The following is a 225,173-nucleotide window of genomic DNA, read 5'->3' as shown; positions in this document are numbered from 1 at the left end:
GTATGTGGCAAGATATCGAATCCAGCATACGCCCGGTTTTTCATTATCCGGTTAACTTGTGGTTAAACTTAACCTGATGTTTTAACCAATGAGCTTCACCTATGGCATCATTATGAGTGAAGCTCATTGGATAAAACATCAGGTTAAGTTTAACCACAAGTTAACCGGATAACGAAAAACCGGGTCATAGTGTGTCAGCTGAGGGTTAAGCCTATCTTGAATATCCTCCCTGCCGCAAATTTACTTTAGAACACTATAGAAATGTCTATAGTTCTAAATGTGTTTTTTGAAACAGGTATTGCATATACGGAATGGAGTTCTCCTTATACAACTTTTATAATTTTTAATAAGGTAATACGTATGTTCATTACCTTATTAAAAATTATAAAAGTCATTTAAGGAGAACCCCATTCCGTATATGCAATGCCTGTTTGAAAAAACACATTCAGAACTATAGATATTTTTTCTATAGAAAAATATACAGAATCGGGTTCTCCTTACATGACTTTTATAATTTTTAATAAGGTAATGAACATACGTATTACCTTATTAAAAATTATAAAAGTTGTATAAGGAGAATCCCATTCCGTATATGTAATACCTGTTTCAAAAAACACATTCAGAACTATAGACATTTCTATAGTGTTCTAAAGTAAATTTGCGGCAGGGCTATAAGGCCCGGTTTTTCATTATCCGATTAACTTATGGTTAAACTTAACCTGATGTTTTATCCAATGAGCTTTATCCATGATGATGTCATAGGTGAAGCTCATTGGTTAAAACATCAGTTAAGTTTAACCATAAGTTAATCAGATAATGAAAAACCAGGCCTATGTATCGTTACCTCTCCGTAGTAAAAGTTTCCCAACAAAATATATCTCAAAGATATAATCTTTCCTATTATTTTTAGATATCATTCACTCTCTATTATCTTCAGATATCAAACAAAAAATCGGCTATAATTCACAATCAGTGAGATAAGAAACAAAAGCGCCCTCATTAAAGGCGACATCTTCCAAAATATGTATACTTTACTTGATAGCATGACAAGATAATGTCTCGCTCGTCAATTGCCACGTAATTCGATATCCATCGCTATTTGAATGTTTCGTGATTAGATACTGAAAAAGTCTAATTTTTCCAATTTATCTCGCTGTGTTGAACGCTGGAGCTTAAATAGTTTATACAAACGCAGAGATAAATAAGTCACGTACAGATAAATAATGAAGACGTATTATGATTAATCATCCCGTCGTGTAGGAAGATTATACAATTAATACAGGTGAATTTTTCAAGATAACGGAATAATTAATTAAATGGCAAAGTGAATTTTTGAAAAAAATGAAGCGACAGAAAGCTTTATAATTGCGACAAAATAAGTAGCATGATAATGCTATTGCACGTATGCAATTACGTGTTTTATTAATCTACTTGTTTTCGTAGAAAGTAGAGAGAAATTATACAATATTTATCAAGTTCGATTTATGTCTTGTATAAAACAATATAAAGTACGATATAGCGCTGTAATAACGCACGAAAGTTATTGTTTTCAGCCAGTTTTTCGCGAGAAGATAAAATACGAAATGCAAATCGACCGCAATTGCGCAATAGTTTTAAATGTGACACAATACAAGCAAAGGTGCACGAAAGAAAAACAAGTGAACGATAAATAAAAAGACCAGGTTAATTTTATGTAACAATCATTTTATCGAAGGATATGAGAGAATTTATGGGAATGACACATATTATAAGGTGCCTGAATAAGAACTACCTAGCTCATCTTATTTTTTATAAACTCTTTAGGCAGTTATTGAAATAAACTAAAAGAAAACTAAAATGTCTATTTCAATCAATCAAAAAAAATAAATAAATAAAATAAAATTATTTTCCATATAGGACATATGCATAAAAAAATGTTTTAAACTTTGACATTGGACTTCATTAAAGGCTTGTGTCTTTAAGACCGGAATTAAAAATAAATTGAAAATTTATTTTTAATTCAGATCTTAAAGACACAAGCATTTAATGAAATCCAATGTCAAAGGAATTAAACAATATCTCTCAAATCATTTTTAAACTAGTGATTTTTATAAAATTGTTCTTAAGTGATCTTTATAAAAATTACCTTCCTTTATTTCTGATTGTAGTTTTGATCGAGCCTCAGTAAGCTCGCTTGGACGAAATGCATTCGGTAAATTACGCAGACATTGAATAATGAGAAGTTATGAATCAGCCTGGTAATCCCGGAAATGAGGAAAACTCGAAACACTGAGAAAGCATCGACTGATGGAAGATGAGTTGTTGCATAGTCTCATGATGAACGTTTAACGTTTTCTGGCACTTAACTCATCTTGTTATTGGCAATTGATAAATAATATAAGTTTCCGAAAATCCCCGCGAGTCAAGAACAGTGTCAAAGAGTCAAAAGTCCAAAGTCTCTCATACACGTGTACGAATTCATTTATTACGAAAATTTTGTCGTAAGCACATACACGCAGATAAAGAATTAGCCGACGAAGCTAAAATATAGCTATAACAGCTAAGATGTGTCCTTCACGCTAGAAACAAATATAGTATATCAAGCAGCGTTCCACATAAATAATTGCGATCTTATCGTTTTATTATATATTTGTTACATGTCGTTTTATTATATCATAATATATATTATAATATCTTTGAACACGATGATTTTTTTTATGTGCGTGAGATGTCGAGAAATAAGCTGCCACTTTCTATTCGTATTACAGCATGCTTCTAATTTTAGTCAATAAGAAACATTTTATCTTGCAGTAAGTGTATCTTTATCTTTGATAAGAACTTTTACAGAGAAATTTGAACTAGCTACTGACATGTAACTGATAATTCTGAGTTATTTCTTTCGCGCAGTTCTATATATTATAGAAAATATATTATTAACATTTTATTATTATTAATAGATTATTATTAATTGTTATTATTAATAGATAATTATTATTAACGTTTGACGGCACGCTTTAACGTTGCAGATAGGGACGAAGAATAGATTGTCGAGCGGATTAATCGGAATGTATTGTGTAACTCTTCGACTTCATATAATCTGTACATGAAAAAGATTCGTGTAAACGTAACAATCAAACAATACATAGATATAATTTTGAAATGGTACGGCACCATCCTGATTATAATGTTTTGAAACGTAGATATTAAACACTTCTTTTTGAAGCGTAAGTGTCACGTGAATGCGTCATACATCTCACGCACGGTCCCCTACCCGTTCGTACCGAACTGGTCCATGGTCTCACCGGCGCGGGAGGCGGATACCGGACACGGTCCACACGCAATCATCGCTGATCATCGCGCGTGTTCGCCGTAGTTGTACTCGCGGGTGTCTGGACGGGCATGAGCTTGTATTGGCTTGTACTGGCTTGTACTCGGGAGAGAAGTGCTTCGCTCGGGAACCTGATTCGTAGAGTACGTCATCCCAGGGAATCGTCATATCAGCGGCGCTTGTTCTCGCTCGCACGAGGCCAAGACCTGTCGAGCCGGATCGAGCCGCGCACAGGTCGCGAGAGGGTGTGGTGCGGAGATAACGCGACTTTCATCCCGTCACCGATAAGAGCTAGGGTCCCGTGCAGTCGCGTTCACGCCCCGAATCGTCGCGGCGCGAGGTGAGCGAGCGAGAGTGAGCGTCCAGAAGAGAGCCTATCGAGCCCTTTCCATCGGGGGATCATCGACGAGTCGAGGAGGCCGTGTCGCTGTACCTGCCCTGTGACAAAGAGTAAGCGTCATCAAAGCGATAATGACAGCTCGGCACGTCTCGCGCCGTGAGTCATGAGATCTGTTTTTTTTTCTTTTTGCAGTCGCACGTCGCGCCTTCCACGCTTCCCCGGCTTCCCCTCTTAACTTTCTCTCGCTCTTTCTCTCTCTTTCTAGAGAGAACGGGCTCCCGGATACGGTCCTCTTTTCTCCTTCTTTCTCTCTCGAGTGCAGAAAGTGCGGACGTCGTGCTCGAGGTGCGCGTGCAGAACAGTGCAGGGTCGTTGCCATTACGCTACGCGACTGCTGTCAAAGTCGCAGGCAGTCGCAGGAGGTTCGATCGGGTCCGAGTGGCCTCCTGGATCCACCTGGATCCCGCTTGATCCTTCAGGCGAGCTACCTTGCGCCGGGATCACCGCGGCTTGTGCACGAACTTCCCGGAACTGGTGACTCGTGTCAGGTAGGACTGACGATCAAAGGCGGCGTCGCGCGCCAGGGAAAAAACCAGGGTAGCGTTCACGCAACTTTTTTCCCTTGAGCGTGAAAGGTGAAAAAATTCTCTATTTGTACTTTAATGGTGAAAGTTTACATTTTTCGCATTTCCGTCCTAGGAAAAGAGTTACGCGATCGCTAGCCAGAGTGCGGACCTCTCGGGTAACTTAACCTGTCGTTGTCGCGCAGGAGGATGTCGAACGTGGGCAATTTGGAACAGCAGATTGCGAGCCTGCAGATCGGCGATGAGGCGGCCAAGGGTGCCGTCAAACCCGGCAAGAAGATCGGGCCTGCGGTGCCGCCGAAGCCGAAGAAATCGCAGCCTCAGGTGAATCCTAAGCTTCTTATTGTTGAATCTTATCTTATCTATCTCTACCTGTCATGTATACGCTAATGCAGAGTGTTTCTCCGTTTGCACGCATCCCCCGAACACGGATGCAATCACGGTAACGATACACGTTTGGATTTTTGATCTTACACGCAGAAAGTTTTGATTCTACTGCCAAGAAAAACGATTACCAAATTTATTTTTTTAATAAAGAATATTTTCTTGATAATTGTTTTAAAATGTATTCATCACAAATTTTAAATAAACTCATATATGTATTGAAAAAAAAAAGAATTGGGCAAAAAGTATTTTAAATACAAAATATAAAATCCAAAATATTGGTAATCTTTTGATTTGAAATACAAAGTACAACCTATATTTTGCATTTTTTGCTCAGCCCAGTTTACAGCATATACTTTTCTATGTATACACACAGAAATTTAAGTAGGTATTACTTGTTTCAAGTAAATGATGATTATATACTCTTTCGAAGAATGTTATAAAATTATATTGAAGAAAAATGAATTAGGCAAATTAAATTTTTTGTATTAATGTTCTCTGGATTGAAGAGAAAGCATTAAATTATTAGAATTTAAAATGAATTTATGATAGATTTGCAGATAAATAAATTTGCGAAATATTTAAAATAAATAATATTTACTTAATTCAATTTACAATATATACTTTTGTATGTACACATAAGTTTATTTTAAGTAAATATTGTTTAAGTAATTAATGAATATATTTTAATTAATATCAAGAGAATATTCTTTATAATGGTAACCGTTACTTAAAAGAAACTAAAAAAAATTTGAGTAATCACTTTTCTTAGCACAAGAATATTTTTCTGTGTGAAGCGGAGACTCGTTCATGAGAAATTCTAACGCCGGATACGTTTTGTTCCAGATACCGCAAAGTTACACCATAAAGACTCCGCCCGTGCCGTCATACAGCACGGTTCTTAACAACACGTCAAGCGACAAGGCCTCGAATCTGTACATGAACGCGCCTTCGCCGTACGTTCCGCTGGACATAAAGAATGACTTTTCACAAATGGTACCTGCGAATGGCAAGGAGGCGTCGAAGATTTATCAAAATAACGACAATCTGTACACGCGCCAACCGGAGGAGAAGTTCGAGCCGAAGTATAGATATGATGAGAAGAACTATTATTCCAATATCGGGAACATGCCGGCGCCCCAGGTACCCGTGCCGGCGGATGATCGTGCGAATAGGGCGTCCAGAAACGCGGTCTACAGCAATATAGAACCGCCGGTGCCTACGGTGGTCTCCACGTACGAATATCCATACGAAATGGACAAGGAGATCATATACAGCAACATTCAGTGGAATCCTAAAACGGAGAATACGTACTGCAACGTTCCTGCCACGCATGGGGCTGGTAAGTCTCTCTCTAAATATGGAAAACAAACAGTGGATGAATTTCAAGTAAATAATCACACAATTATAAATTGATAAAGTTTTTGCTTCTCTTTAAGAAGCTAAAAATGTGATTGTTAATTGAAGTTGTCTTAGCTGCATTTTAGTACTGATGCTTCTTGTACTTTTAATTACATTTTCAACTTCATTAAACAACTGACAATGTTTAGAAGAATGTATACCAAAAGAATATAATAAATAATAAGAGAATCTTGTGCACTGAAGCTCATTTTATTTATTATAGAATTGAAAAAAATTTTATTATTTAATTTTTAATTGTCTAAAAATGTTCTCTTATTTTTGAAAATATAAAATTCAGACTAGCTGTGTAGCAATCTTTTGATCAATGGATCTATATGGGTGCCTATTTTCTTTTTTGCAGACGATTTGCCACCACCGCCGGAACCGTCGGAGTACGTTTCCTGCGTACCTGGGAATTCGTTTCCACCGCCTCCTGATGAGCTGCCTCCACCACCGAGTCCCGTCTCATCCAGTTACAGCGAGCTGAGGCGTGCCACCTATCAGACTGATTTTCCATCGGGCAACTATCCCGCCGATATTTACGGCCCGAGTTCTCAGTCCAGTTCGACGTACGAATCCATATATGAGCCAATTAATCCCAGACCACCGTCGCAATTGTCTTGTAATTATTCCATGTACTCCGGCTACGGTTCGGCTGCGTCTACTCAACCGCAGGGCAAGGTGTCTCCCGTTAAAGAAGTGAGTCTCAAAATTCTGTACTATGTGCAAATTTGTTGAAATGTAAGGTAAAAGTAAAATCAATATTTATTTAATTCGATTATTATATCTAAAGTAATATTCTATTGTATTTAATTATTTATTTTTGTTTTTGCGTGTCATCTTTGAATTGGACTCTTGCTCTTGCGAATTCTGTTAATTCACGGTGATATTTAAGATGTCATTCTAAAATTAGATAGGTCTTTCACATTGTTTTTTACCATTTTGTTTTAATTTTGGTCATCATTGGTTGTTATAATTATTGCTGATAAAGGCTCGATGTAGCACAAAGCACGTTCAGATTTGTGTTTTATTAATTGTCTATTTCACAAATTTTTGTTCTTATATTAATTTTGTTAAATTTATGCTTAGCTTTTCGTAATAAAATATATATTGATTTAATTAACCACTTAATTTGCTCGTTTCACAGCCTTTGTTATTTACTTTCTTATCATCGATTACTCACACGAGCTTGACTTTGTTACATTATTTAGAATATAACTTATTTAATTTAAAATAATAGATCAATTTCTTCGATTATTAATTGACAACTCTAAAATGATTGAACTCAAGTGTAAAATAGTATGTGTATTATAAAAGCGACTAATTTTATTTACAGGTCGACGTTCTCACAGATCTGTTAGTTCAAGGAATGGAAGATAACAACGAAGATAGTGATATATATGGTATCTGCGCGCAATGCGGGCGCAAGGTCGAGGGAGAAGGAACCGGATGCTCGGCGATGGACAAGGTTTTTCATATAAATTGCTTTTGCTGCTTCGTATGCAAGGTCAATCTACAGGGAAAACCCTTCTACTCGCTGGAAGGCAAACCCTATTGCGAAGAGGACTATCTCAATACTCTGGAAAAGTGCTGCGTTTGCACCAGACCTATACTGGACCGAATATTGAGAGCTACCGGCAAACCGTACCATCCCTCATGCTTCACCTGCGTCGTCTGTGGACAAAGCTTGGACGGTATACCGTTCACCGTGGATGCTACGAATCAAATACACTGTATTCAGTGTTTCCACAAGTGAGTTTATTGTGTCTTTATTCTTTAAAGTTTACTTTATAGTTTACTCAATTTTGTAAAAAAAAATACTCTGAGAATTCCCAGGGATTTTATTCAAAATTCCATGTAAGATTAGAGTTTCAAACATCAAATTTTAAAAAGTAGTAATAAAATCCCATGAAAATCTGATTTTCAAAGAAGTGCCTTTAAAATTCTAAGTTTTCCTGATTTCTTCCAATAGTAAACACTCTGTTCAATTATTATTTGATCTTGATAGCTGATTTGCATTTTTGCTCTAGGAAATTCGCTCCACGTTGCTGCGTCTGTAAACTGCCTATAATGCCCGAGCCTGGTCAGGATGAGACTATACGAGTGGTAGCGCTAGATCGCAGTTTCCACATTCAATGCTACAAGTGCGAGGATTGTGGATTAGTACTGTCATCCGATTCGGAAGGACACGGCTGTTATCCTCTGGATGATCACATCTTGTGCAAGAGTTGCAACGCCACCCGCGTCCAAGCCTTAACGTCTCATATGACGACCGAATTATAAACCATATGGGCATGACAAGCTTATACACTTTGCACTGTTGAAACTCCGCGGGTATGAAAGAAATCAAGTATTGTTGTGATTAACTGTATAGCGACATAAGTACCGCTATATACACGGTATCATAGATCCTTTTTTATACATTTTTCCATTCCACTGTTACTATTCACATCTCATGTATTCGAAACTGATATTTGCTATCCTATTATATCAACGAAGAAACATTTTTTTTTACATATTTTAGCAGATTAAGGAAATTTATACTGTCCATATTTGAAGCTTTTTTACAATTTGACACAAAAACAATTGCCAGCAGTTTGTATCTTGCTAATCTTTAACGGTTATAAGATTGATGCATTAGAGTTCCGCCACTGCCATAACCGAAGCATTTTCTCAGTACGTTACAAAATAACGTCGACGAATTAATAGTAGATGTAAGCTCGACGTCAGAGGTAATTTTCCTGCAGATGTGATTATCATTGTGATTCTAGTAAAGTATTCGATGTATCGTAAAGTATTTAACGCGTAGTTTGTCGTCGACAGAGGAATACCGCTTCGATCCATTTATTTAGAGATAGACAATTTAGATTCGGGGAGTAAGTAGAGGATTATTATTGACAATATCGCGCCGAGAGAAAGCGTGCCATTTCTTCTTGTAAACGTATCTGTTAAAATCGGATCTTTGCAAGATATTGAAAGGAAAAGACGAACGCTCAAACGACCTTGCGATGCAAACAGTTCCCGAACTCTTTCGCATGGGTTAAGATATTACATCGAGGAGAGAGACTTGTATGATCTCTGTATTATAGTATCAATAAAAATACAGTTTGTTATTTATGGCCAAAGAGTAACACTTCGTTTCTGCCGACCGTTTGTTGCCCGTCCGATGATTTTCTCACTACGCATTTTTAGACTGCATTTACTGAATGACATCGGGTCTATGAGAACATAGATCGAGTTTTGCATGTTTCATTATTCCAATGAGAGTTGCTATCAATATATATTGTTATATTACTATTGTGATTGCTGTTAATAGTTATACACGGTGGCTCAAGCTACCGCACTTCCTTCTAGTTACAGATTTTCTCAAGAACTCGATTTTTTTTCCTTAGCAAAAAAATTCGATGATGAGCGCACCTGTTTTTTCTTTTATCGTTTTTTTATACAATAACAATTTTTAATTGAATATTATCTATCTTTGTCACATTGTTATAGCTGCTTGAAATTGAATAAAAAATAAAAGAGTTTGTTAGATCTTTATTTCTGTGAAGATTAAAATTAAATCTGAGTTTCAGGAGCTATCGAAATATTTTAGCTATGAAAAAGTTAATTTAAAATTCACGAGAAAAGCTGTAACCGAGATGAAGTCTGCGATTACACAACCTGTAGACATATGGTGTGTGTACATACATAGTTACACACACACATACACACACCAGATGTATATATTTACACATATTAATATTGTTATCATATAATTGCAGAAGAGAAATTTACAGCAGATTCATTCTATATCATCCCTTTACTAATTTTTTTTCTCTATTTTCATGCACAGATGTTTGTCTCTTTATTATTAACATCTTTTTAGATATTTGCATCTCTTTTTTTATGCGTAACATATTTCTTTTATTACCATAGAGTACTTAAATCTTATATAATTTTTTGTGATATATATATATATATATAACCTGTATGCCATTTTGTGTATAATTTATGTTTATTAATACATAAATTTGTCTCACCGGCACACGTGGATCGTGGAACATGCCTCTATGTTTCTTGGTGTAAAATAAACGATATTACTGATTTTAATTATCTACACGGAGTTATATCAAATTATAATTCCATGATGGATACATTGTGCATCAATGTATATTGCGTCAGTACGCGAATCTAAGAAATAATTCGGCATTGCTTTCATCAAATAAGCGGTAAGCATTTTGAAAATTATGTCATTCGCGGTAAATAAACGTTAACAAATACTTATTGTCATTGAATGTGTATCCAGAGTGCAAATAATATTGCCGTCGACTCGCGGGAAATATCTCACGTTAATAATACCTTGCACTAAATCGTGGTATTCGCCGCGGAGCAATGTAGCTTTATACTACGAGATAATAAATTAATACAGATTGTCTGGAAACCTCGCGTTTCCCAATCTCGCACATCGCATGCCAATTTTCGCGGATGCGCGCGGCTTAGGAGCCAGGACGAAATTCCACGATCCGAAATGCACTCTTTTTGCTGCGTATGATACATTCGTAGGTCCTATATTCTTTTTTTTACTACACATAACTCTGGTGTCTATCTTAGACTCCTCTGTTTTCTCTTTTATCTCCTCTTTAGATTAAAACTATAATATATTTTGTGTAATATATATTTTTATCATGTTTTCTCCAATCAAGTACACAGCACCATTCTACGTTAAATTTAGTACACGGATTTTTAATACTCGTTTTTAATCTAACAATATTCGTTCGATTTGTTAGCTTTGTTGTACCAAAGTCAACATAGAATTGCACTTTTCTTTTAATAATCTATCTTAAATAGATACGCGTATTTCATATATGTATATATATATGTATGTATGTATGTATACATATATAAAATATGCGTGTGTCTGTGTGAGTAGATACACGAGCCACACTGCTCACATATAAATCTGTACTTGCACGCAATAAATCACAGCCACCTATCCAAATTCGCGCGCGAGCACAAATACACACGACTAAATAACGCGTATCTCTTTCGCATTTACATCCTAGATTTCTTCGGTATATGTTGTATCATCTCGCTCTGACATTTATACATATTATATATAATATTTATTACATATATATGTATATATAATGTGCATATGTACATATCGATACATGTGTAAACTCTGACACGATAGATACGTACATATACACATATTACTATATATGTAAGGATGTCCTCTTTCACATTCTTCGCCTATACGTAGTACTAGGTGCCGTAATAAGCTGCATTTTCTCTCTCTATTTTTCTTTCCTCTACTTGCAACATTCATTCACACAACTCGCACTCGCAACACTTCACTCATTCTTTCGTTCTCTCTGTAATATCTCTCATCGACATAACTCCGTTTTGTCGGTATTGGCAATCGTTCACTCTCTCGTTACAGTTACTAACCGTATTCGCCGGACCCGCTTGCAACAGCATACTCTCACACTTCCGAATTCGCTGGGGCTACAATTGGGCGCACTAGCATCACACGTGCCCATAAATCAATAAATAAATAGAGGAACAACATTCTTCAAACATCTCTTTTTTTTCTTATAACAACATTAGAGGCTCTCGGAGAACGTAACGCAACAAATGTTCAACAATACAATCACGAAAACAAATAGAAGGCACTCTTGCTTTTCTTTTTTTTTCCTCTTCAATAAATTAATCTCCTTGTGTTATAACAGGTCACTCTCAGATATTATCTCTACGCCTTCTCCTAGGCCTTGTCTCTGTCGCGTTCGCATCTTACAATTAGCTACGTGCCGACACGTTCGGGTGTCATCGAAATCCTCAAATAACACGCGTCACGACATTCACATGACGGCGCTACAAATTTTATTTGTCTTTCTTACTCTCTTTCTCTCTCTCTCTTTCTCTCTCTCTCTTCCTTTCTCTCTCGAATGGACAATCATAGCTACGGTATGCGAGATACGAGATAACAAATTTGTTTCACATTTACAGGTAAAAGAAATCCACCTTTGTAACAATTAGGTAGAATATTATTTAACCTTTAATATTATAATAATTTAATTATTGTTATTTGCTTGGAAGCTCACAGCCGACACATTTTTTTTAATTCATTATTATTATTTCTCTCTTCTTTTAATATCTTATCTTATTTTCACTTGGGTATACGGGGCGTCTCATCTTTCGTTTGTGGGTCTCGGTTATTTTTTTTCTCTCGGTATTTAACAGCTACAACATGTACAACGTTTAGCGTGAAAATTTGTCAACGAAAGGCATAACAAAACGGGTTGTTAGTCCGCTCTACGTTTGAAACACGCGATGAAATATATAGATGCACGGTTACTCTAACGAGAGAGAGAAACTATAAGTACGGATACCCCCGTGTTGTGATCCATGGGGATGGAAAACGAAAAATCATGGAGATGTGGCAGTGCCTTGAGCAACCGTTTATGAAATCAACCCTATCTCGCCTCCCTGTTACCCTTCTGCTTTGTTTTTCACCTTTTTTTTTGTTTTTGAACACATGACAACACATCGTCTTTGTACGATAACAACGTTATTTTCTCCTTTTTTTCTCTCGGTTCTATCTTTTGCTAACTAATCTAGCCTTGCTCGCGAGATTCATGGTTTGTCGAGCCTATCACGCATATAACATCGGATATATTGTAATAGATATATATATATGTATATATATATATATATATATGTATATTATATAACGTAGATATATATATATATGTAAATGACGTATCGTACTTATATATATATATATGTGTGTATGTGTGTATGTATGTGGGTGTTTTTCGTATGTATGCGTTAAGATAGAAGTTTTATCTTTGTTAACTCTCTGCTACAGTACGGAGAGGCGGATAAATCTAGAACAGTTAGTTTCATTCCAGATACATCTGCCTCTTTCTTTCCCTCTCCACATATATAATTAATAATATATCATTCTTTGCACACATGCTCATATAACGATCCTTCATTTGGATCCCGCTCAGATCGATCAGCAAATCGTGACGATCAAACTGGGAAAGATATCATTTCTTATAGAATGTCTTTAGCATGTCGAGTCTGAGATCACCAGAGAAATTATACCGTAGCATGTAGATGTATGTGTACATATATATGTATATATATATATATATGTATGTATATATATGTGTACATATATATGTATATATATATATATATGTATGTATATATGAGTGTGTATGTATGTTGCGTATGTATTTTTCCGCACTGTTCTTCACAGTTTGCAGCCGTCGTCTTAGGTCGCGCGTGGTTTCTCTCGACTCTTATAAGATAAATATTTACTCTTATTACGAAGACAACAAAGAGGGCAAAAAGAACAAAGAAAGGAGAGTAGGAAGCGTCTACAGAGTCAGCGCCTGCATCTGATGGCACGTGTCGCCCAGTTGATTCTGATCACCAGCTGCTGGATGGCCAGTCGTCCGCGGTGTACCAGGTGGCGTTATCGGTAGCCTGCCAGGACCATCCCCGGCGCCTCCCAGACTGTCGTCAGCGAGTTTGTTCGCCACCGCCGTGGCTGTGGTCTGCATTATACCGTTCACTTTAAATTTGGACTGCCGCAGCATCGTCTGCGAGCTGGTGGTGCTTGAATACTTGTCGGACGGCTTCCGGTTGGCGGACGATAGCGTCTGGCCGACGGAGTACCGGCTGCGCTGATTACCGGTGGGCTGTTGCTGCTGCTGCGATTGTGTTTGGGACAGGGGCATGGAGGATGGTTGATAACGATTCTGAGCCGGAGCGTAAAACTGGACCTGGGAAGTGGGTGGGGAGAGAGTTGGAAGAGGCCGTGTCATGGGTGAGTACGGGGCTGGCGGTGGGCTCGCCGGCTTCTCCTGAGTGTTGGACGCGTCCGCGTTTATTTGCTCGCATGGAGACAGGCGAGAGGACAACGTCGTCGAGGTACTCGTAACGACGACGGCGCTGTCCGCCTGAGCCGTGTCGTTGTTAGGCCGACTGTTGTCATTTCCGTGCACATCCAACCGAGCGGCACTTCCTCTGTAGTTGTTGTTGTTGTTGTTGTTGTTATTATTATTATTATTATTCGAGAGGCAGTTTTTACGACCCGAGCCGTAACCACCGGCCATTGACGGTTTGTTGATCTCATAATACTGATCGTCGCTGTAGTGCCTCGCGCGTCCGTTCGTCGTGTACGAATAATTGGACGCCGTAGTATGATTGACCTTGTGCGCAATCTGATTCGAGACATAGCCGCCGCCGGACCTGAGGATCGCCGACGAGCCCACGTTCGATCCAGCCGTTCTCCTATTGTACTGTACCGGCAATCGCGACGACACCGCTATCGTCGGATATTTGTGCGACCCGTCCGCCGCGTTTCCGCTACACTTGCTGTTGTATGACTGCGAACCGCCGTATGTGTTCTGCGACTTGGCGTACGTGTTTTGGTGTGCCAACGAGTAGCCGTGATTCTGACCCCCCTGACCGCGTAAACTGTTACCCTGACCGCCCATGTACTTGTTGCAGTCTCTGGAATTGTGACCGTACGTCTTCGCGTTGCTGTTGTCGTAACCGGACTGATGTGGCGAAGCCGAGAACGGTGTCGGCAGGAGACTAGCGGTACCGGACGCGTTGTGATGCGTGTACGGCGGCAGCGGATGTGTGTGCGGAATGTACACGGTCGGATGATAGAGGATGCGACAGTGCATCGGACTGGCGGCGCAGTCCTCGCTGTCGTTTTGCGCGCCGTGCGCCGTGTGTATCGCGATCGGATGGTAATTAGCGTGATAACGACCGGACACGGGAAATTTGACGGGCATTAGGGGCAGCAGCGGTGTTGCCGGTGAGCCTGAAGTAGCCTGTTGCACTTCGTTGTGCGATTGCTCCGAGTGGCTTGGCGTCGGACGTGAATCCTACGATTTTATTTCACATAATAATACCTGCCTAACTCAATAAAATTGCCTTAGCATTTAGCAACATGCATTTAGCAACGAGCACTTACCCCTTACTCTTGAACATGCACGAATAACTTTCGCATACAAAAGTAGCAGAATAGCCAATGGCATTCTTCCATGATATTCTTCCATTAGCTATGCTGCCATTTTCGTATGCGAAAGTTATTTGTATGTGCTCAAAAATAAGGCCCTTATGACGATTCTTCGTTGCGATCAAATCTTGTAATCAAAATATAATCTTCGAGCTCCTAATCTCCTTGATGCAATCAAATAAATCTTCAATTCCCAATAATAGCTATTGACATTTCGTTAATAACGATTATTAACGCATGCATTACTGGTTTACAGATAAAGACAAAGCAACTCGATTGCAAGCGACTCTATTCTCGTTTGAAATTTGGAAGCGGCTCCTAAGACATTCGACATCGCGAAGATGGATCGCTAAACGCGTATAAGTTGAGAATGTATCAATGGTACAGATGAGAGAGGAACTTACCTCCTGCGGAGCAGCCTGACTGTCAGACGCGGAGGTTTGCTGGCACGAAGTAGCGTCCGTGGTGTACAGCAACAGCTGCTGCTCGGTCAGTCCCATAGGCGCGTGCGGCGGAGGCGCGGGATGCGGGCCAGTTGCAAAAGGATAGTACAGATGATCCATCTGTGCCGGGGGAGGAGGTCCCGTTGGTACAGGTGGATGATGATGCGGAGCCGGCGCAGCAGGAGCGTAAAAGTGCGTCGGATGCGGTGGTGGGAGAGGTGGCGGTGGGCCCGTCGGCGGGCTGGTAGCTCCTGTACCGTTATTGCCGCTGCTGCCGGAACTGTTGCCACCTCCACCACCGTTCGTATTGCTCGGCGAACTGCCGGTAGTAGCGTACAAATACTGGGGTGCCCCGGCGGCTGCTCCTGCGTAGTACGGTTCGTACTGTAGACAGAAATGGAGACATCTTTAGATACACATCGTAATAGAACGCACTTTGCACATGAATACCGAGTATATCTCGTGTAAATATTCACACCTATGACAGCCGTTCCCGTAAATGTTAGTCAATCCTCTATTGAACTTCATGCTTTGATCGTGTGGAGAAAGCTTTGCTTCAAATGCACATCCTTTTTTGAATATACGTTGACAAGCAAAATAGAAATGTGGTTCAAGTATTACTTCGATGTAGCATTTAGCTACATCCAACAAGATGATATATATATATATATATATATATATATATATATATATATATATAAGAGCACTATACGTATACAATATGTATACATACGTATGTATATGTATATAGCATTCGGGAAGATTTATGAACTTATTTTTCATAAGTGTAAGTCATATTATCATACGGATGACGAATAGAAATATGTATTAAACAGAAAACAAATTCATCATTCATGCAAATGTCATAATTGTTAAAGATATATTATACAGTCATTCTTATACACGTTTTTCTATTTTCATTTAAAGAAATAGAAAGATAAATTAATTAAACCGCGATTAATTTATTAATATTAGTTACTAATATTTATAGGAACAGCCTTATTGTAATGAAAGTAACAAATTAATAAGTGTAATGTAATCTATGGCAATCAAACAAAAATGATTAAGAAATATCTTAATCCGTGTATTGTTTCCATATCAAATAAGAATCTGTCATTTCCTAGATTATTCTAAGGTAAAAAAGATCGCAGGATGTGTAAAAAAAAACAAATAAAATAATCAGTATAATAGCATTATACTAGTGAAGCGTTTATCACTACGTGATGTAATTCTCGACAATTTATCAACATTCACGTAGAGTGAACCATTTTACTATTCTATTTTACTCTCTTTGCATCCTATATACATAAGAATTTTTATGAAAATCCAGAATGATCTCATCCTAAATTCATATTGTATATACAAAGCGTCATCATTCAAATTTTATCAAAAAATTCCTTCAGTTTTTTCGGAAAATTCATGATTTTCGAGATAAAAAATAAATTCCCTGAAAATTTCAGGTTTTCCTGATTTTTTCCGATAATAAACATCCTGATACATATAATAATTTGTCGATAAATTTGTCTATAAAAGATGATTTTCAGATATTTCTATTCTATTCATCCAAGCGTAAAATTTTTGTTTGAGAGAAATTTCCTATTAAAATAATATTATATAACAATACTACAATAACGCGCCTCGCGTGCAAAATGATCGCGTGTGATTCGGATTCGTAACCGAGTGAAGTGCAACTCGTGTCATTCTAGAAAGTGAAACAAGCTGCAATACGAGAAATAAAGCGGACAACCATGCTGAATAAATAAAAAATCAACAAGCGCCTTGACATTTCTATCACAACATTTAATCACAACATATTAACAAAAATTATAATAAAAATGAAAACAAATTGGAAAAGAAAAATAAAATAGAAAAGGAGTGAAGAAAAGAGACAAGGAATTGAAGAGACCATATGGAATAGATATGATATATTTAAGCGTTGTTTACCGACAATCTATTATTTACCTTCCTTTTTTTATTACTACAATTTTTTACTTTAAATGATTATCAAGAATGATTATTACACGTTTATCATGACGATTAAAAATACTGTTATCTTATATTATCGATATCATTATAACTTATTAGAACTAGATTATGATTCCTATTCGATATATATCATCTTTATATACATCTTTTTTATCTATTGTTATATTGATTTATTTATCAATTTTATAATTATCGGCTACTTCACATATTATTCACACACATTTTTCAATATGTGCTCTTAATTTTTGTTATATGTACATTTAGATCTCAATTAGATCTAATATTACGACAAAATATGATTTGTCAAGAGTTAGTATGAGCGATACCGTGAATGCGAGGTATAAGTCGTGAAACGAAAAAGTTGGTAAACAACATGCATTAACAACAGGCTGTGCATCGAAAGGTTTGGGAACGGGGAGAGAAAAAAATTAAAATTCTCAAAAAGAGCAGCATGCTAGTCGTTTAGCTTAGACCTTATACCTTTAGACCTCAATACTGTATAGCGTCGAGAAGGACGTAAGTAGGCATTTGCTGAGGGTTGGGTAGAAACGCCGGTGGTATGGCTTCTCCCATCAGACCGTTTGTCTGTCAAACCGTAACCGATATGTACCGTTTAATAAAAATACAAAATACAGACAAAGACGGTCAGGATCTTATGCTAGGATCTATATGTACGTGTGAGGGAAACCCACGAGCATCTAAACGAAGAATTGAAGACGTAGAAGTATGACAAAAAAAAAACAAAGTAGTCAAGAAAGCGATATTATTTTACGTACCGGCATAGGAGAATACTGGTATTGCTGTGGCATATATAGCGATGGGGCCGGACATGGATACATCACAGGAGCGAACGTTTGATGTCCAGTAGCGGCTTGAGGGCCTACGGATAATTTGAGAATACAAAAAAAAATTAATAGCACAAGAAGAAGACATTTTTCGGTCGAAGCGGGTGCTTAAAAATATTTTTATGACAATTTTTAAATACATTTTTCAGTTCTATAAACTGCATACCGATAAGAGTTATCGGTTTGAAACGCAATCATAAATTCTGACGCTAAAATAATATCTCTATGATTTAAATTTATTAATTTTTTTGTAGCTACCTTATTAAAATTGACAATTAATTAAATTAAATTAATAAAGATGTTACAAAAAAATTAATAAATTTAAATCGTAGACTGTTGCAAAATGAAGAATTAGTGTGGTCGCGTCTAGCACCAAAATCATCCGCGTTTATATGAAGGAGGGACTCTTAAGACATACAAAATTCTATTTTATCTTTCGCAAATGTTTTAAATGTATCGACAAAGAAAAATTCGTAGAATCTCTTTTGTTACAACAATTTCTAGAATGTGAGACTGCGCATACATAGCGAGAGTAATGCTTACCAAACACTCCTGTGGCTTGATAAATCGTTCCTGGATCCGTAGGAGGAGCGATGGAAGTCGCTGGTGCGGCAGCTGCCGTGTTATAGAATGTCATGCCATTCTGATAAGCGAGACCCATACCTACACAGGCAAAGGAGAGAAATTAGAAACGCGACTCTCTGCACTCTTTAATCGTCTATGATATTCCTGCATCAAAAACATATATACAAAGTATCTCAAACTTCCCCGCGCAGTGTTATAAAACAGGATGAGTTTCTTACGAAGTTTTTAATTAGATATGCGAACATTCCTGTAGAAATCAACAATATCAAATCAGAAAATTTTATAGAATGTTCTTAAAAATCTTTCCCTAATATAAAAATATCATTACAAAAACTAAATTAATTTTAAAGATAGATCTTTAAACAAACAATTAAAAGGATATAACAAACATATTATAATTTTATAACAGTATTGAAATATAACAAAAGGAACTGGTTAAGAAATTATAATATATTCGTTATATCTTTTTAATTGCTCGTTTAATGATTTATCTTTCTATATCGTTGTTTCAAAATAACGAGCGTATAAAATTGTTATTGAATTGATTTTAAATGAAAAAATATTTTATAGGAACAAAAGCAAGTGCACAAAACGTAAATATTCAAATATCACCAATTCAAGATAAATCAATTGGAAAATAAAAATTATAAAAAAAAAAAATTAAATTCGGTAATTAAAAAGAGTACAAAAAATTAGTATCAAATCAACAATCATATTCTCACATATATAAGCGTGAGTATAAAATTTTCTTGAAAGAATTTGAAGATTATCTTAAGCAGACATAACTTTTGCTTATATGAAGAATTTTGTTTCTTCTTATAAGCAAGCTATATCCGTTTAAAATTATTAAATTCTTTCAAGAAGATTTCACACTCTTGCTCATATATGAGAATATGATTGCTGATTTGATAATAATTATTTCTGTGAAGAAAAGTTACATACCGTTCGCGTAGTAGTAAGTACTTGTAGGCACGGAAGGAGGCGAACCGGTACTACCGTCAAAGGATCTAGAGAAGGGTTGCTTCTTGATCGCGGGCGCTATGTTGAGCTTCCTCTCTCTCAAGACAATGGGCTGAACAGACTGAAACAAATGGGAGCAGAGGACGGTGAATGCAAGAACGACCTATTTCACCGTAGAGTTTGTCGTCGTCAGGACGTCAAGCGTAGATTACGAACCTCTTGCTGAAGCCGCTTAGCCTCCTCCTCCGTTTCGAAGGTAACGAAGCCGTAGCCCTTCGACACGCCGGCGCGGTCCGATATGATTTTCGTGGCCTTGACATTGCCGAAGGCCGAGAAAACCTGAGCTAGCTCCGCTTCGCTGGTGCTAGCCGAAATGCCACCTACGAAAACACGGTTCGGTACCAGCGTACCGAATTTCGGCGCAGCCATCGTAAGACTCGCGGCCGAGGCAGGGCTAGAGGCAGGACTAGACCCCTCCGTACCACCGGTCGAAGCCGAGCTCTATATAACAAGCAAATCAAGTTTCTCCCTTTAATTTGCCGTCGTGCGAATATCGCGCGGGGACGATTCGATTCTCCCTTGCGAGATTCCTCGAGACGAGGAATTTACAACCGGCAACAACAAATCTTTTTTTGCAATCACCGCGTGGCACGGTGTATTGCGTATTAACGCGAACGTCCGACGCGCCCGCGCAGTACGATCGCATTTTGACAATTGGAAAATATTTAATATAAAATATAAAATAATTAATAACCTCCAAATATGAACAAATTTCTCTTTTTGATCTTCGATAATCTTTTTAATATTTAAATATTTGTATTTATATTTAATGTTTTAATGAAAAACCTGCGAGGAAAAAGTAGAAAATAAAAATCAATTATGTGAAATCGAAATGAGAGACCTTGAATCGGGTGGATCCTTCAACTGTGGTCTCTCGTCACTCACGTTATAACAAATTTTACGCAAAGTTAAAGCAAACACTCGAGCGTGGGTAATCCAATTGAAATTGAGACCCCGTTTGTATTTATTTAATTTTAGTACATTTTATTAGCTGATTAATAACTAATTAGTCCTGTCTTGTTGAATTTATTCATTCAACTATTAATTCTGATATACATGTCTATTCACAATCTTCTATTTCATAATATCTTTGGACACTGTTTGACTCTGTCGAAACGCGAATCAATGACAGTCGTTCATGAATGTATTCACACACCAAAACAGACAATAAAAATGAAAAACAGTCTCACGTGCAGGGTGTAAATATGCTGCTGTTTCTCTCTCTGTTTGTCTCTTTTTCTCTCGCCGGTACACAGAGAGAATTTTCTTCTAAAATTTACCATGAAAATAGATATCATGATAGCCGTAGGACAACAGTGTATTTCGAAAAATGTGAAAAATTTGTATAAATTTTCTTTGATTCATTATATCGACCAGACGTATTTTATATTTCAACACAGTAAAATATAAAATGTCATGAAAGTCAATATTTTTAAAATCTTTTTAAACAATTTGTGATTCTTTGTTATTTGAACTAGAATAAATGCTAAATAGCGATAAATACATACAATATTTTATATAAATTTTACAATGCAGCAAATTTTCAATATGACATAGTTTCTGATGTTAATTTTACCATGCAGTGTGGTGATTGATTAACGTACTGTTTATATCATAAATACATAACACATTTATCAATAGAGGAACTGGCGTAGCACATAGGATAAGAAACTCACGATCCACAGGTCCCAGGTTCAAATCCTACTAACCCAGAAATGATACGACGTCGAATTCGATGTCGATTTGATGATTTCAACGTCAAATCGATATCGATTTCACGACATCATTTCTCACTGGCAAGCTGAGCGTGTTGTTTCTCAATACAAATAATACTAAGTACAGAATCATAGACACAAATTTCGTATATGATCACATTATCCAAGGTTGAGTAAATTAATATATTTTTGTAATTAAATAAAATTAAAATTAATAAAATTAACTTTATGATTTCGTTTGTATTAATCAAATTAATTTAGTTACGTTAAAAGTGAAATAAATAAAAAACGGACTCAATTAAAAGTTAAAATTAAATTAACTTAAATTAAATTAAAAGTTAATTTCAAAAATTTATGTTAAATTAGAAATTTTTGAAAGTTCAAATTACCTTAAAAGAATTATAAAATGAATCTTCATTAAGATTTATGTGTTTCAAAAATAACTAAAGTTAAAAATTAGATCATTAAAACTTAAGTTAAGTTAAATTATTAACTTTTTTAACTAGTTCCCAACTCTGATATCATATCAGAAAATTTTGTTTTAAATTGTACAAGCAGTACAATTTTTATAAAATGTCTTGTATATTTCAAAAATTCCTGTCGTTAATAATATTCAATATAATAAATTGAAAAAAAAATTTGGTTATAGTTACCAAACGTAAAGTGAAATAATGCTAATTAAACATTCGGTTAATATTATAAAAAAATAATTATGTTTTTCTTTTTTAAATATTTATTGTAACTAAATATATGTATTTATAACCAAACCATTTGGTGATGCAATACCAAATATTTAGAAAAGTAAAATTACATTGATTGCATTAACCAAATTTTTAACTAACATTAATTCATTCAATATTTAGTAATTGTTACCAAGCTCTTTCTTCAGTGTACATTGCCAAATTGTTCTACGCTTACCAAACATAATAAAATTTGTAGTAAATTTTGCGATAAAATATAACAAAAAGTTCTCTCCGTGTATCTCGACCTCGCTTCCCTAAATTTGCAATATTACGATCCCTGCAATAATATAATCCCATTAAATGCCAGGTGATATATTCGGTAGCCGCCCGGAGATTCGTATATATACATAAGTGCCGATCGTTAATTAGGAGCACCGAGCACTCTCTCGCTAAGGGAGAGGGACGCCTGCGAATGTGCCGCCGAGAGTGTGTGTACAGTACGGAGAAAAGCGGCCGAAGGTTTACGTGTTTCCGTTTCCTCCTGACGTTTCACCTTTAATCTCTTCGAAGCCGAACCGAGGAGCGAAAACCGATAATACGAAAACGATAACGATTCCGCAAGAGAGTTACTCCTCTTCTTCCCCGCGTGCGCTTTGTTAAAGTGCGCTAAAGCGATAAATCGCATTATGCAGATTAACGATACATATGAACGTATAATACGAATTATCGCAAGCTGGCTAAGGTCCTGGTACTATCAGAATTTTGTTTAGCGATTTAACGATGAGTCATTGCGGTAACCTCTGCATACGAAACGGAAGGAGCCTGGATGCAGCGAGAGAAATCGAACGTTCGGTTAAATAGTGATTAAATAAATTTTGTAGTTACTGGTACCAAAAACTTAGTTATATTTTACAAATTATTTGGTTGTATAAAAATAATTATTTGTTTAAAGCTACAGATTGTTTAGTCAAAACAACTACATATTTAGTAATTATAACTATATAAAATTCATTTCATTACTATTCAACTGAAAACGTTTGGTTGATTCTATTTCACCAATTATTTCTCTCACAGTGTAGCTGCAGCGGCTCCTCTTCGCGCTGAAAGAATTGGATTCGGTTGTTTGCTGCGCAAAATTCTTCCTCACGGTCTCCATTATGTCCTGCAAGATACTCTGTAAACGATGGAAAAATTAAAGGAGTTGTTCAAAATTTGAACTCGAGATCCCTCGTTCCAACAGCATAACACTCCGCTACTCCAAATGTTCTACTGCTTTCCCAATATTTCCGCTCGCCTATCAACACTTACGCTTCCAAGTATCTCATATACAGTTTCCTTTACCTATTCTCCTATAAATCTGCCATGTCGAAAAATGCCACAGTTTTTTTTTCAATAACCGCCGTCATTTTCCACTTTCAACGCCGGCCGGCAATACGTACGTGGACATGTGTCGTTTTTGCTGGCTCTTAAGTCTATTGCACAATGAAAAGCACATGCAACAAGAATAACAACAGGCAACAGATTGTAACCAATTAGAAACGGCGAAAAATATTTGTGAACCAATCAGAAGTTAAGAAAGCTATTGTCTGCTGTTTATATTCACAGAAAAAAAATTGGTATCAAATCAACAATTCATTGTTTAGCAAGCATATATAAGCAAGAATGTAAAACGTTGGAAGAATTTATAATCTTAAATAGACATAATTTACTTACGTAAAGAAATTTTTGTTTTTTTAGGTAAGCAAATTGTATCTCTTTAAGATTATAAATTATAAATATTTTTCTGTGGTCTCCGTTCATGCTGCCTGGGTTTTTCATTGTGCAACAGACTTTACGATTAACATTTCTTCTCGTTTTTGTTGAATTCTCATTCCATTACTTAATGTCTTCGATTTATTTAAGTCGCAATCAAGTCACGTATTGACGCAAGCGTCGAGAAAGTGTACAGTCACAAAACCAATTGTTCGGACACAAAAGTTTACTTCATGCTACAAATTCAGCAAATATAATATTTTAAGGGAAAATTTGATTGGAAAATCTTCGTCGATGATGCCATTTCCATTCAAAATAAATCCCAACATCTTGTGTCCGAACAATTAGTTCATGACCGTGTATAAGATTATCTTGTTTATTTAATATTTTTTCATCGTGATTTTATTATCATCTTTTACACACATTTTCAAAAAGAAAATGATAGAAAAAGATAAAAAGATAAAATAGAGAGAAAAATGGAGATAAAGTGGAATCGGTAGCTCTGCTATTTTATTTAAATATGTTTTTCCATCTAATTTTAATTAAGAGTAGATCAGTGAATATTTTTGCAGTCTAAACAAAAGTTCACTTTTGATGGAAACGTATCACCGGCAAGGGTTTTCACTCCCAATCGAGTTTTCCCTAAATATAATATTTGGTGAAATAGTAGCATAAAATAAACTTCCGATATTCCATGTCCTGACAATTAGTTTCGTGACTGTACGTGGGATGATGGCGAGACCGCACAGAAAAGAGTATTTGGTACTCGTAATTACAATTGTATGGCAAAATAATTATTGTTAAAGGAATTCTATTTTCATTGCTGCTATAATGTTGATAATAACAATCTTGTATTTGTAGTTCTACCAACTAGAAACAAATTTTACCCTTTCACTGTTGAGAATATCATAAAATTCAATGTATTTTTAAGTTACACAAATACAATCACTAAATTTACCACGTCTATAGGTGATAAGTATGTGCATGAAATTTAGTGATCTTTTGACAACATTAATACCTATTTCTGCCATTGTAGATTAACTTTGATCTCAGTTTAATTTACTCTTTATCTTTTTCCAATTCTTAGAACTAAAGGAAAAGTAAAGAGTAAGTTAAACTGAGATCAAAGTTGATCTGCGTTGGTGGAAATAGACGTAAGTGTTTTTAATGTACCTGCTTGAAATTTACTTCAGTTACATCGCATTAAATTTTTCTGCGTACTTTTAACAGTGTATTACATTGTTTTAATTTCATATACTAATATACACTGTTAAAATTAATGTAATGTAACAAAAGCAAATTTCAAACAGGTATATTAAAAGACATTTAATGTTGTCAAAGGTGCTACTAAATTTCATGCATATCCTTTTCAGCTATAGATACATTAAATTTAATGTGTAACTTAAAAATAAATTAAATTCCATGACATTTTTAACAGTAATACAATCACAATTATAGTGAATATAACTATTTCGTTAACATCCACTTACTATTTACAGTAAATTATAGTAATTACAATCGCTTTTTTCTCTCAGTGCACGTGAGACATCATCTTGAAGAATTCCAATTGATTCGCCGACTGGGCGGCGGTTCAAGGGATTTAAAAAATATGTCCAGAAAGGGAAGAAAATACGAGAACATAAACGAGTCGATAAATTATCAATTCGCAATGACGGGTGATGTGCGGGTGCCATAACGATGCCACCGGGGAGAGAGAAGAGGGAGAACTAGAACAAAAGGGAGAGTAGCGGGGACGAAAGCATCCCGAAAAGAAAAGGAAGCGCTCATCACGCGGTGAAGTGGAAAGCCACAGACGAAGGCTTCTCTCTCTCTCTCTCTCTCTCTCTCTCTCTCTCTCTCTCTGTTAGAGTTGCCATTTTAAGTATCGTGAAAAAGGTTCTGTCCTTCCCGTAAAATAGAAATCAGCGGTATCCGTTTTCACCGTATGCGTTCTAGCCAATATAATCGCCACCCCGTTTTATTGCGTCTCACTGCATGTAACGTTAAGCCCACTTTGCACGACCTATAATTTGCAACAGAATTCAAGACAGAAGTCTATTTATAATTTTGTATCAAGTTATGTATACACGGAGAAAAAATGTTGAGCTAAAAGTTTTCAACTTTTGATCAAATTTCTTCAAGCATTTATATATTTAAGTTAAAAAAATATATATGTATAAACATTCTTAAATTGAAGTGCAAGTATTTTATGTATAAATACTTGAGCTGAAGAAACTTAATCAAGTTGAAACACTTAGTCAATTTAATTGGTTTTTTTCTCAGTGTAGAATGTTCGATTGTTTCTTTTTTTTTACATAATTGAATTATTAAAAAATATGACATGGTTATTTTAAGAAATGCATGTAAATGGAAGTACATTATGGAGAATTTTGTAATAATAATATCACAATTATAGCAATATCCACTCGTGGAAATAAACTTCGTAAAAAAAGTATTTGGTGTAACTTATGGCATATCAGAAGAGAGCAAAGCGTATTTAACATGCTACAAATTTTTAGTCAAAGATCCAATAACATATTAAAATGTATTAAGATTGAATAAAAAAACAATTTCAAGATTTACTTAAACAACATCTTAGTTCAGAAAGAAACTTTTCTAACGCATCGACACGAGCACGTTTATGTTTGTAATTGATAGATTTTACTACGTATTGGCAAGGATAATTCTCAGTATCATTAATAAACAAGTAAATTTGCTCTCGAAACCAAGATACTGTCACTTAGATGATCAGATGTGACAGTAGGTTAAGTTGTAGTTTACGTCACTTACAATTCACGGACACATTTGTACGCTGCGCGTATCTCTGCGTCCTGTTCGTTCACACGTACATGTTCCGTATAAAATTATAAATAGAATTCTATCTCGAATTCTGTCGCAAGTTATAAATCGTATAAAGTGAGCTTTACACCCGATACAATTCCAATCAGATATGTGTACGCGGAAGAGGAATTTTAATTCGAAAATACCAATCTCGAAAGCACATCTCCCGCGAGCGCATCTTCCGGATAGACGCAGAGGAAGGAACGAAACCGCAGGTGGTGTCCCCGCATAGTTCAATTGTCCTCCCTCCCTCCCCCGCCCCTCTCTCCCGTAGCTCCGATGACGACGATGAACCTCGCGAGCAGCGCGAGGATCTTCGGATTTCTGGCAGACGTGCGAGGAAGGAGGAAGGAGGAAGGGGGAAGGGAGGGAGGTTGTTCGCGATGTGTGTCGATCCGCGAAATATGACAGATCTGGCGTGACGCGCGCAGCAGCTGCTGTTGCTGCTGCGTGATCGGCGTTCGGCGCCGGGACGAGGAGCGGAAGCTACGCGCGCGGAGTATCGACTAGCGGCCGGAGGAGAAACGCGACACGTCGACGTTCTAGTTAACGCGGAATTTCACGCGGAAGCACGCCGACGGGTACGATGCGACGCGACGCAACGCGACGCGCGCGGACACGCATGAGGAGAGGAAACGGGCGGGCTCGACACCGCCGCACCCCTCCCTCTTTCTCTTCTCCATCGCTATCTCTATCTCTATCTCTCTCTCCCTCCCTCGCGACCACGACGGGCGATGACAGCCAAAAGTGCAAACAAACAAGCAAGCAACCGACCAAACAAGCGAGCAGCACGTATGGCGTACGTCGTCTTAGTGCTCCGCGTGGAGCGAGAGCGAGAGAGAAAGAGGGAGAGAGAGAGAGAGAGAGAGAACAGGTAGTGGCGATCTCACCTGAGATCGCCGCGTACTCCAATTCCCGACACGCGAGAACGGCGCCGTGTTTACAACCGCGACGACGACGACGGAGATCGCGGCGACGCGCATCTCCGTGGCCGGGAGATCTACGGCGGCTGAAAATCCGGAGTCTCGAAATGGAGCTTCGCTCTCTCTTTCTCTTTCTGTCGTCTCGCCTTCTCTCAATCCTCTCGACAAACCCCGGAAGTCGCGAAGCCGTACTCGCTCCGCGCTAGATGAGATCGTCTCCGGGAACGAGAAAGAAGGAAAAGAGGAATACTTGGCGCGAATGGCGCTTTCGAACGCTCGGGGTGCTCTGACAGGTCGCTTCCTGTCATCGTCATCGTCATCGTCGTCGTCATCGACGACTTTTGGCGTTATACACTCGTGCAGATTAAAACGCGGATCTGGCGATCGCGAGGAACACACCGGTATCCTCCATCAGGCGATGACAATGGTCGTCGTCGTCGTCGTCATTGTCGTCGTCGTCGTCGTCGTCGTCGTCGTTGTCGTCGTTGTCGTCGTCGTCACCGTCGTCACCGCCGAAGACGACGACGCTGCGCAACATCGAACCGAAGGGACGCGAGGACGCGCGCGCGCGCACGCTCGCGATAAGTATCTAGGCGCTCGCTCGCTTGCTGGCAGACAGACTGACTGGCTGGCTCGCTCTCTTTCTCCGAGCCAGGGTGGGTAACGGCGCGCGGGCACTCACCATCTTTCGACGGATTCGGACGCGCTGGAGGATCCGCTGGCGGCTGTCCCGGCGGTTGGATGGTACCCTGGCCTCGCGCGATAGTCACCTGGACGCCCCCAGGGACTGCCAAGGACCGTAGCACCGACCACTTCAGCAGCACTTCCAGCCTCCGGCGGAGAAGCTGCCGTCCCGTCTCGCTGTAAACCTCCAAACACTACGGGGGCAGGCAGCTTTTACAAGATGGCGGCCGGCAACGCAGCGCCGCGTACTCTGGATCCGCGGAACCTCCTTCGAGAGACTTCCGCGCGCCTGCGCCGCCCCTTATCGAGAGCGGGTAAAGGCAATCGCGCCGTCCGTCGCTAGATCGCGTTAGCGCACCAGCTCGCCAAACGGTTGTATCTGAGAAAAAAAAAAAAGAGGATTGTGCCGCACGCGTTTCAAGATTTATTTATATCCACACGAATTACTTATGTATTGTTTACGTTGTGTTTACACGAATCTTTTTAAATTAAGTTAATGGCTTATTAAATTTAGTTATCTTAATAATTTAATTAAAAAAATTATTTAAAAGTTAAGATCAAATTAAATTAAAAATTTTTGTGAAGCATTATTCATGTTAAATTAGAAGTTCGCGAGTTTTTAAAATTGTATTACTCAAAACGATTATAATGCTGATCAAATAAATTTTATTTTATTTAAATTAGGTTTATATAAAATAACAAAAAATATTTTTTGTGGAAATCTATTTTTTTTGTACAGATAAATTTTTAACATATCGGAAAAGTTAATAAATTAAAGTTTATTGTTGCAAAAATGAGTTAAAATTAAAAATAAATAACTAAGTTATAAATTATTAACTTTTTAACTTTTAATTTTTTAACTAGTTACTACTCAAACAGCTTTATTAATAATATTGATCACGCGGAAAGATTAATTGTACGGCAATAAAAATCTAAAAAAATTTAGCTATAGATACAGATCGGAAAATAATTTTATGTTGAACCGTGAAAATAATCATGGACGCACTCGAGCAGGATAATATCGCAAAAAGTTTCCTGCAACCGGCTTAAACGCCCGACATAATGTTTCTTAACGCTTCAATATAACCACTTTCAGATATGTAGAAAAGGCTAAATTGTTCTTCCCGTGTTACGATAGATAAAACGCCATGTCAATTATCGACTCACCCTCTTCTTGATCTTTCGAAAATCTCGACTGTTCGTTGCGGTTTATCACGCGTAGTCATGCCCTTCTCGCAACATCGGGCGATCGCATGCTTCGCGTACAAGCGTCTTCACGTACGATTCTACCGAGGATTTTCCGCCAACGAGAACCGATCTGCAATAGACACGGTGGGCCTTTAACTCTTTAAAGGGATGCACAACGAGCGCGTTCGCTCGAGAGAGCAGAAGGCGTCCGGCGAGTCAGATTGATCGTTTCAACGGATTTTGTTGCGAATTGCGTCGTGATACGACGGGGGGAGAAAGAATGAAGCCAGGAGATGACTTACCGATAATCCGCGACCGCGACAACTTCCGCGCATCGACGCGAAGGAGGAAACGCGGGTGCAAAAAAACACGTAAAACACGGAAAATACGAAAACGAGATGAACGAGAAAACCGAGGGAGGAAAACGGAACTGGAACTGAAACCGAACTGCTAAAACGCGAGCGCACCGCTCGTGTCGGGGTGATCGCGCGCAGGGTGGGGGAAGGAAGAGACACAGCGGTCAGGTTGACGCGAACCCTCATGTCACGTCGCCGAGGAAATCGTAGTAGCCCGGGACGAGGGTAGAAAATTTGACGGAACGATCGTGCCGCACGTGACGACCGATCGAACGCGCAGATCGACGCCGAAGCATCGTTGAAAGGACGCACGGACGCCACTTTGACTCGCGTAGTCCATGAGCAAGCTGACTGGCGCGAATTTGACGTTCAACTGTTTCTTCATTTCTGCCGAAACTGTTTCTGTTGAAACGGAGCACCAGGGACGGAGACTTTTTTTATGGAAAGTAGAAGGGATTCGATTAAAAATAGTGAAGTGTACGGTTCAAAAATTTTGCTATCATCGATTAAGTTACTTTTATGCAAATACTCTCTTTTTTAATTCAGAGTAGTTTCACGGTTACGGTGGTGACATCTTCAGTTGACTGTACAAAGCTTTAAGTGCTTAACGCTCTAACATTAAATAGTTATTGAAGATAATGATTTTATTCTCCTTTTATTATCTTTAATAATTGAGTCGAAAGAGATTGAGATATTGTAATGAAATTCATTAATATTGAAATAAAATTCAAATATATTAATCTTAGAAATTAAATTTTTAATACTTTTCATGCCTTTTATTAATTTTTAATAACTTATTCTTAATTTTAGTGGCTTGTCGTTTTAATTTTTATTAGCTTTAGTTTTTTTAATAATGAAACACATAAAATTATTACTCTTTTTTTTATATTTAGAAAACGTTTGAATATTTTCATCACTTGAATTTCTGATGTATAAGATATCTCAAGAGCTATCAAAATTATATTGTTACAAAATTAAAAAGAAGAGACAGATTGAGTAAAGAATAATTATATATTTTACATATTTATAGAGCTATTTTTAGTAGAGATGTGCGAACTACTCGGATACAAATCAGAATTATTCAAAAATTTCAAAGATATTCGAATATAAATCACATACAATATTTGATAATTGAAAATCATACTTAAAATGTGAGAAAGAAAGACTTTACATCTTTCATTAATTAATACTATTTTTCTTACATGATAGTCATTTTCCCTTATCCATACCTTATAATTCAATAATAATTTATACTAAATTAACAATAATTGTCAATTAAAAGTTGTGTTGTAAGAATTTGATTCAAGTAAAATTTAGTCAAGTAATTAATTCAATTTAATACGCTTAATCTCATTAAAAAATATATCGTATACACGTATATCTAAGTCACAATTTAAAAGAATAAAAACATTATGAAAAGTTTGTAAGCATGATTTTGCAAAGTCATAAAATCAACTTTTGCTTTCTCCTGTTTAAATTACGACCAAAAATTTTTCCTGGATTATAAGACTATTTTAACAATAATTTTTGAATTCGTCAAATGAAATTGAATGAAAAAAAAAAAAAAAAAAGAATTTAACAATCTGTGCATGCAAATCGGCTAAGATACATATGCTCCTTTGATTTGATTCTGCGTTTAAAAACTTTGATTCGCACATGTTAAATATTATCAGTATGTCCCTTAGTATGTTATTATTATCATAAAATACTAAGAGACACGTGGGCGCAAAATATTTACAAAAAAATATACAAGTATTATACCATTGACTCTTAAGCTTTAGACATCACTCATATTAAAACGCATTCGTTGGCAGGTAGACACACGATCTTGTCTCTTCATTTGAATAGTCTGGGATTTCCTTAGAGATATCAAAGTTCTGAAATTTTGAAATGGAAAAAATATGAAAATATTTTATAATCATATCATTAATCATTTAGTTTAACATATAACGATACAAAAGTGATAGTTATCAGAAAAGCTTTTCAGAAACTAAACTAATCCAAAGAATAAAGATTAATAATCATAAAGATTATTTACATTTTAAATGTAGATATTCATAAAAAATCATATAATTTAATACATACATGTTATATATAAATATTATGTAAAGTTACCATGTAACATAAACTAAGTGCAAATCGTTAATAACTTACGTATCTTTTATGCATGGCCAAACAAAAGGTGCAAACTTGTGGTCTTGTCGAATAAATGCCGCTACCCTCCAAAAGACGCGTGCAGGGTTGATCTATGGCACCCGCGACGAGTATGGCATCCAAATGGCTAATGTAACTGCTGGCCAGTCTTAAGGTCTCTATTTTCGACAGCTTCCGGTCGGCTGGCTCGGTCGGGATCAAAGTTCTCAAGGCGACGAAAGCCGTGTTAACGCTGCACAACGAAGATCGCGTTCTTCAGTCTGTGAGATCCACATCCTAAATCGTTCTATCAGTATATCAGGTTTATCTCGTTCATTATTAAAATCACATCAAAAGGAAGAAGTGTCTGAAGATAAACGATGCGTCGCGTGCAATTCCACACGCTAGCAAAAACGCGCGCTCATCCCCCTAATCCTTCCTCGCGTAACGAGAAACAGATACTACGATAATCCTCGTCGGATACCTGTCTCTGTTCTCGTTGAACGTTACACGTGTAATCGCTCGTGTTTTCGGGAGTTGAAAAACACAGATCGCGCGAATGCAAAATGCTTCTTCACCTATGAGTGCGATCTCTCTCTCGAGCGTTCGCTTGGTATCGCTGCCTCGTCGGCTCTTGCCTCCTGTGTGTCTCCATGCCGTGGATACGACTACGGAACAACGCTTTCGCCGACCGTTCACAACGACGCTGTCTTCGTCAATAAGCAACCGGCACAGCCTCTTTCCGTTCCTCCGGAATATGAAATTTCCTCATCTCTCTAGTGTGTCACGCATGCTTAACATCCCCCCGTTCTGTTGCCGCTATCTCTTTCCTTGCTCCTTCTATCTCTCACTCTCTCCTTCTCAGCTTCCCAATACGCACGTGAGCAGCACATGTGTGCGATCAGGGACGGACGGACAAAGATCTCTCTTTCTCTCTCGCATCGTTTTTCCACCTTTTTTTCTTTCTCTTCCTTTCTTGATCTTTATCGCAGTGTGCTAAAATTACGGCGACGAAAGGAACATAAAATAATAAATTATAAATTACATTTATAAAAATATTATATACCTTAAAAAGATAATTGATTCGCATTAAAATTCGAGAACGTCAAAGTGTAAACGTCAAAGCCATACTGAATCTTTGTTACACATTTGATCGCCCCTCACGTGCTGAGATTAAATTTACCGTTTTTACAACGAAATACATACATTGTAATAGGAGCGTTAGACTCCACACAACATGCACTCAACTTCGTCCCTGCCTTCCACACACACATCCACGTGATCCGAGTGTTGTATTCCTGTAAAGTGGACGGCGGCTGCGTTTCGCATTAAGCTCAATAAAAACGTGGATGACTGTAGAGACCGGGCAACCGGGACGGTAAAAGGGAATGAATTCCATCTGCAAAACTAATTAGCGTCCCGTTACAACCTCCATCCGCCTACGCTTTTCCGATTTCTGTTTCGTTTTTACAACATGATTACGCTGCTAAAATACTAAACTCTACATTCTCGTTGTTCGTTGATCGAACTTCATGCGCCGAACAATGATATAATTAATCATGCATTATAACGCGAAAGAAAAAATAATTGGGAAGAAATTGTGTTTACCAATCCTCGAGCTTCGTATGAAATGTTTACTCAATTAAATAACTTGGTTACATCGAATCAGTTACACAGCATAAAATTTACATGTTTCTCAAGTGGTCATTGATTCATAAAGGTTATACTTCAACGTTCGATATTGTCGAAGAAACATCATCACGCGGGTCCATCAGCTAATATAAGACAGAATTAAGGTTTTCATATAATCTTAATCGTTGATGATACCGCACGCTATGTTACCGAAGGCCCGCGGTATGCAAAAAGAATACCTTAAGAAATACATATGTAGAAAATATACACAAGTCTAATATATTAATAAAATAATAATGGAACTTAGATTACACACTTTATACGAATGCGGACGATCAAGCAGATCGATGTGGAAGGTTCTTCGGGTGTTGAAATTAAAATGTTCTAAAATGAATTTGCGTCGTAACAGGTTTACGTCAATATAAACGCAGACGTAGTTATCTTTCACTCTACTTATACATATTACACTATGCACAATATAAAATTAATTAAAAAAGATAAAAATTTTGATAGAAAGGTAATAGATAAGCAAAACGTTCCACTCGCTCCAACCAAGACCGTTCGCCTTTGCCTATCTTTTTTCCTCGCTTTTATATACGTTTTTTATTACTTATGGGAATAAATCTTGCAAAATATATATATTATTACATATATTTAATATATGTAGTCTTATATATATTTTATGTATATATATTTAAAAATATATGTATATACACATATGGAAGAATGAAAAACGCGGTGTAATTCCACCTCGTACAAGCACTTTGGCATGTGTGCACTTAACTCTCAACTACATTAGCCAAACAACTACACCCGCAGAGTAATTTTGTACTGTAAATTTTGATAAGTTTTAACTAAAATAAAATTTAAAAAGTTGGTGTTTTTAATATAATAATTAAATATTCTAAAGCTGAAAAGTAATTATTTACTACCTTTTAGAAAATAAAGTTTATAGAGGTCTAAGTAAAGATTTTTTTCTAATTTTCTCGACAACGTTAACTTTAGAATATTTTTTTTTAATAACAGTAATCTTAAACTACAAACTCCGCCACGCGAGAAATATTTGTGCGTAATTGTGTGCGATGGGGTACGTTTGTAGTACCCCGCCAGTGTAGTTGAGGGTTAAAATCAGATTAAAAAGGAAAAAGCAAGGTCGAACACGATCGACGAGCGGTGACGTTGACAGCGTAGAGGAGCAATTAACGGTGTAATATCTAGAGAACTTGAAAATAGCTTATATATCAAGCATCTGTATTTATATGTATAAATCTCGATCTCTCTAAGAATGTGCCAGCACCGATGATATAGCGCCGGGCCTCTAAAATATCTTGTACTATTTACAGTAGCGAGACAATTACAATTATCATATTCGTCGCGCATGTATATATATATGTATTTATATATATTTATATATATATATATATATATATGTATAATTCCTTTACTTACATCGATCTGAAAGATCATAAAAATAATTTCTGATCTTAAATAGTAGATTACAACGTTATCCCGAGTGGATTTTCAGAATTCTCGTCGATGCGTTGAAAGAACGCTCATATCTATATGTCGCGTCTAAATAATCAAGGCTATATATACATATATATAATGTATATATTATCTATATATTATCTATATATTATTTATATATAATATACATAATATATAACATTATATATACATATATATAAATAAAAATATGTTTATTGACGCGATCCACGTGCGGCTTCTTCCAGTGCACGAACTTTAAGCTCGCGCTCACGCTGTTGTCTAAAAAATACCCTTTGTTAGTCGGGGTACACCTGTTGCCTTAAGTCATAGCATTATGCAACAAGTCAGGCAAGCTATGATAGTGATTTCAAGGGACGAACCTTAAGTATTCCTCGTGATGGGCTACGAGAGACGCATGCGGAGGGAATCGCTCGCGCTCCATCATGAGATGCCGTTGCAGTTGTTCATGGTGCGCCGCCATGTCCGCGTAAGGTCTTCCCAGGAGTTCTGCCGGATGAAGCGCCAGGGCGGGATCACGCGGCATTAAACCGGGACGAGGGTAATTGGCGCTGGCCGCAGCTGTGAAGATCATCAAGATGTTATAAGAAAAAAATTCAAAAAAATTCAGAGAATAAATTCAAAAGAATAGTATTCTAATTCATATATTATTTAAATTATTATTTAGCGCGCACGATATTAAAAGTGTACTCGCGCTTAGCGGAAGCGTGTATTCTCGTAACTTGTAAAGATAGAGAAAACCGTGCGCGGAAATTGACAATAAACCCTTAAGCTACGTCCCGGAAGTGTTACTTGACATCTCCAGGCACACGCACACGCACACTCGCGCCTATTCCTCGACAACACTCACTCGCACTTGCACCTGCGACAGTGATAAGCGACTAGCCAGAGATCAGAGTCGAGCAACTGGAAAATCGCAGGCGTGCTGATAATAACGGTGCGGGAAAAAGAAGGATCGTCTTGACCTAGACCTAGGTAAGTATAGGTAACGTAGGACGATCAATGAGAAACACACGGCTGCCGAGCGACGAGGAATAAGCAAGAGCGGCGTTTTTCTTAAAGGAGAAGCTCTTCAGGAAGCTTTAGAAGAAACATCCTGGTTGTGTAGGACCTACCCGGCAGAGGAAATCCAGCCGCAGCCGCAGCGGCTTCCTGCTGTTGCTGAGCCTGTTGCTGGGCCTGTTGCTGTCCCGGATGTAAGTGCAAGTGCGTATGCGCATGCGTATGCGCGTGAGTGTGAGCATGATATTCGGGCGAGATGCCAGCCATTTGCAATCGGACCATCGGGTCAGCGGCCAGAGCCAGCCGTTCTTCCAGCTGGCCGTGGTGATGAGCCGCCACGGGATGGCCAGCCGCTCCACCCGCTGGCCCCCCGCCGGCTGCAGTCGGAATCCCTAAACGCGACAGCGCTTCGATCACATAACTCGAAGGTCACAGATACGATTCTCATGCCCGATTTCTTCATCTCCAGTTAACCGTCGGATAAAATTATCTGAGAGAGGGAGAAGCCGCTCCTTTCAAATGTTCAAATTCTTGCTACTTGTGATGTAGAGAGCCAAGGTTAGCTATTGCGTGGACAGAGTTAACTGGCGCTGAAGAAATCGGCCATTTATTTTAATCAATTAATCTACCTACATCGCATCTCTCAAAGGTCTTGGCGCTCTCAATCTAATTCTTTCTCTCCGACCTATCCGATTTTTCTGTTACATTAGCCTTTATGGCTATAATCTTAAGTCAATTCGAATTTTGAAAAGTACAAGTCGTACGGTCGAATGAATGATAGTCGACGAGGTCTCTATCTCTACCGTCGAGATATTAAGTGTTAGCTTTGTTAAATAATTACCTAGTCGCTCGAGTCGTTCCCTCTCAATTTGACTCGGACCCGGTGGAGCCCCGTAGAGGCCGAATTGGTGTAAAGCTTGAGGTGGTCCTGAAGGACCTGGTGCCAGACCGGCGGCGGCGTATCGACGGTGTATCTCCAGCCAGTGCGGATCGACCGGCGGCGCCGGCATCGGTCTGGGTGTGCCCTTGAACAGCTCTTCCTTCAACCGATCATTCAGCTCTCTCTCGCGTAATTCACGTATCTCGCGTTCCCTCTTCTCGCGCTCCAAGTGCTCCAATTCCAGCCGCTGTGCCGCCGCGGCTTCACGTCCGTAAATGTAGTGCAGCATCGGATCGGTCGGGGCTGGATGTCTGGCAGGCGAGAAGGCGTGTGGCCTAGCGTATTCTGACAATTGCCTAAGCGCTGGAGTGTCCGCGTAGGAACCTGGACGCGCTGCATAGCGGTCGTAAGGCGAGACGACGGGCTCGAGAGGACCACGACTGGGTGGTTTGCACACTTCCGGCTGCTTCTCGGGCGTTGTCATCTTCCGGGCCTGTTGTGCTGCAGCGGCGGCGCGATCGCGCTCCTCTCGTTCCCGTTCCGCTTGCTTCCTCGAGCGTTCCTCGCGTTTCCGCGCAAGTTTCGAATCTGGTACCGGTTTGAACATCAAATCGGTACGCGTACACGAGTTGTTCTCACCGCGATTCCAATGCCTCAGGAAGATCGCTGATTGCGATCGATGACATTCGGAATCCTCGATACGTGGCTCTGGCGATGGTCCACGAGGACTGATAGACTCCTCCGGTTCCGGGTCTAAGTCCTGTTCGATCTTTGGCTCTGGCACGGCTTGCGGTTGCTGCGATTGCGGCGGACGATGATGATGGTGCGAGGAACTGGATGATGTCAAGCATGTGGCTGAGACGAGCGACGTTTTACGCTGGCTACTGTGCGAACTGTGCGACGAGGAATGACTGTGGGAGCTGTGAGAGGAGATAGTCAGCAGCTTGTCGTGATGCAAATTGCTTGGCTGCTGATGCATACTGGACGAGTGATGATGACTCGCGATCAAATTCTCGCCCTCCTCTCTGCTCGCGACGCTCGAGCTGGTGCTAGCGTGATGCGCCGCCATCATGGTGCTGCTGCTCTCTTGACTACGCTGCGGCGAGGGCGGCGGAATGGCGTGAGGCACTGGCCCGTAGGGATATGGCGAGAAGGACGGGTATCCTCCCACCGGCGCATATCCCGGATAGGCATGAGGATGATACGGGTGCATGGCGGTAAATAGTGAATGATGCATCAACGGATGATGCGGGTGGAAGGGATGTGCCATGTGCGGGCTCGGTTGCTGCGCGGGATGCATCACCGGTTGCGGGATTGAACTGGGCGGTGGTGGCAGACTTGGCGTTGGTGTCGGCGTAGCCGTTGGCGACGCCGCGACCGGCTGTATCGATGGCACCGTCTGAGCAGGCGGTACAGAATGCTTGCTCGGCGTCGGCGGTTTGCTCGTGCCGTCCGGATCCTTCTTGATATTGTCTAGGCTCGGACCAGGGAAAGAGCTTTGAAAACCCGGTACCTTGACCTCTTTTAAACTCTGCAAAGGATCCGGTTCCGGTGGTATAATTTCCTGCTTAATCTTCAAGTTCTGGGGCTCCATCGGCGGCGTTCCAGCCAGATTGTAGATACCCACAGGCTTCTCCATCGGCAGCATTCCACCAGACTGTATTGGTTGAAACAGGTTAGTTGGCTCCGATCGTTCCGGTTCGTTGTTCTCTCCCGTTCGCTCCGAAATGCGTTCTGGCACCATGCGAGAGTCGGAAATTCTGCTGTCTCGAGTCCGTTCACTCGCCGACAGTCTGTCGTCCGCTAGCCTCTCGGCGTTTCTACTTTCGGACGACATCACGGTCAAGCCAAGCGGCTGCGACGGCGGGCTCGGCATCGGTGGCATTTGGTTGATTGGACCACCAATACCGGCCGATACACTCTGCGAAATGTTGAGGTTCAACGGCGGTGGTCCCGTCATGTTCTGAGGCAGCGTTTGCGCGGAACTCTGCAAACTTTCGGTCACGTGACTACGAAGATTCGTTGGTCCCATATTCTGCGCATTGGGTGGAACGCTATTCGGCGCCATTTGCGGTGGTATACTCTGTGACAAATTCTGTGGCACATTCTGCACTGGTAACGGCGGCGGCGGAGGTTGTACGTATTGCATACTTAGACTCGTCGGCAACCCACCAACGCCAGCACCACTCTGTTGTTGACTGGGTGATATCACTGGGATTTGCGAGTTCGACATACTCGCCTGTGAGCCTACGCTCGTTATAATACCAGGTATAACTTGCGATAAGTTACGACCCGTAGTCGGAGGACCGATATCACCGGGACCCGGTCCAACTTGCGCAGACGTGCTCAGGTTCAGCTGCGTCTGTTCGGGCTCCTTACCTATCTCCTCGTTGGACATCGTCGGTGACATCGTCGATTCGATCGGCATCGCTTCCAACGGTTGATTCATAGCTAACGGCACATCTTCCGCCTGGTCCATTATCTTATTTTGATCCACTTGTTCTTGATCCAACAAGCCGGGCGGCTTCTTCTCTAAACTGTGTATCACTGGCACCGATATCGGCAGGCTCTGTATAACGGCTGGTACCGGAGTAGACACTGGCGTCGGCTCGGACGGCTCCTCGGGCGTCGTGACGGCCGGACTACTCACGGGCTCTTCCGCGCCGACTACACCGGCGACCGTCGGCGGCGTCGGTTGATTCTCGTTTGCGTCGCCCTCCGTTTCCCTCTCCGGCTCATCCATCAGGGAATTGCTGTCGGTAGTGAGAGATTCGGACGGACTATCGGGCCGTTCGCCGCCGCCGCGTTTCCGCTTCTGAGCGTCCTTATCTTCGTCGTTGCAGACGTCGTCTACCTGACCCGAACGTTTCTGTCCCTTCTTGGGCGTGTCCGCTTTGCCGGACGACTTCTTCTTGCTTTTATCAGGCGTCTGTTGCTGCTGCTGCTGCTGCTTCTCCTGATCGGGCGTATCTGTGCCACCAGTTCGTCGCGGTCTCGCTGGCCTCGGTGTCTCCTTGGCTTTATTCCGCGTACGCATTCTACCAGGACTCTCAGGCGATTCCGCCGGTACCGGGCGGAACAAATAAGGCGGCGCAGGCGGCAATTCGCCGGTTTTCTTCAAGTGCGATCGACATTCTGCACAGAGTAATAATCGATCTTTGCCGGCTACTTGATAATCCTTCGAGCTGGTGGAGAAACAGTGCTGGCACGAGTGAGCGGTGCCGTTCGTGTTGGTGTCGCGCGAGTCGCTGTCCTCCTCCGAATTATCGTCCTCGGTCACGGAACTAATCTCGCCGCCGGGATTGTGGCTGGCCGGGGTGCCGACCGGCACGGTCTCAGCCTCGGACACAGTCTCCTTCGCACTAATGTTGGCCGTTGGCTGTGCGTCCTTAGTTGGCGTGGGTACGTCTTCCTTCGGAGTGCCGGCGCGTGAGTTACGCGTATTGCGTATACGCCGTAGTGAGCTCTGCCTGCGTCGTCGGTGTGGCCGATTATTATTTGCGCCCGGAGTCTTCTTCCATAAGTAATAGAACTCGACGAGCTCCGGCTGTGCAGACAGCAGAGACAAATGGTAATGGAAACAAAAGTGGACAACAATGCGGCTACGCCATAAAACTTTCTCATAGTGCTACTGAATTGAAAAGATTTCTCACGTATTTGTCGACTGAACGTAAAAAAAAAGAAAAACATAAATTACTTATAATCGTTATTGAAATATTTCTGCTGCTTTTCATATTTGAAAAAAAGTTTCACCCGTCGAGTTTCAATTTTTTAACAGAGTTTATGCACATTTAGGTCAGTATTTATAGTTTGTCCTTATTTCAAGATCGTTTTAGATATAATCTTACAATATTAACCCCTTTAATACTTTATAAATGGTTTGTAACTCTTAAATCTTAAGATGATCATCAGTCTTAGACCTTGCGCACAATGGAGGAATATCTGAATATTAGGAGTAAGAATTAAAATTGTAGAGTCAGTTTCTTTATATTAACAAGATTAACATATCAATTTGTCGTACGAAGTATAACATAACTTATTATTTATCTATGTTCATTGAGGAAACTGATTCTAAAATTCTAATTTCTATTTCTAATATCCAATATTCCTCCATTGTGCGCAGAGCCTTAAGATGATCTTATAAGGACGAACTACAAGTAACAGCCTTAATTATACTTTCTATAGTTTTTTTTTAATTTCTTTTTTAATCTAAGTTTATTTATTAATTGCAATTTGTTTATTTTTTAATTGCGTTAATTTAAATACAAAAGCGAAGGAAAAGAAGAAAGGAAATGGAGGTGAGAAGAACAAACTTACAGCAAGTTCAACAGGCAGGTAAGAAGCGCAAAACGGCAATAAAGAATGAAATCTTTACCGTATCTTTGTGAGGCAGAAGATCCTTCCTAATACGCGCGAAATTCTTTCCAAACTGCCGCAGGCCCTTGACGAATCGCTTCTACGGGGAACAACGAAAAGGACAAAAATCCGTCCGTTAGAAAAACTCTCTCTTTTTGCGGTCAGTAAACCCATAAATGTTGTCAATAAAAGAACGAAGTGGCACGTACAGTTTCGTCCTCGGACCACTTCTTGTCGACGCTTTTCGGTATGGGACATTTGACAAGTGCCTGGAGCGCCCTACCGGGATCATAGCCAGAATTGTGCAGGATGTCCAACGCGTTGATGGTAGTGTCGTCTCGGGAGGCGGCCACGCAACCATCATCCGGGGAACCGCCGTCACACATACCGGCGAACGCGGCCATTGAACGGGCCGCCCTCAAGTACATGAGCAGATCCCCGTCCAACGCCATGGCCGGTACCCATTTTAGTTCCTCGCGCTCCTTGGAGAATTCTGGATCGGGTGGCAGCTCTCCGGGGGGTATACCCGGCCGATACTCAGGCAAACGGGCCTGACAAGAAACCAACTCCTGTAAATCCCAAAATTCGGGATTGCGCGCGGTTAGCACCGATGATGCCAAAGCGAGTTAGTTAAATGTGACACACCGGCTTTTGTCCCTCTCAACACGGGCTAACTTCGACAAACTAATTGCTCCCTAGACACGTTTCGCCCCTTTTCGTTTCATGTTTCTTTTCGAAGGAAAGCATGGATAATACAATTACATATATTTTTTTTTTCTCTGCTAATTTCTTTTTTTTTTTCAGTATCCTATACGCAAACAAGAAAAATTACTCTTATTTTGCAATTCCACTTTTTTTTGTTTATACAGATACGCGTAACACGCATTTCGCAAGAAAGCACACACTTCATTAGCTTCATAATCGGCCAAACCGTTTATGATGATTACACGTTAAAAATAGAAGCTACATATCCACAAGTATATAAGTTACGTAATGTATTTATTGTTTTTACTAAGTCACGATCCGCGTGACACGTATGCCGATAGGTGCGTTTGCAAAACATACGCAAAACCAAGAGGAATAAAAAAAAAAAAAAATATATATATATGTAAGGCGAATGTACAAACTGCCGATTAGTCACAGATGCAAACGCGTAGTAACGAATGAAAATAAAGCTTCACATCTTCGCACGTTTGGCGACTCTTATCTGATGTCACTTCTTGAAATGTGCATCTCCAATGTATGCATATATACGGAATATCCTGCGTGTTAAGGAGCGTACGAAGTGAAAGGTGAACTTGGTTGGGTCTCGGGGACAGTCCGTATAGAAGCGCTCGTGCTCACAGATGGTTCAAGTAAGCAATCGCGAATAATTGTTGTATGCCAACAAGGTATAAACAGAGTGCGAAGGCGAGTTGATCCGCTTATCGGCCCGATAATCAATTAATTATTTCACCGTGACTGAACACCACTCCAAATTAGGAAAGCGTCATCTCATGCCAAATAAATTCTGCAATTAAGCCACCTTTAATCAAGCATCGGCTCCCAAGTATTGTATACTTCACGCACAGCGCGCGTTGCCGCTTTTGCAAAGACAGAGACTTCCCGCCGGCTCGTTCGCCATACGCGCCGAGTTTACGGCGATCGTTTCGTGTGATACAACAAGTATCGCAGGAGAGCTTAACGAATACGTTTCACGTGTTGCAGACGGACAGAGAGTCTACACCTGAAACATTCGAAGCTCTTTAATGCGTGATGCGTTAGTTGAACCATCGGATGGGAACCGGAATGCGTGAGAGTCCACAATCTTATCTTCGTAATAATTTTAAAAGTTTTTCGCATAAAATTGCCACTTTGAACGTATCGATGTGTCTTTCGTGGCACCGATCGTGGCTTAAAATGTTCCCCGATTAACATAAAGCGGCTTCTCGCGAGGTGTCCTCGGATCTTTAAAAAAAAAACACGTGGCATTTACTGTCACGCAGAAAAGTTTCCGAGTTAGCGTGCGATGCGAGAGAGAAATGCAAGTTCACTGGAAAAAAGCGTTTAATTTTCAAATGTTTTATTTCCGCCTCCGTTTTTAAATACTTAAAAATATTTCAGTTTTAAACGTTTCGTGTGCATTTCTAATGACAATGTAGATTAACTTATTCCTTACATTTTTCGAAAAATTAGAAAACCAAGATCTAAGAATTAGAAAAAGCTAAAAAGTTAATTCAAAATTGAAGTTAATCCGCATTGGTGGAGATTAATGTTTCAAATCCAAACGCCGTTTAAAATGAAAATATTTCTAAGCGTTTAAAAAGAAGGCAGAAACAAAACATTTTAATAGTTGAAAATTGAACACTTCTTTTTAGAGTGTTTCTGCACGGAGAAGCATATGCCGATCCCGAGTAATATATCTGACTTATTGTCGAGAAACTTTAAGATTCATCTTCGCGTATTTCATATACATTTCAGATTAGCTTACGTATGTATGTATTTACGTAATATCTCTCCGAGGAGTAGACATTTCGATCTGCATTAATTTTCGAATCCGCACGTGCATGCGTATCTGTTTAAACACACATGTGTACGCACATACCGTACACATATACAGTAACGTACAAACACGCGCGAACGTGCGGCTCTTTTTACATTCGTTTACATTTATATACGATTTATGATGTAAAGAGCGTGTGAAGATCCCCAGTCTTTGTTCACGAGACAGTCTGAATTATTTTGAAATTAAAGAATCATATTACATCTAATGCGATAAGAAATTTATCTCTGTAATGTAGATACGATGCGTGAATATCTCTTCTCACAATTGTATATTATAGTTCCAAGATAAGCTACACAGAAAAAAAAAAGTATTCTTGTTTTGACTTTATTTTCAAAAGTTTCAATATTAAAAATAAAATTGTATAGAATTAAATATAGACATAATTTGTTTACATGAAAAAATTTTACATAACTTTATGAAAAAAAAAAAAATATATATATATATATGCTGGTTATTTATCTATAACTTTCAAGAGTTGAAAGGAAAAAAATATCAGATTAAAAAATAACAGTATCTTCAAACCAAGGATTAAAATTTTTTTCATATTACTGTTATCAAAGCAATTATGCTCTGCTCTTTAAATGATTGTTATAATATTGAAACAAGAATATAATATTTTGTTAAAACTTAAGATTATCAGATTTTTTAAAGATTATACGTAATGATAGTTACATAAAATATATTAGTTTTAACTTGATGCTAATGTAAGATACTGTGTTTTTTTTCTGTGTAGTTATTCAATTTCATGAATTAAACATGGAATATTCAGATTGACAGCGTTTCTCGGCGGCTAGATTACAAGCGCTTTCTGTAACAAGAAACTTTATCACTACAAAAATGCAATGTTAAGACTATACAAGAACGACTCTTTTATCACACACATAGAATCATAACGATTACACATGTAAAAGTCATTACGTAACGGTGATCGATTAATGCCGAGGAGGATGACGATACGAGATTTTGTCCACACACGCCCCTTACCTCGCAAGTAACGTCTATGCTAATAGCGTAAGCCTCGAGATGGGCACATTGTGTAAGACAGTTAATTAGCAAGAAAGATTTTTCAAGATATATGTGTCAAACCTGATGAGAAGGGCCAACCCGAATCTCGCCCTGGGTGCCAGCAGACATCTCCCCCTCCTCCGAAGCTCCTCCGTCTTTCTCCAGCGTTTTGAATGGCTTTGATCTTGGATTTTCAGTAAATTCCTATCATCCACCCCCTGAACCGTATAGTTAAGCCATCAATATGATTGAAAGATCGATTTCGGCAAAAATTAAAAAAAAAAAAAAAAGAAAAGAAAACATAACTGCTAACATGCTCGCCTCGGTGTATCTTGGTAAAAGATAAGAAAGCTACGTGTACGCATCGCGCCTTATTTACCGAGATAACGTAACGCGCTAAACTCCGATAATTTTCTACAGCCTTAGATTATTAGCGTGACTACTGATTCGCCGGTATCAAATGAAAACATACGAAAGCGCAAGTGTACGTAGGTTTAAGAGGTGTCCACGAATCTGTCACGTGTGTTGCTTTCCGATAGATGAAGCCTCTCGAGTCAAAACAGCCCTGCTCCTTTTTTTTCACGCTCCAATAGATGACTCTTAACGACAGTTCGGTATCGTCTTACATCAGCCTCTTCTTCCTCTTCAACTTTCATGCTACTCGTCCCCTAATATATCAACAAATGAAAACTGAGCACACAATCAATTGACATTTTGAAGGCGAAGAAAGGTTCTGGCAATTCAAAGGCGGTTGATTGACATCAGCAACCCTCAAAAATGCCCTCCTTTATATAATAACATCTACTAATGATGGTACACCGATATCGACATTGTCGTTAAGAGTTGCAGAATAGATCTACATACACGATTAAGCTTTCCTCCCTTTCTCTTTAACGTGAACAGAAGAGGAGGTAAGTTGAACCGTGCAAAACGAGGTTCAAAAAGGAGCAAACCTAAATATTAACGAGATTCCAACAGAAGCTACTCTAGCACACGGTGAATGTTAGTCGGGTCTCGAAAATGTCTCAAATCAAACGATCAGTTTTCCCCGATGCAAAACAAATACCTATTTGTTATCTATTTCCCTCCCGCCTCTCTTTCTCACTCATTCTCTCTCTCTCTCTCTCTCTCTCTCTCTCTTCAAGACCCCGATCCAGTCAAGCTTCTACAAACTGAAATAAACACAAGAGATAAATCGCGATACTTCTACATATCGCCAATATATAAAAAGTAACACTCACAAAACTAGGCTGTCCAAGGTGTAGTTTGTTAATACACAATTGAAAGTATAATATTTACGCCTGCGTCTCATATTCCTCTTTCTCTCACACTTACACGCGCACGCATGCTCCATCCTACTCACTCGCTCTCTCTCTCTCTCTCCTTCAAAGTGGTCTTGAGTCACGGTGAAAGCGGCAAACAGGCTAATTAACAAGCGCGCAAGCTCGAACGCCTTGAATGAGGAGGACGATCGCGGCGGTCAAAGTCGAGACTCTCGATCGCGAAAATTCGAATCCCGTGGCGGAGGCATCCTTCATACGCGTGGTCGCGCGCGCGCGCACGCACGCACGCACGCTCGCGAGAATATTGTCACGCGCGATCGAGATCGGATCGACTCGACGCGATTGTCGTGTCGCGTCGCGTCAGCACAACGCGCGGGGAGAGGAAGGGGGGAAGGCAATACGCGGCGAACGACGCGGCAACTCACCCGTGCTGTCGTCCCCGCGCTCCGGCGGCGGCCACGCTCAATGACGTGTACGCGTCATCGTGCTCCCCGGAGGAGGATCGCGCACCCTCGGCACCTCGCGCGCTCCGTGTGATCGCAGGGCGGCACGCGCGCGCGAGCCTGGCGATGACGGTGCGGTGAGGGGAACCGGTGGCGACGGCGGCGGCGATGACGACGACGACGACGACGACGACGAGCGGCGGCGGCTCCACGCGAGGAAGGACCCCGCTCGACGGAGGCGGCGATGACGGCGACGGCGGCGGCGGCAGCGACAACGGCGACGGCTGCCGCGATTCCCTCACGGCTCTCTCCTATCCTCAAGTTCAGTGTCCACAACACCCGAACGCGGCGGCCATAGTGCGGCGCACGGTAGCGACGCGGCCGGCCGTACACGCGAAGCAGTGCCGATCTGCGCCTGCGACGACTCGCTCCGACTCCGATTCCGCGTTTGGGGGAACGGAAGCCACGCGAGCGTGTTTATTATCTCGCTCCGTGTTCACACGCGCGATCGTTCGCGCGTTGTTCGTTCGACTAGCCGGAGTTGGGCTTGGTTTGGGCTCTTGACGGTTACCCAGATAAATTTTATGTCAATGCACAAGAGCGCGTTGGTCAATCTGTCGACCAATAAGACGCGCGATATAGGATGCTGAATTGGAAATTAAGGTTGCAAACTCTTTTCACATCCTTCATTTTTCTTCTCGTTTTCATCAAAATCTAATTACATATCTGTTTTGAATGCGAATAGAAAAAATAACATAAAAATTGCTACTGGAAAACGAGTCTTAAGCGACTTTAAGGTCGGATCATAGCGCTTACGAATGCAATGTGTTCATCCAATCAAAACTTAAAATAGAGTGTGTGATGTCATTAAGCAGATTCAGATTGGGTTAAAACTTACTGCACTCGAAAGCGCTATGATTTTAAAAATGAATGAATATGAATATCAAGCATAATTTTTTCTCTTTCAAGACTATCCTAAGTACAGTCTTAAAGTTGGTTTATAACAGCTGTTATCATAAGAAATTGACCAATCATAGTCGATTATTCTTCTGTAAATAGACTATGATTGGACAATTTCTTACGGTTATAGCTATTATAAACCAATCTTTAAGCTAAGAACAATAAAATGCACAAGCAATAGCAACAGAGAATAAGCTACAGTTCGATAAGGAAAACATATAGCGTTTTTTGTACAATATATTAAACTATCTCTATTGTTTGTGCTTTTCATTGTGCATTAGGCTTAATACGGCTCTATGATTATAAGTTAATAATATTATAACATTGTGCACACATAAGATTTTAAATATAAGAAAGAATGGATTATGAATATCGGTTTAAGTTTGAATTGAAATTTGAGCAAGGCTTTAATTCCTCTCAATTGGCGCAAGTCTATCGCATCTCTTGTATATATTATATTATAAGGTCTGTTCTTTTTAGTTGTATTTTATCCAACTATTTATCTTTTCACTTTTTTTCTTTAATGTGGAAAGGAAAAAGAAAAGTTCAACAATGCAAGAAATTCAACTAAAAAGAATAAACCTATAAACTTAGCGCTCTCGTTAGTAGGGTCAGTATTTTCGGTTTTTAATTTTCTCCAAAAATTATAAATTGCCAACTGCAAAACTTAAAACCGATTAACTTAATTTATTAATTAAAAAATTAATTTATTATAAATTATTAAATTTTACATAAATAAATTATAATTTGTAGAAAATGAAAAAAAAAATGATTAGTGTTAAATTTATGAAGTTATAATCGCCTAATTTTTCTTCATAAGTTGATCAAAATTGTTGAGACCGCTCCTAAGAAAAGATGACAACAGAAAATCAGATACTTGTCCAATTGATGAGGAAGAGGAAAGAGGAGGAACGGTCGTCTTTCTCATTTTATTAGAAAGAGATACGAGTTATATATATCTCCCCTCTCCACTTTTCATTACTGTATATCATTTGCTCCGCCACATCAGCTGTTGCATAAGAATGAACAAATAATACGCCGTTTATTTACTTAGGCTATTTCGATTGGAGCAGCAGTGGATATTTTCTATGGCTACGGATAATAAGTATTGATGAGTTCCTCGCGCATGCACGATGACAGCGAGACAGTGACGGGCGACGTTGTAATTTTTGATTTGACAGACAAGGAAGATGGACAAGCGAAATTAAGTTAAGCCATAATTAATGAGAAACGCAAAGTTGAAAACTTATTCTGATGAAAATTTTTCTCAGAACTTTTATACGAATTAGAACATTTTTCAAAAATACTAAGAAAGTCTACATCTTTTCTTAAAATTTTTTATTTATGTAAATTGTAGAGTATTTTAAGATTTCTCATTTCCTATAATTTTTAAAAAATAGTTTAAACTTTTTCAGATTTTTTATAAGATTTTATCAGAAAGTATAGAAATAGAAATCTAAGAATATTTTCACATATATATATAAAAAAATTATAGGAAAGATGCAGATTTTCTCAAGATATCTAAAGTATTCCAATTCGTATAAAAAAGATCTAAGATTTTTTAAAAACTATACAAAAATTCCGAAAAATTCTGAAATTTACATGAAAATTCTGAAAAGTTATGTTAAAAAATTCTGAAAAACATTTCTATTTGGGGGTTTCCGAAAAATTCAATACGACCAGCGGGCCGGGTTTTTCATCGAGTACTACGTGCCTGGCGCGAGTGCGCATGCACGCGACGAACCCAACCCTTCGCGGCTTCCGCCGGTCCAACACACTGACAATCATGCCGTGTACGTGTCTGTGACGTTGTTGAACGCGGCCGGACGTTGCGACGCTGATTGTGAGCTTGTCTCGAGCACGATTTTTCTCAACTCCTTTTGGACCGCCTAGTAAGGCAGAGGCCTTCCGCACGAACATGGCAGAGAAAGAGAAGGATAAAGAGAAAACGGCACTCGTGCTGCTCGTCGATGGATCGGAAGAAATGGAGGCCGTGATTACTGTCGACGTCTTACGGCGCGCCGGGGTACGTCATCTAGAGCGATCGATAAACCCCCAGGAAATAAACTGTACGGCACATGTACATGATCCTTACCCCCCTTTCATTTTCGTCATAACGCTCGAAAGTGACATTCCACGCTCGCGCGCATTTCGTCGTCCAACAATTGTCTAGATCTTGTTTTTGAATGACGCTCCAAAGCGATCAATAATCTCCTCTCATGGTATCCCCCTTGACTCTTCGCAGGAATGAAACAAGACGTGTTACACACAATATGTACATGTATATATAGACTAAGAAACTTTACACATATATATATAACTTTTTAATCAATTTTCTCAGTAAAGTTTTGTTTGGCAATTTATTTTTAAATGTCATGATAGTAAAAGCATAGCTTCTAATTGTATGACAGATACAAAATGATATTTATAGTTTTTTATCAAAGAGTAAATGATGTTTAATTTAATTTTAAATTTTATACACATACATATTATATTTAATTTTTTAATCAATTTTCTATATAAATATTTACAAGTTGTACTTAGTAATTATTTTTAAATATTGTGAAAGAAAGAAGAACATGTATATACTTTAAGAGTATAGCAGGTATTAAATGATATTAATTTGTAGTCATCAGTGAGTAAACAATACAATTTGCTAATTAAATTAGTCAATATATATCAGTTAATTATATTAAAATATGTTTGGACAGATTGCAGTCACAGTAGCTGGCGTATGGGATGTCAGTTGTGTGAAATGCAGCCGTAATGTTAAAATTTGCACAGATGCCATGTTCACTGATGCTACTCAGGACAAGAGTTATGATATTGTTATATTACCTGGTGGTCTTAACGGATCTAAAGCTTTTACATCTGTAAGTTTATATTTGGTATTGTCTGATTTTGCTGTGATATATGGATAGCTTATACACGAAATTTGTTTCATTAGTCAGCAGAGGTTGGAAGATTATTACAAAAGCAGGATAAAGAGAACAAATTAATAGCAGCCATCTGTGCAGCCCCTACAGCTTTGAAAACTCATAATATTGGCAAAGGAAAACGGATCACCTCCTATCCATCTATGAAAAATGAACTGAGCGACGACTATGAATATATAGATGACAAACCGGTGGTGATTGATGGTAATAACTGACATATATTTATCAAGTGACATTGACAATTTCTAAGTTCCATTTACACATTAATGTAAATCAACTTTAATCTCAATTTAACTTAATTTTCATCTTTTTCTAGTTTTGCCCTGGTAATATTTTTTCTCTGAATTTGTATACGAATTGGAATACCTTTTAAGATTATTGAAAAAGTCTATGTCTATTCTTAGAATTGTTCGTGTAAATTCTAAAATATTCTAAGATTTACTAATCCCATTATTTTCTATTATTCTTTTTCAAATTTTGTGAGATTTTAATAATAATTATAAAATGAAATCTTAGACTTGATGTTGATTTCACATTATTTTACAGGCAACCTCATTACGAGTCGAGGACCAGCGACAGCATTTGATTTTAGTCTAGCTATCGTTGAAATATTAACGAACTCGAAAACAGCCGAGCATGTCGCAAACGGATTGCTATATGAAAACTACAAAAGCTGCAAATAAAATTTTCCAAAATCTCACTTTATAGTCGTGACTATAAAGTTCCCGGTGCATAAGTTTGATGTATTCGGTGTGTTTGATTTTAGGAAGATTATTCATATACTGTAAACGCACACATACAAGAATGTAGTTATTATAAACAAGAAATTATAATAATATATATGTACTGAAACATGGAATTGAAGTCGTACATGTACCAAAACATGAAAAATGATATATATATGGGAAAAAATGATATATATACGAAAAATGATATATATATAAGTTTGAAAAATATTAAGCCTCAACATGGCATTATTTGTCAAAACCATTCTGGTACTACAATCGTATATGTTTTGAAAGATATCTGAGAAAAGTGTAGCCATTTTGGACGCTCGGTTTGAGTCATTTGTGCCCCAGTCAATGTCAATGTTTTTATAAAAATGAAAAATCGAATATCGTGCTGTAATTAAATTCTTGTATTTGAAAGGCAATACGCCTGCACAAATTAAAGCCGAGTTGGACACTATTTATATGGACCTTAGCCCATCATTTGCTACCACGGAAAGATGGGCAGTTGAATTTAAACGTGGTTGTACCAGCTTGGCTAATAATGTATATGTATTTTGAGAAATGAAAAATAAATTATATAAACAATATTTGTATCTAGACATGGAAATTACAGTAGCATTGAAAGACAAAAAATAAGTTACAATGTTACATTGTATGTACTGAGGCAAAGCCAGTAAAGCCTATTTCTACCAATGCAGATTAACTTCGATCTCAATTTAATTTACCCTTTATCTTTCTTTAATTCTTTAAAAATATACAGAGTAAATTAAACTGAGCTCAAAGTTAATCTACATTGGTGGAAATGGGCACAAGAGACACAAATTTAATTATACTAGAAGAAGATTCGGATGCATTAAATGGAAATGATATACAAGAGTAATAAAGAATCGTGTTATTTTCTTCACTTTCGCATTTATAATTCCCTAATCATATGGGAAAGAAGAACGGAGAGAACAAAGGGCGGGAGGCGCAGCCATAACGAGCGGGAGCGACATTCGCCAACTGCGTTCGCATCCAGCTTCGTTCCTCGACGCGCTGATACCGACAACACGAAACAGCGGGCGAATTAGCGACGGGCACGATGAGGGATGATTAACGCGCGCGTCCAGTGATGCCCGGTCTAGAGGGAAACATTTCGCACGACACGAATCCACCTCCCACGCGCGCTCTAATGTCCGATGGGGATGACGAGGCGGGGGTGCGCGAGACAGTGAAAAGGTTCGTCTTCAGATCGCGGAAGACGCAGGGCGACGAACGCGAGGAGAGCTTGGAGATCCTCATTCCCGAGGTGAGCGGAGAGGGCGGCGACTCCGCGTGCGCGCGGATAGCTCGCGCGGATTATTTTCGGCACGCGCGCGAGCTACCGGTGTTACACGGCAGTCTTTCTTGGTTAGGTCGCGCGATAAACCAATTTCCTCTATCTTGAATTATTTCTGAATTTTCTCTCTCACCTTCTCGCCTCATCCAATCAATTCCTCTACCCGCGTCGAGTCTTTCGGTTCACGGAATCTCATTATCGCGAGCCTGATATGTAATATTGCTCCAGCATACGATTCACTGGCAATTATTGATGCGCGAGGAAACAGTTTGCTCTATCATTTATGATTTAGCATTTTCTCTGAGATATTAATCTCGTGTTATTTAAATATCAGAGTCTTTTAGGTAATGATTGTTACATAATTTAGTCTTACGTCGAATAGTGGCGACAATTTCGGTCTTGAGGCTAAGGTTCACAGGCACTTTCAATGAATACTCTAATGCAATAACCAATCGACTGATTGCTAACCAGTGATTACTGATTGCAGCTGCTGCAGCCTAATTACAGCTTCTACACCTGGCCTTGTGCGCCCGTGCTTGCCTGGTACCTCTGGGAGCATAGAGAGAACTTGGCTGGCAAGCGGGTCCTGGAGATTGGAGCTGGCACCTCGCTACCTGGCATCCTTGCTAGCAAGTGTGGCGCGATCGTGACATTGAGCGACTCCGCGAGTCAACCGAGGACTCTGCAGCACATCAAGAGGTGCTGTGAATTGAACGGGGTCGTGGACCAGGTGAAAATCGTCGGCATCACCTGGGGCTTCTTTCTGTCCAGTCTCTTCTCGCTTGGGCAGCTGGATCTAATCATTGGTTCGGACTGTTTCTACGAGCCCACACTGTTCGAGGACGTAGTGGTCATAGTGGCATTTTTACTGGAGAAGAATCCCTGTGCAAAATTCCTCTGCACTTATCAGGAGCGCAGCGCCGACTGGTCTATAGAACATCTGCTGAATAAGTGGGGACTGTCGTGCGTGCATATCGAGCTGGACAGTCTCGGCACGAATTCCGACGTTAGCCTGCCCGAATTGATGCAAGATCGTACGATACACTTGCTGGATATACAACGGGCGGTATAAGTGATCTCTCGATTTTGCTACCATGATTGCCAGTGGTTTCAGGAGACACGTGATCAATATCGCCAACATTCCCTGGACGGTGGGTAGGCACGAGCTTAGTTTATACTTCTCTCAATTCGGTTGCGTGGTAGACGCTTTCGTAGTGTTCGATAAGCAAACTGGTTTCCACAACGGCCACGGGAACGTAACGTTCTTGAAGAAGGAGCAGATGAAAGCTGCGCTCGAGAGTAAACATTCTTTAGAAGGGAAAGAGTTAATCTTGTCACCAAGGATATAAGGTAAAGCCGATAACAGTAGTACATTTGTTCGATCGAAGACATATCACACACAAGTTCATAAACGATGGCCGAGAGCGATTTCGAGAGCGAGTCCTTAACCGATCTAGAGGAGACGTTCAACAGAGCTGCCAAATATCTGCAGACACTGGTGTCGGAATTGGATTCGGGTCAGCTGCTCGCGTTTTACGGTCTATATAAACAAGCGACCGTGGGCCCTTGCGACACCCCGCGCCCCAATTGGTATCAGGTGCAGGCCAAGCAGAAGTGGGAGGCATGGAAGAATCTTGGGGACATGGACCGCGAGACCGCGATGACGAATTACATTCAAGGAATTGCGAGAATAAATCCTGCGTGGGACGCGGAAGAGATGAAAGCCGAATCTTCGCAATGGATCGTCTTCAGCAAGCTATCGTACGATAACGTAGAATTGAACGATGAGGATAAGACGTTCCTAGACTGGATCAAGGAGGGCAACGCGGCGAAGGTGCGAGAATTTTTGAGCAGTGAGCCCGCACTCGTGGACAAACCCGACGAGGAGGGCATGCACCCCATACACTGGGCCGCGGATCGCGGCTACCTCGAAATTCTTGATTATTTGATTAAGAGCGGCGCGAATGTGAATTCGCGGGATCAGTACGGGCAAACGGCCCTTCACTACGTGGTAAGTTGCGATCACGTGGATGCGGTCAAGTACTTGCTCTCGATCGGCGCTCAATCGAATATAACGGATAATGACGGTGTGACGCCCAAAGAAATCGCGAATGAACAGATCGCAGCTCTTTTATAAATGCTACCCCACGATGCTGTACACGAGCACTCTGCGTTTATGATTGTTAATTCTGTTTGAGTATATTAATAAATCCAGTATATCGATAATCTCGCATGGAAATCATAAAGTGCCTTATATTAAAGTCCACTCGCCATTTCTAATAGAGTAAATCTTTATTTATGTACAAATAAACTCCTCTAATAGTCCATTACATTCACAGCCTAAGCACACCTTAGGTAAATGCGTGATTTGTCATTAGCTAGATTTTTATATTTTCACTCTCGCTGCCTAATTAATAAAACGAGCGATACCAATTATAAAGTAAGCGCACGGAAATTCGTGGAGAATGCAAGGTTTGTTATTATCAGTAGCAACAATAAAACTGAAATCTAAAAAATGACAAAAGACGATGCCAGAGCTCTCGTAATTATATAACTTGGAGATCTGTTTCGTCCATATGTTTTATTTAATAAACTCTATTTCTTATAATTTCATAAAATATAGTATAATTGTTAACGTATTATATCTATCTTTTTATTCATAATTAAATATTCAATAATACTGTATTTTTATTTTTTTAACGGATAACTATATATCGCATTATGTTGTAAAACAAAAATTTTATTAATTGCACGAAATTTTATACAAAAACTTTTAACAAGTGCACACGCTCCAAATTGCTTCTCGAATCTTCAATTTTCTAATATCAAGATATTGGTTATGTTTATATATATAAGTAATCAATATTAACCATACACTAATTTTTTTAATTTGACAAATCTAGCATTCTCAATGAAACAAAATACAACAAACTCGAGATCTTTCGCCCGTATTATAAATTTAAATAAAACGTAGTGGGAAAACTCCAAAAAGATGGAGTTTTTACACTCAATTTTTTGAGGTTTACACTGCTCGATTAAACTCCTAACTAAAAATAAAAAAAAGTTGAAAGTTTAAGTTTACATAGATTTTTTGAAAAAAACGAAACAAAATTTGCAGATCCTATTAATATTATACAAGAATATGATACTTACATGATCGACAAATCTCTTTTGTAGATATATATGTATGACTTATATGCATATATATGCAACCTTTCGGCGCAATTAGTCTGATAATTGAGGGTCACGAGTTCATTGCATGGTAATATATCGTGATTGGAACATGTAAAAATTAATGTTTAACTATATTAAAAGTTCTTTCGAATCTTAGGTATTAACAGTACTCGAATCGCACGTCAAATCGGTCAAATATAATGCGCGGATACGTTCATTTCTTCCGGCGTTTCATAACGATTAACAATCTTCATTAATAAATATCACCCGTTGAATCAATTCCAACATATTAATCATGTCGGTCACCTCATATATTAGTTCGTTTTTCTCTCAATGGACGTATCGATTGAAAATTCGTATTGTAAGCGCAATTGCTGTCTTTAATCGCTAACGTTTCGCGGGTTAAAGTCAATCCTGTAATTGTATATCTTCACGTATATTAAACGCACTGAGCTTTGTGCGGTTGAATGCTTATAGTGGAAATACGAAATGTTACCTTACTCTTAGAAATCGTTTTTCTTCTTATTTGCAATAAGTATAAAATAGTAGACTGCAAAAATATTGTGATTGATTACGAAATTAGAAGATATGTACCTAAAACGGTTGGGAACGACACGTACACACATACACGGCGTGCTAATAGCTGCCGAATGCAAAAACTCCTTTAAAACTTTCAAATGCATACTTCTCTCGTTTTCATACAATGGCAATTGTCAGAATGCTCTTCTAAGAATTATCTTCGTCGGGATATAGTAAGAAGTTGTATAAATAGGGAGATCACGGAAAAAAATAGAGTAACTCTGCGTTCGAATCTTATATCAAACTTACGAATACATTTGCCTCGTTTTCGATTACCGACGAACGGACGTCGGTTGTATAAATATAATCGCGGTGCTTTTTCATTCGCGATCGAAGATGTTTCCATTAACTTTTTACAATCCTTATCCACTTAACAGATTTCATCGGTGACATGTATTGTCATGTGTAAAACTGCAGTTCTCAACTATGATAAATCGGCGAAATCATTTCAAGGTCGCGAATGCCTCTTGCCTCGTACCGCGCTCTGCTAGAGATTGGTGCTCTCCTGATCCGACTTAGGCCGTATGGTAGGCGGCGGCGGTGGCGGCGGCTGTGGCCTAGGTGGCCGTTGGTGAATTCTCGGCGAGACCGGCTTCTGCTGCGGCGACTTGAGAACCGTCACCACAGTGTTGGTCTGCGTTTGGACGTCTATAATATTACCTTCCGATCTGGTGCGTGCGTGCGCCTTTGCTTGCTGCTCGTGCGGCGCAGCTGACTTCTCGGACTTCTCCGGGCGTTCGGCGCCGTATAACGACATTGATGACGGTCTGCTACCCACGCTTGGGCTTCTCTGCAAGTTCGAAGTTGCCGTGTTGCCAGTGCTCTCGCCCGGGATGGTGTTGTTCCCCCCACGCACTTGTATTATACTGACCTGTTGTTTGTCCACAGAATACACATGAGCCCGTTCCAGCGTTAAAGGCTGTAGACGATTTAAGAAAAAGAAAAGACTTAGTTCCGTAGATCATTATATAACGCATAATAGAGTACGAATAGAAAGCAAATATGCATATGTGAGAAAGCTTCAGATCAGACGGTGTGCAGCTTTTACTTCACATGTAGCTTACGTTATCTCAAAATGTAATATCCAGGCAGTGTTATTTGTTGTCCACCCGTAGTAACTACATTTATAAATAATTATCATATATGTGTACAGATAAAACTTTAGCCGCGCGTTAAATCAGATTTGCTCACCCCTGGATCGCTCTCTAGATTCTCGTTAGTGGAACGTGGCTGTTGCCTGATGAGACTCGACGGACGAATTAAGCCAGGCGGTCGCTCAGGTATCGCTGGTTTACTGCTTCTTTCGTTCGGCGTTACGTGCGTATTGCTATCTAGTTTTTTACGTAACTCAACCCCTTCTTCCGCTATAATTAAACATATGTATTAATACAATCAAATGGAAAAAAAAATGCATCAAGATAATATTGAGAAAAATATTTCACCTGTGTTATGCACAATATTCGTTATACTTCTCGGTGCTGCGACCGGTCTTTTCCTCTCCAACGTGGATGGCTTCTCCGTAGGCACTGGTTTTGGTCTCTGCACTATAGTCTCATTATGCTCCATTTCTGTAATGATTTTAGCGACATTCGTACTATCGGACGAGTTTCCATTTGGTTTCTCCTTAGTATTGGGCACGTTTACTTTCGCATCGCATTTCTGCACTTCTTGAACACTTTTATCTACTTCATTGTAATTGAAGACTTCACTTTGATGAACAACGGTCTCTTGCAACCGTTCGGCATTATCGATAGGATGAATGTCCGTCGGAACAGATTCTGACTGCGATTTCGCGTCCATTTCCGAATGCTTTTCGTGTTTCTCGTGCTTCTCCACGTTGCTCTCGTGCCGTATCAATTCGGTATTCACTTCATGCTTCTGACTTTTATACGTCGATCGATTCAAAGTAGACGTCAAGGCTCTCGGTGGTTTGTCTGGTGTCGGCGGCGGCGGCTTGTCGTGCCGATCCGGAGTATTGCCGCCCGGTGGTGTTGGTGCCGGTTTATTCTTCCGACGTGCCGCTGGTTTTGGGCTACCCTGCGTTGGGCTTTCGCCGTGATCACTGAGACTGCTGTTGGACACGCATCGGCGCATACCGACGGTCTGATGTTCCGCGTCGTTCATGATCCCAATGTCCAAATCGCGATCAAAATCCACCTCACCGGGGAAGAACCAATCCGCATACGTAATTAATTGGTCTACTATAAGACTAGAGTTGTTCGCTGTACTCATGTTCATCCTGTAAACGTAACGAAAGTATAAATATTTTTAACAGCGATGTATTAATCATTTAACAGTGATGCACTAATATATTAGTTATAATCTTTAGCACTCTAAAGCGAATATGTTCATATACAGAGAAAGACTCGCTTACACTATTGTGTTTGCGTCCTCTTGCGGACTCCAAATCAAATTTGGCGCGATGACAATAGCGATATTCTGCGGTGTCATTTTATTTATATCTTGATTTTTCGTGAGCACAGCTAGAAACTTAATTAAAAACCGCAGGTTTTCCAGATTCGCTGGTGGTAACTTATGTAATACTTCCCAGAGAGCTCGTAATCTCATGTCACTGTGCGAAATTTTTGCAGCAGCCATCCATTCGGGATACAACCTAAATGTAATCATAAACGTGATCATATTGCATACAGTGACAATTATCGATTCTGATTAGAATGATACTTGCTTGTACGTCAATAAAGGTTCCGGCAATTCTCGTAAGTATGATTTCAACGCGCCAGCAATAACATGCGGATCCTTGTACTCAAGGGCTGTCGTTAAGGTGAGACAGCATGCGTCTAGGCTTAATTTGATACGTCGTGATTTCGAGGCGGCGCCAGCTATTCGGAAAAGACCTTCCTCCTCTATACCTAGACGCAGCAGCGCGGATACACACAGTTGTATGGGCAGTGCGATTTTTCTGTTAGTTACTCTAAGATGTTCCTCAAGAGGATACCCAAAGACTGGTTTCATTTCGTTATCGTCTATAATCGATTGCGACATGAGTAACGTTTGAGAGTTGTATCAATTTGCTATAATCTTTACTACAAAAGCATTTTCAATTGCAAAAAATTTAAAACTTACTAATATAACATTCCAAACCAGGTATAAGATCTTCAAGACAATGCAATGCACTTTCATGATATGCTCGTTGAAGTTTTATGTACTGAATAATCGTCTGAGCTAGCTCAGTCTCCCGCGACATAAGCTGAAACATTTCTGCAGCCAATTGATCTCTGCATTGCTCAACTTTTGATTCGGCATCTTCTAATTCTTCCCTCAAATTTTCTATCTTTGTTGCACCTGTACCTACATAAAGCATAGCACAAAGTTCAGCTATTTTACACAATAATTTTTCAAATCTGCTAAACACAAACATATCCATTATATAAAATAAATCAAGAGGCATATAATAATTCATAATAATATCAAATAATCAAAACAAAGAAGAAAGCTTTGAGGTTTCAGTATTCTTTATATATTATTTGTATTGAAAATATCTTAATAAAAAAATGAAAAGGATGATTTGAAATATAACAATTATTACCAGTACTATGTTTAATCGCTTGAAAGTATCTCGTTCTGGCACTGTCCATGTCCAAAATGAGACGTGCTAGATTTCTCTTATGCTTCAATATATTTGGTACGTCAGTGTCTAAAATATGTTGCAATGGAGCAGCCACATATTGTTCGACTTTAGCCTCGTGTTCCATGGCCTCGTTAGCCAGTGACATCTGCACTCGCCCACATTCCACCAGTGCATAGCTCATGAGACCATCTTCGCCAGCATTCTCTAACATTGTTTGCCCAAGTATGTATTCAGGGCATTTTTTCTAAAAAATAAAGGTTAATATTTAATAAATCTCACAATAAAAACAATTAATATAAAAAATATAACACTCTAATATCAAAATAATGATTGCTAATTGAATTTATGTACAATTCAAACATTACACTTAATCATAATCTGAGTCCTTTAATATGATTCATCTATTTACCAAACGTTTTTCCTTTAGAGCTGGATCCTGGGCTTGATTTGGTGGATTTCCAAGTCTCTTACTGAGACCAGTAAGAGCAGCTCTAATCTGTTCAACATGCTTATCAGTAGCCACCAGATCATCCGTTAACACCTCGGTTCTACCAGCTCTGTTTGCATAAAAAATGAACTTTCACTGACACATTGTATATTTGATAGCAAGACCTTATCTTTTATCTTTCGCAGTCAGTTTTATCACTTCTAATCTAACCAATATCCGTATAAGTAATTTCAAGGTCTACTTTAAAGCATTATAATCAAAGAATTTATTTTGATGGATCATATTCTCTACTGGAATAATGCAATCTATCGACAATTCTGACATATTAGTCTTAACAAGAAAAGATCTGTTTAGATGGAATCAGCTGAAGGTTCCTGACATGTAGACACCGTACCGTACACACAGTAGAGATGCAGGTAAAATTAGAAGGAAAACTGAAAGGAAGAATTACACAAGCTGGTTTCAGCTGACTTTAGGTTACCTGGAGAAGGTCTGATCGGCGAGCTGCTTCACCCGGAAAAACTGTTTCTTCATGGTTGGCTGGGCGGTCGGTCGACACTCGGTTGAAAATCGGGCGGCGACCTGACGTGTGAATCCCACAGGCTTCTTACACACCAACGCCTCGCGACTCACGTTCACGCTCGCGCATTCTCCACAATTCCCTCGCCACTTCGGTGTTTGCGCGGCACCAGTAGTAGTAGAAGAGCGCGGCTGGCGAGCGGGCAGAGAGGGTCCTTCGTGTCGCGGCAAGGGCGAGCGTCCGTCATAATGTTTGCACGATGATCTCACGACCGGCGCTGAGAATCGACGCGCTCGTAGCGGATCGGTTCTCGGGCACCATCGATAAGATCCGGCGATAAAAGATCTGAGCCAGCGCCTTCTCGCCCGGTCGGTCTCAACAGCGATCGATTTGGGTTAGGTGAATCCAGCGGATCTAACTTTACCGCCCCCCTCGCGCTTTCTCACTCTCACTCTTCGTTCTCCGTGCACTCTCCCTCTTTTTCTAGATTACAATAAACGAGCGAACGTTCGCTCGGATCCGAGGAACGTTCCGATGCCCGGCGACGTGAGAAACATCGGTGGGACCGTGGCGCTCTTACGTCACGTCGTCGGCCAGGCGTTTTAAGCGTCCTCTTCGTCGAGAAACGCGGCGAATCGCGGTTTACTTCGGTCCGTTCGACGCGCACGGTCTGCCTGAAACTCGCCGCATCAGGCGTCAGACGAGCTTACACCGTTCCTCTCGGTTTTCCGATTTGGCTCTCACTCATTCTCTCTCTCTCTTGCACTCTTTCTCTCTCTCTCTCTGTCGTACCCCTTTCGCGATATTACGACGGCACGGCTGATAGATCCGTCAAACCCGCGCAAAAGTCGCTCATCTCCAATCTCGCCCCCTCACCCATGAGACTCGCCCAAGATCGATCGAGTGATCGAGCGATTGATCGATCGCTTACTCATAAACATCGAACACAAAGGTGGGAAAAAATTAAAAAAAAGCTAGTCTTATCAATTCCAAGTAATCTAATTGGCTGATTAAATTTATAAATTGTTAAAACTTTAAACTGCAGCAATCGCTCCTAATTTAATGTATTAATTATTTTAATTAACGAGTTACTTAATTTTTAATTTTAAGTATTATATTTTACACAAAGAAACTATAATTTGCAGAAAATAGAAGAAAACAAAATGATGCGGATATCAATTTTAAGTTTTGCAGTTGGTTATTGTTAAATTTAATTGACTGATTAAGCTAATCAGAGTTGGTGAGACCAGTTTTTAGATTCAATAGAAAAATTTATTAGGATATAAAATTATAAAATTATAAAAATACTATTTAAAACAAGTATTTTGTGTAAATAAAAAAAAAACAAATATTATTTAACATTTATATAGATTTACTTGAAATAAGATATTTATTTTACGTTTCGGTATAAGTATAAATAAATTTGCTTAAACAATAGAAAATACAGAAAATTAAACAAATAATTATTTGTCTACTATACCTATTTCTCAAAAGTACAAACATTTTTAACTCTTAACGTAGTTTTAAATAAATTAATTTTTAACTAACTTACTTTTAGAATACATAAACTTTAACTTATAAGTGGACAAATGTATATCTGTGTAAGAAAGAAAATAATTATAAAATATATTTCTACATAAAAATAACATTTCCTTATTATTTTATAAACTTAATTAACAAATAAAGAATTAAATTTATTTGATGATTCATATTATAATTGTTTTGACTAATCTAATTTAGTATAAAAAATGCTTTTCAAAATTAATTTTTTATTTAACTTAATCTAATCTTAATGTAATTTTTAATTGATTTAGTCTTTTGTTCGCACAATTTCTAACGTAACAAAATTAATATTATATGATTAACTTTATTTAGTTAAAAAGAAATATTAACTCATTAAACTCTATTTTTCAACCATTTTCCCAGTTTTGAACGAAACTCGATCGTCAATCAAGAATCGATTGTACGAGACTCGAAAGCGACCTATCGACGAATATGTCGCGCGACTCACCGCCAACTTCACCACGTCAGGTTTTTTATAGCAACGCCAGAGAGGAACCTGAGAGCGGCCACGGCGGCCTTTTTCCTATAACGCTTCGAAACTCCCGTACACTAGTGACGCACATCTATTCTGGTCAGAATAGGAACTACGTGTCACATCCATTTTGTAACCCGCCGTTAAAAACAGTGTGGATGTTAGCACGGACAACAACCCACATCCATCTCTCGAGAAATGGATGTAGGTTGTTGTCCGTGCTAACATCCATTTTGCTGCAAACTGCATTTTGCTAAAAACTGACGCGTATCGCGTATGTTGCATCCAGAACAGGGGTCGAGAATGTGCACAAATGATTAATTACGTCTACTTTCGCGTAATTTTTTATTTATTTTAGTCTGAATTATTTACATTAACATTGATATTAATACATATCAATACGTTTATGTCCATATTTTGCACAATCATATTTTTACTTAAAAAAGATGTTTAATAGTAACAGAGAGAATTTGGTTCTTTAATAAAGAAACATTCATTTTACCCAGTACTTAAAAAATAATTGTAATTAACATCGCATCATACGATGAAGAAGAAATAAATGTCTTTCCACGAATAAATATACCATCTTTTTATTTTTACATAATTCTTTATTATTTAAATGTCTTCAAATTATGCTTTTGAAAAAATTAGCTTTTTTAATTTTTTTAAATCTTGACGCAACTCTCTCTCTCTCTCTCACTCTTTCTCTCTTTCTCTTTTAACGTGATTGTCCTTTAATTGTTTAGGCCTTCAGTTAGAGAGAGAAAGCATCGCGGTGATAGACATGGAGCAAGCGGCGATGTTATCTCTATGGATACCCTCCTCTTCACTCCCCTCTCGACCCATCACGTTTTCCCTGCTACGTTTAGGCCGTAAAATTCAGAAAGAAGATTTCGGACGATTTCTGCGCAGGGACGTAGAGAGACTAGAAAGCGCCCACTCTTTTTTTATTATGTTACAATGGCATATACATGCATACGCATGATTTACAAATGACAATACGCGCGATTAATATGGCACAATAAATAATAATAATAATAATAATAATAATAATAATGTAATAAAAATCAATGAAATATATGGATACTTGAGTATTATTTTTATTCTCTAACTTACAAACGTGAAGATTATTGATCTGATTTTAATACAACCTTTCAACAGTTTTTTACGAAATATCACGTAAAGATTAATCAAAACTTTACAAAAAAAATTAATAACGAATTATATAATAATATACGATATAAGGTATTAAAGTGTTAATCAGTAAAGTAACGGATTTTAATCAAATTCTTCTCGATATTAATTGATGGCAATTGTGGAAATGATGGAAATGGGATAGCAATGGGATGGAAATATTGGAATGAATGCAATGATGTTAATGGAATGGCAATAATGGAAATGATGACAATGACAATATATATAGCCTGACGGCAATGACGGCAATGATGGAAATGATGGCAATTATGACAATGTTCTCGATGTTAATGATGGCAATGGAATGGCAATATGGAAATAGAATCGCAAAATGAAATGAAAGCAATGAAATGTTATCAAATGCATGGAAATGTTATCAAAAAAATGGCAATGATGGCAATAATAAAAATGGTGGCAATGTCGGCAGTGGCGGCAATGGCGTAATAATAATGGCAATGGTGAAAATGGGATGACAATGATGGCAACGATGGCAATAATGACAATGATGGAAAAGATGAAAAATAGGCCATCCCATTGGATGGCATTGATGGAAAGAATGCAATTATGGAAAGAATGAGATGATGGAAATTATATCAATTAGATGGCAACCCAGCAAACACCAAATATAATTGTTATATAACCTGGGAGTAACAGATAATATAACAGGTGTTATACTAGAGTAGCATAACAATTATATAACTTTACTTTATTATTATAATATAACTAGGTTATAAAACTATTATGTTGCTCCGTTATTTATATGTTATAATAAATGCACATTAATACAACTGTTATATATACGTGTTATACAACAACGGTTGCGTTGATATTATATAAATATTATATAACATAATTTCAATTACCGCCGGAATTATATAACTTCGATAGCATGCGCCATAGCGGCGCGCGCAAGTTCGCGGTTTCTTATTTCCGCTTCCGCTAGTGCTATTATATTCGTGCCACGATTACTGATTGAAGACCCGCGCTCGTCCGTGGGAGATCGTGATCGTGAACCGTGTTCGCGGGTGTCTCGTGCGCGCAACGTCCCGTCGCTCGTGAAAGGACGCGACGCCGGCAAGAGAGTCGAGGACGTGGCTTTGATTCGCTCTCGTACGAGAGCTAGATAACTTAAAGGTAAAGACCCGCGCTCGTCCGTGGGAGATCGTGATCGTGAACCGTGTTCGCGGGTGTCTCGTGCGCGCAACGTCCCGTCGCTCGTGAAAGGACGCGACGCCGGCAAGAGAGTCGAGGACGTGGCTTTGATTCGCTCTCGTACGAGAGCTAGATAACTTAAAGGTATGTATTCGCTATTATAGATTAGAACACGTTGTGCACATTATTGCACATATAATTTGGTGATAATAATATTTTTAAACATTTTAAATTATTTATATATGTATAATTATACATATAATTTATGTAAAGCTTCTTTTATGTGTGCATATATACACACATAAAAGAAGCTTTACATAAATTATATGTATATATTATAAAAATTATAAGAATCATATTTCATATTATTTTTAAGCATTTTTTATTATTTATACATGTATAAATATAAAATTTATACATGTATAAACAGTAAAAAATGCTTAAAAATAATATGAAATATGATTCTTATAAACGTTAGTAACAAGAGAACGGGCCAATAACGAGCAATAAATAAGGTTGTTCAAATTACATCTATTTTCATATTACAAGTAAATAAGTAACGCGGAACTAGTTTCTGCTTCACTATAGGCCTTCTTCTGCCGCTCTAATTATAAATACATAAATTAACTACGGAGTCAAAGTTTCACATCGAGTCGAAAAAGCGTTTTTATAATATTGTCGCAACTATTATTTCCTTATCTCATAAATGCATGCTAGTATCCGTTGTTCGTGACGAAGATCTTTGTATTGTATTTGCCTATCCATCGTATATCTGCGTCAAAATTCGTATAGTTTTTATAATCATTACTTGTAATATGAAAATAGATGTAATTTAAACAACCTTATTTATTGCTCGTTATTGGCTCGTTCTCTTGTTACTGACGTTTATGAAAATACGAGCGACATGTATTATTATATATGATTCTTATAATTTTTGTATGATTAATGCTGTCTATACAATATAACTTGTTAAAAGTAATTTTTAAATAATTTTATTATACTATGAAATTGATAGTAATTGTGTGATTCTTTAATCTTAAATTGAAAAATTATGAATTTAAACATTATAATTATTTTAAACTGTTTTTTTCTTTTTTTTTTGAACGTAATGTAATATTTGTTTAGCATTTTATCTGTGAGTGACCACAACTGCATCATGCCAAAGGATATACGGTATTTATCTAGGAGACGAAAGGAGCAGTTAATAAATTATCAATTACATTGTCATGAAGATCCTCCTTTGTTGCAATCAATTATTCGGAACATAGCACTTGAAGCAGTAGATGAAGCGGTAGATGAATCGGTAGATGAAGCAGTAAATATTGGTTGTATATCTTATAGAAATGATACATTGCCGACAGATCTAAACGGATTAGATGCATTAGAATCACAGTCTCATGTAGAAAGCGAATATGAAGAACATATTGAATCACAAAATGACACTCCTGTGACATTGGAAGATTGTATGGATGAAACGACTTTACGAACAGATTTACACAGATTAATAATAGAAGATAATATTTCACATAACAGTGCTAACAAATTACTTCTGATTCTAAGAAAACACGGTCATGTAGAATTACCTAGTGATGTTAGACTTTTACTTCAAACCCCACGAAATGCGTCTGTAAATTTTAAAGTTATAGATAATGGTCACTATATACACTTTGGCCTTTATTTTGCTCTGGAGCGATCCATAAAAATATGTCACAAATTTTTGAAAGCAAAAGAAATAAAATTAAATGTAAATGTAGACGGTTTGCCAATGTCCAAGAGTTCTGGCAGCCAATTTTGGCCTATTATGGCATCCATTGAGGAAATTGATGTTTATACAGTGCCTTTCATAATTGGAGTATATCATGGTATGCGCAAGCCTAGTGATGCTAATGAATTTCTTTCTGATTTTGTAAATGAATTTATTGAACTTTCTCAACGTGGTATAACTGTTTGCAATGAAACATATACGGTTGTTATTAATGCAATAGTATGTGACGCTCCGGCTAGATCATTTATTAAATATACCAAAAGTCATACTGGATATTTTTCATGTTCTAGATGTGTACAAGAAGGCGATTTTTTCAACAATAGAGTCATTTTTCCTGAAATTGATTGTACTTTACGTACAAACGAAACATTTAGAAATCGAATTCACATTGAACATCACATAGGTAATTCTATATTAGAAAAATTATTAATTGATATGGTTTTACAAATTCCACTGGATTATATGCATTTAGTTTGTTTAGGTGTCATGAAAAGATTGCTGCAATTATGGGTTAAAGGCAACAAAAATATTAGATTGTCAGCAGAAGGTGTAAATTCAGTTTCGAATTATCTAATTGCGATTAAGTCCTGTATTCCATCTGAATTTGCCAGAAAACCAAGAAGTTTACATGATCTGGACAGATGGAAAGCTACAGAGTTTCGTCAATTCTTAATGTATACTGGAATTGTTATTATGAAATCAATAATGCGACCGATACTTTACGATCATTTTGTCTCTCTTAGTGTTGCTATAAGGATATTAAGCGATCCGCAATTATGTATATCATTTAATGCTTATGCAAATTCTCTATTAGTATGGTTTGTTTCCAATTATGGAAATATTTATGGTAATGAATATTTGTCATACAATGTTCATAATCTCGTTCATCTTGCCAACGATGTAAAAACTTTTGGTTGTTTAGACAATTTTAGCTGCTTTAAATTTGAAAATCATATGCAAAAAATTAAAAAGAAGTTACATCAATCTGGAAAACCATTACAAGAATTATCAAATCGAATCTTTGAAGAATTACAAGTACCAATCCAGCCGCTCAATCACACGATGCAATATCCAATTGTAGTTTATAAACATCAATCAGATAATAAGGACATTTCTTATTTACAATTTAAATGTTTCAAGATTGGAATAAATAAAAGTGACAATTGTGCTTTTCTCGATGATAACTCGGTGGTTTTTATTTTTGATATATTTCAACAAAATCGGGTGTTATGTACCCGTGTAAAACGTTTTATAAATCCAAAATCGTTTTTTACTGCACCGTGCGATTCGAGAAAGCTTGGCATATTTCTATTATCAAACACTACTACATTTGACATTATAACAATTCCAGTAACACGAATACAAATGAAATGTTTTAAAGTGAAATATCTTGATGAAGTTGATTCTTATGTTACAATACCGCTTCCTCTTACTAATGATTAGGTGCAGTACAAGTTTATTGTAATATGTTTTAATGTTATAACTTCGTAACAATTTTGTACTTTAATTTGAACTTTCGTTTTCCATGTTAAATACCGTGCAGATTTTGATATCTTGGATTCTGAAGGTTATCAAAAGGTTGGTATTTCGGTGTAAAAGTGTTTAGTAAAACCTTAATTTTGGGTGGATGTTATGTATATTAATGTAAATATTATAATCCTTTTTACAGATCGCAAGGCAAGAATGTCGAATTACAATTATGCGGTTGAACAGTTCCCCGCAGACCAAACATATTCAGAAATACCAATAACATGGCTTAAAGAAGATGACTCGCAGTGCTGGTGGCCGCCTAGAACATCAAACTGTCCGTAGATGATTGCAAACTGTGAAAGTCCGGATTATAAAACATGGGCCACTTATAAAATAAACGTCGTAAAATTGTGCAGTAAGTATAGTGGAGCCTAATACTTAGAACTTGATCGGTTCAGTCGTTATTAATAAGTTCCTACTCGTGAGTGGCCGGTTCGCGTATAGATATATGGGGTTGTCTCGCGCTATATTTATCATATTGTGTCTCTCGATTTTATATGTGTGTCATTATACAGACTTTTTCTTTTATTCTTTAGCATCTCTTGAATCAGCACGAAAACATGCAGCAGATTCACAATATCAGACGACCGATGAAGACCGGTTAGGAAGAGGACAAAGGCCACATGTTCCATATAATCGTTTCAGTAGTGACGCAGAAGAGTGCTCAACAAACAAACCTCGAAAGTATGTAAAAAGTACGTATTTGTATCAATAATATATCTTTACTACATATCACGTTTACATTATAAATGTTTTTGTCTTTGTTTTAAATACTGCACAAGTATTTGTCAATGTCCTGATCTCGTTAGGCTGTCGCTACATTATGTGCGTTTTCGCGATTCGTGTATTTGTATACCATTTATGCTAAGCTAAATATGTATACCATTTGTGCTGAATAATAACTTATTGTAACTAAAAATATTAATTTAAATTGTTAGTAGTACTCATTATGTTTTTATTTTTATTTGTAACGCAGTTATATGAAATGTATTAATTTTTGCAGAAAAACAAGTCGACATTGTTACTTCTAGGCCACCATCGTGCCCTGAAAATTTTGGCTTATCTGAAAAAGGAGCAAACCGCGAATATAGACAAGTTACAACGTCACAACAAGGTATGTTATCAATATAACATTAATTATATGTAATAAATTATATACATGTGTGTCATATAATTTATACATATAATTTATGTTTTAATTTTTTGTAGCAAAACGACTCAAAACGAACAACACTGGTGTTGCTAAACCACTATCACATCCTGAGAGCTCGAAATCATTTAATAAAGGATCAAACGATGAACGTAATAAAATGTCACAAGGGGATAGAAACGCCAATACGAGCACTATTGTCTGTAGGAATAAGTCACCATTGTTGTTTGATGACCGCGAACCTTCTGATGTAGAATATAACGATGAATATAATAGCGACGACTATAATAACGATGAATACAATAACGATGAATCTAATAACGATGAACATAATAACGATGAATATAATAGCGACGACTATAATAACGATGAATCTACTAACGAGGAACATAATAACGATGAAATTCCAACGTCACAAGGTATATTATCAATATTACGTACATTTTGTGTGTGTTATGCGTATATCCCAATGAAAACAGCGTACTCAAAATGATGTCAAAACCGTCATTTAACCGTTTTATGTGGTAACACCACTGTAGACGGCCCAAATAAAGCGTTTTTTTGTGAATTTTTTTTGCATGGAAGGAAAAGTAAGAAGAAAATAATATTTAAGGATGTTATTAAACATGTTTTTAAGTGTTTGTAAAAATTTTTTTATTAAAAAATATTAAAAAATGGCGACGCTATAGCCACTGTCGTGAGACGTGTTTATTTTTTAGGGGTTTGCGGCACGCAGCAGAACCATCGTAGAGATTTATCTGGAACAAAACAAAAAATTTTTTCTTAATCTACATGAGTATAGCTAGAGAAACACGTACGGAATTTGAGAAATATTTATTTTTGAGTAATTGGCACGCATTTAAAAAAAAATTTCAATTTTTGACGGAAAAAACGGTCACATATTTGTCAATAAATAATGTTCTAATCAACTTATCGAAAATTCCGTACGTGTTTCTCTTCGAAATGTTATTTTAAAGAAGTGGTTAAAATTTGGAGTGGAAAGAATGAAAATTGTTTGAGTTATGCTGCGTGCCGTTTTAAAAAACCATGTTTTGAGAAAAACGCGTTTAAAGCTTAGAGACGTGTTTTAGACGGGACAAAATGAAAAATGTGACTGTTTGAAATTTTTTACCATTAGTCTGCTATCCCAGGACCGTAAAGCATCCCTTCTTTGCTCAAGTATTGTTCCTCATTTTCTTTCCGCGACGATTTTGTGCTGGTGCGTGCCTTCTTTGCTGCATCTGTCAAAGCCCGCTCGGAGTGCTCGATCCTTGTCGCATTGGCTTCAAGGCAAAAATTGTATGCTTGGTAGCCGATATCCATCTCCAAAACTTGCATAATTCGTAAAATGTTAGTCAAACCGTCATTGAAGGTGCACACAGCAATATCAGTTGCTGCACATAATACTTTTTTGCCGCTTGAGTAAGATTTTGGCGCCAAGTTCCATACAGCAGCATTGAAACTTTCGTTGCTATTTTGAGTGTAGCCTCCCAAGCAACGATTTAGCAAATCATCACGGCTCAGCTCCTCGTAAATAGGTTTGATAGCTTCAAAAATTTCCTTCGGTAGTGGCGGCTTATGATGGTAAGTAGCCAAGGAATTTGCTGCTTGTGCCTTTTTCCAGTCGCACCAAGACTCCGAGCACTTCTCGTGTTGCGGATTTTCATCGGTTGACATTTTATGAAATAAGGTTGCCCAAATATCATTTTTCATATTTTTCACGGAGTTTGGATTCCGCCGTATCGCTAAACCATAATATATTGTAAGCTCGTCAATTAATTTAGCAGTTAATTTACCTTTTCCTCCGAGGCCTTTTACATTTTTTTTTAAATTTCGCAAACGAGTGCCCATTCTCTTTTGCACGTGATCAATGCACTCTTTCTTTTTCACTTCAAAATCAGAAGGTAAGTCATTAGGCTGTACCCTTCGAGCAGGTATCGATGTGCCGTAGGTAGTCGTTTTGGAGCAGCCCGACACGCTTAAGAAAGAGCGCGAAATTTCACACAAAAAATTTTGTAACAGACATAAGACTTTTTTTAACTCATTCTAGAAGGTTCAAAGTATTTTTTAAAGCAATAAAAAAAAATGCGTATATCCCAATCAAAACAGCGTACTCAAAATGATGTCAAAACCGTCATTTAACCGTTTTATGTGTAAATTCATTAATCTACGTTGAAAATATTTTAATTTATCTCTTAATCATTATATATATGTATATGTGATTTTGTAGCAATTTTTTACTCTAAATTATAGTTAATACACCTTGTAAAAAAACAAAGGATGAAACGATATCACAGTTAAATAACGGTAATATACAAGAAAGCAATAGTAGCCCATTATTAGAATTTGCTTCCGATACGGAAATTGCATCAGATGCAAATGAATCTTTGTACAAAAATACCGACGAAAATAAAAGTCCATCAATGCTAGACTGTAGACGATATTTAAGGAAGAGATCTCGACTTGCATTTCATTCAGTCAAGAATAATGCAAATGCAACTGTTGCTAAAAATAGTGATACAACACTAGTCAACAACACTACTGAAACCGATGAAGATGAAGTGATAGAAGCCAGTCCTATGCAAAGAAGTGTTGCATCTAAAGTCAAACAGTGTTTGAAATTGAAGAGGAAAATTCCTGTAAAACGTTTAGATTTTTCATTATATCCTTCGCCTACACATATTTCTACGCAAATGGAAAATGTTAATACATTAAAAGATAAAGTTAACATAAATTATCTTTCACCAATAAAAGTGCATAAGAAGACCGATATTCAAATTAAAAAATTTATTAAAGTCCAAAATGAAGATCAACCATTAACGAATAAAATAAATAATTTCAATTTGGATGACACAGAAAACAAGCCACAAGAAAAAAAAACGATATTGGAAAAGTTTAATGTGTAAATATCATTTAATAATTGTGTTAATGTAAGTTGCTTTTATATTTAATAAAAACGTTATTTACAGAAGGTCAAAAAGAAAGGACGTTTCAAAGCAGCTTAACATGCGATGTAAAGCTGATAGAGCAAAGTTAAAAGGCTCGGATTGCTGGGAATGCAGAGAAGTAATGCAATATTAATAACAATATAGTTATGAGATATGAATAAATAAATAAATATAAATGATTATAAATATAAATCAAAAAATAAATATAAATAAATAAATATAAATATTTTCATAAAAAAGTAATTCATGACATTTGAGTTTTAGTATTATCAGACTTTGAAATTGTCTAAAGAAAAATTGCAAAAGCGGAAGAATCAATGCTCGCGACATCGGGACAGATTTGAGCGACCAAAGACACCAGAAGGTGTAATAGTTTATTTTATTATCATTCTTTTAGGTCATACATATACATATGTGCAATAAATATAATCTTTTTAAAGGTTTTTGGGATCCAGAATTTTCTGAGACATTTAGCACTTATTGATAGCTAATAAAAGGTGAAATGTTTCGTGATTCGAAATTGTGACACGTGGTACAGAAGCATGTCTTCATTTTGATAACTCATTTTCACATCATACTCCTCATCAATTTCATGTCACTTTGACATCATTTTTACCACGTTGTTTTCACTGGGATGCGTTCATGTACACATGCATAATTAAAACTTTTTATTTCTTACTATTTACAAGCAATATATGTATTAAAAAACTAAAAATAAAATATTGATGTATACATTTTCAGAACAAGACAATCAATCTTCAGGATTTAAGGAAACTTGGCAAGATGTACCCGTAATAAGTACGACATACATTTATAAGAAAGATTAATTACTTGTAAATGTATATAATTACTGGATATAATAAATTTATTGAAATATTTCAGATTTTGTGTCTCCATTGCGTGCTCAACAAGCTCTACAGCAGAAGAATGACGATATTTCTCATATAAAACGTAAATAATTCTTGCACTATTTATATTTTATGTAGCACTCGTTTTAAGTACTTTTATATAAATGGAATATTGTTGATGATGTTGCAGGCTGCCTACAGCAACTCTTACAAATGCAAGCAGCATCAAATTTAACTCTCAAGGACATAAAACAACGACAAATAAAACTAGAAAATGTTATCAAAAGCATTACACCCATTGGATTAAAACCATTGGATAGTGATGACAGTTTGATTGTGGAATTATTACCGTTGGCCACAATAAATAATATGAAAGAATTTGATTCTTTATTAAAAACTTCAAACGAAGCAGTGACGCAATTTGTACTACTGTGTCCAAAAAGTAAGGTGACATTGCATTTATTTCGAAAATTCTTTATTTATTCTTGCAAATCAATTTCGTCCCCTTCAAAGTAATCCCCCCTGATATAATACACTTATTCCAACGGATTTTCCAATCTTCGAAACAGTTGTAATAATCGATTTTAGGAATGGCCTTTAGCTCCTTCTTCGCAGCGAAACGGTGTCCCCGGAGCGGCCGCTTGAGTTTGCTGAATAGCCAGAAGTCGCATGGAGCCAAATCAGGTGAATACGGTGGTTGTGGAACGATATTAGTCGAGTTTTTGGTTAAAAAATCACGAATCACCGTTTCGAGTCGATAGAAGAGATTCAAGCCGCTGCGAAGAAGGAGCTAAAGGCCATGGTATATGTACGGTAATACGTATAGGTACATGGTAATACGTGACATGGGCCTCCCCCGAGGCCCTAAACAGGGTCCAGGGATGGATGGTGGAGACCGGCTCCCTCGGAGAGACGTCTGATCATAGACTTATCTCCATGGAGCTGGTCTCCCCCCCCACGGAGGTGCGAGAGCAACGCCGCCGCACCCGGGATAGGAATCGATGGGTTCTGAGGAAACTCGACCTAGAAGCCCTCGAGGTCAGCCTCCTCGCCTCCACTTGGCCGGAGGGAGGAGCTGACCTCGCCGCCGAGGAGGAGGCGGAGCGCCTCTGTGAGATTATGTCGCGTGCCTGCGACGCCTCCATGCCCCGCAGCAGACCTATGGCGCGCCGCGCCGCCTACTGGTGGTCCGCGGAGCTCGCCGAACTAAGGCGAGCTACCGTGGCCGCCAGGCGGGCGCACACGCGCGCCAAGCGACGGGGCATGGAGGAAGCGTTGACAAACGCCACGGCGGTCCTCAGGGATGCCAGAAAGGCCCTGAGGACCGCCATAGCTCGGGCGAAGGCCGCGGCCTGGGAGGATATGATCTCCGAGCTGGATCGCGACCCATGGGGCAGGCCATACTGTATAGTGATGAAAAGGCTTCGCCCATGGGTGCCTCCAGTCTCGGAGACGCTGGACCCCCAGTTCCTCCAAAGGGTGGTGAACACACTGTTCCCCACCCGGGGAAGGGATATCCCGGAAAAGTCCGGCCCTCCCCCAGGATGGTCGGAAGAACTGGAGGTGTCCAGGCACGAAATGGTCGCGGCCTTCGCCCGAATAACTGGCAAAAAAGCGAAGGCGCCCGGGCCGGATGGCATCTATGCCAAAATCTGGGCCCGGGCATCGCCTATCGTAGGGGAGGCACTTCGTGCCACGTACACGAAGTGCCTCCGGGAAGGCACCTTCCCCAGGAGGTGGAAGAGGGCCCGGCTTGTCCTCCTTAAAAAGGAGGGCAAGCCCGCGGAGAGTCCCTCCGCGTACAGGCCCCTCTGAATGCTGGATGATGCGGGTAAGATCTTCGAGCGAATAATCGCTAACCGCATCATCCGGCATATGGCCCGGAATGGTCCTGAACTGTCCCCCAAAGAATACGGGTTCCGAGAGGCGCGATCGACAATTGACGCGATACGTCAGGTTCGGTCCCTCTCGGAATCCCTAACGGGGGACGGGATGGTGGCGTTGGCGATATCCCTGGATATCGCCAACGCCTTTAATAGTCTCCCCTGGGGCGAGGTGGTGGCGGCGCTGAGCGAGTACTTTCGCCTGCCGCCCTACCTCGTCGCCATCGTTCAGGACTATTTCCGGGATAGGGAGCTGGAGTTCCGCGACAAAGACGGACTCCAGCAGCGGAGGGACGTGTCATGTGGCTTTCCACAGGGGTCCGTGTTGGGCCCCCTGCTATGGAACGCCGCATACGACAAAGTGCTCCGAACGGCCCTCCCCCCACGCTGCTACGTCGTCGGCTACGCTGACGACACGTTCATAGTGGCGGGGGGACCTCCTGGGGAGGAGCAGTCGCCAACGGCGACTGGGCAGTGGCCTGTGTCGTCGGTGCCATAAAAGGCCTGGGCCTGAGGGTGGCCCCGGAGAAGACAGAAGCCATATTCTTTCACGATGGCTCCTCCGGGGTACCGCCCCAGGCCTTCGTCCTGGTGGACAACACCCGTGTTCAGGTGGGTGCAACCCTGAAGTACCTTGGGTTGCACCTGGATGGTCGCTGGGCCTTCGCTGATCACTTTGACCAGCTGGCACAGCGGTTGGGCAGGAGATTGAACGCCCTCAATGGGTTGATGCCCAACCTCCGGGATCCGAGGGTGGGTGCTAGACGCGCGTACGCCCTCGCGATCATGTCCGGGGCCCTGTACGGAGCCCCGGTGTGGTTCCGCGAGGCGCTGGCCAGCCGCCGCATCAAGAAGGTGTTGCACGATGTGCAGCGGCGGCTGGCGCGAAGGATAACGCGCGCGTTTCGCACCGCTCCCAACGCGGCAATCATGGCCCTGGCGGGGCTCCCCCCGGCGGAGTACACGGCCGATGCCCTGGCGTGGACCTACGCCAGGACAAAAGCCATCCGCCTTGAGGGGGGGGTAGTCACCCCCAGGGCCGCCGCGTTGCTACGGGAGAGGGCCCGTCGGCGGGTGATGAGGTCATGGAAGAGGAACCTCATCGACAACCCGCCGGCGGCCGGATCTCGGATCTTGGAGGCCGTCCTACCACACCTGGACGAGTGGGTGGGCCGCCCGTTTGGCGGCTTGTCCTACAGGATGACACAGGTGCTCACCGGGCATGGTTGTTTCGGTGAGTACCTGTGCAGGATAAGGAGGGAGCCGACGACACAGTGCCACCACTGTGGCGCCGCCCGGGACTCCGCGCGGCACACGCTGGAAGAGTGTCCAGCGTGGGAAGAGCTGCGCGGAGTCTTGAGGGCCGAAGTGGGAGATGACCTCTCCCTGCCGGCCATCATCAGTCAGATGGTCGGCAGGGAGAGCGCCTGGAAGGCGGTCTCCTCCTTCTGCGAGCGAGTCATGCTGCAGAAGGAGGAGGCCGAAAAGGTGCGGGAGCGTCAGCCTGGGGGTCGTATGCCCCCAGGCGACGCGAGGAACAGAAGGGGCGGCGGAGACGGGGGTCACGCTTCGTCTCGGCCCCCGCCCCGTCCGCCCCGACCGAGAAGAAGCGGCCCCCGCCCCCGGAGTTCCACCGGGCGGCGGCGGGGCAGAAGAGCCGTGGCGGTCGCCCCCTCGCTCCCCACTATTGCGGAGGAGAGGGACGACGGCGACCGCCACAGGAATGATGAAATGGAGCGACCCTCCTCCCCTGCGGCTGCCGGCCCAGCTTTCGGGACGCGCAGCCGTGGGAGGAGGGCAGCTCCCCATGTAAGTGAGCCCGGCGAGGCAAACCTGACTTAACGGTCCGGGGGAGCGATCGCGCGTCACAATGCGCCATCGCTCCCCCTCTAGCGCCTCGCCGGGGTGCTGGTGGGGGGAGGGGAAGGAACTCCTTCCTACCTCCTCCCCCCCCAACACGGAGAAGAGTATGCCGCCGCGCCGGGCTAGTCCGGCGCGTAGGGGCCCGGGACATCCGGCCGGGGGGCCGGACTCCCGGGCTTTACCCCCGTAAACATCACAAGGGGAAGAGGCGGGGGAGGGCTGGTGTCCTTCTCCCCCAACCTTAGGCCGGCTTGGCCTTACGGCCCTGCCGGGGGACCGGCACCAGGGTACCCCCCGGCGTGCTGAGTCGGCCTCGGCCGACCTGGTCCGGGGGGCTCCGGAAGCATGCTGTACGCGTTCCCGGAGTCCCCCCCAGTCATGGACCTGAGCTGGACACCCGGAGAGGTTTTAGTGGGTATGTCCTCGCCGACACGTTGTCGGCGGGGAAGAGCCCCACATAACCGCCAGGCCACCCCCGGGGCCTGGGGTATGCGGTAACGCATTTCCTCTCCGTTAACAAAAAAAAAAAAAAAAAAGCTATCAGAACACATAGATATTGGAGAAAATCGCAAAAATAATTTTACTCAAAAATTTTGGTCTGATGTAAGCCTTTCGTTTTTCACTTTAGCGATTCGATCCATCATGATAAAAGTTAGAACTCTTCTGGGGGCTATCAGAACACACAGATATTGGAGAAATTCGCAAAAAAATTTTTCTCAAAAATTTTGGTCTGATATAAGCCTTTCGTTTTTCACTTTAGCGATTCGATCCATCATGAAAAAAGTTAATACACTTCTGGGGTTATCAGAACACACAGATATTGGAGAATATAGCAAAAATAATTTTACTCAAAAATTTCGAAGTTTGACTGATATAAGTCTTTCGTTTTTCACTTTAGCGATTCGATCAAACATGATAAAAGTTAGAACTCTTCTGGGGGCTGTCAAAACACAAAAATATTGGAGAAATTCGCAAAAAAATTTTTCTCAAAAATTTTGGTCTGATATAAGCCTTTCGTTTTTCACTTTAGCGATTCGATCCATCATGAAAAAAGTTAATACACTTCTGGGGTTATCAGAACACACAGATATTGGAGAATATCGCAAAAATAATTTTACTCAAAAATTTCGAAGTTTGACTGATATAAGTCTTTCGTTTTTCACTTTAGCGATTCGATCAAACATGATAAAAGTTAGAACTCTTCTGGGGGCTGTCAAAACACAAAAATATTGAAGAAATTCGCAAAAAAAATTTTTCTCAAAAATTTTGGTCGGATATAAGTCTTTCGTTTTTCACTTTAGGGATTCGATCCATCATGATTAAAGTTAAAACTATTCTGGGGGCTATCAGAACACAGAAATATTGGAGAAATTCGCAAAAAAAATTTTTCTCAATAATTTTGGTCTGATATAAGCCTTTCGTTTTTCACTTTAGCGATTCGATCCATCATGATAAAAGTTAGAACTCTTCTGGGGGCTATCAGAACACACAGATATTGGAGAAATTCGCAAAAAAATTTTTCTCAAAAATTTTGGTCTGATATAAGTCTTTCGTTTTTCACTTTAGCGATTCGATCCATCATGAAAAAAGTTAATACACTTCTGGGGTTATCAGAACACACAGATATTGGAGAATATCGCAAAAATAATTTTACTCAAAAATTTCGAAGTTTGACTGATATAAGTCTTTCGTTTTTCACTTTAGCGATTCGATCCATCATGATAAAAGTTAGAACTCTTCTGGGGGCTATCAGAACACAGAAATATTGGAGAAATTCGCAAAAAAAATTTTTCTCAAAAATTTTGGTCTGATATAAGTCTTTCGTTTTTCACTTTAGCGATTCGATCCATCATGATAAAAGTTAAAACTCTTCTGGGGCTATCAGAACACACAGATATTGGAGAAATTCGCAAAAATAATTTTACTCAAAAATTTCGAAGTTTGACTGATATAAGTCTTTCGTTTTTCACTTTAGCGATTCGATCAATCATGATAAAAGTTAGAACTCTTCTGGGGGCTATCAGAACACAAAAATATTGGAGAAATTCGAAAAAAAAATTTTTCTCAAAAATTTTGTTCTGATATAAGTCTTTCGTTTTTCACTTTAGCGATTCGATCCATCATGATAAAAGTTAAAACTACTTCTGGGGGCTATCAGAACACAGAGATATTGGAGAAATTCGCAAAAAAAATTTTTCTCAAAAATTTTGAGTTGCTGATATAAGTCTTTCGTTTTTCACTTTAGCGATTCGATCCATCATGATAAAAGTTAGAACTCTTCTGGAGGCTATCAGAACACAGAAATATTGGAGAAATTCGAAAAAAAAATTTTTCTCAAAAATTTTGGTCTGATATAAGTCTTTCGTTTTTCACTTTAGAGATTCGATCAATCATGAAAAAAGTTAATACACTTCTGGGGTTATCAGAACACACAGATATTGGAGAATATCGCAAAAATCGTTTTACTCAAAAATTTCGAAGTTTGACTGATATAAGTCTTTCGTTTTTCACTTTAGCGATTCGATCAATCATGATAAAAGTTTGAACTCTTCTGGGGGCTATCAGAACACATAGATATTGGAGAAAATCGCAAAAATAATTTTACTCAAAAATTTCGAAGTTTGACTGATATAAGTCTTTCGTTTTTCACTTTAGGGATTCGATCCATCATGATTAAAGTTAAAACTATTCTGGGGGCTATCAGAACACAGAAATGTTGGAGAAATTTGCAAAAAAAGTTTTTCTCAAAGATTTTGGTCTGATATAAGTCTTTCGTTTTTCACTTTAGCGATTCGATCCATCATGATAAAATTTAGAAAACTTCTGGGGGATATCAGAACACAGAGATAATGGAGAAAGTCGCAAAAAAAGTTTTACTCAAACATTTCGAATTTTGACTGATATAACTCTTTCGTTTTTCACTTTAGCGATTCGATCCATCATGATAAAAGTTAGAACTCTTCTGGGGGCTATCAGAACACAGAGATATTGGAGAAATTCGCAAAAATAATTTTACTCAAAAATTTCGAAGTTTGACTGGATATAAGTCTTTCGTTTTTCACTTTAGCGATTCGATCCATCATGATAAAAGTTAGAACTCTTCTGGGGGCTATCAGAAACACAGAATATTGGAGAAATTCGCAAAAAAAATTTTACTCAAAAATTTTGAGTCTGATATAAGTCTTTCGTTTTTCACTTTAACGATTCGATCCATCATGATAAAAGTTAGAACTCTTCTGGGGGCTATCAGAATACAGAAATATTGGAGAAATTCGCAAAAAAAATTTTCTCAATAATTTTGGTCTGATATAAGCCTTTCGTTTTTCACTTTAGCGATTCGATCCATCATGATAAAAGTTAGAACTCTTCTGGGGGCTATCAGAACACAGAGATATTGGAGAAATTCGCAAAAAAATTTTTCTCAAAAATTTTGGTCTGATATAAGTCTTTCGTTTTTCACTTTAGCGATTCGATCCATCATGATAAAAGTTAGAACTCTTCTGGTGGCTATCAGAACACAGAAATATTGGAGAAATTCGCAAAAAAAATTTTTCTCAAAAATTTTGGTCTGATATAAGTCTTTCGTTTTTCACTTTAGCGATTCGATCCATCATGATAAAAGTTAGAACTCTTCTGGTGGCTATCAGAACACAAAAATATTGGAGAAATTCGCAAAAAAAATTTTTCTCATAAATTTTGGTCTGATATACGTCTTTCGTTTTTCACTTTAGCGATTCGATCCATCATGAAAAAAGTTAATACACTTCTGGGGGTATCAGAACACACAGATATTGAAGAATATTCGCAAAAATACTTTTACTCAAAAATTTCGAAGTTTGACTGATATAAGTCTTTCGTTTTTCACTTTAGCTATTCGATCCATCATGATAAAAGTTAAAACTCTTCTGGGGGCTATCAGAACACATAGATATTGGAGAAAATCGCAAAAATAATTTTACTCAAAAATTTCGAAGTTTGACTGATATAAGTCTTTCGTTTTTCACTTTAGGGATTCGATCCATCATGATTAAAGTTAAAACTATTCTGGGGGCTATCAGAACACAGAAATATTGGAGAAATTCGCAAAAAAAGTTTTTCTCAAAGATTTTGGTCTGATATAAGTCTTTCGTTTTTCACTTTAGCGATTCGATCCATCATGATAAAAGTTAGAACTCTTCTGGGGGCTATCAGAACACAGAAATATTGGAGAAATTCGCAAAAAAAGTTTTACTCAAACATTTCGAATTTTGACTGATATAACTCTTTCGTTTTTCACTTTAGCGATTCGATCCATCATGATAAAAGTTAGAACTCTTCTGGGGCTATCAGAACACAGAGATATTGGAGAAATTCGCAAAAATAATTTTACTCAAAAATTTCGAAGTTTGACTGATATAAGTCTTTCGTTTTTCACTTTAGCGATTCGATCCATCATGATAAAAGTTAGAACTCTTCTGAGGGCTATCAGAACACAGAAATATTGGAGAAATTCGCAAAAAAAATTTTTCTCAAAAATTTTGGTCTGATATAAGCTCTTTCGTTTTTCACTTTAGCGATTCGATCCATCATGATAAAAGTTAGAACTCTTCTGGGGCTATCAGAACACAGAAATATTGGAGAAATTCGCAAAAAAATTTTTCTCAAAAATTTTGGTCTGATATAAGTCTTTCGTTTTTCACTTTAGCGATTCGATCCATCATGATAAAAGTTAGAACTCTTCTGGGGGCTATCAGAACACAGAAATATTGGAGAAATTCGCAAAAAAAATTTTCTCAAAAATTTTGGTCTGATATAAGTCTTTCGTTTTTCACTTTAGCGATTCGATCCATCATGATAAAAGTTAGAACTCTTCTGGGGGCTATCAGAACACAGAGATATTGGAGAAATTCGCAAAAAAATTTTTCTCAAAAATTTTGGTCTGATATAAGTCTTTCGTTTTTCACTTTAGCGATTCGATCCATCATGATAAAAGTTAGAACTCTTCTGGTGGCTATCAGAACACAGAGATATTGGAGAAATTCGCAAAAAAAATTTTTCTCAAAAATTTTGGTCTGATATAAGTCTTTCGTTTTTCACTTTAGCGATTCGATCCATCATGATAAAAGTTAGAACTCTTCTGGGGGCTATCAGAACACAAAAATATTGGAGAAATTCGCAAAAAAAATTTTTCTCAAAAATTTTGGTCTGATATAAGTCTTTCGTTTTTCACTTTAGCGATTCGATCCATCATGAAAAAAGTTAATACACTTCTGGGGTTATCAGAACACACAGATATTGGAGAATATTGCAAAAATAATTTTACTCAAAAATTTCGAAGTTTGACTGATATAAGTCTTTCGTTTTTCACTTTAGCGATTCGATCCATCATGATAAAAGTTAGAACTCTTCTGGGGGCTATCAGAACACATAGATATTGGAGAAAATCGCAAAAATAATTTTACTCAAAAATTCGAAGTTTGACTGATATAAGTCTTTCGTTTTTCACTTTAGCGATTCGATCCATCATGATAAAAGTTAGAACTATTCTGGGGGCTATCAGAACACAGAAATATTGGAGAAATTCGCAAAAAAAATTTTTCTCAAAAATTTTGGTCTGATATAAGTCTTTCGTTTTTCACTTTAGCGATTCGATCCATCATGATAAAAGTTAGAACTCTTCTGGTGGCTATCAGAACACACAGATATTGGAGAAAATCGCAAAAATAATTTTACTCAAAAATTTCAAAGTTTGACTGATATAAGTCTTTCGTTTTTCACTTTAGCGATTCGATCCATCATGATAAAAGTTAGAACTCTTCTGGTGGCTATCAGAACACATAGATATTGGAGAAAATCGCAAAAATAATTTTACTCAAAAATTTCGAAGTTTGACTGATATAAGTCTTTCGTTTTTCACTTTAGCGATTCGATCCATCATGATAAAAGTTAGAACTCTTCTGGTGGCTATCAGAACACATAGATATTGGAGAAAATCGCAAAAATAATTTTACTCAAAAATTTCGAAGTTTGACTGATATAAGTCTTTCGTTTTTCACTTTAGCGATTCGATCCATCATGATAAAAGTTAGAACTCTTCTGGGGGCTATCAGAACACACAGATATTGGAGAAATTCGGAAAAAAATTTTTCTCAAAAATTTTGGTCTGATATAAGTCTTTCGTTTTTCACTTTAGCGATTCGATCCACCATGATAAAAGTTAAAACTCTTCTGGTGGCTATCAGAACACAGAAAAATTGGAGAAATTCGCAAAAAAAATTTTTCTCAAAAATTTTGGTCTGATATAAGTCTTTCGTTTTTCACTTTAGCGATTCGATCCATCATGATAAAAGTTAGAACTCTTCTGGTGGCTATCAGAACACAAAAATATTGGAGAAATTCGCAAAAAAAATTTTTCTCATAAATTTTGGTCTGATATACGTCTTTCGTTTTTCACTTTAGCGATTCGATCCATCATGAAAAAAGTTAATACAATTCTGGGGGTATCAGAACACACAGATATTGAAGAATATTGCAAAAATACTTTTACTCAAAAATTTCGAAGTTTGACTGAAATAAGTCTTTCGTTTTTCACTTTAGCTATTCGATCAATCATGATAAAAGTTAAAACTCTTCTGGGGGCTATCAGAACACATAGATATTGGAGAAAATCGCAAAAATAATTTTACTCAAAGATTTCGAAGTTTGACTGATATAAGTCTTTCGTTTTTCACTTTAGGGATTCGATCCATCATGATTAAAGTTAAAACTATTCTGGGGGCTATCAGAACACAGAAATGTTGGAGAAATTTGCAAAAAAAGTTTTTCTCAAAGATTTTGGTCTGATATAAGTCTTTCGTTTTTCACTTTAGCGATTCGATCCATCATGATAAAATTTAGAAAACTTCTGGGGGATATCAGAACACAGAGATAATGGAGAAAGTCGCAAAAAAAGTTTTACTCAAACATTTCGAATTTTGACTGATATAACTCTTTCGTTTTTCACTTTAGCGATTCGATCCATCATGATAAAAGTTAGAACTTTTTTGGGAGCTATCAGAACACATAGATATTGGAGAAAATCGCAAAAATAATTTTACTCAAAAATTTCGAAGTTTGACTGATATAAGTCTTTCGTTTTTCACTTTAGCGATTCGATCCATCATGATAAAAGTTAGGACTCTTCTGAGGGCTATCAAAACACAGAAATATTGGAGAAATTCGCAAAAAAAATTTTTCTCAAAAATTTTGGTCTGATATAAGCCTTTCGTTTTTCACTTTAGCGATTCGATCCATCATGATAAAAGTTAGAACTCTTCTGGTGGCTATCAGAACACAGAAATATTGGAGAAATTCGCAAAAAAATTTTTCTCATAAATTTTGGTCTGATATAAGTCTCTCGTTTTTCACTTTAACGATTCGATCCATCATGATAAAAGTTAGAACTCTTCTGGGGGCTATCAGAATACAGAAATATTGGAGAAATTCGCAAAAAAAATTTTCTCAATAATTTTGGTCTGATAGAAGCCTTTCGTTTTTCACTTTAGCGATTCGATCCATCATGATAAAAGTTAGAACTCTTCTGGGGGCTATCAGAACACACAGATATTGGAGAAATTCGGAAAAAAATTTTTCTCAAAAATTTTGGTCTGATATAAGTCTTTCGTTTTTCACTTTAGCGATTCGATCCATCATGATAAAAGTTAAAACTCTTCTGGTGGCTATCAGAACACAGAAAAATTGGAGAAATTCGCAAAAAAAATTTTTCTCAAAAATTTTGGTCTGATATAAGTCTTTCGTTTTTCACTTTAGCGATTCGATCCATCATGATAAAAGTTAGAACTCTTCTGGTGGCTATCAGAACACAAAAATATTGGAGAAATTCGCAAAAAAAATTTTTCTCAAAAATTTTGGTCTGCTATAAGTCTTTCGTTTTTCACTTTAGAGATTCGATCAATCATGAAAAAAGTTAATACACTTCTGGGGTTATCAGAACACACAGATATTGGAGAATATCGCAAAAATAATTTTACTCAAAAATTTCGAAGTTTGACTGATATAAGTCTTTCGTTTTTCACTTTAGCGATTCGATCAATCATGATAAAAGTTAGAACTCTTCTGGGGGCTATCAGAACACATAGATATTGGAGAAAATCGCAAAAATAATTTTACTCAAAATTTCGAAGTTTGACTGATATAAGTCTTTCGTTTTTCACTTTAGGGATTCGATCCATCATGATTAAAGTTAAAACTATTCTGGGGGCTATCAAAACACAGAAATATTGGAGAAATTCGCAAAAAAAATTTTTCTCAAAAATTTTGGTCTGATATAAGTCTTTCGTGTTTCACTTTAGCGTTTCGATCCATCATGATAAAACTTAAAACTCTTCTGGTGGCTATCAGAACACAGAAATATTGGAGAAATTCGCAAAAAAAATTTTTCTCAAAAATTTTGGTCTGATATAAGTCTTTCGTTTTTCACTTTAGCGATTCGATCCATCATGATAAAAGTTAGAACTCTTCTGGTGGCTATCAGAACACATAGATATTGGAGAAAATCGCAAAAATAATTTTACTCAAAAATTTCGAAGTTTGACTGATATAAGTCTTTCGTTTTTCACTTTAGCGATTCGATCCATCATGATAAAAGTTAGAACTCTTCTGGTGGCTATCAGAACACATAGATATTGGAGAAAATCGTAAAAATAATTTTACTCAAAAATTTCGAAGTTTGACTGATATAAGTCTTTCGTTTTTCACTTTAGCGATTCGATCCATCATGATAAAAGTTAGAACTCTTCTGGTGGCTATCAGAACACATAGATATTGGAGAAAATCGCAAAAATAATTTTACTCAAAAATTTCGAAGTTTGACTGATATAAGTCTTTCGTTTTTCACTTTAGCGATTCGATCCATCATGATAAAAGTTAGAACTCTTCTGAGGGCTATCAAAACACAGAAATATTGGAGAAATTCGCAAAAAAAATTTTTCTCAAAAATTTTGGTCTGATATAAGTCTTTCGTTTTTCACTTTAGCGATTCGATCCATCATGATAAAATTTAGAAAACTTCTGGGGGATATCAGAACACAGAGATAATGGAGAAAGTCGCAAAAAAAGTTTTACTCAAACATTTCGAATTTTGACTGATATAACTCTTTCATTTTTCACTTTAGCGATTCGATCCATCATGATAAAAGTTAGAACTTTTTTGGGAGCTATCAGAACACATAGATATTGGAGAAAATCGCAAAAATAATTTTACTCAAAAATTTTGAAGTTTGACTGATATAAGTCTTTCGTTTTTCACTTTAGCGATTCGATCCATCATGATAAAAGTTAGAACTCTTCTCGTAGCTATCAGAACACATAGATATTGGAGAAAATCGCAAAAATAATTTTACTCAAAAATTTCGAAGTTTGACTGATATAAGTCTTTCGTTTTTCACTTTAGCGATTCGATCCATCATGATAAAAGTTAGAACTCTTCTGAGGGCTATCAAAACACAGAAATATTGGAGAAATTCGCAAAAAAAATTTTTCTCAAAAATTTTGGTCTGATATAAGTCTTTCGTTTTTCACTTTAGCGATTCGATCCATCATGATAAAAGTTAGAACTCTTCTGGTGGCTATCAGAACACAGAAATATTGGAGAAATTCGCAAAAAAAATTTTTCTCATAAATTTTGGTCTGATATAAGTCTCTCGTTTTTCACTTTAGCGATTCGATCCATCATGATAAAATTTAGAATTCTTCTGGGGGCTATCAGAACACAGAGATAATGGAGATAGTCGCAAAAAAAGTTTTACTCAAACATTTCGAATTTTGACTTATATAACTCTTTCGTTTTTCACTTTAGCGATTCGATCCATCATGATAAAAGTTAGAACTCTTCTGGGGGCTATCAAAACACAGAAATATTGAAGAAATTCGCAAAAAAAATTTTTCTCAAAAATTATGGTCGGATATAAGTATTTCGTTTTTCACTTTAGCGATTCGATCCATCATGAAAAAAGTTAATACTCTTCTGGGGGCTATCAGAACACACAGATATTGGAGAAAATCGCAAAAATAGTTTTACTCAAAAATTTCGAAGTTTGACTGATATAAGTCTTTCGTTTTTCACCTTAGAGATTCGATCCATCATGATAAAAGTTAGAACTTTTTTTGGAGCTATCAGAACACATAGATATTGGAGAAAATCCCAAAAATAATTTTACTCAAAAATTTCGAAGTTTGACTGATATAAGTCTTTCGTTTTTCACCTTAGAAATTCGATCAATCATGATAAAAGTTAGAACACTTATGGCGGGTATCAGAACACAGAAATATTGGAGAAATTCGCAAAAAGATTTCACTCAATAATTTCGAACTCTGACTGATATAAGTCTTTCGTTTTTCACTTTAGCTATTCGAACCATCATGATAAAAGTTAGAACTCTTCTGGGGGCTATCAGAATAGAGAAATATTGGAGAAATTCGCAAAAAAAATTTTTCTCAAAAATTTAGGTCTGATATAAGTCTTTCGTTTTTCACTTTAGCGATTCGATCCATCATGAAAAAAGTTAATACACTTCTGGGGTTATCAGAACACACAGATATTGGATAATATCACAAAAATAATTTTACTCAAATATTTCGAAGTTTGACTGATATAAGTCTTTCGTTTTTCACTTTAGCGATTCGATCAATCATGATAAAAGTTAGAACTCTTCTGGGGGCTATCAAAACACAGAAATATTGGAGAAATTTGCAAAAAAAATTTTTCTCAAAAATAATGGTCTGATATAAGTCTTTCGTTTTTCACTTTAGCGATTCGATCAATCATGATAAAAGTTAGAACTTTTTTGGGAGCTATCAGAACACACAGATATTGGAGAAAATCGCAAAAATAATTTTACTCAAATATTTCGAAGCTTGACTGATATAAGACTTTCGTTTTTCACCTTAGCGATTCGATCCATCATGATAAAAGTTAGAACACTTCTGGCGGCTATCAGAACACAGAAATATTGGAGAAATTCGCAAAAAGATTTCACTCAATAATTTCGAACTCTGACTGATATAAGTCTTTCGTTTTTCACTTTAGCGATTCGATCCATCATTATAAAAGTTTGGACACATCTGGCGGCTATAAGAAAACAGAAATATTGGAGAAATTCGCAAAAAAAATTTTTCTCAAAAATTTTGGTCTGATATAATAAGTCTTTCGTTTTTCACTTTAGCGATTCGATCCATCATGATAAAAGTTAAAACTATTCTGGGGGCTATCAGAACACAGAAATATTGGAGAAATTCGCAAAAAAAATTTTTCTCAATAATTTTGGTCTGATATAAGCCTTTCGTTTTTCACTTTAGCGATTCGATCCATCATGATAAAAGTTAGAACTTTTTTGGGAGTTATCAGACCACATCGATAGTGGAGAAAATCGCAAAAATAATTTTCTCAAAAATTTCGAAGTTTGACTGATATCAGACTTTCGTTTTTCACTTTAAGGATTCTTTTTTTTTTTTTTTGTTAACGGAGAGGTAATGCGTTACCGCTTACCCCAGGCCCCGGGGGAGGCATGGCGGTTATGTGGGGCTCTTCCCCGCCGACGTGTCGGCGAGGTCATACCCACTAAAACCTCTTCGGGTGTCCAGCTCAGGTCTTTGACTGGGGGGGGGACTCCGGGAACGCGTACAGCATGCTTCCGGAGCCCCCCGTACCAGGTCGGCCAAGGCCGACTCAGCACGCCGTGGGGCACCCTGGTGCGGGTCCCCCGGCAGGGCCGTGAGGCCAAGCCGGCCTAAGGTCGGGGGAGAGGGACACCAGCCCTCCCCCGCCTCTTCCCCTTGTGATGTTTACGGGGGTAAAGCCCGGGAGTCCGGCCCCCCGGCCGGATGTCCCGGGCCCCTACGCGCCGGACTAGCCCGGCGCGGCGGCATACTCTTCTCCGTGTTGGGGGGGGAGGAGGTAGGAAGGAGTTCCTTCCCCTCCCCCCACCAGCACCCCGGCGAGGCGCTAGAGGGGGAGCGATGGCGCATTGTGACGCGCGATCGCTCCCCCGGACCGTTAAGTCAGGTTTGCCTCGCCGGGCTCACTTACATGGGGAGCTGCCCTCCTCCCACGGCTGCGCGTCCCGAAAGCTGGGCCGGCAGCCGCAGGGGAGGAGGGTCGCTCCATTTCATCATTCCTGTGGCGGTCGCCGTCGTCCCTCTCCTCCGCAATAGTGGGGAGCGAGGGGGCGACCGCCACGGCTCTTCTGCCCCGCCGCCGCCCGGTGGAACTCCGGGGGCGGGGGCCGCTTCTTCTCGGTCGGGGCGGACGGGGCGGGGGCCGAGACGAAGCGTGACCCCCGTCTCCGCCGCCCCTTCTGTTCCTCGCGTCGCCTGGGGGCATACGACCCCCAGGCTGACGCTCCCGCACCTTTTCGGCCTCCTCCTTCTGCAGCATGACTCGCTCGCAGAAGGAGGAGACCGCCTTCCAGGCGCTCTCCCTGCCGACCATCTGACTGATGATGGCCGGCAGGGAGAGGTCATCTCCCACTTCGGCCCTCAAGACTCCGCGCAGCTCTTCCCACGCTGGACACTCTTCCAGCGTGTGCCGCGCGGAGTCCCGGGCGGCGCCACAGTGGTGGCACTGTGTCGTCGGCTCCCTCCTTATCCTGCACAGGTACTCACCGAAACAACCATGCCCGGTGAGCACCTGTGTCATCCTGTAGGACAAGCCGCCAAACGGGCGGCCCACCCACTCGTCCAGGTGTGGTAGGACGGCCTCCAAGATCCGAGATCCGGCCGCCGGCGGGTTGTCGATGAGGTTCCTCTTCCATGACCTCATCACCCGCCGACGGGCCCTCTCCCGTAGCAACGCGGCGGCCCTGGGGGTGACTACCCCCCCCTCAAGGCGGATGGCTTTTGTCCTGGCGTAGGTCCACGCCAGGGCATCGGCCGTGTACTCCGCCGGGGGGAGCCCCGCCAGGGCCATGATTGCCGCGTTGGGAGCGGTGCGAAACGCGCGCGTTATCCTTCGCGCCAGCCGCCGCTGCACATCGTGCAACACCTTCTTGATGCGGCGGCTGGCCAGCGCCTCGCGGAACCACACCGGGGCTCCGTACAGGGCCCCGGACATGATCGCGAGGGCGTACGCGCGTCTAGCACCCACCCTCGGACCCCGGAGGTTGGGCATCAACCCATTGAGGGCGTTCAATCTCCTGCCCAACCGCTGGGCCAGCTGGTCAAAGTGATCAGCGAAGGCCCAGCGACCGTCCAGGTGCAACCCAAGGTACTTCAGGGTTGCACCCACCTGAACACGGGTGTTGTCCACCAGGACGAAGGCCTGGGGCGGTACCCCGGAGGAGCCATCGTGAAAGAATATGGCTTCTGTCTTCTCCGGGGCCACCCTCAGGCCCAGGCCTTTTATGGCACCGACGACACAGGCCACTGCCCAGTCGCCGTTGGCGACTGCTCCTCCCCAGGAGGTCCCCCCCGCCACTATGAACGTGTCGTCAGCGTAGCCGACGACGTAGCAGCGGGGGGGAGGGCCGTGCGGAGCACTTTGTCGTATGCGGCGTTCCATAGCAGGGGGCCCAACACGGACCCCTGTGGAACGCCACATGACACGTCCCTCCGCTGCTGGAGTCCGTCTTTGTCGCGGAACTCCAGCTCCCTATCCCGGAAATAGTCCTGAACGATGGCGACGAGGTAGGGCGGCAGGCGAAAGTACTCGCTCAGCGCCGCCACCACCTCGCCCCAGGGGAGACTATTAAAGGCGTTGGCGATATCCAGGGATATCGCCAACGCCACCATCCCGTCCCCCGTTAGGGATTCCGAGAGGGACCGAACCTGACGTATCGCGTCAATTGTCGATCGCGCCTCTCGGAACCCGTATTGTTTGGGGGACAGTTCAGGACCATTCCGGGCCATATGCCGGATGATGCGGTTAGCGATTATTCGCTCGAAGATCTTACCCGCATCATCCAGCATACAGAGGGGCCTGTACGCGGAGGGACTCTCCGCGGGCTTGCCCTCCTTTTTAAGGAGGACAAGCCGGGCCCTCTTCCACCTCCTGGGGAAGGTACCTTCCCGGAGGCACTTCGTGTACGTGGCACGAAGTGCCTCCCCTACGATAGGCGATGCCCGGGCCCAGATTTTGGCATAGATGCCATCCGGCCCGGGCGCCTTCGCTTTTTTGCCAGTTATTCGGGCGAAGGCCGCGACCATTTCGTGCCTGGACACCTCCAGTTCCTCCGACCATCCTGGGGGAGGGCCGGACTTTTCCGGGATATCCCTCCCCCGGGTGGGGAACAGTGTGTTCACCACCCTTTGGAGGAACTGGGGGTCCAGCGTCTCCGAGACTGGAGGCGACCATGGGCGAAGCCTTTTCATCACTATACAATATGGCCTGCCCCATGGGTCGCGATCCAGCTCGGAGATCATATCCTCCCAGGCCGCGGCCTTCGCCCGAGCTATGGCGGTCCTCAGGGCCTTCCTGGCATCCCTGAGGACCGCCGTGGCGTTTGTCAACGCTTCCTCCATGCCCCGTCGCTTGGCGCGCGTGTGCGCCCGCCTGGCGGCCACGGTAGCCCGCCTTAGTTCGGCGAGCTCCGCGGACCACCAGTAGGCGGTGCGGCGCGCCATAGGTCTGCTGCGGGGCATGGAGGCGTCGCAGGCACGCGACATAATCTCACAGAGGCGCTCCGCCTCCTCCTCGGCTCCGAGGTCAGCTCCTCCCTCCGGCCAAGTGGAGGCGAGGAGGCTGACCTCGAGGGCTTCTAGGTCGAGTTTCCTCAGAACCCATCGATTCCTATCCCGGGTGCGGCGGCGTTGCTCTCGCACCTCCGTGGGGGGGGAGACCAGCTCCATGGAGATAAGTCTATGATCAGACGTCTCTCCGAGGGAGCCGGTCTCCACCATCCATCCCTGGACCCTGTTTAGGGCCTCGGGGGAGGCCCATGTCACGTCGACAATGGACTCTCCCCCGGACCCCACGAAGGTGCTGACCCGGCCCCGGTTCAAAAGGACCAGGCCGAGCCCCGCCGCAAACTCTAAAGCGAGGCGGCCCCTCGCGTCAGTGCGGGGGGAGCCCCAGGCCACAGCGTGGGCATTGAGGTCTCCCCCCACGATGACAGGCCTTGGAGAGCGACTGAGTATGTCGCTCTCCATGCCGTCTAAGGCCGCCTCGTACTCCCCCCTGGTTAGGCTAGGGGGGAGATAGCATCCCAGGACATCGATGGGTCCGTACTCGACCATGACGAAGCCCTCGCCAGCCGATAGAGGAATCATCGGCGGAGCGCCCGGCACATGATGGCTGACCATCGCCACCTTCCCCGAGGGATCTCCAACCCAGTTGGGGTTGCCCTCGGGGATCCTATAAGGATCGGCGACGATGGCCAGCCCGCCACCCCCCTCCGCCAGGCACTGCGCAAGCATGTCGTGCGCAGCCCTGGCGTGATTGAGGTTGGCCTGGAGGAGCCTAGGGGGCATTTTCGGATGTCCCCTGAGGCTCCTCCACCTCCATCTCTGTTACGCGCGTTTCCGCGCACGCATTTCTCATGCTCCTCTCCCTTTGCGGGAGAGGGGCTTCCTCCTCGACTACCATGGGGGCCGGAGCTGGGGGCGGGGTTGGTGTTAAACTTGTAGATGACCCCGCCTCATTCCGGCCCTTGGCGCTCAGGGGTGCCCGTTGCGGCTTATTCGCCAGGCATCCCTTCGCGCCGATCCTATGCTCGGCGGGCTTGCCCGCGTCGCGACAGACCGGGCAGCCCGCCTTGGCAATGCATGCCTTGGCCAGATGGCCAAGGCCTCCGCACCTGTAGCAGCAGCCGGATCTATCGATCCGGCTGCTGCATTTGGCCTGGACGTGGCCTTGGGCCAGGCACTTGTGGCACTGCAGCCCCCGAGGGGGAAGCAGCACCACTCGGCAGCTCGACCAGCCCACCCTGACGCGGGGGGCGGCCAGAGCTGCCTTGCCAGCCTTGGCTGGGATACGTACCCAGCAGGTGCCTAGCCCGTTGGGAGCCGTTCGGATCTCCCCCACTTTGATGTCGTGGGGGGAGCATCCTCCTATGGCTCCCAAGGCATCGGCCACCTCACTCGAGGTGACCGAATCGTCCAGGCCACTCAACCGTAGCTCGACCGTCTTGCACGGTCGAGCTACTTTAACGTCATCTCTGACTCCGAGGGCCTCCCTGATCCCTTCGGCCAGGGCGTCGGCCTTGGTGCCGTTTTCTACGCCCCTGACCTCTAGGATCAGGGCCCCCGTAACGGCTCGTCTCGGGCGCAGGTCCTCAATCCCGAGGGAGGAGAGATCTACCTTCTCCCTCGCGGTCTTGAGGACCTGCGCGTATGCTCCCGGGTCGGCGCAAGTGACCGTTACGGCCGCCGTGGTCGGCGGCCTGATCTTGGTTACCTTGGCCGGACCCTGGGAGTGTGTTCTGATAGCCCCCAGAATAGTTTTAACTTTAATCATGATGGATCGAATCGCTAAAGTGAAAAACGAAAGGCTTATATCAGACCAAAATTTTTGAGAAAAATTTTTTTTGCGAATTTCTCCAATATTTTTGTGTTTTGACAGCCCCCAGAAGAGTTCTAACTTTTATCATGTTTGATCGAATCGCTAAAGTGAAAAACGAAAGACTTATATCAGTCAAACTTCGAAATTTTTGAGTAAAACTTTTTTTGCGACTTTCTCCAATATCTATGTGTTCTGATATCCCCCAGAAGTATTCTAAATTTTATCATGATGGATCGAATCGCTAAAGTGAAAAACGAGAGACTTATATAAGACCAAAATTTATGAGAAAAATTTTTTTTGCGAATTTCTCCAATATTTCTGTGTTCTGACAGCCACCAGAAGAGTTCTAACTTTTATCATGATGGATCGAATGGCTAAAGTGAAAAACGAAAGACTTATATCAAACCAAAATTTTTGAGAAAAATTTTTTTTGCGAATTTCTCCAATATTTCTGTATTCTGATAGCCCCCAGAAGAGTTCTAACTTTTATCATGATGGATCGAATCGCTAAAGGGAAAAACGAAAGACTTATATCAGTCAGAGTTCGAAATTATTGAGTGAAATCTTTTTGCGAATTCCTCCAATATTTCTGTGTTCTGATAGCCTCCAGAAGAGTTCTAACTTTTATCATGATGGATCGAATCTCTAAGGTGAAAAACGAAAGACTTATATCAGTCAAACTTCGAAATTTTTGAGTAAAACTATTTTTGCGATTTTCTCCAATATCTGTGTGTTCTGATAGCCCCCAGAAGAGTATTAACTTTTTTCATGATGGATCGAATCGCTAAAGTGAAAAACGAAAGACTCATATCCGACCAAAATTTTTGAGAAAAATTTTTTTTGCGAATTTCTTCAATATGTTTGTGTTTTGACAGCCCCCAGAAGAGTTCTACCTTTTATCATGTTTGATCGAATCGCTAAAGTGAAAAACGAAAGACTTATATCAGTCAAACTTCGAAATTTTTGAGTAAAAGTATTTTTGCAATATTCTTCAATATCTGTGTTTTCTGATAACCCCAGAAGTGTATTAACTTTTTTCATGATGGATCGAATCGCTAAAGTGAAAAACGAAAGACTTATATCAGACCAAAATTTTTGAGAAAAATTTTTTTTGCGAATTTCTCCAATATTTCTGTGTTCTGATAGCCCCCAGAATAGTTTTAATTTTAATCATGATGGATCGAATCCCTAAAGTGAAATTCGAAAGACTTATATCAGTCAAACTTCGAAATTTTTGAGTAAAATTATTTTTGCGATTTTCTCCAATATCTATGTGTTCTGATACCTCCCAAAAAAGTTCTAACTTTTATCATGATGGATCGAATCGCTAAAGTGAAAAACGAAAGAGTTATATCAGTCAGAGTTCGAAATTATTGAGTGAAATCTTTTTGCGAATTCCTCCAATATTTCTGTGTTCTGATAGCCTCCAGAAGAGTTCTAACTTTTATCATGATGGATCGAATCGCTAAAGTGAAAAACGAAAGACTTATATCAGACAAAAATTTTTGAGAAAAACTTTTTTTGCGAATTTCTCCAATATTTCTGTGTTTTGATAGCCCCCAGAATAGTATTAACTTTAATCATGATGGATCGAATCCCTAAAGTGAAAAACGAAAGACTTATATCAGTCAAACTTCGAAATTTTTGAGTAAAATTATTTTTGCGATATTCTCCAATATCTGTGTGTTCTGATAACCCCAGAAGTGTATTAACTTTTTTCATGATGGATCGAATCGCTAAAGTGAAAAACGAAAGACTTATATCAGACCAAAATTTTTGAGAAAAATTTTTTTTGCGAATTTCTCCAATATTTCTGTGTTCTGATAGCCCCCAGAATAGTTCTAACTTTTATCATGATTGATCGAATCGCTAAAGTGAAGAACGAAAGACTTAGTTCAGACCAAAATTTTTGAGAAAAATTTTTTTTGCGAATTTCTCCAATATTTCTGTGTTCTGAGAGCCACCAGAATAGTTTTAACTTTTATCATGATGGATCGAATCGCTAAAGTGAAAAACGAAAGACTTATATCAGACCAAAATTTTTGAGAAAAATTTTTTTTGCGAATTTCTCCAATATTTCTGTATTCTGATAGCCCCCAGAAGAGTTCTAACTTTTATCATGATGGATCGAATCGCTAAAGTGAAAAATGAAAGACTTATATCAGTCAAACTTCGAAATTTTTGAGTAAAATTATTTTTGCGATATTCTCCAATATCTGTGTGTTCTGATAACCCCAGAAGTGTATTAACTTTTTTCATGATGGATCGAATCGCTAAAGTGAAAAACGAAAGACTTATATCAGACCAAAATTTTTGAGAAAAATTTTTTTGCGAATTTCTTCAATATCTGTGTGATCTGATAGCCCCCAGAAGAGTTCTAACTTTTATCATGATGGATCGAATCGCTAAAGTGAAAAACGAAAGGCTTATATCAGACCAAAATTATTGAGAAAAATTTTTTTTGCGAATTTCTCCAATATTTTTGTGTTCTGATAGCCCCCAGAATAGTTTTAACTGTAATCATGATGGATCGAATCCCTAAAGTGAAAAACGAAAGACTTATATCCGACCAAAATTTTTGAGAAAAATTTTTTTTGCGAATTTCTTCAATATTTTTGTGTTTTGACAGCCCCCAGAAGAGTTCTAACTTTTATCATGTTTGATCGAATCGCTAAAGTGAAAAACGAAACACTTATATCAGTCAAACTTCGAAATTTTTGAGTAAAATTATTTTTGCGATATTCTCCAATATCTGTGTGTTCTGATAACCCCAGAAGTGTATTAACTTTTTTCATGATGGATCGAATCGCTAAAGTGAAAAACGAAAGGCTTATATCAGACCAAAATTTTTGAGAAAAATTTTTTTGCGAATTTCTCCAATACTTTTGTGTTTTGACAGCCCCCAGAAGAGTTCTAACTTTTATCATGTTTGATCGAATCGCTAAAGTGAAAAACGAAAGGCTTATATCAGACCAAAATTTTTGAGAAAAATTTTTTTGCGAATTTCTCCAATATCTGTGTGTTCTGATAGCCTTTTTTTTTTTTTTTTTTTTTTTTTTGTTGACGGAGGGGAAATGCGTTACCGCATACCCCAGGCCCCGGGGGAGGCCTGGCGGTTATGTGGGGCTCTCCCCCGCCGTCGACGTGACGACGGGGGCATACCCACTAAAACCCCTCCGGATGTCCGGCTCTGGTCCTTGACTGGGGGACTCCGGGAACGCGTGCAGCATGCTTCCGGAGCCCCCCGGACCTGTCGGCCAAGGCCGACTCAGCACGCCGGGGGTACCCTGGTACAGGTCCCCCGACAGGGCCGTGAGGCCAAGCCGGCCTCAGGTCGGGGGAGAGGGACACCAGCCCTCCCCCGCCTCTTCCCCTTAAGGTGTTTACGGGGGTAAAGCCCGGGAGTCCGGCCCCCCGGCCGGATGTCCCGGGCCCCTACGCGCCGGACTAGTCCGGCGCGGCGGCTTTTCCTTCTCAGTGTTGGGGGGAAGGAGGTAGGAATGAATTCCTTCCCCTCCCCCACCAGCACCCCGGCGAGGCGCTAGAGGGGGGGAGCGATAGCGCGTTGTATCGCGCGATCGCTCCCCCAGACCGTTAGGTCAAGTCTGCCTCGCCGGGCTCACTAACTCGGAGGGCCCTCCTCCCACGGCTGCGCGTCCCGAAAGCTGGGCCGTCAGCCGTAGGGGAGGAGGGTCGCTCCCTTTCATCATTCCCGTGGCGGTTGCCGTCGTCACTCTCCTCCTCGATAGTGGGGAGAGAGGGGGCGACCGCCACGGCTCTTCTGCCCCGCCGTCGCCCGGTGGAACTCCGGGGGCGGGGGCCGCTTCTTCTCGGTCGGGGCGGACGGGGCGGGGGCCGAGACGAAGCGTGACCCCCGTCTCCGCCGCCCCTTCTGTTCCTCGCGTCGCCTGGGGGCATACGACCCCCAGGTTGACGCTCCCGCACCTTTTCGGCCTCCTCCTTCTGCAGCATGACTCGCTCGCAGAAGGAGGAGACCGCCTTCCAGGCGCTCTCCCTGCCGACCATCTGACTGATGATGGCCGGCAGGGAGAGGTCATCTCCCACTTCGGCCCTCAAGACTCCGCGCAGCTCTTCCCACGCTGGACACTCTTCCAGCGTGTGCCGCGCGGAGTCCCGGGCTGTGTTCTGATAGCCCCCAGAAGAGTTCTAACTTTTATCATGATGGATCGAATCGCTAAAGTGAAAAACGAAAGGCTTACATCAGACCAAAATTTTTGAGTAAAATTATTTTTGCGATTTTCTCCAATATCTATGTGTTCTGATAGCTTTTTTTTTTTTTTTGTTAACGGAGAGGAAATGCGTTACCGCATACCCCAGGCCCCGGGGGAGGCCTGGCGGTTATGTGGGGCTCTTCCCCGCCGACAACGTGTCGGCGAGGACATACCCACTAAAACCTCTCCGGGTGTCCAGCTCAGGTCCAAGACTGGGGGGGACTCCGGGAACGCGTACAGCATGCTTCCGGAGCCCCCCGGACCAGGTCGGCCGAGGCCGACTCAGCACGCCGGGGGGCCCCCTGGTGCGGGTCCCCCGGCAGGGCCGTGAGGCCAAGCCGGCCTAAGGTCGGGGGAGAGGGACACCAGCCCTCCCCCGCCTCTTCCCCTTGTGATGTTTACGGGGGTAAAGCCCGGGAGTCCGGCCCCCCGGCCGGATGTCCCGGGCCCCTACGCGCCGGACTAGCCCGGCGCGGCGGCATACTCTTCTCCGTGTTGGGGGGGGAGGAGGTAGGAAGGAGTTCCTTCCCCTCCCCCCACCAGCACCCCGGCGAGGCGCTAGAGGGGGAGCGATGGCGCATTGTGACGCGCGATCGCTCCCCCGGACCGTTAAGTCAGGTTTGCCTCGCCGGGCTCACTTACATGGGGAGCTGCCCTCCTCCCACGGCTGCGCGTCCCGAAAGCTGGGCCGGCAGCCGCAGGGGAGGAGGGTCGCTCCATTTCATCATTCCTGTGGCGGTCGCCGTCGTCCCTCTCCTCCGCAATAGTGGGGAGCGAGGGGGCGACCGCCACGGCTCTTCTGCCCCGCCGCCGCCCGGTGGAACTCCGGGGGCGGGGGCCGCTTCTTCTCGGTCGGGGCGGACGGGGCGGGGGCCGAGACGAAGCGTGACCCCCGTCTCCGCCGCCCCTTCTGTTCCTCGCGTCGCCTGGGGGCATACGACCCCCAGGCTGACGCTCCCGCACCTTTTCGGCCTCCTCCTTCTGCAGCATGACTCGCTCGCAGAAGGAGGAGACCGCCTTCCAGGCGCTCTCCCTGCCGACCATCTGACTGATGATGGCCGGCAGGGAGAGGTCATCTCCCACTTCGGCCCTCAAGACTCCGCGCAGCTCTTCCCACGCTGGACACTCTTCCAGCGTGTGCCGCGCGGAGTCCCGGGCGGCGCCACAGTGGTGGCACTGTGTCGTCGGCTCCCTCCTTATCCTGCACAGGTACTCACCGAAACAACCATGCCCGGTGAGCACCTGTGTCATCCTGTAGGACAAGCCGCCAAACGGGCGGCCCACCCACTCGTCCAGGTGTGGTAGGACGGCCTCCAAGATCCGAGATCCGGCCGCCGGCGGGTTGTCGATGAGGTTCCTCTTCCATGACCTCATCACCCGCCGACGGGCCCTCTCCCGTAGCAACGCGGCGGCCCTGGGGGTGACTACCCCCCCCTCAAGGCGGATGGCTTTTGTCCTGGCGTAGGTCCACGCCAGGGCATCGGCCGTGTACTCCGCCGGGGGGAGCCCCGCCAGGGCCATGATTGCCGCGTTGGGAGCGGTGCGAAACGCGCGCGTTATCCTTCGCGCCAGCCGCCGCTGCACATCGTGCAACACCTTCTTGATGCGGCGGCTGGCCAGCGCCTCGCGGAACCACACCGGGGCTCCGTACAGGGCCCCGGACATGATCGCGAGGGCGTACGCGCGTCTAGCACCCACCCTCGGACCCCGGAGGTTGGGCATCAACCCATTGAGGGCGTTCAATCTCCTGCCCAACCGCTGGGCCAGCTGGTCAAAGTGATCAGCGAAGGCCCAGCGACCGTCCAGGTGCAACCCAAGGTACTTCAGGGTTGCACCCACCTGAACACGGGTGTTGTCCACCAGGACGAAGGCCTGGGGCGGTACTCCGGAGGAGCCATCGTGAAAGAATATGGCTTCGGTCTTCTACGGGGCCACCCTCAGGCCCAGGCCTTTTATGGCACCGACGACACAGGCCACTGCCCAGTCGCCCTTGGCGACTGCTCCTCCCCAGGAGGTCCCCCCCGCCACTATGAACGTGTCGTCAGCGTAGCCGACGACGTAGCAGCGTGGTGGGGGAGGGCCGTGCGTAGCACTTTGTCGTATGCGGCGTTCCATAGCAGGGGGCCCAACACGGACCCCTGTGGAACGCCACATGACACGTCCCTCCGCTGCTGGAGTCCGTCTTTGTCGCGGAACTCCAGCTCCCTATCCCGGAAATAGTCCTGAACGATGGCGACGAGGTAGGGCGGCAGGCGAAAGTACTCGCTCAGCGCCGCCACCACCTCGCCCCAGGGGAGACTATTAAAGGCGTTGGCGATATCCAGGGATATCGCCAACGCCACCATCCCGTCCCCCGTTAGGGATTCCGAGAGGGACCGAACCTGACGTATCGCGTCAATTGTCGATCGCGCCTCTCGGAACCCGTATTGTTTGGGGGACAGTTCAGGACCATTTCGGGCCATATGCCGGATGATGCGGTTAGCGATTATTCGCTCGAAGATCTTACCCGCATCATCCAGCATACAGAGGGGCCTGTACGCGGAGGGACTCTCCGCGGGCTTGCCCTCCTTTTTAAGGAAGTCAAGCCGGGCCCTCTTCCACCTCCTGAGGAAGGTGCCTTCCCGGAGGCACTTCGTGTACGTGGCACGAAGTGCCTCCCCTACGATAGGCGATGCCCGGGCCCAGATTTTGGAATAGATGCCATCCGGCCCGGGCGCCTTCGCTTTTTTGCCAGTTATTCGGGCGAAGGCCGCGACCATTTCGTGCCTGGACACCTCCAGTTCCTCCGACCATCCTGGGGGAGGGCCGGACTTTTCCGGGATATCCCTCCCCCGGGTGGGGAACAGTGTGTTCACCACCCTTTGGAGGAACTGGGGGTCCAGTGTCTCCGAGACTGGAGGCGCCCATGGGCGAAGCCTTTTCATCACTATACAATATGGCCTGCCCCATGGGTCGCGATCCAGCTCGGAGATCATATCCTCCCAGGCCGCGGCCTTCGCCCGAGCTATGGCGGTCCTCAGGGCCTTTCTGGCATCCCTGAGGACCGCCGTGGCGTTTGTCAACGCTTCCTCCATGCCCCGTCGCTTGGCGCGCGTGTGCGCCCGCCTGGCGGCCACGGTAGCTCGCCTTAGTTCGGCGAGCTCCGCGGACCACCAGTAGGCGGCGCGGCGCGCCATAGGTCTGCTGCGGGGCATGGAGGCGTCGCAGGCACGCGACATAATCTCACAGAGGCGCTCCGCCTCCTCCTCGGCGGCGAGGTCAGCTCCTCCCTCCGGCCAAGTGGAGGCGAGGAGGCTGACCTCGAGGGCTTCTAGGTCGAGTTTCCTCAGAACCCATCGATTCCTATCCCGGGTGCGGCGGCGTTGCTCTCGCACCTCCGTGGGGGGGGAGACCAGCTCCATGGAGATAAGTCTATGATCAGACGTCTCTCCGAGGGAGCCGGTCTCCACCATCCATCCCTGGACCCTGTTTAGGGCCTCGGGGGAGGCCCATGTCACGTATTACCATGTACCTATACGTATTACCGTACATATACCATGGCCTTTAGCTCCTTCTTCGCAGCGGCTTGAATCTCTTCTATCGACTCGAAACGGTGATTCGTGATTTTTTAACCAAAAACTCGACTAATATCGTTCCACAACCACCGTATTCACCTGATTTGGCTCCATGCGACTTCTGGCTATTCAGCAAACTCAAGCGGCCGCTCCGGGGACACCGTTTCGCTGCGAAGAAGGAGCTAAAGGCCATTCCTAAAATCGATTATTACAACTGTTTCGAAGATTGGAAAATCCGTTGGAATAAGTGTATTATATCAGGGGGGGATTACTTTGAAGGGGACGAAATTGATTTGCAAGAATAAATAAAGATTTTTCGAAATAAATGCAATGTCACCTTACTTTTTGGACACAGTAGTACAAATTGCGTCACTGCTTCGTTTGAAGTTTTTAATAAAGAATCAAATTCTTTCATATTATTTATTGTGGCCAACGGTAATAATTCCACAATCAAACTGTCATCACTATCCAATGGTTTTAATCCAATGGGTGTAATGCTTTTGATAACATTTTCTAGTTTTATTTGTCGTTGTTTTATGTCCTTGAGAGTTAAATTTGATGCTGCTTGCATTTGTAAGAGTTGCTGTAGGCAGCCTGCAACATCATCAACAATATTCCATTTATATAAAAGTACTTAAAACGAGTGCTACATAAAATATAAATAGTGCAAGAATTATTTACGTTTTATATGAGAAATATCGTCATTCTTCTGCTGTAGAGCTTGTTGAGCACGCAATGGAGACACAAAATCTGAAATATTTCAATAAATTTATTATATCCAGTAATTATATACATTTACAAGTAATTAATCTTTCTTATAAATGTATGTCGTACTTATTACGGGTACATCTTGCCAAGTTTCCTTAAATCCTGAAGATTGATTGTCTTGTTCTGAAAATGTATACATCAATATTTTATTTTTAGTTTTTTAATACATATATTGCTTGTAAATAGTAAGAAATAAAAAGTTTTAATTATGCATGTGTACATGAACGCATCCCAGTGAAAACAACGTGGTAAAAATGATGTCAAAGTGACATGAAATTGATGAGGAGTATGATGTGAAAATGAGTTATCAAAATGAAGACATGCTTCTGTACCACGTGTCACAATTTCGAATCACGAAACATTTCACCTTTTATTAGCTATCAATAAGTGCTAAATGTCTCAGAAAATTCTGGATCCCAAAAACCTTTAAAAAGATTATATTTATTGCACATATGTATATGTATGACCTAAAAGAATGATAATAAAATAAACTATTACACCTTCTGGTGTCTTTGGTCGCTCAAATCTGTCCCGATGTCGCGAGCATTGATTCTTCCGCTTTTGCAATTTTTCTTTAGACAATTTCAAAGTCTGATAATACTAAAACTCAAATGTCATGAATTACTTTTTTATGAAAATATTTATATTTATTTATTTATATTTATTTTTTGATTTATATTTATAATCATTTATATTTATTTATTTATTCATATCTCATAACTATATTGTTATTAATATTGCATTACTTCTCTGCATTCCCAGCAATCCGAGCCTTTTAATTTTGCTCTATCAGCTTTACATCGCATGTTAAGCTGCTTTGAAACGTCCTTTCTTTTTGACCTTCTGTAAATAACGTTTTTATTAAATATAAAAGCAACTTACATTAACACAATTATTAAATGATATTTACACATTAAACTTTTCCAATATCGTTTTTTTTTCTTGTGGCTTGTTTTCTGTGTCATCCAAATTGAAATTATTTATTTTATTCGTTAATGGTTGATCTTCATTTTGGACTTTAATAAATTTTTTAATTTGAATATCGGTCTTCTTATGCACTTTTATTGGTGAAAGATAATTTATGTTAACTTTATCTTTTAATGTATTAACATTTTCCATTTGCGTAGAAATATGTTTAGGCGAAGGATATAATGAAAAATCTAAACGTTTTACAGGAATTTTCCTCTTCAATTTCAAACACTGTTTGACTTTAGATGCAACACTTCTTTGCATAGGACTGGCTTCTATCACTTCATCTTCATCGGTTTCAGTAGTGTTGTTGACTAGTGTTGTATCACTATTTTTAGCAACAGTTGCATTTGCATTATTCTTGACTGAATGAAATGCAAGTCGAGATCTCTTCCTTAAATATCGTCTACAGTCTAGCATTGATGGACTTTTATTTTCGTCGGTATTTTTGTACAAAGATTCATTTGCATCTGATGCAATTTCCGTATCGGAAGCAAATTCTAATAATGGGCTACTATTGCTTTCTTGTATATTACCGTTATTTAACTGTGATATCGTTTCATCCTTTGTTTTTTTACAAGGTGTATTAACTATAATTTAGAGTAAAAAATTGCTACAAAATCACATATACATATATATAATGATTAAGAGATAAATTAAAATATTTTCAACGTAGATTAATGAATTTACACATAAAACGGTTAAATGACGGTTTTGACATCATTTTGAGTACGCTGTTTTCATTGGGATATACGCATAACACACACAAAATGTATGTAATATTGATAATATACCTTGTGACGTTGGAATTTCATCGTTATTATGTTCCTCGTTAGTAGATTCATCGTTATTATAGTCGTCGCTATTATATTCATCGTTATTATGTTCATCGTTATTAGATTCATCGTTATTGTATTCATCGTTATTATAGTCGTCGCTATTATATTCATCGTTATATTCTACATTAGAAGGTTCGCGGTCATCAAACAACAATGGTGACTTATTCCTACAGACAATAGTGCTCGTATTGGCGTTTCTATCCCCTTGTGACATTTTATTACGTTCATCGTTTGATCCTTTATTAAATGATTTCGAGCTCTCAGGATGTGATAGTGGTTTAGCAACACCAGTGTTGTTCGTTTTGAGTCGTTTTGCTACAAAAAATTAAAACATAAATTATATGTATAAATTATATGACACACATGTATATAATTTATTACATATAATTAATGTTATATTGATAACATACCTTGTTGTGACGTTGTAACTTGTCTATATTCGCGGTTTGCTCCTTTTTCAGATAAGCCAAAATTTTCAGGGCACGATGGTGGCCTAGAAGTAACAATGTCGACTTGTTTTTCTGCAAAAATTAATACATTTCATATAACTGCGTTACAAATAAAAATAAAAACATAATGAGTACTACTAACAATTTAAATTAATATTTTTAGTTACAATAAGTTATTATTCAGCACAAATGGTATACATATTTAGCTTAGCATAAATGGTATACAAATACACGAATCGCGAAAACGCACATAATGTAGCGACAGCCTAACGAGATCAGGACATTGACAAATACTTGTGCAATATTTAAAACAAAGACAAAAACATTTATAATGTAAACGTGATATGTAGTAAAGATATATTATTGATACAAATACGTACTTTTTACATACTTTCGAGGTTTGTTTGTTGAGCACTCTTCTGCGTCACTACTGAAACGATTACATGTGGCCTTTGTCCTCTTCCTAACCGATCTTCATCGGTCGTCTGATATTGTGAATCTGCTGCATGTTTTCGTGCTGATTCAAGAGATGCTAAAGAATAAAAGAAAAAGTCTGTATAATGACACACATATAAAATCGAGAGACACAATATGATAAATATAGCGCGAGACAACCCCGTATATCTATACGCGAACCGGCCACTCACGAGTACCTAAGGAACTTATTAATAACGACTGAACCGATCAAGTTCTAAGTATTAGGCTCCACTATACTTACTGCACAATTTTACGACGTTTATTTTATAAGTGGCCCATGTTTTATAATCCGGACTTTCACAGTTTGCAATCATCTGCGGACAGTTTGATGTTCTAGGCGGCCACCAGCACTGCGAGTCATCTTCTTTAAGCCATGTTATTGGTATTTCTGAATATGTTTAGTCTGCGGGGAACTATACAACCGCATAATTGTAATTCGACATTCTTGCCTTGCGATCTGTAAAAAGGATTATAATATTTACATTAATATACATAACATCCACCCAAAATTAAGGTTTTACTAAACACTTTTACACCGAAATACCAACCTTTTGATAACCTTCAGAATCCAAGATATCAAAATCTGCACGGTATTTAACATAGAAAACGAAAGTTCAAATTAAAGTACAAAATTGTTACAAAGTTATAACATTAAAACATATTACAATAAACTTGTACTGCACCTAATCATTAGTAAGAGGAAGCGGTATTGTAACATAAGAATCAACTTCATCAAGATATTTCACTTTAAAACATTTCATTTGTATTCGTGTTACTGGAATTGTTATAATGTCAAATGTAGTAGTGTTTGATAATAGAAATATGCCAAGCTTTCTCGAATCGCACGGTGCAGTAAAAAACGATTTTGGATTTATAAAACGTTTTACACGGGTACATAACACCCGATTTTGTTGAAATATATCAAAAATAAAAACCACCGAGTTATCATCGAAAAAAGCACAATTGTCACTTTTATTTATTCCAATCTTGAAACATTTAAATTGTAAATAAGAAATGTCCTTATTATCTGATTGATGTTTATAAACTACAATTGGATATTGCATCGTGTGATTGAGCGGCTGGATTGGTACTTGTAATTCTTCAAAGATTCGATTTGATCATTCTTGTAATGGTTTTCCAGATTGATGTAACTTCTTTTTAATTTTTTGCATATGATTTTCAAATTTAAAGCAGCTAAAATTGTCTAAACAACCAAAAGTTTTTACATCGTTGGCAAGATGAACGAGATTATGAACATTGTATGACAAATATTCATTACCATAAATATTTCCATAATTGGAAACAAACCATACTAATAGAGAATTTGCATAAGCATTAAATGATATACATAATTGCGGATCGCTTAATATCCTTATAGCAACACTAAGAGAGACAAAATGATCGTAAAGTATCGGTCGCATTATTGATTTCATAATAACAATTCCAGTATACATTAAGAATTGACGAAACTCTGTAGCTTTCCATCTGTCCAGATCATGTAAACTTCTTGGTTTTCTGGCAAATTCAGATGGAATACAGGACTTAATCGCAATTAGATAATTCGAAACTAAATTTACACCTTCTGCTGACAATCTAATATTTTTGTTGCCTTTAACCCATAATTGCAGCAATCTTTTCATGACACCTAAACAAACTAAATGCATATAATCCAGTGGAATTTGTAAAACCATATCAATTAATAATTTTTCTAATATAGAATTACCTATGTGATGTTCAATGTGAATTCGATTTCTAAATGTTTCGTTTGTACGTAAAGTACAATCAATTTCAGGAAAAATGACTCTATTGTTGAAAAAATCGCCTTCTTGTACACATCTAGAACATGAAAAATATCCAGTATGACTTTTGGTATATTTAATAAATGATCTAGCCGGAGCGTCACATACTATTGCATTAATAACAACCGTATATGTTTCATTGCAAACAGTTATACCACGTTGAGAAAGTTCAATAAATTCATTTACAAAATCAGAAAGAAATTCATTAGCATCACTAGGCTTGCGCATACCATGATATACTCCAATTATGAAAGGCACTGTATAAACATCAATTTCCTCAATGGATGCCATAATAGGCCAAAATTGGCTGCCAGAACTCTTGGACATTGGCAAACCGTCTACATTTACATTTAATTTTATTTCTTTTGCTTTCAAAAATTTGTGACATATTTTTATGGATCGCTCCAGAGCAAAATAAAGGCCAAAGTGTATATAGTGACCATTATCTATAACTTTAAAATTTACAGACGCATTTCGTGGGGTTTGAAGTAAAAGTCTAACATCACTAGGTAATTCTACAGGACCGTGTTTTCTTAGAATCAGAAGTAATTTGTTAGCACTGTTATGTGAAATATTATCTTCTATTATTAATCTGTGTAAATCTGTTCGTAAAGTCGTTTCATCCATACAATCTTCCAATGTCACAGGAGTGTCATTTTGTGATTCAATATGTTCTTCATATTCGCTTTCTACATGAGACTGTGATTCTAATGCATCTAATCCGTTTAGATCTGTCGGCAATGTATCATTTCTATAAGATATACAACCAATATTTACTGCTTCGTCTACCGATTCATCTACCGCTTCATCTACTGCTTCAAGTGCTATGTTCCGAATAATTGATTGCAACAAAGGAGGATCTTCATGACAATGTAATTGATAATTTATTAACTGCTCCTTTCGTCTCCTAGATAAATACCGTATATCCTTTGGCATGATGCAGTTGTGGTCACTCACAGATAAAATGCTAAACAAATATTACATTACGTTCAAAAAAAAGAAAAAAACAGTTTAAAATAATTATAATCTTTAAATTCATAATTTTTTAATTTAAGATTAAAGAATCACACAATTACTATCAATTTCATAGTATAATAAAATTATTTAAAAATTACTTTTAACAAGTTATATTGTAAAGACAGCATTAATCATACAAAAATTATAAGAATCATATATAATAATACATGTCGCTCGTATTTTCATAAACGTCAGTAACAAGAGAACGAGCCAATAATGAGCAATAAATAAGGTTGTTTAAATTACATCTATTTTCATATTACAAGTAATGATTATAAAAACTATACGAATTTTGACGCAGATATACGATAGATAGGCAAATACAATACAAAGATCTTCGTCACGAACAACGGATACTAGCATGCATTTATGAGATAAGGAAATAATAGTTGCGACAATATTATAAAAACGCTTTTTCGACTCGATGTGAAACTTTGACTCCGTAGTTAATTTATGTATTTATAATTAGAGCGGCAGAAGAAGGCCTATAGTGAAGCAGAAACTAGTTCCGCGTTACTTATTTACTTGTAATATGAAAATAGATGTAATTTGAACAACCTTATTTATTGCTCGTTATTGGCCCGTTCTCTTGTTACTAACGTTTATAAGAATCATATTTCATATTATTTTTAAGCATTTTTTACTGTTTATACATGTATAAATTTTATATTTATACATGTATAAATAATAAAAAATGCTTAAAAATAATATGAAATATGATTCTTATAATTTTTATAATATATACATATAATTTATGTAAAGCTTCTTTTATGTGTGTATATATGCACACATAAAAGAAGCTTTACATAAATTATATGTATAATTATACATATATAAATAATTTAAAATGTTTAAAAATATTATTATCACCAAATTATATGTGCAATAATGTGCACAACGTGTTCTAATCTATAATAGCGAATACATACCTTTAAGTTATCTAGCTCTCGTACGAGAGCGAATCAAAGCCACGTCCTCGACTCTCTTGCCGGCGTCACGTCCTTTCACGAGCGACGGGACGTTGCGCGCACGAGACACCCGCGAACACGGTTCACGATCACGATCTCCCACGGACGAGCGCGGGTCTTTACCTTTAAGTTATCTAGCTCTCGTACGAGAGCGAATCAAAGCCACGTCCTCGACTCTCTTGCCGGCGTCGCGTCCTTTCACGAGCGACGGGACGTTGCGCGCACGAGACACCCGCGAACACGGTTCACGATCACGATCTCCCACGGACGAGCGCGGGTCTTCAATCAGTAATCGTGGCACGAATATAATAGCACTAGCGGAAGCGGAAATAAGAAACCGCGAACTTGCGCGCGCCGCTATGGCGCATGCTATCGAAGTTATATAATTCCGGCGGTAATTGAAATTATGTTATATAATATTTATATAATATCAACGCAACCGTTGTTGTATAACACGTATATATAACAGTTGTATTAATGTGCATTTATTATAACATATAAATAACGGAGCAACATAATAGTTTTATAACCTAGTTATATTATAATAATAAAGTAAAGTTATATAATTGTTATGCTACTCTAGTATAACACCTGTTATATTATCTGTTACTCCCAGGTTATATAACAATTATATTTGGTGTTTGCTGGGTTGCCATCTAATTGATATAATTTCCATCATCTCATTCTTTCCATAATTGCATTCTTTCCATCAATGCCATCCAATGGGATGGCCTATTCTTCATCTTTTCCATCATTGTCATTATTGCCATCGTTGCCATCATTGTCATCCCATTTTCACCATTGCCATTATTATTACGCCATTGCCGCCACTGCCGACATTGCCACCATTTTTATTATTGCCATCATTGCCATTTTTTTGATAACATTTCCATGCATTTGATAACATTTCATTGCTTTCATTTCATTTTGCGATTCTATTTCCATATTGCCATTCCATTGCCATCATTAACATCGAGAACATTGTCATAATTGCCATCATTTCCATCATTGCCGTCATTGCCGTCAGGCTATATATATTGTCATTGTCATCATTTCCATTATTGCCATTCCATTAACATCATTGCATTCATTCCAATATTTCCATCCCATTGCTATCCCATTTCCATCATTTCCACAATTGCCATCAATTAATATCGAGAAGAATTTGATTAAAATCCGTTACTTTACTGATTAACACTTTAGTACCTTATATCGTATATTATTATATAATTCGTTATTAATTTTTTTTTGTAAAGTTTTGATTAATCTTTACGTGATATTTCGTAAAAAACTGTTGAAAGGTTGTATTAAAATCAGATCAATAATCTTCACGTTTGTAAGTTAGAGAATAAAAATAATACTCAAGTATCCATATATTTCATTGATTTTTATTACATTATTATTATTATTATTATTATTATTATTATTATTATTATTATTTATTGTGCCATATTAATCGCGCGTATTGTCATTTGTAAATCATGCGTATGCATGTATATGCCATTGTAACATAATAAAAAAAGACTGGGCGCTTTCTAGTCTCTCTACGTCCCTGCGCAGAAATCGTCCGAAATCTTCTTTCTGAATTTTACGGCCTAAACGTAGCAGGGAAAACGTGATGGGTCGAGAGGGGAGTGAAGAGGAGGGTATCCATAGAGATAACATCGCCGCTTGCTCCATGTCTATCACCGCGATGCTTTCTCTCTCTAACTGAAGGCCTAAACAATTAAAGGACAATCACGTTAAAAGAGAAAGAGAGAAAGAGTGAGAGAGAGAGAGAGAGTTGCGTCAAGATTTAAAAAAATTAAAAAAGCTAATTTTTTCAAAAGCATAATTTGAAGACATTTAAATAATAAAGAATTATGTAAAAATAAAAAGATGGTATATTTATTCGTGGAAAGACATTTATTTCTTCTTCATCGTATGATGCCATGTTAATTACAATTATTTTTTAAGTACTGCGTAAAATGAATGTTTCTTTATTAAAGAACCAAATTCTCTCTGTTACTATTAAACATCTTTTTTAAGTAAAAATATGATTGTGCAAAATATGGACATAAACGTATTGATATGTATTAATATCAATGTTAATGTAAATAATTCAGACTAAAATAAATAAAAAATTACGCGAAAGTAGACGTAATTAATCATTTGTGCACATTCTTGACCCCTGTTCTGGATGCAACATACGCGATACGCGTCAGATTTTATTTGCAGCAAAATGGATGTTAGCACGGACAACAACCTACATCCATTTCTCGAGAGATGGATTGGGTTGTTGTCCGTGCTAACATCCACACTGTTTTTAACGGCGGGTTGCAAAATGAATGTGACACGTAGTTCCTATTCTGACCAGAATAGATGTGCGTCACTAGTGTACGGGAGTTTCGAAGCGTTATAGGAAAAAGGCCGCCGTGGCCGCTCTCAGGTTCCTCTCTGGCAACGCGCAGGCGGTTGCGCGGCGCTGTCGCTTGTGGTTTCTCTTCTATCCACGCGGCCGACCATCTGTCAACAGTATCGGAGCCGTCGACGAGTAGTCTGCTTCGAGATAGTCTATCGCGCGCGAAACGCGAATCACTCCCGTGTACTCTCTCGCGCACGCGACAGGTATACACTAATTGTACCGTGAGTCCGTCTCGTGATCATCAATCATGGATCGGACCTTTTTGAACGTGATGATCCTCAGCTGGGGATTTATGCTGGTCTTCACGGCGTTCCAAACGATGAGCAACATAGAGGTGAGCTAGAACGCGTACATTACTATTGTTATTGTTACTATTATCATTATTCGACCTGCGTCGCGCGCAGCTTCCGCGTTTTCCCTCGCTTGCGACCCGCCACTTGAAGCGAGTAGAAGATTATTCCGGGAAATTCGAGAGAAATTCGGGATCTCCTTGTAGTAGGAAAAATCAGATTTCGCATTTGAATGGAGATTATATATCGCGCTGCTGCTCTAAATCCTCGAAGAATTCCTCGGCATTCTCAAAGTGATATTATATAAAAAAAAAAGAGTTGCATTCTAATGACAGCTAGTGGAATGTGCATGCATTGTGTCAGCGATCGCTCGATCTCAGCCTACGATTACATTCATGCATATCGAATCGTTGCAAACTTCGTTCTTTTTCAAAGCGAACGTGCGATATTAAAATATTAATGTTAAATTAAAATATTAATTTAATATTAATATTCTAAATTAATATTTAATATTAAATAAATTTAAATTAATATTTTAATTAATATTTGAATAAACGATATTAAAATATTAGTGTATTAAAATATTAATACGATATCAAAATATTATTAATGTAAATTTTAAATGTATTGTAAAACGTCCAGGACACGAAAAGTTTAATGCTTTTCCGAAAAACAATACTCCTTGTTATGCAACGATTGACGAAATATATAATTAGCTTTTCTTATTTATTCGTAGAAAAACACGCAATTAAATGCAAATCACAAACGTAATTTAACGTGATATTTTAAAATCAAAATCAGTCACTCTGAAATAATTGGTTCATAAAAAGTTTTCTCAATTTATAAAACTGAAAAATATTATGTAACTACCCATTAAGCATAAAATCATTAGTACTATATCATTACGACCAGCATTAACATCTAGCGTTGTCATATTCAGAGCTGCGCAAAAAATATTTCAATTACTTAAGATACAAAATATTGGCAATTAGTACTTGGATTACAAAATACTGATAAGCTTGTATTTAAAAACGGAAAATTGCCAGTATCTTGTATTTTGTAATTCTAATTGTCAATATTTTATCATTTGTATTTGGAATACATTTTACCCAGCCCTAATCGTATTTAACATTGTATACAGCATCAGTATGAAGAAATCGTGTGTATCAAATAATCCTTTTTTGAAATATTTATACAATATTATTTTATATTATCAAAAAATGTGACATGAAATCAACATTTCAAATGCTACTCCAATGTTTCTTGCTTACTTCAATGTTGCTTGCTTAAGAATAAATAATGAAATTGTTAAGAATTTGTTTTTAATAAATAAAGAAGCTTGTCTTGTCTAAAAATAAAGGATAATAAAAGGGTAATAAAAGCTTCTTCGGTCGCGTTTTTCTAATTCCGGCGTTTAGACGTAAAATTATTTATAACACGATCTTTTTCATTCCTTGTGACGCAGGCATTGTCGGATTAACAGCATGATTGGATAATACACGATGATCACGGCGATCCCTTTTTTAGCGAGCCTGAAGTGTTGGAACTCCTGTGGCATTTGGACGCGTTTAAACGATTTGTCTGAATTACTTTCGCCTTTCCACAACGTCTATCTTAATCAATGCGAGAACGGATACATTCGAAACGAGAGAGCGAATGTGATTCAATTTGGAGAAGGAAAGTCCGATAGAACGAATAAGAGAATTAATCATGGAACACTACCACGATTGAATTTTCTTTCAAATGCTTAATTTAAATTTAGAATAGTTATTATAAAACTTTGATAGCTTAAAATAATTAACATTTAACACGACTTCCTTATATCTTAAAATGCTAAATATACTTCTTAAAATGTTAAATATTAAAAATATAAAAATAAGTATTAAATTTACACTGAAATACTAAATATTAAAATAATAAGATTTTTTTATACTGAAATACTATTATTTCAGTTATTCTCCATTTCAACATACATTTCGTAGAAAATAGACATTAAAAGTAGATATTAAAAATCTAGAGCAGACATAAAAAAAGTATTATATTATAGATATTATAAATAAATTTTCACTTAAGTATAAATGTAAGAAAAATATGGATAATATTATTTCAGGGTTAATTTTGTCAGGTATTTCGATATTGGATCTTCGATTCATTTGGCTACTGCGACGCGAATAAAATACTCGCGTCAGTCTATACAGTTTTAGAAAGTACAAGTCGGAGGATAATGTGCGGGATTAGTCGCGTAGTTTAGAAAGTACCACAAAAGGCAAGAAGCTAACTGGCTACGATAGCCGGCCACGAAGCTGGAACGCCTCTAAATTACACGATACCGTTTATCGACTACACTTTCGGCGTTGCGAAATTTGCGATCAGTGAAATACGCATTACACGTTCCCTCAAGGGCCAAACAATGCCCGAGCGAGACCTATAAAGTCTTTGGACGACTGAGAATGATTTTCTAATATTTTGATAACTGAGAGAAAAATTATAATTTCTATTAAGGATGTACATTTCAAAATATTACCAAAAATATAAAAAATTTATAGATAATTTCATAGACTGCTCTATTACATTTGATTATGTACAATTTGAGCACAATTCTTTCATTAGTTTAAAAATTATTTAACTATTTGTTTGCTATTGATTTTTAAGTAAAGTCGCATTTTGTACACTACTTATTTGCATATTTAGATTACCTTTACATTCAAGATAATTAAATTTTTTAATCTAAGGAATCAATTTAATTAAGTTTAATAACTGTTATTAGCTAATTTGAAAAATTATTTAAAAATCATTTTGTAAAAATGTAAAAATATAAAATTACATACTTAAGGTAACTTGTCTATTTATTTAAAAGTAAATATTCTTACTTAAACAGAACAAACGCTTGCGTCAAAATTTATAAAAATAATTTTTCTTTATTTTAAAAAAATTTTCTGTTAGCGTATACTAATAAAACTCTAGTAAATATCCGTGCAAAAATTCATTTACTCATCTACTTACTCGTTCAAAAATTATTTATCTGAAACTGCAGCAAAACATGATCATTTTACGCTGCATAAGCTTAACAGCCTACAGTTTTTAAAATTTAATAACATTTAACTAATATTGTATAGCAGAATAATCCTTAATCCTGCCTTATAGGAGCATCTCTTTCTTTTTCCTTTTTGTATTTAATAGTTAATCGAATCTGTTTACATTGACACTCTATGGTTTTTTCCCGGATTTTTTTTTCCTGTCACTTAGTTTCAATATTTCACAATTGCTACATTATCTTGTTTGCGCGATCTGAAACTGTTCCCGGGACTATTTTATTTCGTAATAACAAGGAATGACAAATTTTTTGTTATTCATGTATGTTATTCATACAATATTATTTTTGATAGTATTTTCCGGTCAACCCTCTTGTATAATGTTTTTTGTGAATAATGTTCATACTTCACGTTGCAGTCTAAAAGAGACTTACATAATGTATTCCGCGGGATATCGCAAGCGCGTAAGAATTGTGTTGTGGCGAGCCGCCGCACTGTGCGTAACGATTGGGTGGCTCGTTACCACTGTTGTTATCTCCGTAATTCAGAAGTATCTTCGGATACGCGATATCTGCGAGATTTTTTTTAAATAATCGCGCGGCGAATAATTGATCGCTGCGGCGCGGTACAACGGTCTTTGTTTGCGCGCAAATTCACCATCCGCTAACGATATCACGTCTGATTAGCTCACAAAAATCGCAGATTAATCTGATATTCCTGCACGTAGTGGCGTAGCTTAAATCTTGGAATTTTATAATAATATTTCTGCGCTATCGTTCCTTAAATTTTTGTAAAAGAAAGAATATCGTAAAAAAGATTATGATGTATTGGTTAATCAATCAACACGTTTGCGTAATGAAAGAGATAATCACGAAGATTTTGAAGTCGTTAACAATACATTTCGGGAGAAGTTTGAAGATGTTTTGTAATCTCATTAACCTTTTAAAATACTCGTTTGATAAAAGTTTCCCACTGATTAATGGTAATTCGGAGATTAAATTTATAATCAATTAAATAACTCTAATCATCAAATTTCTTTTATGAAACAATTTTCACGCTGAAAAAAATTTTTATTAAGTAAATATATTTATTTCAGTATCATTTCAATTTTTTAAAAAAATATTTCATAAATTCACAAAGAAATGATTTTGTACTTACTAAAATTTATTTAAATGTTGGAAATGATACTAAAATAAATATATTTACTTAACAAATATCGAAATCAATTTTTTTCAGTAACAATTACCAAAAACAGCTGTGCAACTATAACTTACATCTATCTGTGTCAATTGCGAGTTTTTAATTGCAAATAACAAATAATTCTAGCCGGTTTTATCGCATTTTTCTTACGTCAAAGAATTTTATAATCGCATCCGATAGCCTTGTTTTGCACGTTTAATCGTAAAAAGTTCATCGGTTTGTCATTCTTTCAAGAGCTAAGATATTAATTTTCACTTTTCAGATCTTGAAGAGATTTTCTATTCATGATTATTATCGATATCACTTTTTGTAAATATTAAAAGATGCAGTTTATCCTCGTATTTATGTGAGATTATTGAATTAATACACTGAGAGAAAGAAATATCTTAAAATATCTTAAAAATTTTACTTAACACAAAATATTCACTCGGTGGGTCCTAATAGTTTATTTTACTTGCAGCAAGTTTTAAAATTTTTTAATTAAAATATTTATGTAAATGAGGTGAAGAAATAATTTAATAATAATAAATATAATAATAATTAATCAAGTAATTTTTTCTTGCAGTTAAAAAAATATTTACTATTAGATTATTTTTATATTCAAGATAATCAAATTTTTTAATCTAAGAAAACAATTTAATTAAGTTTAATAATATATATTATTAGCTTATTTGTAAAACTTATTTAAATGTAAAAAAAATGTAAAAATATAAAATTATGTACTTAAGGTAATATGTCTATTTACTTAAAAGTAAATAATTTTTATTTAAATAGAACAAACAAATGCTTACATCAAGATATATGGTTTTAAGAAAATGTATTTTTTTTTTATTTAAACAAATTTTTCTCTCAATGTCTTTAATTGAATTCAGATTCTTTAATTATCAATGCAATCGTGTTTCGCCTCCATTATCTCAAATCTCATGAGAGTAACATTTCCTTTGAGCTAATTGTGTTAATTTAGTTAAATTGAGTTAATTTAGTACCCTGGCAGATTGCAATCGGAACGGAAATTGGTGATTGTTCGTCAATCGATTGCATCAATAACATTGTCTCCTTAGCCTAATCGGATACGATTAGATTATGCGGAGTATCCAATCGCGGAGAAGCGGAATTACATTTTTGTATGACGGAATTGTCGACCGTTGCTCTTTTCCTTTTCTTATCGCTTATACTTGCTTTTTCATTACGTAGTAGAAGCTGCAGAATTTCTCGAAGAAGACACAGAGAATCCTCCTATCTATTGTAATCGAAATTCTGGAAATGGACTGCGCGGACTGACCTCGCCGAAGTGGCGAGAAAGAGAAAGTTCGCCAATGCAAAACGAAATGCATCCTAGACGTGCTCGATAATTGCATCCGCCGAAACCTGAACCGACGCAACCGGTTCCTGCCGAATTCACGTCTTGCGCCCTTCGCCTCTGTTGCAATTCGGGAATCGACATAAATGACTTGGAATTCTTCGAGAAAAGCTGTCCCTCATTGGATGAGACGCCATAATTCTGGATAGTTCATTACTCGAAATAGAATCCTCGATCCTCGATAACGCGTCCGGAGAGAGGTATCTAAAACAGAATGCCTTGTCAGTTGATAACGTAGCTACGCGACGCACATCTCCTTTCACTTTTAGGCTCGTGAATACGAGAAAAAGGAGGAGGAAACTTCGCTGTGTTATCTACGCGACAGCTCAGACTCACAAATGGCTACTGATAAATGTATTTTGTTTGTATAAATTATAGTTAACATAATAGAGAGGACAAATACCTTTGCGATGACATACAATGTATCTTACTATGTGAAACATATAAACATCGTTACTGAGATAAGGCTCATAGATAACATACTAATTTATATTTATAATACTAACGTGATATATTTAGATAGATTTTTCGCAACAAATTCTCTATAAATGCTTTTCGGAATAAAGATGTTTGAAAGCATCAAAATTATTAAATTGATTAGCAATTTACTTATTCTGATTGGAATAAAATTGTTCTTGTTAACAAGCAAATGTAATTAAAATACGACGGGTTTCAGATCTTTATCTAGAATTCTTACAGAATTTTTTCCCAAAATCGCAGAGTCAATAATTTAAAAGTTAAGTAAACATCTATCTATCAAAACAATCTTGCAAAACAAAAGCAGATCTTATCATACGCCGTTATCATGAATACATTGGCACCGGAGTTTTTATGACAACAAGGCTACAAAGATATTTGTCAGAAAATATATTATTACCTCACCGAAAAGTTCGCTTGTTTGTCATTATCAATTATGTGTTGACAGCCGCTATCTTAACATCGTATTTATGCGAATACGATAAATATAGCTAAAATAGTAACAAGCAACCAAACAACACTTAATATTTAATGTTTAGTATTTAGTTAAATATTTAATGTTTAATAGACATAAAAATATTTAAAGACTATTATGATTCATTTATGCGAATACATCAATGTATTATTACACTGATTGTGAGAAAAAGATATTTAAAAATTTATTTGTGGAATATAAATTTATTTCACGGAAATACATCTTTATTTTTAAATACAATGGACTAAAGTTCTTTCTAGCAAATAAATTAATAAGAATTTAATTACAATCAAATTTTTTTATAAATACCGAAGAAAGCGTCACAAATGACATTTGCTTCTAAATATTTTTACTTTTTTCTTGCACATTGCATTTTATATAGAAATATTATGTACAAAAGTATCTGTATACTATAACAAACTTGAAAAAGATAGCTGTATCTTTTTTTTTACGTCATTTGATCTTGAACTAGTTTATAACGATAATATTATACATAAACAGCATTAAATGTTGCATCACCAATAGCGATATAATTATTGATTACTGATAATTTTCAAGCATGAACATGAGATTCAACGATGTTTACTATGAAACAGTTGGCGGGAAATCTGCAAATACGACGTAATATAAGCTGCTACACTTTCCTATCCTATGTGAAAGTGTAGTTGAAACTATGACAACGTATTGCGTGCGACCGATTCGTTCCCAATAACGATAGTAGCGATAGGTGAAATCATGAATAATAGGAACGCGAATCTTTTGAGCGTTACCCAAGTGATTATTAATTAGAATGCACATTAGATACCCTTATTTAGGCATTTAATTAATTTATTATTTATATTTAATCAACTTGTTGCTTTTTTTATGTTTCTGAATCTTGCCTTATTTTTAAAATTGCACGAGTTACATTTCCAATCTCATAAATTCTTTCTGAAAACATTTTATCCTTATCTTTATTGAAAGATAAAGATCGCATAAATTAAAAGAACGGTTTTACATTGGCAATTAATATGCAGCTCTCGCGCATTAAATCCGGACATTCCTAATTCTTATAACGGCACGTGAAAAGAATATAAAGCAATACCTGTTCCTACAGCATTGGTATTCTGTGGTTATCCTTGACTGAGACGTAAATATAGTCCTCTGTTTTTATAGTTTTATAAATATAGAATAACCAGTTTCAGTCCCAAAAGCGGATTCCGGAACTAACGATACAATACACATTTTGCCGCATCTTTTAAAATTCCTCTCGTTTCTGGTCTGGTCACTTTCCATTTCTTTTCAACGAACGTCACCTGAAATATTATCAATATTTTCCGTGCCACTAAATAATGTAATATTATATTAAAACAGGGTATAGTAACTACTTAAAAAGTTCAAAGTCGAATAATAAAGTTAAAAAATCAATATTTTTAAAATTAATTTAGTTAACTTTAAATGAATTAATTTTTAAATCAACTAGTTATTTTCAAAACACAAACTTTAACTTATTAACTTTTTTCTAAGTTAAAAATTTACCTATGTAAAAAAATATTCCTATATAAAAACAACTTTCTTTATTATCTCATATAAATTTAAAAATCAATATAAACTTTCAAGAACGCCAGATCGTGTTAACAATAAGAGTATCAATTTAAAAACAAAATCATATGTTTCAGTCTTTAAGTTAGTGAACATAATAACAATTGTACGCAAATAAAGGAATGAAATTGAAATTATGAACGTATTAAATAATCAATCAAAAGCGCAATTATCCAACTCTGTACTAAAATCGAAAACTATCTGCCATATCAAATGTCATATCGCCTATGCGACTGTTGCCAATTGGCATTTCTAAGTCGGTTATCGTATATATAGAATGTCTAATCGACCTTCATGCATACGATATAATAAAAACTTTATCCGGAATTGTTGAAAGTCTATAAGACGTCGTTGTAATAGCGAGAAATAGCGAGAATTGGAAGCATACTGATCTTCTCTCGATCTCTTTTGTTCACAGAAAACTGTCCTGACTAGTATCAAAAATGATAGCAACGGTGAATTCGAAGGCAATGCTTATACCAGTTTGGCCATTATTTACGCCGTATTCGCGGTCTGCAACTGGCTAGCGCCGTCATACATTTCGTTGACTGGGCCACGGGTGGCAATAATCACGGGCGCCGTCTGTTACGTACTGTTCATCGCCTCCTTCTTTTATCCACATGATGCCCTGCTGTATTGCATATCCGCCGTCGTCGGGGTCGGCGCCGCCCTGATATGGACCGGCCACGGACAATACCTGACGGAAAACAGCGACAACGAGACCATGTCACGGAACGCCGGTCTGTTCTGGGCAATTTTCCAGCTATCACAGTTCGCCGGCAACCTGTTCGTCTTCTTCATCTTCACCACGCCCACAATAGACAAGAAACAACGGACAATTGTATTTGGCGTGCTAACTGGTGTCGCGATTATTGGTACTGTGGTACTGCTGATACTGAGAAAATCACCGCAGAAATTGTCGCTGGGTGAGGCCGAAGGGGTGTCGAACGCTGACAAAGAGTTGCGCCTGCCAGAACCAAGACGCGAGAAACCACTGTTGACCGCGTGGCGCGCCTTCGTGGATTCAATCAGGCTCTTCCTCACGCCAAACATGCTGTTACTGGCACTGACGTTCGTCTATACGGGTCTCGAGCTTACCTTCTACTCTGGGGTGTACTCTAGCAGCATTGGCTTCACGAAGGTTTTAGGTGAAGATCGTAAGAGACTGGTAGGATTGTCTGGTATCTTCGTCGGTATCGGCGAAGTTGTGGGTGGCGCGATTTTTGGTATCCTCGCATCCAAGATATCTGGCAAGTGTGGTGGCTGGCCAGTAGTGATCACCGGTCTGATTATGCATCTGTTCGCCTTCATCACCATCTTCCTGAATTTGCCGAACGATGCGCCGTTTGAAGATACGGATAATACAGGCTTTATTGACACCTCGCCGATCCTTGCATTAGCGGGCAGTCTCACTCTCGGTTTTGGCGACGCCTGCTATAACACACAAGTCTACTCATTGCTAGGCGTCCTGTTTGCCAACGAGAGCGCACCGGCCTTCGCTCTCTTCAAATTCTGCCAATCCGTTGCAGCGGCCGTCAGCTTCTCATACAGCACCAAGGCAGGACTGCATATACAGCTCTTGATACTGCTCATATTTATATTCATCGGTACGGCGGCCTTCTGCTACGTCGAGTACAAGGCCAAAAAGTCCAAGGACGAAACCCCGCAGGACATTGATCCGGCGTTGGTCGATGCTACAAGTGGTGAAGATTAATAAGGCTAGTTAAATGCATTCTAATTAGATTGCAAAGACACACAGCGAGTTCGAATGAGATGCGCGAAAGATCTTGAGAGGCAAAACCGTAAAATACGGAAAGCCGAATTAAAAGTAAAAGCGAGCAACTCTCGGTAGCTCGAACGAATGTTGACACAAATTATTTTAGCATGTTAATGATAAGATATTCTTGCAAATTTAAGTATTATATAATATTCTTCTTTAGATATATAGTTAGAGACTTTTTATAATATATCATACTTTAAAATGCAATGCAGTCAAAGACTGCAGATTTTTGTAATGATTTTTCTATTTTGCGAAATTCATGCTATTATAAAAAGTCTACACTCAAACGAGAATATCATCGTATGATTTGAAAATATCCAGGAATCTATTTTCGGTCGAGTGTGTTATCATAGTCTTCCAATTTTTATATTTCTCAATCTTTACTTTATTTCGGAGTAACTATGTGCTCTAGATATTCTCTTTTTTAAAGCGGTATCTTTATACCCATAAAAACCCATATAACGCTTAAGAATAGAATTCTGAGATCATTTTGAGATGATAATTCTAATATATCAAAATGTCGAAGCTAATAGGTTTTGAAAAGAATTTAAAGTTGGCAAATCAAACTGCAAAAAATATGGCGCATGGCATGCATTCATACAGCAAAGCTGTACGCAAAATTAATATGCAAAAATAAGAATCATATTTAGGAATCTTCACTACTGTGCGATGTATCATATCTAAATGAGCATATTTTGGACAGTTTGATTTTTAAACTTTAAATCCTCGTTTAAAAACTACAGCCTCGACATTTTGTTATTAGAATTTTGATCTTAAAATGATCTCAGAAATTCTTTAAGCTCTGTTACGGTCTTTACGGGATATACTGCATATACAAGTATGTCGAATGTGTGTGTGCATCTGTTCATCGAAATGTTACGTCACTCACAGAAAGTTGAAAGACGCTGTCCTAAAGACATCAATCGATTACCAGGTGTATTGTTATCAGAACGCAAGATTTATATATCAGCGAGAGTTACACACGATATAATAATTTTTTTTTCTTTTTCATTCACAAACTTACGACTCGAAGGCTGTGCAAGCGACCTTTGTATTAAGCGAGCTCCTTTTAATTATTTTACAAGATCAGGTTTGTTTTTAACCAGCAATTGTTCGCACCGGTTTTGCAATGCACTGCGATTTTGTGACTAACTAGTCTGTAACATGAGTCCGCCGCAAAAAAAGACTCGTGTTTAACTAGTCCGTAACGCAGTATATCGACTTTACGTCTGATCGTACGTGTATGCGCGTGTGTGTACGTGTGTGGAGCGCACAACGGTACGTGACATTTACAGCTCAATTGAATTGTCCGAGATCAGACTTAAGGATCTTGTTCCTTCGTTGATCGACGCTTGCTTCAAGCGTCGCGGCGAACATGTAGATTGCACTCTGCGGCGCGCATACAGGATGCATTAAAAGTCGGGCACTTTCCTCGCAATTTCTAAACAGGAACACTTAGAGCAAAAATCAAAACTGTAAAACACAAGAGAAATTAATACAGAATAAAAAAATAGATCTCGAATTTTAATTGAAAATCGAATTGAAGTTGTAAAATAATACAAATTTGCTTTTAATGAAGTTTTGACAAGTGATAAAAGCTTTTTTGTTACAATTTGTAATCATGCGACTTTTGAGACATCCTCTGCGCACCATAATACCCACGCATCTCTTTTCTTCGTATTTTATTTAATCATGGACGTTAGATGTATCTTATGATAATGGATGAACCGCGAGAAGAAATGTGATCAATGATGATCAACTATTCTCTTGACAATCAAAATTCTATTGGAGACTTTGTACTAATGAATATGTATACGAGATATCGTGATACTTTTAAAGAACGCACTCCTGCCCCGTAATTTTCGCAAAGAGAAAGGGGAGTTCGTTTAGTTCCCCTTACGCATATATTACAATCCATTACATTCCATAATATATATGCGTGTGTTTGTTACAGAATTTTTTTCTCCATATAAGAATTGCTCCTTGGATACGTACCTGATAGAAAAAGATCACGATTTATTTTAAAAGCACATACATCCCGATTATGGGTGATCAAGCGAAAATGATCATTATTGTTTTTATCATCGAATAGTCTATGAACAAAATTTTATGATATGTATATATGATATGTTTATATGAATTTGTCATAATAGACAATATAATGTATATATGAGATTGAATAATGTTATAAATAACGATGACACGTGATTGTTGTTAGTAAATATATTTATATTGTAAAAATATTTGTACTTCTTAATTTTCCGATTCTGCGAATTTTTTTTATTTCTTTCCTATTTGTAAGTCTTGAGTATATTATATGACACTTAAAAAAATACACAACTGCCATTTAAGATTAACATATAAGATTAATGTATAAGAAAGCTGTAAATGTCTGCCAAAAAGTTTTTTAATAGCTATAGTATTTTTACATAATTAATTCTATAAATATCCTTCATCAGTTTTTCAATATATTATCAATTCAAATATTATCAATTATTAGATGGAAGTCACTCCGATGATTCATACCTTATTGTTTTTATTAATCATCAAGTTGACAAAGAGCAGCTACACCTCGCTTAATCCAATGGGATTCGTCTAGATCCGTCGGGATCAAAATATATAGTATAAAGTTGGAAGAGTGCCCAGTGGTAGCTAATACACCACGTCTAGCACTCGTCTTGTACACTGGACAATAATAAACGTTTTTTATGTCGAATTTAACTTTTTCACCAGGCTTTAACCATATGATGGGTAGAATATCGAACATTATCTTAGGTTTAGATTCGTCCAACAGTTTTGTTTTTCTGTTCCATCGAGCTCCCTCCAAAAAGAGACCCTGAAAACAACACATCGCATAGATTAATTAAAAAAAAAAACAGTAAAGCAAAACTATGTCATCGCAGCAAAATAATATTAGAATTTTAATATAAAGTTGAGCTTTAATTTTAGTTATTTGAAATTATAATTTAATAAAACTTTGCATACACTTATATAAACCCCATAGGAAGGTGTGGTGTCAACGCTTGACTCGAACTGAGTGATCTCGAATTCGAAGTCCAACAGGTCAATCGGTATCTTGTGCTTACGAGCGTAATTCTGCAGCACCGCCGTCAGAAAAGACTGCGTAAAGAAAAAGCCAGATATCCAAAACACATTTGGTGCGTCGCGGTCGATCCAATCTTGCAGAAACTGCAATCTCGCCAGCAAATCGTTCACGTAGCTGCCGAGTGGTTTCAGCGAGGGGTACGATTTTCTGTCCCAAGCGCGCGGCACTTTGCCGATGCTCAGGTTGTGATAAACGTCCTCCAATTCCGGTGACATCAGTACCAGTCCTCTAATAGCTTTCCGCACGTTGTCCAATGTTTCCTTGATAACATCGGTGAGTTCGTTGAATTTAACGAGTTCTTGACGTAACACCGTGTTCATGCTGTTCATGTAAAGTACTGGATATTTGCTCGACACATATTCAATATCAAATTGTGGTCGCATCTTTGATAGAATCTCACCGGCCAGAGTAAAAACTACTTCGTCCGTGTCTTTCTCGACACCTAATAATAATTAATAAAAATTCTGTTACTTGCACGACATGTGAAAGCAATAACGTTGCATTATTGCAAACGGATTTTATACTAACATTTTTATGTTACTATTTTACACCAATGTTACAAGATTGCGTAAAATTTTTATAACAACGTGATCTTGCAATAAATTATTTCTACGTTTTTGTAATTCTTGTAGGATACAAAATTTAAATTAAATATGTTAAATAAAATTACGCAATGTTAATAGATTTGGCAATAATAATATTTCAATTTATAAAAAGTAAAGAAAAGAGATTTCAATAACTATGAAAGTTGATTCAAGATTAAAAATAGAGAAATATGCATATACTTGCCTGTTCCACTGATTTGTGGCTGGGTTAAAAGCGCACCAGCTAACAATTGCATAGCTTCCCGATTGTCCTTTGCTATGTCTGCATTCTCATGCAAACCAAAAACTTCCGGCATCTGGTTGATTGGTAAGCTACGAATGTACTTCAGACATCCTTCACAATCGGTGTCCTCTGGCATATAATAAATTCCGCTCGGGGAAAATAAGTACCTAAAAAGACATAAATGACATATAATATTAATAAAGTTAAACTTAAAAAATGAAAGAACGTTTCATTTGACAAACTTGGAATCTTGATAAAAATTATAAAAATTAAAAGTAATTTGTTTTATATTTTCGTTTTCAATTTTTCTATTTTAAATATTTTGCTTCACTTGTTTATGTAAAATTAAATTGCAACGTTAAAATTATAATCTCTATTTTAGAAATTTGAGAAATTATTTTTTTTTAAATAATTTATTTTTATTTAAGCTTAAACTTTCGTTATAGAAAATTTTATGACAAGTTAATCAAAAAAATACGTTTTCAAATTTTTTAAATCTATATAGCGTTAAAAATTAATAATTTTACTTTGTATCTATAATAACTTGAGGATTGTAAAAATTCTTCAGCAGCGCATTCAGTAGGCGTCTATCTTTGTCATCAGTCACTCTGCCTCCATAGTTGCATTCTCCTGTCAGATAAACAAGCGCATCGAATGGCACTTCCTCATAGTCATTTAAGAATAGCTACATCAACAAAATGGTACAATTATATTAATCCATTTCACAATAATATTCTCATTAAATTAATAAAAGAAAGCTAATGCCATACCTGTAATTGCAAAATACAAATACGCAAATCGGACTCGTTAAACTCGTAAGGTATATTCCAACCGAGTGGACCAAAATTCCGTCTTTCCTGCACCACTGCATGGAAGAAACACAAAGAGAACAACAATTTTCTCCATTCCACTATCTTCATACATTCACGGAAGAACTTGGGATCCGATATAGGATCGTTCATATAGCTCCTTAACAGGTTGTTCTTTAGTCCCTTAGGTGGTTCATTCGTCATCTTGACGCCATTCTGCAGTATAGTGACCGGAAACCCCTTGGATGGATAACTGGTCAACCATAAACGGAAGTCGCGATGCGTGTTCTCGGGCACGATGATCTCGTCGCATATCCGGTCAAGCTCCTTCATCCACGAGACGGCAAGGTGACAATTCTGCAAAATGACCCACTCACCACTTTTGATACCGCGGTCGATCATGCTGGTCGCAATTGGCCCTTGGCCCTGGCCCAACGATATCGTCATGAGATTTTTCTTCGAGATTCCACGATCTTCGGCGAACTTGATTAACCCGGCCATCGGGTCCGATCCGGGCGAAAGTACAAAGATGAGGGGCGTGACGTTGCTCGAGTCGTCGTATGAACTCTGAAGATCGAACGGTGGCGGTTCCACGAAAGACGTGCCCATATGATGAATGACAAAAGATTGAACGACAGCGACTAACTTATCATTCCTCACGCATCTCAGGATCACGAGCTTCCTCAGGGTCTCGCCCTCATGCTCAAACGGTGGTGGAAAAGGATGGTCTTGCGGATTCGACAGATCATAATAAGCTTGCCACTGTGATATATTGACCTGGAAGGACTCCCTCAATTTTTCAAGACCCGGCAATAGACTAGCTCTCACGATTTCAGACCAAGATTTGTCGGACAGCCACGAGGGATCAGGATTGGGATAAGGATTGTCAAGAGCCACTCCACCCGTCAATAAAAACACCCAGAGCTCTTCCTCCAGTTTATGAGCGGCACGTAGCAGACCAGCGCAGAGAACCAGGGAGAATATCAATTTATCCTTTTCGAACAGGGAACGACACACGTTTCTATAGATGCTTGCTGTGAAGTACGAATTGAGACTCTTCATTCGTGTGTCCAAGTCTGCCGACTGCTCACTGTGGGTTATTGCCATAACGTAAAGATGCAGGAACCACGGTAGCGAATATTGGTACATGGGATCTATGTTGGTCAACTCGGAGATACAGAAGAAGAGAATCGCACCATGCTTCGAGACGGGCCGATAACCATTGCGAGCTTTGTCTATCTCCACTGAGGTCTTCACCGCAATCTCCTGTTTCGCCTGAATGTCCTCCGACAACATCTTCGAAGTCGAGAGTATCCTGATAGCAGTCTCATCTTCGAGTATGTTACCCTCAGATGTTGTGAGAACTTCTAGAATTTTATCCTCAATTTCCTTCAGAATTCTCCTGTTGTTTGCGCCTTCCACTATCAACTGATTCTTCTGCTCCTCTAACGTCGGTAATTCCTTGGCCACGACTATACCTAACAGCTGATCCTGTAGACCTTGAGGTGTGATCATGAAGTTTAATAGAGTCACCTTCACTGCAATCTCAGGCAAGTAATGCGGATTTCGCAGACGTGTGGTGATATAGAATCGAAAGTTCGGATTGTACTCCAATACGGATTCACCGAATTTCATATATAATACTCCGCGCTGCTTATATATGTTCTTCAGTAACACAGGCTCCAAAATCGCATCAATCTCTTCCAGAATGTTCTCCAACAACACTGGCGTTCCCAGCTGAATGCTCGTCTCCATTACTCTCACGTAATTGGGATCCGTGAGCTTAATCACTGTCAGTTTGTTCGGCTTTTCCATGTTCTTTATCCACTTATTTGCTTGATTCTGCGGATCGATCATGAGCGGCCAACGATCGGCGTGCTTCACAATTATACCGTTTTCTACCGAAAAGTTGTCAGCTGGTAAACCTTGAATAGTCCATCCTCTTATTTCTACGGGTTCGCCCAAAATATCAATCAGATTAAATTTCACAGCACATGGTATAGCCGCTTGCATGCAAGAAACGTGCCACTGGTCGATCAATTTGTTTCTGTAATCCACCGTGAATGCTCCCAGATAAGCTACCATTCCGGATGATAGTAGAACGTCTCCGATTACATTTCCCAAACTGGAGCCCAGTTTACCGGCAGTCTCGCTCCATCTGCTCTTCTCGCCGCTTAGACCACCCAGCAGTTTTTCGGCTCTCTCCAACTTCTGTCTGCAATAGTCGATTTGGTCCTCCAACTTCTTTTTCTCGCGCATACATTCTGCGAACTCGTCGTTCAAAGACTGCAATTTCTGCGTCACTTCCTGCAGCAAGGCCCTCTTTTCGTTGAGCATTTCCATTTGTATGGCCAGTGCCGCCTCCGCTTCTGCCAGCATCGCTTTCTTCGGTGCTACGACCTTGATCACGCGATCGTACACTTCCATAGCGCGTACCCATTTGCAGAGACCCTCACATGCGGTGGAGACCTTCTTGATGGCTTCTGGCTGAAAGCTCCGGTCATTTATAAACTTTTCGCGAATACGCTTCATGTACGCCGGTGGTATGTTATCCTTGTCAAAATTTTTCAAATTCTCCAAAAATTTCATATCGCCCAGCAGCTTGATGGACGCGGGCCAGTAGTCATCTACCATCTGGCCTGTGCCCGGATCCTGAACTTTGTCTGGTTTTACACCTTTCAGCACACAGACCGCCTCCATCACCAATCTGACACCAGCCGGTGGAGCCTTCATCGCCTTCACAATCGTGATGTCTGCCGGCTTCAAAGTGTCTAATGCCGCTAGAGCAGCTTCCAATGCCGGGGTGGCCTCTGCCAAATCGCTTTCGCAGTCATCCTTAATTGCTTGAGCCGCCGCAGCTGCTTCGTTCGCTAAAGCTTCGTCAGCCGCCACAATTTCTTTCTTCGCCTCTACATTGACAGTGTCCTGTTCGATTCGGATCATTAGCTTATCGCTCAACTGCGACTGCGCTAGTAACTTCGGCTGTAATTGATGCAACTCATCTTGCATGATCGACACTTGGCCGGCGGCGAAGTCCAGCTTCTCTAGACCAGTTTCGTAACGATTCTGCTGCATGGTGATCTGCTCGATTTTCTGTCCATACAATCTGTACAATGACTTGATCAATTGCAGGAAACTCGTGGGCGTGACGTAATATCGTCTACCATAAGCCGAATAATAATCTTCGCTTGCTATAGAGACACTGGTGTGGTACTGTTTACACATCTGCACGCATTTCTCTCGCAATTCTGAACCGATGTCAAGATCCCTCAGCGACATTCTCGCTACTTTTTCAAGGGCATCTTCGGGCCAGAGTGTAAACCAGTCAATGGTGCAACAGTTGATGAGCGATGGGAACATCCTGAGACGATTCCGAAAAGTATCGCCTATTGGCGACATTGTCAAGACTATGTGAAGGTTCTTTTTAATCCTTTCTATGAAGAGATTGTACAGCACCATCGGTGTCATTTCCGCTTTCTTGCCGCCGCCTACTTCTCGTGCGACGCTCATCATCTTGTCTAGTATCTCCGCTTTTTCATCCACTGCATACAAGTTGGGCACGTCCGCAGTGTTCAATATCATATTAATGTCCTCGATGAAAGATTCGTCTTTGATCTGATGATCGCCGAAGATGAAAACAGTAGGCTTGCCACCACAGCCGACTCGCAACAGTAACTGCTTCAGGTCCTCTCGCCACTCAGTCGGTCCGTAGGTCCTGGTAATCTCAATCTGATATATCTGATATTCACACATGCTGGTCGCCAGTTTGGCACAAGAGTTGCGACCAGAACCACCCACTCCAACAAGCAGGGCGTGACCGTTATCCTGCAACAATACTCGAGAAACGCGAGATACGTGCTCGATGGCATATCGAAACAGCACCAGATTCATTGGCGTCTGTGAAACTGCGTTATACTCGGCCAAATAATAATCCATTTTCTCTTGAAGATCGTCCAAATCTGTTACTTCGTCATATACCTTCGGGTCAGCGTCAGGCTCAAGGTAACTTCCAAAGAAGAGGTCGCAAATGTGAGAACTCCTGATTGCTTTTTCATCTGGCTTCAGCAAATTGGTGAGTACCTTCTCCAGCGGCTGGCGCAGCTGATCGTAGCATGTGTGCCGTACTATCCTGAACAATGTCTCACGATCGGTGTCGTCTATCAGTCTGTCATGGAAAACTCGGTATACTTCGTGAATCCATAATCTTATAAGCTTGTCCGGATCTTTCATTCTAGTGGCCGGTACCAGAAGTACGCCACCGATAATTCGATTAAAGTCACGTAAGTTGAATTTGTAATGACTTCTCGATGGCGTTGGTAAGAAATTCTTAACGGCCTCGAGAAACACTTTCATAGTAGCATTCACTACCATCTTACTCAATCGTGAAACCTCCGGGACAAAACCCTTGGCAAAATGCCAATCAAGAATCGACGAGAAGATCTTCGTCATAGTGGCCTCCTCGAAAGAATCAATACCAATCACATGCATGTGACGAGTGAATCGCGACGTTACGACATTAGAACCACCTCCGGGTGGTACCATAGCAGTGATCAGCAAGATATCCACCAGATACAGCATCGAGGTATCCTTCGGATCAAACCAATACCCATGATCTATCCATTGACGAAGTAACTCTATCGGCGGTTGTGCGCCGTAGATTTCCACCTGTGGCATGCTGAGATCGTCTACGAATAATACGCACTTCTTCCCCATAGCAGGACCGTAAACTCCTTTCCTCCTCCTGTCCAATTTCGACATCACTATCTCCTGCGTTTGCGGCGCGTTCGTACGCGCGCTAAAATTTATAACATTCTCCAGGTATTTCTCGCGTGGCAGTGATACAAGATAGTTCAGTATAATCGCAGACTTGCCGGTGCCCGTCGGACCCACAAACAAAAGCGGTACCGATCGGTGCAAAAATTGTTTAATGAAGAAATGCTGAATGGACGTCTCCGTCGTCTGGATGATTAGCTCACTGACTTTCGCAGTTGCTGGTAAAGGCGCCTGAAACATGTATAAATGTCTATTATTTTACAACTTTGTATTTGCGAATTATAATTTTAAATATTTCATTTTTTTAATAATTATTTGGTTTCTAGTGACATTAAAAATTCATAAAATCCATATATTTTCCAAATAAGTTCCAAAAATATATAAAAATAGAAATGTTGAGTTTCTTTTAAATTTTCGAGATATCTCTTTGATATGCAATTGATTTTTTTAAAATACCTGTTGCATTGTATCCATCCAAGATATCCAACATCCATTATTTCTCTTATCGTAAATCCAATCATACACCGTACCTTTGTCGGGAAAGATTTGTTGCTTCGTCAATTTGAACATCTTCGGCTTAGGATACTCTTCAATATTACCGAGTAATAATTTTCGTAAGTACACGTCGAAGGTTTTTCGGCTGTCACTCGTTAATGTTGGGCAAATACCCCAAACTAAGCTGAATAATAATACGCATTGAAGCCACACTGTGCTTACTTGCGTTTCCTCTGCCAACATCATGCTGAATACTCTTGTGAAAGACTATTGCACAAAAAATTATATTAAAATACGTAAAAAATTATACATACATATATATATAAAAACTTTTATTTTAAAAATAAAATCACTTATTAAATCATGTATAAGATATATAGATTTATCACTGTACTTACTATAAACATATGTATCTCCGATGTGTCTATAAAAGTCTTACAATTATAGTGAATAAAATGCAATATCGGCACGGTCAGCCATTCGATCAATTCGATAACAAGTTCGTATTGTTCGAACAACAATTTCTCCTTGAGATGTTTTTTATAAGATTCAAAGATTGCTTGCCAGCCCAATTGAGAAGGTTCCATATAGATCATGCCGCATCTGCTGACAGTAGCAGGCGAGGCATGCTCGAGGTCGGCCGGCTCAAAAAACATATTCATCTTGCCAGACATTTGTATGATCTCACCGGACATCAAACAGAGCTTCTTGTTATCGTCCAGCACGGTGTTCATGCTTTCGATCCAAATCGCGTCCACTGGACCATCGAAGACGATCCATTTACGCTCGATCGCGATAGACTGCGCGTACTCGCGAAACGTGTTGGCTAATACGCCGTCGCTCCACTCGTGTGACACCGGATCAAAGCTACCGTACAGTTGATTCAGCGGGATGGCCTTGGGATTGATCACCCTAAAGACCGTACGGTATTCCCGCATCGTGGCTTTTCGTGTGCCTGATAAATCGCCCAAAGAATCGGCCAGCACCTGATAGGCCTGAGTTTTCCCGCCCAAGGCTTCGCCGACGATCATCAGACCGTGTCGTACGAGCAACATTTCGTAGATCTGCACAATCTTCTCTAAATACCAGTCGGTAGCCTGAAGATTTCGCTTTTCTAGATTTTTCTTCAGCAACTCCACCAATTCGCCACGTTCCGGTTGAGGTAGCTGCACGTCCGGAAAGAGATCTGTGTAGATACCGTTGAAGAGAGAAACGTCCTGAGACAAGAATTTGGGTAGATTAACGTCCACGATGGCACGGAGGACCAGGATGTACTCGTTGCGCTTCGGATATTTGAGTTTTAAATTGCCGGCCGCTATCAGCACAGTCTTTACTGCTCGCATTCCGTAATCATAGTGATTTTGAGAACTCAATTGTTCGGAACACAGTTTGTAGGTGTGAACTATTTTCTCTGCGAGAGTCTTAGCGTTTGTGAAGCCGTAAGAATAGAGTGTGATTTCACCGATCATGGCATAGTCCGGCACCATCATCGCTACTGTTCGGAACAGCACCTTCAGATTGTCTGGTAATTCCTGCCGGCCGGCATAGCCCGGATTCATAGTTATGATAACGTTGCAGGTGGGATTCAACTTTAACTCGGTGCCTTCAAACATAAATTTGTCAAGCTTCATGCTTATAGCCATCTGTATCGACAGTATCTGCTGCGCGATCACGGATAACACCTCCAATTCGATCCTATTGAATTCATCGAAGCATGCCCAGGCTCCCGATTGTGCAAGACCTTTGAAGAACTTGCCCATTGCTTTGTAATCAAGTCCTTCAGAACAGTTGAACACCACACACTGCTTAGCCACAGCCTTCGCAAGATCTTTGGCCGTTTCCGTTTTGCCGGTGCCTGCCGGACCCTCCGGGGAACCACCTAAGTTCAATTTTAGCGCGCCCATCAAGGTTCTATAGCATCGATCCGTCAACGGCGTTATCACCAGTCTGGGTGTGTTGCCAAGATACTCAAAGGCGTACATTATATTAGTCGTGACCATGGAGACGGTGATGCAGTCGTCCAACCAGTAATAGCGAAGCTGCGATATCCAGTTGAAGTCTGAGGGATTGTCGACTTGCTTATCAATCAGCAGCTTTACCACATCCCGAGCATGCACGTCTATCACTATCAGCGCGTTCAGCGTTATTCTAGCACCAGGTTCTAATTTGCCGCGTACAAGCGCTACGATGTCCTCTATTTGATCAGAGCACTTGTGCAAGTAGGACGCTAGAGAATGATCCTCGAAGGATTCATACACCTCGCTGGTCCAATGTATCTGGCTGCTGCAAATGACAATTTGACCAGGCCACAAGAGCACCCACTCTTCACGCAGAGAATCGAAATATGATATTATACTTTCCTCGGCAATGTCACGTAACGATATCGTCATGAGCTCTTCCACTTGGCATAACCACCTCTCGACCATACCCTTCGCATCGGCCGGATAAATCTTGCCGCTAAAAGGCACATACTCTTCCTCGGCTGATAGCATGCCAATGATCTCTTCTTCCTTGGTGAAACGAAGCTTACTGATACCCTCGAAGCACTTCCGTAGATGCGGCTGCACTCGTTGTGGCTCCTTAGTCTCGGATAGAATCTCTAAAAGTTCGTCATTCGACAGAAAAAAGAATCGCGGGAAGAACAAACGCTTCTTCTCCAAATAATCGTTGAGACCCTTCTGAATCTCTTCGAGAAGCGAATTACAGAGCTTGAATTCCTGCAACATATTCGGCATCGCAGTGGCGTCGATCACCCGTCTGTTATCGAAGACGTACAACATAATATTGCGCCAGATCTTGTCGATTCTACGAAAGTTTTTCGACTCGATAGGCATCTGACGCATGATGTCCTCGCTGCTAAATATCGGTTCCAGATACATCCAAGTAGCCTGACAGAGCAGCCACTGATCGATGATGTCTTGCATCATTATCAACTTTTCCTCCCACAGTTGCATCTCCTCTTCGAATGCTTTCACGAAGGGCGAACCGCGCATGGTTTGCGCTTTAAGAATGTGATCATCCAGCAACATCTGTATATCGTCCACGGCGGATAATATATGTACTCCAGTCTCTCGATAAGGAGTCAATTCGAAGTACACCTCCTGCCACTCCTCCTTCATCTTCCGCAGATTCCGCTGCAAAGTGTATTCCTTCGTGGCTGCTGTAGCTATTTCTTCCAGCTTGGCGATGTAAGCGGGTAGACCGTACTCGATCATTTCCGATAGATTACTAGTGTCCGTCAGTACTATCTTCACGTCGACAATCTTGCTGATTGCCTCCCAATGTCGCACCTGCAGACCCGGTGTACAGATGGTCTGCAATACTGGAATAAACTGCCGGAACTTCTCCACCTTGCCACGCACCATCTCAGCGACGCGTCTCGCGCCTGGTACCTCCGTCAACATGCGTGACATCTTATATAAGGTTCGCCATGTGTCTTCGGTTTCATCGCGCACTTGGTCAGCGTCCAGACCCACAAATGGACCGTAAAACCATTTGTCGTAATTCCGATGGAAGTCCAAAGCGGTATGCCAGAGTTTATCAAAAGTGTCTATCGTGCTCGACATAGTCGGAAGTTCCATATGTGGGCTCAGATCCATGTCCAGCAGTCCCTCCTCCTCGTTGATCTCTTCGGCCTCCTTACGAATCTCCGCCATGGTTGTGGAAATTTGTTCAATTTCTTCCACAGCCTGTTCCATTTCTTCCATCGTGAGAACTGGCGGATCTTTTCGTTTGAATTGCTCGATTGCCAGTTGTATCGTAATTATTTTCTTCTCGAAGGCGTCTCGTCTCGTACGAAGTACCGTCTCCAGGAAATCCTTTCTCATGTTCAATCTATTACTCGCTAATTCCATCACGACCTCCATTTCCTTCGGCCAGGTGATAGTGCGTGAATTCAAATGGATGTCCTCGTCCGAAAGCGGCTGATGATCAAACAGGAACAATATCAATTCGACCGAACGAGCTAATCGTCTTCGCAGGTTGAACATCGTCGTATCGCGGCTCTCGCACAAATAGTTGTACAGCTCCACAACCTGCTGCGTCGTTTCCGGCATTTTCGAGATGTTCTCCGCTATTTCATCAAAAATTGAGCACAACTCATGATTGTTGGCACGTAGCTCGTCCGCAAAATAATCGCATATTCTATTTCGAAGTGTATGCAGAATTTCTTTCATTGTATCGTTCACGGTACTGCAATCAATCTCGATCATATTCAACGGGATCTATTATAAAAGAAACAGCCAAATTATATAAATCATTATTAACTTCTGAAACGCAATTGTACAAAAAAATAGCATAGCTTTATAAATTTTTTTCTATAAACTGGTTTATTGGTACTAAATAATATTATGTTAAAAGATTGAAAACCTATTTTTAATTTAATAATTTTCTGTATTATAAATGTAAAATAAAGAATTACAAATTTTTCTTCAAATTTATCGTAAGTCAATCATATACTCACTTTACATCGAAACATACAAATCTCTTTACGCAAAGCGTCGTACGCCTTTATTTGTTGCTCAAATTCTCGCAACAATGGTACCGGCTCGAGCTTGAAGAAATTGTCTAATTTTTTCTCGGCTACCCCGCTCGTAATATACAGCAAATTCTGATAGCACTTGAGATAATTATTGGGACCAGTTATATGCTTAATAACCACGTCCAAGACATCGCTGATGACGCTCAGTACCTATCGTGACGCGATGGAAAGACTGTGCGATTAATTCATCAAATGTTCAGCATTTTCTCTCATTTGAGTTCTTTTTATTACAATATAAATATAATTATAATTACAATATAAATATATTTATATACCTTGTCTTCGAATCGCAAGATAGAAAATAAATGACCTGTATCCTTCAATTCCGGAAACAGAATGGTTTCGATTTTAGGTATCGTTGCGCCCACCGTGATGATCTTGTCAAAACATCGCGAGATCATAGTGTGCAACTTTAAAATGCTCGGTCTGCAGTGCAATCTCGTCGTATTGAGTTCCGGTTCTACTTTCACTGTTATGAAAGGAGTTCTACAATGTAATTTCTACTATATTCGAATCCATCGTAACTACTACATCATAAAAAAACAGAAATACTTATTAAGGAGGAATCAAATCTTACTCGAGAAACATAAGATCCTTGTAATCTTCTTCGAACGCGTTGCCAGCTTCGTAACGCATGAAGAAATCCCTCACGTCTTCTAGCGTCTTCATTATTATGATTCGCAATTGCTTCGACAATAAAGAATTGACGCTGCGAAAGTATTTCTCGATCAACGCGGTGGATGCTTCAGGCTGCATTTCGAAGTACTGCGACCAGTAGGGTTTCTTCTCGAGAAAGATTTCCGCCACATCGGCTAGCCATTCTTTAACGAGAACATCGGTGGCGGCAACACACAGGGCGTCGAATTTTGGTTCAATTTCCGCGGCAGGAACGGGAAACTCGCCAAAATCTTGCATATGAATTATTCTTATTTGACAATACCTAAGAAAGAAAAGAAATTAATAAATGCATATTCGACATTAATTCATATAATACACACATGACAATAAAAGCATGTATTTCATTTAAATTATTTCGATTATTTATAAACATTAGTAGAGCAGAAAAAAAAATTAAATTTTTAATCTTTTACAGTCTACCATACAAGCTTACTTTGTAAACCATAGATCTCGGATATCTCTTAATATTTCATTCCCGATAAACAGATTGTGTCGCATCATATGATTTGCCGTGATTTTGGATTGATGCCAAGGCACTGGCGCGCAAACGCATAAAATAGGGAATTCGCTAGGAAACGTTTCGATAGACAAACGTTTTCGTTCATTGGAATCCATCAGAATATAATCCACAATCGCGCTGCGAATGCTTCGCTTATAGTCATCAATTATTTCCGGCTCCAAACCTTTGATTATAATGTCAAAGCTGTAAGACACATATTTCTCTAATTATTATTTAATAAAAACGTTCTAAATTTGTCATAGTCGATAAAGTACGCATATCAAATAGTTTAAAAATATATTAGTATTTGTATATTTAATTTCATAGAACATTTATTTTTTCTATTTCTATAATAATTGTTAATTTTTATTTTATTATTGTATTTTCATATTCCAATAAAAATATGATGCGGTAAATATACTTAGACAAATCAAAAAGCTAAATAAAATTAATATCAAAAGTTTATATTATAATATAAATAGCATTAAAAAAAATCAAGTTTAGGCTATTTTCAGAATAAATAACATAAAATAAATATGATAACATATACTTACTCCTCACGTTCTTGTAATTTACCGATAATACGCTTCTTCGCTGCTTCAATATTAACGTAATCGTACGATTGTATGTGATGATCGCTTACACAATGATCTCTAAGATAAACTATTTTAGCAACATCCTCAAGTTTCATTAATCGTCCCTTATCAACTATCGCTCTTAATTCGGCTAATTGTTCATCTACAGATTTCGGAATTTCTGCCTCGACATAACGCTCCGTCTATAATATGATGCTATTTTTAATTATAATCTTAAGGTACTTGTGCATATAATTTAGAAAAAATTAAAATTCTTTTATTCCAAGTATTAATTCGTGTGATATAAAAAGAGTTTCTCATTACCTCTCGATCGGGCTTTTGCGTCGTTATCTTTTCCTTGCGTATGGATAATTCTTTTTTCATCAAGATTCTCGCTTTCCGACTTTTTTTCCGCAACCACGTGTCGTCCGCTAAATCTTTCAGACTCACTATATTTTCCGGCAAAGAATCGCGTTTCTTCTCCTCCATAGCTGCGATTCTTCGTTTAAGTTCCTCATTATGCCTTTCGACGAGATTGCGAGGTGGATTTACAAGGGCTCCATCGGCAAAAGGATGCCATCGTGCAGGCTTGACATCACGTTTGGTCAGAGTTCTGATTCGATACATGTGTACGTCGGGTGTAAAGAGACTACCTATACTGTCGGTAGGCTTTATATAGCTATGCCAGTGTTTGTACGGGACAGTCTTCGTCCACGAAGACTCTTGTATCAACTTCTGCTTCTCTGCAAATTGCAGCGTTTTTGACGTTCCCGACGATGAAGAGTCCTTATGTCCCGCTATCATATTTACGTCACCCGAAGTTCCACGTATCTCCTCTTCTTCAGTCATTTTTATCACTTAAGTTAACGAATATAATATCAAAAATACAGAAGGCACCTTTTTTTAATTACAATTAGCAAGACTAGCCAAAGAACAAATATTCTGTATTTTCATCATTGTCCAATATTGTTACTCTAGAAAAAGTATAAATAAGTTTTTGTGAGGGCTGATAGGGTTTGCTATTTTATCTACGTTAATGTGTAGTTGACAGATCCAAACTGTCAAGTAACAAGTATATCGACAAAGGTAATTTCTCCTTAGCTCGAATCAACCATCAACGGTATCAACGGCAATCAACATATATATGTCTATATCACGTAACTATGACAACGGCATAGAGATTATTGGAAACGATCGGAAAAAGGTACAAATCTAGAATATTACGAATATTATACACATATTAGAATAAAGGATTATTGTTTGTGTATATATGGCATCTTTCGCAAATACATATAATTATATTAAAAACAAATAATTTTAATTATTTTATTATGTAGTATTATATAAGAAGTTAAAAATATGTTTCTATTTTATCATATATGACAGTTTTGAATGTTCAGATTTTGGCAAATTTGAAGTAGGAGAATAATATTATTAAATGAAATTTAAAAGTAATTATAACCGTAAAAAAATTAAACGTAAGATTTTAATTAATCGTAAAATTTCTAATGCTTTAGCAGTTTGTTATGCCAAATTGTCAACTAGTGCATATTATTAACTAATCATGTTTCTTCGAAACTAGTCGATGATAAGTTGCGTTGGCGAGAAAGTAAAATTTCATTTTCATGATTTTGCTCAGTAAGTCCAACATCCTGGGTAGGATTAATCTCATTAGAAACAGGAACACCTAAAAGTTAAGAAAAAATTGTTAACGATTGCATAGAGGTACGTATAATTTAATAGCAGACATGACTTACGTTTATTAGCACATTTACCAAAATTTTTTAAGAGAAATTGTTTATCTTGAGATTGTAGAAGAAGCATGTTAGACAAAATTTGTATGAGCTCCTTACTCGCGTTTGCTTTTGCCCGAAGACAATACACTGCAATACTTCAATAAAAATATTTAATAAAGTATCTATAACAATAAAAGTGCATTACTTAAATATATACACTTATGTATAAATTCATAAACTATTTACCACATGCCGACCAGTATCGCAGCGCCGGTTACTGGCCTCGTAAGTTTCGAAACAACGTTCCAGAACGGACTATCTCTCTTCAACGATAACATCCCGTCGACGATAAAATCCCAAGTGTGAGGATGATTTCTGAACGGTCCGCACTCATCACTTTTCACATTTGTGATAACATATCCTATTGTGAACAATACAGCAATAATGCTGAGAAACGCAAGTGCCAGAAACAGCGTGTGCGTTTTTGCCGCTCGCCAAGGCTGCGATGGCCGCTGGTAATACCTTTTCAGCTCATACCTCTTCACATAAAACGTGAAAATTAGTTTTATCACGATCATAACGGATATTAATGGACTGAAATAAAATCCCATCCAAAAGAGCGTCTGATTGTATATGAGATTTAGAGTATTGCGTGCGATATCGAATTCCGGTCTGCCGACTTTCGTTGAAAATCTTTTATATACCATGAAACGTATAAAATGCAAACACGCTCCGAATAGTGAAGCAATGAAATCCAATATGATAAGACGATAGATTTCTTCTCCTAAGTACGTTTGCCAGCAATATGATGTACTGTTGATTACCCAGAAGACAAATAAAGTACCAATTATTGTTGCAGCAACCGTGTAATTCCTGATGACTGCCACATAAAGTTCCGTACGTTTGCTGCCGTAACGTTCTAGCGAAACCTAAAAATATTAATATTATAACTTATTAAATATTAAATAATCTAATAAATCATTTACAATTAAAAATTTAGCCTATTTACTAGATAGGATATAATTGCTGGAAAAATGTAAATGATGGTGGTAATGATTATTGGTACAATCATAACCGAAATAGTTGCTGGCACTTCTACTTCGTAATGGCTTAACAGTATCCAGACAAGTGCACCAATGCCGCAAATGATAAATATAACAATAGACGTTACTGCAAGTCGCATTATAATTGACATACACTTGGCAAACCAATGCAAACGTAAGTGTTGTCTCGTTTCTGCTAATAACTCTTCTAGTTCTTTGTAAATTGATGCAGATTGCAAAGCAGCAGTTTTTGGCGAAGATATGCTGAAGTCCCACCCGCAAAATATTTTATTGCTGTATAAATTATGCACTTTTCCACGTGTCTCGACGTAAGACTTATAAGAGGATATAACTCTAAAAAATATATATATATTCAATTAAATTATGTTCACTTAAATTACAAATTGATCAAATGTTAATCACTAATTTTTTACATACTTGAGAGAGAGTACAACAAACGTAATTACATAGCAACAAAGGAGAGTTAGGAAATAGGCAAATGGAATGCTATATTTGGTTCCAAATGGTGCATCTACTGTGCCATTGGAATAAAAACCATAATACATGATTGTGTGAGATAAAAAGCCCTGCAAATCAAGATGTTGTGCGCTAATTATTTAAAAAAAAACATGCTGCTCATAATAAAACAATGATTGTGCTTACGCTGCCTGTTAAAAAATCCAATACTTTAATATTGTCTGACACGTGTGTTTGATCTAAAGATTGTGGAATCACAATAAAAGTTACACTGTAAGTATCAAATATATCCATTAAATCTCGTCGACTGCTTCATTTATAACTTAAGTAAATGACATAAAAGAAAAAAATCAAAATAATATTGTAAAGCATTGTATTGCTTTCACCAGCAAAATAAGACAAAGTTATGAATTGGTAGAAAAAATTCTCTTTTAATTTTAAATAACTTTAAAGTAGATCAAAATTTTTGTCAAAGTATTATCAATGTAAGTTCTTGATGCAAACAAAGATAAAATGTATGCACCTCAAAATGCAGGAAATTGTGTTGAGAAAGAGTAACCATCTTAAGAATTTGAAATACGTTGCTATACCACTTCCATGATGACTCTCAATGGCTTTGATCGCTTGATGCCATAATTTCATTGTCGATAAAAAGTTCAGCATTATCATCCAAATCTGTACCAAAAGAAAAATTCAAGTTTCTTAATTTCTTTACAGATAACACAATGGCTTTTTGAAAAAATTTAATTAAATTTAATTTGTGTAGTAAAGAAAATACATAATAACAAGATCAAATCCCACAATAGACAGTACATAATAACAAGATCAAATCCCACAAGTCAATTAGACATAGTAATTCACAAAAACTTAGCAAATTACATAAATAAGTACTAGCAAACTACTGCTACAAAATCTACCAGCATTATAAACAGTAAAAAAAAATTACCTTTACAAACTTTAAAATAACATTATATTGAAACAATTTCCAACAGCTAATCGATTTTTTAATCGTCTTTTGATCAGCAGTCACCACCAGCTGTGATTTAACAGATCTTTTCACTGTGAGGCACTGCGGTATCGTCCTCACTGTCTCTATTCTGAATTGTTCTGACTGGGGATCATTCTGCATAAACTTATTGCTTGATTGCAAGTGACTGGCAATAGCATTAGCACACTCCTCATTAGATAAACTAGTGACATTGCGCATTCTTAAAGTAGCATATGGAATAATGGCATTTAGATTATCTGACATGGTGTATCCATCATTTTTTCCTAGAAATATCATTTCATATTCTCATAGTTTCATAAAAAATTTAATATAAGTAGATATAGACACTCTTTATGTAATATAAATATACATATATTTAATATAAGCTACACTTACTTTCTCTTGGCAGTAGCTGCTGCATCTGGATGTACTGATCTGAAGACTCATAAGGTCCTGTTTCTTGAACTCCGAAAGACATTCTGGTAAAACTGATGTTTATTTGTTCTGAAAAAAGAATAACTTTATAAATACTTGATATGCAATAGAAAATATCATGTGTAAAACATAAACTCACTTCTTAAATATAATTGCTATTTAACAATTAAAAAACAGTCGTTGATCAGCAATGATTATATCCTCCCAGCAAGGAAAAGATAAATATTAGCCTGTATATGTTTGCATTGCAATCTCTAGAAAATAATTTGGTACAGAATGTGTAATTAAATAAAGCACATTAACTAAAGTGGGGAAAAAATTTACATAATAAATGTTTAATTATCCTCTAATATTTGCAGTTCATTTAATTTGGTTCCGAGTGCTAGATGCGAAATTCTACAAGTAATTATTCGATCGCGTCTTTAATTCATTATCTTCTCGATCGACGACGCATTGATAAAATTCCAACGTCAACTATATGCACAATTGAATCCATACAACTCTTCGAAATTCACTACTACGATTGCGTTAAATTTAAGTTACAAATAACTAAAAAAAAAAACCTGAAATTTAGATTAAAAGCTATATATATTTTTCTAAATTAATTTCTCTCGATGTGCATGTGCGTGTAAGAGAGAGTATTAAAATAATCTGCAGTTATTTCGCAGATAATGCCCTAACCATTTCTAACCTAATTCTTACCAAAGTGAAATTTGCACATTAAGATTTCAGAGATGCCGGCCTCTGCTAAAAATATACATTCTAAACGCGTAAATAAGTAAACTTGGATTTTTTAAATAAATCCGCTGAATTTTCTGTCTTAAATACCTATATTCGATCGAGACAGCATTTGATCAATCTTATTTTCGGCGTACAATTAAATATAAATTCGAATTCTTTCGCGCCTCGATCATCACGGTGAATCATCGAATCTGCAGACACGAGTGAGAATTGCAATCTTCGGACACACCTGAGAGGTAAATCCGATTTGCAAAGCTAAATACTCAGAGAAAAGTTTGAGACGCAAAAAAATCTCTCCAAATTTTTTTCAAGGGAAATCTGAGATATCATAAATAAGAAAAGAGCAATCGGTTACCTAACCGAACGAATCTGTAATCGTTCGAATGCGTCGTGTTAATAAATCGGACGTTACGGTCATGCAGTCCCGGATTGCGCTTAAAACAGCGCCATTTTGAAGCGATGATGATTTCCAATCTTTCCAATTATTGCCACAACAATAGTGACCGGAAGTCATCTCCGTACTTCATAATGGCGCTCGTTTTAATCGTTCAAAAATAAAGGCTAAAAATTTTCAATTTGAACGATACTTGAAAAAGAAATAACGTTTTCAATATTATTTGAAAAATAAATTTTTTCTAAATTCTTGTCGCAATTATAATATAAAATAGCAGTTCATAAAATTTATTTAAATTAAGAAATTCTAAAAATAATCTTAAATTTTATATATAAAAATAATTCATAACATAATTTACTTATAAAAACGCATGTAGTTAAAAATTACAACTTAATGCTACTTGAAATTAAAAAACTCCTTTCAATTCTTTTCACCATTAAAATAAGATAGTAGTTTATAAAATTTATGTTGAAATTAAAAAATTATAAAGAAATAATCGCAAATTGTTTCTGTTTACATCTAAAACTATATAATAGCAATTATATGCAAAAATAATGCATATACGAAAAATGATTTTAAAGTTATTTTAACATGATCTCAGGAACGGTTTTGCAGGGACGACTGAAGAGAGATGAGATGAAGTAATAAATCGTAACTTTATTACCATTATTATTACGAAAGACTTAGATTAAATAAAAAATATTTTCAACATTATCCTTGCATTGTTGCGTTTCAGGTTTATCCTGAATAGTCCCATACGAAAAATCTAAAACATCAAATGTATTTTTTTTCCCTGCTGTTCTGTAACACGCGTGGAATCCAATATACCGTCATATCGTAGTTTCTCCGACATCCGTTCTATCGTTAGTGCACTATACTATTTTCTTTTGTCAGCATCGATATAGGACAGAATATCCATATTAAGGTTTATATTATGTAAACTGTGTACAATATAAGTTCCATAGTATAATTTAGAATCAACATGTAGCTTTCAGTCAGTGCACTGCATGATTGATATTTTTTTTCCTCTTAATCTCATAAAAAACCTGAAACGATTGCATGCATTATAATACATCATATATAACACAATATATTTTTTATTAAAGTCTTAAATTTCTTGTACAAATTCTACATTTTTAAAGTAAACCATAAATGAGGCTTCAAGACATAATTATTTTATTTCATCAATAATTGCCATGTATTTTGATAATATTTCAAAGAATCTTTGTTATTTTCAAGCTAGCACATGCATTACTTACATTTTTATCATGATGAATAAGTACGATGCAGTAGTACCTCACCACATGTTGTAATCAGGATCATCTTGATCAAAGGTTATGAAAAATCCGACTAGAGTGGAATACACAACAATATTACCTGCTAATGTCAGGTAGCAAGCGCCCCATTGTATCTGTAAATACAAATAATAATCTGCCAATCTAACTGATAAAATAAATTCACAAATAACTTACATCAAATTACTTTATTATATATTTATTATAATAATTGTTATTTACTATTGCTTTAATATATTATTTTAACTCAAAGATATTATTTTATGATATTCTATATAATAACTTGCATGCAACGTACTACTGGCTGGCCTGCTGGAGACCGCGCCAACACAATTGGAAGAGCAAAGGAGGATACCACAAATCCCATTGTAATAAATATTGCCAATTCTAAACATGGATTACTGTTGCTTCCCGAATCATCTGTGTAGCGGCGTGCTATTATCGTCGGAATAGGTGCCAATATGTAGAACAGTACAACAAAAAATGGCCACCATACTCTAGAAATTATATGTATCATATTCTGTAATACTAGAAGAATTATCTAAAATATATAGATCGGTTACACGCAAAGAGATACACTCACTTGTATATCGGTAGTGCACAACCAAGAATGACAAATGTCATTCCAATGGAACCGGCAAATGCTAGCAGCACTAATCTGTAATCAGACATGTTTCTAACAATGTTGTGTAACAATTACATTTCGTTGAATAACAGGTATCATTCTGATTTGCGTTAGGCGCGTACGAGGAACACGCTGTCGGTGCTACGGCGTCACTCCATATTACTCATTAGATAAGGACGGAACAACGTGATAGCGCTGATAACGAGTTCTCCGAACGCATCTGGATATAAATTTAAAAAAAGAGTATCTTATCGCTCGCTAGCAAAGTTACTTACGCTGTTTTAAGGATAAAAGCGCGCCGAGGGAAGAACGTCATGAAATGAAAAAAATACAAAATTAATCATTACGTATCACGTTAAAAAGTGTTACAAGCTACATCTCTATAGATCTAATAATGCATTTGTGGTCGTCTAGACTTGAATTAGTTTGTGATGACAAATTTATATAAAACTTTCGCTAACTAACGATGGATATGAACAATCGCTTATTTAAAAATATAAACACTGGAAGCAAGTCGCAAATGACGCGACGCGACATTACACAGCGAAGTTTTTCTACTCATTGCAATTTTCGTCTTTGCGTAATTAGGACGAAGAGAACTGTAACGTAAAAATTACGCGTTACTCCCAAGTCGAATTATGGAACTTGATTGAACGGCGAGAGCCGTTCACGGGCAAATGTCAAACGGGCGATGACAACAACACGGCGCGATGAGGTTATGTTTTGACAGCCGATTTTCGCAAATTTCGCGCGAGCTCCCCGCGGCGATGACATTTCGTGAAGATCCGCGCCGCGGGGAGCCGCGCGCGCGAAAAATAATTGGGAATGCGCTGAATAACCTTTAATCCCGGCCATTGCAAATCGATTTGACAAGTGTGTATATTTATTGAACTCTCGCTCTACATAGACCGCGAACTACGCGTGACGTAAACCGAATAAAGTCCCATACACCGTCGAAGACAACTGCACAGACGGGGTTCATAGACCAAATTTTGTCCAATTTTAAAAACATTTGAGAAATGTCGATTTCTACTAATATAAATTAACGTAAACAGCTAATTAAATTCATGAATTATTAATTATAAAATTTGAAACTCATTTATCCCCAAATAACCTAATATTTTAATAATTTTAATTAAAAAATTAATTATTAATTTAAAGTATACTTTACGTAAATAAATTATATAATTTGAAAAAATAGACAAAAGAACAAAATAACAATCAATTTTTATAATTTTTTTTTTATATTTTTATTTTTCTACTCGTTAGCCCTTGTCAAAGCGTAACCCATCTTTTTGTTTATTTAAAAAATAATATTTCTATTTGCATAACGCAGCGACACGCCAAAATAAAGAAGCAGTACGTAAGACAATTCAGGAAGAAAAAGAAAGAAGAAAAAATGACAAATTTACATAACTGTACAGATCTGAATTCATAGATTCTCTGATCTTAAATCTGTCTTTATCTTGTATATTATGTTACCATACGCGAGACAAAAACGGATATGAGATTTGAGATTTAAGAAACATTTACAAATTTGGATCTCATAATCATACGCGTAACAAAATCTAATTGATCGCATTTTACGCGCATCCCTGATAAAAACATTATTTGGATAATTTTTCTTATACAATACATAATACAACAGACAACTATGCAAGTTTGTCCGAATAATCTTTATTAAATTGACTACGCTGCTTTTTATCGCGCTTCGTCAGTTTTTCAAGCGTGTCTATTGGTTGCAAGATAGACATTATAAAAACGTTTTCTATCTCACAACCAATTGACACGCTTGTCACCCGACTCACGAAATATCGGTTTCGGTCATAACGTAATATTTACAGCGAAACAAAAGCAATGCGGCCAATTATAACCGCGGAATAGAAGGCAGAGTAATGAATGGCTGCGTTTAGCAGACTCACCATGATGAGATATTCTTCTAGATCATCCAATCAGACTTTCAGATTTAGAAGAATACACCAATAACAGCGAGCGCTCATTCAACTGTTGAGTCTGCTGAACGCAGCCATTGGCAGAGTTGTGATTGGTTGCGCTAGTCCGTTCCGCTGTTTCATGAGATATTAGCCTTCATGCAGCGAGATGTGGACGCGCCTTTACCCTATGATTCGGCAACGGTAGAAGAGCGAGCCATCGCGCACGGTTTCCTCATTTGTGTCTGTGACTCCGTTGCTGAACTCGTTGCGCGTACCGAGCGGAGAGATCGTGCATCGTGCGGATTCGTATTTTTGCGTGAAGAGAGCACCGAGGGTTGAAGATGAGTGATCCGAAGAGGTGAGGAAACTCGTAACGGACCCGCGACCGACCTGGCGCCGGATCGGCGGCGGATCTCTCGCCGATTTCTCGCGCGCACGCTGTTCGCGCGGCGACGTGTGTCATGCCAGCCGAGGCGGCACTCAATTTCACGATGTCATCATGTCGACGTGACGCTTTGCTTTGCTTTTTCGCGAAGGGTCCGCGCTCGCTGTGACGAGCGACGGTGTCGTGGGTCCCGTCGCCCTCGACGCGACGTTCCGGCTCGATTAGCTACCGCGGACGCGGCGGATCGGCGCCTACCAATTTTCGGGCACGTCAATCCGATCATGGCTGTATGCGAAACAAACAGACAAGAGACGCTCCGTTTTTCTACGGTTTTCAGAGTCAGCTGGCTCGTCCGCACGAACGCGAAAATCACGGACACGTACACGAATGTTCTCACTGCAATCTTGTACTCGCGTCACGTACCCAAAATATTGAGAAATATATTAATTTCGCGTATCTGTTATGTGTCATCTTTTGAAATTATATTGACGGATTACCAAGAATAAAAGATATGCAAAATAAATAAAATATTGCGCAAAAAGAATAGATATATAGGTGTTTTATCATGTAGATGTAACTTCAAAAATAAATTTAGGACACAAAAATAACGCAAAAGTTTATGTACAATATGGGTTAATTTGACTCAGTCAAAATATTGATAATTTTCTCAATATTGTAACAGGCAAAAAATTCCAGATGTTTTATAAGTTTTAATGACTCTTCTTATTTTATATTAGGTAAATATTATTGTGCTAATTATATTATTTGTTCAAATTTCCATATTCTGTTTTTAAATATCCTACTGCTCTTTATACTATAAAACACTAATAATTAATTTGCTTAAGTTCAATAAAATTTTGAGTAATATAATTAACAGAATAACATTCACCTAATAAAATAACAAATATGCTAATAAAAACCATAAATGTTCTGGTATTTTTTGCCTATTACAATATTTAAAAAAAAAGTTTTCCAAATTTATTTTTAAAAAGTTATATTTACATGTTATGAAACACCCATATTATTATTTTTTTAATTTTTTCTCTTCAGACTACAAGATATCAATCATGCAATTTTTTTCCTAGAGTGGAAAGGTGAAAAGTGAAAAATTTCTCCATTAACTTTAATGGTTAAAGATTTCACTTTTTACCTTTCTACCCTAGGAAAAAAGTTACATGAATGGTGCTCAGGAACATATTTGTTTCACTATGAAAACATTTTTTAGCAAATTATTAGAAAAAATAATTTTGAAGATCTTATACAAAATAGAATAATTTTTTCCAGATTGTTCCTCAAGAAAAGAATTTATTATCTGAAGAAAGAATGTTGTCCTTCATATTTTAATTTATTTTTCCAATCATAAAAATTATTTTTTTTTATTTAAAAAATATTTTGTTGCTCATTTATTGTTTATAATTTATAACTTTTATAATATTATTTTTGTTAGTAAAAATTTTTTTTAAATATTTATGTTTATATCAAAATATAGAATTTAGCAAGATATAACGAATATAATAACATATTGATTGCATTTGATACTCAATTGCTAATCTTTGTTTCAGTGATGGAGATTTAGCGACGGCTATTCTTCGCAGGAAGGATAGGCCAAACAGATTGTTGGTAGATGAAGCAATCGCCGATGACAATTCTGTGGTCGCGCTCTCCCAGACGAAAATGGACGAGTTGCAGTTGTTCCGTGGTGACACTGTACTACTGAAGGGTAAACGACGCAAGGAAACAGTGTGCATCGTACTTTCAGATGATACCTGTCCAGATGAAAAAATCCGTATGAATCGTGTTGTCAGAAATAACTTGCGCGTACGTCTGAGCGACGTTGTTTCAGTACAAGCGTGTCCAGAGGTCAAATACGGAAAACGTATTCATGTTCTGCCAATGGACGACACCGTCGATGGTCTTACTGGGTAAATTTCACAATAAGACTTACCCTTTTTTATATTGTTATTTTGTCAACAGCTGATATATCGATATGTATACATATTGATCCTGTGAATTTTATTTTGAATTTGACAATAAGATTTAGATAAAATATGAGTTTTTGAAATGAGTTACTATTTTACTTTAATACTTTGTTTAAATTTTTCAATTAATCTTTTATAAAATTGAGAGTTCACATGTAGAAATTGAACTTGGATTCTGCTTATTATGAATTGCTTTCATATAAAATCACACGTCTTAATAAGACATAAATATAATGTTATAATTATATGTTATAACTTGTACAATTGATTAGCAATTCTATAATAAGATCGTTTAGAATACTTAACTTGGAATAAAATCGTATAAATTGTTGTCTTATTATAAAATTTTATTTTATGTATATACTTTTAATTTATTACTTTTATGATGCTATAAATAATGTGCACAAAATATATATTTTTGTAGAAACCTATTTGAAGTCTATTTAAAGCCGTACTTTTTGGAAGCATACCGTCCTATTCACAAAGACGACAACTTTATTGTGCGAGGGGGTATGCGAGCTGTGGAATTTAAAGTTGTGGAAACTGATCCAGGACCATTTTGCATTGTCGCGCCTGATACAGTGATACATTGCGAAGGTGATCCGATAAAAAGAGAGGTCAGAAAAATATATACTGTATTTTTTACATATTTTGATCGACGGAGACAATGAAAAATGTTTATTTACAGGAGGAGGAAGAAGCACTGAACGCTGTGGGGTACGACGATATTGGCGGCGTCCGCAAACAATTGGCACAAATTAAAGAAATGGTGGAATTACCTCTGCGACATCCGTCTTTGTTCAAAGCCATCGGCGTTAAACCGCCACGTGGTATATTGTTATATGGACCACCAGGAACGGGAAAGACTCTTATTGCACGTGCCGTGGCAAATGAAACCGGAGCGTTTTTCTTTCTTATAAACGGTACGTAACCTAATCATTAAAGTATTAAATAAGAAATATAAGGCATATACAAGATTTAAAGACTCTCGTCTTTCTATACAGGTCCCGAAATTATGAGCAAACTGGCTGGTGAATCGGAAAGCAACTTGCGGAAGGCATTCGAGGAGGCCGAGAAAAATTCTCCGGCCATCATATTTATTGATGAACTTGATGCGATTGCGCCGAAACGTGAAAAGGTTCGCCAAGTCAATCTCGATATCTTTTATAAATTGTATTTTGAAATGAAAATTATATTTCTTCCTATATAGACGCATGGCGAGGTCGAGAGGCGTATTGTGTCGCAACTATTGACACTGATGGACGGTATGAAACAAAGCTCCCATGTGATCGTAATGGCAGCTACTAATCGACCAAACAGCATCGACGGAGCGCTGCGCCGGTTCGGACGTTTCGATAGAGAGATCGACATCGGTATACCCGATGCCACTGGTCGATTGGAAATCTTGAGAATTCACACGAAGAATATGAAACTCGCTGACGACGTTGATTTAGAAGAGGTGCTGATTTAATTCTACATTATTCCGAAAAGATGAAAATAATCCTGTTTTATCCCGTAAAATAATATCGAAGTAATATTACTAGATCGCAGCAGAAACTCACGGACATGTCGGCGCCGATTTAGCGTCTCTATGTTCGGAAGCAGCTCTTCAACAAATTCGTGAAAAAATGGATCTCATAGATTTGGAGGATGACCATATAGACGCGGAGGTTTTATCTTCGCTCGCAGTAACGATGGAGAACTTTAAGGTAAATTATTATCTTGATCTCATATCGAATTATTATCCATCGTTTTCTAAGTGAAAGTATCTTTTCGTTGAAGTATGCAATGACGAAAAGCAGCCCGAGTGCTCTGCGTGAGACAATTGTGGAAGTGCCGACGGTCACCTGGGATGATATTGGAGGTTTACAAAACGTCAAAATGGAGTTGCAAGAATTGGTACAGGTAAGAACGGACACAAAGCCCAATATACATACATAAGTCTTAAATTACATATTTATTAACACACATTCTCGTCGCGCAGTATCCGGTGGAGCATCCTGATAAGTTCTTGAAATTTGGTATGCAACCGTCAAGAGGCGTATTATTTTACGGTCCACCCGGTTGTGGTAAAACATTGTTGGCCAAAGCGATCGCCAACGAGTGTCAAGCAAATTTCATTTCTGTTAAGGGTCCAGAATTGTTAACTATGTGGTTTGGAGAATCGGAAGCTAATGTCAGAGATGTTTTTGACAAGGTGAGTTCTGTAGACATAGAAGATAGACTCCATATGCTTCTTGCAGAGGTGAGAACCTGGCAGAACGGTGAGGGAGGCAAAACACCGATCTCTCTTATCGTTCTGTCAGCTTCACCTCTGCAAGAGGCATGCGGAGTCTATCTTCTATGTCTATGGTTCAAGTTCTCTCACACATTTCCTTTAATGGAGTTTAAGATCGTCATTTAACAACGGATTGTTTTCAGGCAAGATCAGCGGCACCCTGTGTATTGTTCTTTGATGAACTTGATTCTATCGCGAAGTCACGAGGAGGCACCGTCGGTGATGCTGGCGGTGCAGCGGATCGTGTGATAAATCAGATATTAACAGAAATGGATGGTATGGGCGCAAAGAAAAATGTATTCATCATCGGAGCGACAAATCGGCCCGACATCATCGATCCAGCAATTCTACGACCCGGTAGATTAGATCAATTAATTTACATACCATTACCGGATGAGAAATCTCGAGAAGCGATATTCCGCGCTAATCTTCGAAAATCGCCCGTAGCTAAGGTAATAATTCCAAAAATTTACCTAAAAAATGTAAAAATATTTAATACTGGTAATGTAATGTCTCTCGTATGTTCAGATTTTCTTTTGTATTTCTTAAAAAAATTCTTTTTTTTTTAGGACGTAGATCTAAGCTACATAGCCAAAGTTACGCACGGTTTTTCCGGTGCTGACTTGACAGAAATCTGCCAGCGAGCGTGCAAACTTGCCATTAGACAGTGCATCGAAACTGAAATTCGAAGGGAAAAAGAACGTGCAAACAATCCATCCGCATCTATGGATGTAAGATGTCTTGTTATAAAATGTATTACACCATTTTACAGCATTTTTGTGTTATTTTGAAAGACTCATTTTTGTCGCGTCACTTGTATGATTCATACCTGAGTCAGCATTCGACTTAATTCGAATCATTAGCAGAGAGGGTCTTCTTACATACATTTTTTATTTTTTATAACGTCCTATGATAACTTGTACAATATTTCCCAATTACAAGGAAAAAACTTTCTTTCATAATTGCATTTTATGCAGTTTTTGGCAATATTAAAAGATATATACAGCTATACAGAAATTAAAATAATTCAAATAAAAGTTGCTATTGATATATGTTTATACATCAATCCTAAGTTTATATTTCTCTATCTTTCGTATTTTTTTTAGATGGATGAGGATGATCCTGTACCAGAAATAACGCGAGCTCATTTCGAGGAAGCAATGAGGTTTGCGCGTCGTTCAGTGTCTGACAATGACATTCGCAAGTACGAAATGTTCGCGCAAACACTTCAACAATCTCGAGGATTCGGGACTAATTTCAGGTACGAGTTTTGTTTTCAAAATTCCAATATGCACATGCAATAGTTAACCCTAGAGTGCTACTTATATTTTTCTGGCGATAATGCTATTCTGACTAAAAATTTATAAGAAATTTTTTTCTACTTAAAATCTCTTTACATTTTTTCTACTTTACAAGTTATAAACAAATGTTACACCGATTAAATATTGTTTTAATTTAAAAAATATATTAAATATTTTAAATTATCAAAATTTTAATAACACAAAAACTATACTACTTGATTAGCATCTGGGTGAAAATTCATCTACAGTAGCACTATAGGGTTAAAAGAATAAAACTAATTATACATTTTTGTGAACATTGTTTTCTTTTAAATGCTAATATTACGGCACATATTTTCAATAGAAAAATTTGTACGTAATAAAAAATGTTCTTTTATCTTAAAAAAAATTATTTGCAGATTTCCACAAAGTGGAGCAGGCGGTGCTCAAGATAACACGCAAGGCGATCAAACCTTTCAAGATGATGGAGATGACGATCTCTATAGCTAAGCTTTCGTTTCCTTGTATGTCATTACAGTGAGCATACGACAAAAGGGCCTGTCTGTTACCATATAATATATTACACAGGAATCGTTTTTAAGTGATACAATTAAAATATAAAAGAGCGTAAATAAATGGATAAAATGATTGAAATTTTATATGAGGTACATACGACTTTTGTGTTTGTAGAAAAAAAGAGCACAAACTCTAATCCATGTAGCTAGAAACATTCAGATATAAAATATCGATTGAAAACCTGTTTTGTCATATGATTATTTTTGCGTTTAGCTGTATTTATTGATTTGGTCTTTTAACAAGACTGTTTATAAAATTATCTTTTTTTTTTCTTTTCCATCCATCATGTGGCAGCATGGATGCGATAAACGTATAATTGCATTGTTAATTAATTACACGAAACAGAAAGATTATGATAAAGTGGCGAAATGATGCTTTATGTATACACGTATTATAGAGACATACATTACCTATTGCAATTTTGCTACGTAATTTTACATGCGTTAACGATTACGTATTTTGTCGAGCTTTTAAACTTGGAATGGACCCTTTTGCTGCATTATCACTGTACTCAATGAGAATACATTCTGTTGTTCACACTCACACATTGCAGTAATATAAAAATTTATGCCATGTCGAGATGAGATATTCAACCGATGATGATGTATGTTGACGATTTTACAAATATCCCTTAATAGTAAATTAATCCATATGACGATAAAAAAGGAACCTTTTTCAATCTCGTCATTTGAATCGTACGATTATCTGCTTTATAACCGTTCGCAGTTTTATAAACGTTGAAATTTCTGAAATGATGGAAAAGTCGAACAAGATTATTAAATACAATACAAATAAAAAGAAAGATTTGTCCGATTTTTTTACAAGACTGGCAAGTTGTTGATACTATTACGCTGTAATTGATCATACCACTCTGACACATACTAGTTTATATAAGTTCCAACAATAGGATTAAAATTTTAAAAATTAACGTAAAAAGTTTAATGGATTAATATATTGCTATCGGAAACAATTATTCTTTCTAGGTAACGACTGAAGCAGAATTTTTACATGTTTACATCACAGTGTCGCTAATGAGAGTAATACTTTAGTTTCAACATAAAAACATAATTTAATAGATATAATTATAAAACATCACAAAAAATTGAATACATATTCTAATCTATAGAATAGTCTTAAAATTTTTATGTTTGCGTATTTATAATTCCTGCTTTATTTATCTTTATGAAAGAAAAAACGAATTTTGCACGTGACAGGAATGTTAACTCAAATGCTTAAAAGTACGTTCGGTAAAATCATAAAAATTCGTTTATTTTTATTTCGAAATTTGTAATGATTATATTGCTAATCTTGCGCAATATTTATACGAGATAATATCAATATAAATTCTTCATATAAATAGAGTTGTGATAACACAATTTTCAATGAAGGAAGCATCGAATTTATAAAAAATCGTCAGCAATTTTATTAAATACAAATAAAAATGGGATGTTAAACCAATCGTAGATAAGGAGAAATTCGCAGTGTCTTTTCTTTTTTTCTATTTTTCATTTGCAGACCAGCACAATCACGTGTGTTAATAACAAAACCTCATACGCAATGACGTTCAAAGCTTAAGCCTTAGCACGTTCATATGTACATTGGTTATTTTATAACGCTTTTATTTATCTTTATAAAAGTAGGACTATTTACCAAATAAAACTCGTTAGTATAAAATCGTCGTAATGACATGACACATGGATCTACGATACTGACTTACTCGCGATCGCGCCGAATGCCTCACAGTTCACACAAAAAAGAAACTTCCTATTTTAAACGAAGATATACATACATACATATATATATATATATATATATATATATATATATATATATATATATATAATTATATAAGATCCATTAAATTACATAATACGCTACGGAGAATCATAAGAAAAACGAAACGTAGCTGTGCTTCACTTAATCATACAACACAAAAACATTCTCGCCAGCGCCAGCGTCGTCTTTCTATTTTAATAAATTGGCACCGATCAATGGAAAGATTTTATATTCACAATCAAGCTGAATTACTTAACGAAGTATACTTAACGAAAACGCAAATGTATCGAAGATTCTCTGTACTCCTACAGTTAATTAGCTATTTATACAAATTACATTGTCATGACAATTTTCAATCGACTCGAAGAAGCGCTCAAAAAGACTTATTGCACATTCGATACGATTACATATTATACATCCGTCTGATATAAAGCATTTAAGATATACAGCATGGGGTGATGTCCGATAACAACAGATACAAATCTTTCATTAAATTAGAATTCAGTACTCGTATAGTTTAAAAAATTATTCTGTCGATTCGTGATATAATGTGGTCTAGTGATATAATGATTTCAGATTTTAAGAAAGATGAATTAAATTTCTTTTCCGCGTTTTTTAAATCTTCTAACTTTGCTCTGCTGTCATTCGTCGTTATTTCATTGTCCCATAATTACCATAAAGACTGAAATATTTTTTTAAACTCTAAATGCCAACAAAGTATCATATCATTACAAAATTGATATTATTTTTTAGCAAAATTATACAACCTGATCACGTTTTACATTCCTTTACAAGAAGCTAACACATGTCGAAAGATCTTACATTTTATACAAGAATTACAGCTGAAGCTCACCGTTTGACAAAATTTACCACACATATTTATATGTCTTTACATTTTCACCCGCAAAAAGATGAGCTTTCTTTGTCGAAAATAGAGGACAAAGATTTCATCGTAAAAAGATATAGCAATCCAATGGAACGTATAACGAAATAGATGTGTCATGTTGTGTATGTTTGGTATGATGGGGGTTTTCGTATGATGGGATAAGGAGCAGAAATCCAATTTTTTTTTATATCGACTCTTAGGTATAATTTATACAAACATGATTTTTGAACAAATATAAACGATTTTTTATTTAAACAAAAATATTTTGATTTTAAATATAAATTGATTACTTGACATAAACGATGCAAATTTATTTAAAACATTATTTCTAGATAAGTCAGAATTTTGATGAGTTCAATTTCATTAAAAATTTATAACTGTATTAGGTTCATATTCGGTTTCATCAAGCAACCAAGCATTGTGTATCCTTGTTATCATTTTTTCTTCTGTATGCACCTAAAATTGAAATTTTTTGGTAAAATATTTTGTGTATATGAAAAGACAAATAATAGTTGTCGCTCTTCTGAAAAGCTCAGAATATTTCCGAATATTTCTGAATAGATTCAGAATAGCGCAGACATCAATTGAAATAAAATAATATTACATTGGTCCATAATTTCCAATATTGGAGTATTCTTAGGCTACAAAAACGCACGTTTTTTTCTATATAAGATACTTCTATATAAAGAAGTATCAGAATGTAGAAGTACAATATTTCACGCTGTTATGATACATTTTGTGTGCAGTGTACACAGCTCATAAGAAATAACTCATTGCACAATTCCTGTGGTAAACGCTTCGTCAGAATCGTCATCATTGGATTACTATATTCTCCGCGCGACATTGCATTCCTCTTGCAAATGCAATGTCTCTAACTAAAGGTAAAAAAAAAAATTCCGCTTAAAAATCCGACAGTTCAGTAATACCGAGAGTGTTATCCAGAGGTACTTTCATCCCTCCCCCTTGCTCTTTCTTTCTATTGTACGCATAGATTATCATATAAAAAACCGGTCTCCCTAATAATTAGTGCGCATATTGCATTTGGATCTTAAATGCGTATGAGATACGTAACAATCTCGATAATATCACCTAAAATAAATAACCCGATTACTGACAGTGCCCTAAATATTGGAAATTCTTATGTATATATGTATAAATACTTTTTTGAATATATAAATTATATTATTACATAATTGAATTTAATTTTGTTTAAATTCTTTTATAGAGTTTATTATTTATAACATTTCATTAAAACCTTATTTTAATTTTAAAAAATGTATTTAAGATCGGATTTCTAGTATTTGGGACATTGTCAATAATTGGGCATTTATCCTACAGATGATTTTTTTCTTTTTGGTTCTATATTGAACTCGGAGTACTGGATATACGGCCGTCTGTAAATACTGGACGTCCTCTGCACTCTGTGCCCCCTATGCCCTTTCGTTGCTCTTGCACGGCTTTTCTTATTTCCATTTGCAGCTTGAGCTCTTTTGATATGCCTTAATTGTGTGTATGTGTTACGCTCAGTCTGTCCTTTGCGTGACAGGTGGGAACTCGGTATCGTCGTCCAGACGAAACGGGCCGCCGCCTTTCGGTGGGCTTTCCGTCGCCGCTATCATCTCCTGATACTTCTCTGACTCTACAAATCCATTTATATCACAGATTATCAAGTTTCCATCTCGATCGCATTATCTCGAGCGGATATAACGATAAAGATGTATACAGACGATCAGCGTTCAATGATACATGATATATTTTATGCATTCAGATATGTTCCCGACTAATCTGGATCATTCTTAATGGAAATTTGATTTCTAAGATTTACAATTTTGGAATTAGACAATACAAACGTTTCTTGACGAGTTTTTCGAAAAACGCGCAGAAATATGTTTCTATCTGAATGCAAATATTAAATATCTCATTGACCATTGTCTACATCACATTGCCGTGAAATACATTTACTAATGAATTCGTTAATGAATATGAAGTTATGGTCTTCTCTAAGAAGAAAATCACTAATATTAATCTCACACAGGCATTTAATTTTCTAATACATACACTAGTGTATAATATAAGATATAAAACGCGATTTGAAAATTAATAAAAAAAAACTGACCAATTACATATACGATTATATCAATTAAATAAAAATTATTCTAAAAACATTCGTATATGTGAATACCATTTGTCTTTTATAAAAGATATTCTGCGTATTCGCGACGATGTGAGTGTTTTCTTACTTATTCAACAATAAATACGTTACTAGAATGGCGAAGAAAATACGAAGCAATATTTACAAGACCAGACAGATTCAAGTGACACGACTTTCGTTTTCTACAATTCTATTTTCGAGTTGTTTAACATTTTTTTAAATGCAACTTATCAGCATTATGTGTTTTTTACAGCCTGTTTTCAATTTCAAAATATGGAAGACCAAAAAAAAAATATTGGATCTTTTTTTCCTTACAATTCTATGTTCTTATTATATTGAAATATTTAGGAACAATACCGTTAACTAAACAGAGTACGCTAATATATATATATATATATATATATATATATATATATACACACACATACATACTCTTAATGATTAGTAATACAGTTGTTCTAAAAAAATATGCACTATTACCTGCCACATAATATATATATGTATAATTTAACATTAATATCACATACCAACTATTTACGTTAACAGCCTTAGTAATCATATTAGTAATTATTATGTACAATTGTTAACATTGTTATAGTAAATAGATATTTAGGTAGTCTTCTAAGGATAGACTACCGCTTGTAGGATGTTCTCAAGATATTTCGTAACAGGATGCAATGATGTTGGATATTATTATATCTGCTGACTAGAAAGACAACTTGCATACGTGCTGAGTGATTTATCCCGAGAGTACAGACTAGTGCCTACATGCATGTCCCGTGTGCACAGGTGTTTTATTTATGTATACGTCGTTCTTAAGAATTTGTCCAATCTGCAGTTAATAAGCGTAATAGATTTGTACTATTTGTTTGCGAGATATAATAATATAAAACTACTCGTATTAATGCGGATGTACGTCACGTGAAAAGGCACACTTGTTACTTCAGCGCGGCTCTCATTCTTCCTTTCGCTGCGTGTACGTACAGATTAAATGCGCACGAAACGCTAGTAGTGAGGCACACATACACACAGAAAGAGAGAAAAAAAGCTCTAAAGGAAAATTAGGTGTCTCGTGTGTACGGAGAATGAGAGCGAGAAAAAATTCGAGGGACAGAATAGAGGACATACCAGTACCTGACATGGAGTCTGGCGAGCGGCCACGCAACACACCCGCGTAGCTATTTATGCAGGCTTCGGTGGATATTAAAAAGAAAAAAATTACATCAAGTAAAGGTCAACTATCGGGCCCCCCCTCCCTCGAGCCCCTGAAGAAATTATATCTGGATATTTCATTTTATAAAGGGGGCTAGAAGCGAGAAAAAGAAGACATGAAGCAAATTGTAAAAAGTAAAGGCGTTTTGAAATACGCGTCGCGCGCACACGCATACACACCACATACGCATGGTACATAGCGTTCAACGACATAAGCGTTTTACTAGAGCTAACACTCGACCAGATCAACTTTAATGAATATAGCAGAATCTATGTACAAATACATGAAGTGGCAATTTGTCTACTGCACAATGGAACATAGCAACGTAGTGTAATCTATAAGAATACAGCTTTCGTTTGAGCAAAAAACTTAAGTACTTATTAATTTTTACAACTAACTGAGTTATTATCGATTCTTTTTCTTTTATTGCTCCGTTTTTATGAATGAAAGATAGCGAGATTGACTTGAATACGAGAAAAATGATTTCTTTTTTTGTATTCAATAATTGAATGTTTTAATATGTTCATTATAGTTTGATGGTATAAAAAAAATCTGCCAGTACCAACTGTGTGTGTATGTGTGTGACAGGCTTTAAACAAAGAAGAAGACTTAATCTATTCTGTTAGTGCTTGAGTAATTGCGAAACTTACCACAAAATCACGAAACTAACTTTAAAAACAAAATAGACAAAAAGAAACTCTATACACACTCAAGCATACTATACTGGATATATAAAGAAGTTTCGCAAAATTCAATATATTTTCAAAATTAACTGTCGGTAATGTATCTTTATCGTCAACTCGCTTCAACTAATCTACTAGAAAATGCAAAGTCCAAAAGTCTTTCTTCATACCTGTATTTGTGTTATTCGCTGTAGCTGCTGCTCCCGAACCAGAACCGCCGCAATCTGATTCGTCTCGTTCCTTATCGTCTAATCTGTGAAAAATGAATGAGAAACATCTTTCTATTTTCATTCTTATATACATAAAGAGTATATTATTCTACTTGGAAAATGGGATGTTGTGTAGCTCCGTACGAGAGCGATCGACTCGTAAGTGACAGATCGTGAGTTTGAATCCACACATCTCAATTTTTAATTCGTAATCTCCATCATAAAGGAACGCTTTAAATCTAAGGGTGATGTATAGGGACTGATATGGTCTCACCCGCTTTCATTATTACTACTTAAAGAATAATGAATAAAAATAATTATAAAAAAATTAATAAAAATAATTCTTTATCATATTCTCACTTCTGTCTAAATTTGATACTATAATATTACGAACCTGTGCTGTTTTAGAAGAGTGCAACATCCACTTTCTGTCGGATCGACGGAGTAAACGTATAAGTAACCGTCGGCACTAGCTACTAACAGTTTTGGTACTTTATGTGTTCTAAAACATAGGTAAATAAATGTATCACAGACACGTTAATTTAAACACAGCACAAAGCACATAGATTTAAGATAACATATTTTCACTTACACAGTGATGGCACAGACATTCTTTAAACCTTGAAACGGTAGATGGACGCTAGCAAAAGCACGTCCTTGAGTAAAAACGTCAGTTACTTGCGACGGCAAGTATGTAGCCGACGCTGTCACAGCCTTCGTCAAATATCCCATCCAGCTTTGTGCTTCCTCCGCAGTTTGCTTGTTTGGCCTATAAAGCAAGTAACAAATTAGAAACTAAGAAGTAGAAACTAATATGTTATTTCTAATACTTCTTAATTTCTACTAATACATATATTTTTTTTTAATCTGTGTTAAATATAAGAATTGTAAAAAATTAACATATTAATCAGGTTTAACATACTTTGTGATTACCCTATAACCTTAGCGATTTCTCTTGTTTCTTATGTAATATATTGTTTTATTATAAATAAGCAAATTACAAGATTCATGTTTGCCTTTGTCTTGTCCGTTCATTTGTGTTTGTCATCTGTTTATATTCGATTTAGCTGTTATCATATCCATATTAATAAACGTTAATTAATATTTGTCGAGAAATTGCGCATGCGCTTATTTATTACACATTTTTATTATACATAAAAATGCAGGATTTAAAAAGCAAATAGTTTATACAAATACATGTTAATACACTGAAACCTCTTAATAGAGTACTTTGAAATAGTACGAAGAATCTTTTCCATATGCACTCTATGCACGTGAGCAGCGTGAAAGAGGATTATACAACTACGATTTTCATATTTTGAGAGTGATATGAAAGTTACTTTATAAGGCTTTGAACCACATTTGAATATACGAAGTATGTTATCTTTTATATATAATTTTTAAGTTACAACTTTTCTATGTACGCAAGCGTTTATAATATTAATCTGTTAATGTAAACGTTGGGATGCCACGTGGTTCTGAGAAAACAACAAATTTGTAATTAATGACATGATCTCGGGCTCGATTTCTCATCTCATATATTATAAATTTTCAATCTGCGTCAAATTGAGAGATGTATGTGACTAGCAATCACACTGTACATGAAGTATTTCTATGATGGAATATTTGCTGAAAAAACAGCAAACACGAGATACTTACGTTTCCTTTGGTTCCTCCAGCTTGAATATGTGCACAGTCTCTGTATTGCTAGAGCAACAGAGCCACATGGAGTCCATGCTGAAAGACAGACTATTTATCGTGACGCATCTTTTTACTCCGCGTCGAAATTCGAATAACTTTGTACCCTCATGGACCTGTAAAAATATGAACAATTTTTTTGCAACTGCCAGTAGTTATTAATAAAATGTAACTATAATAGCCATCATTGCATCTATGATTTATCTTACGTCAAAGACTCGAATCACAGTGCCCTTTTCAGAGGCAGTCGCCACCTTCGTGCCGGTCGAGCTGAAAGCAATCGCTGCTAGTGGACTATCATGTGCAGGTATCATTGTTTTCGCTTGCTGTATGATTGAAAAGTATAAAGCAAATTAAAATATCAGTTCCCAATATGACATAATTCTTATCGATTTATATAAATTTACGTAAGATACGTACAAGATGGTTCGCGTCAAATATCTGTACTTCCCCAATTGTATTCGATCCTGGATAAGCCACATAACAATTGTCGCTATTTGGAGAAAGTGTGCAAAGGCCTGTAAGATTAGGTGGAGTGTCGCGAATTGTGTGCAACACTCTCATATCTCGTATATTGTGAATGTATAGAGATTCTTCCAGACATACAACCAATCTCTGAAAAATAAGCAATATTATTTTTAGTACTTAATTATAAGAACATTAAATATATTTTAATATCAAAGCTTTACATTATCACGTACATAAATTTATAATTTAAAACAAGTAAAGTAGAAGTGTTTCTTAATATGTGAGAACTATCGAGAAGGATGTAAATTCACACACACACACACACACGCGCGCGCGCGTGCACACACAAAACAGAATTTATAAAGCAAATAGTTTATACAAATATATATCCAATATGATTTTTTATATAGATTCTATAAGTTATAATTTCTGTACAAAAATGTAAGCATCTATAATGTTAAAGTAAACGTTGACGCGTAATTCCACATAAGAACAATACAGTAATTAGGATCTCACAATTTCTCATTCTACTTATGGATTTTACATTTGTAATCTATGTAAAGTGACTCGCCCAAATTGGGAAATTTGCATGGTACATAAAATGTTTATTGTTCATAAAGACAAAACTGGAAGCCAAGATGGTTTTTAAGTCGGAACTTATCCAAGATTATAGAACTCATGTTGATTAATGGAATAATTCTAATCCAAACTCATTCTAAACAGTTTTATAATACGTGTTCAGTAGTTAATAATAGTTACTTGTCAAGCAAGGAATTGACAATCTCTTCGCATAAAAATCGCGATTGCACGCAAAACCAGTGAAGAAATCAAGGATCATGCTTTCACATTGGAGGTCAAGACTCGAGTTTCGTAATATCGCTAAAGGAAAAAAAGAATGTAAACATAAATTTAAATAACTTACCGCTCTGTTGAGTTTCACAGCCAAAATTGTGTTCGAGTAACTGTAGTTACATATCTCGGTGCCTTTTCTAAAGTGACACACCGTTAGCGTGCGGGGCGACTTAAGGCTAACAATCGCCACCAAACTGCTGCTGAAGAGTCGCTCAACGATGCATATATCCTCGAAGTCTGTATCATCTCGAAAAAAAGGAAATATTCTAAATAAAATTAATTACACTAATAATCAATTTAACAAGGGATTACTCATTCACAAACATAGTGTTTGACTGATTTCCGATTTCTTGTGATTCCATGTGATTTTAAAGTGATTTCATGTTTACTACGTGTTAACATTATTAATTTCATGCTTCTAGCATTACGTGATTTCAATTTAATTTCTTAAAGATTTAATATTGAAGTGATTTCAACTAATTTTTTATTTCAAGTTGATTTCAATAATGAATGCTTGATTGATTTTGCAAATAACCCCTTGCAATTTAATAACATTGCTAATAAAAAAATTCTAATTAATAACAATCACCGGCACTTCGGTGACTGGCATTATCAAACTTTTTAAAACGCTTGTAAAAAAAATTGTCACATAATTAAAAATTTTAATTACATAAATAATCACATAACATAAAGCAAAAAGTCATCATATTGCTCATGACGATATATCTTATTTAATCATATTACACAATATTTTATCATATGTGCTTATAATAATGAAAATTTCATTGTGTTATATGTGATAAGATACATAAAACTTGCAAGGCAAACAAAGCGTGTAACGTAAAACAAAAAACACTATAAATATCTTCAACATAAACAATATTTATAGCATTTTTATCTTGCTGACAAAGCTTATCACTAACTATCATCCTATCAGTCATTTATTATTGCAGCAGCTTATCTAGAATCTCCTAGAATTATTGATAGAGTACAGAGGAAACCAATTATTACCATTTTCATAGATCTTCTCAAGGTGTCCAGTGGAGCTAATTGAATAAAGTTTATATCCCGACTTCGATCCCACTGCCAAGGACCTAAAAGACAATCAGAAAATGTTCTATATATCATTGTAATTCTATATATCATCCTGTAAGAAATACAATTACAAACTTTTTTACTTTGTTCTTTTCCAGGAACAAACTTCATGTTTTCCATTTTTTTTTTTCACATAGAAGGAAAATAAACAATAAATCAATGTTGAGCGTTTGCACATAAAATATAAATAATCCACATGTATTTAATGTAAACTGTGTTTTACATCTAGTACTGAAAATCTATAACATATGTAACATAAACTATAGATTTTTAGTATTTAGCAGTGTATATTGGAATGCAGCCTACGTAAACAATAATCCACAGATCATAGAAGATGCAAATTTTGTCAAAAATAATGAAAGTTATATTCGATTCCTTATTTTTAATATTATTATCTTTTAATTTTCAATATTACATACCTTTTTATTTTATTAATAAAGTCAATTATATTAACAATTTTGTAACTTAATGACTTTTTCTTTGTATTCTTATCATCCAGTTTATAATAATTTATATCGCTTGTACTTGCCTACATGAAAAGGATTCGTATAACTAAAAGGTAAACAATACACTGATAACCTACACGTAATCTTTTAAACATACGGCGCGATCCTGAAATAAACCGTGCGAGAAATTCGGTCCTAGGGAAAGAGTAAATCTTTAAAGAAACGTGATCGTATTTAAAAACAAAGAGAGTTAAGCTTCTTCGATATCTCTATACGTGTGGGTACTCTTTGTTCTATCTTCCGATACTATTGTCATCGTCGTCGGCGCGCGTGCGAATATCGTGCGTGTAAAAGTAAAAAAAAAAAGAATAAGGGAGTCGCCGCGTACGATATGCCAATCGCGCGAGGAGCAGGAGCCGAGGATAAGTCCTTGGATAAGGCGATGGCGGTGAGTGGAAAGACCGGGCGACTGGCTCGCCCGTTCGCTCGCTCGCTCATACCGCGCGCACTCGGGACGCGCGCGATATCGTCACCTCTTTTTCTTCTCTCTCTTTCTTTTTTTTCCTCTAATACGCCACGACGCACGAAGGTTGGGGCGAGGGAGTCTCTCTCTCTCCTCATTCTCGTTAACACGCAATTAATCGGTGAAAGGGGGAGCAGCGAATGACGCAGGCATAACGCAACGAAAACATCGCGCGAGGAAAACATGGAGTGCGCGGAGTCGCGCAAACCTTGGCGCGTAGACGCGTACATTCGCTATATACACATGTATACAAGCATATATATTGAGAATTATACGCATATAGCGAGCGAGCGAGAGAAAAGTGACACGCGTCGACGACGGGGGGACGATCGAAAGCGAGGCGCACGAGGTTAGGATCAGACAAAGGAGGAGGTGGCGGCGACGGCGGAGGAGAAAGAGGAGGAAGAGGAGGAGAAGGAGGAGGAAATGGTAGAGGAACGATTCGTGGATGAGAATACTTACGTGCAGTCTTGATTGAAGTTGACGAAATAGGGACCGTTGCTTTGCGCGTCGGACGTCGTGTCGGACGTCTGGTTGGTTGCGAGGTTCATGAGTCCTGATATGCTGTACCTTAGCCCTTGCGTTAATGCATCCAGGTTGATCTCGCGCGGGATCTCTCGCATAAATCTCGGTGGCACGTGCGTGGCCGTGCGCGCTCGACAGACAGACACACACAAACTTTCTCTCTTTTTTCTCTCTCTCTCCCCAAAAACTTCTCTTTTGCCCGCGGATGTGCGAGCACTCGGTATCTCGCGCACTCGGCAGCTTTTTTTCCCCCCGCCGCTGTCTTTCTCTCTTTCTGTCACTGTCTCCCGTCCCGTTACACCGATCCGTCCCGCTCGCGCCCGCTCCTGCGCGCGCCAATACGAGAGGAACACACACGCACTTTTTCGCCCGCTGGCTGCCTAGCTCCAGGTTCCGAGTTAGGCTCCTTGACTTGGCTCCGACGACGGCCGACTCCTACAAGTGACTGCACTTTGCTATCGTTCCATATTGAACAGCTGACAGTCGCAGCTGCTGGTCGGAACAGCGGAACGTGAAACATCAGTCCGTGTTCCGTGCATTCCGTTGCCATGGCGACGCGCCGATCTGCTTTCCCTTCCCCTACACTGCTCCTTGATCGGTGCGCCACTTGCGCGGTTTGTTTACAAGGTGTTTTTTGCATCATGGAAATCTGCAATAGAGAAAAGAGGAAAAGTGGATTTGTGTGAACCCAGTTGACAGAGAATGTCTTTTTTTAAAACAATTTCCTTAAATTATTTGTTTATTTCATAGGAGGACTGGTTAAAGTGTAATTTTAATTAAAAAGGTTTATGAATTATTTTGATTACATACCCTAGTAAAAGTTATTTTTATAATTTTGTATTGGAACATTTTTCAGAAATACTTAGAAAGTCTACATTTTCCCTTATTGTTAGAATTTTTCATATATGTGAATTTTGAAATATCTTGATATACTTTTAACTTTTTTAGATTTTATAACAATTCATCAGAAATTATAGAAAAAATTTTTTGAAATTTACTTTAGTATATATATTTTATAATTAATAAACATCTGAAAAAGATATAAACTTTCTGAGAATTTCTAAAAAAATGTTTTAATTATAAACAAATTTGAGAAAGTTATAAAATTATATAGAAATTCTGAAAGGTTTTAAAAAATTTATATGAAAAATTTTCAGAACAATTTTCATCAAAGTAAACTATTTTTACATCGATTGGCTCTGATTGGTTCTATGGAAATCTACAAATTTTGTCCAACTGTCTCCCTATTGGCCGTATAAATTCCAATACGGAGTCAGTCTACCCCCTTCCCTTCCGGCAGTAAAATAGCGAATTGTCGGTTATCGATAACAGGGTTAGAGGGGGGAGGGGGGGAGTAGCATTGGCACGAAACGCGGCGCTCAGCTGTCATGGCAGTCACGACTCTTGTGAAATAAAAGTGAACCAGGCGGGCTAGGTTCCGTGAAAAATAATCTGCTCCGATGTACCGCACTCAAAGATGATAGCAGATCTGTCGATTCTCTAACGCGATCGCGAGAGCTTAGCCGAAAAATGCTTCGTATTTTTCGACGTAACCTCCGTGACCGGCCCGTCGAGTTTCTTTACGTAGTGATTAAATTGAGGTCCGAATTATTTATGTGAAAGGCTTTGAAATATAAAAGTAAGGAGATATAACTTATATCTGCGTCTCTTATCAATTTTCTGTTAAAGTTGGGGCTTTGAATAGCGATAACTAGTGTCAAGTACATAATATGCAAAGCAGTTATTATATATTTATTCTATGAAGACAAATATATGTACATATATTTATATTTATATTTATAATAGATAAATACTTGCATTTTAATTCTGATTACATAACAATTATAATGATTGTTTTTCTATGTTTCAGATAAATTTAATGATCCCATGGATGCGTGATCAAATAGTGGAGGCCTGGCATAACAGAAAAAGTTCAAGGACGGCTGATAAGCGGTCCTTGGCCCTTTCTTCTGTCAGCACAGGCAATCCTGCAAGCAACACCATGCTTACTCCATTACCTACCTCACCTGAAAACTTTTCCGTCAATGTCATCAGGTTTGAATTCATTTTATGTTCAGTAGTCAAAATTTCAAAAAATAATTCTATCAAGCATTAATTACAATTACAATAACATCAATTGTTTTTTTTTTCTTTATAGCACAGAGGGCAATGTATTGGATGTTACAGTAAAGCCAAACTTTACTGTGGAAAATATAAAGAAAATAGCAGTAGTACATTTCTATGGTCAAGACACAACCAAACCCATTTCACGATATCGTTTGGTTCATTCATCCAAATTTAAACAGCTCGCAGATGAAAATTATGTTGACGACGAGGGTATCAATGAATATGGTATAATTATTTGCATGTACATATGTACATTATATATATATATATATATATATATATATATATATATATATATATATATATATATATATAAGCTATTCTATATATTCTATATATTCTATATATTCTATATATTAATAGATTTCTAGTTTGTAGTACACACTTATTGTTTATATAATTTAATACAGTGAATGATTTATTATTACAGATGAATTATTATTAGTAGAAATACGATCATCCACTGCACAAGAAAATCTTTCAGATGAAGCTCTTAAGGGTCCAAGTTTAGAAGCAATAGTTCGAGCTACAAGTGATCTACCTAGTCTGAGAAATGCACCTAAGCCTGTGCCATCTACGGAATGCCCTGCAGATGTAAATACATATTTCACACGTTAAAATGTATCTTTATTTATCACGCTATTTCAACTTTACATTGTTGCTCTTAGTTCCAGAATGAAATCCGTAAGATTTTAATAACCCTCGTACAAGCGTCTGCAAAGATCTTAATGTACAGTTCTGATGCCGAGAAATTATATGACATCATTAAGGAGAAACTGGAAGCTAGATGTAGGCCCACTAATGATCCAAAAGTCATAAAAACCCTCATAGAAATGGGTTACCCTCACAAGAAAGTTCTCAAAGCGTTACGTCTTCGAAAGTAAGTACCAGTGTTTTTATCATATTTTTATTGTATTACTATATTTACATAACACATTGGTAATTCGCGCGTGATACTATGTATTTTTTCTAGATCGAATATGACAGAAGCTTTAGAATGGCTTATAGAACATCAGGATGATTCAGATGATGAAGACGATGAAACTGATTTTTTTGTGGATACAACAACAGATACAAGTATCGCGAGTCCTAGTTCTTCAGCAAACACTACGAAAAAGTCTTTAAAGGGCGCATGTTTGGAACTATTTGAAACAGGTAATCCTTGCATAAAATTAGAATATGCATTATTATCTGGAAAATAATTAGAGTTAAAAAAAAGTAATAAAATATGAGAAAAACTTGATATGTAAAAATGTGTCAACTTTAGAAAAACAGGATCAAAAAGAAAAAAATCTGGTACACATCGTGGACTTATTATTGCAAAGTTTTCGACAATATAAAAAAATGGAATTTAAACCTAATAAGAGAGCAATGCGGTCGCTTGTAGAGATGGGTTTTGATGAGAAGAATGTGATAGGAGCGTTGAAAGTTACTGGGAATGATCAAGCTAATGCTGTAAGTTGTATAGTATTATAGTTAGTATATAAAAGGTATATATTTAATTTATAATTTCATCGTTTTATATTTTCTTTTTGATAGTGTGAATGGTTGTTGGGCGAAAGAAGACGTAGTTTGCAAGATTTGGATGAGGGCCTCGAATCCGATGGTTTAATTTATAAAGCAATTATGAGTAATCCTCATATTCAACTTAGTCTTACAAAACCCAAAATGTTACTTGGTGAGATAAAACGAAGATACAATAAGTTTTTAAAAATATTTTTAGATTTTTAAAAATTTCTCTTACATATTTTTCAGCATACTTATCAATGATAGAAACACCCACTTCGGCAAACGCATGGATTAACGATCCTGAAATTTCACCTGTGCTTAGCCAAATATCCAAAACATATCACACCGAGAAACATGCCATCCACATGAATCGTTACACCTAGTATTATGGTGAAACTTATTTGAGTCTCTGTGGAACATCCATATTTTTATATAAATTTACAAATAATTTTCGCAGAGATTTGGAATATCACCAATCACCAAGTAGTGATCAATTATAATTATAATTATTACAATTTTAATTTTATGTAAAATTAAAGAGATGTAATTATAATTATAATTACTACTAATTATAGTTATAATTATAACCATCACTAAATTTAGAGAACATTATATTTATGAAAATCTTATAATCCAACTCTCTTGCAATATGCTATAATATCAGTCACGCATAATTTAATTTCTATACATGAATACGTATTTATTGCCGATTGTTTTCGATATTGTACAAATTGCCTGTTAATTAGTTCTTAGACAGAAAATGTGCTTTAATATATATACAAAAGAAAGAGTTGTGTTATTTTAATGTACAATGTAAATTCTTATAGTAAAATTGAATTCGTATCAAATGTACTTTTCGATTCTTCAAATTTAGAAGCTAGTCAGACAATGTGCTACGAATTGTAAAATATGCTAAAATATAAAAGTTGCAAAATAAATTGCAGTTTTTAATTTCTGTAACCCGTTTTAAAAATCTTTAGGAAAAAATGGTTTCTTAATTATCCAAACATTCTAAGTATTTAGATTTATGCAATCAATATATCAAAGAGAAAAATAGCTTTCAAGATTAGAACTACTTTGATCTTTTTATATAAATAAAAATATGAAACATGCGTTATATATCGTTTATAATTACGTCTTTTTAAAGAGAAAACTTATAGAAAAATTACATTATATAATTACTTCATGATAAATGATGCAAAATTAATTTCTAAAAACAGAGCTAAAGTTCTACATGAGCAGAAAAGAGGTATTAATTTTTCGTTTTAGTGTGAATATTTTATTATGGTACATGCAGCCGTAACTTTCATCTTAAAAAGGATTTAGAAAACGTTAGTTAGATTAGCAAGAGCTTTTTTTAGACAACCATAAAAATAAGTGTTGTGTTTCAAATTTTGCTACAATGATAAAACGTAGCACTCTTCAAAAAGTTTAAAATTAGAATATATGAGTTTTCAGTGAATCACAGCCAGGATCTAACTTCTTTCCTCTTGATAATTACAGTATCATTACCATTGTGCAATTTTATAAAACGTTTCACATGGTATCTATATATGTATATATACATACAAAGTTCATAATATTAACAAAATAAGAAAACTAAACTCAAGAATGTGAAAATAATTTAATTTATCTAAAACATATCTTCAATAAGAATGTAGAATATTCCATTTAAATCACGATATTGTGGTACACACACATACAATATCTTATATGACAAGTATAACAATAATGCAAAAATTGAAAAATTATTATATAATATTAAAATAGCTTATTTATAATATTTATAGAAACACTATAAGTAGCGATTTTATTAGAAAAGATGCAGTTACCTTCAATCTAGAATTTAGATTTAGCTATCAAGAATATCAGGCCATCAAGATATCATCTTTCCAATTAATGTAAATGGTATGTGCAAGTATCATACATCTATAGTACATTTATAATTTAACATATTTAGAAATGCTTTCCTTTCACACAGACAACACAATAATTCCCATATAAAAGATAAAAACGTAGTATACACATATAACACAATAAAATAATGTATAACAAAACAATTTAATTAAGCATTTACCATTTTTCTGCCTAATCTAAACCCAAAGTGCTATCAATAGATACATCTGATAAGAGTGAACTGTAATGTGTTTTGATTTCAGAAATAATTTTAAATAATCAGATTTAATGAGCACGACACTTAATAGATTTCTGCCATAAGTAATACAACCAAAGAAGTCCAGCCGGTAAAAGGGTGGCTTCCTTTGCCCTTCCCCTCCGTGCTGTCGTAATTCTCCCACAAATACCCAGTCTTTCTATATTGCATAATAATATTTTGTATCAAATTCTTTCGCAACTCTTGGTATATTCTTTTCGCGCTTTCCTGATACGGTCCCGTTACGTTCGAATAATAATACGCAGCCCGCACTGTCAAGTAATTCATATTCATCCAGATGGGACCGCGCCAGTAAGGCGCGTCATGTTCCGTATTGTATTTCATATATAAAGGCGACGTTTTCGCAAGCGAACGCAGTCCATACTTAGTCCATAGCAAATCGGGATCTCGCAGATCTTGCAAGACCTTTCCCAGTTGCGGTGAGTCGGACTCGAGAATTTGCAGAATAAAAGGAAACAATGATACGTATCCAAAAGTCGTGTCGACAAACTTCAAAGACGGATTTTCCAGTACGACGCGCATCATTTCTGGCGGTGGCACGTTAGCCTGTTGTTTACGGGGTGGCGGTGGCGTGAGCTTCCGTAGAACCACCTTGTCAGTGTGCAAGCCGTAATCGGAATATGCTTGCGCATTTGGCGACCAGTGTAGTTTGTTCAACAAGTTATTGTCGGATAGATACTGGAATGTTTCTTGGTACTTCGTAGCAGAATAGCTTAATGTTTCAGCAATTCTAGCCATAACGCGAGCAGCGAATGCGATCCAACAGCGTAAATCGACATGACGCTCGGCAATGCTCGGATGGGAAGCTCTGGGGTAATCGTCCAGACCAGATGTGAGCGTTTTTGGGTTCAATTCTTTGCTAGTCTTCTCATCTCTACCTCGCCATCTATACGTACTGGGCAGCTCGCCGACTTGCGTGACGTTAAACCATGAGAACCACGTCTGCAGTCGTGGATATAGTTTGTCGAGCAACCGGAAATTATGTTTCACCAAGTCTTCTTTACGGAGCATAAAGTCTAACGTTAAGAAGAATGTCGGCGGATTCGCATTCGTGTTGATCTGAGTTATGAACTCCTCGGGTACTTTGGCCACAGCCTCCTGGCCGAGGATCATTTCTCTTGGTATCCAGCCCTCAACGTTCATCAAATCGAACCAATGGCTTATGATATCTAATTCTATCTCCGTGTCCCAGGTCGAAATGAGTAAACCGTGAAATCCTTCGTCCCACAGGAAACCCCGTGGGAAGAAGCTTCTACTTGGTACAGCGGTATACAAAGATGTTTTCCAGTAAGGCACGGGTCCCTGAGTATACTTACTTTGCACCTGCGACGTTCCATAAAAGTAACCTATTGAGCCTATAAGATTCGAGAACGCCATCTTCGCGAATGCCACCTCGTCGTCCGTGTATCCCTTGAACTTCAGTTTGAAGACACTTTCAAATTTCTTCGAAAACAGTTCCCGCTGTTTCTCAAGAGCCTCGTCGTAATTGTCGCCCGTTAATTTATCTATCCTGTTACTAAAACTGCCAGACTCGTAACTAATTTCGATTTCAAATGGGATTTTTCCCGTCACTTGGGTGACGATGAAATTCGGATCCTTCTTTTTACCTTCAGGCAGCAAAGGCAATTGTTCGCCAGCTAAAACTACGTGCTTCTCCATGGACCCTTTATGGGTTGCAATGCGAAGATTTTGCAAAACTGTTTCTTTCAATACATTTAAACCGGGAGCAACAGTCGCTAGGAAGGAGTGCTCTTCCACGGTGCCATTTATTAAATTTACATTTATAACAAAAGATCCCAATCCTTGCGTATTTCCTTCTATTCCCGTCAAACGGTTATAGTCTCCTAAATTAGCCTTTATCCAACCTTTCGTGCCTTCCTCAATAGCAGTATAAAATAATAGCGACATTTCTTCGCTAACTCGTTCTTTCTTTGATGACACTGCAATTCTTGCAGTCCAGTCACCACCATGGTATCCACCGAGTCTCTTGACAAATGTTGTTTTTATAATTGCGGGAGAATCTACTATTTCCTGAACGCCAAATGTTCGTCCGTCATGCTCCAACCATGCATATCTAACATTTAAGCTTCAATTAGTTGCGTCGATAAAATCTTTAAAATGAACTGATATCCATTTTCACTAATATAGATTCATTTTAATCTTGGCTTAACTTACTCTCAATTTTTTTTAATTCTTAAAATTAGAAAAAATCAAAAGTAAATTAAATTACATTAATCTAAAGATAATCTAGATTGGTAAAAATAGTTATAAAAAGGAGATTTTGATTATAGTACCTTTCTAATTCATCACCCTGCTCACACCAGTGTCTAAATCCGCTTCCATCGTGACGTAGATAACGTGGAAAATACCACATCAAGCCAGTCACCAGGGAATGCGGATCCCTAGTTTTTAGGCCAAAATATACACCAGATCGGTAGGTACCCCAATATCTATCTGGGACATCCAATCCAGATGCAGTAACTAGCTAATTTTCAAACAATATTCAAGTTGATGAGACTGTCTATAGATATTTCATATATGCCACAGAGAGTGTAATAAAAGTAGATATATATTTCTTTTTTAGAATTCTTCATATGTAAATAAAGATTTTAAAATATTTTATATAAGATTTTTCTCATTCAATAATTTCTGATAAAATCTGAAAAAGTTTAAAGTATTTTTTTTTTAATTATAGTAGAATAAGAAATCTTAGAAATCTTAAAATATTTCAGAATTTACATATATAAAAAATTCTAAAAAAAAGTAGACAATAATTGAATTTAAACCATGTTTTGTAAATAAGACAATTAAAGATGAGATAGGCCTATACATGGTCATAGCAGGACCTTAATACTGAAATAATATTCTTTATGATTTTACATACTACTTCTAAAAAATAGATTTTTTCAGTTTTTTTTCAATGTTTAAATTTGTACAGAAAAGTTCTACAAAAACTAGTGCAAAACTTCCCCGGTACAAATTTTTTTCAGAATTAATCATAATTTTTCAAAATTTTGACATAAATAACTTTTTCAGATTTTCATTATACAAATTAGAATCTTTTCAAAATTGTTCATGTATGTTAATAATGGAATATTCTAAGATTTCTAAGATTTTTTGTTCTATAATTTCTGATGAAACATAAAATCTAAAAAGGTTAAAAGTATTTTTTTAGAAATTATGAAATGAGAAATCTATGAATATTTGGAATTAAAATTCACATGCATAAACAAATTTAAGAATAGACTTTCTGGGTATTTTTGAATATTTCGGAAAAATGTGCCATTCTTATAAAAATTATAAAAGAAAAATTTTCACTAGAACCTTACGCTCAATATGTTACATTATGTTGTACACAATCTATAATACTTTATAAGAATAATCTCCTAAAAGAGCAAAATTATTTGATAATAAATTACATGCCTTTTCTACATTATATGGAGTGTTAACTCTCGTTTCGAGGTATCCCTTGTATCCAAACCAAATGGCAACAGCCATGCTCACAGTGACGATTATAAAATTTATTGGCAATCGTAAACTTTTACTTGTCTTAGGTTTGACCTGGCGCTTGGTGACTTTCTCCTGTGCTTTACTTTTCGCCATTTTGAATACTCTGGAATAAATATTTTGAAATAAAAAGAAGTCGTAGTGACACTTTCATCACGCAGCAAGCACAAGTATAATGTACATAAAATAATTTAAGACAAAGGTTCCTTCATCTTATCGAGATAACAAATGTATACACTGCTTTCGCGAAGCCACTTTTTCGTCAAAAACCACGCGATCGATCCAAAAAATTTAATTTTCATTTATTTATTCATCAATTACTTTTTTGTATTATCTTTTTACTTTCACATCAGTGTGGCCTTTTGCCGGTTGTTGGACTACGATTTATCGAACATACAGTACATTTCCTAACCTGTATCATCCAACGTCGCCGAACAATATATTGTTCAATTAACTATTTGCAAATGTACGTTGATACTTCGTGCAAAACGGAAGATAAACGGAAAGATTCAACGAGCTGGACATTGATAAGATCTTTCGAGCGAAAGATGACACAAAAGGTTCATCGATTGCTGAGTCCAAGTCCAAGCTACAAGCTATCGGTTTGGTCGGTTGCCGGGAGTACGATTGTGCGATACCCAATGTATTTAGAGGTTAGATCTCGGAAAGAACGTCACCCAACTGTTGGTACACCTGGCGAAAGGAGCGCCGAGCGCGCGTACACGACGTACACGAGCTTCAAATAGTTTTTGTCCTAACGGCTTTCGAGCGACTGATTAATATTTTCGTTTCGTCACACTGTACCGATAATAATAATTTACGCGAACGCAATGGGAACGAGACGCGAATACCGAAATTGTAAGGGCGAATAAACAGTATAATGCAAGTATAAATTGACTCACTGTTCGCCGCTGGCCGATCCAGCTCTGTTTGGTCGCAGTTGTTGAACGTATACATTCGAGATCCAAGATCCTGCTTACGACGATTCGTCTCGATTCACACTTGCCACGAACGCGCGACCCTTTGTTTACGGCACTCCTGGACGTCGGAAACTCGGAGGATACGAGGCAACGAAAAAGATCCGATACGACGGATGTTGATACGAACGCCCGATACTTCATGGTATATATTTTCGAACACTCGCTCGTGTCAAAAACTCGTACGAGACGACGAAGATGCGAGTTGTAATGCGCCGCGACGCCTAGCGACGTCGCGCCGTCCTGCCTGACCTACCGAATCGTACCGAATGACCGACCGTTACCGTACTGCGTGGTACTGCGTAGCGGCTCACGCCGTCGCCGGCTGGCACTACGCAGTACCACGCAATACGGTAACGGTCGATCATTCGGTAGGTCAGGCAGGACGGCGCGACGTCGCTACGCGTCGCGGCGCATTTCAACTCGCATCTTCGTCGTCTCGTACGAGTTTTTGAACACGAGCGAGTGTTTCGAAAGTACTATGGAGTGTCGGGAGTTCGTACCAACATCCGTCGTATCGGATATACGATGCATGGTGCGAAGTCGTGTCGCGTTTAATCGTGTTTCGTATCTTCTCCGTTGTCTCGTATCCCGAGTTTCAGACGCGTGTGAGTACCGGAGTGTTTCGAGAGTGCCGAAAACGAAGGATCGCGCGTTCGTGCCAAGTGTGAATCAAGACAGAATCAAGATGAATCGTCCAGAGTCATCGCGAGGAGGATCTTGGATCCTCCGTGATCTTCAGACTGTAACGGTTGTAGGTTGTAGTCGGCCCAAGTCAGCCGGGATGTCGCGTTGCGCATTCAATCCGCGTCTTCTCCGTTTCTCGAGTTTTCGACCGACGTGAGTATCGGGAATGTTGAAAGCGAAGCATCGCGCGTTTGTGCCAAGTATGAATCAAGAGGAGGATCGTCGTGAGGATAAGGATCTTGGATCAGAGGAATGTTCGAGAGCTTCGGCCGAGACGGAGCTGGACGAAGTGGCCAACGGCGAATGGTGAGTCAATTTGTACTTGTATTTGCACCTACAATTCGGTATTTGCGCCTCGTCCCCATTGCATTTGCGTAAATCATCGTCGATACATTGGGAGACGAGCATAAATTACGCGAAAGCCGTTAGAACAGAAACGAAGTTTGTGTATGTACGCGCGTTCGGTGCTCCTTTCGCCAGGTGTGCCAACCTGATGACGTGCTTTCCGAGATCTAACCTATGCATTGGTATCATACGTGTATGTTCAGCGTTCACGTTTTAGAGCTCGCATTAGCTCGCGTTTAGAAAAATCGTATCAGTTAAATCGTGAGCACTCTCAGGCTTTTCTCTGTTCGAATAATCGACAACGTGACGATCACATTTTTTATTGCGAATAACGCGGATATCTATTTATACTTTCGTTTATAATTCGTTTATTCTAACATTATAATAACCGTCTTAAAAAAAACGAATGTATATATTATTTATTGTTCAATATACGAAAAATACCATATAAACAACATTATTAAAATGGAAACAGAAGATTTATCTAACTTATTTTTTAAATTCTATTTATGGAGATATTAAAATAAACTAAGTGAGGAGAATAAAATATTTATTTTAATGATATAAATAAAATCATCTAAAATCGGTCGAGCTTTTTAATTCATCGATTGATCAATCGCATTATGCGCAAATGCAGCTTTTATAGAACAAAGTTTTATTTGCGCATAATGCAATTGATTAATCGATGAGTTAAAAAACTCGCCTGTCATATATAGAATATTTTTAAATAAACAAATAAAATTTTTATATCTCCTACGTTGGGCCTTATTAAATGCTTGTGTTTTTAATAAAGCCCGAATAAAAAATAAATTGAAGATATCAAAGGAACTAAACTTTATCTTCCAAAACACTTAAAATGATTATTAATCACAAAAACGAAATCGCTTAGTATCATTTTACTATTAAATATCATAATTATCTTTGATTTTGTCTGTCAATTTATTTTTTAACTTCTGGAAATTATTTTTGGTCATTTGAGTGTATTTTAGTTTCTGCTAAAAATTAGTATCATTAAAAACTGTTATCCTCTGTTGCAAGCCACGTATATAACAAACAAATAACAATAGCTATAGCAATAAATATAGAAGTAGGCCTTATTTAATAAGTACATTATTTATAAAAAATAGTATACTTATTCCAAAAAATTGATATATATATGTAATTTGTTTGTTTTTTTATAATTAAAAAGTTTAATATTATGTTGTAATAAACCATAAAATAATGTATACTTAAACTTTACGTTAAATTTCTTTGAAAACGGCTCATTTATCCTTCGTTCACAAGTTTCTATTGCACTAAATAAACGTGTTGCTGTCGGTTTTAATTCTTCAGCCCCTTTTTACTTTTCATTTCCCATGACACACTTTTTAAGCATATATTCTAGGCATAAAGCGCTTTTTTAAGCGATAATGAGCCTTATTTAGTACTGGGCCTATTCGGCTCAAGTATCTTGTATCAAAGTTCTCTTAATTAATTTGAAATGTGTAACAGAAAACAATTTACTTCTCTTTCGAGAAAATTTCTTTATATCGATGTCTCAATCATTTTCGGGGGATGGACGCCTGTCCCGCAAGTCAACAAAATGTGCGTCGCTTAACAGTTTTTAATTTATTTATCCAATAGTCTTGCGTATATTACAAATAAAGCGCTGACTATTACACGGTAATCACATATTTAGGGAAGAGCATGTACATTACGCCGTTTACATTGTTCGCTATCGTTTGATTAATATTCAGCGTGTCTCTTTTTTTTTTAAGTCGCTGGAGGAAAATCAGACGCGGAAACATGTTCAATTCTTTTGCGTTCGGATCAAATACATCCTGTACAATCCTCTTCCTCTCGATCGTTTCGCCTGTTAGCTTCCGAACGGAATATGCCGGTTTTTATGAGCAACAATTGTTCCCACGAGGAGGAGCACCGACGCCTAGTCGTGGTGCCTCGGCTCCACGTGGCTGAGAAGCCTCCCCTTTTCACTTCAACACGTGTCTTAAAGATGAGCCGCTAGCAGCAAAAACCGCATTATGTACAATGTCAGCAGAGTCGCGGACTCCTCCTCCAGACTTCTTCTCGTTATCGCATCGTTTAAAAAAAAAAAGATGCTCCTCGGAGAACACGTTTACGAGTTAACTCGTTTCGCTTTACATGTCGTGTATGTATACGCGATATAAGCCTTAACTGCACTCGCTCACGATTACATACCGACACCCTAAACTTTAATACAGCGAGTCGGTTGTATATATATTAATATATATATTTTTTCTTTTTTTATTTTACTCCTTATATAAATACACATTTGTTCTCATGTAAACGTAGGTGATTCCACGAGTCGACGCATTCGCTGTCTGCCTGTGTTAGAATATCATTTTATATGTCGTATATAAAAAGACAATGAAACTGCAGTCGGAGCTGATGTCGGGGGCGGAACTCAGGAAGAGAAAAAGAGAGAAAAAGAGAGTGGAAAAAAATTAGGTCCGCAAGATCGTCGTTGTTGCATGAAAGGCGTGTGTGTAACGATGTTGTAAGTAAGCTGGCCCTTTATTGCACGAAATCCAGCTGTAAATGGAGGTGAATCAAACAAGACAGAGACTCCTTTATTTACATAGGAATTGTCACGAGTACGAGTTATAAGATCTCGTCGTCACAGTGTCCTAAGAATATTTCTCCTATCATTACACACATATATGCATATGTATATATACATGTATATAAATACGTATATAGGCTGATTTGTCTCTATTGCTCTTTGAGAAAATTCAGTGTCTCCCTGCTTGAGCATATAGAATGAAAGGAAAACCCCTCAGAGAATCATTTACGCGTTATATTACAATTTATTGCTCGCTGAAGTAAAGAGTGTGAAAGGTAAATCTGAAATACAAAGATACAAATTAGAAGAGTGATCGCAAAGTTGAAATGGCGTGATTTTTCGATAATATAGCCCGAATACATCAAGATATCACGATATGAAGATCGCTCATACATGTATATTATGTATATATGTGTATACACAACATATATTTCTCTTTATTAAACAATATAACGTCAATGTATTTCCTATTATAGCATCGTACACGATCCCCTTATAGCGGTAATTTTGCAATTCTTTTTCCACTACATCTTAAAGATTTTTTTTTTTTCTTTGTTGTCGTATTCCTCCTCGAGATAAATGAATAATCAAAGAAACGTATAAGTTTCGTAACTAATGATCGAAAAGTACGCAATACACAGCAGCGCAGTATATAACTTATATATTATATATATAATCCTTGTCTAAAATTATGAGTATTGCCGTATATAAGGTTCCAAACCTACTGAGCTACGCTTTAAAATTTTTCTTTGATTATTTTGGAACCGATTCTCTAGAAAAGATCAAACAATGATTCACGGATGAAAGGTGTAGGGATCTAGAGCACCCTGTAAATTATAATATTGTAAATTTTAGAAAGGAAAAGTATATTTATATAGGTACTGAAAGACCGTTTCTTAATATAAGGGACGTAGTGACTATAATTAATTGAAAAATATGAATCTATAATTATTAGTAGGATAATGTATTGAACAATGGTAATTATTACTAGGAGCTTCACAAAATCTTGATCAGCACTGTCATCCTAATAAGCCGTCAACTAAGCGTTTAATTAAATGCTAATCTGTGCTTAAATGCATCATTGCCTCTCTTTCGTTTATAATAATAACAATATTCAATTCGAAAACCACGGTGATTTACAATTTATAATCATTTCGCGCTGTTGTCAGTTTACCAGATGATTTACCGATTTGCTAATAATCTTACGCCTCGAACATTCTCGACATAAAATCGTACACTACAAAATTCAACAGTACAATATAAATAATTAACGCCTCTATTTAAAAGAAGTACAACAGGCATTATAAATTATAACATACTCGATAAAATTTTAATAGCACTAATAATCTCCTCCTATTGGTTTATTCTTTCCCCTTTTATCTCTATTAAATATTTATAAATACAACTTCGATATACCATTTCCTAAATTGCATGAAACTTCAAATAAACTATTCTTTATAAGCAACGAATTGTTGCAAGTATGAATATATCTATATATATACCTATACACCGCAGGCATTTATATACATATAAACATACTTTTTCATATGTATAAATATATGTATGTGTGTCCGTATGTTTGTGTTAGTAGTTAATAATTATGTGATGTTGCTTGCGAATAATACTAAATATGTCAAACAATATTAATATGCACGCAATATACTCCTCCTAGTTCAGATACATAATACTCTATTTATTACACAGCAGTACAATTAAACATAATAATATCTGAAAACGAATTGATGTAACGCACGATATTGTGTTCTAACGATTTTGTCGTTCTTGTCGGGAATAAACCAAATATACAATATCTACATGCGCGAAGGTATTACAATTTTTCTAATAAACCCAATGGTAATATGATCGTATACCATGTTGTGTCATTAGGTGTACTATGTATCTAAATTTCGACATACTTTCCTAATAGTGTTTCCATAAATATTTTACTACTGCCTTTTTTACAGATAATATATCATGTTACTAGTGCCGTAAACACGAATATACTCTGTTTAAATAAAAGAAAAAGATTCTCATTCTTTATAGTCTTGATTTAAAGATAATAGAAAAAAATATGATATAATTTATAATAATTCTATTAAGTGCATAAAAGTGAATAAATCAGAAATGTGACAGCTTTTAAGAGAATAACATGGTAAATATAATTGGAAAAGTGAATATTGCACATGTATCGACAGAATTGCACAAGTTTTATAGTTACTCCTTTAGAAAAGGAACTCACGTTATATAATATGTGAAAAGCAAACATACAATTTGTTTTGACTGATACATGTCTCTTACGTGTTTATATCAAACTATAAAACATTAAAAAACAAGAAGGTGAAAAGAGAGAAATGTAAGAATTAATGTTGCCTGTGTCTTTATAAATAATAGCATATACATTTCAACAAAGAATATACTCAACAACTATATCGGCGGCCAGCGCTTATCACTTAAATCTCTTTCTGAGATCGTTTTCTGAAATACAACCGTAGGAATCCGAATGCCTCGTGCGTTTTCTTGTCATTTTCTTCTCAAATATTAATTTTGATCACTCTTTAATGTCTGAAGATGTCCTCTTTTTTTGGTATATAGTTTAAATTGACAATATATCAACGCAAATGGGCAGACGAATCAGTACATTTGTATCTAGCATGTGTCTGTGAAAATACACGTAGTTCGCTGTTTCTTTCAATATTATATCAAATATTAAATTAGTAATGGATTTTGTTCCAACATTTTATTTAGAAAAGAAATATTTTTCCATATACATATATCTTTCCTCTATTTTCTCATAAAAAATATATAATTTTTAGATTTAAGAGTTTCAAAGTTTTTATTTTGTATTAAATTTCTCTTCAGGTTTTGTAAAACTCCTGTCAACATGAACATGTGATTGACACGCTCGTAAAGGAACAGATTGTATCAAATCTGCATTTCTCAGAAACATGCTACGGATGTCAATTTGTAAGTGATAAGCTACTTACAAATTGAGATTAATGTGCTGATTGGACTGACCAGTTGCGTTGATTACGGTTCATTTCCTTAGACTGTCTTTGCTACTTGCACGACTAGTTGAGGCTGTGCTAGATTCCCCTGGTCCACCAGTACCACCCGCATCGCCATTGATGCTGGAACCGGCGAGCGAAGCGGTAGGCGTTACTGGCGCTGAACGCCTCCTTACTTTCGTTAAAGCTTTGTCCAATCTTTGTATGAACGCATCCACGTCGGATCTCTTCATGCCTAATGCTGCCGCAGCAGTCAGATATGGAACTCTGTAATTGCTGTTGTGTGCACCCCAACCTGTGTTAAAAATCCAAATAAATACGTATCGTGAAATGGAAATTATCTTTGATAAGAACAAAAGAGAATTTCATTTTTAATTGTTGATAATATTGTATATTTTTATCTTATCCAACTAAAGTCGTATATGAACAATTTTGTAATTTAATTACTTTTTCTGTATTGTGTTATCCAATTTATAATAATTTATTTTGTTTGTATTGTCAAAGTGAAAAATGTTCGTATAAATGTAATGTAAACAATACGTAAAGAATCCATGTAGACAAATCTTGAAATTTATGGCATAACCGCGTGTAATATAAACGATATTCTTAAATACAATTATATGGAAATGACTACACATTATATATCTCGATAAATTTATAATATATTCGTAAAACGTTATTAAATGTTTTAAAATGCTTTAACGTACATACCTTCAAATTTATGTGAAACAATGTGCTTAGAATCCGTGGTCGTTATTACTCTAGTACCACTAACGTTACGCAGAAATAACATTGATCCTAGCATAGTAACTTGCTTGTTGTCATGCTGATGGCTCAGACATTGAAGAGTCATAGCCATGGATATTGGATTGCCCTTAGTGTCTAACAGCCTCTCCCCGTGCCTCGTCGCTAGTTTTCCCAACTCCTCCTTCAGATAGGAATACATTTCCTTACGTTGAGCAATCAATTGTTTGTACCCTGCCATCCCAAGACTCAGCAACGTTATCATTACATCCATGATGGAACTCGCGCTCGCGCGTCCTGGATACATTTTCGATATGCGATCTAAGAGATTCTTGTCGAAGGAGCCTATGATGGCACCACCCACCGGGACTAGAAAGTTCTTGTCCGTGCTTTGAACGAAAGCATCCACCCGACCCTTTCTCGACGCCTCTTGTATGAGATGCATACATCTTGTGCTCTGCAAGCTTTTAGCAATATAGTGCAATACATTTAGTAAAATCGTTTTCAATCGGAATATCGATATCTTGGAACTAAAAGCTAACGACACGTTCAGGAATTTTCGAATAAAAATTCTACGTTCGATAATGAATTGAGAATGCCGTTGGTTGCCTCAATGCCAAGGTATCGATCTAGAGATATACATAAAAAAAAAATCGTGCATCTTTTTATACTTACCCGTATGCATTATTCACCAGATGTGGTATGTTGTACTGGCTGCAAAGGGCCGCGATTGCGTCCACGGAGTCACACGCTCTGGGCGCGAAACAGCTAGTCGTTGTGAGCACGCAGGCGACACTCTCACCTAGAGCTGCCATTTGCGCCTCGAGTCTCTGCATGTCGGTCTTCAATTCGTCCCCTATTATTTGCATCTCGATAACGATAGGCTCTAATCCGGCCGTGATTATAGACTTGAAGCTAGACTTTTGGTCAATTCTAGGCCATAGAACGTATTTCGCTCGTGGTCTGTCTTGCTTAAGCGTTAACATACATAGAACTAGGCTCATTCCCGTGGCCATTGGTGATAGGAAGCAACCTGCTATGCTCTTTACTCCTGCGATTGAAAATATTCTTATTAGATGTTTAATACTATAACTACTAATGAAACAAAAAGATGAAAAATTGAATAAAAAAACAAAAAAATGGTTTACGGAGCTGATATTTATAGCTCTGTAATTTATAGAAATAAATTGCAGAGCTGTGAAATTTTAGAATTTTTCATATAATTTTATAACTTTTAAGAACACTTCAGATTTTGTATATGAATTAAAACATTTTTCAGAAATTCAGTGAGAAATTCTGCATCTTTTCTATAATTCTTTACATGTATGAATTTTGAAATGTTCTAAGATTTTTTATTCTATAATTTCCAAAGAAAATTTATAAAAAAATTGGAAGATTTAAGATATGTTTTATATTTTCTATACTAAATATGTATTCCTGAATATTTCCTTACCCATATATCGTATAACTTCAAGCACTAAGGAGTTAGTTAATTTATACATTAAACTGCTACCAGCAGCTTTTGGTTGTACTTCTTCTAGATCACCGGATCTACCTATGCCATGTCCCATACGAAAGTGTCGTCTCGCGACGAGATTCGACACGATCCTCGCTTCGCGTTCGCCAACGCTGCAATTCGAGGGGAAGTTATTGCTATCCATTTGCGATAGATCCGACAGAAATGCCTCTATCGTCGCGTCGTCCCAACCCTCCTCTGGCCATTTTCGCTGTTTTCCAGAAACAAACACATTATATAAACAAAACTTGTCTCGATAAGCGAACAAATATAAAAGACTGTGCTAGATAAAAATAGAAATAATAAGAGAAAATTTATATGTACAGTGACATATGTATGTCAATTTTTAGCTAGTCAAACATAATAAGGGATGGATAGACATGGTTAAGATAAATTTGTAAACTTAGTTTCTTCTTGGCATTTACAAAATAATGTGAATATCTAGGAAATACGTTATCTCTTCTTATTAATAAGAGATTAATCTACCATTGATTTTCCTGATGAAAATTTGTTGTATAATTTTTTAGAATTTGTCAGGGTTTCTGTATAATTTTATAACAGTTAATATATTAATAAATAATATATGTATAACATACTTAGGAAATCTATATCCTTTCTCAGAATTTTTAATTTATGTTAATTATGAAATATTCTTACATTTCTAGTTTTTTGTTCTATAATTTCTGATGAAATATTATAAAATCTAAAAAAGTCAAAAGTATTTTTTTAGAAATTATGAGATGAGAAAACTTAAGAATATTTCAGAATTCACATATGAAAAATTCGAAGAGAAGATCTAGACTTTACAAGTATTTTTGAAAAGTGTTCAAATTCGTATAAAAATTATAAGAAAAATTTTCATCAGGATTTTAATGCAGATTCTATTCTTGTCAGAGTAATTTATACAATGCTTGCATATGTTAATGGTATGTTGTGACATTTTTTTAGCAGAACATCTCTCAATTGATTACATAAGTGATATTGGAGAAAAAAATTGCTTCTTGCATTATTTTCCAGAATTGCCCTTTGTGTTTGAAAATTAACATTTTTGTTGATCAGTGTAAGTGCCAGATTTAAATATCGTCGAGTTATTATGAGTAGTTTTGAAGAGAAGAGCGAGGAATCTCAAATATTTCATGAAAAGTGTTATGTTACAAGAATGATATAATATTGCACTGGTGACTAAGCATTGCATGATCTTATTTCACACAAGAATAAAATCTGTATTATAGAAAAATAGTGGGCCAGCCTCTTATTAATAAAATAAATGGTACGTCTCCCAGGCGTTTCCATTATTTTGTCTATCTCCTGTAAACTGAAGTAAATAAATTATTCTACATTCATATAAGGTTTTCGCCTCGTGCGAAGCTCGCTCCTGAGACTTACGTGCTCGATAAAATGCCGTATGAGGTTCTCGCGAGACTTCTTGGCGTTCAAGCCCTGCTGTACGTAGGTCGAAGGTATCAGCCTCTCCGCCAAGCTGAACGCCTGATTATTCATTTTCTCAGCTTGTGTGATGAGAAATTCCCTCAATTACTTAGTCCACACACGTCGATCTCTCTCAGTGCACCATTGCTTTGATAATCAGCAGAAAATGATTACCGTGTAGATCATGTCAGCTCATTGGGCTACAGAATGTTCTCGTTTAAATAATAGGAAAAAAATTAGAAAAAAAAATAGAAGAAAGGTTCATCTTATTCATACATTCTCGCACTGATACTATGTAAAATTAATAATTGAATCTCTAGATATCTTTCAACAAACTAGAGGACTATACGTCGAACGTTGGAGGAAGTAGCACGCGACATTCTCAGCTGGTGTTCAGCGAGAATCACAAAATCATAACATACGCTTGTTAAAAAAAAGAAACGTTCTGTTCGGAAAAAAAAGATGATCGCAATTCCAGAATTAATGCATACTTACGGAAACATGAGAGAATCTGTGCAGAATTGGCATTGTGAGGAGGAACGGGAGTTGGTGTGTGCGAGAGAGAAATCGTGCGTGTGCGTGTATGGTGTGACGAAATGAAAACACAAAACATTGTCTTTGCGTGGGCGTGAGAACCAAATTTATTAATGAAAAAACTCAAACATACAGAACAGATTGTAACCGCGAGATAACGTCGCGCGAGAACAAAAGTATACAGAACAGAATCAAACTGAACAGCGTCAGGTACAGCACGACGAACACGTAGTGCATGTGTGTCCGAGATAGCGCAGCGCAACAAATGAGAGGCACGAACTCGCGAACGAGGGCGGCCAGGGCGAAACGTCGGGGCGAGGGAGGAAGAAGGAGGAGGTGGCCTCGTCCTCGAGACGTGGCTGTTTAGCGTCGTCGGACTGTCGCTTCCGTGGTGGACGACAACGACGACGATAACGACGACAGCGTCATCGCGAGCAATCGCGAGCAATCGCGAGCGCGGAGAGAGAACGGCGCTCTCCCTCGGTCGGCTTAAAGGTTATGTGAACGCGCGCTTTACTGGAGAGAGTCGAGATATCGGACCAACCGCCGCCGCCGTCGTCCCGCAAGATTCCATACCCGAGTTCGAGGCGCAGTGGGTGACACGACGATGGTGGGCGAGGCGAAGCGGAGCGGAGCGGGGGCGACGCGACGCGACGCGACGCGCGATACCCGGGACTCGGCCCGCGCGCACTGACGGCTGGGAGAGTACGCTGCCCGAGGATATCACCTCGAGGGTATCATCGCAGGTGCATGACTCGACGCGGACGCGGACGCGGACGCGCACTCTCACCAGCGGAGCGGTCGTTCGCAAGTCGAAAGTGGGTTGGGCCGCCCGACGACGGACGCGCGCGAGGCGACGCGTGCGTTCGGCTGCGTCCGCGTTAACTTGTTCACCAGCGCGCGCGACGACGCGAGCGCGACGCGAGCGGGAGCAGCTGGGAGCAGCGAGAGGAGACTGCGTGACTCCCTATCGCGTCGGTCCCTCCTCACCCTTCTTCTTCCCCTCTACCCTTTTCCTCACCCTTGCCTTCTTCCCCCTTCGTCGTCAGAAGCGATCTCACTGCGACGCGCGATGACGATGGATCCTCTCTCTTCCCCTTCCCCTCCCCCCCCCTCACCAGGGATCCACGAAGACGGAGATGCGCCGCGAGTTGAGCGAGCGTATAAACCGTAGCGGGACGGAGGGGTGAGGTCGCCGCCTAAATCGGATTAGTTTTACGCAATACGCGATGACCGACTGCGAGCGACGTAATCGTTTCACGTTAACGACGACGGCGACGAGCTGTCACCGTTCGCTCTGCGGCGTTCGTCGCCAACGACGACGACGACGACGACTACGACGGCGGCGAGAAGTCGACGACGACAACAACGACGACGGCGGGCAACAAGATGATGATGAGCGGCGCGTACGCGTGGTGCAGGAGGCTCTCGAGGATCGCGAGACACGGGCTTTTACCTCCTTCTTCTTCTTCTCCTCCTACTACTGCTATTCCTACTACCGCCGCTGCACCGTGGATCACGGCGCACCGCCGACGACGGAACGACGACGACGACGGGTCGTCACGCACGGCGCCACGGACGGGCTCGGTCGTCGCCGCCGCCGTCGGCGCCGACGGCGACGTTTCCACGGGTCGGAGTGCGCCGCGCGTTATTCGCGCCTCGACCATCCGAAAGGTGCATCATTTATTGTTTAATTACGCGTCCAGCATTCTTTCGTTTTTCTTTCCCTTCCTCCTCGCCTACCCTATCCGCGTCAAGCATCCTCCGCGACGTCCTGTGCATGCCATCGAGGAAGAAGAGCAAGAAAAGCACCTTTCTTCAATCCTTTTTGTACTTTTACGTTGTTCAGTAACTCTTTGGAGGAATATCTCTTTTTTTTTTGCTTGATCTTACAGTGAAGACATGGGGGGAAAACTTGTAAATCCCATCAAGGCTACGATAGCATGAGAAACTTCGGATGAGCGTAACTTCGTACGTGTATATGTTCTCGAAGAGAATATGGGGAGGGGGGAGATGACATCTCTTAACAGCGCGATGCAATTCGCGTTTCATGCTACGTCCGATTGCGCGTGATGCGTTCTACCAACTCAGCAAACGAAAATGAATTCAAACTAATCGAAAATTGTAATTTATTTTACTTCATTTTAACTCATTTTAATTTACTTTAATTTATCCGAATTTATGCTTCAGAGTCCCTGAGTATTTTTGCACTCAAATCAATTAAAATGCGCTTATCATTTTGAGTTCAGGATGGATTTATATTCTCATTATTATTATTATTATTATTTTTGGATTTAAATAAATTTAAATATGAAATATAAACCATTATGTTGAATTCAGATGTATTCATGTTCAAATTATATTATTATATTTTTAGATTCAAATGGATTCAAAGTACGAAAGAAGTACGAAAATGTCGAAATAAATTAATTTTTATCTATTTTAATTCATCTTCGTTTGCTGGGAATGTATCGGGTTCGAACAAAAGTTCGTAGCATTACTTAAATGAAATTCAAAAACAATATTTAGGTACAAAGGTTTATTTAAACACTTATGTGTCTCTACGAACTTTTATTCCAACTCAACAGATTAATACTAATCTTGATTTAACTTATTCTTCATCTCTTTATAAAACTGAAATAAAATTAAATGTAATAAGTTAAACCAAGATTAAAGTTAATCTATTATACATTAGTGGAAATGGACATGTTGGTGCGCGAGGATATGTGGCGAGTGCTGTAACGCAATTTCCTAGAATCGATTTTCCTGGTCCTCGTATTTTTCTCCCTTTACATTAACTATTGCGTTCATTATTAATGATTTGTATCGATCAGCCTTTTTCCCTCGAGAAGCTCCTGCTAAACGCATCGAATAAAAAAGCCTGTACGAAAGAAAAAGCGCGGATTAGGCCGAGTAAAAAGCCTCTAATGACCATTTAAAATGGATTAACTTTAATCTCGGTTTAATTTACTCTTTATACTTTTCTAATTCTTAGAATGTAAAAAAATAAAAGTAAATTAAATCGCGAGGTTAAATTTAATCTATACTAGTAGTAACGCACATAAAATCCTTATTAAACCATGCTGAAAATTGAGGATTGCGAATTGAAGTTTAGAATTTGATTAATCGGATAATGTTAATTTTAATCCGTTTTTTATTTCGATTGATGGAATTGTAATCTCCAATTTGCTATCCTAATCTTGGTGAAAATTTTTCTCAGAATTTTTGTACGATTTGGAACACTTTTTAGAAATATTGAGAAAGTTTAAATCTTGGAATTTTTTATATGTATCAAATTTTGATATATAATTCTTATAATTTCTAAAAAATATTTTAAAGTTTTTTCAGATTTTATTAAAAATTAAAGAATAAAAAATCTTGGAAATCTTATGATATTTCAGAATTGATATGAAGAATTCTGGAAAAGATGTAAACTTTTTCTAAGAAGTGTTCTATAATTTGTATAAAAAATTTAGGAATTTTTTAAAATTATAAAATTAATAAGACTGAATAAGTTAATATAATTTTTTTAACTAAATTAAATTAAAAAGTTAATAGTTTATAAAATTAATTTAGTTACATGAACAAATAACTAACTAATTAAAAGTTACGTTAAGATAAAATTAAGTTAAATTGAAAGTTAATTTAAAAAAATTATTATTTATCTTAAATTAAAAATTTGTAAGTTTTTAAAATTAGATTCAAAATATGTCTCATCAAACAAATTTAATATTTTATTTACAAATTACGTTTAATAACTTTTAACGTTATTATTTTTAACTAGTTACTATTCAACTCTGAAAATTATACAGAAGTTCTAAAAAATTATGTAAATAGTTCTGAGAAAAATGTTCACCCAGACAATCTTCAATGCGTAATCTGTCGGGTTCAAAGCAGTAATATTATAAAATACAGCTCTAAAATTACAAGAAACACATTTTTAAATATATATAAGAAATATTTAGGCATGCTGCATCTTGAAATATTGCGACGCAAAATTTTCATCGAGAGGTCGATCATTTGCGCCATCGTTTCAAGAAATGATGAAATATCTACTTTCTCTTTCGGCTCTGAAAATGCATCTTTGCATGCTGCTACTCCGTCTTTCTTCGTATTAAATTCGACTTCCATAATCTACTAATTTACCTCGATTCGTTTGCATTCTCGCGCGCTTATCGTGCAACGCGGCAATGCTGCCACAATAACAAGGAACGCGTCGTATTGCACTCGCGAATCCGCTTTTCGCGAATAACTGCAGCTTAACTTATCATCGCAATTGATCTCCGACCACAGATATCTATACTAAACTAGATCGCTAACCTGTGGCATTAGCATATGACAGTATTGAGGCAGGAAGGATATCCGGTTTCAGCCATGTTACCTACAACAAAATGGCAGCTCCAATGCCGCTCTAATGCCGCTCTTGCTTGTCATTATGGCACGATATCGAAAAAACACACTCGATAATCGCAATTAATATGCTCAACGGTGCTCAGCGGTTAACCGGTTTAGTTGTCAAACCTGTCAAACACATACGCACTAACCTAATCTACGCGTAGACGCCATTTTCTTGTTGGGTAAGATGGCCGAATCCGGATATCCTGCCGGACACAGCTATTCAGCCGAAGGTAGCGATCTAGTTGTTAGATAGATATCTGTGTCTCCGACGATTCCCGATCGGGAAGCTGCCACGTTTCACTGTTCCGTCGCGCCGATCAAGCGTCGCGCGTCGACCACGTTCTAGGGAGTTTTCTTCGTTACCGGTTGGCGCACCTGCCTGCCGAGGTCGCCGCAGTTTAGTGAATTGACCTCAGTATGCCGTGAAACTGCATCGCGTGAGGGTGCAGCAGTCAATCGTTCAATCGGTCTGTCGAATTCAGATGACGGCTCGCGGTGTCGCAAACGATTCTGTGAGTGGGAACCGTCGACTTTCGCATCCGTCGTAAAAACGATAAGGAGTTTTGCTGACGAGGTACGAAAGTGGACGTCCATTTCCGCGCTAACCTTACGTTGACAGCAGGCGTACGTGTATGCATGATGCATGTATGTATGGGTGTGTGTATGTGTGTTTTGATGTACGTGAGAGAAAGAGAGAGAGTATATGAGAACAAGCTGTTTATCTTTTCTCCATGTATTTCTCGCGTAAACAATAATACCATAATGACGTCGGAGCAACGTCGGAGCAGCGGCAGCGAGCTAGTTCATCGGCTCTTCGATTCGAATGAAGAGTCGCGTCGATTCTGTAATCTCGAGAGCGATAACGCCGCCGCCGTCGATATTCGCCTGATAAGCAGATTGCCGCGAGTCATGTTGGAGATTGAAATCTGGTGATCATTTCATCGGACCTGGATTTCGGTGCCGCGGACACGCGATATCGATCTCCGCGACTGCCCGTGACAGACGGGGGGACGACAATCGCGAGATGACGTATCGCGAGAGAATATATTTTGCATGTCCAAGCCATCTGTTCGTCGAAACTGTCGCCGGTTTACTGTATTGTATTTTTATCAGGGTTCAGAAGGAACTGGTTAACAAGTTAAATAATGAAAGTTGAAAAGTTCAAAGTTAATGACTTAGTTAATTTTAAATGATTTAATTTTTAACTTTAACTAATTATTATTTTTTTGACACGTAAACTTTAATTTATCACATTTCTCCCAAGTTCAGTTTTATGTAAAATTTTATCTGTGTAAGTTATCTATGTAAAAGAGGAATATATAAAATAAAAAGTACACTCCCACATAAGAAAAACAATATTTTCTTTGCTATCTCATATAAATTTAATTTACAAATAAAATATTAAATTTGATGATCCATACTATAATTGCTTTGAGTAATCTAACTTTAAATACGTACGAATGCCTAATTTAATATAAATAATGCTTTTTAAAATTAACTTTTAATTTAACTTAAATTATTAATTCAATCTTAACGTTACTTTTAACTAGTTAGTTTTTTGTTTAAGTAACTTTAATATAACTAAATTAAGTTTATAAGCTATCAATTTTAACTTAATTTAATTAAAAAATAATTATTCATATAAACTTAATTTACAAATAAAATAATTAAATTTGTTTGATGATCCATATTACAATCAAACTCATTTGAGTAATTTAATTTATGAATTTTTAATTTAATATGAACAATGTTTTTTAAAATGTGCTTTTAATTTAACTACAATAGATTTAATTTTAACATAACTTTTAATTAATTAGTTTTTTGTTTGTGTAATTTTTAACGTAACTAAATTAACTTCATTAATTAAGTAATTAACTTCTACTTAATTTCATTATTTATTAAAAAAAAAATACATTAACTTATCCAATTCTAATTCTTGTACTGTGCGATATTTTTGCGAATGAAATGCGAAACGTGTTTTTCCCCACGTTGAAACATTTGCAAAATGTTCGATCGCTTTGCCTGCGATGCGACGATGCAACAAAGTGCATCGCGCGTTCAAAAAGCAAATGAGCACGAGTTGGCAAGCAGCCAATGCAGTCATTAGTCATTAGTCTAACGTACAGTCATTACGCGACAGATTTTCCGTTTGCCTTTACCCATTTGAGGCCGAGAGCTTTCTGATAAGGTAACTTGTGGAAGACATCGCTTTCTGAAGGTTTTTAGAGAACGTCGCTGAATTCGATTCTTGCTTCAGAATTAAAAAATTCAAAACCTAATGTAGCGGACTGAAAAATTTGTTTCGTTGTTGAGAATTAAATACTAAATTTTTTATGTTAAGTTTGTTTTACTGTAATGAATTAAATATTTAATTTGGAGATTATTTATTCTAATATATTTAATTTAGTTTTAATATATTTATACCATAGTTTTAAAAAGTTTGGAAAAATTGTTCTTACCAATTTTTCCGTGGACTCTCTCAGGTGATTTTTTTCTAATAAATGCTTCTTTTGGAAAAGAAACTGAGCAAACTTATTTATTTATTTTAAGGTATTTATTTAATATATTGTGTAATATATTTAATACATTAACAATCGTCACACATACATAAATATACACACAAGTATACTTGCTAGCGTTAAATGCTCGTTAAAAAGTAGCCTTTACTAAATATTACGTGAATTACGTTTGCAGTTAATCATGGAGCTTGAAAATTGCAACGCGCACGGAGATCAGGAGAACACGGGGCCTAACACACCGCAGCACGACAATGATCCGAGTGGTAACAAGAAGTGGTATCGGCAAGCGAGCCAAAGGTCAGTGAATGCGCCTTTTGTCATGTTACGTCGCAAGTTCGAAGCTTCCCAGGCATCTACATGCGTATTCTTTGTAGATGTTCGGTATTTGATTACGACACTATTAAAGACAAAAGAGTATTGGTAATTATAAATTTGTGAACAAATAGCACCTCAATTATGTATTACAAAGTTGTAATGAAAACAATAGTAAGTTGTATGAACTGAGAAGATGCAGTGACATTAACCATGCGTAGTAAAATTGTTGAATAAACTTTAGACAAATAGTGCAAATGTAGATGATGAAAAAATTGAATTGATTGAAATTTAAACTTGAGATCTTTCATTGTTCTCATTTCTAGCATTTATTTATCACCCTGCATCACTGCTTCACTGTTTCTATGGTAGGGGGGTAATAAATAAAATGCCAGAAAGTTATTCTGATCGTATACGTAATTAACCGTACGTAAACTAAAAGTATGCAATTGTTTTAATATAACTTATTTATAATAAAGTTTATATAATTATGCAATCGTAGTTGAGGTGTTACCTCACGATAAATTAATAGTTGCAAATATTGATGCCGTGGCGGTACAAATTATTTTACAATTATTGCAACTGAAACTTTAGTCGCGATAATTATAAATTAGTTTATTGAATTACATATATATTAATTCTATATACATTAATTCTACATATAAAACTTACGTAGTTGTCACCTTTGTAGTTGCCATGAATTTGCTGTGAATTTTTCTCCAAGTGCAACAACCACGGCGCATAAATATTTAATTAATATCGAATTCGATTGCACTGGTTCACATAAAAGTCGCTGCTTAATTTAACTTAAATGTAAACATGTATCATGCGTCATGTATCTTTATCTCGATTTGTGTACGACGGCTTTTAATGCGTATCAGTGCGCGCTAGTGCATTCAATCGAATTTGTTAAATATAATGCGTTTTTGTGGAAGCGATGTTGGATAGACTTCGAATAAATTTTGATTGAACAATATTGAACGGGGAATTTGTTTGTTTAAACAAAAGCATGACAAGTTAAAGAGTATATCTAAAAATTTTATTCTCTAGGGTAAACCATTGTTGTCGCAAAAATGGTGAAGTGTCAAGCGTACTTGCAAGACAAGAGCATCACAAATTTGATCATTTATTTTTCAACTCACATAATCGTCGTAAATACTTGAATTTTTTCTGTATCACACATTTGTATTGATTTTATTGATGAAGACTAAGGTGCTCTTGAGATATGAAAGCTACTTAAGCAGGCTTTTATTATCGGACAATGCTTTAAAAGCAATCTTAACTTTTTTGCAACGTTTTTAATCAGCGCTCGAGAAATGTGAGCTCGCGTTGTACACTCATATAAACTGCATATTTCTGAAATATTTTCGGACTAATAATTTATCCGTTCTAATAGTTGCGACAACATCGAAAATAACCAATGTAACCTACGCATTTTCGAAAATGAATCCGCGTGTACCGCACGAAAATAACTCGTTTAAATAAATGATATACTTCGGCCGCGAAGTATTTCGGGAAGTTTCTCGACATCCTGCTTCTCCATGGCTAATGTCACGCAGCGAGATACACAAACAAACGAGAAATAATCGCGAGAGAGGATACGTAAAATAATTTTCTGAAAAATTTCTATTTGCTGGAAAGACGTGGAGGAGGTTTTATTGATCGTGAATTATTACAAGATAGGTAATTTAAAAAAAAGATGTATTATCAGCATGGTGAGCAGATTTGTTCTTTATTTTCTTAATTAGAAAATAAAGGACATTTCTGAAAATTTTAGAATTTTCTTCATATATGGTTCGAAAGTTTAAACAATTATAACGCCGATGAGCACATTGTGCGATGAATATTGCACAATAATAGTATCACGAATTGATAAAAATTTTGCAATAGCGCTAAGATGATACGTTATAACGCAAGAATTTTATCGAAATAACATTTGTAAATAAATAATATTTGTTAAAAATTAGACAAGTTTGAGAATTAAATATTTTATAATTATTTCAAAGACCATTTGATTCTATGTTTAAAACGTTATCACGCTGAATGTGTAATATTTTATGCTGCAATATTTACGTTATAATTTAAGAATAACTGTGCATTTTTGTAAACATGTTTATGGATTAATTATATTTCTAATGAAATATTTAAATTAGTCTTTTTTTCAAGGATTAAATAATTTCTTTCTAACTTTAATTTTGCAAATATATTAAGATGACTTGACATATCGTCATAGTTTTGCCGAAATATTATTTCAAAATTATATGCGCAAAATGGTCAATACTTTATCTATTTTTATAAATATACCTGCAAAATTACAAATTATTTTCATCATATAATTTGATAAATGCTGTCATGTTACAATTTATCAATTACTTCATAAACGACAAAATTGGGTTTTACGAAAATAAATAAATCTAAAAGTCAACTATTCGAAATAAAGGACTGCCCTTGAGAATAAAAGCCGTATGGTCGTTGCAGCATCACTAGCAATTTTTTCACACCGAGTCTTTGAAGATCAATTGCAGTTAAATTCTACAGATGTATAACCGTTTAATTAAACAATAAAAAAAGGAATGACAAAAGCCATCGAAATTCGTTTCACAGGAATTTTCGAATGATCGAATGTAATTAAAAGCAGCGATATGCGGTACCACGCAATCTCTGTCGAGAGGGCAATATCGAGATACGCCACGTTTTAAAAACGCAACGTTCGAACACGTACTGCCGATACACGACCAATTTTTTGAAATACCCATCGTCGCCTTTCAAGGCCGAGCGACGATGGAGCGAAGTGCATCTGCATTATTGTTGCGGCGCATATGAGGCCCTCGTTCTCGTATATACGCGCCTTCTCACCTTCTGACCCGAGGGGGATTCTCGTGTCGCGACTTCACGGCACGCACGTAAGAAAACGATGAAAATCGCGGCATATCACGCGAGCCGCGCGATTACATCCTACCACCACTATCGCTTTCGTCACGCGATTGACCCTTGGGGCCTGATCCGCCGGGGCTCTTATCGCCTCTACGTGCTTTCGTCAGGACGTCGAATCGCGCTGTTTGTCCGCGCATTCACGGCCGAAAGTCGTTGGACCTTTCCGTCATTACGACACTGTCGCTCGTGCGGGACGGAAGCCGAGGAACCGACGACGAAGCACTCTCGTGATCTCGACGATCTCGGTTCTTGTGACACATTCTCACACCCCACTCGTGCTTTCCGAGGGAATTAATCAATGTGTGTTGCTGTTAAATTTTCACGATGAGCCAACGAAATTTTGACGTGATCATTACGCCGGCGAGAAACACTATTGGTAATTATTGCACTGAGAAAAAAATATTGCATCCGCGTCCGTCGCTTTCACCGCAGCTTCTCCAAATTTTAGATTGAGCAACAATTCATTTTTAGGCGTTAATATAATTTGTCTCTGGTATGCTGATATGTACGCTCGGACATTTAGTTTCCATTGGAAAATACCACGCGTTTCATAAATGGTGCTTTAACCCTTTCGTGCCTGGTGGCACATACACATATATGCCAAACCTTCTAAAATTCATATCTTTCACAAAAATTAAAATAGCAACTTCTTCCTAGATTCATTTTAAAGTTAAAGGATGGGACTCTTCACAAAAATATTAACACCCTTGGGAGTTTCCTCCCTTTATCTGCATACCTCGTAAAAGATTCGTGAAAAATGGGGTAAAAGTGAAAAGTGCATATATCTTCTACAAAAATTAAGATCGCGAGTTCTTTCTGGATTTGTTTTGAAGGAATTTTGAACGTAAGAGCTATTTTTAAAAGAGTCGATATTTAATTCCAATATGACGGACCAGAAGTATACAGATTTTTTTAATTTAAATGAAATTTGTCTCCAAGGGTTTTTGGAATCACTGATTATGAATCTATAATCAAACTTCAAAATTCTCGGTATGGCGAAAATATTAAAGTTTGTTGGATTTGAGTAATATTTTAGTCTGCCGTATTGCCATTTTGGATTTTGAAATTTTGATCATAGATTCATAATCAGCGACCTTAAACGTCTCTAGTAAGACATAAATTACGTGCTAATTATTCCTAGGAAAAAAAAAGTTAAACACGAAAGGGTTAAGGAGATACGCCGCGTGTGAAAGCATCTCGTTAATGACTTATAAATAACTTCCTCGCAAACGGACCGAAGGGTTCCATGTAATGAGACAAGTCTACAATCCGTAAAATCCAATTTAAATAGTCCACAGTAAACACTGAACGGTCTAATTCGCACGGATCTTTCGACTTGCTCCAATTATGTCGGAGTTTGGAGCCTGCAGTGCACGTGTATTTGCAATCGTAAATTCAACGTTTCGTTCTAATTTTATCTTGCGAGACACACTGCTCTTGTCGTCAAGAATGTCACGCGAAGAGGCGGATCTTACGCGAATCGTGGATTTATTTGCCCTAACAGCACGAGATATCGTACGAATATTCGTACAGTATCACGTATTGTACGCATATTTGTTCACGATATTCGTTCGATGTCACGTGCTGTTAGGGTGATTAAGCATGGAACCCTGAGCCTTCCTCCCCACCCTCCTGCCCTTCCCTTCATTACAACGAAGACGACACGAATTTCACGGTGCAGGAGCGAGGATGCGTTTCCCGGACGACTCGAACGTATTCCCCGAGGAATCGATCCATCGTACCATGCTCGGTCTTAACATAGGACTGACCAGGAACGATCGTAGCGAGCACGACCTGGACAGCTACAACGAGGGCACGCACGGCGCCCGCAGCGATAAGCGCGAACTGGGGCACAGGTAAATCTAGGATTCTTCACGTTAAAGGCAGCAGCGGGGATAGAAGGGGTGGTAGAAGAGCGGGGTGGTGGATCAGGACGCGGTGTTATTAATACGTGATAAGGCGGCTTCGACGAGGCCGGGACATGCGGAACAGCAGTTCACCTCGCCGGCGAACCTTTCGCCTTACTCCAATTATAGAATCTGGCCCCGGGTCAGGTAATGCAGAGTTTTCGGCCTAATTTTAACTCATTTTACTTCGCGTCTCGGTCACGCTGCCGCTTCCTGTCGCCAGAGGCACCCCTCCCGCGAGGAGCTGCGATTGCTTCCCGATGCTGCTGAAATCAATGCGCGTCGCGTACGAAGTAAAAAATGACTTTTGGTTGATCGTTGATCTTCGTGCACGGAGATAACGATATTTCTTGAAGATTTAAGTCTGTCTCTCTCTCTCTTTTTCTTGGAGAGAGAGAGAGATGAACGTGTGGCCGTCGCTCTGCCGCGGCGCCGGTATCTGGATTTCCTCGCGCGAGCGAGAGATTCACGCGTCCTGCCACGGCATCGATTTTGCGTCCGGGAAAATATAGGTTTTCGCGTGGTCCGGGTAACCGAGGATGTATGCACGCGGCGTCGCATCTTCCGATAATGTGCGCGCGCTTGCTGCACAACGATCTGCAGTGCTTCGTGTAACGGGGCTGACGCGAAGACCGAGGCGTATGTACGCCTCTCTCGAGGCATCGCTCGCGATCGATTGCCGCTTCGAAACCTCGGCCTGTAATTAAACTCGCGGGTTTTATTAGCCGCGAAGTCACCATCCGATCGCTCACGATTGCAGAAGATCGCGGACGGAAAAGGAAAAAAAAGCTCGACTTGGATGAAACTTAAATAATGACTCTAGTCTATCACAGATCACAGACGATTCCTCTCTTTTCTACATGCGCTATTTTTGTCTCGCGTATGTTATGTACGTTTTCTTTATATCAGAAATTGTACATACATAGGATGTTCCTCGTGACACTCCTGAAGACAAGGATCGAAATGTGTATAAGTTTACAAATAAAACATTAAATTTATTTGATGATCCAATTGTTTTAAGTAATCTAACTTTGAGCACTTGCGCATTTTTAATTTAATATGGATAATGCTTTTTTCAAAATTAACTTTTAATTTAATTTAATCTTAACGTAGCTTTTAAATTGGGCTTTTTTTTCGTGTTTATGTAATTTTTGACGTAACTAAATTTATTTTATAAGTTGTTAACTTTAACTTAATTTATAATAATTAAAACAAGATATTTGCTTGCGAATCACATATTGACAATTTTTTAAAGTTATTTAAAATAATTTTATATCAGTAATTAATATAAATATATCAATATTTTTTTACATAATCTTTTTATCTATATTACAATTCATCCTAACAATAATTATGTTTATGTTTGAAAGTTATATTTCAACGATTCGATTCGGATTCGAACAAAAAGAAATAAAATTTGATTCGATTTAGCGTTGAGAAACCTTGATTCTCACTTCTCTAGCGATTGGTTTATGACGTCTTAAGACTGCAATTAAGATAAAGACAAGTACAAGAACTGACTATGAATCTTAATGCCGTATTCTGTGAATATAAAAATTCCTTGTATCTTGCGTAATTTAAGTGGCGTTCTTCAAGCACAACTATCGATTAGTTCCTGCAACTAAAATACTGCTGCAATTTACTGACGTTGAAATTTATCATCTCGGACAGCGAAATAATGCCAAACCTCAAAGATCGAGGGCATCTTCTTAAACAGATGATTATTCATCGTCTTCTTGTCAAAGATGGAAATAACCGTTGTAATAACTTGCTCCTCTTATCTTCCTCTTTATAGATATTTCTAATAATAGGACACGCAATTTCTCGTTTCTGCACATTAGAAATTAGCTGTTTCCGTGTGAGAACAATGTCGGAAATCAATCAAAGATGTTTGTACAAAAGATAATCACGCGATAAATTAATGCGCTCAATGGTATTATTAGATAATAAAGGATCACGCTACAACTACATCGCATTACGAGATCCTTCAGCGGTATTTCTTAGAATTTTATTGTGCTCAATGGCAGTTCTTTTATTGTGTATAATTGCCTCCGACATTGCTTATAATTCTCACGATACCCGCGACCATTTAATAAAATATCTAAGTGGAAAATGATTTTTTTGGTGTCTTTTTTTTGTCTTCATTTTTGATAAATACACATACATAAAGTTACTATAATTTAAAATTAATTTATTGTTACTTAAAATTAATAATTGTTAGAAAATTATTTTGTTACATTTAGAATGAACAAAATTAATTTACACACATATATGTATAAAACATTTTTCAAATGCATAATCCTTATGATAAATGTATTTATTTATTCTGTTCGTATTTATATGCAACGTGATATGAGTAGTAGCGAGAAAATCAACAACGATGTAACGATTTCACAAGAAAGTATTTTATCTGTAGACGACTAAGAAAGCCGTCTTTCTCATCCCCATATTGCATGTTCATTCGTAATCTGTTGGACCAAGAACTGTCAAGATGCTTTTGTGAGTCAATTGCGATAAAGCTACTAAAAATTTCCAGCGACGCAAACAAGTTTCTTCACTAAGCAGATAGCAGCAACGACAATTGACGTTGTAATTTAATCGTGCAAAATATTGTTTCAGAAATGAATTTCTTATAATAATAAAACACATACATGTATACAATGTTCATCAGAGTTTTGCAGCAACAATTAATATATATTAATTTTTGGTGCGTACATTTCTTCGAATCTAAAGTCTAAAAATCTTCTCGGATTTATTGTTGTAATTAATAATAAAATTAATAATAAACAACACAATGAATAGCAACAAAATTAATAATGAAGAAACTTAAATCGCTATCGTTAAAATGCATATTCTATTTTTTAGGGCAAACCATATGCGCGCGTGCGGTCATTCGTCCGTAATCATCATTTTTATCTACCGCGAACGCATAAAAGTAGCGATCAAGAACTTACGTAATGGACGCAACTTATTTCGAGTCCACTGGCAGGCACTTCTGGCAAACGTGAGAAATTTCTACGTCGCAATAGTAAACGCTCGTGTAATTCATTCATGTCGATATTAGCGTTGCGCCATAAACGCTTTATCAACGTCTCAATTGCTACCTATGAGTGAATTTGATGTATGTTACACATTCAGAAGGCATTGACAATCATATATAATATGTAAGGAGTCTCTATGATTTTTTGTTTCTTCTAGCTATTGATTGCAGAATCGGGAATCTGCAGAATAATACTCGATCTAAATCTTTCTTTAGTCTATTTTCGCTTTCGGTACTATATCCTTCTTAGGAATTTTTTTTTTTTTTTTTTTTTTTTTGAAAACTATAAAAGCTATAAACTTGTAACTTGGCACATTTATTCTTTAATATTTGAGTATTCTTTACCTATTTTTTTAAACATTAAGAAAAATATATATGTTATTTGCAACTCTGTACGAGTGAATCAAAGAAATGCCGGCTCACTGTTGCTATAATTCTATTGTAAGTTGCATAAATTATCTGAAAAAATTAAAAGAAATTCTTAATCTGTTCAAATATAGTTCTTGTTCGACTTACAACCAAGTTACAAAATTTTGCAAAGTCTAGCAAAGTTTAAAAAAAATTGGATTTAAAAAAAAAAACTTTTTATAGAGGAATCAAACAGTTAAAATTTTTATCCGTTTTGATCGGACAAAAAAGAAACATTTTATCAATATCTCTTAAAAATTTTGAATCACTCGGATTAAACTGGATGAATTATCATAGGTTATAGACAATAGATTTGAAAAAATATTATTTCGAAAAATTTACAAGTTTTTTTGCATCTTCGCAATCTACTCTCTCTTTCTCTCAAGATTAAAACTATTAAAATATTAAAAAAAAAATCGATTTTTGAGGCCCAAAAGCGAAAGAACCCTTTTAACAAGAATTCGATCAAATTTTCTTTTTTTTTTTTTTTGTTGATCTCTGCTGATATTATATTCGTCATTAATTGTCAAGCAAATTAAAATTATTGAAATAATTTTATATGCAGATAATGCACATAATGCAGACACGCGGCGCACTGGAAGTATCGTGGAGTATCGTGAATAAATTACTGGTGAAAGTGCAAGCGGTGCGTGTTAGCCGTGACTTGCGTGTCGGTATGCATACATCCTCTTGTGCAGCGTTCTGACCGAAGTGACCGACTTAACTAAAAATTCGTAGAGCGAGATAAGACGTCGTCAAGAAGGTCATGCCAGGAACAATGAACGAGATTGCACGAAATTTAACCGTCGGGACGTCTCGAGATCCTTAGATAGTTAGATATTAAGGCACATTGTACGCATGTGTGTGCGATCGAGCTCGTCTCGTTTGTGCAGTGTGCCACGGGCAGAAATATGTAATTTTGTTTGAAGAAACTTTAATCTTATACATGAGAAAATAACTTTGAAAGACATTATTTATTATTATTACTTATATTATTATTTATTATTTTCTTGGATTGGCTAAATTAATAATTCCTTTAAATTAAATCAAGTTAAAGTTAATGTCATGTAACGTTAATTTAGTTACATTAAGATTAAATTAACGTAAATCAAATTAAAAGTTAATTTTTAAAGTGTTAAATATATTAAATTAGAGTGTAATTAAAAAAAATACATTACTCTGAATAACAAAACAATTAGAATATGAATCATCAAATAAATTAATATTTTATTTATTCGTTGGACATTTTTACGATTGAGAAAGACTGACAATGAGTAAAATTGAAACGTTTCGTTTTATTCATACGTAGTATTTTTGAAATATTTAAATATACACACCATTTTTATAATGTTCCATTTTATTTGCTCAGTTAATTGACATTAATCCTATTTGCGAATTTGCTTTAGCATACTTTGTTTCTAACGTTTTGTTTAGTAACAATTTAATATTTAGCATTTTACAATTGTACACAAGTTCAACCGAATTGTACAAATCGCGCAATTAATCGCATACTCGAATCTCTGTTCGTCGGACGAGTGGGATCCTTCGCATACCGCGCATAGACGGTAACGCGATCCCTTGTCGGGCTTAAAGTTCATTCGGCATACGTGCAAGCACTGCAAACGTAGGATCAAAATCGACAATTTCGGAACATCTAAAATTAGACTGAATACAGCCAAGTTCTCACGCGTCTACCAAGCACAAGGTGATATGACTCACCTGGCGCGCGCGCGCGGATGGATTCGCGTGAGACCGATGCGTTATCGTTCCGTTAAAGTTCACGGGAACACCCTCCCGGTATCATCGACATGAGAAAGGAAATAAAAGAAAGAAGAGGGAGAGAAGCTGAGCATTGCATTATCAGTTTGGACGTCGCGGAGGAGAGAACGGAGCAGGAAATGAAAGGAACAAGGGGGATGATGCCCCGTTTCGTTCGCACGCCGCTTTTCGGCTTTGCGATTGCCGTCATTGCGTAATTGCGAAGTGATTCCTACGCACGTACACACCCGAGCGAACGCTGATATACAGAAGTCTCCGATCCATCTAGTCATTGGAGCTTGAACAGCAGTCCTGCACGCGATCACCTCGGATTGGGGGAGAGATTTGTGTCCGGAAGACGACGAATTAGCTCCCATCGTATTAATCGACTCCGACGGCTCACCACGGACCAGTTGACGTTTGGTTACTGAACGGACAGCATCGTCGTCGTCGCCGTCTTTTTTGTTTCACCGTCAAAGCAACGCCTTTCACGCTCGCTCGCTCGCTCGTTCGCTCGTTCGCTGCGAACCGTGACCAGGCTCCGAAGAGCTTTTCGTTCGCGTGAGTGCGTCATCGAGAGTGCGTCCGATGACGTTTTCTGGCTCAGAAGGAATCTGCCAAACGCGCTGGAAGATTTTCGCGGAGCGCCTTGTATAAACAGCTTTCTTTAAATTGTGAACACACGTTTCCCTTTGTGCAGCGTTCACTCGCGTTCACTTGCAGCATTTTGTCAGGCTGGCGTCGCGAAGTTCTCTCTCTCTCTCTCTCCCGAAGTTCTTTTCATCAGATTACCTGTAACAAACGACGTCGGGATCTTCGCGACTTGGAGTTTCCTCAATCGCGAACTTTTTTTTTTCCTCAGTCCTCTGAGGAAATTACGAGTGCTTACGAAGTCGAAACTGTATTCATTGATCTGGAATTAAGTATCAGCAGAGCATCAAACGACGGTTCTCTGTATTATGCGAGATCTTTTATAAAATTCGTTTTAGACGATTTGTGATTCGAGCTGACACTCAGAATTTTTTTTAATTTTAATTTATAACTCTGCATGTATATAAAATCGAAAAATTAAATATAATTATAAAAAATCTTACGTAAATTTTTGGATAATAATTGTGCAAAGTGATTTTTTAATTGAATATTTACAGAGTTGGTAAAAATGCTGTTTTAAACACGTTTTAAATTAATATACGTAATATAATCCAGTAAACGTTAATATTCGTTCTTCAAAAGGCTAAATACGTAATGTATAAAATGAGAAAGAAGAATTCCTATAATACGAATGCGTAGGTTGATCGAACTTTATTTCTGGCCTTACAACACGTGTTCTCGATATAATTATTAATACCGTCTTTATATATTGCATCACATTTATCGTATCATCGAAGATTCATCGCAGTTTCTTTTCGATTATATTTCGTCTCGGATCTGAACCATCTCTGTAGTGATTTCATTGCATCGGCATTGCCCTTGGATAACGTGAATGTAACTCAATCGCAGGGTACTGATGATTAGTTGATATTCCGCGAAAAAAATGTGGCTGAAGGATGTGAATCACGATGCCTCGTCAACAACGAATTTTATGAATTCGCGACAGTGCGTCCAGAACGAGTAAGTTATCTGTTCTCTATCTAGGAATGGGAAATAACAAGTAATGAATTACCGTTATTTTTTATAATAACGATTTGGTAATGACGGTACAATTTTTTATTAATGATAACGCCGGGATTGGAATAGTTACTTTTGACAAGCATGTTCGACAATAATAATGTCAGTTGATTATCAAAAGTGACTATTCCAAACTTGGTCTTACCATCACTATTATGGGATATTGTAACCTCATTACCAAATTATATGAAAATGTAAGAAAGTTAATGAGAAAGAACGTTAATGAGTAACAAACTGATTGTAACTCGTTACTTCCCATTGCTGCCTCTTATTCGTACAGATTCGTAAAAATTCGAGAAAACGATTTACGAGACAGGAGAAAATTCACGACTGACACAGAATCGGAAAGAAAGAGTTAAACGATATGAGCTTGATGAAGAGCAGAAGTGTCATCTGAACATTTTAATCAACGCCGGAAGAACGATGTGTATAAAAAAATATTTGCATCTTTATTTTAAATTACGATTAACTTAAGTGGAATGAAATGATCTGAGAAGAACTCTGTGAAGCAGTTTCTAAAAAATTTTGTTTACATTTTCAAAATCTTGGAGATTTATTTTTTCCTAGTATTTATTTATTTATTTTCTTCAAAATTATTTTGCATATTTCTAATTATTTAAAACGTGTGGTATATATGGTTTCTATTATGCATATGTCAATCTTTTAGCTTTTTGAGATTAGAATACTCATCTTACGATATTAACTTTATGACGTCCTATTCTCAAAGATTAAATATATATATATTTTTTTTTTTACTGTACGATGAAATAAATTTCAAGGAATTTTATAATTTTCTTACGATCGAGAAAATTACGAAATCAAACACAAAGCAAGAAAATCAAATATTCCTGTTGAATCCACGTTTTATATTTGATTACAGTTAGTGCTGTTAATAAATCTTTGCGGAATGTGTCTACATGACAAGAGTCTGACATATTCGAAAGTTGTGGACTGAAAGCGTGTCTCGATTTTAAAATGCATAATTTTCACGAATGCCCCGAACGATGATAAATAACGCGTGGCTTGACGCGTCTCAAGATAATTAGATCATATAGCGTATCGGGAACAATCGCTAATGTGAAAATGTAGACGAGTTCTTACAAAAGCATCGGAAAAAGATACGCTTAATTGTATAGAAAATTTGGTTTGACGCATTAAACAAAGTTCACACTATAAAACTAAATTGTCGAGGATAATATATTAAAAAATTCTAAAAGTTAAGATTAATATTAATATTAAATTAAAACACTAGATGTGCAGAATTTTTTTTGCGATTCAAAAGACCATTTTTTTACTCATTATATTGTGAAAGTCACTGAAAAGTAGAATTGTATATCCTCTCTGATATAAATAATGTAGGTTAATAAGAAAGATAACAAGAAAGGAAGAGAAACGAATGAGAGAAAGAAGATTATCTCTTGTTATTCGACAACACTTCATTGATATTGATTATTATCTGTTGATATCGTGATTTGTTGGACACGTCAAATCTAATTACACACAGCTTTTGTCCTTTAATACAATAACATGATTGTTGCACCGCAAAGCGGCATGCAATACGGATTAGAAATTGATTCTGATATTATAAGATTATCACGATTATTATTTCTTTATCAACAAAATCATGAAGAAAGCGACTTGTTCGCCAGCATGCCGCGACAAATCTTCGCCATAAGTCTTTCTGAAGTTTCCTCATTATAAATCAAATAAATTGCGCACTTTCTAAATTATAAATTACAACTATTGTAATTAATTTATGGTATTTCTTAATTGACGAATTTTTTTTTCATTTTTTCGCAGAATTTTCGTTAATCGGAGTCTTCATCTGGAGAACATCAAGTTCTATGGCTTCGACATGGATTACACATTGGCAGGTAATTGTTTCAATATATATTTATATATATATATTTTTTTAGAAGAGAAGCATTGAGATAAATAAAACCATTATACGAAACATTTTAGAATACAAGTCGCCACAATACGAGCAATTAGGCTTCAATCTGCTCAAGGATCGTCTAGTGTCCCTGGGATATCCGCAGGAAATTAAGGCCTTCGAATACGATCCCAGTTTTCCCGTTCGTGGATTATGGTTCGACACTTTACACGGGAATCTCTTGAAAGTGGACGCTTACGGGAACATCTTAGTTTGTGTCCACGGCTTCGAATTCTTGAAACAGTAAGGGATAAATATAACATAAAGCCTGCGCGTCTTGCACAGAGCTTGAATTCTCTTATTTCTCTCTCTCTCTCTCTTTCTGTACTTTGTCTCTGTTTCATTTCAGCTCTCAGGTCTACGAGCTTTATCCAAATAAATTTCTACAGTTAGACGAGTCTAGAGTCTACGTGCTCAATACCTTGTTCAATCTACCAGAGACCTATCTGCTGGCATGTCTGATAGACTTTTTCACAAACTCACCGCAATATACCAGAGAAAAGACCGGAGTGAAAGAAGGTGAGCTCACCATGAGCTTCAAAAGCATATTTCAGGATGTCCGAAGCGCGGTAGATTGGATACACCTTCACGGTGATCTGAAATCGAAGACTATCGAGAACTTAGATGAATACGTAAAGAAGGACGAGAGATTGCCTATGTTCCTTACGAGAATCCGAGAGAGCGGAGCAAAAGTGTTTTTATTAACTAACAGTGATTACGTTTTCACGGACAAAATTATGACTTATTTGTTCGATTTTCCACACGGTGCACGGGTACGTTTTTTCTCATTCACTGTCTTGTTTCATTTTTGCATCATTCTCAAAGTTAATTGCTACAAACAAATTAGCGAGCTTTGTGAAATTTAATGATTTGAAGAATTCCTCGAAATTCAATATATATTATAAATATTGTGATTCTAATAAAATTTTGTTCCTATACAGTAATCATGTAATTTAGAATTTGTACATTTATACGAGAAATTCTTTTATTTAAAAAATGATCTCTCTTAAGAGAGATCCCTCTGCGAGAAATACATTCACAATGAAATATACTTGCAAAGTATTAAGTATAGATTTTCAGACGCGTTGCTTTCGTTTCAGCCTGACGAACCGCACAGAAACTGGAATACCTATTTTGACACTATTGTGGTAGACGCTCGAAAACCATTGTTCTTCGGTGAAGGGACAATCTTGCGTCAAGTGGACACGAGAACGGGTGCTTTAAAACTTGGTACTCACAAAGGACCGCTTCATACAGGTAATAAAATAAACTAACTTTAGTAAATGTAATTTAGAAACTCTTGTTCTTGGCAAGTATGAGATTTTCATTGATTTTGTTTAAAACAGGGGAAGTATATTCCGGAGGCTCGTGCGATGTGTTTACTGAATTAATTGGCGCAAAAGGAAAAGATGTGTTGTATGTCGGTGATCACATATTCGGCGATATTTTAAAGAGTAAGAAGATAAGGGGCTGGAGAACATTTTTAATAGTCCCTGAATTGGTTCAAGAGTTACACGTATGGACTGACAAATGTCAATTGTTTGCCGAATTACAGCGTCTGGACGTTATGCTCGGGGAAATGTACAAGTAAGTAATATGAGAGGTAATAAATATCTGTTACATGAAATGTCTCGCAACATGTTTTTATTAACGTCATATTAATTACTTTGTTTAGAAACTTAGACAGTAGTACAAAAGAAAAACCGGATATTTCCAAATTACGCGCGTCCATAAGGGATGTCACGCACAAAATGGACCTTGCTTACGGTATGATGGGTTCTTTGTTTCGTAGCGGAAGTAGACAAACGTTTTTTAGCAGTCAAGTCGTTAGGTATGCTGACTTATATGCGGCGACTTTCTTGAATCTGATTTACTATCCCTTTTCGTATATGTTCAGAGCACCTGCTATGCTGGTAAGTTGTATGCTGTACTTGGGATATACGGCTTGTTATTTATATGAGGCAATCGTAGACTTTCTTTATTACGTTTTTAGATGCCTCATGAGAGTACAGTAGCACATGAACAAAGGTTCGTTATGGAAACGCCGATGATAAGTCGTTCGAGAACGTTTAAACTAGCAGACGAGGAGGAAGAGCATAATCGGCCTTCTTCCGTAAGTATTTATGAGAACATTATGGTCATAATAATAAGATATTAATTGATCAAAATGAGAATATGTCTCAATAATGTGTTTTATATCTTTTTATTTAGAAGAATTTGTATGTGGATCATTTTAATAATCAAATACCACACGCAAGACCGGAAACACCGCGTAATGTTACACATACACACGATGAAGATTGTAGCGATGAAGATAGTGATTCGCAGAAGCAAGCTAATCAAATGAGAGTGTCTACAAGAAACATAAATTGCAATTGAGAGATAAGTCATATTTTATGATATAATATACTCAGTACTATTTTTCATTATACTTGAAATAGACTGAAAAACGAAACGATTGATGTATAATATGTAGAATTTTGTTTTTCAAGGAATCGTAGAATATGACGTTTCAGCTGCGTAAACTATTTTTAGTCAAAATATATATGGTAATTTATATTTTTTAAACGATGTCGACATAAAAGACAAAACTCGGCAATATTTATATTAATTATATTAATTCCTCGAAGAAAATTTTAATATTTTTGTAGGTGGGATATTATTATGTAATAATTAGCGCACAAATGTTTATATTATGAAATTAGCTATATTGAATAACACAACACGTAATAGATTTTATTAGGATTGTATATGTTGTATATTAACTTCACATGATTATACATATATGTATATTAAAGTTGAGGAGTATTATATTGAGGTTTTGATAGAAGATATCAACGATATTAAACTTGTAAAATTGAGTATCAGCTCGCTCTTTTTATATGCAATATAAGCTTATACTGAAACTGTAATCGAAGTAATAGAAGTTGAACGAGATGTAACAATCTCTAAGTGAATTGTGCAATTTAGGCTAGGTGTACAGAACAAATATAAAACAATCTTATAAAATCGTTCTTCGAATTAGTAATTGCATATTCAATAGATACTAATTTTAATTAATTAAATAATGAAAAATAAAATCTGTAATTCTGAATCAAGACAAGAAATACTAACAAGTTACTAAATTCATGTTAAAAAGTGTTAGATAAGTCTTTACACTGCAAGAAAATAAGACAATATTCAATTTTGTATACGATCAAATTGTAGGATGCATTGTAAACTAGCATAGAATATTAGCATAGAATAACAATAGAAAAAAATCGAAACAGAAAAATGTTGATCCATTAGTATCAAATTAATGATACACACACACACACACACACACACACACACACACACACACACACACACGCACACACAAATGTACAAAATAAAAATTTATTCTATTTTACATGATTAGAATACTTTAAAATTACAAATTTTTTCTCTTTGAAAAGCTTTCTGGAAATATCAATATATAATCTCTATTCATACAACTCATAGAATTTGTTTATATTTCCTTCAGAAAAATTATTTTGTTACTATATATTAACAATAATATATTATCAATATTGTAATCTTCGTAATCTATATTAGGCGCCAGGAATGCCTTAATACTGAAATTATATATTGAGTTTTAGCATATTTGGGGCAGGTTTAGATTTGTTAATTTATCTTGCCCCTTTTTAGTTATAATATTGCTCATCATGTACATTAAAAAAGAAAAATAATAAAATAATAAATAAAATTAGAGTTTTTAAACTTACAATGTTTGAAGTTATAGCTTACACTATCTTTTATCTCGTTATGTTCGCCATATTTCATAAGTTTGCATTCATGATCCAAATTCACAAACATAAATTTCGAAGAATATAAAAATCGCGGTTCCGAAAATTTTGAATTCTGCCAAATTATTTTTTTCTGATGCTATGTCAATTTTTTGAAAATTAAAACTTGATTGGTAATAAGAGGAATTTATCACTATCAATAATAGTGATTTTATTAATTTGTCAATAATTTACCCTTGTCTTCTCAGTATGACAAAATTTTCAAAAATCGACATAAAGTAAAAGAAAAATAATTTAATAAAAAAATGGTATAATCAAAAAATAAAAACTTCCAATTATACAATTCTAAATTCCAATTTTATTTATCAACTCCTTTTTTTCATCTATATATTAAAGATAAATCGAGACATCTGTGCATAAAAAATTAATGCAATTTTATGTTAAGATATTCTTTTATGTTAAAATATTCTAGCGCTTTTTGAATTTTATCTTCCATATATAAAAATTTTATTATTAATGAAATTGTATAAATATATCTATAGCTATATCGTACATTCTAATATTTTTACAAAAAATTCAACGAATTGAGAAATAAAGCTATTTTCCAAGATCTATTTACAATAAAACATACTAAATAAAAAATAAATTATAATAAAACTCTAATTATGTTCACATAAGCAAATCTGCTAAGTATTCTTCAAATTCTTTCTCTCTTGTCTTTTCTACATCTTCAACTGGCTTCTCTTTCCAGATATTGGACTCATTCGTATCAGTAACCTCACTGCTTTGTATTTCAATTGAGTTAGAATCCGCATCCTCTTTATTATCCGAGTCTGGATTACTGGACATAGTAGGCACATCAGTATGTGGTGTACTTTCAGAATTTGTGTTTAAACGCTTCAAAGATTTTCTCCTTTTTACTTCCCGCTTTTGTGATCCATAATTAAGTTTTACGGAACATTCTGGGCAAAGTCCTTAACACATAAAAAGAAACAATTATTTTCTACAGAGCAATTTTACATATAGAATATATGTATAACTGTAATCTCTTTAAACCAATTATAAAACATACTTAATTTGACTAGCGCGTTCTTCTTCTCGCCATGTTCTACATAGCCAAAATTAAGCTCCCAGGAACGCAAGTTTTCCTTCTCTTTGCACGTTTTACTGCCACACTCGAACTGTCCTTTCCCATCTATTACTTCCTTCTCCACTCTCCATCTCAGAGCAACCTATGCATAACATATATGTAAGTTAATAATGTTAACTTGATCATAATAGATTATGATAATCAATTCAAAATGTAATAAATATAGAAATACAAAAATGAAATAGACATTTTATACCTTATTATATTTATAATATGTAAGATCACATATGCAGTACTCCTTGAATAATTTGTCATAGTACTTCTTAGCTAATTTTGCGCCCCATGTATCTGGAACATCCTTCTCTTGATCCCAGAGAAACTTGTGGTTCTCTCTGATAACGTCGTAATCAGTTTTGTCTCGGGACCTCGAAACGTCAAGTGCTGTTTGTTACAAAGTTTATTCAATTATAACTTTCATGCGTTACTAATCAATAATAAATCCAAGGAAATGCTGAAAACTATGCTCTTCTTAAGAATATAACAGTTCTATGCTATATTTTTTTACATAAAAAATGAAATAAATATAATAAAAGTTCCTTAAAATCTTTAATCAAATTGTTTGCTGGCCGGTACATTCCGTTAATCATGCTGTTGAGAAAATACAAGTTTAAGTAATGTCCAACAGTTTAGTAAATATGCAAGTAAAAACCAAAGTGGAATCAAAATGAGAAAGCAGAGTCGAAATAAAAATTTAACGTGAAAATGGCAAAAAAACACAGAGTCCAACAATAATAAAATTTTCTACTTCACTCACAATCATGAAAAGAAAAATTCAACATACGTGTCTCGCTTGAAGGACGATACGGACTTTCCGTAAAATGTCAGATAATCATTGACGAGTTTTTTGTGCCTGTCGTAAGCCGACAAGTGAGCATAAGCTGGAAACATCGTTGAAACGCTTTGTTTTCCGTAAGATGTAGGTTAACCTTTAACTGAGCGCAATCTGATGTATTGTACCAAGGTTCTATGTGATTGTACATACATGCATTCGTACAATGCTCTGCAATTAACTGCAATGCTCTCCCCGATTCCGATTCTATTCCACTGTTCCACAGAGGCCACAGAGGCTGCTCTCTAGCTCTCTGGTTCTATTCCATGGAACGATAGCGCCTCGAAAGTCGAAAGTCGAAAAATGATTAATCGAATCGATATCGACTCGTAGCACTTTCGAATGCTACGGAGTGCTATGGAATGTTACGGAGTTAAACGTTATAACTTTGAAAGTCATTAAGAAAAAATAACTTTATTTTATTGTTTTGAACAGCTCTTGACCAGCTATTAGATTCTGTAATAAAAAAATAAGGCAATCCATTTAAAAAAATTTATTTGTTCTTCATCTAACTTTGGAAACATCTCTCTATGTCAAACTGGTATCATCAATAGATAGACCATTTTATGCCCTATAACTTCATTAGTTTAACTGTCATTTAATACAAATTCTGTATTCATACCGATGATTCGTATAAACGCGTATTTTGCGATAATTTCTCGGTCGAAGTTATATCGCTATCTACTGTTGACAACGACGATATATATGCATACATACATACATACATACATACATACATATATATATATATAAAATTGGATTGCAAGTAACGCGCGTGGATGTCAAGCTTATAATATTAATATGCTTTTAACATCGTATACAAAATAATAATGGTTATAAGAAATAATGTACATTTGTTGCTTGAGACGTGGACAATGCATGACTGTGAAGTTGAGAGCGGGATGTGTAACATTACTACGTCACAAGTGCGGCGTCGCTATAAAGTTTTTCGCGGGAAATAAAACCATTTTGTTTTTTTAAAAAGCATTTACTTTTTATTTTCAGAACGCGGCGTATACAAAAAAAATCAACTCCGGAACGAATGGCGTTACGATTTATTTAATTAGTAAGAAAAGTTTACATTAGCCATACATTTATTTTTAAACAACACTTAATTAGGTATCACATAAAACATCGATTCGATACTCGTTTGTGACATAGCGCGCAATTCTTGTATTTTAGTAATTTATTTTTTTTAAAGAAATTTTTTTCAAAAAAATTCTTTGATTTTTCATGTATAATTCATATTTTTTTCAGCTTTTCGTGTACTGAGGGAAAAACTTGAATGATGTATTTTTTCAAAGAAAAAACGTATGAAACCTTTAAATTGCTCCAATTATAAAAAGAATACGTTGCTCTTAAAAATAACTGCATTATTGGAGCATTGCAATAATTCGAGAACCATCACAAAAATTCAATAACTCCAAATTTTTCAAGTATAAAAACTTGGCGTTTTGTCTAGTACCTATTATAAATTGTATGCTGTTTGAGGTCCCTTCTCTGTCTTCTTTTTGATAAAACTAAACTTTTTGCTTTATTTTCTTTCTTTAAATTTAAAAAAAAAGAAAAGAATTGTGCAAGAAGTTCAGGATATTAAAAGAGAACGAGCCTTTGTACTCTTTGTCTCCTTCTTTTTCAGCTGTAACTATGAACGACTTTTTTCTGGACTCATATCTGGTTACGCTCTTGGAATCATGTCATCCTTTGTTGTTTACCAAATATTGAACAAAGACAAATGGCGTTTGTGAGTGTTGCGAGTATTAAATGGAATGCGTTTTTAATCAACGGATTGAATTTAAGAATTATCAACGCTGCGAAACTTATATATTATAATATCATATTGTATTATAATATCATATTGGTTTTTTTTCTTTGTTTATTTTTTGTAATTTATAATTTATGTAAAGTATACTTTTTAATTAATAATTAAATAATTTTTTAAATTGAAATCATTAAAGTAATTGAAAAATTAGATTAAGAGTGATCAAATTTTTAAATTTTGTAATTGGTAATTTATACATAATTAATTGATCAAACAATACAAAAATTGCTAAACTTAAATGATCTTCCGACAATTTTAAAGCTATTTTTTTCTCAGCCATTCTTTGTCTTAATCTTAACTCGCCATCATCCTTTATACGATTTTTTCATTGCTATAACTTTTTTATAATATAATTTGAAGACTTGGTTTGAGATTAAAACAAAAAACTTTAACTCTTTTTAGATACGATAAGCCTGCAGAGGCATATGTTCTTCTTTGCATTATTCTCAATGCAACAGGGCACAAAAATGTAAAAAGGATACCTAGTACCTATGGATGCCTAACTCGTAAGTTTTCGGCTTTGTAAATTTTATTTTATTTTTTATTTTTATTAAAACTTTTAATTTTTTATTATGTTTTAGGACATAACAGCGCGTGCTGCGTGCGCGCCTTCTTTTTTCCACATCGATTCTTTTACTTTTTTAATTGATTTTTCCGATGGAGAAATTCTAAGCATTGATCGCTGTGGATGGTGATCAATCGCAACGTTTTCAAACGGAAAAAATTTCTACTCTAATGTGATAACATAGGATAAATTCATCTTATGTGCAATTGGATCAATGGAATATGATATAGTAGTATCACGATAAAGCTACGTAAGCAGTGTAAAAGATCCTTTCAAGCGCTGAGCGCCACAGTGAACATAAAGAATGATTTCATTTGCATTTCAGTGCTCGTTTAATTCGGACATATCTTATAGTGAGTGATTTCCGCCAGTGTTCAACATTTTGTTGGTATTTTGCTAGAATCGACAATTTGTTAGAGAATGTTGCAAGCAAATTGCCAATAAGATGAGTCCTCATTGTTAGATGTAATATTGCAAGAAACAAAACACTCGAACAGAGTAAAGTTTTATATTTTGCGGCAACAACTGTGATGAAAGATTATGGCAATATTTTGGCAAAATTTACTGAATTGTGGCGCATTAATATTACTGAGTTATAAAAAAAAAAACATAAAATGATATTTTACCACGCCTTTCTTTCTTCTATATTTCAAAAAATGTTTATTCCGTTAAATCTCAAAAATATATGAATATTTTTATAATATTCTACGAATTTTAAAGTAATATACAGAGAATATTATGTAAAGTGTATATAACATTAAGAATATTTCCATAATATTTAAAAATATTAAATAACATTCTTGGAATATTCATTGTAATATTTTAATATTTTAGCTACTGGGTTATAACACTATTAATAGAAAGGAGAGTACAACTTGAGAAGGATTTCGTTGTAGTTTGGGAAATGTTCTATTTCTACATGTTTTTATTGTAATTGCATATTGCATAATTTTCTTGAAAAGTGACCGTACGCTTTTTTTACCAATTGATTCATCTCTGGGCATAAAAGTATTTATAAGGATTAAAATAATTGAAAAGTGAAGAGTTTATAAAATATTTCATATTTCATGTCAAAATATACTAGAATAAAGTATAAAATATCTTGAGAAATATTTCTCTTTTGATGTTTCAGTCACGAAGTATCGTTAGCTAAAATGGGATCTGCAGTGTGGAGGCTGATCGCGATCACCATCGTGATAATCTCAATGAAAGCAACGGCAGCCCTCGAAGGACCGAACGTATGCACACGGCAGGAATCGTAAGCAAACAAATTTTTGATGATTTATCGTGAATCTTGCTGCATTGAACCCAGAAAACATAGAAGTCTTGTGGATATCTAAAGACATTTTCAAGATATCTCTAGAAGGTATCAAAGACATTTTAAAGTATATTTTTAAGTTGTTTGTCACATAAAATATCTTTTAAATTTCTAAAAGATATCTACAAGACATCTTCATTAGATGTCTGAAATAATATCTCAAAATGTTGCGTAAGATATCTTTTAGATGGCCAGAAGATATCTTTTTGAATTAAGCTTTTCGAAAATTGCGAGATATCTTTTAGAAATCTAAAAGACAACTATTTGTTTGTGTAGGAATGTTCGCTCAAATCTGATGCATGTTTGAGCTTTAGCATCTATTTACGAGAATTATGGTATAGACACGATTTTGTCTAATCCGCACAATGTCTTTTAAATATATAAAAAACATATTATAACGAAGAATGAATATTTAATAAAACATCTAAAAAAACATTGTCTTCTGATTGGACAGGTATACGATTACGATGAGCGTGCCCAAGGAGGTACCGTATGTCGAGACGTACGACGAATGGTGTTTCAGCCTCCCACCCAGCTGCACCAAATACACGGTAAAATACAGAACAATCTACGAGAAACAGGTTGGTTATTTAATCTACATCTACCAAATACTATCGAATTTTTGAAGAGATGCGCTCCAGATTTGTGTTTTCCCCTTACTATATCGCTCCGCAGTAAACTCATAAAAAGAACACTGCGCGAAAACGATGAAACGAAACAGATCAGTGTCTGTATAATCGTGTACGGTTTTTGCAGGAAGAGTTGAAACAGAGATTAATAACGGAATGCTGCAAGGGTTACAGGAAGACTACTTATGACGATCGTTGTATTCCAGTCTGTAACGAGAATTGCCGTCACGGTACTTGTACCGCTCCCAATTTCTGCAAATGCGAGTCAGGATATGGCGGCCCGTCATGCGACTTCAGTGAGTTACCTTTAGTTTCATGATAATGACGGGACTCCCAACGAAGTTTTGAGTGTTAAAAGCACTGTTGTTTGTTACGTCCAGCTGATTAGAATAATTTCGTATGAATAGGTTGTCCGTCGGGTAAATGGGGTACAGACTGCAAGATGGACTGCAAGTGCCGAACGTGTGATCCATTTGATGGCAAATGTATATGTACCAGCGGGTGGATCGGCGAGTACTGCGACCAAAAGTGTCCTCCTGATCGCTACGGACTCAACTGCGCCGAGGAGTGTCATTGCAAAAACGGTGGAAGCTGCCATCACGTCTCTGGCGAGTGCCACTGCACTTCCGGTTACACCGGACCGTTGTGAGTTACAAGTTTTGTTCTACAGATTATACTATAATAGGATTACTATAATTCCCGAAGGTTTTTATTGTAAAAAAAAAGCAAAGATGCGAAATTTGGTTGTCAACGATCGCTATGATGATCGCTGTGTGGTGCATAGATGTGAACATTCATGCCCGATGGGCAAGTATGGCGTGGAATGCAAGTCGGAGTGCCGTTGTCAGAACGGTGGATCCTGCAACCCTATGACTGGCGCATGCTACTGCACACCTGGCTGGGCGGTACGTGAAACTTTGTGTACTTGAAATGAAGCATGTACATGAATTTTATATGCAAATGCGATATTTGTTAAACAGGGTTCGGTCTGCGCGAATAAATGCCCCGAGAATTTCTGGGGCAAGAATTGCTCTCAGATCTGCGACTGTTATAACGGAGCCGATTGCCATCATATCACAGCCGAGTGTCAGTGCAAACCGGGCTTCTACGGCGATAAAGTACGTAGACAACTCGATTATTCCTATAATCTTGCATGAAAATTATAATCTGCAATTACGTAGGTATATTTACAAAAATCGATGTAGAAGTAGTGATCTAATAAAATATATTGATAACTGCTCAATTAATTTTGAAATAGTATTTCGATAAAACTATAATATGGCGAATCATCTTAGAGATATATTTGCAAAATTAACTTTATAAAGAAATTGTTCCATAATTATAGAAACAATATTGTAGTTGTATTATAAAAAATATTTAGAAGTATAGTTAATCCGTATATAATGCATAATTTAAAAAATGCAAGCTTCTAAATTATAATGTAAGAACATTACAATATAAAATATTCAGCATTGCAAAATTTTAAATAAAGAATGAAACGGTTTTTTAAATAATTGTAAAATATTTATATACGTATCATTTTAGTGAAATTTGTGATGCCATTATTGTACAATATTTGCACAATGTGTCTAATAAGAGTTTATAATTACGGTTAATATAATGGAGTCTTTAAATCAAAATAATTAATATTTTCATTTTTTCTCAACGCAATGAACAGTGTCTGAAGATTTGTCCTGAGGGTACGTTTGGACTGAACTGCACCAAAAATTGTACCTGTGATAATGGTGCCATGTGCGATCCTATTAACGGCACTTGTGAATGCAGTCCAGGTTGGACGGGTGAAACATGTAGCCAACGAGTTTGCGAGGACGATTTGTATGGTCTCAATTGTACAAAGGTGAGTCGTTACTTCTTGAAGCGTTACGTTTAAAAACTTTTACGACATCTTGACATACAAATTAAATAAAATTAATTATTTAAATTTAAATTTATTAAATTAAATTTAATTCGCAGGTTTGTAAATGCGAGAACGGAACCACGGAGCTATGTCATCCCTGGACCGGGCAATGTTCCTGCAAAGTGGGATGGGATGGCAAAACCTGCGAGAGATCATGTCCCTTCAATACATTTGGCAAGAATTGTCAGAATCGCTGCGACTGCAAGAATAACGCATGGTGTTTACCCTTCAACGGCACTTGCATCTGCGAGCCCGGATATCGCGGTAAGGATTGCAGCGAAATGTGTCCCGCGGACACCTTTGGGGAGGATTGCGCGCAGAAATGCGCCTGTAAGAACGGAGCCAGTTGCTCACCTGAGAACGGACGTTGCAACTGCACGGCTGGTAAGCGCGATTTTACACAACTTCTAGATGGAAAAATTTTGCCGAAAAATTCATTGACGTTTAACCAAAGATTTTCTGAAATTTAATTGTAATCATTTATCTAATGTTAATTGTAAATTATATCTTCTTAAAATTTTATAATTTATAAATTAAGTATATCTTCTTAAAATTTTATACTTTATAAAATATATTAGAGACATACTTTAGATATCTTTTTTAATTATCTGAAATTAATTGTTGTTTTCGAATATTTTCAACAAAGTCGCAGCAAAATTCTAACACAGTTTTAGTATAATATCTCATGTCATTTCTGCTAGGATGGGAAGGTATATTATGTGACCGTTCTTGCAACGGCAAGTCCTATGGCAAGAACTGCGAGAACAAATGCGAGTGTTTTAACCATGCAGTCTGCAACCCACAAAATGGTAAGGCAAATTGAGATGTGATTTTCTAATGCGTTATTCTCATAGAACTATTTAAAATTTTAGGTATAGCGATAACACTAATTTACAAAAAAATACATTTCTTAATTATTTTGAATCAGATTAGATGTTTTTTGAGATTTTTTGATACTAGAACAATGATGTAAACCAATTTTTATCAACACGTCAGGTTTCCAAAATAATTGAAATTTAATATACAAAAATAGCTTACTTTGAAATATTTGTAATTTTTTTTAAATATTTCCATAAAACTTTATACTTAAATCCTTTGTTAACTTTTTTTACAAAAAAATCTCAAATATTGCAAAAAATATTTTACGTTTTTCAGCATTTATATCCCAATATATATTATTTTATTTATGTAATATCTACGCAGGCAATTGCACGTGTACGCCTGGCTTCACTGGCCCTTTATGTCAGGAGCGTTGTAAGAAGGGCTTCTATGGAAAAGAATGCAGTCAGACTTGCGACTGTGTCGAGGAGAACACTGTGGACTGCGATTCTACTACTGGGAATTGCATCTGCAAGCCAGAATGGCGAGGTTTGTCGCTTTTATTTCCGCGTCCGCGATCGTCAATCCGAAATTTTGCATGACGAATTAATTACTCTCGCATTATTGAGTGAGATTCAAACAGAAATATTAATGTTTCAAAAAAAAGCGAGATTGTGAAAAAGATTATTCGTAAACATAGCTGAATCGCATACATCAGTTTAACAATACCAATACAAGAAGTATAACTAGAAGTGGTGGCACAGAGAAGAAGCTACCTCTTCCAGCATCCAGTGGAGAGTCGTTTTTCAAGACGGATTTTGTTTTAACATGAAAAACAGGAATACAATGCGAAACAAAGTGTCCGAATGGTTTTTACGGGAAGAACTGTCACTTACACTGCGAATGCAAAAACAACGGTTCGTGTAATCCCACGACCGGAAGTTGCAGCTGCGCCAGGGGTTGGGAAGGCTCCGTTTGCTCGCAACCTTGCAGAGAAGGATGGTACGGGCTGGGATGCAAAGAAAAGTGCTCGGAGAAAATAAACGGTAAGAAAAATCTAATATATTCAAGATCAAAATGCATGACGTCGATTTATGTGTGACTTGACGTAATACACTGATAAATTCGCATGATTTTTGAGTAAATTAATTTGTATTTGTAATAATTACAACTAGCATTTATATAACTAACTTGATGTTTGTTGGGATATATTGTCACGATAAATTTTTCAGCACCGCCGTTTCATCTTCCCTTGGAAAACAAGACTTGCAATCACATTACCGGCGAGCACGTCTGCCATCCGGGATACCTGGGTATCACCTGTGAGCATCCGTGTCCACCTGATCGTTACGGACTGAACTGCACGTATCATTGTCATTGTAAAAACGGCGGGGAATGTGATCACGTAACAGGCAAGTTGAGAGAGTTCTCGTTTTTTTGAGATATTAATGTCTACTTAAATAATTTTTCATCACCGATGTGTACTTTCTAATTAGGTGCATGCCGATGTCTACCTGGCTGGCAAGACGAGTATTGCCAAACACCTTGCGCGGAGGGCACGTACGGCGTCAATTGCACACAGCAATGCAAATGTCAAAACGGTGGCAAATGTAGATCTCATGATGGCCATTGTCGATGCGCACCGGGATGGATCGGGACTAAATGTACCGAGAGTAGGTTTAATAAACTCTGAAGTGTAACGACCAGAAAAGAATGATGTACCAAACGGCTATAAATTGCTATAAATTATATTGCTTGCTGATTTTAGTTTGTCCCGAGGGATATTACGGTGACAATTGTTTGGAGTCGTGCAAATGTATAAATGATTTCTTTAAGTGCCATCCAGCTGAGGGTTGTATTTGCAGATATGGATATACAGGTATGTAAAGCGCACTCTCTTTTAAAGAGATAATTATGCACAAAGAGTATAATATTGCAGTCTCTATCTCGCTGGTTTCTTCGTTGTTGACTTAAAATGATGGAGAAATAATTTTTAGGTGAAAATTGTGACCGACAATTATCCTCCCAAAAAAAGGAAGAAGAAGAGTTACACGTTATGGCAAGAAACTTATGTATAATTGCATCTATAAGTACAGCTATATTAGTTATTTATATGTTGTCGCTGCGTTGGAGGTACTATTGTCGTAAAATGGCTGATTGTCAGATCCGCAGGTCCTCAAGTTCTCAGTATTCTCAGAGAGAGTTACCTCAGGTGCAATACATTCCTGAGAATATATCAGGTAAATTAAGATTTACCAGATAAAATAAACCTTTCCTAGTCTCAATTGCTATATTAAATTTATTTATCAACCTATCGAAGAGTTTAATTTTTGAGCAGAGAAGTTTAAAATATTATTTTTGCCGCAAACAAATTTAATAATTTAGTATATGCGTGTAAAGGTTCTTCAAAGTTTGATGGTAGCACTACTACTACTACTTTGCACAAAAACAGCGAGAAAGATAAATTCAGTCAAAAGAGTTGTACTAATGACGATGGCAAAGGTAATGTATGACATATAATATGTTTATTAGCATCAAAATAAAAAACTTTTAAATAATTACATTAATTTGTTACTATTTAGGAAAGTACAGATCACAATACAACCTAAAGAATAAAGATACTAAAGTGGGAAATCCAAACATGAATGTGTATTATAACATTAACATGAACAATAAAGTCGAGCATCACGAAAGTCATCACATTTACGATGAGATCAAGTAGTCGCGGTCAGTAAGCTGAAACACAAAACTATACTGTCGGACAGCCAATGACTTTCTGCCTAAATAGCACGACAATCCGAATATAAATTTGAAGTTAATAAATAGTAAAACAATATACAAATTAAGTTCCGGAATTAGGTAAAATCCTAATCTAAAAAATCCAAAGAATGTTCATTGTTTTCATTGCCTAGGTTTGTCCAGGTTTGAAATAAAAATGGGCTTTATATTTAAGACGGATAATTTTGCTCCCTTTTTATAATGAGAAAGTTTATATTACTTTTATCATTTATGCAAATTTCATAAGTTTTTATAATTACAGTTAATTAAGAAATCAGTTTTGTAAAAAATTTTTACAAAAAGAAACTAGTTTCATAATTTAGTATGTTTTGAATTAATGAAGATAGACTATGGGAGTTAGCTTATCCCAAGTAACCATAAAATCATTACCATTGTTATCATAATGATATTTAATTACATGTAATGTTTTCAAATATATCGTATTTAAAGTTGTATACAACATTAATATAAATAAATTTTTACCGAAATTAATAAATAATGTTTTTAAAACATTTTAACAATTTATTTGAAAAGCATTATGTATTAAATGACTTTTTTTAATGTTTATTATTTTCAAACGTTTAAAAGTACAAAAATCAACATTTTAAAATACAAGTGATATGTGAGAGAAAAGTATAGGCATGTTTTGCTAACAATTGCTTTAGCTAAGTATTTTTTAAATAGAAGTATGTACATATAAATATATTAATATATTGTGTAATATAAATTTATAAAATTGATAAAAATGAAATAAAAATAAAAATAGTAAAAGTTACAGAACCACCAAAATATGATTTGAAGTAATAATAATATAATTATTGTTAAATTGAATTTTAATATATAGATATTAAAAAGACTTCTTTATGTATAAGAAAAATAAATTCGATTATATGATACAAAGTCAATTTAAATATAATTTTATAAGAGTGTCAATATATGTGGTTTAAACCTT

At 37.6% G+C, this 225,173-nt stretch overlaps 24 protein-coding genes across 85 annotated transcripts; 11 read left to right on the top strand and 13 right to left on the bottom strand.

Moving 5' to 3' along the window:
* Nucleotides 1-3,001: 3,001 nt before the first annotated feature.
* On the top strand, nucleotides 3,002-9,133 carry LOC105194190 (lipoma-preferred partner homolog). Of its 7 annotated transcripts, none has more exons than XM_039450894.1 (7): nucleotides 3,002-3,757; nucleotides 3,840-4,195; nucleotides 4,417-4,555; nucleotides 5,486-5,957; nucleotides 6,378-6,715; nucleotides 7,353-7,768; nucleotides 8,047-9,133. In XM_039450894.1, exons 3-7 carry the CDS (start codon nucleotides 4,421-4,423, stop codon nucleotides 8,297-8,299), a joined length of 1,614 nt encoding a protein of 537 aa, XP_039306828.1. In that variant the 5' UTR covers nucleotides 3,002-3,757; nucleotides 3,840-4,195; nucleotides 4,417-4,420; the 3' UTR covers nucleotides 8,300-9,133. The 7 variants fall into 7 exon arrangements, with proteins under 7 accessions (XP_039306828.1, XP_011157265.1, XP_025992118.1 ...); XM_011158963.3 differs by having other exon boundaries at nucleotides 3,004-3,757; nucleotides 5,462-5,957; XM_026136333.2 differs by having other exon boundaries at nucleotides 3,005-3,757; nucleotides 4,347-4,555.
* Nucleotides 9,134-10,339: 1,206 nt separating this feature from the next.
* Nucleotides 10,340-28,940, bottom strand: LOC105194189 (putative uncharacterized protein DDB_G0291608). 2 transcript variants are annotated; one of them, XM_026136329.2, is made up of 7 exons: nucleotides 28,523-28,940; nucleotides 20,083-20,367; nucleotides 19,849-19,987; nucleotides 18,865-18,984; nucleotides 18,253-18,356; nucleotides 15,452-15,874; nucleotides 10,340-14,913 (listed from the first exon to the last, which is right to left on the bottom strand). In XM_026136329.2, exons 1-7 carry the CDS (start codon nucleotides 28,523-28,525, stop codon nucleotides 13,390-13,392), a joined length of 2,598 nt encoding a protein of 865 aa, XP_025992114.1. In that variant the 5' UTR covers nucleotides 28,526-28,940; the 3' UTR covers nucleotides 10,340-13,389. The 2 variants fall into 2 exon arrangements, with proteins under 2 accessions (XP_025992114.1, XP_039306816.1); XM_039450882.1 differs by lacking the exon at nucleotides 28,523-28,940 and adding an exon at nucleotides 27,064-28,453.
* A 2,120-nt stretch (nucleotides 28,941-31,060) lies between these two features.
* On the bottom strand, nucleotides 31,061-33,025 carry LOC120358128 (basic helix-loop-helix transcription factor scleraxis-like). Its single transcript, XM_039450897.1, has 3 exons — nucleotides 32,780-33,025; nucleotides 32,223-32,454; nucleotides 31,061-31,945 (listed from the first exon to the last, which is right to left on the bottom strand). The coding sequence occupies exons 1-3, from the start codon at nucleotides 32,854-32,856 to the stop codon at nucleotides 31,862-31,864; spliced, it is 393 nt and encodes a 130-aa protein (XP_039306831.1). The 5' UTR covers nucleotides 32,857-33,025; the 3' UTR covers nucleotides 31,061-31,861.
* A 138-nt stretch (nucleotides 33,026-33,163) lies between these two features.
* Nucleotides 33,164-46,184, bottom strand: LOC105194187 (arginine-glutamic acid dipeptide repeats protein). 3 transcript variants are annotated; one of them, XR_005575055.1, is made up of 9 exons: nucleotides 45,600-46,184; nucleotides 45,209-45,345; nucleotides 41,787-42,146; nucleotides 41,597-41,677; nucleotides 37,183-40,768; nucleotides 36,455-36,748; nucleotides 35,702-35,900; nucleotides 33,408-33,608; nucleotides 33,164-33,197 (listed from the first exon to the last, which is right to left on the bottom strand). XR_005575055.1 is itself a non-coding variant. In XM_039450879.1 (8 exons), exons 2-8 carry the CDS (start codon nucleotides 45,254-45,256, stop codon nucleotides 35,534-35,536), a joined length of 4,635 nt encoding a protein of 1,544 aa, XP_039306813.1. In that variant the 5' UTR covers nucleotides 45,257-45,345; nucleotides 45,600-46,184; the 3' UTR covers nucleotides 33,822-35,533. The 3 variants fall into 3 exon arrangements, 2 of the variants coding, with proteins under 2 accessions (XP_039306813.1, XP_039306814.1); XM_039450879.1 differs by lacking the exons at nucleotides 33,164-33,197; nucleotides 33,408-33,608 and adding an exon at nucleotides 33,822-35,600; XM_039450880.1 differs by lacking the exons at nucleotides 33,164-33,197; nucleotides 33,408-33,608 and adding an exon at nucleotides 33,822-35,600 and having other exon boundaries at nucleotides 36,455-36,733.
* Nucleotides 46,185-49,548: 3,364 nt separating this feature from the next.
* LOC105194188 (protein dj-1beta) lies at nucleotides 49,549-52,177 on the top strand. The gene is made up of 4 exons (XM_011158959.3): nucleotides 49,549-49,839; nucleotides 50,525-50,686; nucleotides 50,761-50,953; nucleotides 51,296-52,177. Exons 1-4 carry the CDS (start codon nucleotides 49,732-49,734, stop codon nucleotides 51,430-51,432), a joined length of 600 nt encoding a protein of 199 aa, XP_011157261.1. The 5' UTR covers nucleotides 49,549-49,731; the 3' UTR covers nucleotides 51,433-52,177.
* A 272-nt stretch (nucleotides 52,178-52,449) lies between these two features.
* On the top strand, nucleotides 52,450-54,201 carry LOC105194182 (methyltransferase-like protein 23). 2 transcript variants are annotated; one of them, XM_026136350.2, is made up of 3 exons: nucleotides 52,450-52,768; nucleotides 53,286-53,497; nucleotides 53,570-54,201. In XM_026136350.2, exons 1-3 carry the CDS (start codon nucleotides 52,592-52,594, stop codon nucleotides 53,868-53,870), a joined length of 690 nt encoding a protein of 229 aa, XP_025992135.1. In that variant the 5' UTR covers nucleotides 52,450-52,591; the 3' UTR covers nucleotides 53,871-54,201. The 2 variants fall into 2 exon arrangements, with proteins under 2 accessions (XP_025992135.1, XP_011157253.1); XM_011158951.3 differs by having other exon boundaries at nucleotides 53,286-54,201.
* On the top strand, nucleotides 53,765-54,201 carry LOC105194183 (SRA stem-loop-interacting RNA-binding protein, mitochondrial-like). The gene has a single exon (XM_011158952.2). It carries the CDS (start codon nucleotides 53,893-53,895, stop codon nucleotides 54,145-54,147), a length of 255 nt encoding a protein of 84 aa, XP_011157254.1. The 5' UTR covers nucleotides 53,765-53,892; the 3' UTR covers nucleotides 54,148-54,201.
* On the top strand, nucleotides 54,144-55,075 carry LOC105194185 (acyl-CoA-binding domain-containing protein 6-like). Its single transcript, XM_011158953.3, has one exon. It carries the CDS (start codon nucleotides 54,213-54,215, stop codon nucleotides 54,933-54,935), a length of 723 nt encoding a protein of 240 aa, XP_011157255.1. The 5' UTR covers nucleotides 54,144-54,212; the 3' UTR covers nucleotides 54,936-55,075.
* LOC105194181 (rho GTPase-activating protein 44) lies at nucleotides 55,072-61,979 on the bottom strand. 5 transcript variants are annotated; one of them, XR_005575057.1, is made up of 11 exons: nucleotides 61,070-61,978; nucleotides 60,550-60,697; nucleotides 60,099-60,384; nucleotides 59,636-59,860; nucleotides 59,238-59,535; nucleotides 58,926-59,165; nucleotides 57,994-58,790; nucleotides 57,743-57,915; nucleotides 57,616-57,669; nucleotides 57,423-57,470; nucleotides 57,326-57,341 (listed from the first exon to the last, which is right to left on the bottom strand). XR_005575057.1 is itself a non-coding variant. In XM_026136349.2 (10 exons), the coding sequence occupies exons 1-10, from the start codon at nucleotides 61,120-61,122 to the stop codon at nucleotides 57,039-57,041; spliced, it is 2,571 nt and encodes an 856-aa protein (XP_025992134.2). In that variant the 5' UTR covers nucleotides 61,123-61,979; the 3' UTR covers nucleotides 55,072-57,038. The 5 variants fall into 5 exon arrangements, 3 of the variants coding, with proteins under 3 accessions (XP_025992134.2, XP_011157251.2, XP_011157252.2); XM_026136349.2 differs by lacking the exon at nucleotides 57,616-57,669 and having other exon boundaries at nucleotides 55,072-57,341; nucleotides 61,070-61,979; XM_011158950.3 differs by having other exon boundaries at nucleotides 57,268-57,470.
* A 3,152-nt stretch (nucleotides 61,980-65,131) lies between these two features.
* LOC120358126 (protein PFC0760c-like) lies at nucleotides 65,132-74,247 on the top strand. Of its 11 annotated transcripts, none has more exons than XM_039450893.1 (13): nucleotides 65,132-65,633; nucleotides 66,615-66,662; nucleotides 68,798-68,832; nucleotides 68,924-69,139; nucleotides 69,321-69,468; nucleotides 69,788-69,898; nucleotides 69,994-70,353; nucleotides 72,188-72,836; nucleotides 72,904-73,000; nucleotides 73,147-73,246; nucleotides 73,624-73,680; nucleotides 73,765-73,833; nucleotides 73,921-74,247. In XM_039450893.1, exons 5-13 carry the CDS (start codon nucleotides 69,408-69,410, stop codon nucleotides 74,244-74,246), a joined length of 1,830 nt encoding a protein of 609 aa, XP_039306827.1. In that variant the 5' UTR covers nucleotides 65,132-65,633; nucleotides 66,615-66,662; nucleotides 68,798-68,832; nucleotides 68,924-69,139; nucleotides 69,321-69,407; the 3' UTR covers nucleotide 74,247. The 11 variants fall into 11 exon arrangements, 10 of the variants coding, with proteins under 10 accessions (XP_039306827.1, XP_039306821.1, XP_039306823.1 ...); XM_039450887.1 differs by having other exon boundaries at nucleotides 65,142-65,633; nucleotides 69,321-69,479; XM_039450884.1 differs by lacking the exons at nucleotides 65,132-65,633; nucleotides 66,615-66,662 and adding exons at nucleotides 66,666-66,804; nucleotides 67,545-67,657 and having other exon boundaries at nucleotides 67,727-68,832; nucleotides 69,321-69,479.
* LOC120358127 lies at nucleotides 70,564-72,014 on the bottom strand. Its single transcript, XM_039450896.1, has 2 exons — nucleotides 71,067-72,014; nucleotides 70,564-70,692 (listed from the first exon to the last, which is right to left on the bottom strand). The coding sequence occupies exon 1, from the start codon at nucleotides 71,783-71,785 to the stop codon at nucleotides 71,069-71,071; it is 717 nt and encodes a 238-aa protein (XP_039306830.1). The 5' UTR covers nucleotides 71,786-72,014; the 3' UTR covers nucleotides 70,564-70,692; nucleotides 71,067-71,068.
* A 27,754-nt stretch (nucleotides 74,248-102,001) lies between the features above and the next one.
* LOC113002809 (MATH and LRR domain-containing protein PFE0570w-like) lies at nucleotides 102,002-109,661 on the bottom strand. 8 transcript variants are annotated; one of them, XM_039450514.1, is made up of 13 exons: nucleotides 108,981-109,661; nucleotides 107,824-108,001; nucleotides 105,784-105,818; nucleotides 105,477-105,692; nucleotides 105,150-105,290; nucleotides 104,720-104,830; nucleotides 104,265-104,624; nucleotides 103,412-104,060; nucleotides 103,248-103,344; nucleotides 103,002-103,101; nucleotides 102,568-102,624; nucleotides 102,415-102,483; nucleotides 102,002-102,327 (listed from the first exon to the last, which is right to left on the bottom strand). In XM_039450514.1, exons 4-13 carry the CDS (start codon nucleotides 105,547-105,549, stop codon nucleotides 102,002-102,004), a joined length of 1,983 nt encoding a protein of 660 aa, XP_039306448.1. In that variant the 5' UTR covers nucleotides 105,550-105,692; nucleotides 105,784-105,818; nucleotides 107,824-108,001; nucleotides 108,981-109,661. The 8 variants fall into 8 exon arrangements, 7 of the variants coding, with proteins under 7 accessions (XP_039306448.1, XP_039306447.1, XP_039306450.1 ...); XM_039450513.1 differs by having other exon boundaries at nucleotides 107,954-108,001; XM_039450516.1 differs by having other exon boundaries at nucleotides 107,954-108,001; nucleotides 109,143-109,661.
* A 1,771-nt stretch (nucleotides 109,662-111,432) lies between these two features.
* On the top strand, nucleotides 111,433-123,859 carry LOC105201210 (UNC93-like protein MFSD11). The gene is made up of 2 exons (XM_011169157.3): nucleotides 111,433-111,757; nucleotides 120,257-123,859. Exons 1-2 carry the CDS (start codon nucleotides 111,671-111,673, stop codon nucleotides 121,550-121,552), a joined length of 1,383 nt encoding a protein of 460 aa, XP_011167459.1. The 5' UTR covers nucleotides 111,433-111,670; the 3' UTR covers nucleotides 121,553-123,859.
* Nucleotides 118,426-138,819, bottom strand: LOC105201220 (dynein heavy chain 3, axonemal). 3 transcript variants are annotated; one of them, XM_039450344.1, is made up of 14 exons: nucleotides 138,246-138,819; nucleotides 137,901-138,124; nucleotides 137,281-137,550; nucleotides 136,747-137,109; nucleotides 136,445-136,655; nucleotides 136,092-136,319; nucleotides 132,028-135,852; nucleotides 131,591-131,896; nucleotides 126,323-131,365; nucleotides 126,080-126,237; nucleotides 125,514-125,719; nucleotides 124,604-125,166; nucleotides 124,145-124,454; nucleotides 118,426-119,552 (listed from the first exon to the last, which is right to left on the bottom strand). In XM_039450344.1, exons 1-13 carry the CDS (start codon nucleotides 138,768-138,770, stop codon nucleotides 124,158-124,160), a joined length of 12,219 nt encoding a protein of 4,072 aa, XP_039306278.1. In that variant the 5' UTR covers nucleotides 138,771-138,819; the 3' UTR covers nucleotides 118,426-119,552; nucleotides 124,145-124,157. The 3 variants fall into 3 exon arrangements, with proteins under 3 accessions (XP_039306278.1, XP_011167471.3, XP_039306279.1); XM_011169169.3 differs by lacking the exon at nucleotides 118,426-119,552 and having other exon boundaries at nucleotides 124,012-124,454; XM_039450345.1 differs by lacking the exons at nucleotides 118,426-119,552; nucleotides 137,281-137,550; nucleotides 137,901-138,124; nucleotides 138,246-138,819 and having other exon boundaries at nucleotides 124,158-124,454; nucleotides 136,445-136,638; nucleotides 136,747-136,879.
* A 414-nt stretch (nucleotides 138,820-139,233) lies between these two features.
* Nucleotides 139,234-143,923, bottom strand: LOC105201197 (transmembrane channel-like protein 5). 5 transcript variants are annotated; one of them, XM_026135382.2, is made up of 11 exons: nucleotides 143,697-143,923; nucleotides 142,740-142,854; nucleotides 142,562-142,669; nucleotides 142,124-142,449; nucleotides 141,701-141,852; nucleotides 141,364-141,448; nucleotides 141,139-141,287; nucleotides 140,667-141,054; nucleotides 139,904-140,586; nucleotides 139,679-139,812; nucleotides 139,234-139,608 (listed from the first exon to the last, which is right to left on the bottom strand). In XM_026135382.2, exons 3-11 carry the CDS (start codon nucleotides 142,641-142,643, stop codon nucleotides 139,484-139,486), a joined length of 2,124 nt encoding a protein of 707 aa, XP_025991167.1. In that variant the 5' UTR covers nucleotides 142,644-142,669; nucleotides 142,740-142,854; nucleotides 143,697-143,923; the 3' UTR covers nucleotides 139,234-139,483. The 5 variants fall into 5 exon arrangements, with proteins under 5 accessions (XP_025991167.1, XP_025991168.1, XP_039306280.1 ...); XM_026135383.2 differs by lacking the exon at nucleotides 143,697-143,923 and adding an exon at nucleotides 143,429-143,673; XM_039450346.1 differs by lacking the exon at nucleotides 143,697-143,923 and adding an exon at nucleotides 143,303-143,437.
* Nucleotides 143,924-144,372: 449 nt separating this feature from the next.
* On the bottom strand, nucleotides 144,373-146,641 carry LOC105201186 (leptin receptor overlapping transcript-like 1). 3 transcript variants are annotated; one of them, XM_039450691.1, is made up of 5 exons: nucleotides 146,495-146,641; nucleotides 145,614-145,688; nucleotides 145,329-145,527; nucleotides 144,995-145,146; nucleotides 144,373-144,781 (listed from the first exon to the last, which is right to left on the bottom strand). In XM_039450691.1, the coding sequence occupies exons 2-4, from the start codon at nucleotides 145,652-145,654 to the stop codon at nucleotides 145,033-145,035; spliced, it is 354 nt and encodes a 117-aa protein (XP_039306625.1). In that variant the 5' UTR covers nucleotides 145,655-145,688; nucleotides 146,495-146,641; the 3' UTR covers nucleotides 144,373-144,781; nucleotides 144,995-145,032. The 3 variants fall into 3 exon arrangements, with proteins under 3 accessions (XP_039306625.1, XP_025991179.1, XP_011167421.1); XM_026135394.2 differs by lacking the exon at nucleotides 146,495-146,641 and adding an exon at nucleotides 146,273-146,483; XM_011169119.3 differs by lacking the exon at nucleotides 146,495-146,641 and adding an exon at nucleotides 145,931-146,189.
* A 1,145-nt stretch (nucleotides 146,642-147,786) lies between these two features.
* Nucleotides 147,787-154,889, top strand: LOC105201179 (transitional endoplasmic reticulum ATPase TER94). Its single transcript, XM_011169107.3, has 13 exons — nucleotides 147,787-147,947; nucleotides 149,537-149,896; nucleotides 150,378-150,570; nucleotides 150,642-150,876; nucleotides 150,958-151,091; nucleotides 151,164-151,412; nucleotides 151,498-151,662; nucleotides 151,736-151,858; nucleotides 151,938-152,150; nucleotides 152,375-152,683; nucleotides 152,801-152,962; nucleotides 153,338-153,492; nucleotides 153,931-154,889. Exons 1-13 carry the CDS (start codon nucleotides 147,931-147,933, stop codon nucleotides 154,019-154,021), a joined length of 2,406 nt encoding a protein of 801 aa, XP_011167409.1. The 5' UTR covers nucleotides 147,787-147,930; the 3' UTR covers nucleotides 154,022-154,889.
* A 697-nt stretch (nucleotides 154,890-155,586) lies between these two features.
* On the bottom strand, nucleotides 155,587-166,875 carry LOC105201248 (WD repeat domain phosphoinositide-interacting protein 2). Of its 7 annotated transcripts, none has more exons than XM_039451049.1 (11): nucleotides 166,551-166,875; nucleotides 165,036-165,118; nucleotides 164,095-164,270; nucleotides 163,125-163,319; nucleotides 162,914-163,030; nucleotides 162,666-162,820; nucleotides 161,599-161,775; nucleotides 161,401-161,508; nucleotides 160,968-161,050; nucleotides 160,030-160,092; nucleotides 155,587-158,388 (listed from the first exon to the last, which is right to left on the bottom strand). In XM_039451049.1, exons 1-11 carry the CDS (start codon nucleotides 166,709-166,711, stop codon nucleotides 158,273-158,275), a joined length of 1,434 nt encoding a protein of 477 aa, XP_039306983.1. In that variant the 5' UTR covers nucleotides 166,712-166,875; the 3' UTR covers nucleotides 155,587-158,272. The 7 variants fall into 7 exon arrangements, with proteins under 7 accessions (XP_039306983.1, XP_039306984.1, XP_039306985.1 ...); XM_039451050.1 differs by having other exon boundaries at nucleotides 160,036-160,092; XM_039451051.1 differs by having other exon boundaries at nucleotides 164,095-164,261.
* LOC105201306 (ubiquitin-associated domain-containing protein 1) lies at nucleotides 166,499-171,187 on the top strand. Of its 3 annotated transcripts, none has more exons than XM_039451054.1 (9): nucleotides 166,499-166,517; nucleotides 168,484-168,668; nucleotides 168,772-168,965; nucleotides 169,171-169,334; nucleotides 169,409-169,620; nucleotides 169,714-169,895; nucleotides 170,008-170,195; nucleotides 170,280-170,418; nucleotides 170,496-171,187. In XM_039451054.1, the coding sequence occupies exons 1-9, from the start codon at nucleotides 166,515-166,517 to the stop codon at nucleotides 170,630-170,632; spliced, it is 1,404 nt and encodes a 467-aa protein (XP_039306988.1). In that variant the 5' UTR covers nucleotides 166,499-166,514; the 3' UTR covers nucleotides 170,633-171,187. The 3 variants fall into 3 exon arrangements, with proteins under 3 accessions (XP_039306988.1, XP_039306989.1, XP_039306990.1); XM_039451055.1 differs by lacking the exon at nucleotides 166,499-166,517 and adding an exon at nucleotides 167,945-168,252; XM_039451056.1 differs by lacking the exon at nucleotides 166,499-166,517 and adding an exon at nucleotides 168,370-168,388.
* Nucleotides 171,188-171,505: 318 nt separating this feature from the next.
* LOC105201295 (mannosyl-oligosaccharide glucosidase GCS1) lies at nucleotides 171,506-177,050 on the bottom strand. Of its 3 annotated transcripts, none has more exons than XM_039451045.1 (4): nucleotides 176,832-177,050; nucleotides 175,846-176,035; nucleotides 174,717-174,907; nucleotides 171,506-174,496 (listed from the first exon to the last, which is right to left on the bottom strand). In XM_039451045.1, the coding sequence occupies exons 2-4, from the start codon at nucleotides 176,023-176,025 to the stop codon at nucleotides 172,447-172,449; spliced, it is 2,421 nt and encodes an 806-aa protein (XP_039306979.1). In that variant the 5' UTR covers nucleotides 176,026-176,035; nucleotides 176,832-177,050; the 3' UTR covers nucleotides 171,506-172,446. The 3 variants fall into 3 exon arrangements, with proteins under 3 accessions (XP_039306979.1, XP_011167567.1, XP_039306980.1); XM_011169265.3 differs by lacking the exon at nucleotides 176,832-177,050 and adding an exon at nucleotides 176,342-176,588; XM_039451046.1 differs by lacking the exon at nucleotides 176,832-177,050 and having other exon boundaries at nucleotides 174,717-174,903; nucleotides 175,846-175,971.
* A 780-nt stretch (nucleotides 177,051-177,830) lies between these two features.
* On the top strand, nucleotides 177,831-212,371 carry LOC105201149 (cytosolic purine 5'-nucleotidase). Of its 9 annotated transcripts, none has more exons than XM_011169077.3 (10): nucleotides 177,831-177,899; nucleotides 194,842-194,963; nucleotides 208,494-208,567; nucleotides 208,656-208,869; nucleotides 208,976-209,399; nucleotides 209,727-209,883; nucleotides 209,973-210,213; nucleotides 210,302-210,539; nucleotides 210,620-210,739; nucleotides 210,838-212,371. In XM_011169077.3, the coding sequence occupies exons 1-10, from the start codon at nucleotides 177,846-177,848 to the stop codon at nucleotides 211,003-211,005; spliced, it is 1,812 nt and encodes a 603-aa protein (XP_011167379.1). In that variant the 5' UTR covers nucleotides 177,831-177,845; the 3' UTR covers nucleotides 211,006-212,371. The 9 variants fall into 9 exon arrangements, with proteins under 9 accessions (XP_011167379.1, XP_025991182.1, XP_011167362.1 ...); XM_026135397.2 differs by lacking the exon at nucleotides 177,831-177,899 and adding an exon at nucleotides 188,889-189,423 and having other exon boundaries at nucleotides 210,841-212,371; XM_011169060.3 differs by lacking the exon at nucleotides 177,831-177,899 and adding an exon at nucleotides 188,893-189,423.
* LOC105201120 (O-phosphoseryl-tRNA(Sec) selenium transferase) lies at nucleotides 179,528-188,730 on the bottom strand. 5 transcript variants are annotated; one of them, XM_026135402.2, is made up of 6 exons: nucleotides 187,711-188,730; nucleotides 187,174-187,362; nucleotides 185,725-185,998; nucleotides 184,947-185,322; nucleotides 184,239-184,735; nucleotides 179,528-183,822 (listed from the first exon to the last, which is right to left on the bottom strand). In XM_026135402.2, exons 2-6 carry the CDS (start codon nucleotides 187,285-187,287, stop codon nucleotides 183,557-183,559), a joined length of 1,527 nt encoding a protein of 508 aa, XP_025991187.1. In that variant the 5' UTR covers nucleotides 187,288-187,362; nucleotides 187,711-188,730; the 3' UTR covers nucleotides 179,528-183,556. The 5 variants fall into 5 exon arrangements, with proteins under 5 accessions (XP_025991187.1, XP_025991188.1, XP_011167316.1 ...); XM_026135403.2 differs by having other exon boundaries at nucleotides 188,326-188,730; XM_011169014.3 differs by having other exon boundaries at nucleotides 187,174-187,415; nucleotides 187,711-188,729.
* Nucleotides 212,372-212,868: 497 nt separating the features above from the next.
* On the bottom strand, nucleotides 212,869-214,607 carry LOC105198154 (protein FRA10AC1 homolog). The gene is made up of 4 exons (XM_011164806.3): nucleotides 214,325-214,607; nucleotides 213,740-213,908; nucleotides 213,466-213,625; nucleotides 212,869-213,367 (listed from the first exon to the last, which is right to left on the bottom strand). The coding sequence occupies exons 1-4, from the start codon at nucleotides 214,429-214,431 to the stop codon at nucleotides 213,063-213,065; spliced, it is 741 nt and encodes a 246-aa protein (XP_011163108.1). The 5' UTR covers nucleotides 214,432-214,607; the 3' UTR covers nucleotides 212,869-213,062.
* A 2,219-nt stretch (nucleotides 214,608-216,826) lies between these two features.
* On the top strand, nucleotides 216,827-224,395 carry LOC105201106 (protein draper). The gene is made up of 18 exons (XM_011168985.3): nucleotides 216,827-217,112; nucleotides 217,892-218,017; nucleotides 218,532-218,658; nucleotides 218,834-219,002; nucleotides 219,114-219,351; nucleotides 219,491-219,611; nucleotides 219,687-219,824; nucleotides 220,385-220,564; nucleotides 220,681-221,008; nucleotides 221,326-221,433; nucleotides 221,828-221,992; nucleotides 222,283-222,489; nucleotides 222,676-222,855; nucleotides 222,940-223,116; nucleotides 223,212-223,322; nucleotides 223,441-223,683; nucleotides 223,844-223,945; nucleotides 224,026-224,395. Exons 2-18 carry the CDS (start codon nucleotides 217,914-217,916, stop codon nucleotides 224,163-224,165), a joined length of 2,838 nt encoding a protein of 945 aa, XP_011167287.1. The 5' UTR covers nucleotides 216,827-217,112; nucleotides 217,892-217,913; the 3' UTR covers nucleotides 224,166-224,395.
* Nucleotides 224,396-225,173: the final 778 nt, after the last annotated feature.

The sequence above is a fragment of the Solenopsis invicta genome, chromosome 6, assembly GCF_016802725.1.
Source record: "Solenopsis invicta isolate M01_SB chromosome 6, UNIL_Sinv_3.0, whole genome shotgun sequence".
Classification (NCBI taxonomy): Eukaryota; Metazoa; Arthropoda; class Insecta; order Hymenoptera; family Formicidae; genus Solenopsis; species Solenopsis invicta.
This window is presented reverse-complemented; position numbering and strand designations above follow the sequence as displayed.

Excerpts from the sequence above, each read along its gene's own strand:
- LOC120358126 (XM_039450889.1), top strand. The coding sequence starts at position 69,067 with ATGATTGCAAACTGTGAAAGTCCGGATTATAAAACATGGGCCACTTAT. Across the intron at positions 69,480-69,787 it reads ACCTCGAAAGTATGTAAAAA|AAAAACAAGTCGACATTGTT; the intron begins GTACGTATTTGT and ends TAATTTTTGCAG. Across the intron at positions 72,837-72,903 it reads ATATTGGAAAAGTTTAATGT|AAGGTCAAAAAGAAAGGACG; the intron begins GTAAATATCATT and ends CGTTATTTACAG.
- LOC105201197 (XM_026135382.2), bottom strand. The coding sequence starts at position 142,643 with ATGTCTTTCGGAGTTCAAGAAACAGGACCTTATGAGTCTTCAGATCAG. Across the intron at positions 141,449-141,700 it reads ACAATTTCCTGCATTTTGAG|TGTAACTTTTATTGTGATTC; the intron begins GTGCATACATTT and ends TGATACTTACAG. Across the intron at positions 141,055-141,138 it reads TTTGTTGTACTCTCTCTCAA|AGTTATATCCTCTTATAAGT; the intron begins GTATGTAAAAAA and ends TATATTTTTTAG.
- LOC105194183 (XM_011158952.2), top strand. The coding sequence starts at position 53,893 with ATGATTGCCAGTGGTTTCAGGAGACACGTGATCAATATCGCCAACATT.
- LOC105194188 (XM_011158959.3), top strand. The coding sequence starts at position 49,732 with ATGGCAGAGAAAGAGAAGGATAAAGAGAAAACGGCACTCGTGCTGCTC. Across the intron at positions 49,840-50,524 it reads ACGTCTTACGGCGCGCCGGG|ATTGCAGTCACAGTAGCTGG; the intron begins GTACGTCATCTA and ends ATGTTTGGACAG. Across the intron at positions 50,954-51,295 it reads CAAACCGGTGGTGATTGATG|GCAACCTCATTACGAGTCGA; the intron begins GTAATAACTGAC and ends ATTATTTTACAG.
- LOC105201295 (XM_039451045.1), bottom strand. The coding sequence starts at position 176,025 with ATGGCGAAAAGTAAAGCACAGGAGAAAGTCACCAAGCGCCAGGTCAAA. Across the intron at positions 174,908-175,845 it reads CTCCATATAATGTAGAAAAG|CTAGTTACTGCATCTGGATT; the intron begins GCATGTAATTTA and ends TTTGAAAATTAG. Across the intron at positions 174,497-174,716 it reads CAGGGTGATGAATTAGAAAG|ATATGCATGGTTGGAGCATG; the intron begins GTACTATAATCA and ends CTTAAATGTTAG.
- LOC105198154 (XM_011164806.3), bottom strand. The coding sequence starts at position 214,431 with ATGTTTCCAGCTTATGCTCACTTGTCGGCTTACGACAGGCACAAAAAA. Across the intron at positions 213,909-214,324 it reads TCGTCCTTCAAGCGAGACAC|GTCCCGAGACAAAACTGATT; the intron begins GTATGTTGAATT and ends TGACGTTTCGAG. Across the intron at positions 213,626-213,739 it reads CATATTATAAATATAATAAG|GTTGCTCTGAGATGGAGAGT; the intron begins GTATAAAATGTC and ends TGTTATGCATAG.
- LOC105201248 (XM_039451047.1), bottom strand. The coding sequence starts at position 166,711 with ATGCGAGAGATCCCGCGCGAGATCAACCTGGATGCATTAACGCAAGGG. Across the intron at positions 163,320-164,094 it reads CTGTGAAACTCAACAGAGCG|AGATTGGTTGTATGTCTGGA; the intron begins GTAAGTTATTTA and ends CTTATTTTTCAG. Across the intron at positions 163,031-163,124 it reads TATTTGACGCGAACCATCTT|CAAGCGAAAACAATGATACC; the intron begins GTACGTATCTTA and ends TCAATCATACAG.
- LOC105194187 (XM_039450879.1), bottom strand. The coding sequence starts at position 45,256 with ATGTCTGCTGGCACCCAGGGCGAGATTCGGGTTGGCCCTTCTCATCAG. Across the intron at positions 42,147-45,208 it reads GGGTTGGCCCTTCTCATCAG|GAGTTGGTTTCTTGTCAGGC; the intron begins GTTTGACACATA and ends TGGGATTTACAG. Across the intron at positions 36,749-37,182 it reads GGAACGACTCGAGCGACTAG|CGCTGTCGCGTTTAGGGATT; the intron begins GTAATTATTTAA and ends ATGTGATCGAAG.
- LOC105194182 (XM_011158951.3), top strand. The coding sequence starts at position 52,592 with ATGCCCGGTCTAGAGGGAAACATTTCGCACGACACGAATCCACCTCCC. Across the intron at positions 52,769-53,285 it reads TGGAGATCCTCATTCCCGAG|CTGCTGCAGCCTAATTACAG; the intron begins GTGAGCGGAGAG and ends TACTGATTGCAG.
- LOC105194189 (XM_039450882.1), bottom strand. The coding sequence starts at position 27,147 with ATGCGGGGACACCACCTGCGGTTTCGTTCCTTCCTCTGCGTCTATCCG. Across the intron at positions 18,357-18,864 it reads TCAAGCCACAGGAGTGTTTG|GCCCTCAAGCCGCTACTGGA; the intron begins GTAAGCATTACT and ends AATTATCCGTAG. Across the intron at positions 15,875-18,252 it reads ACCAGTATTCTCCTATGCCG|TACGAACCGTACTACGCAGG; the intron begins GTACGTAAAATA and ends TTCTGTCTACAG.
- LOC105201186 (XM_011169119.3), bottom strand. The coding sequence starts at position 145,971 with ATGACGTTCTTCCCTCGGCGCGCTTTTATCCTTAAAACAGC. Across the intron at positions 145,689-145,930 it reads GCTTTTATCCTTAAAACAGC|ATTAGTGCTGCTAGCATTTG; the intron begins GTAAGTAACTTT and ends GTCTGATTACAG. Across the intron at positions 145,528-145,613 it reads TGTGCACTACCGATATACAA|AGTATGGTGGCCATTTTTTG; the intron begins GTGAGTGTATCT and ends TATAATTTCTAG.
- LOC105201210 (XM_011169157.3), top strand. The coding sequence starts at position 111,671 with ATGGATCGGACCTTTTTGAACGTGATGATCCTCAGCTGGGGATTTATG. Across the intron at positions 111,758-120,256 it reads AAACGATGAGCAACATAGAG|AAAACTGTCCTGACTAGTAT; the intron begins GTGAGCTAGAAC and ends TTTTGTTCACAG.
- LOC120358128 (XM_039450897.1), bottom strand. The coding sequence starts at position 32,856 with ATGGAGACACACAGGAGGCAAGAGCCGACGAGGCAGCGATACCAAGCG. Across the intron at positions 32,455-32,779 it reads GAGAGAGATCGCACTCATAG|CGTTAACACGGCTTTCGTCG; the intron begins GTGAAGAAGCAT and ends TTCGTTGTGCAG. Across the intron at positions 31,946-32,222 it reads TGGCCATGCATAAAAGATAC|AACTTTGATATCTCTAAGGA; the intron begins GTAAGTTATTAA and ends TCAAAATTTCAG.
- LOC105201306 (XM_039451054.1), top strand. Across the intron at positions 169,335-169,408 it reads CTACGGAATGCCCTGCAGAT|TTCCAGAATGAAATCCGTAA; the intron begins GTAAATACATAT and ends TGTTGCTCTTAG. Across the intron at positions 169,896-170,007 it reads TTTGGAACTATTTGAAACAG|AAAAACAGGATCAAAAAGAA; the intron begins GTAATCCTTGCA and ends TGTCAACTTTAG.
- LOC113002809 (XM_039450514.1), bottom strand. The coding sequence starts at position 105,549 with ATGATTGCAAACTGTGAAAGTCCGGATTATAAAACATGGGCCACTTAT. Across the intron at positions 104,061-104,264 it reads TGAAATTCCAACGTCACAAG|TTAATACACCTTGTAAAAAA; the intron begins GTATATTATCAA and ends TCTAAATTATAG. Across the intron at positions 102,328-102,414 it reads CGATATTTCTCATATAAAAC|GCTGCCTACAGCAACTCTTA; the intron begins GTAAATAATTCT and ends ATGATGTTGCAG.
- LOC105194181 (XM_011158949.3), bottom strand. The coding sequence starts at position 61,122 with ATGAAGAAACAGTTTTTCCGGGTGAAGCAGCTCGCCGATCAGACCTTC. Across the intron at positions 59,166-59,237 it reads GAACCTTTATTGACGTACAA|GTTGTATCCCGAATGGATGG; the intron begins GCAAGTATCATT and ends GATTACATTTAG. Across the intron at positions 58,791-58,925 it reads GAGGACGCAAACACAATAGT|GATGAACATGAGTACAGCGA; the intron begins GTAAGCGAGTCT and ends TTACGTTTACAG.
- LOC105201179 (XM_011169107.3), top strand. Across the intron at positions 150,571-150,641 it reads GTGATCCGATAAAAAGAGAG|GAGGAGGAAGAAGCACTGAA; the intron begins GTCAGAAAAATA and ends GTTTATTTACAG. Across the intron at positions 152,963-153,337 it reads ATCCATCCGCATCTATGGAT|ATGGATGAGGATGATCCTGT; the intron begins GTAAGATGTCTT and ends TATTTTTTTTAG.
- LOC105201106 (XM_011168985.3), top strand. The coding sequence starts at position 217,914 with ATGGGATCTGCAGTGTGGAGGCTGATCGCGATCACCATCGTGATAATC. Across the intron at positions 222,856-222,939 it reads GGAATGTGATCACGTAACAG|GTGCATGCCGATGTCTACCT; the intron begins GCAAGTTGAGAG and ends CTTTCTAATTAG. Across the intron at positions 223,323-223,440 it reads TTGCAGATATGGATATACAG|GTGAAAATTGTGACCGACAA; the intron begins GTATGTAAAGCG and ends AATAATTTTTAG.
- LOC105194190 (XM_011158963.3), top strand. The coding sequence starts at position 4,421 with ATGTCGAACGTGGGCAATTTGGAACAGCAGATTGCGAGCCTGCAGATC. Across the intron at positions 4,556-5,461 it reads CGAAGAAATCGCAGCCTCAG|ATACCGCAAAGTTACACCAT; the intron begins GTGAATCCTAAG and ends GTTTTGTTCCAG. Across the intron at positions 5,958-6,377 it reads TCCTGCCACGCATGGGGCTG|ACGATTTGCCACCACCGCCG; the intron begins GTAAGTCTCTCT and ends TCTTTTTTGCAG.
- LOC105201120 (XM_026135402.2), bottom strand. The coding sequence starts at position 187,287 with ATGAATAATCAGGCGTTCAGCTTGGCGGAGAGGCTGATACCTTCGACC. Across the intron at positions 185,323-185,724 it reads TGAAGTTATACGATATATGG|GAGTAAAGAGCATAGCAGGT; the intron begins GTAAGGAAATAT and ends TTTCAATCGCAG. Across the intron at positions 184,736-184,946 it reads CTGGTGAATAATGCATACGG|CTTGCAGAGCACAAGATGTA; the intron begins GTAAGTATAAAA and ends TATTGCTAAAAG.
- LOC105201220 (XM_039450344.1), bottom strand. The coding sequence starts at position 138,770 with ATGACTGAAGAAGAGGAGATACGTGGAACTTCGGGTGACGTAAATATG. Across the intron at positions 136,656-136,746 it reads AAGGATCTTATGTTTCTCGA|AACTCCTTTCATAACAGTGA; the intron begins GTAAGATTTGAT and ends ATTACATTGTAG. Across the intron at positions 135,853-136,091 it reads TTTGTATGTTTCGATGTAAA|ATCCCGTTGAATATGATCGA; the intron begins GTGAGTATATGA and ends CTTTTATAATAG.
- LOC105201149 (XM_011169060.3), top strand. The coding sequence starts at position 189,139 with ATGATGATGAGCGGCGCGTACGCGTGGTGCAGGAGGCTCTCGAGGATC. Across the intron at positions 208,870-208,975 it reads GGCTTCGAATTCTTGAAACA|CTCTCAGGTCTACGAGCTTT; the intron begins GTAAGGGATAAA and ends GTTTCATTTCAG. Across the intron at positions 210,214-210,301 it reads ATGCTCGGGGAAATGTACAA|AAACTTAGACAGTAGTACAA; the intron begins GTAAGTAATATG and ends TACTTTGTTTAG.
- LOC105194185 (XM_011158953.3), top strand. The coding sequence starts at position 54,213 with ATGGCCGAGAGCGATTTCGAGAGCGAGTCCTTAACCGATCTAGAGGAG.
- LOC120358127 (XM_039450896.1), bottom strand. The coding sequence starts at position 71,785 with ATGGGCACTCGTTTGCGAAATTTAAAAAAAAATGTAAAAGGCCTCGGA.